The sequence below is a fragment of the Leucopleurus acutus genome (genome assembly GCF_964270905.1).
Source record: "Leucopleurus acutus genome assembly, chromosome: 13".
Lineage (NCBI taxonomy): Eukaryota > Metazoa > Chordata > Mammalia > Artiodactyla > Delphinidae > Leucopleurus > Leucopleurus acutus.
In genome coordinates, this window is record NC_139155.1 from 64,945,404 (window position 1) to 65,218,331 (window position 272,928).

Genomic DNA, 272,928 nt, shown 5'->3' on the forward strand with positions numbered 1-272,928 from the left:
AGGTGACACTTAAGGCTTTGGGGTCACAGAAAGGGCCTGCCCCCTTTCTGCATCTGGCCCCGTGGGTACTTAGCCAGTCCTTTAGCTGCTTAGCTGGAAAATGAGGCAAAGCTCCCCTTGTGGGTTGCTGGTGAGGGACAGGAGGGGCCTAGGGAGGCATCAGCTTGAGGGCCCCTCGGGCAGCAGCCACCACAGAATGGGCTCAGCATGACCAGCTAGCCCAGTCCTGGCCCCGCCACCAAGATCTGACACCCCTCACTGAAGGCTGATTGAGGCACAGTCAGGGTGGGGATGAGAGCTCAAAGTTCTGCTGGGCAATTGTGGGTAGGTTCTGGACCCTCTCTGGGCCTCCCATCCTACCACCTGCTCTTGGTCTGAGAGAGCAGGTCAGGCTTGGTGGCCCTTGGTCAAGGCCAGCAGCACCTACCCTGCATGGAAAGGTGTGGCCGGCCGAGGCAGGAGGGCCAGTGCTGTGTGTGAAGAGGATGCAGGTCATTGTTTATTCGGGTGGGCCCTGGGCATGGCCCAGCCTCCAGGACAGGTAGCTGTGCTACAAGCCAGGGTTGTGGGGGGAATGCAGTCCTGCCAGAGGCCAGGAAGATGGGCCCCTGGGACTGGCCCTGGCCTTGGGTGGGGTCACTGCTGCAGGGGTCCTGGCTGCTCCTCAGGGAGGGGCAGGTAATTGGGGTCCTCCTCTGGGCCATCCAGTAACAGCTTCCTGTGGGGAGGGGCCCACACTGAGCTTCAGCCAACAGGGGTTCCCCCATGGGGTAGGGAACCATCTGGGGGGGAGTAGGGAGGGCTGTCATCTTAGCACTCACAGGAAGCCAGGGGTCAGCAGCAGCCTCTTGCCGCCAGGCTGGTTGGGGAAGACATCCTCCAGGAAATAGTAGATGTGGCCCACAACGATCCCTGTGGAAGAGCCACCAACTGCTGAAGCCACCCTCCACAGCCCAGAGCCCACGGCCAATGCAGCCCTGAAGGCCCCAGAGCACGGGTGACCAATGTCCTACACAGACTGCCAGCCCAGGGTGGGGCCAGGATTGGCCCAGAAGAGGGCAGGTCCTGGGAGGGGGTCAGGCCTGAGAACATGGGAGGAATGGGAGCCATGAAGCAGGAACCCTGACCCACCCATCCCCACCTGGGTCAGAACCTACACAAGCATCAGCAAGCAGGTGAGGCCTGAAGAAGTAAAACCGATAGGCTGGCTTGTTTGAGGGGCTGGAAGAACAGGGTAGCCGTGAGGGCAGGAAGAGGCAGTGGGGACAGATGAGAGGTCCAGTGCAGGTGGACGGGGGGCTCTGGCCAAGCAGACCCTCAGGTCCCTGACAGCCTGCTTGGGGAAGGCTGGATGGACAGCAGGCTCACCCAGGAGGTCCACGAGGATTGAGTTGCCCAGCAGCATTGAGAAGCCCATGAGAGCCCAGGGCAGGAATGGCGCCTGGAAGGTGAGGAGGCCGAAGAAGTTGACCCTCACCCGGGGGCTGCGGCGGCTCCATACGTATACCAGCATGGCTGTGAGGGCCTGGCCCAGGAAGAAGAGGCTGCCCAGGAGCCCCAGCAGCTGGGCCAGAGTCAAGGCCTCATGCCCTGCCCAGGGCCCCTCTGACTTCCTAAACCCCTGGAACCCTCCTGCTGGCTGGTTTCCCTTCCCAATCTAAGGCCACATTGTGGCCTCCAGGGGCCACCTGATCTGCACTGCCTCTCCACCTCACCCCAGGCTCCACCACTGGTCATCCTGGCCCCAGTTCCTCCTGGATACTGGCATTCAGGGCTCAGAGCCCCGGGTACCCCACCGTGTGGCATTTTGGGTACAGCACTGGACCTAGCCCTGGCACCTGGAGCTGAGCACGCGATGCACGCTCAATACAGCCTAAACTGGAGGAAGCGACTCTGTCCCTCTCCAGCCGGCGCTCAAGCCGGGCCCCAGGGCCAGCACAGGCTGGGCCCAGAGGTTCCAGAGCCCGGAAGGATACGATCATAAGGACACCCCCGAAGAGAAACATGAAGACGAAGTCGGCCGTGCGGCCGCGGAAGGAACCCTCCTCCAGCAGACGGCAGTAGCGAAACCTGCGGCGTCCGTATAGGAAGTGCCTCCCAGCGGAGCTCAGTTTCCCCGCTCCCGCTGCCCCACCCCCACCCCCGCCTCCCAGGCCCGGGGAGGATACACGAAGAGCATGTTGAAGAAGAAGCTGAATCCCAGGGGCCCGAAGAAGAGGAAGTTGGTGACGAGCCTCCAGACCTGCAAGGGGGCGGGCGGTCAGGCGCGGGGCGGGCGGGGCTGGGCTAGCAGGTGCAAGGGGCGGGGCGGCCTCACCTGGAACTTCCGGAACACGAGGTGCGGATTAAAGTAGAGCTGGAAAGGGCTGAGGAGTTCCAGCTGCTGCGGAACCAGGGGGCGTCAGGAACTGCCCCCCGGCGGGTGGGGGTGGGGGTGGGGGGGTGGTCCAACCGTAACCATGGCAACCCCAGGGCTGTAACCATGGCGATACCCACCCGCCCGCCCGGCTCACCACGGCGGCGGTGGTGAGGACGCAGGCTGCGGTGTAGGTCCGCGTCACCGCCGGCACCTGCAGGAACTCGGTCGCCATCCCCTGCCACGCCATTGAACCTTCTCAGGAACGCGTGGCCCCACCGCCGAGCGCTCTTAACCTGCCTCCAAACCCCGCCTTCCTGTCTTCGACCAATCCTCATCTGAGGTGCAGCGCGCCCGGGCTAGAGGGAGGGGTGTTGGGACAGGTAACCAATAGGAGGAGGAAGCAGGAAGCCTGGGGCAGGATGGGGGCGTGGGCGGGTCGGGACTCGTGGCCAATGAGCAAGCCCCACGGTTGAGCACGTGGCGCTTGTTGTGGTGACTGCGGCTGCGGCGCGGGAGAATATGTGGCCAATGAGGAACTGGGCACTTCGCGGCAAACTAGGGGAGGTCCAATAGCGAGGACCCACGAGCCACCCTGGGGGCGAGGCTAGGAGTGCTTGCTCGAGGAGGCCCCGGGAGACTAAAGGGGCGGGGCCACGCGGGGCGTGGGCGGGGCGGAACCCGGAGCTCGGCCGCCCTGATATGTCGATCCACCTGGCTTGGCCGGCGACCCGGGCCGTCCTTCTTCCCTCGGGAACAAGAGCAGCGAAGGAGGCGCTCAGCCGCGAGTCCAAATCCCCCCGCACGTCCAGGCCCTGCTGAAACTGCCGGCTCCTTGGGAAGCCCCACGAAGGCCGCCGGAGGAGGGGCCAGGCTGGGGACTTGCAGCCCCGGTGACGAGGCAGGCTGGAGCAAGTGGACGGGCTGGAGAGGACCTTGTTATTTTGATGGAAAAGGGAAACTCCATTTATTCATTCTAATGAACAAAGTCAATCATTTATTGAGCACCGACCATGTGCCAGGCACTGTTCTGGATGCTGAAGACACAAAGGCCAACAAAAGATGCCATTCCCTCCTGCCCTCCTGGTGTAGCCAAGGAGACAGGCCGTCATAGTCTTGTGCTAAGATGAGAGATAGTGTTTGCAGGACAGCGCGCTAACGGAAATATCAGCCAAGTGGAGACTGGAGGGTTGGGTAGTGCGCCCCATGCCAGGTGGGGTGATCTGGGAATCCTCTGTGAAGAGGTGATGTTTGATTGTCACTGCTGTGAGCACAGTAGACTGCCAGAGGAATCGGTGAGCAAGGGATGATGCAAGGGACGCTGGTGGCTTGGGCAGGGTGGAGCCTGGAAGGCCAGGAGGGGCGGGATGTGGTTTGCCAGCAGACTAGACAGAGCTGTGAGAGAGGAGTCAAGGGTGACTTTGAGGCCTGAGCTGCAGGGTGGATGGAAGGCGGTGGCCTTTACTGAGCTGGAGAATGCTTGGGAGAAAGGCAGGCAGATGGAGAGTCCTGTTCTGGCCTCACTGAGTTTGGGGCATCTGTATGACATCCGTGTGGAAAAACCCAAGTGTGGTGTTGGAGGAGATGTCAGGCAGGCTGTCCAAGTGTGGGTAGCAGCCTTCATTAGCCCAATGACATTTGTAGCCTTGGGCCTGCGTGAGATGCCCAAGGGGCGAGGCCAGGCATGGGCAGCTCGACCTTCATTAGTTAGAGAGAGAAGGCAGACAGCCAGGGAAGCAGGGAGACCAGGGAGGCTGCAGCAGAACCAGGAAAAGGCTGCAGGGACAAGGTAGTGAGAAGCCCTGGGAGTCGTGGCCTGGGAAGCCACGCTAAGGTCCCTGGATAATGGTGGCCATGAGGGAGAGGAAGGTGCCCGGACCTTTACCGGGAGCTCAACTTTGGACTCGAGTGTGGCAGGTGAGGGAAGCCCTGCGCTGGACCCTGAGTCCCCCAGGGAGACTGGAGTGGGGAGAACCAGCCGAGATACCTTGTTATTTTGGTGGAAAAGAGAAACTCCATTTCAGGTGGATCCTAGGAGGGCTAAGAGGGGTCCCCTGGGGAGTGGCCCCTAGAGGCCCACTTGGGAGGGGCGGGGAGGGAGAGGCTGGGAGCACGAAGGAGGTGTGCATTGGGTTCAGGAGTGAGGAGAGGTCAGTCTGATACAGCAGGAGTTGGACCAAGGGCTGAGAGGCTGGTGGGAGCAAGCTGATAAGGCCCCCTCAGACAGCCTCCATTTTCCAGCAAAGCAGATCTAGGTCACGTTCGAGGTGACACCGTTGGAGCAGATCCCACCCAGGTGGGATCCCACCCAGGTGGAGGCGCGGCTGCAGGGCTGGGATCCAGGGCCTCAGACATCAGGGCGGGCGCCTGCCAGGCTTGAAGGAGCCAGCGAGGGTGTCGGGTTTCCTGTCTGCACGGGGAAGGGGAGGCATTCCTGCCTCCGGGCCCTCAGCAAGCAGGCACTGGCTGGCCCTCCGCTCAGGGTCAGGCTGGGACTAACGGAGGGGCCGTCATGTGATAGGGGTGTCTGTCTCTCCCCTTCGATGGGGCTGATAAGGCAGGAGCCGGGTTTGGGGCTGGAGAAGCACATTCCTGGGAGACGGAGCCCAGGGTGGGGGCGGGACATGCTGGGAGCAGCCGTGGGGTTCTACTGCACATCTTCCCTTCTCAGGCCCAGGGTACCCTCAGGTGGGGATTGAGGCCCCTAGGAGGCAGAGCAGGGCCTGGGGCAGACTGTCACCACCAGTCCAGGCTTTCACATCCAGTGTCAGGCCCAGGACAGGCCACTCGAGAGGCACCGGACCCGCTGCTCCGACCCCTGGCACCTCCAGACAGTTAATTACAGAGAGAAGGCCTGGGTGAGCCAGGCAGGCGGGGTGCTGGATGCTACTGGCTGTGTGGCCATCTGTCTGTCCTGAGCAGCAGGGCAGCAGGCCTGCCCGAGGGGCCGCCTCCTCTTTCCTGGGCAGAGGACTATGGCAGGAGGCGGGCCTGTGGCGAGGTGAAGATGGGCTCCAAGCCACCTCGCTGGCCTCAGGACCCTGCCTGCTACCGAGCAAGGAGCCCAGGTCTGGGGACACCCGAAGACCCCTGATTTCTCTGTCCATTGTCCAGTGCCTACAGGCAGGACAGCACCTGCTGCGTGCCCATCAAGCTGGCCTTCTTCCTCACAGGGCTCGTACACCAGGAGAGACCCTCATGAGACCCCAATGACAACCCCAAAACCTGGAGCCAACCCTGACTCCCACTCCCCGGCCCCACAGGGAACCCTCCAGTCCTTTCCCCACCTCTTATTCAGCATCCCTCTCCTGGGACAGCCCAGATCTGACTTATTCAGTCACTCATTTCCCTCCCTACCAGCCTAGATGTTCTGTTAAAAGGAGAGGGAGAGAGGGTGATAGAAATGCCCCCTACTCCAGGAAGCCCTCCCTGAAGGGACCAGAGCTCACCTACCTTCTGTTAGGGCCCCACACACTCAAATTTTAGATGTATTTTATTCCGAAGGCAGCACGTGCCCGTGGTAACAGCTGGCAAGAAGTAGAAACAAGGTGAGTGCTGGAGGCACTGTGTCTTCCTGTGGATAACATGTGGCACCCCTCGCAGGGCCTTTCCTCAGGGGCTGCGAGCTCAGTGCCCACCCCCTCCCAGCATATGGACTACGCCCCCAACTGCTGTGGGTGGGTCTCACCGCAGCTCCAGCCAGTGCCCCCAGGAGCAGCTGTGTCCCCGGTGGCCCTTCCTGTCTGGGTCATGGGATATTTTTAGCACTGAGTCCGGAACTCACTCGGCAGCAGCTGCTCGTGACCGGAGCATAAGAACAACAAACCGTCCAGGTGGGCTGTGTCAGGCCTGCCCGGCAGAGGGGGCGACCTGGGCCTGGCCTTCTGAGCCTGGTAGCAGAATCGACTTTCCAGGAATTTGAGGGTCTCTGGGTGGGCTGGGGAGGGAGGAGGCAGTCAGCATAGAGGAAGAGTAAGCATTAGCCAGGCCCGACAGGAGAGCAGCTTGTGCAAAGGTCTTGAGATGGCATGGAGGGACAGAGGCAGGGAAGGAGCTGCATATGATGAGAGACTGGCTGACAGGCCCTGTAGGTGATGGTCTCTGTCCCAAGGGCAGTGAAGAGCCCCAGGTGAGGTTAGGATCAGATGGCAGCTCTTTGGAGAAAGCAGGGGTCAGAGGGGAAGATGGCTGCGGCCTGCAGTGGTGGGCACGTGACAGCGAGGGTGACAGGGTCAAGGAGGCGGAAGGCATAGACCTTAGTGAGTGCTTGGCAAGGGGGCTGAGACGTAGGGGAGGGCCAGGTTTGGGAGGGAGAGCCCCTGTTGGTTTGGGACAGGCCGAGTTAGGGGTCCCGGGGGGACAGGACTGCTCAGGGAAGCCCTCCCTGGCCTCCCCAGCCCTGCCCTCCCAGCTCCTTTCCTTCACCCTTCTCCAGCTGTGGTTCAGAGACAAAAACCTCTCTGCCACCTCTGGGCTCCTGCCATGTCTCTGACAGGCGACTCTGCTCCTTGGATGCTCCCCTGCTGAGTAGCTGGGGTGTGGGACTCCCCGCCTGGACCCCGGTTTCTCTATCTCTGACCCTCAGTGGCTGGATGAGATGGTCCCTCCCCAGCCCCAGCTGCCAGGCCAGCCTGACCTTCAATGCCCGGCTGTCATGACCCTCCTCAGTTGCCCCTCATTCCACTCGCTGCTGTGGCCACTACCTGACCATCAAAGCCGCCTCCAGCCAGAGCTCCAGAGCAGCTGGCGGTGCCCCCCCACCCCGCCCCCTCCACCTCAGCTATTTTCGAGCTCAGTGTGGCTGTGGGGTTGTGTTTTGGAAGAAAATTATCTGCTTGGCTGAATCAGCCAAATGGCAGGGCCGGGGATGCGAGTTCATGGAGATACAGTGAAAAGACTGTGTGGTCCCACACAGGTCTGCTGCCCACCTGCACACCCGGGGATGCACGTGGGATCCGGTCCATGTGGAACCTGAGGCCACACTGTCCCACGGTCTTCCTACCCATAGCCTGCCTGCCAGATCATCAGGCAGTTCCCATCTGTGGTCTGGCAAGGACCTGGAAGGACAGGGGCCACCACTCTGGGAGCCCTGCCCAGAAAGTGACTGAGTGCTCAGAGCAGGTGGATGGAGAAGCTCAGAAGGGCCCTGGGCTCCCCCATCTCCCACCTGGCTTATACCCCCGACACCCCTGCCAAGCAGCCCAGGCCCTGCTCACATACCGGGGAGGGTGAGCCCCAGGCCAGGTGCTCGCTCTGACCCTGGGACAGGAACCCTGCGTCCTTGTACCCCTCCACCCCACCCCCCGCCCCAGATACCACCACAAGCCCCGCCTCCACATTTCACTCAAGATGTTCTCCCAGCCTCGCATGCCCTTCACTTGTGTGAGGTATTAGGGCCTCTTTAAGAAAACAAATGCAAAATTACAAGTCCAAGATTAGGTACAAAAGTACCTCATTTGTTTAGAATGAGGACACGAACAAAACAAGCGACAAGTTCACAAAAGGTAACAAGTAGCACTCAATATCAAACCCAGGAAAAATCCCCTCCCCGGTCAGAAGCTGTGCCTGTGTCAGGCGGGGGCTGGTGAAAGAAGCAGCGGGCGTTAACCAGGCCCCTGGGGAAACTGAGGCTGGGGTGTGGGGAGGGCATGGGGAAGGGGTGAGGGTGGGCCCAGGAAGGGGTGGGCTGCCTGTTCAGCTCCATCCCAAACCTGCACCAGGTGGCCCAGCCACAGGGGACTGGCCACCACTTTGGTGTCCTCCCCTCTTCCCCCACCATGGGCCCTGCTGGGAGGGGGCCTCCCCCACCAGGGAATGCAGGCGTCAGCACTTCAGACTCTGTCTAACCGCCATCCCCACCCCCCGCCTCCCACCCTTCCCCTCCAGATGTGGGCACAGCTGTATTTTTAGAACAGCCAACCCCGAGGACATTCTTTGCTTCTAATTAAGATGGCTTTAAACCTCCTATCCGCAATCAGCTCCACCGTTCAGTCCTCAGATATCAAAGGGTGGCCAGGAGGGGCTGCTCGGCTGGTTGTTGCTTGGGGTTTCTTCTTTCTTTCTTAGTTTTGAATCGTTAAGTTGGAAATGTGACCCAGAACTGGAGTGGATGCCAGCTCTGAGGAGGAGGGAGAAGCTGGATTTGGGGTAGAGCCTGCAGGGGCTGCCCCTAGGCCTTGCCCTCCACACTCAGTCAGGCTGCAGCCCCTCATGTTCACCTACCCACAGGCAGGGTCTGTCTGGAGATCAAGAGAGGGCACGGTACCTGCCCTTAGGATGCTCAGTGCGGGCAGTCAACAGACACACCTGGGGCCTGAGGGTGCAGCGCCTGTGCAGGGGGCAGGTCAGTCGTCATGATGTCCCCATTTTACAGGTGAGCAAATGGAGCCTGGAGAGAGGAAGTACATGTTGGGACTGCAGGTACCCCATTGGTATCAGCTGCAGCCAGGCCTGTGGCCGGCCTGCCGTGCTTGGTGATGGCTCACTGCCCACCCTGACAGCCTGGTGCCCAAGGTCAGCTGGCCTCTGAACTCCAGCCAGTGCCTCCTTGGGAGGCTCCTGGTGTAGAGTAGAGTTGCCAGTCCAAGTGGGAGGAACAGGGAAGGCCTTGAACCACTCCCCAGCCCTTCCTGGAAAGCACAGCTGACAGATGAGGACGCTGAGGTCAGAGGGGAGGCAGTCGGGTCAAAGCAGGTCAGTCCACCCACCACCCACCCGGTGATGGATGCCCAGCTGATGGGCTGAAGGAGAGACCAGGGACCATCGGGGCCAGCCTGAGCCCAGGCTCCAGGGGTTAGGCCACCATCCAGACTCCTGTCCCACCCTTCATGGAGCAGAGAGGGGAGGCACACAGCGAGGTAGAGGCAGGGTGGGCTGGGTGTCAGACCGCCGAACTCCCGACCAAGGCCCTACCCCCCCCACTCGGCCCCCGGCGGGGCGCGGTCTGGGTGCGCAGGACTAAGGAAACGAAATCACCTGGGGCTCGTGGAACAGGGGACGCCCGGGATCGGCCAGGACTCGGCGCCCAGGGACCGTGGGGGCAGCTCCCCCCGGAGTTCCCCGCACCTGGCGGGGCCCTGGCTCAGGCCTCTTCGTTTCCCTGCCACCGCGGAGCCCCGAGAGGTCTGACGACCCGCCGCGCCAACTCCCGAAGCGCGGGCTTTGTCGCCCCCTCGCGGCCGGAGCCGGTCTCGGCAGCGGGGACGGATCCCGGCAACTGGCGGGGGCGGCTTGGGAGGGCTAAATGGGGTCTGGAGGCGTAATCCGGGAGGCCTAATCCGGGGGTCGGCGGAGTCCCCGGGCCCGGGTAACAGTGGAGGCACCTTCTGGAGCGGGCTTGGGTCGACGAGGCGGCCTCGCCGCTTCTGCGGGGGTAGGAGCAGCCGGGGGCTCGGTGGAGCGCAGACCCGGTGGAGCCCTCCAGCCAGCTTTGCGGTATCGATTACCTTCGGTGCGAGCCGCTGTGTTCCCTGCCTCCCGCTGAGTGCCGGGGTGGATCCCCCTACTCCCCCCTAGCCGCCAGCTCTGGGCCTCAGTTTCCCCATCTGCAGAGTGACAGGCTCCGGAGTGTAGGAGGGAGCGTGGGTCGTGGCTCCCATGGCGGGGGAGGGGCGTCACCACTCACGTTGGCCTCCCTCCCGGAGCTCCTGAGCACTGGTGACTGAAAGCAGGCCACCCCTCCTCCCTTGACCCTGTTGCAGGAAAAATAGACATGAGAATTTTCTGATAAACAAGGAAAATAAGGAAACAATGAACAGGCAGGGGAAACAATATAAACAGGCCTGAAAGAGTTAAGTAATCCTGGTTATTCTTTAGCTATTACTACTAACAAACACTTGTAGCTAGACTTGTCCTTCACAAAGCTGATTACTCTCTGACTCCGTACAAATTACCCTTTGCACCTGGCCTTTCTTCTCCCCCTACACTCCCTTGTAGCACTCTTCATTTCAGAAAGAAGGTCACCAGCCGATAACTTCAGGGACACCAGACCTGGTTGCTGAGCCGCCTGATGCCAGCTTTGGCCATGAATTTGCAGAAGAAAAGAAATGCAAGACCTTCACTACTTTTGATCCTTATCATATACCCGGGACTGCGAGCCCCACATATAAAATCTTCTCCGATTCCCCAAGGAGGGGGACACAGTTCTTGAGGCACTAGCCTACTGTCTTCCCCTCTTGCCTGGCAAAAGGAATAAAGCTACTCTGTTCTATTTCCTCCAAACTCTGTCTCCTTATTTCTATTCGGCATCAGTGGACAGGGAGCCAAGATTTGGTAACACCCCCACCTCTGCCTTCTCACCAGGGAAACCAAGACTGGGTGGGAATCCGAGACTGGGTGGGAATCCACGCGGGAAGCTCCCCGGAGGAGGAGTCGGCACGCGTGGGGGTTGTCTTTCCATGCTCCCCTGACTCAGGCGTGGTTTGACAGCCCCATCCCGTAGGGTCTGCGCTGGACTTGGAGATCTGAAAGCCCAGCCCCGACTTCCAGCAGGGCTGCAGTGGTGCTGCGGACACAGACTCCTTGTGGAGCCTCAGGGACGTTGAGAGGATTAGCCATCAGCACTGGGCAGCCACAAACACTCACAACCTTGACTGTCACACACTCAAGGTTAAACTCCTGATTAATGTTTGCCAAAGAGAAACCTCAAGCTCCCTTGCTTAAGGATAATAATTAGTGGCTGGGGAGCCCACGCATTGGGGGGCTGACTCCAGCGAGGTGTCCATGGAGGGGGGGCGGCGGGGAGGGAGCGAAGAGGGTATTATCACAGCAGTGGATCATCTCAATTGATGCAGAGATGCAGAAAGGCATGCACTTAGCAACTGCTAATATTTTATTTATTGTATTGATATTTTTCCTTAAAAAATGCATGATGTTTTTTAGAAACTTTTACAAGTTCAGGGCAGCAAAAATAAAACAGTATCCCTTCTGGTGTATGTCCTATCACAGTCTTTGCTCAGATGGCTTCCTAGGGTCACTTTCAGGTCTATGTTTCTATGACCAAAAATAGCATCTTTGGCAACTGGTTTCGATTTGGCCTTAATCCAACTCCTGGATTCATGAAGGACCTGAGAAGCCCTGAGAAATAAAAGATTAATCCTGCCCAGTGGACCCGGTGGTTCCTCATCTCACAAGGTCCACTGGGCCGGACTAATCTTGTCGCATAGGCCGGGCTGGCCTCTCACGGAATGGATCCCTGGGCTGCAGCCCGAGACTGGGTCTCCCACCCGCCTTCCAAGTCACTGGCTCTGCCAGGACGGACGGATGAGAGCTCTCCAGATTTGTGGGTCTGCCTTTTGGCCCTCCTAATCCTGTCCCTCCCCTGGGGGGAAAGGGCGGGGACACCTGTACTGGAGGAGAGTGGGGATGCCTGTGCGGAATCAAGGGCTCGGCCCTCATAGTGCCTGGGGACAGGGGCCTCCCGCAGGCGGGCAGGGGCGCCTGATTGGGGTGAGAGGAGGCCGGGCAGAGGGGTCGGAAGGGACGGCGGCGGAGGTCCAAAGGGGAGCGCAGCAGTGACGGGCTGAGAGTCACTCAGGAGGCGGCAGCGGGGGAGGAGACGAGGGGACTAGGGGCCAGGGCCGGGATTTCGTGCGAGTTTGGAGCGCGCTGATCAGAGCCACCGGCCACGACAGGCGAAGGCGGATGCAGGGGCTGGCCGTGGTGACTTCGGACCTGAGCCCCCTTCCGGTCTGCGGAGATGGGCCACAGGCTCGGCCGAGTAAGGAGTCAGTGGCTTTTCACCTTCAGAGCTGCAGAAAGGGAGGGATGGAGGATGAACACGAGCCGCCGTTACAGCCTCGGACTCAGGTGACCCGCTCGCGGGACCCCAGCCCCCCACACCCTTAACGCCCTGTGCGCCTGCGCACGTGTCTTGGCCGCGCGCTCTGGCTAAGGTAAGCTTTGAGCGAGTCTTCGCAAGTGCCCACTACGCATGCGCCTCCCTCTTCCACTCCGATCCGCTTTTCGCAAACGTCTGAATTCCGAGACCTGCCGGCCCAGGCTTATCGGATGAGGGATTGCGGACTGGCGTGCACTTGGGAAGGCTCAACGAACGCGTCCAGTGTACAGAAGTATCTGAGTGTGCACAGTGGAGCTAGGTGCTCGGCCCAGACGAACAAGAGCAGGTGTTCACGCGCAGTGTTGGGCTGGGGCGCAGTGTGCGCACTGCGCACGGGACCTGCGCACCGGCCGCGTCCCAGGCTAGCATCCCTCTGGTCCTCGTATGGGCCGGACACGCCCCCAGCAGCAGCAGCCCCTGGGCACTGCAGTCCTGGCCGCCTCATCCCGTCCTGGGCCTGTTTCCCACCTTCACTTCTCTCCCCAACCTTCATCTCCTCCACGCTGGTTCTAAACTCCGTCCTCCCGTCCTGCTGCACCGAGGGGGCGGGGCAGCGGGAAGAGCAAGCCTATAACGCTCACCACCCCGCCTCAGGGTTTACCCCGCCAACCGGCGCTGACCTGCATGGCGCTTCCCCTCACCTCCTTCAAGTCTTTGTGCGGAGGCCCCCTTCTCATGGCGTATTCCCTGACCACCTTTCCCAGACACGCCCCTCTCCCCTTCGCCTGCTTTCTGTCTACGTCGCACAGCTGACTTACTATGTATTTTCCTTGTTTATTTGTTACTGCCTGTCTTCCCCCGCTGGAATAGTCACGGATTTCGTCTCTTTTGTTCACTACTATATCCCCAGCACCTAGAACAGTAGATTTATTGCCCACAGTAGGGAGGCAAGAAATCTTTATTCACTGACTTAATAATCACCACCATAGCTAATGTCTGAATGCTTTCCATGACCAGTCAGAGGACTAGGCAATCTCCATGCACGATCTCATGGAATGAAGTCTTGGAGACCTGCCGGCACCCCTGCCACATGGGCTCAGTTCTCATCAGGCGGTGCGTGACTTGCTGCTTCCTGCAGATCTGCTCTCTTAGTGGAACTCTCACCTCCGGGCAGCCCAGCAGGGTGCTTCCAGTGACTCCAGTGAGACTGAGACGGGACTCCTGGGTTCTCACCTGGCTTCCCCCTATGGCTTCAGGCTTGGGAGGAAGTTACTTAGACCTTGTAGGAACTTGCAGGCAGCCAGGGTGCCTGTCATAGACCTGCCTGCAGACCTGTGGCAAGATCTCTGGCAGGAACCTGCCCTCAGAGCCTCTTCCTCTACCTCCCCACCCCCAGGCCATGTTCTCACAATACGGTGAAAGCAGGTCTGTCGTACCCCACCCCACACCCCCGCCGCACTGTATGTGCCTCCCAGCTCAGTTCCTGGCTGGGACAGGCACTTGGTATTTGACCGATGAATAAGTAGTCTTCAGGTTCCGGAGATTCTTCAGGAAGCCCTTAGCCAAACATCCTTCTGACTTGAAACTTGTATTTAAGTATTAAAAAAGTAATAAATATGACACAGTGCTTTATATTTGAGGGACAATTTGCCCGAGCAAGAAAGGTAGTATAGAGTTACTAGGAAAAGATCAACAATTTGATTTTTGTATAGTTAACCACTTTGTGAATGTCTCAGAAAATATCTGAGGGAAGCAGTTCACTGCTCTTTGGGAGAGTGGAGAACTGTTAGCGTACACTGGATTTTCAAAAAATTTAACGAGCAGGTTATTTTGTAATTAAAAATTATAAGAGGAAAATTATAAACAAGACTGAATCCCCCGAAGAAGATACCAATCTAATGATGGGGCATCAGGGCGCTGAGCTGGGTGCCTTGGGGAGTTCTCCCTCCATCTCTAAGGGTGCTGCATGAGGATGAAAAGCTGCCCTTTGTTGTACCAGGTGTGTGTAGTGCACATGCGCATTGGCTGTCCCCCAGCCTGAAGGTAGCCATTATCGTCACCAGGGCCAGCGAGGAAGCCCCTTAGAGAAGATGAGGGAGGAAGGGCAGAGCTGGCACTGCGACCCGGGCTGCTCTCTGCTGCTCCATGTGCCCCCCCCAGGCCCCCACACATGTAGGTCCGTGTGGCCCCTCCTCTTAGCCTCCTGGCAGAACAGGCTGGGAGGGAAGAGAGGGAGGCCCAGCCACTCTATTGAGAGAGTTTCACTGGGGTGAGTCGCTGTAGCTCGGGGACTCCTGTCCTGCCAGAGGCAGAGCTTCACGCCTGTGGGGCCCCAGCTCAAGGCATTGTCCCCTGAGCCACAGCAGGCATGCCCAGGGGCAGCCCGGCAAGGAGGGCCGGGAATGGCTGTCCATCTCAGGAAAATGCTGTCAGGGGTGAAGGGGCAGTGAGATCCTGGACTCAGAGCAGAAGGCTAGGGGTGCCTCTGCTACCTGCCAGCCATATTAACTAGGCAACTCGTCTCTGCCTCAGCGTCTTCATCTGCAAAGTGGAGCCATCATTGCCTGGTTCAGATAGATTGCAGTGCTGGGATTGGTGGAGGCTGTAGTCAGGCACTCTGTGTCCTCTCCTCTCTCCTCAGTTCCAGGGCAGGGTCCTGCTGCTGACCATCTGTGCGGCTGGCATTGGTGGGACTTTTCAATTTGGCTACAACCTCTCCATCATCAATGCCCCGACTTCGGTATGTACCCTCCATGCGCTCCGTCACCATCCCAGTGGGTGCTGGGCCAGGGCCAGCCGCTGCCTGCAGTGGATCTTCAGGCCAGCAGCCACTTGGTGGCGCTTTCTCCCACACGTCCACCTCCACTGCGATGCTCCACAGGCCCTGCGATTTCAAACCCAGCTCTGCATCCTCCCCTGAAACTGGCAAGTTCTCCTGAGTCCCTGATATCAGTAGATGACTCCACCATCCACCCAGTGACTGGGGTCCGCCCTGACTCTTCCCTCCCTCTTGGACACCAAGTCCTTCCTAACTGCCTCTGGCTTCCAGCCATTTCTTCTCGGGTCTCTTCCACAATCCCAGTTCAGACCCCGTCTCTCCTGCCTGTATCACTGGCCTCCCTGCCTTTGACCTCCCCCTTCTAGATCCTCTCAAGTTTGATCAAACCACTCCCCTGCCCAGAAACATTCTGTGGCTCCCCAGTGCCTACAGGAATAAGGACAGACTCATCCATCTGAAGTCCAAGGCCTCCTGGGATTAGAACCTGTCCACCTGTCTTCCACCTTCGTTCCCCCAACTCTGCTATCAAAGCAGGTTAAACGCAGTTCCCCAAATGCACCCAGCCCTTCCTTGAAGACTCCTTCTGATGGGAAGCCCTCTCTGCCCCACCTGCAAGAAGCCCTTCAAGAGCCACCCAAATGCCATCACCTCCCTGAAGCCGTCCTTTAGCAGCCCCCACAGCTGGAGTCACCCTCCCTCCCCAGCCCTTGGTCTCAGCCTCCTGCTGGTCTCCTCTCAGTGTCCAAGTCATCTTTGAGTCCCCAGCACCTGACTCTGTCCTGGTCTGTGCCGACGTTCAGTAAATGCCTGTGGAAAGGATGAATCTCTCGGCCCCATTGATAGAAGCCACCTCTATCCCACCTAAGTGAGAAGGGCAAGTGTCCTGTCACATAGCTGTGAAGGAGGTGGGGCTGCAGGAAACAGGTCCCAGGATGGAACTGGGGCTCTCCTATCCCTGCAGGGCATCATCCTCCACCCAGTGCAAGAGAGCAGCTGTCACCAGACTCACTTCCTGTCCTGGACTGGGAACCCCCAAACAGAAGTCCTCCCTGTTAGTTCCAGCAGAAAGGCTGGGGAAGAGTTTGATTGGCTGGTTTGGATCACGTGCCCTCTGATTGGCTGGTTTGGATCATATGCCCACTAGACCAATCATGTGGTCAGGAGGGTGGAGCACTTTGATTGGCCAGGCCTGGGTCAGGTGACCAACTGTGTAGGGGGGTGTAATTGTCAAGGGGAAAGAATTTCCCTCAAAGCGTGTTGGTGCTTAGAAGTTGGGGACGGGAGTACATTCTGGGCAGAAACAACTATAGCTGCCCAGTCCCTTAAAAGAGGATGAAATGAAGGGTTTAGAAAGGGGGGTCTGAGCTCCATTCGCTTTTTTATTTGTTTATTCAAAAAGCATGCGAGTGTCCACTTCAGTGCAAACCTGCACGCTGGAGAGGGATCTGCCCACAGCAGGACACTCTCAGGCCTTGCTTCCCATGGGCCATCACTGGGTCCTGCAAATGAGACTTCCTTGGCTTCTGAGGCTTCCCCTACCCCCTTGAATGGTCACCCTTGAGGATTTCAAGCCAAGGTGAGGGGAGGCTGGCCCTGGTCCCAGCTCCCCCAGACAGGTCCTTCCCCCAGAGGGACCTGGCAGGCACCAGGCTAACAGCCATTACCCTGAGCTGGCCTGCTCACCTACACCCCCTGGTCATCCTCACGTCCTCCCTCACGTCCTGTTGGGAGGACTAAGACCAGCCAGACGCTGACATTCATCTCTGACCAAGAGGAGGGTATCTGGGTCTTTTGGTCAGGCGTTGCAGCGATCCTGAGGTGCCCCCAGTGACGGAGCCCTGGGGACAAACACCCCTCCTGCCTCCTCTGTTGCTCTGCTGATGCTCACTGATGGCCAAGTCCATCAGAAAGCTGGTCATCAAGGGAGCCTGCTGATGTGGCCCATGCAGGTGGCTTCACAGGCCAAAAGTGGGGGAGGGGTGCTGATAGTGGACTCAGAGGGGCACATAGAGACTGGCCAGCTCTGAGCTCCAGGAGACACTGTGTTTGAAAGAGACGGCACAGTGCCCTGCAGTTGGGTGAGTTCGGTCCTGCCCTGAAGGGACTAGGATTGCTGGGGAGACTTGCCTGCTCTGCAGAGGCAGGGCCTGTGGGGAGAAGGCCTGTTGTGGGGAGGGAGCCCCCGCCCCCAGGGGGGCTGACTGGCATCTCTGTCCACAGTACATTCAAGAATTCACCAATGAGACGTGGCGGATGCGAACTGACCGGCCGCTGCCCGACCATCTGGTCCTGCTTGTGTGGTCCCTCATCGTGTCTCTGTACCCCGTGGGGGGCCTTCTGGGAGCGCTGCTTGCTGGCCCCTTGGCCATCACACTGGGGAGGTAAGTGCTTCCCGTGGACCCCCAAATGCCCTTCAATGAGGGGCACCCCGGGTGTGGGCAGGATGCCCGGCAGGCCCAGGCCTGAGTCAACTCCTCACCAGCCTCCCGCTCTGCCTGCAGTTTCACCGGGTGACTCACGTTTCCCAGCAGATGTGGCAGAGGGAAGAGTCCCATGCCGGGAGGGAGGGAGGACCCATGGCTGCCAATACAACACATGTTGTCTGACTGTGAACAGGTGTTTTCTCCCCAGTGCCCCCCTTTGTATCCAACTGATGCAGATCTTGGGTCGCAAACAAGAGAGACAGACTCTGACAGACTGAATGGAAAACTGTGATAACGCAAAGGATACTGGGGCAGCTCATAGGACAAAAGGAAGTGGTCAAAAGCCAGGCCTGGGGAGGGCAGGATGCAAGACCACCCTAGCCTGGGCTTTCCTCCTGGGAGATGCCTTCAGCGCATCAGCTCCAGCCTTGTTCCACCTCCAGCATCTTCACTCACTCTCAGAATCAAGGGAGACGGGTTGTTCCTGGCCCACCTTGGGTCACACGCCTACACCCGTGAGACAGCAGGAGAGAAGCAAGGCCGGGCGGGAAAACAAGCGGCTCTCATGGTCCCCCCCTTGGCTGGCCACCCAGCACGTGTCGGCACCTTTCACCCATATATTCAGCTCCCCATGTGCCCCTCCTCACGTTAGTTGGTTCAGTCCTTCCTGAGACCACCCAGGGCACTGCCTCGTCACAGCCACCAGGGACGACACAACGGAGGTGTCCTCCCTGAGTGCAGAGTTTCCACGTGACGACCAATCTGCCAGCCCTGCCGTTAACGTGTTGATATTCTGCACACTACACACTTAATGGTAAACTTAACTGTCCTCAAGACACCTCATGGGAAGAAGAAAGAAGAAAGTGTAGGGGAAACTAGTCAAAGAACAGGAAACTAGTGGATGAATTTAGTTTAAAGCGTATGATCCAGAACCTGGAAACATAGGTAGAGGGTCTGCTCCTGGGTTTTGGAGCTGGTCACTCCAAAACCTGCCTCGGGAACGTCCATCCTCAGGTTTTCTGCTCCTGTCTTGGGTCAGCACTTCCACTGGCCTGAGGCTGTTTGCCCATCGGCGTGACCCCAATCTTCATGCTTGAGTGAGCAGGGCAGTCCTGATGGTGTGGGTCCTTCGGCAGGTTCTTACCCTCTGAGGTCATCTACTTCTGAATGACGGGGTTCCTAACGCGATACTGAGTTCCATGGGCACCCATCCTTCCGCTTCCACTGATGTAACCTCCTTTGTTGGAAGCAAAATTGCACAGATAACATGTTTGTGTATTTAGCAGAAGTATCAACGGCAAGTAACAGAAAACCAGGACTCAGCTGGCTAAAACAATAGCCAAACACCCCATTCTGGTGTTTATTCTCCACTAGGGCCTAGTGACCAGCCAGGAGTTATTTTTGATTAAGGGGGTAGTAATTCACTGAAGTAGTGGCTTTGCTCCAAAATCCTAGGTCTTGCACTGTGATTCTCCTTGGGGGCACTTTGAGCACCACAATCTCCCAGGTCTAGAGGGTCGAGGGGCAGAGCCTCTGGCAGCTGGTTTGGACCCACTAGGGCATACTCCACTCATAGCTTCCAGATTTGCAAATATCCAGTGTAGGTGTCAGATCACGACACTCACTGTGGGACAGGCTGCCGCCAAAGTAGAAAGAAGCCATCTGAGATTTGTCCATCCTTCTTAGAGGAAGGGCAGCAAGCCATCCTGCACTTTGGAGGAAATGTGTCCTCGGATGTCAGGAACTCCACTGGTGTGGCGGCTCCCACTCTGTCATGCTTGTACGTTACCAAGACGTCGGGTGCACTTGCCGCTTCCTCTTCCCCAGGTCCTTTCAGCATAAAGTCATCAAAGCAGCGGGCCAGCAAGATGCCTGAGGCGGGCAGCTCCCCATGGAGCAGGTGTGGCCCAGAGCTGGAGAGCTGCCATGTCCCTAAGGAGGTCGGTAAAGGTGCAGTACTCTCCCTGCCGGGTGGAAGTAAAGTGTTTCTGCTGTCGTCTGTGTATTGAAATGCAGCAAAACGCATTCGCCAGATAAATAGCTACAATGGATGTACTGTGTTTTTTTGTTTTTGGCTGCACTGTGCGGCATTGGCATGCAGAACTTCCCCAACCGGGGATTGAACCCGTGCCCCCTGCATTGGAAGCGTGGAGTCTTAACCACTGGACCACCAGGAAAGTCTTGGAAGTACTGTATTAATTTATATCAGTGAGGAAGCCGTATGTGGCTTATAAGTCACAACTGGAGTTACCACAGGATCAAGTTATAATCCACGGTCATTCTCCATTCTCTAGGCCAGGGGATCTGAGCTTTGACCCATCTTTCACCCCTGTGCTGTTGGTTTGGAGCAGCACAAACCTGTGGCTCATTTCCTTGTCAGTACATGCGCCATATGACCTCCTGTGGCCTCTCTTGGGTGACCTGCATGACGGCGCCTCTGAGCGCGGTGTCAGGAGCCCAGAGCTGACGCCTCATCGTGTGGCGCTGCTGACATGCCCAGTGCCCCTTCCTGTTTTGCCGTCTGTCCCGTTGAACCAGCCTGGCAGAGACCACCCAGCCGTCCTGAAGGCTCTGAACAATGACTCTGCAATGCACTTGGCTCCCCAGCTGTCCCCTCCCTCACTCCGGAAGCCCCTGTTCTTCCTCCCCAGGGTTTCCTCGAGTCTGAGAAATCAGATGTTAGGCCCTTCGCTTTACAGAGGAGTTTGAGGAGAGCAATGCTCAATCTGTAGGGATAAAGCCATACGAGTTCTGTCACTTCAAGCCGTGGCGGAGGCAGAAAGGAGAGTAATTTGGGGCATATTGGAGGACGGGGGTGGGAGTAGGCCCCTGGGGGCATCCCACAAGTGACCCCAGCTACAGCGGCCAGCGTCATTTCTGTTCGTGTAGCTTACACTCCTGACTCAGTCCCCTCATGCACACACAGGTCTGATCAGGGCTGGCTGCAGCTTCAGAGAAGGGTCCCCAGGGGTGGTCCTCAGGACTGAACCCACCTCTCTCGCCTGTGTTTGGCTTCCCCAAGGAAGAAGTCCCTGCTGGTGAATAACATCTTCGTGGTGGCTGCAGCGACCCTGTTTGGCTTCAGCCGCAGAGCAGGCTCCTTTGAGATGATCATGCTGGGACGGCTGCTCGTGGGCGTCAGCGCAGGTACAGTGTGTGTGTGTGTGTGTGTGTGGATCCCCTCCTGCCTCTGTTCCTACACTTTCCTGTATCCTCTTTATTCCCTTCATTCATTGCTTTGTTTTCCTTTCATGCCCACCATTATTTTTTTTTTTTTTTTTGCAGAATGATTAGATATGATTTATCTTAAAAGGGTCATATAACCAGGTACTTAAAGTGGATCTAGAAAAATGGAAAAGTTGTAAGGGATGGGAGGGCAAACATCCCCAAACTTAAACCAACAGAAGTCCTCTAAGCTGGGAGCTTCCTGGCAGTCAAGATGAAAAGGCATCTGATCTTCCCTACAGAAGCAGAGCAGCCTTTTAGGGACCCCTCAGGCTCTGGGGCTTGTCACGGGAGGGAGCAGAATTTTGAGCATGTCCACCTGGGCTTTTAGGGGTGCCCATCAACAATCCCCCTTGACTCCTACTGTTTATACAGCCAGGCGCTGATGTCTTTATTAGTTAGTTATCTATTCCTGTGAAACAAAGTACTCCACAATTTAGTGGCTTAACACCAGCAACATTTATTAACTCATGGTTTCTCTGGGTTAGGAACCAGGAGTGTCTTAGCTGGGTGGTCCTGGCTTGGGGCCTCTCAGGAGGCTGTGATCAAGCTGTCAGGCAGGGCTGCAGTCACCTGAGGTTTGGCTGGGGCTGGAGGACCTGCTTCTGAGGTGGCGCCCTCGTGTGCTGTTTGCAGGAGGCCCGGGCTCCTCAGCTTATGGGTCTCCCTGTAGGGCTGCTTGAGTGTTCTCACAGCATGGCGGCTGGTTTCCTCCAGAGGAAGTGATGGGAGAGAGGAAGCCCACATGTGTGCGCAAGGACACAGTCCCAGTGCATTTTATGGCCTAATCTCAGAAGTCATACACCATCAGTTTTGCCACAGTCTACTTAGAAGTGAGTCACTCAGAACAGCCCGCATTTCAGGGAAGAGGGACCAGGTCAAACTTTGTGCCCTGAGTACCTGGCACAGAAGGAATCCCTCCCTAATTGTCTGTAGGAAGAGTGGGTGTACCTCCATGGGAGAGCTTCTGGCAATCAGTGTACCCCCCTTCCTCCCAGCTCCCCCCACCCAGTGCTCAGAGAGGGGGCAGGACCTTGTTGAGGGCTGTTTCCTGATCCCACGTCAGGGAGGGGGTGGAGCAGCATTCCCTGACGTGTTCCCAGGTGGATGGTGCCCCAGTACTGCGGCCTCCTAGCTTCTGCCGGCTGTCACCCTCTGGGGTGGGCAGTGGGGGCGCCATCCAGTTCCATTTTCCCACTGGCTGCCTGGGTGCGAGGTGCGTCCCCAGGGAAGGCAAGATGGGGGAGAACATGCGGTGGTAGTTGACGTGAGAGGTGAGAGCCGGGGCCGCTGGTGGGCATCTGCTCCCTCTGAGCCCCTCACACTCCTCCCGGTGATAGGGCTTCTCTCTCAGAAGTCCTGGGAGTTGACCGGAGTCCTGCTGGCCCTATATCAGGTGGGGAGGAACCCCTCAGAGCGCTTGGGCTGAGGGAGCGGCACTCAGTGCCTGTAGATGATGGGCTGGTGGCGCCAAGGCCGCGGCGGGGGCGGGCGGGGGTGGCGGGGAGAGGCGGGCCCAAGCGTTGCGGGAGTCCAGCCTGTGGCTGACGGCTGCTGTGCTCATGTCCAGGTGTGAGCATGAACGTCCAGCCCATGTACCTGGGGGAGAGCGCACCCAAGGAGCTCCGAGGGGCTGTGGCCATGACCTCAGCCATCTTCGCCGCCCTGGGGGTCGTGATGGGTCAGGTGGTTGGACTCAGGTAAGTGCCGCCCCCCCACCCCACGTGCACTGAGAGGTTGGAGGGATGCCAGGGAAAGCCCTTCTTCACCTAAATTTCTCCCCTACCCCCCCAAGTGGATTAAGGCGTTGCTTCCTTGTATGAAGGCGTTGAAACCCTGTCCATGTGCATCTGGCCAGTGTGGTGTCAGTCAGACACACTTGGTGTGAGTCACCCTCTTCTCGCCTCTCCGGATCAGGGAGCAAAGAGGAGAGGGTGCAGGCTTGGGCTTTTAAAGGGAGCGTGTCCTGTTTATCCCAGAAAAGGGAGGTGAGGGCAGAGCCCTGTGCCCTGGGAAGAGCCCTGGGGAGAGGAGTCGCCAGGGATGAGGTGGGGCTATGACCCTGTCCTATCGTGGGTCCCTACCTGGGTGTCCAGACCCAGAGCTGGTTGGGAAGAGGCACAGGGTAATGCAGACCCTCTGCCCTCAGGGGGGCCGGTAGGGGACAGAGCTCTGACAAGGAGGCACCTGGCCCAGCCTCTCCTCTGTCTCCCCAGGGAGCTCCTGGGTGGCCCGCAGGCCTGGCCCCTGCTGCTGGCCAGCTGCCTGGTGCCTGGGGTGCTCCAGCTGGCCTCCCTGCCCCTGCTCCCCGAGAGCCCACGCTACCTCTTCATTGACTGTGGAGACTCCGAGGCCTGTCTGGCAGGTGAGTCCCTGACCTTGGGCCCCCAGACCACCTTTGACCATGGGGCACATCTGGCCAGAGCATGTGGGTCCTTATTTCCTGGGTCGCATTTATTCAGGAAAAGCTATCCCTCTCTTTGTGCCTCAATTTCATGATCCATCCATCCCTTCAGAGCTCTTTATCAAGGGGCTGTCCTAAGCGCCAAGGCAGTGGGATGGAACAGACCCAGCACCTGCCATCTGGGAACCCCCAGGGTGGTGCAGAGAAGGAGCGCCACCTGCCCCCTGCCTGACATGCAAGATGAAGAAACACTGAGTAAGACCTCAAGGGCCCAATGCCAGCTGGGCTGATGGTCTTCCCTGTTAGCTATGGCCACGATAATGATGCCGAAGGAACAATCCCCAAATCTCTGGCTTAAAGCACACGATCCTTTACGTTGGGCTGGCTCATGGTGTCGGGGTCAGCTGGGGCTGGCCAGTTGAGGCTGGTCTGGGCTGGAGCAGTTCAGCTCTGCTGCACACACTGCTCCTCGCACTCTTGGTACTGACAGACTAGCCCGGAAGGCAGATCCAACTGCACAAGCACTTTCCAAACCTTTGGTCCCTTCCTGCCCACTAACCTCTCATTAGCCAAGGAGAGTCACGTCACTGAACCCAAAGTCCAGAGATGGGAAAATCCATGGCATCTCCACTCATGTGGCAAGGGGCGAAGACCAGGGCCCACTAATGTATTCTTCCCAGCTTGCCATGGTGGCCACAGTTATTATTCATGTCCCTGCCCTGAGCAGGAACATGCTCAGTGCTATCCGGAAACACCCCCCACCCCCACCAAGTCTCACCCAATCATGGCATCAGGCTTGAAGTCCAGGGTCTTCAGATCATGTCAAGTCTATATATGCCTTTTCTTGAGCCAAAGACCCAGGAGGTAAACAGAAGTCTTCCGCGTCGCACGCACTCAGCAGACACTGGTGAAAAAATGTTTTTCAAAAAAGAGGCGGCAAGGAGGCAGAAAGCAGTTGCCGATCCACAGCAATGCTGAGTGCCCCTGGGGAAACGCTGCCAGCCTCCCCTGCTCTGGGATGGAGAGTGCTCCTGCATGAAGCCCTGGCTCTGCCCCCAGGGAGGGGCTCCCCAGGCCACTGAGAATCTGGGTGTCACGGTGGCACTTTGGAGTCATTTAACTGTAATATGACCCCACAAGACAATTCAGTGTTAAACAGTGATTATGTTATTCAGTGGAGTCCAGGCTGTGACATAGAGAATCGTAGACTGTCAGGACTAGAAGGGCCTTAGGGATCATTTTCTTCAGCACCCTCGTGGTACAGATTAGAAATGCCTAAAGGAAGACAGGGACTTAGTCAAGACTCTTCAGCTGTTCGGGGTAGATTTAAGATCAGACTTTGAGCCTCCTGACATTATCGCCTTCCTTTTCTATCACCTTCCTTGACACCTGAAGAGGGCCCTGGAAAATGTACCTATAGAAAACTGGGGCACAGAAGTCTTTACATTTCAAACCATCTTGGTGTCTTTTCATCCAGGCCGGCAGAGCTTCTGTCAATACAACTTTCCCCAAAAATGATGTGAACTTTCTGTGCATTTGATTTATGTGCCAGAAAGCCACACCCACAATTCTTGTCGAGACATGCTTCTCTCTTGCAACCTAATTACTGGAATCTAGGGCATGTCGAGCTGCGGAGGACCAATACCCTTAAGCCTCTGTAATGCCCGTTTTTCCAGCCCGGAGGGTCCATGAGGCACTGCAGGAAGCCATACCCTTGATTTGATCTTTACCCTCAGCCCAGAGCTCGCTGGCCTTGCTCTGGATCTAGTCTTTGCTCTCAGGTTGTGATTTAACTTAGGACTCTGCTAGATGGAGAAGCTAGAGATGAAAAACAGATTTCTTTTTCTTTTTTATTTAACTAACCTAGCAAGCTCTGAAATAAGTTAAATTGGATTAAATTGTGTTCCCTCTGAAGGTCTTTTTGAGCTCATTTTCCTTACAATCAGCTCAGAATACTCAGGTAAAGGCAGCTAGCTCATGCTTTCGACGCTTGGAGATCTCTTTGCCCAAGTCCAGAAGTTCATTAGACCTGTTTTGTTTCTTGCACGTTACACGGGCTTTCATTCTTCCAGCCTCCTCACCGTCCTCTGCCTGGTTAGGAACCAACACTGCATGTCATAGGTCCTAGTTATGGCGTCACCTACTCCCATACCAGGGGTTTTTTTAGTCCGTTTTTTTCTTGCTGCCTAACAGTCGCACCTCCGCGGGAGACCAAGGAAACGATTACTTAGCCCAAGCTTCTGAGTTCTCGGGTTGGCTGATGAAGGTTAGGTCTGGCTGGAGGCTCTGTCACTGGTGTAGGTCAGCTGGGCATTGGCTGAACTAGGACGGTCCCAGCTGGGCCATCTCTGCTTTTTCCTGGGACCAGTGGGCCAGCCCCACCGCAAGTTTTTATGATGATGACAGAAGACCAAATAGAAACCAGCAGGTCTCTTGAGGCTGTATTGGAACACGCGGCACGCCCTCCTACAGCCTAATTCTACGGGCCCGGAGCGAGTCGCAGGGCCGAGGCCAGCACCAAGGGGCGGGTGTATACATGCCTCTTTAGTGGAAGCAGCTACCAAATCCCATGGCCCAGGGCGGGGTGAACTGAGACTGCAGTGGAGATCGGCCCCAGTTGTGTCCTGTGTGATGCCCCCGCACAACCCCGAGTTTCTAAAGCCCTTTCTGCCCCGTGGTGCTGTGAACTGATCATCCCCATCAGACCAAGGGGACGCTGGGAAGGCGAAAGGAGGTGGGCGTGGGCAGCTCACTGTGGGGGTCACAGAGTGCCTGGGGGAGGGGAGCTCAGCGTCCTCTGCCCTGCCCCCTCCCCCAGCGCTGCAGCGGCTGCGGGGCCCCGCGGACCTGGCCGAGGAGCTGGCCGAGTTGGAGCGGGAGCGCGCCGCCTGCCAGGGCCGGCGCGCGCGGCGCCCGTGGGAGCTGTTCCGGGACCGCGCGCTGCGGAGGCAGGTGACGAGCCTGGTGGTGCTGGGCGGGGCCATGGAGCTGTGCGGGAACGACACGGTGAGCAGTCCGGGCCAGGCCGGGGTTGGGGGGAGAGGGGAGGGGGAAGGGCCGGCGGGGAGGGCCGGTGCGCCTCGGCCTCTCGCCCCTCCCCCCCTCCCCCGCGGCAGGTGTACGCGTACGCGTCGGCAGTGTTCAGCCAGGCGCGGATTCCCCCGGAGAAGGTCCAGTACGCCGCCATCGGGACCGGGGGCTGCGAGCTGCTGGCGACGCTGCTCAGCGTGAGTCTGCCTCCGGGATGACACCTCATCCCCCAGCCCTGCGGCGGACCCTTGGGGGTGCTGGCCCTCCGGGGACCGCAGGCCTCAGCGCTAAGCCACTTCCACTTCAGGTCGCTATGTTAAAATACGGCGAGTTAGCAAGCACTTATCGAGCATCTAGTTTGCCGGGCTTCCTCATGAGGCCCCTCCCCACTGCTGGCCCGCAAACCGAGGGGACCGCGACCGTGGCCCACACCAGTGAATCAGTGAGGGCTCCTTTCCTTTGCAGTGTGTGGTGATCGAGAGGGTGGGCCGACGGATGCTGCTGATGGTGGGGTACGGCCTGATGACCTGCTGGGGGAGCGTCTTCACAGCGGCCCTGTGCCTGCAGGTAGCTGGGCGTAGATGAGGGCGGGGCGTCGGCCCTGTGCCTGCAGGTAGCAGGGCGTGGATGAGGGCCGGGCGGCTGGGCCCCGCCTGACCTCCCCTCACCACCACCTCACCCCCGCCCCTCTGCCGCAGAGCTCCCTCCCCTGGATGCCCTACCTGGCCATGTCCTGCGTCTTTGCCTTCATCCTCAGCTTTGGCATTGGCCCTGGTGAGTGGGAAGAGCTCCTGTCTTTGGGCCTGGCTGAAGGAGCACGGATGTCTGGGTGAAGGATGCTTGGGTGTGCCCTCCCCCCACTGTACAGGCTTCTGGGAGGGAATGGCTGGAGGAGCGCTGGAAGGGCCCCACTTTCTTGTCTGGGGCAAGGTGGGGGGAAGGCCGGCCAGGGAGCCCTGGCTGGCAGCCTCCTGTCCCCACTCCTCCTTCCAGCCGGAGTGACCGGGATCCTGGCCACAGAGCTGTTTGACCAGATGGCCCGGCCTGCTGCCTACATGGTCTGCGGGATGCTCATGTGGACCATGCTCTTCCTAGTCGGGCTGGGGTTCCCCTTCATCGTGGTAGGCCTGCCCGCCCCTCCCTCCCGGGGGCCCTGCCGTAGGTTTTGTCCTTGTCAGCATGAGAACCCCAGGGGAGGCTCCATCCAGGAGGTGTGAGACTGAAGGGGATGGGGCTTATCTGAGCCAAGAGGGTCGAGTCCCTCATCAGGACCTGTGGTGGGGCCTTCCATGTGGGGGCTGAATGGGCCACACCAGAGCTTGGGTCTCTTAACCCACAGGAGGGCTTGTCCCACTTCCTCTATGTTCCTTTCCTCTGTGTCTGTGTCTGTGGGGCCGTCTACACTGGCTTCTTCCTCCCTGAGACCAGAGGGAAGAGCTTCATGGACATCTCAGAGGAATTGCACAGACTCAACTTCCCCGGGGTGGAGCCAGGGCCCCGCGTGGACAGGCCGGAGGTCATCCGGTCCACAGAACTCTAGCTCAGCAGGTTTGGCTGGGGCCCAGCCGGCTGCTGCTCTTCCCTCGGGCCCTCTCCATTCACCAGCCCTGCATCCCCTTGTTTAATGGGTGTTTGTTGAGCACCTACTGTGTGCAGGCCTGGTGTTTAGCCATCAGTGGTGAGCCGGACAGATGGGGTCTGGGACCTCTCGGTGCTCCCTGTCTGGAGGCAGTTAACAGGAAACCAATAAAAACACAATTACAAACTTGGGCGGACTTTCCTGGCAGTCCAGTGGTTAAGACTTCGCCTTCCAATTCAGGGGGTGCATGTTTGATCCCTGCATGGGGAGCTAAGATCCGACATGCCTCGCAGCCAAAAAATCAAAACATGAAACAGAATAAATATTGTAACAAATTTTTAAATTTTTATTTATTTTTGGCTTTATTTATTTATTTATTTTTGGGTCTTCATTGTGGCGAGCAGGCTAGCGGTTCTAGCTGCGGTGAGCGGGGGCTACTCTTCATTGTGGTGCGTGGGCTTCTCATTGCGGTGGCTTCTCCTTGCGGAGCACAGGCTGTAGGCGTGCGGGCTTCAGTAGTTGTGGCACGTGGGCTCAGCAGTTGTGGCTCACAGGCTCTAGAGCGCAGGCTCAGTTGTGGCGCATGGGCTCAGCTGCTCCGCGGCATGTGGGATCCTCCTGGACCAGGGCTCAAACCCGTGTCCCCTGCATTGGCAGGCAGATTCTTAACCACTGCACCACCAGGAAAGCCCTATTGTAACAAATTCAATAAAGACTTTAAAAAAGGTCTACATCAAAAAAATCTTAAAACAAAACAAAACAAACTTGGGGAAATGAAGTGGAAGAAAATACAATATACCAAGGGGTGTTTGAGAGGGGAGTGGTCAGGGAAGGATTTTCTGAGGAACTGATTGCTAAAAATCAATTTTATTGAGGTATAATTTACATACAATAAAATGTATCCATATTAAGTTTACGTTTGATAAGTTTTGACAGGTGTACATATCCATGAACCACCACCACCATCAAGGTAGACCGGTCACATCATCTCCAAAGTTCCATTGTGCCCCTTTGCAATCAATACCCTGCCCGACCCCAGGCTCTAGGCAACCGCGGACCTGCCTTCTGTCACTACAGGTCAGATTTCTTTTTCAGAATTTGATATAATTTCATACCATATGTATGCATTCGTGTCTGGCTTTGCTCCAGATAAAGTTTTTGAGGTTCATGCGTGTTGTTGCATGTATTAGCATATATCCCTTTGTATGGCTGAATAGTATTCCACTGTATGGATATACCATCATCTGTTAACCCATTTCCCTGCAGGTGGACATTTGGCTGTTTCTAATTGGTTGTTGTTTTTTTAAAAAATACATTTATTTATTTTATTTATTTATTTTTGGCTGCATTGGGCCTTCACTGCTGCGCACAGGCTTTCTCTAGTTTCAGCAAGTGGGGGCTACTTTTTGCCATGGTGCGCCGACTTCTCATTGCGGCAGCTTCTCCTGTTGCGGAGCACGGGCTCTAGGCACGCGGGCAGTAGTTGTGGTATGCGGGCTCTAAAGCGCAGGCTCAGTAGTTGTAGCACGCGGGCTTAGCTGTTCCGCGGCATGTGGGATCTTTCCAGTCCAGGGCTCGAACCCATGTCCTCTGTATTGGCAGGCGGATTCTTAACCACTGAGCCACCAGGGAAGCCCTGTTTCTAATTGTTAGCCATGATGAATAAAACTGTTATGAACATCCCTGCACAAGTTGTGTAGATGTATGCTTTCATTTCTTTGGGGTAAATGAATTGCTGAGTTTAATAATGAACGTATCACTTTGTTATAAAGCAGAAACTAACACACCATTGTAAAGCAATTATACTCCAATAAAGATGTTAAAAAAAATAATGAATGTATGTTTAACCGTAGCGGAAACTGTTTTCCAAAGTGCATATACTGTTTTACATTCCTGCTAGCAATTGATGAGACTTCTGGATGTTCCAAATCCTCGTCAGCATTTGGCAATGTCACTCTTCTTAATCTAGCCATTCCACTGAGTGTGTAGTGGCGTCTTGTGGTTTTGTTGAGGTATTTCCCTGATGGCTAATAATGCTGAGCATCTCTTCGCGTGCTAATGTGACCATTCACGTATCTTCTTTTGTGAAGACTCTGTTCAAGTCTTTTGCCCACTATTTTTAAAAGATATTTTTAGAGTAGTTTTAATTTCACAGCAAAATTGAGAGAAAAGTACAGAGATTTGCCATATGCCCCCTCTCCCACACACACACAGCCTCCTATTATCAACGTCCCCCACCAGAGTGGGACGTTTGTTACAATCCACGACCCTACATTGACACGTCATTATCACACCCAAAGTCCACGGTTTACATTAGGGTGCACTCCTGTAGTTTTACATGCTGTGGGTTTGGACAAATGTATGATGACATTATCCACCATGATAGTATCATGCAGAGTATTTTCCCTGCCCTAAAAATCCTCTCTGTTCTACATGGTCATCCCTTTCCTGCCCCTGCCCAGCGCCTGGTGACCACTTATCTTTCTATGGTCTCTACAATTTTGTTTTCTCCGGAATGTCATATAGTTGGAATCATAGAGTATGTAGCCTTTTCAGATTGGCTTCTTTCACTTAGTAATATGCATTTAAGTTTCTTCCATGTCTTTTCATTGCTTAATAGTTCTTTTTGCACTGAGTAAAATTCCATTGTCTGAATGTCCCAAAGTTTATTCACCTACTGAAGGACATTTTGGTTGCTTTTGCCAATTGTGAATAAAGCTGCTATATATATCCATGTGCAGGTTTTTGTGTGGACATACATTTTCACCTCCTTTGGGTAAATACAAGAAGCATGATTGCTGGATCGTAGGGTAAGAGTATGTTTAGTTTTGTAAGAACCTGCCAAACTCTCTTCCAAAGTGGCTATACCATTTTAATTCCCATCAGCACTGAATGAGAGTTCCTGTTGCTCCACATCCTCACCAACATTTGGTGTTGTCAGTGATTTTGGCCATTCTGAAAAGTGTGTGGTGGTATTTTGTTGTAATTTGCACTTCCCAGATGACAAACATGGAACATCTTTTTGTATGCTAATTTGCCATCTGTATATATCTTCTTTGGTGAGTGTCTGTTAAAAGTGTTTTGGGACTTCCCTGGTGGTGCAGTGGTTAAGAATCCACCTGCCAATGCAGGGGACACGGGTTCGAGCCCTGGTCCGGGAAGATCCCACATGCCGTGGAGCAACTAAGCCCGTGTGCCACAACTACTGAGCCTGAGCTCTAGAATCTGCAAGCCACTGAGCCCGCGTGCCACAACTACTGCAGCCTGTGTGCCTAGAGCCTGTGCTCGGCAGCAAAGAGCAGCCACCTCAATGAGAAGCCCGCACACTGCAACAAAGAGTAGCCCTCGCTTGCCGCAAATAGAGAAAGCCCGTGCACAGCAACGAAGACCCAACGCAGCCAATAAATAAATTAATTAATTAAAAAAAAACTGTTTGGCTGTTTTTAAAAATCAAGTTGTTGGTTTTCTTATTGTTGAGTTTTAAGGGTTCTTTATATATTTTGGATAACAGTCTTTGATCAGATGCATCTTTTGCAGATATTTTCTCCCAGTCTGTGGTTTGCCTTTTCATTTTCTTGACAGTGCCTTCCACAGAGCACACGTTTTTATTATTTATTTATAAAATGTATATATATATTTTAATAAATTTATTTATTTAATTTATTTTTGGTTGCATGGGGTCTTCGTTGCTGCATGCAGGCTTCCTCTAGTTGTGGCGAGCGGGGGCTACTCTTTGTTGCGGTGCACAGGCTTCTCATTGCTGTGGCTTCTTTTGTTGCGGAGCACGGGCTCTAGGCACGCGGGCTTCAGTAGTTGTGGCTCGCGGGCTCTAGAGCGCAGGCTCAGTAGTTGTGGCACGCGGGCTGAGTTGCCCCATGGCATCTGGGATCCTCCTGGACCAGGGCTCGAACCCGTGTCCCCTGCATTGGCAGGTGGATTCTTAACCACTGCGCCACCAGGGAAGTCCCTGTATATATATTTTAAAGTCTTTCCTTTTTAAATTAATTTGTTTTATTTTATTTATTTTTGGCTGCATGGGGTCTTCGTTGCTGTGTGCGGGTTTTCTCTAGTTGCTGTGCGTGGGGGCTACTCTTCGTTGCGGTGCACTGGCCTCTCATTGCCGTGGCTTCTCTTGCTGCGGAGCGCAGGCTCAGTAGTTGTGGTGCACGGACTTAGTTGCCCCGTGGCATGTGGGATCCTCCTGGACCAGGGCTCAAACCCATGTCCCCTGCATTGGCAGGCAGATTCTTAACCACTGCACCACCAGAGAAGCCCATTTTTAAAGTCTTTATTGAATTTGTTACAATATTGCTTCTGTTTTATGTTTTGGTTTCTTGGCCTGGAGGCATGTGCGATCTTAGTTCCTGGACCAGAGATGGAACCCGCACCCCCTGCATTGTAAGGCGAAGTCTCAACCACTGGACCACCAGGGAAGTCCCCAGATGTTTTTAATTTTAAAGAAGTTCAGCTTATGAATTCTTTCATGGAATGTGTTGTATCTAAAAACTGATCACCACATCCACAGTCATCTAGTGTCCACCATTTTTTTTTTAAGCTGCACTGCGTGGCTTGCAGGATCTCAGTTTCCTGACCAGGGATTGAACCCGGGCCCAGTGAAAGCGCCGAGTCCCAATCACTGGACCAGCAGGGAATTCCCTTATTCATTTACTTTTAATGGATGTCCAGTGGTGCTGGCACTGTTTGTTGAAAAGACCATCTTTTCCCCATTGGACTACCTTGGCACTTAGGTCAAAAAAACAATTGATCATTGTTGTATCATAAAGAATTTGTCTGGCTTTCATTAGGAAGCAGTAACCGCCAAATCAGCAGAAGCGGCAAGCAGTAGGTTCTCTGGGGAGCGAGAACTCTCTGAGTCGGGGTCAGGAGAGGTCTCATGGAGAAGTCACCTGGAGCTGACTTCCTGAGGACAGGCCCAGCTGGGGTTCCTTTGGAGGCAGGAGTGTTGAAGGATGGGACTGAAGGCCTGTGGGTCCGGTAAATGCGGAGCTTTCTGGAAGTCAGCACTCTGGGAGCCCTCTGTGTGTTCTCCCAGCTTCTCTCTGGCACCTGCCCCATCTCCACCTCTGCTGACCTGCCTCCCCAGCTGCCCCCCCACCCTCGGCACCAGTGGCCACCCTGGCCGCTACTGGCCCCTGGTGAAGATTAGTGAGAAGGGATCCATCCCTCGAAATCCCGTGGTGCACAGGCTGTGAGCAGGGCAGGTGTCAGGCTGTGTCCCAGGTCTGGGACTGCACTGGTCACACTTAGGTGCCCTGGTCCCCAGCACGGACCATAAAGATGCCCCCAGCTGGGCCTAGCCCTTGGGCCATGTCCCACTTGCTATCCACCCAGCCAAATTGGCTCTGAGAGTGTGGGGTGGGCGTTGGAAGTCCTTGTTGCCCAGGGAACCCCTCAGCAGGGCAAGGAAACAGGGACAGGGCCCCGCAGACAGGAGAGGCTGTGCCGGGAGAGGTGGGGGAGACGCAGCTTGGCCTCAGGTTTGAGGGGATGGGGGAGGGGCGGGGGTGGGGAAGGACCTGGCCACCGGGGAGGGAAAGCACAGTCGCCCACACTGCCCAGTGCCACCATTAGGGTCAGGCCTGTTAGTCCGTTTTCTGCTCCAGGACACTTGATGACAAAGCAACAAGATCGGGTAGCTTTTACTGAGCACATACTGAATGCAGGCACTTTGCGCTTGTCCTTAATCTCGTTAAATCTTCACGCAAATCTGTGGAAAAAGAATTCCCCCATTTTGAAATTTTGCAGCTGAGGCTCAGAGAGTTTAAGAGGCTCAGCCCAGGTCGCGCTCTCTGAACCCTGTCTCGTCCTGTGGCGGAGCTGGCCGTGGCCGCGAGCGCCCCGCAAGCCTGGGCCCTGCTTTTGCAGTGTGCTGCGCTCCTGGCAGACACCCCTCTTAAAATCCTGCGCCTTCAGCTACAGCTGGGGGGGGTCTCCAGCAGGGTGGTGACCCCCCAGGTCTTCTTCCGCTGTGACTGGAGGGAGAGGGCGTTTCCTTTGCTTGTCTTTGCTGCAACTTTTACCACATTCAGCGAACAAGGGCACAGGGACTGGTGCGTGGGGGACAGTCAGGGGCTCAAGGCTGGCTGGGCTCTTGCTGTGAGTGATGAACCGCGAGTGCCCGGGGGAGGGATGGCAAGGGGAATGAAGCTGGCGAAGGGGCTGTGGGAGCCGGTGGTCAGGTGGACCGTCCGCGGACGTGGACCGATGGCCAGGTCCGTGTCAGGGAGAGGCAGCAAGAGGACAGCAGTAGCCCTCCATCATGGAGTCAGCAGGCCCTCCCCCTCCCCATGCACCCCTTCCAGCGTGGGTGACTTGCGTCCTGCCCACAGAGATGTTCAACCAGGGTGGGGGGCACGGCTGCCAGCTTTAGGGGCCTGCCGGGTGCTCGTATGGGCCGTATTCCTCCTCATCCAGCTGGCATTTCCCTACATCCTGAGGTTTCCTTCCCACCCCCTCTCTGCCCAGCAGCCCTCAACTGTGGGGTGTGGCCCTCAAGAAGTCCTCTGTACCAGCCAGGAGCTGCCCTGGGGCTGCAAACGTCAGAAACCCTGACCAGTGGTGCTTCAAGCAGAGAGGGGCTTACTTTTCTCCTGTAATGTAAAGGCAGCTGAAGGGGCTGGGCAGAGCCGCCAGAGCCCCAGGCTCCTCGGGGTTGCCACTCTCCCTCCTTTGCCTGTGTTTTTCCAGCTCAGGGTTGCCTGGCAGCTGCTGCACGTCTGGCAGTCCTGTTCAGGTTCCAGGCGGGAGTGCAGTCCTGTCCAGGTTCCAGGAGGGGTTAGGAGGAAGGGCGTAGGGTAGAGTTTCCATCTGCAGGCAGCTGCTTCCCTGTGGACCCTGCACGTCACATGGGCCGCAGCTACCTCCAGTGGCCATGCCTAGTTGCCAGTGGCTCTGGGGCAGTGAAGGTTCCAAGGAAACAGAACTGGGATGCTGTCAGTGAGGAGGGAGGGGGAGAGGATTTTGGGGGCCAAGGGCTCCTGGTGCGTGTGCGCTGTTGTTCAGCAGGTGATTATAGAGCCCCTGGGGATGCCGGGGTGTTACTGTTCTATTGCTCCTAGAACAAATTACCACAAATTGAGCAGCTTAAAACAACACATGTTTATTATCTCAGTTTCTGTGGGTCACAATCTAGTACAAAGTGACTGGTCGTCTTCTTCAGGTCTCACGGCCGAAGTCAAGGCGTCTCCAGGTCAAATAGGGAGGAACCCACTTCTGAGCTCATTCAAGCTGCTGGCAGAATTCAGTTCCTTGCAGCTGAACAACTGAGGCCCCTTCATCTTCAAAGCCAGTAACGGCACATCTGAGTCCTTCTGCTTCGAGGCTCTCTGACCGCCCCTCCTGCTGCATCTCTTACTTGAGCTGGAGAAAATTCTCTGCTTTTAAAGGGCTCAAGTGATTACGTTGGCCCCACCCAGATAATCCATGACAACCTCCCTACTGTGAAGTCTGTAGCCCTAATTACATCTACAAAGCGCCTTTTGCCAAGTAAGGTAACATATTCACAGGTTCCAGGGAATCGGGTGTGGTCGTCTTTGGAGGCCCTCCGCCTGCTACCTAGTAATGGGTCAGAAGGTAGGCCACAGCAATGTCCCCCACCTCATGCAGCCCAGAAAGGAAGCAGTAACTCGCAAACAGATATGGTGACGGCCTTGAAGTAGAGGACCTGACGGAGCCAGGAGCTCTGGGGCTTTCCTGACGAACTGAGCGACAGCGTTCCAGGACCAACGCCCAAGCCAGGAGCCAGAAGCCAGGAACACGGGCCCCAAACAGTGGCTCACCTACACGGTGTCGCAGGTTATTTGCTGGCAGGGCTTCAATGTGTCACCCACTTCCACTATCAGAGAACCGCCAACCAGGTGCTGGCTCCTGAATCTTCTGGCTGGAGTCACTTGGGTCAGTTCTGTTCACATTTCACTGGGCAAGGCAAGTCACATGGCCAGATCTGCTGCCAGTGGGTGGGGAGACAGACCCCTCCCCCAGGCAGGCCAGGCCAGGCCAAAAGTGGTGCCAGCTAACTTAGGCTAAGGCGGGGTGGGGGCCGGAGAAGTGAGGGTAAAGGGACAGTGGATGGAGGTACATTTCACTGGCAGGCGATCAGGGGTGGGAGAATAGTCATGCACCTGGATTTGGACACAGGTAGCAGGACATGCGGAGTTGGCTGCTGGGGCTCGGAGGAGCACCCCGGGCTGGAGACAATGCATGGGGTGCATCAGTGGTAACAGAGCCCTGGGCACAGGAAGTCTGCTGGGGTGTGGGAGTGGGGAGGGATATGACCTGGGGCCCACCTGGAGGGATCCACATTTAACAGAGTATTTGCACAGCTGGGCCATGTGACCTCCTGCCTGAGGCTGCCTGCTCCCACAGGCATGGTGGCCTTGCTCTATCACATGCCCAGTGTCCAGGCCAGTGTGTGCTGTGCCACCTTAACCAGACCACACCTGCCAGAGACCAAGGACAGGACCTCCCTCGAGAGCTCTGAGACTTGGCCAAACCAGCATGAGCCAAACCCCCTCGAGTGCCTGCAGAGCTCTGCTCCCCAGCACAGCCCTCCCACCAGGGTCTCCTCAGAGCAGGAGTCGGGTGGCCTTCCTGCCCAGGAATGGCAGGGCCTGCAGGCTCATCCCTGGCCCTGTCCTCGTCCTGTCGTGTCATGGCTAACTTCATTCATTCATTCAGCCAGTATTTAGTCCATGTCTCTTGTATGTTTGGCACCTGCTAGGTGCCCCCTGAGCTGACCAACAGTGGAAGAGAGAGACTGCACCCAGGGCTCTGTGAGAGGGCATCCGCACAGGACCTGGCTAGGGTGGGGCTTCCCTGAGGAGCTCAAGTTTCCAGACCTGCAGAGGGGTTGTCCAGGGGACCGGATGGGGCTTTGGCGTGGGCTCTGAGACGGAGTTGCTGACTGCCTTTGGAACCCCTCCTACTCCCTGCCCCTCCCCTGGGCACCTCCCAGCATCCTTACCCACCGTGAAGAGCAGGGGTGCAGGGAAGGCCTCTGGATGGTGACTCGCTTGTGGCAGCCCCCTCCCACCTGCATCAATGACCACCCCTCCCCATCACACACACACGCGCGCGCGCGCGCACGCGGAGACTGCGGACACACAAGGGCTCAGTGGAATGAGCTGCGACTCCATCTTCTTGTCCGGCTGTGATCTGCTGGAGGGCCAGGGGCCATCTGTCCCGCTAAAAGCCGCATCCCCCCTGCTCCCGGCACACAGACGTCGCTGTGACTAGATGAAAGGACAAACGAGGGACAGGCAGATTTCTGGCCGCCGCGTGGAGAACTTTGAGGAAGTGCTCAGGGCCAATGGCCGACTCTGCAGTGGCTCCGAGTTCCGCCGGGCGGGCTGGGCCTCCGCAGGCGGTGACGTCACCAGGCGCGAGCGCGCCGCGGCCTCGGGGGCGGGGCCTCCGCCGGCTGGGGCGTCACGGGAGGCTGGGCCGCAGCCGCACTGGGCGGGGCGCCGGGCGGCGGTCACGTAGCTCCGAGGTTTCCCGGCGGTGTTTGCGCGCGAGTCGGTTGGTTCCTGCATCCCTGTCTTCGCCGTCCTTCGCCATCATGCCGATGTTCCTGGTGAACACCAACGTGCCCCGCGCCTCTGTGCCGGACGGGCTCCTCTCCGAGCTCACCCAGCAGCTGGCGCAGGCCACTGGCAAGCCGGCGCAGGTCTGCGGGGAGGGCCCGGCCAAGCGGTCCCGGGCTGGGGCGGGGGAGGTGGCCCCGGGATGGGGCTTGGGCGGGGAAGGCGGCTCCGGGATGGGGCTCCGGGAGGGGAAGGGATGGGGGCGTCCGGGCCGGCGAGGCCAGGAGGCCCGCTGACCGCTGCCCCTCCCCCGCAGTACATCGCGGTGCACGTGGTGCCGGACCAACTCATGGCCTTCGGGGGCTCCAGCGAGCCGTGCGCACTCTGCAGCCTGCACAGCATCGGCAAGATCGGCGGCGCGCAGAACCGCTCCTACAGCAAGCTGCTGTGCGGCCTACTGGCCGAACGCCTGCGCATCAGCCCGGACAGGTGTGTGGGCGTCGGGGGACAGGGGGCGCGCGGCCACGGCGGCCACCTCGCAGCCGGCTTAGACCCGCTTCCTCCCCCGCAGGATCTACATCAACTACTACGACATGAACGCGGCTAACGTGGGCTGGAACGGCTCCACCTTCGCCTGAGTGTCGCGCCCCGGGCTCCCCTGCCCGCGTCCCGCAACCTGCGCGTGGTTTTCTGCCCGCCCCGCCCCAGCGATCCCACCTACCGGGACGGAGAAATAAACGGTGTGGAGACTGCGGCTGCCTCGGGCTTCCTTGCCTTGCGGAGGAATCGGTGCAGGGCTGGGTCAGTGACTGGGGAACCGAGGTCGGGAGGGGTGCCCCCAGAATCTGCAGCCTAGCCTCTCCACGCCCCCAGCCCCCAGCAGAGGACCCAGCTGTGGTTAGCATCCTGCCCAAGGCCGCAGACCCCGGAATCCTACGGGAATTCGTCGTCGATCGTCCCCCACCCCCCACCTCCCGCAGAGGCCCGACTATCTTTTGGGCTAGGGCTGGGGGGAAGGGGGAGGGGTCAGAATCTGAGTGGGGGCGGGGGGGTGGGGGAAGAAGGCCTTCCCCACTCCATCCAGGGTCACTTTTCGATAGGCTGCTGCCTCAGTGTCTTGAGTTGGGAAATCCCGTTGTTCTGGAACTTTGCAACAGCTTTTGGGTCTGGTAGGAGGGAAGGTGCCCAGGAGGTGATTCCTGGTTATGTTGCCCTGTTCACCCCAGTTCTGGGCCTGGGCTCTGCTCCCCTCAGGCACAGCAGTTCCCTGAGATAACACCCCCTGTAATTTGGGTACCATTCAGGTCTTATGGTGCAGCAGCTCTGAAAGCCTCCAGGTGGCTAGTTAACCCCACTAGGACTCTGGAGGTCCTGGCGCTGAGGGTACCCTGTGAAAACAAAGTCAGTGTCAAGGTCCAGTGTAACTGGGGTCTCCTGGCCTAGGATCCCTTCTCCAAGTGCAGGGGCTCACTCCCTCGTGGGGGCAGCGATAGGGCAGCCGGCAGTCCTGGTGCTGCCACGAGGTGCTGCTTGCTCAGGTCCAGTCGCCTTTGGGCTGAACACTTTACTGCCCTGCAGCGTAAGCACCTCCATGGGCCCTGGCAGCGACTCCTTCCAAATGAGGCCCAGCCATGAGCACTGGGAATTTGTGTGAAGGGCCAGCTCCACCCTTCCTGCACTGCCTGCCCTGGGGGAGAAGTCCAGTTCATTGCAGCTGCTGGCACAGAGAAGGGGCTCCTCTGGCCACATGAACCCCATTCCTGGGGGCCTCACCTCTGGATTCCTGCTGGCCCCGAGCCATTGAAACCCTTTGTTCTTTCTCAGCCCCTAAGATAGTCAGGAACATCCTAGATGGAGGTGATTTTTTAAAATTCCACAGAATTTAAGTGAATTTGTTTTTGGAAGCTGAGGGGCTCTGGGGAAAAGGGTTATTACTACTTGGACCAAGCTTCTGGAGCTCTTCCCTTCTGATGCTGGGAGTGAGGAGCAGGCCCACCTTTGAGTGATACACAGTGACAAGGGCCACCTTGTATGTGTGCTGGGGCCTGGGGTGGCCACGGGCTCCTTCCTTGGGACGGCTGCCAGTGGCCCAGCCCATGTGGCACCCACTGTGGCTTCAGCGTGAACTCTCAGCAGGCAGGGGCAGGAAGCTTTGGGTGCCCATCCCAGGCTTGTAGCAGGCCACACTTGCCCTCTGATTATGGCAACTTCAGAACAGCCCAGGCCCCGGGGCTGCCTAGCCCAGTCCCTTGGCACTTTCCAGTTGGATCCACCCCCTACCCCACAACTCTGGGGCAGACTGCCAGTGCCAGCTTGCGCATTCAGATGCCTGAGGGCTGCTCTCCTTCGGTCCAGGTCCAGGGGGCACTCTCCACCCTCAGCCCCCAGTCGGCTCCCTGGGTATTGAGGATTTACTTCCAGGACAGTGGGGACAGTCGTGGCCTTTGAAAGGAGGAGAATCGGTTCAAGGGAGTCTGGAGGGCGTGGCCCATCTTTCGGAGGGGATGCTCCTCTTCCACAGAGATCTTCCAGTTCACCTCAGTCTCGTTCTGTCCTCAGCAAGGGGACTGGAGTCAGTCTCCGTGCTGGGGGAGGGGGTGGGGGGGTGGCATGGCTCCAGCTGCAGCCAAACATCACTCAGCCTGGCTCGTGGCCTGGGGCCTCCCTCTTGGGTATGAGCACCTGCCCTGGTGACAGGCTCCTGCCTCGGCCTGGCCTTTGTCACATCCCCTGAGCTCCCCAGCTCTGTGCCCCCCAGCCCCCAAGTTCCCAGCGCACAGCCTCTTCCCCCTGCTCTTGGCCTTCACCTTGATTCACCACACCACACGAGGTCGTGAGAGCAGGGGCCTAGGTGTCTGTGAGCATCTTATCCGACTCCTTCATTTCACAGGTGAGGACACCATCCTGGTTCCTGGGGTGTGTCGACACCAGGCCACCACCTCCCAGCGTCAGACTTCACATTCCCTCCCATTGCCCCCAGCTAGGACTTTCACCTTGTGGCCTCACATGAGCCATGGGGGTCTCCCCAGCTGCAGAGGTCTCTGAGGGCCAAGGAGGCTGGGCACCTGCTGTGTTGGGGAGGATGGAGGGGCTCTGGAGGGCAGAGCATGGCACGCTGCCCCCATGAATCAGGGAGCGCCAGAGGCTCTGGTCAGCTGGGGTGTCGCACAGCAGTGGCTCCTTGGACGGGAAAAAGGGGGCAACTGTGGATCAGGGTCCCACATTCTTTTTTTTTTTTTTGGGTCCCACATTCTTAACCCTGCCCGCCATGCTCCCAAGCTCTTTGGAGCTAATAACCGTCCCTGCATGCCGAGGAGAGCAGCTGCTGCACCTCCCTCTCAAGACATCTGTCCCCAGTCCCAGTCCTCCCCCACCCCCCGCCCCACACCCGGCCAGCTCCATTTCCTCCGAAGCATGGGCTCCGCTGCCCACCAAGCATCCATCCCTTCCCCTGATGCCACCAGCTGCCCCAAGGCCCACAGGGGTGCCGTCAACCTTCAAAACAGCAGCAAAAACTCATTTCCAAATAACAGCTCGAACTGAGATGTGGGACAGATGGGGGTGGAGGCACAGACTGCCACCCGCTCTCCACCATTGCCCCAGTGGTACCGCATCACCTGCCAGCAAAGACCCCTGGCCTCTGGGGCAACCAGCACCTTCAGCCCCGGTTTGCAGCCTGGCACCTCCCTTGCCGGTGCTGTTCCTTCTGCATCGAATGCCTTTCCCCCACCTGCTCACTGGGAGCCCCACACTGCACCCTTCTAGGATGCCTTCCCTGAGGCCACCCAGTGCTGCACGATGCCAAGTACCCTGTGCTTCGGCCCAGGCCCTGTGAGCTGCTTCTGGGTCCTGTGTCCCCCAGCACTCGCTGGGTGGCTGCATCTGGCTCTGTGATCTTTGCGCCGGTGGCCCGGAGGCCACTCGGGGCTTGTCCATTCTGAAGAGCTGGGCAGCGTAGGCTCCCCCTCAGGCCTCCCACCTTGTCCTCTGCAGGCTTGCCCCACTGCCCTGTCCCCTGGTCTGAGACGCCTGCCTCAGGGCTTGCTTCCCCTGGGAGCCTGATCCGAGGGACCCTGGGGTCAAGAGACTGCTTGGCTCCCCTCTGGGCATCAGTTTTCCCCATCTGTGAAATGAAGAGATTCACCACATGTCTTTCCTACATATTCCTTAAACCTCAGAGCTGACGGGACAGCTCAGCCTCTGATACGAGTAATGTGGATCACCAGGGGAGCTGAAGCAGGGAGCAGCGGGCCAGGGGAGCTGAAGCAGGGAGCAGCGGGCCGTGACTGCACACAGGTCTTGGTATTATCTGGGGAGGTCAGCCAGTCCCAGAGCTTAGAAAGTTTCCAGTGTTTCTAGCCCACTGATGTCCTCCTTGACTCTTTGCCCCCCTTTGCACTAAGTGCTGGCCCCCAAAACTGTGTTTTTGTAAAGCTCTCTCCTGCCACCCAGCCCTTCTTCCCAGCCGTGCAAAGCCAGGTTCCAGCCCTCCAGGCCTCCCAGGGAGAATTCCAGAATGGGCTTGGAAGATGGGGGCGGGGGGGGGGGCAGCCATACTGCAAACCCACCAGCCATTTGCCCAGATTTCCCCTCCTAGTGAAGTGAGCACACCTCACTTCTGTGTTTGAAGCTGACCTAAAAGAGACAAAAATGGTCAGCTTTCAGAAATTGACTCTGTGCCCTCACTACTGGAGCCTCAGCCCCCATCTGGGGACAGTGGGGTCTGGACTCGATATTCTCATAGGTCTACCCCCCAAACATCCAGACAGGGCTCCAAATCCCAAAGCTACAAATGGGAAGTCTCTGCCACCATGCCCCCTGCCACCTGGTTTCTTTTCCTAATTCTGCTCTCATTTTAATAGGTAATATATTTACCTGGCTCAAATTCAAAGCATTCCAAGGATCCCCAAAGAGAAAGCTCCCTCCTGCCTCCTCCCTCCACCGGGCAGCCCTCTCTCAAATCCCTCTAGAGCTATTTTATGCACATATAACACCCCCTCCCCTCCCCCCAACTTTTTTTTTTTTCCCCACAAATGGTAACATATTCTACACTAGGTTGCACTTTTTTTTTTTTTTTTACTTAAAAGTCTATCTCAGTACCTGAAGAGTCTCCAGTATTCCCTTGTTGGGACCGGCCATGGTTACTCAGCCAGCCCCTATTGAGAGCGTTCGAGCCCTTTCCATCCCTCCACTCTTAGCTCTGCGCTGTTGGCATCCACGCGTGTGTAGGTATATTTGGAGGATAGGTTCCTAGAAGTAGGATTAGTCAGTAAAAATCGTTGCTGTTTTAATAAGGCCAGATGTCCCTCCTAGAAGGGGGTGTAGGGCACCAACCCACTGGGCACAGGGGCATCCCCACCTGTTTTGATTTTGGGCTTCCTGGTGGGGAAAGGCTTTTCCCCAGAAGGTGTTAATTTGCATTTTTCTTCTTCCGAGATGGAGTGTCTTTTCCTCTAGTGAATAGCCATTACCTTTTCCTTTTCTGGAAACTAAGTCAAATCCTCAAGTCCATTTTTCCCACTGGGTTGTTTTTTGTTTTAGAGCTTTTTATATATCAGAGAATTTAACCCTCTGCCATGAGTTGCAAATGTTTTCCCAGTTTGGGCCCCAGGGCCTCAGATGTCCCGAGTACTGCTTGGATGAAGCGCTCACGGGCCACATCGATGATGCTAGCAGTAAAAAGGAGCTGCCCCAAATTCCAAAACTGTCAACTTAGCTTATGAATTAGGACCTCTTGTAGGTGCCAGTGCCCTGCTCCCTAAGGAGCTTCTTCCCTCCCACCACTAGCTCTGCAGGGGATGGGGGGCGATGCCCATCTGAACTGTTAACTTTAACACATAAGCCTAGACCTTCCTGAGGATAAAACTGGCCAGTCAAAAAAGCAATGTGGGGACTTCCTTGGTGGTCCAGTGGTTAAGACTCTGCACTCCCACTGCAGGGGGCACGGGTTCGATCCCTGGTCGGGGAACTAAGATCCCACATGCCGCACAGTGCAGCCAAAAAAAAAAAAAAAGGCAACGTGGTGGGGAAATCAGGTGGACTCTGTCAGAACCTTCCAGTATTTCCCTAGGGAGAACCCAACTCTTCAGGGAGCAAGTCTCCTCTTTTGCTCTCTGATAATTCAGAGGATAATATTGATTCTAAAATAAGCCCATTTCCTTCTTGTTCAGAAAGAAGTGAAAAGACCCTTTGGATTTCATGCCTTTCGACTATTCTTTAAATTCTGGTGAATGCCCAAACTTCCACTCCAGCACTGGGAGTGGCGGGGGCCGAACTAGGCCCCTTCCGGTGAGCTGAGTGCACGGCTTCAGAGAAGAAGGTGAGTGACCCTGCCCACCAGCACATGGGGCTGTGACGCCCAGGTGACACTGCCCCCAGGGAAGCAGCCAGGTAAGAGGTGACAGAAGCCTCCCATCAGCTTGATCAGCTGTTCAGACTGAGTGACTGATATGATACCAGGGACACCTCACAGCAAAGAGCCCAGGGCCTCCACACCACCAACAGCAAAGCACGAGGAGAGCTGTGCTCTGAGAAGGGTTCAGGAAGGGAGCCCCATTTCCAGGAATGAATCCTTCGGTGAAGGGCTGATTCCTTGGTGAGTTGCCGCCAGTCAGAACAAAACACAGTGACAAAGCCGAGAAGCAAGTTCAGGCTTTTTAGCCCCCCTACCGGCATTTCAAGTGTAGACAAGGATAAGGACCCTGGTGATCATGGGCGGACAAAAAAGGCCAAAGAAAGACTCGAAGGGTGTAAATTCATACAAGTTTGACATTTAAAGCCCCTGTTGAGTCACTTCAATACCATATTTACCAGACAAGCAAGACAAAGAATAGTTAGAATACAGTGAAGACTGGTGCAGAAACAGACATTTTCCAGAATAGAATATGACTTTACAGATACCATACAGAACATGACTTCATATGTGCGGAGAAGAGAAGCTGGCCAGGGAGTAAGGGAAACGAACAGTTCGAGAGTATATTGCTCTGTATCAGGGAATGAAGCCAAGAGGTGCCAATCTCTACAGAGCAAACTAACACCCGGGGGCGGGGTGGTCAATGAAGGACCACATAAGTGGGGAGACCACACACGTCCATGATTGGAGGCAGTGTGGTCTTCCCTTCTCTCCATTCTGCCCTCTGATACAACACTGTCCCAATAGAAATTCCAACAGATTTTGGGTGGAATTTGACAACCAAATTCTAACATTTATTAGACTCCAAAGGGCCAAGAGGAGCCAAAACATTTTCAAGGTGGGAGGACTTCCTTGCCAATGTCAAGATTCTTAGCAAGCTACATAAATAAGGTGAAGTGAAATCAGCATGGGGCAGACATCTACACACACATATGGACCCGATATAGGATCAGGGCAGCCTGGAAATCTGTGTGACAGGAAGCACAATTCAATTAGCTGTGCAGGGCCACTGGCCACCACGTGGGAAGAAAGCGCAAACTGGACTTATATTTCATACCCACACAAAAATCAGTTCTCTGTGAATTAAAGACATAAAGATCATAGAAGAGAATATCATCTTAATGGCTTCTTAAATGAGGTACACAAAGCACAAATGACTAAGGAAAAGATGGACACATTTGACCTTATATTAGTAAGACACCGTGAAGAGTCAAAAGACATGCTACACCTAAAGGGTTCATATCCAGATCGTATTAAAAACTGCTACAAATTGGTAATAGACAACCCAATAAAAATTAGCAAAGGATTTTATAAGCCTCTTCACAGAACAGAATATCCAAATGGAAAAGGTGTTCAACCTCAGAAGAGATCAGGGAAATGCAATTAAAGGCCCCACAAGATGCTACTGCTACCCATCATGTTGGCTGTAATTAATCCGCCCACAATCCCACTTCCAGGTATAGACCCTGAAGAAACCTACATCTGGAAACAACCCAAATGTCCATCAAGAACAGAATGGATAAATAAATTGTGGCCTCTTCACGGCATGGAATACAACACAGCAGTGCCATGAACAAGCTACAGGGACACTTACCACTATGGATGAATCGATTTCATATATTTACAGTTCAAAACCAGGGAGCCCCAAAGCACAATGTTCAGAGGTCCAGGCCTAGGTGGTAAAACTGTGATGAAAGTCAGGCAACAATTCCCCTCCCATCAAGACAGTGGGCCGGCTAGCGGGGAGGGTGGGAGCTGACTGGGGCAGGGCACACAGGAGTGGATGGGGGCTGCAGTGATATTTTCCCCTCACTCTTCTTACAAGTGTCTGTATTATACTTGTTAAGCTGTTATGCATTTTTCTGTCTGTATGTTATACTTCACGGTACGAGTGACCACACACACACACACACACACACACATGAAAGGAAAGGGAAAGGAAGACCATCCCCACATACCATGCAGAGGTGTTACCCAGACCCCCACCCCTCTGAGACCTTGCCCGACTCTGGCCCCTGACAAGGGCCGCCCCACTGGCTGCCTGCTCTCCAGCCCACCCCCAGGCTCCCTGAGCCTCCAGCCACTGTGGGCCTGCTGAGGTGGGGGGCCCTTCCCCCTCATGGCCTCACATTTCCCTGTGAGGTGTTTCCATCCCTAAAGTAGCCCTCCCACCCCCGCCCCCCATGCCCTGCTGGCTAGGCCCTCCTGGGCTCTGCCGTGTGCTGCTTGCCTTCTGGCACACGCTGTGACTCCCACGCTATGGCCGAGGCCCCGAAATCAGAATTGGAAGAAAGCAGTGGTATACGCAGGCCCCACAAACCCACCATGTTGCACACTGGCGTCAAGCTTTGAGTCCACACCAGTGACCCCACACAGTAGCCCACGTGAAGTCTGAGGTTGCCTGGGGGCCTTGGCAGTGCCCCACGGGGTTTTGGTGCTGTGAGCTGATGCCTAGGCTGTGTGGTCCTGATGAGAATCTCCACCTGCTATGTAAGCAGGGTCCTTGTGGGCAGGTTTGTGAGCCGCAGGAGGTCTCGCCTGGGCTCCAGAGAGCTTCCACCTTCTGGGCGGTGGTGGGGGTGGGTGTTCTCCTGGGTCAGTCACAGGGAGGTGGTGGCCCATGAGTTGCTGCCAGAACTGGGGCTGTGCAAGGTCCTCCTGCACCTCCAAGTACATCCGAGGTTCATCCCTGGAGCTGGGAGACAGAGCCTGCCTGGCCTGCAGGAGGTGCAGGGTTGTTAACTGACACAGCATCCCCAGCAGTCGGGGCCCTTCAGAGAAGAGGGCTTGAGATAGAAAAACAACTCAAGGAGATCACTGCATACCCCAAAGCTAGCAAGGCAGAGCAAAAGGCGTGAGTGGGAGCCGTCTGCCCAGGCCTCAGGTTCACTGAGGAGAGCCAGAAGGGCCTGGAGTGGTTTGAAAAACACACCCTAGTCTGACTCCCAGAACAGGAGCAGCGGAAATAAGAGGAATGCCCTCAAAAGAACATGGGGTGTCAGGGGACAGCCTGGACAGACATGAAGGGGCTGATGGGACCCTGGAGTGGCCAGGCCAACAGAGCAACTCAGGCAGGGGCCAGCAACTCTCCCTGGGGGGTGGGGGGGGGCAAGGCTGGGGACAAGGCAAGGCCACCCAGGGAGCCAGGTGACTCAGAACACTCCTGAGGGGCTGCCGCTCCACACAGAGTTGGGAGAACTCTGCTCAGGGCCAGGATGGATTCTGTGAGACCCAGAAGCCATCCACGAGCCAGCAGTTCTCAGAGGCTGTGGAGGATCCGGGCAAATGCAAGGATGGAACATCAGCACCAAACACTGAGAAGATCTGGGGACGCCATTTGGGACGGGAAGACTGGGAGGTAGGGTCCGGGATCACACGGCCCTAAGGGAACATGTTTTTAAATGTAGGGATTTGGTCCCAGGAAGGCTCAGCTGAGCCCCACCAGAGGCGAGCAGAGCCGGGCACAGGAGGGGCCAGCAGCGGGGAGAGTGGCCGATGGATCGTCACTCTTCCGTCTCTGGGGTGGAGCCCTGGGGCCATTGCAACAGTGGATGCTGTGAGCAAGCCGGAGTTGACTGGTTTTTCTTTCTCTTGCCCTGGGAGACCCCAAGAGACAAAATCTAGAGGAATATGTCAGAAAAAGTAAAATGTGTGGGCGGGAAAGTATTAAAAGGAGGGAAGGCACTGGAATCCAACAAAAACGGCCAGCCCTCTGTGAGGTCAGGAAAAGGGATGAAACCACCACCAGGAGCCGACACAGCACAAGTGCACGGGCTCAGCCTGGAGCCGCAGGCAGCAGCACAGCCAGGATGCTCCCAGGGCACAGAGCCTCGCACCGGAAATGAGGTTGCAGAAACAGCTGCCACGTCAGGCCGGAGCATCCCAGATGGAGGACACACAGTGTCCTGAGAATCAACCGGGCAGAGCGGCTGCTCCCTGGCCCTTGGTTCAGGAACCTGCTCCAGGCAGGACACACGGACACTGGGCAGAGCTCAGCCCTGGGTGCCCAGAGGGAAACCGAAAATTACGAGGTTTTGAACATTCTGGAAGAAAGAAGGTATCGTAAATGAGACCCTACAGCTGGGCTGTCCACAGCCATTTGTGAGAAGGCAGGAGTGGCACAGATGCGTTCAGAGAGGAGAAGGAACGCAAAGTTGCTCCCTGCCCCGCCCAAAGCATCCACTGGGCTAAGCTAACCCTCCACCAGGTCCAACCCTCAGGGGGTGGGGTCGGGGGCTGACATCCTCTTTCCTGTCCACTCTCCTTCCATTCCTGCCTGGGTCTTGAGCCAGCAGAAAGAGGGGTCCACATGGGGCTGAGTACTGCCTGGATTCTGAGGACACCCAGCAGCCTGCAGGCTGCCCTAGGGGTTGATTTCCCTGTGGCGGGCAGGGCCTAGTAACTCTGAATCTTTTAAAAGTGGGGCACATTACAGGCTAGCGGAAATCCTGAGGTGTGGAGAAGGACCTCATTCCAGGAGCCATGTGGGTGGCTGGGCTGGCACAGATGCTTGGAGAGGGAGTTAACGGCTGGGCTCTCAGGGAAGGCTTTGGGCTTCAATCCTCGGACCTTAAGACTTTTAGTTTTTATTTCCTTCAACTTTAACCTAAAAGGGCAAAGGGATTTAATTTTTTGATTTGAATTTCACCCTAGGAAATTCACAAGAGAGGGCATTTCTGTGTTGACTTGGAGTATCTTTGTCATTTTATCTCTTTGCAGAACGTCTGAGCCAAATTTGGACTTTGAGGCTGGCCCTGATTTAGGATGGAAAGGTTAGGGAGAGAATTCTTGGTTTGGGATCTAGTGTGCCCGTGGAGTTCAATGACGCCTGGTTCTGGCCCATCCCGAGGTGGCTGAGGTGGGGGAATCTTTTTTTTAAATTTTTTTTTAATAAATTTATTTATTTTTGGCTGCATTGGGTCTTCATTGCTGTGCGCAGGCTTTCTCTAGTTGCGGCGAGCGGGGGCCACTCTTCTGTGGTGCGCAGGCTTCTCATTGCCGTGGCTTCTCCCGTTGCAGAGCACGGGCTCTAGGGCACTTCGGCTTCAGTCGCTGTGGCTCACAGGCTCCAGAGCGCAGGCTCAGCAGTTGTGGCTCACGGGCCCAGTTGCTCTGCGGCACGTGGAATCCTCCCGGACCAGGGCCCGAACCCGTGTACCCTGCATTGGCAGGCGGACTCTCAACCACTGCGGAGGTGGGGGAATCTTAACTGCCCACGGGCCCCAAAGGGGAATGGATGGAATGGGGCCCGCACCTCTCCCCCTGGGAAACGGTTGAGGCGGCCTTGAGGGCCCTTTCCCTCCCACCCCTTCCCACCCACCACTCCGCTCTGCAAGCAGCAGCAATATCGCTGACCTATGAATTTGGGAAAAGAAAGTGGGCAGGTTTGATTCGGGTCCTTTGGGGCCTCTCTCGGGATCTGGCCCAGCCTGCCCTGTGGGTGCCCAGCGGCACCCTCGCTCTCTTTGGGGGTGAAGGGGAGCAAGCTGCCCAGCGTGGGACAGTCTCTCTCCATCGCCTCAGGCCCCCAGCAGGCTGCTGACCTATCCTCCCAGCCCCACGCCCCGTCCCCACCTCCTCCCTGGCCTCCTCCTCCTCCTCCTCGTCCATGTGGCCTCGCTGCCCTGACCACTGCCAGCCCGTCCCCAGAACCCAACACCCATGTTCTTCGATGGAAATGAACTCCAAACTATCACTTCAGGTCAGCTTCTTTTGTTTCTTAAAGGGCTCACTCTGCACACATTGGCAGAGGCAGACTGTGTTCAGATCATGGAGGCACCAGGTACCAGGTGGAGGAAACAACCAGGGGGCAAGCGATCAGGCCCCTGTACCCCATTCCCGCCAGTGCCTGCCAGCGCCGAGCTGCAGCCCCCTGCTGAGTTGGACCCCTTGCTCCTCACTGCCTGGCCCGGGCCCCACGGCTGCCCTATCACTGCCTGTGCTGGCTGTCAACCCCAGTCCCTGGCCTCTGCTGCTCGTCTTCCCTGCAGTCCCTGGAGAGGCAGCCGGGGCTGCACCAGAACAGCACCTCCTCAGTTTTCTAGGCTTTTCCAGCGGCCTGGGGCACTCACTTACTGAGCTTGGAGTTTCTGACCTCAGGCCACTGCTCTCAGGGGCACCTCCTGCTGCTCAGCCTAAGGCAGGGTCGGCTTTGAGTAAAGGCCAGGGCGGCTTCCCCTAACAGGCAAGGCCCAGGCCTGTGTCCAGGGCCTCCAGGTCTCCTGTCCCCCTTCAGCCAAAAGGATAATAAGGGGCTCCCATGTGAGTGGCCTTTCCTAATTTCCCAAGCAATTTCCCCAGACATTACCTCGTGGTATCCTAACAACACTGTGAGGTAGGTGTTAGTGGCCTTACTTTAAAGGGGAAACTGAGGCCCAGAGAGGTAAAGTAGGAGATTTCCCCCATGGTCACACAGCAAGTTAGCCGCAGGACCGGTGCCCGTCCTCACCCCACTGCCCTCGCTCCCAAGCCGAGGCCTTCTCACTTTTCTTCCAATTCTTCTTCTTCTACACTTTTCCTCTCCCGTCTCCCCTCCCCTGTCCTATCAGAGGACAGGCAGGTTAAGAGGAGCTGGCCTGGGGCTCTGCCAGACCTGTCTGGGACCTGAACGGGAATCAGCTTTGCCAGCCCCCACCACCCCTCGGCCGCTCAGGAAGTGGCCTGTGGCTCAAGGATCAGCTTGACCAGCTGTGTGTGTGCAGGAGAGGGCGGGGTGGGCCCAGCAGGGAGAACTCTGCTCAGGGCCAAGGACCCTCTTCCGTCCAGAGGAGGGCTTTGGCGGGGGTTGGTGGGGGCACAAATGCCGGGAACCTCCCTGCTGTGTGCACTGTAGGAGGAGAGCAGGGTGGGTAGGTGTGGGAGCCTGTGTGTCAACACAAAATGAGGCAAAATTAGAGTGAACCAGTGCCTGGCAACGGTCAAAGGTGTACACTATCTTCCCTTGAACTCTCCGGTGGCACTAAACTTGAGCCTGGCACAGCTGTGATTTCTCAGAGCACAGGGGGATTTACAGCCAAAGTAAACAGAGCTGAAGCTTCAGGGCATGTGCTTATCCCTTCAGGGGCCCTAGCCATGCTTTCAGTTGTCAGGTGCTTTTGGAAAATTTGCAGAAAATACTTTTACAAGTTGGTTGAGGCCCATTGTGTTTTTCCACTGCAAATTTCCTCCGTCACACCTCTCCTGTGAGCATTTGGGCATTTGGGATGTGGCTAAGGGGAAGGTAAAATTGGGGGATCACTAATGTGTGGGTTGAGTGGGATATGCCCACGGGCTTTGAAGTCACTCCTGTGTCTGCTATCTTGGTGCATAAACGGCTTCCTGGGACACACTTACTGCTAAAGGAGAGGTGGGGGAATCACCTCTTCTGTGTAGGAAACATAAAATAATTGTCACAATGAAAGGTAATCAAAGAGTGTGCAGTCCAAAAATACAGGGGCGGGGTTGGGGGAGGGAGTATTTGAAAGGTGAAGGTGTGTCCAGCAGTTAAGAAGAATGTCAGGATATTCTTGAGCTTGTGGTACTTTTTTATTTTTTATTTAGTTATTTTTTGCGGTACGCGAGCCTCTCACCATTGTGGCCTCTCCCGTTGCAGAGCACAGGCTCCAGACGCACAGGCTCAGCGGCCATGGCTCACGGGCCCAGCCGCTCCGCGGCATGTGGGATCTTCCTGGACCGGGGCACGAACCCGTGTCCCCTGCATCGGCAGGCGGACTCTCAACCACTGCATCACCAGGGAAGCCCGGTCCTTGTTTTTAAAATTCATAATTTCTCAATCTAAATAACCGCTTTATATATAAAAAAAGGTTGCTTATCATCTTGAGTGTGTTGACAATGACCCGGCTTTTCTGTTCAGCCTGCTTTTCCAACAGACTCTTTAGTCAAGACTCAACGCCCACCCCCCCACCCCGCCCTGGTGCTTATGGGTCAGACTCTTATTGGCTGTTAACAGGGCCCCTGATGTTCTCCACAGCTCTGTTCTTACACCAGGCCATCCCTTTTGCTGCTCTTCAGGACTGAATACCCCACCTAATGCATGTGAACTGTAATGTGACCTGAGAGCTTCCTTATTCCAAGCTGATTCCTGCAGGAATCATCACCCCCAAGTCACACAGGAGGAAACTAAGGCCAAGGCCAATGCTAAGGCTGAAGGAGGTGACAGTGTTGAAAATGACAGGATAACGTGAGGGATGAGGCCAACGCAATTGGTGAGGACAAGACAGCTGCAGTGCTTTGTCCCATGCCATTCCAGCTGGTGACAAAATAACTGTCTCTAACAGATTCCTGGCAAGGGCTCCTCCCAGACAGCAGCGGCCTTCCTCTGGAGCCAGAAATGCCTCCATTTATATGGTTTCATTCACAGGCCACCTTAGCTCTACTTAAGCAGGAAAGCTGAAATGACTTGCCCAAGATCACTCAGCTAGTAAGTGACAAATCTAGGATTCAAATCCAGGTCTCTGGACCCAGAGCGCGGACAGGGAGAACGAGGGCAAACAGACTGGCAGCCCATCAAGCCAACCTGGCCCTGCTGGCAAGTGGTGGCAGCAGGCCCTGGTTGGGTAAGGTTGGCTCCAGTCCCTTCCTTCCCCAGTGGCTCCCCAAGCCACGTGGACTGGGCTTTCTGGGAACACGTCGTTGCATTACAGGGCCCCACACCCTTTAAAAGCACTTTCAGCGTCTCACTAGGTCTCTGTAACCACCTCCAGAGAGGGTAGAGCTGCAATTACTTTACAGATGACAAGGCAGCCTCAGAAAACTTTGGGGAGCTCAATAACCTCCCAACTGTGATGTTCCCCGGCGTTATCAGCGGTAACTTGTCCTACGGTGCAGGGGCCATTCACCTACGGCCATAGCAGTTTCTATCGGAGTAAGACCACCAAGGTCCTCACCTGGGACCCCAAGGTGCCCTGGCAAAGGATGAACAAAGCATGAACAATATGGGGGGAGGTCCCGTGTGAAGTCTCCTATTGACAAGGGTTACTGTGAGGCTTCTTGCCCTGACCCCCTAGTCTTAGACTTGGTCCACCTCACCCAGAAGCCCTGAAATGGGTGGCACTGGGGTGTCATGACAGGGACTTCTCTTAAAACCAGTCTCTAGTTCTCACCAGGGTGGCCTCCATGGTGCTCTCTCCTCCTCCCATTGGCATCCCGTCCTTGCGCTGCTACTGTCCATCTGTCCCTTCCTCTTTCCCCTCCTTAACCCAAAGGTAAGTCTCCCACAGGTAGAGGGAAGACTCAGAGTGGTTGAGAGCTCTAAGCGCCAGAAAGAGCTGTGGTCAGACTTCCACCTACACGTGAAAGCAACCTCTGAGGACCCTTCCTGCTTCAGAACTGGGCTCTTGACTCAGGTCTCCTCCCTGCCTGCTCCCCTTTCCCTGACCGTTCTTCCCCTCCCCTATCCTGTGCGTAAAAAATATTGACCTTCCAAAAATGAGTAGGGGTAGGGGTCTATTATGCTTTGCTCAGCGATGGTGCGTCTAGTGCTAGTGAATGACGCCATGGACTCAGCTTCGCTGGGAGGTCTGCCCAGCTCTGTTTCTTCCACCTCCCCTTTTCGCTCCACTTTTTGAGTCCACCCTCTTCTATTCGCATCTTCCTGTCTCCCCCTCTGGGACCCGGCACAGTTCCTTCCACTCGACATGGCCGGAGACTGCACTCTCTCCCCTCGCCCGGTGGGGGGTCTCAGCTCCGAGGCCCCAAACCCTTCCCTTCCGCTCCACAGGCCCCGGCGCTTTCTAGGCCCCCCTCCCGGGTGGTTTTCCCGCCCCTTCCCTTCAGCCTAGGCCGCCGCCCGGCAATAACTCAACCACCCACCGCTCTCAGGGGCCCTGGGCAAGACGGGCGCGCGCGTCACCAGACCGTAACGGTCCAGCACGCTCCGACCGTTGCCATGGCAACGACCCCCTCCCGGCAAGCTCCGCGCGCGGGGCCTGGCAGGGCAGGGGCGAGGGCGGCGAGGTGGTGGGTCCGCCCACAGTACGCTCCGCGCTCCGGGCGGTGCTCTGAGAGACTGTGCTCTGAGGGGCGGGGCGGGGCTGGCAGCTCCCAGCGTGCTCCGCGCGGCGGGGCGGGGCCTAGAGGGGGTGGCCTGGAGCCGGGCGGCTCGAACGTCTGTGTGCTGGTGGTGTCTGCCGGAGGGGCAAAGTGAGGGCTGATAAAATGCTGTGCCAAGGGCCGGCATGAGGCACGCGTCCAAGAGAAGGGCCGTCTGGCGTTAATTTTTGTTTTTGTAATGACCTTTTTATTAGTATGGAGGTTTTAATTTATTATTATAGAGAATAATATACCAGTACTCGTGTATCCCCCACGTGGGTCGGGCTTAAGTGAAGCCCTCGGGTGCTTCCACCTCAACCTCCACGCTTGGGAATTTGGTGTTTGCCGTTAGGTATGTGTTTATAATTGAAGGAAGTCAGAACAGTCACCCCCAAATATGCTACTCTGGCATATTGACTATTTTGAGTCAGACGCTGGAAAAACAGCAAATGCAAGAAAAACACTGATTTTCTTTCTTTTTTTTAAAGAAAAAAAGTTCTTATCTTTTGCCCAGTTTTCTACTGCGTTGCGCTTTTTTCCTTACCGATAGATTCTCAGACTAGTTTCACTGGGGATTTACATTTTTAGGCGTAAACCTGGGGAATTTTCTTGCATTTCCTCTCCGGTGGCCTTTTCTTGTCATTTGTGAAGAACGCTTCTTATTCCGTGGCTGCATCCTAGCAGGGTCTCCGTGGCTGCATCCTAGCAGGGTCTCGAGAGGACGTGACGCATGGTCTTTAATCATCACAAAGCCTTCGCTCTGTGTTATAGTCAAGGGCTCTTTACAACCAACCGCGAGCCCAAACACAAACGTTTAGGGAATGGCCCATAAGCGTCCGATACAGCACAGATGAAAGCACACCATGCTTTCAAGTTTCTCGGGGTTCCCTCACCCACATTTCTACTTTCTTTTTTTTGGCTGCGCCCTGGGCATGCGAGATCTTAGTTTGAGGACCAGGGATCGAACGTGTGCCCCCTGCAGTGGAAGCGGGGAGTCTTAACCATTAACCGTTAGAGAAGTCCCCACGTTTCTATTTTCAACAGAATTATTTGCTTATAGGTGGGGTGGGACAGGGAAGGGAGGGCAGTCGCCCAGGGCTCCTTACATGAGAAAGAAGGAAAGAGTTGAAGGAGGAGAGAAAGAGAAAAAAAGGAGGAAGGGAGGGAGGAAGGAAGGAAGGAAAAAGTGAGGAAATCAAGAAAGAAAGAAAGAAAGAAAGAGGAAATCCAGAAAGAAAGAAAGAGAAAGGAAGAGGGAGGAAGGAGAAACAGAAGGAAGGAAAGAAGAAAGAAAGGTAGAAGAAATCCGGAAAGAAAGAAAAGAAAGGAAGGAAGAAAGAAAGGAAATCAAGAAAGAAAGAAAGGAGGAAGGGAGGAAGGAAGGAAGGAAAGAAGAAATAAAAAGGAAATCCAGAAAGAAAGAAAAGAAAAGAAGGGAGGAAGGGAGGGAGGGGCTTCCCTGGTGGCGCAGTAGTTAAGAATCCTCCTGCCAATGTAGGGGACATGGGTTCGATCCCTGGTCCGGGAAAATCCCACATGTGGCAGAACAACTAAGCCCGTGCGCCACAACTACTGAAGCCCGTGTGCCTAGAGCCCACGCTCTGCAACAAGAGAAGCCACCACAATGAGAAGCTCGCGCACAGCAAAGAAGAGTAGCTCCCACTCGCCACAACTAGAGAAAGCCTACCCGCGGCAACGAAGAACCAACGCAGCCAAAAATTTAAGAAAGTAAATAAATTTATAAAAAGACAGAAAGAAAGAAAGGAAACCTCTGGTCCTGTGCTGTGTGCACCAGGATGAGGGACTCGATGGAGGCAGGGCTGAGTCTGGAGGCTGGTGAGGCTGCCAGGCCATCGGGGTCTTGGTTGTGGGGTAAGAGGTGCAGGAGGTGGAGGGACAGCACTTGGTGATGGAGGGTCTGGCCTGAGCCCAAGGGGCGGGGATTTGGGGGGCACGCGAGGAGGGCAGAGGGTGGTCCCAGTAGGAAGTTGGGATAGTTACTCAGGGGTGGGGTGGGCATGGGAGTGTCTGTGTGTGTGCTTCTGTGTGTGTGTGTGTGTGTGTGTGTGTGTGTGTGTGTGAGAGAGACTGTGTGTGCATGACTCTGTGAGTGTGTGGGGTTGTGTGTGGGGGGTGTGCGTGGCACAGGCATGGTGGAAGGGAAGACAGAAATCCTTAAGAACCTGACATATGCGTCGCAGCGGACTTGAAGGACAGTGAAAGCTGTCTAGACTGAAGGGAAGCGGGGGTGGGGGTGGGGGTGGGGGTGGGGAGGTGGCCCCGCCAGCTGAAGAGAGCAGGGGTGGGAGTGTCCATCGGCTTGCACCGCCCCATGAAGGTGGAGGAGGACCAGGCTGGGGACCCTGCTTTTGAAAAACCAGTGACCGGCCCCTCACAGGGGACAGAGGCCACAAGGTGTGATGGCTTGGCTGGGTGCCCAGCCAGTTGTGGAGGGAGTAGGCTTCAGGGAGGGGCATGGATCAGACCATGGACCCCATTTTGGAGGCCTGAGTAGAGGGCCGATGGGAAGCACGGGGATGGTGCTTGAGCTCTTTCTGGACCTGTACTCACCCCCCTGCCCTGCCATCTACACTTTCACCAGGAAGAACAGCATCCCCTTTGAGATGCACCCTGTGGAGCTGGCACAGGGTGAGCAGAGCTAGGTGGGCTCCACGGAGGGGCGCCCAGGGGCCAGACCCTGCGCTGAGCCTCCTCTGCTCTCTGCCCCCCAGGGGAGCACCTGAAACCTGAATTCCTGAAGGTGAACCCCCTGGAGAAGGTGCCTGCCCTCAGGGATGGGGACTTTCTGGTGGCCGAGAGGTAAGGTGCCCTGGGTCTGGGGCTCATTGCTGGGCGGAGGCAGAAGGAGGCAGACAGAAAGCTGGTAGCCCCTGGCTTGAAGATCTTTCCAGACTGCTGGGCTCCTTCCTCCTTTCAGCGAATCCAGCTCAGAGGGCTGGGAGCTGGACCAGGGGGCTGCTTTGGGGCTAAAGCTGGGAGCTTCAGAGTGGAAGGGGGTGTAGGCCACCCCCTAGGCCTGGACAACCTGGATGCAACCGGGGAAGACCCAGGCTTGTGGGGAGCCCCTCCCCAGATGTCTGAACATGTCCTTTCAGAGTCACAGGAGCTGGGCAGCCCTGGGGCTGCACTGGGCTCTGAATGCCTGTCCCCTGTTCTCACTTTTTGCCCATCACTAATCTATCACAGCTGTCTTTCTCCTGAGCCTGAATGAAACCTCAGAATCCTTCTGAACGCAGAGCCCCAGAGGGCATCGCTGATAAATGGCTGCTGAGGGAGGGGTGAAGAGGAGGTTGAGGAGGCTTGGAGGGCCCCAAGATAAGCTGTCGCCTCTCTTCCCAGCCCAGTCTCTCCTGCCCCACTTCTCCGGGCAGCCTGTGGATGCTGTGCAGCTGCAGCAGCTGTTGGGGAAGCTGACGCCCGCTTTGCAGCACCTGGATCAGGAGGTCCTGGCGGCCAGACCCTTCCTGGCCACTGAGCAGGTCTCCCTGACAGATCTGATGGCATTCACAGAGCTGATGCAGGTGAGGTTCTCCTGCCCACTTGTCCTCTGGGGCTGCTCTGGGCGCAGGCTGAGCCCAGGCCCCAGCTGCCCTGTCTCCCCAGCCCACTGCCGTCGGCTGCGACCTCTTCCAAGACTGGCCCTGGCTTGCTGTGTGGCGAGCCTGTGTGGAGGCCACCCTGGGCCTTGAGCTCGTCCAGGAGGCCCACAGGTGAGTGCTTCAGCCTCGGGACCCCCAAGAGGCCAAGTGGGACCCCCAGCTGGCCCAGAATCTTGTGCAGAGGGTGAAGGAGCGGCTCCGCTGAGGGTCTGCCGCGCCCCTGCGCTCTGCCATCTGCAGTAAACACTCTGTGTGCCCCAACTCGTGTCCAGCCTCTTTCTGTCCCGGGAAGTGGGCTCTCCCCATTTCCAAATGGTCAGGGGATCTCCTGAAGTCGCGCAGCTCAGAGTGAGCAGCGCTCAGGCCCCCACAGTGACCTTCCTCTGCCGCCAGGTGCTGAGTCCAGGTGCTCGGCCTGGCCACAGCCGGTCCCAACCCAGGCTGGAGGTTTCTGGGCTCCTCTGCGTGGCCCCTTGAGTCCCCTGTGGCGTCACCCCAATGCCCTGACAGCCCCCTGGGCTCCTGTTTCTTTCTCCCCACCCGTTTCTAGCCACAGTTCAGGCTAGATTGACCTGTGGATATCCCCGCTCCCTGCTTCTGGAACCCTCCTGGGTTAGTTCTCATCCCATCCTCACTCTGGACCCTGCAACGCCCCTTCGATTACGTTCTGCCATGAAGGCCTGGCCATGGGAGTGCCCACGTGGAAGCCCTTCTCAGACCCGGGCCAGGAGTACAAACGGACACCCCCACGGAGGGAAAGGGCAAGGTCACAGCCACCCCTGACCCCTTGGCCCCAAGCTACAGGCCTCTCCCCAGCCTGTTCCTGGGTTTCCTCAGAATCTTTGCTGCTGTGAGAATTCCAGGCTTCTCGGCCTCATGAAAACACCAAGTGAACAAGAGGTTCCAGAACGCGGGGGCCTGGGCCTGGGCTGGTGGGCACAGGGCCAGGGCACAGGCTGCATTCTGGTTGAGGCTGGGTGTCTGCCGGCCGCAGCGGGGGCCCAGCATGGGCCTGGAGCTCTACCTGGACCTGCTGTCTGCATCGTGCCGCGCTGTCTACATCTTCGCCAGGAAGAACAGCATCCCTTTCGACTTCCAGTTTGTGGATCTGCTGAAAGGTCGGCATCCGCAGCTGCCCGGGTAGGAAGGCAGGACACAAGGTTGGGGTATTTCTGAGAAGCGGAGACAGAGACAGAGGAGACCCCCACAAAGTCCACAGGGGAAGAAAAGCTTCCCAAGGGAAATGTTGGTGGTGCTCCTGCCCCGCCTGCCTTTGCGGGTCCCCACGGACTCTGCCCCACTGTGAACAGGCTCTTCTGGGGGGAAATGAGAGGAAGAGGGGCGGAGGGACCCCCACCTAGCGCCCCACCTTCTCCTCAAGGGTGCCCAGCACCTCGTCAACTGCAGCACCTGCCAATTAGTTTGGCAGAGGTCGCAGAGGCGCACGGTTATTCCTCATTTACTTCAATCCACACCCGTTCCCCCGCTCCAAGTGTTCAGACCTGCTCAGGGTGACCCCCAAGCCTGGGTGAGGTCCGTGGCCACACTCTCCATCACCACTCCAAGCTGCTCTAAAACCTCAGCTTGCAGAGGCTGGAGCCTCCAGAACACAGAGGAGGAGACCCGGGAGCCCTGGACATTATCGGGGTGGAAGTAGAGCCCCCTGAAGTGTTTTCAATGTAGGCAGCTGACCAAGGAGGAGTTAAAACTCCCCCCCGACCCCCCCCCCCCCAAACGCACACACACATAGGGTTCTCTGTTCGGATCACTTGGATTGAGTGCCTATGGGAGGCTCCCTTTTGGATTCCATCTGTGTGCTGGGGCTGGGGCTCCTGTGCTGGCACCTGCCCTGCTCCCCTTAGAGGGGCAGGGGGTCTAGGGGTGGGATCCAGGCCCCTAGGGCTTCTGTTGATTCACAGGCTGTGGCTTTAGGCCCAGAGTTGGGGGTGAGGGCTGGAGGCCTCCAGCTTCTGTGAGCCATAAAGGTTGTCCTGGTCACGGAGCCTGGGATGGGGGCAGGCGTCCTGACCTGGTCCCTGTTGGGCCGCTGATTTGCCCCCTTACCTGGGGTGAGCCATGGTTTTCCTCTGGGACTCAGTTTCCCTTCTTGCGAAAATGGAGAGAAAGGCATTTCTGCCTCTGGGAGGCCTGGGTCTCTCTTCCCTGGGGTCCCAGCAGCCTCAGACCTTCCTGCACCTCTCAGGTCACCACCACAGCAAGGAGTACATCGAGATCAACCCCCTGAGGAAGCTGCCCAGTCTCAAAGATGGGAAATTTGTCTTATCTGAAAGGTAGCGGTCTTCCCTGGCTCTCCCACCATGTGTCTGCTTTTCCTGGGAGAGTCAGTGGCAGCCCTTCTGCTGGTGCCTATTGATTTTTTTTTTTTTACTCTGGAAAAGTTCACACATACACTTAAGTAGAGTAAATAGTAAATAAGAAGGAGTATAATGGACCCACGTACCCACCCCATAGTTCCAACAGTGGTCCACCCAGGGGCCCATTTTGCATCATCTATACTCCGCTCTGTTCCCCTGCCTCCTGGCCACTCCATTCCTTCACCTGTAAATGTTAAGGAATGACCTTCTAAGAGATAAAGTCTCTTTAAAAAAAAAAAAAAGCATCACCACAATACCATGATGACACCTAAGAAAATTAACAATAATTCCTGTATTTCTTCATATATCCTGTTCATATTCGACAGTCTCTGAATATCTCAGACATATTTTCTTTGCAGTTCGTGCCTTGGAATCAGGGTCCAAATAAGCTGCAAAGAGTGCAACTGATTGATCCACCTCTTCAGTCTCTTTTCATCTCCAGCCCCCTCCACGCCCCACCTTGGACCTTGGACCTTTGCATTTTTGCCATGGTTGAAGAAACCAGCTCTTTTGTCCTGTGGAATTTCCGATGGTCTAAATTTTGCTGACTGAATCCTCATGGTGCCGTGTAACGTGGCTTTCTGTCCCTTCATTTCCTGTAAATTGGTAGTTGGATCTCAAGGTTTGGTAAGATTCAGGGTTCATTGTTTCTCAGCCTGCTTCACAGGTGGTCTCATAACTTAAAGTATATCTCCCAAGTGGACCATGGAAGTCTGGGTGGCCCAGGGCTAGGTACATTTCTAGGACTGCTGTAAGAGGGTAGACTGGCTGGCTTAGAACAACAGAAATGTATTGTCTCATGGCTCTGGGGTAGAAGTCCGAAATCAAGGTGTTGGTAGGGCCATGCTCGCCATGAAGGGGCCAGGAAGGATTTGTCCCAGGTCTCTCCTAGGTTCTGGTAGCCTAGGGTGTTCCTTGTCTGGAAGATGGCCATCTTCTCCCTGTGTCTATTCACATCGCTTTCCCTCTGTGCATGTCTCTGTGTCCAAATATCCCCTTTTTATAAGGACACCAGTCTTTTTTAAAAATTTTTTAGCTGCATGGATCTTTGTTGCTGCATGTGGGCTTTCTCTAGTTGCGGTGAGCGGGGGCTACTCGTTGTTGCGGTGCACGGGCTTCTCATTGCGGTGGCTTCTCTTGTTGCGGAGCATGGGCTCTAGGTGCACAGGCTTCAGTAGTTGCAGCACATGGGCTCAGTAGTTGTGGCTCGCAGGTTCTAGAGCACAGACTTAGTAGTTGTAGCGCACGGGTTCAGTTGCTCCGAGGCATGTGGGATCTTCCCGCACCAGGGATCGAACCCATGTCCCCGGCATTGGCAGGCGGATTCTTAACCACTGCGCCACCAGGGGAGTCCCGACACCAGTCATTTTGGATTAGCATCTACTCCAATGACCTCATTTTAACTTGATGACCTCTGTAAAGACCTTCTTTCCAAATAAGGTCACATTTTAAGGTACTGGGTATTAAGACCTCAACATGTCTTTTTTGCGAGACACAATTCAACTCATAACCGTCTGCTTCCTGGCCCCCCCCCAAATTCATGTCCTGCTCATGTGTGAAATACATTCACCTCATCCCAGCATCTCCAAAAGTCATAATCATCCCAGCATCACCTTTAAGTCCAAAATGCCATCCTCTAAATCATCCAAGTCAGGTATGGGTGCGATTAGGGTTTGATTCATGCTGGGTCAAAATTCCCTTCCATCTATGAACCTGTGAAACCAGACAACAAGTTATCCTGTTTCCAAAATACAGTGGGGGGACAGGCATAGGCTAGACATTACCATTCCAAAACAGAGGATAGGAAGGAATAAAAGGCTCGTGCATCCCCGGCAAGTCTGAAACCTGGCAGCACAAATTGCATTCGGTTTTAGGGCTTGAGCATTGTTAAAAATAAAAATTCAACTGCGTAAAATTAAAGATTCAACAATTCATGAACAGAGCAGCATCCCACCTGGAAAGGAGCTCTGATGAGCTGTACAAAATGAAAGGCTTGTTATAGACAGAAGGAGGCAGGGAAAGGAAGTTTCTAGCAAAGAGCGGATTGTTTTAGTCAAGATCACCTTTCTTTGGGGGAAGCCAGGGGTCTATCAGGCAGATGACCTCACTAGTGCTGGCCAGGTAATTCCAGATTAACTGGTTCAAGGTCACATTCCTGGGAGAGGCTGAAACTGCAGTTAGGTTAAGGTACTGAGTCTCGGTTGGCTGATGTGGGGCTTAGCACAAGTGACCCCATTTTGGGTCTTTCGTTTCTCTTAACAAAATGATCCTCTTTAGCTCCATACTCTGTCCTCTGAGCCTATCAGGGTGTTGGCCCCACCTTTTAGAACCAGTACCCCAGGCCTGTGGTGGCAGGACAGCCCTACTGGCCCCTGAGCCTCCCTCTGGGTTATTCTTTCCTCTTCTTGAAGGTTGAATAGTCCCATCTGCCCATTTCACAGAGGTGTCTGACAGCCTTCGTTCATTTCATCCCATCTGTCTCCTTCAGTACAAGCTGTCAGTGTTTCTGCTGAAATGGTCCCTTAGATTCACAAGTCACCTGCCTAATATCTTTACCAAGTGATTATCCAGCCACACCCTTGGTTTTCTCTCCAGAGCAGGGCCCCCACCTCTGCCCTTGGCCTTCTTATTATGCCACCTTCTCACCCTGCTGGTCCTTCCCTCCCACCTCCCAGTCCTGGGCCTTAGAACGGCTGTGAATCCACTACCATCCCCCTTAGACCTTCTCCAAAGACCCACCCTTCCCCCATCCCTCCAGCCTCCTGGCCCCTCTGCCCACAGGTGTCTATTAGGGCACTGAGTGAGGGGCTAAGGACACCAGCCACGCAAGGCAGAAACTCCGCTCAACTAGTTTGAGTTTACTGGGGGATGTGACAAGCCAGGGGAATCTGGGCCTGGCTATGGTGGTGCTGATGCTTTCCCCCACCAGCCCACCTGCCAGCTTCTCTCAGCATTTTCTCCTATTCCCACCACCAGCAACAGCTCTGTAGCCTCATCTTTGAAGCACCTGGTCCTCGCAAAACGAGCAACCCCTCCTTCGTGGGTGATCTGAAGTTCTCAGGAAGGACAGGGATGGGCCCAGTCGAGTCACCTGCTTACTTGTGGGCCTCTCACTGGCCAGGGCACTGGGACCCATGACTGCCAGTCACCCGGGCCAGGATCACTGTTGGTGGAGCGGGTCCCTACGGGAGAAGTGGGGGAAAGGGTGCTGGCCAGACAAAAGGCCAGATGCCTGTTCCAGGGTCATCCCAGGGACTGTGATGTGGGCTGGGCCCTGTCTGCCAGGAGGTGAGGCTCCTCCGGTCACTGTAAGCTCTGATTCACCCTGGGGGCAGGGGCTGTCAGAGAACGTGCTGGTGTGTGTGGTCCCCGCTTGGTATCCGAGCTCCCAGTGTGGGAGCCGGGAGGGCTGAAGGCAGGGAATAAGCGTTGAGGACCATAACCTCCAGGTGCAGGATCAAGAGACACGGAAGTTGTGGCGGTGGGGGCGGTGGGCAGTGGGCATGGACAGAGCAGTGCAGGCCATCTCTGGCTGTCCCTGACCTCTCCCCAGCCAGCCCGCACCCTCTCCCCGTCACTCATGGGTTCTGCTTTCTCCAGATTTCCCGCGCCCCCTCTTACCCCGTGTTTCCCTACGTGTTGTGCCGTCTGGACTGCCCTTCCTGATGCCATCCACCAACTCCCACCTGCCCCGCAGGGCCTCTCCCTGCCCTCGCTGATGGGGGTGGACTGACTGCCTTTCCCGGGGCCCTTGGGGCTCATCCTCCTCCAGGTGGGATGTCAGTGCCTAGAGCCCACCTGTGGCTGGAGGGCCCACATTGGGCCCAGCCCCGCTGGATGGTTCGTGTAGAGGGTTGGGGAGGCCAGAGGAGCGCCCTGACTGTCCTCTCTGCAGTGTGGCCATCCTTTTCTACCTGTGCCGCAAGTACAGTGCGCCCTCGCACTGGTACCCGCCAGACCTGCACACGCGCGCCCGCGTGGACGAGTTCATGGCCTGGCAGCACACAGCCCTTCAGCTACCCATGAACAAGATACTCTGGATCAAGGTGAGCAGGGCCACAGCGGGGGCTCAAGCAAGTGTCCCTCCCTCCCTGAGCCTCATTTCCACAGCCCCCTTTCCTGCCTGCCTTACGGAGCTGTGGGGAGTGTGAACCACTGAGTTGGAAAGAGCCTTATGAAGACAAGGTGAGGGGTGCCCAGGAGGGGCTGGTATCACTGAAGCCAGGATAAGAGTCAAGACGTTTCATTCCAACTAGAAAATATCACAGTTGGGAATTCCCTGGTGGTCCAGAGGTTAGGACTTGGAACTGTCACTGCTGTGGCCCAGGTTAAATCCCTGGTCAGGGAACTAAGATCCCACAAGCCATGCAGCAAAACACTCCCCCCCCCCCGAAAAAAAACACCCCAGAGTCAAAGGGCCCATAAAGGCTACCAGATTTGAAGATGACAAATAACCAGTACATGTGTCCCTACTTCTTATCCTATGCCTGTGACAGATATCAGTAATCAATCATAGGATTCTTTCCTGCTGGGACCTCAAATCCTTCTGAACAAGGGCCCCAGGCAACTTCTACCAACCAGAACTGCTAAAAGAGGCGACACCACTTTACATCCTTGGTACTGTCCACCACCTCTCTAGCAGAAAAGGGTACTGAGACCTGGAGGGTCAGATGTGGCCTCCTCTCCCTCCCCTCCCCTCCCCTGGCCAGCTGCTGATCCCGATGATCACGGGTGAGGAAGTTCCAGCTGAGAAGACAGAGCAGGTGCTGGCAGAGGTGACTAACAACCTGAAGCTCTTCGAGGAAAAGTTTCTGCAGGAGAAGATGTTCATCACCGGGGACAACATCTCCCTGGCCGACTTGGTAGCCCTGGTGGAGATGATGCAGGTGTGCGGTGGGGTGACGGGGGGATGGAGCCTGGACAGAGGAGGGACTCCTCTGTGACCATAACTTTCAGAAAGGCTGGTGAACGGGGAGATATGGGGACTGTGGGAGCCACGCCTGGGTGTCTGGCCTTGACCCGGGGGCCACAGGAAACACAGGTTTTGAATCGGGGAGGATCGTGGTCATTCATGCTTCACCAAGAGTCCTCTGTGGGGGCAGGAGCTGGAGGGCCAGCGTGGGACAAGGAGAAGAACACAGTGTTTCTTGGTCAGTCGGCCAGGATCCTGGATGCCTCCTCCTCCCGCTGGACTCTCCGGAAATTGTCCAGAGGTTTCCAAAGTGTCCTTCCAGCCAAAGTGCCTCTTTTCCAGAGCTCCAGACAGATAGTTGTACAGAGCAGCTCCCTGGCTCTGGGTCTGAGGGGCATCCGCTGTGCATGGGGGGACACACGTGGGTGTGGGGCGGCATTTATGTGGTTTCTGTGTGCAGGGGAGGGTGACCAGTTCTGACCTAGCTGGTGTGCAGGATGCTGTTGAGACCCTGGCCAGTATGCAAAGTGGCCCTGGTCAGTGTGCAGTGTGGACCAGCACCGGGAAAAAAACATTCCAATCTTTCTGTCCCAGGTGGTGCAGTCCCCTCAGTTTCACCCCCCACCCCTTAAATTTCATTCACAACCCCCCAAACATCTTGTGTGCATGTTTCTTAGGCTGCCTGATGGCTTTCTCGTCCCCGCCCCTGTGCTTGATCACAGAGGGAGGTTCAACAGGGGGGAAAAATAACTGAATTCCTCCCACCCTCATCTGGGGACAAGGGGTTTCCCTGGAAGAGGGCAGGACCCCTGGGAGGTTTCACGCTGGAGAAGTGGGAAGCCCTGGGCCAGGGGTCCCTTAGAGAGGGATTCAGGAGCCTTGGAGCAAGACCAGCGACTGAGAGCCCCCAGGGATCTTCCATCCCCACCCACATGTGTTACATGGCCTGCAACCCCTGACCAGGCCTCAGGGGTTAGCCAGCTCACTGTCCACAGGGACAGATGGGGAGAGCCCTGCAGCTGTAGGAGGGACGCAGGTGGGGCTGGTCCACAGGCTGACCATGCCTACCTCTCTGTCTCTCCACAGCCCATGGCGGGCAACCATAACGTCTTCCTCAACAGCTCCAAGCTGGCCGAGTGGCGCATGAGGGTGGAGCTGGCCATCGGCTCCGACCTCTTCTGGGAGGCCCACGACCGGCTGGTGAAGTTGGCGGAATGGGACTGCTCCACTCTGGATCCGATGGTCAAGGAGAGGATCTGCGATTTGCTGCAGAAGTTCACGTAGTAGCAGCCCAGCCTGCGGGCCTGGCCAGCTCAGCCCCCGGCGCCTCCTACCTTAGGGGAGACGCTGAAAATCACTGTTTTTCAGTGAACTGGAACAACCGCCACGGTTGCTGAGCCTGGGACACACATCTGATGTGGTGGGGCTGGGGGGCGGTCACGAGTCCCCCCAGCTTCCAAAAAGAATTTGAAAATTAAAGGTTAAACATGATTAAACTGTCAATAATAAGAGTTGAGACTTCAGTGCTCTACTTTCACTAATGGATAAAATAGTGAGACCGAAGATCCCCAAGGAAATGGACGATTGAGCAACACCCTAACCCATCGGCCTGCCAACTACGCATAGCACCGCGCCCGCAACACAGAGCACACGTTCTTCTCAAGGGCACACGCAGTATTCTCCAGGCTAGACCCTTTTTGAAGCCATAAAATAAATCCCAAGAAATTTGAACAGATTGAAGTCACAGTGTGTGTTTCTGAACACAGTGGAATGAAATGAGAAATCAACAACAGAAGGAAAACTAGAAGATGAAATATCTGGAAATTAAACAATCCATTTTTAAACAACCAGTGGATCAAAGAAGAAGTCACAAGGGAAATTAGAAAGTACTTCGAACAAATGAAAACAAAAACACAACACACCCAAACTTACGGGATGCAGCAGAAGCAGGGCTGTGAAGCAAATTTATAGCTGTAAAGGCATACAGATCTCAAATCACAACCATCAGAAGAAAAGAAATAATAAAGATTCCAGTGGAGATAAATGAAATAGAGAAGTGAAAAACAGTAGAGAAGATCAATGAAACAAAAACTGGACTTTTGAAAAGGCTGTCTCTTGTGCTGTAGTTTTCAGCAAGACCCTGGATCAAACTTCACTCACAACACTCAGGTTGTGCTTTTTTTTTTTCCTTTCAGCAGACAGTTACCATTTTTTGTTGCTGCTGAGAATAATTAAGAACTACTCAGCAAATTTCAGGTATACCATGCAGTGCTGTTAACTATAGTCACCATGCTGTGCATTAGATCTCCATAACTTATTTATCTGGGGTATTCAAAACTTTATACCCTTTGACCAATATGTTGCCATTTCCCCCCTCCCCCTCCAGCCCCTGGTAACCACCATCTACTCTCTGCTTGTTAGAGTTCCACTTTTTTTAGATTCCACACAGCATAAGTGAGATCAGGCAGTATTTGTCTGTCTAGGCCTGTCTTATTTCACTTAGCATAATGACCTCCAGGTTCATCCATGTTGTTGCAAATGACAAGATTTCCTTCTTTTTAAAGGCTAGATGAAAGATTCCTCTGTATGTGTCAGTGTATATTCTCCAATTTTTCTTTGTCCATTCACCCCTTAACAGATGCTTAGGTTGTTTCCATATCTTGGCTATTGTGAATAATGCTGCAATGAACATGGGATTACAGATATCTCTTCCAGATCCTGTTTTCATTTTCTTTGGATATATGCCCAGAAGTGGGATTGCTGGATCTTTCAGTGGGATTGCTCCATCATTTTAAAGGTGGGGAAACAGAGGCCCAGAGGAGGGAAGAAACAAACCCAGGGAACGACATTGAGGCACTGGGCTGGCAGGAGCAGGAAGACCTGCTGTCAGAGTCCAGGGCGCGCACCGGGGCGAAATGAGTTAGCCCACCACGCTGACCGTAAGCCCTGAGGCTTTGCCTCTTGCTGGCGCCAGGATCTCTGCAGCTTGTGGCCAAGATCGTAGATGCTGGAGTCAGACTTTCTGGACCTGTAATCAACTGTGGACCTCAATTTTCTCATCCGTAAAACAGGAAGTTCTGACACACGCTACAACTAGGATGAGCCTTGAAGACGTTATGCTCAGTGAGATGAGCTTGGGCTTGGGGGCCCTCTGAGCCCCCCAACCCGCCTCCCCCAGGGGGACCATCCGGAGCCCCCGCCCAGCCCGCAGACTCGCCGGGCTTCCGCGATTGCACCCAAGTGCGCGGCCGGAGCGCCAATGGGGAGCTACCAGGGGGGCGGGCCGCGCTGCCGCTCGTCAGACCCAGCGCTGGGCTTGCTGTGTTCCGTATCCCGTGCTTTGCGAGGCTGGTCCGCCCCCGCCATGGGCCTGGAGCTCTACCTGGACCTGCTGTCCCAACCCTGCCGCGCCGTCTACATCTTCGCCGAGAAGAACGGCATCCCCTTCGAGCTGCGCTCCGTGGACCTGCGCAAAGGTGGGCCAGGCCCGGGTCTGGGGGACCGAGAAGTCAGTGAGGGACGAGGAGGCCGAACACCAATTAGGGGGACCCCTCTCCGAGTCACCCCCGTCCTGGGGCCAGCACCGAACAGGTGAGCCACCAGGGAGATACGAGATTCGGGGATCCCCAAACTCTGCTTGGTCCCATGGAATGGACCACGGGGCTCAGCTGAAGCGGAGTAAAAAGTGGGGGAGGCATGAGGAAAGGAGGAGGGACGCTGCGAACAGAGGGGGTGCACCTGGGCATAGGGTTGGGGCCCCAGGGAAAGGGGCAGGAGGAGGGGGCTTTAGGGGGGCTGCATGGGGTGTGTGGCAGAGTGAGCCCCTCTTTTGTGGCCCCAGCTGCTGATGCTCTGGCCTGGGCTGCACTGGGTCCCCCTCTGTCCCTTCCTCCTCCTCCTGCTTTGCCTTCACTTACCTTGTCCTCTGCCTCTTATTCCTACTGGAAAGGGGGGCAGCCGACGGGGAGTTATGGGAGCAGGAGGGGGACTGCAGGGGCTTGGCGAGCCCTGCACTCTGAGCAAGAGGGTTTGTTTCTCTGACAGGTCCCCAAGGTCCCAAGGGCACAGCTGGCATGGCAGCTGGGGTAGGCGACAGCAGAACTCCCTTTTTGCTGGCGGGGCAAGTAGGGCAACTCTGCCTGGCTGAGCCTTACACCCAGGGCCCCCAGCTCCGTGGGCCTCGCCTGCCATTCTGCCTTTGTGCCAGCCTGTCCTTCTGCCTGAATCGCCATCTCTTCCCAGCCTCCTCTGGGGACTGCCCACTTGTCCTGCCCAGGGGTTACCTCTGCAGAGTGTGGGGTAGGGGAGAGGGCATGGGGACAAAGGGATGTCCAAACTGGGCTGTCAGATAGAGGGTGCAGTAGGAGGTGTGTTTCACCAGGAGAGGAGGGGAGGGTCCCCGGTGAAGGAACAGTCGGAAGGGAGGGAAAGGGAGGAGAGAGAGTGGGGCTGAGGCTGGAGGGGGAAGGCGGTAGTGGATAGTTTATGGCTTTGAGCAGCTTCCCCCTGCTCCCGTGGTAATGGGGAACCACTGAAGGCTGTTGAGCATGGCAGCAGTGATGCTTAAGTGTCCTTCAGAAGCTTCTCTCTGGCTGCATCTGAAGGAGCAGAAAACACTCGTATGAGCTTGAGCAGAGGTCAGGGTCCTGGGGGACAGTGGGCTGCACCTTTCCGGGGAGCTGTGGTGGGACAAGAATGCAGAGCCTAACGACAGGGCCAGCTCTGTCCCCGGTGCCCAGGGCAGGGTGAGCAAGGGGACACTCAGGGGCCTGTGGAAGTTGGTTGCAAGTAAGTGGACACCAGGAAGAGGCCACTTGTCTGTGTTTGGTGACCCTACCTTAGAGTCCACAGGGAAAGGGGCACCGTAGGGAATCACAGTCCACTCAGGGCACCAGCCTCCCGGCCCCTGCAGCTGGGGACACCCTGCATGGGCGCTTGTGATGCTGGCAATGGTGGAAAGGCAGTGGGTTGGGTGTCTGTGAGGGCCCAGGCAAGGAGAGGCCCCACCCTGGCTGGAGCTTCTTGAGCTCTGTTTTGGGGCCGTGCTGTTGGGGGAAGGTTATGCCTACCAGGACCTGGCAAGGGGTATCAAGGTCTTTTGCACCAGCTGGCAGAACAGCCTCCCACTCCTCCCACAGCAGCCTTTCCCACACCGGAGAGCAACCCGGGGCTGGAGAAGAGCCATGAAATTGGGGCCTGGGCCTTGAGAGGGGGGTGGCGTGGGGGGTGGGCACAGCCAGGCAGGGCTTGGCGTTTTCCTCCCACCACCCACCACGATGGGCTCTCTGCAGGCCAGCACCTCAGTGATGTCTTTGCCCAGGTGAACCCCCGGCAGAAGGTGCCTGCCTTGAAGGGCGGGGACTTCATTTTGACCGAGAGGTAACTGGGGAGCCGGGGCTGCTACCAGACCTCGCTAGAACCATCTCGTCCTAGCTCTCTATTTCATAGACAGGAAACTGAAGTCCTCCGAGGTGAAGGGCCCTTTGCCCAACATCCTGCAGAGAGTCAGGGCTTGACCCCCGGCTCCTGCCTGTCCACGGTTTCAGTTCACAGGGATGGTTGGAAAAGAACGCATCTGTTTTACATCTGTACCAATCCTGTGGTTGTTGGTGATGGGTCCCCGGGCAGGGGTGCGGGGCAGGGCGGCTTCATCCCCTCCAAGGTTGCCCGCTGGCCAAACTTGTGTTTTGATGCCCCAGTGGTTCCATCTCTGGGCTGCCCCTTCCCTGGGTGGGCCATGCCCGTGGGAAGACCACCAGACACGTGCATGTTTTGCATCACAACAGTCCCAAGAAGTAGAAATCTCTTTAGGGAGGGTGAAATTTTTTTCCAGTTCCACCCCCTTCATCACCTAAGTCACGCCTCCCACAACAAGGGGAACCTGGAACTTTTGAACTCATCTCTGGAATCTTGAGGTGGATGCACCCCCAAAGAATTCCTCCCACCTTCTGCCAGCGCCATCTTCCTTCCTGCTGCCCTTACTGTCCTGAGTCCTGTGCTGCCCACTGTTGACCTCCCAAGCGTACCTGCCAGGGGCAGCATGCAATCTCTGCATTTTTCTGTCTCTTCTCCCCTATTTTGGGAGGTGCATGGCTCCCAGGGACCTGCAGCCCTCCTCGGAGCTTCCTTGAACAATTAGTTGGGAGCAAAAAGAGCAAAAAGACAAGTGGGCTGTTCAGCTGCATGTGGGTGCAGGGTTCCCAGTAGGGAACCTAGGCCAGTGGTAGATACAGAGGTTTTCTGCCCCTTTGGCTGGGGTGCCCAGCCTCTGGGGTATCCCGAGTTCCTGAAGGCCTTCCTATGGCCCCAAATTCCCACATTCAGTGCCCTTCTGGGTCCACCCCCGCCCCAACACCAAGGCAGTCCTCCTAACCCAGGGCAGGGAGGGAGCTGCGGGAGCGTTGTCTGTCCTGCTGGTTCATGATCCTGCAGCACTGCCCGCCCCCCCGCCCCGCCCCGTGTTTCCAGCTGGTGCTTTAGGGACAACAGGAAAGCCTTTTTGAACCACCAGGCCATCTGGGAGGGGCTGAATGTTGGATGACAAGAGTAGAGGCAGACTGGAAAGAACTGAGCTTCTTTAAGGCTCAGCTTTGATGCCATCTCCTCCAGGAAGCTTTCTCTGGTTTTCCCATCAGAAGCTGTCTCAGAACACTTGGCAGGACTTGCTGTGGGATTTCACCCGGTGATAGGATGAGCTTGGGTATTAGCCATAGACAGACTTTCAGTTCTGCCACCAAAGGCTGTGTGCCCTGGGCAACTCCCATTTCTGTTCTGAGCCCGGCTTCCTTGTCTGGAAACCGAGCAAATACCTTGGCACATGGTCAGGAAGGTTAAGGAAGGGACTCTGTATAAAGCCCCTAGCTCCATACTTTCCCCCACCCATCATGTCCTCCCCTCCCCCACAGTATGGCCATTCTGCTCTACCTGACCCGCAAGTATAAGGTCCCTGACCACTGGTACCCCCAGGACCACACAGGCCTGCGCCCGTGTGGATGAGTACCTGGCCTGGCAGCACACAACCCTGCGGAGAAACTGCCTCCGGGTCCTGTGGCATAAGGTGAGGTGCCCCTCCCCAGGCGGGGGCAGTGAGGACATCGCCCAAAAGGGCTTGGGCAACATCGCATTTATTCTTCCTTTCAGTTTGAATAGCTTGTATTGACCTGACTTTGACTTCCTAATCCTTCCTTCTGTTTGCTGGTAAGCCCATCTAATACATTCTTTATTCGAGATATGTAATTTTCAGTTCTAGAAATTCCATTTGGTTCTTTTTAGAGTTTCCATGTCTCTGCTGAAATTCACCATCCACTCACCATCTTTTCTTCTAAATTCTTTAACATACTTATAATAGTTACTTAAAAGTCTTTGTCAGCTAATTTCAGCCCCTGGGTTCTCTGCGAGTCTGTCTCTACTGGTTGTTTTTTTATCCTTCTTGATTATGGGCCACATTTTCCTCTTTCTCTGTATGTCTTATAATTTATCATTATGTGCTGCACATTATGTATAAAAGGAGAGTAGAGACTGAATACATAATAAAAATAAATACCCGAGAAAGGGCTTGCACTTTTCTCTATCAGGCAGTCTTGGTGGGAGGTTCCTCCCTTCCAGCTAGTCAGGAATGGGGCTGGGATGTGGCATTAGTTAGTTTCAGTTCATCTCTGGTTTCAGGTATCCGGAGGGTGGAATCAGGTTGCTCGCTTTCCTCCAGCAGGGATTTGGAATCTAAGCACCAACTACCACCTTAAGATGGCTCTACTTTTCAGCCCCGCCCTAAGTTCCCCACCTGGCTGCTTCATCAGAAAACTCCTATGCTGATGGCAGGCTTACACCTCTGCTTGCCTGGACCCCAGGGATGAATGTGGCTTACCTAGGGAGGGCTCGTGCCCTCTGGAATTTAGTTCATTTAGTCCAGTGCTGCACCAAAGTACAAAGTGAGATATATGCAGTCTTAAATCTTCTAGTAGCCACAATTAAAAAGTAAGAAGAAACAGTTGAAATGACTATATTTTACTTAAGCCAGTATACTCAAAATAGTAAAATTTTGGCTAATAAACACATGAAAATATGTTCAGTATCACTAATCATTAGGAAAGTGCAAATTAAAACTATAATGAGATACCACTTCACCCCCACTGGAATGGCTATTACATATATATATACATATATATATGTGTATATATATATGTATATATATATATGTGAACAAAATAACAAGTGTTTGTGAGAATAAGAAGAAATTAGAACTCTTGTGCACTGTTGATGGGAATGGTAAGTAGTGCAGCTGCTGTGGAAAACAGTATGATGATTCCTCAAAATAATTAAAAATACAATTACCACATGACCCAGCACTTCCACTTCTGGGTATATACCCAAAATAATTGAAAGCAGGGTCTCGAAGAGATGTTCATAGCAGCAATATTCACAATAGCCATTATTCACAATAGCTGTGGAAGCAACCCCAGTGTCCATCAACAATGACACTTAAGTGCCCCTCAGTGGTTCTGCCTATGTTTCCCTCTAGGAGTTTTACTGTTCCTGGTCTTACGTTTAGGTCTTTAATCCTTTTTTTTTTTTTTTTTTTTTTTTTTTTGCGGTACGCGGGCCTCTCACTGTTGTGGCCTCTCCCGTTGCAGAGCACAGGCTCCAGACGCGCAGGCTCAGTGGCCATGGCTCACGGGCCCAGCCGCTCCGCGGCATGTGGGATCTTCCCGGACCGGGGCACGAACCCGTGTCCCCTACATCGGCAGGCGGACTCTCAACCACTGCGCCACCAGGGAAGCCCTTTAATCCACTTTGAGTTTATCTTTTTGTATGGTGCTAGAGAATGTTCTAATTTCATTCTTTTACATGTAGCTGTCCAGTTTTCCCTGCATCACTTACTGAAGAGACTGTCTTTTCTCTGTTGTATATTCTTGCCTCCTTTGTTGTAATTGACCATAAGTGCGTGGGTTTATTTCTGGGCTCTCTATCCTGTTCCATTGATCTGTGTCTGTTTTCTGGTGTGTATTTTACATGCACAGCACATTTCACCTAAGACGAGACATATTTTAAGAGCTCAGTAACCTCTCGTTGCCAGTGGTTTCCATATTGGACAGAACAGGTTTAGGCTTTTTTCTTTCTTTTTTTGTTCTTTCTTTTATTTTCCTTTTTTTAAAGTTCTATATTCTTTGAAGACTTTAAAGAAAAATAAGGTTATTTTCTTTTCAGTGTTATGGTGGGAGCAGTGGTTTTTTTGTGACTGTCATATCCTCATCAGAAACACTCCTCATTTTTGAAAGTGTATGGCTAATTCTGGGTCATGAGTTTTATTGTATCTTCTATCATTTTTTTATACGAAAAAGGAAACATTAGAGAACAAAAGTCAAAAGACCTCTTTGTTGCCCTTGTACCTTCCTGAGGTGCCCCCTGCTCCCCAGGATCTGGTTCAAGTCCTTTCAGTTCACGATTTTCTACATTATTACATTTATGTGTAGCTATAAAAATAAAGTTTTGCTTTGAGTGCTTACAATTTTATATAAATGCTCTCATATCATTCTGGAACTTGCATTTTTCCATAGTGCTATGGGTGGGTCTAATTTATTTTTTTCTAACTACTCTATAGCATTTCCTGATAAGAATAAATCAGAATTTATTTATTACCCTCTTATGGTCTTTTATATTTAAAGAGGAATAAAAACACTTTTTAAAACCCTAAGAACTTTGGAACCACCCCATGGGAACAGAAGGGAAATGTAGACAGTCTGCTGCTGGGGTGAGGCAGAGAATACACGGGAGGTGGACTTATGTGGGGTTTGGCCAACTAAGAGCCGTTGTTCCCCCCACCCTCCCGCTTCCCCCACCAAGGAGCAGCTTCTCCCCAGCAGCAGCCTTAGATGCTGTGCTGGTGGCCAGGTAGGAATGCTGGCCCTGTGTGGCCAGCACCTTTATGTTAAAAAGAAGCTGGAAAGTTCAGGATTTTTATATGAGATGTCTCCACTTTTAAATGTCAGCAAGTGATCCATAGTTTTAAAAAGTCTGCAGCCAGGGGCTGCCCTGGTGGCACAGTGGTTGAGAATCTGCCTGCTAATGCAGGGGACACGGGTTCGAACCCTGGTCTGGGAGGATCCCACATGCCGCGGAGCAACTAGGCCCATGAGCCACAACTACTGAGCCTGCGCGTCTGGAGCCTGTGCTCCGCAACAAGAGAGGCCACGATAGTGAGAGGCCCGCACACCGCGATGAAGAGTGGCCCCCGCTCGCTGCAACTAGAGAAAGCCCTCGCACAGAAACGAAGACCCAACACAGCAAAAATAATAAATTAATTAATTAATAAACTCCTACCCCCAACATCTTCTAAAAAAAAAGAAGTCTGCAGCCAAAGGAATGTCATTAGCCCAGCACTGGCCTCCAGGCCACTGGTGGGTGATCACTGACCCTGTCTACCTTGTTGTTTGGGGGAGGAAACAGAAGCCACCAGGGCTTGTGCACAATCTTAGTCCTGTTTACCTTTCCAGAGTCCCAGGCTCCCCAAGCAACTTTACCCAACAAAACACCAGACTGAACATGAAGCTCCCTCCCCTGCTCCACATCCACTGTGTCTCCCTGACAGCTCTGGCAAGCCTGAGGCTGTTGATGGCTTCACCCCAAATGCCCTCCTCCCAGAATCCTGAACGCTACCCTTTCCTGGCTCTTCTCTCTAGTCCCTGGCAGCTCCCTGGGTCAGAAGACGTCAGTTCCACGCTTGGCTTAGTCTCTTCTTGGCTGTGTGGTCTCAGGCAACTGTCTGTCTCTCTCTGGGCCTCACTTTTCCATTTACAAGATGAGCCCTGTACTATTATTCCCATATCACAGATGTGGAAATCGAGGCTCAGAGAGTTTGAGTGTTTTGCTCTAGTTCACATAGTTTATAAGCAACAAAGTTGAGACCTTAAAAGCCCATCCTCCTAATTATACTGTATGAGGTACTGATTTTATAATCTGGGGGAAAGAGGTTATAAAATAATTGTTCCTAAGCCAGGCCCTCCCCCCAAAGTATGAAACTCATTGTTCAGGTCCCCTCTGAGTCATTCTCAAAGGGGTTTGAGTCCTTCTGTCAGATGCCCCAGGCTCAGATTGTAGGAGCAGGAATAGTTCCGGGAAAAGGAGTCCTTTAGGAATTTCCCTGTAGGAAAAAAAATGCATGGAACCAGGAGGCAGCTCTAAGGGCAGGGAGACTTGCCTTCCTGCCCCTGAGGCTGGACTGGGTCCCAACCCCCCACTTTGCCTGCCCACCCACCAGGTGATGCTCCCTGTGTACCTGGGTGAGCCGGTCTCTCCCGAGATGCTGACAGCCACGCTGGCAGAGTTGGACGTGACCCTGCAGGTGCTTGAGGACAAGTTCCTCCAGAACAAGGCCTTTCTCGCTGGGTCCCACATCTCTCTGGCTGACCTGATAGCCATCACGGAGCTCATGAATGTGAGTGCTGTGGGCAGTTGTTGGGGGGACTAGGCAGGGGAGGTCCTGGGTGGCTGCTGAAGTCCTGCTCACACTGCCTCACCTGGCCATGGGACTGTGCTTATGTGTAGAAACCTTCTGGGGTTCTGTGGCCTCCAAACCAAGTAGATGCTGCCATACTTGGCCTCACCCATCCATCCCCATCCTGTCCCCTGTCTCCCTACAGCCTGTGGGTGCCGGCTGCCGAGTCTTTGAAGGCCGACCCAAGCTGGCTGCGTGGCACCAGCGCGTGGAGGCGGCAGTGGGGGAGGTCCTCTTCCAGGAGGCCCATGAGGTCATCCTGAAGGCCAAGGACTCCCAGGCTGCAGACCCCACCATTAAGCGGAAGTTGATGCCTAGGGTGCTGTCCATGATCCAGTGAGCCGGGAAGCCTCTGCTCTGCCCTTGGCAGTTCACAAAGCACCTTCCTTTCCATGTCCCATGGGAGGCAGACCCAGAGAGCAGGTGTGACTTGCCTGAGTCCCACTGCCCCTCTGCTCCCTGGGCCAGGTCCCCACTCATCTTCCACAGCTGCCTAAAAGCCACGATGAGAATGGCATACCCAGACCTTGTCTCCTTTAATCACTGCATCTTCTTTTCAGTTTGGGAAATAAACCTGGGCTCAGCCTGAGCCTCTGCTTCTAACTCTGACGAGTGGTTTATTTGAACTTCCTTCTGTCCTGACCTTGGTCTTGGCCTCTATTCGAAAGACAACCCCCTTTCCTAGGCCCCATGGATCAGCTTCCCCCTGATGGTTGTCAAGAGTGAAATTAACAAATGCCCCCTCGCCTTCTAGTTCTTAGAGAAAGACAGCAGGGGTATCGGGCGTCCACTGGTGTTGGCTGTAGGCATGCCAGCTATCACTTTGCTGGGCCAGTCACCCAGGACGTGGCCCTTTGGCACCAAGTATTGTAAATCACAAGTCCTGCATCTGTCCTGAGGAATTGGTCGGGAGGGGAAATCCAAACAGCAGCTCTCCTGGTCAGGACTCAGTCATGAGGGGCCTTAAATGCCACACTTAGGAGCTGCAAACCATGAACAGGAACGGAATGCTCAGCTTGCATTTTAGAATAATATTCTGCCTGCTGTTGGGGGTTGGACTGGACGGTGGCCAGGGAGGAAGCAGGGAGATTTGGATATTGCAGTAATCCGGCCAAGGGTGACTTGTGGAGGAGGGCAGTCCACTGGAGGGGGTGGAGAACATGGCTCCGCCCTGGGGGGATAGGTCTTCTTTAAACTGGGAGCCTGGGGCCCAGGAAGGCCAAGCTATTCTCAAGTTTTGCAGTAACCGATCCTCTTGCCAAGGGGCTTTTTCTGAGTCTTGGGTTTGGGGACAGGGTTTTTTATCCAGGACGCTTGCTTAGAGAATGAGGGCATCATAGCCACAGACTTCAGGAGCTCCAGGGTTGTAGTTGGAGGGGTTTGGCCCTGCAAAGGAAGTGGGGAGGTTCCAGGCCCCCCTGCAAACCTCTAGATGGGCCCCACAGGGCTTCTGCTTTGCTGGAGGGATTAGCCGGGAGTGTAAGGAAGGTTGGGGAGGGGCGGCTTCCTGAGGTGTGGACCTAGTCTTTGCTGGGTGCAGAGGTCCACACGCCCTCCCCAGTCTCCACCCTGTGCAGTGGGCCCAGGGGAGGCCGTGGCACCTCCTTTCTCCTCCTCTATTTGTGTTCCTGGGGACTCTTAAGTCCCTCCTCTTTCAGCCCCCTCCGCGAGTGGGAGAAGGTGGCTTGGGCCAACACTTTCGACTCAATTCACTGAGTGTCTGCGCTGGAAGCGCCCTCAACGTCGTCCCCCCAGTATCATCCCCCCGCCCCATTTGACTCAGGTAGACATTGAGGTCCGGGTTAGGGGACTGACCTGGCGGCGAGAAACTGTCAAGAGTCCGTCTCCCTGTACCCTCCCCACCAGGGAAGGGACCCCAGCCCAGAACCCCTGAGAGGGAAGGCGGGAGAGCGAGGCCGCCGCTGATTGGTCCAAAGTTCTCCGGCACCATCCAACGGGCGGGGAAGGCGCGGCCCGGCTCGATTAATCAGGCTGCGCGCGGCCGCCGGCTGGGTAGCCGGTGGTCCCTGCCCGCCCCTGCCGCCGTTTCTGCCCCAGTCCTGCACTAATCCTAACCCCCGCCCTCGCCATGGGCCTGCAGCTCTACCTGGACTTGCTGTCCCAGCCTTGCCGCGCCGTCTACATCTTCGCCAAGAAGAACGGCATCCCCTTCGAGCTGCGCACCGTGGACCTGCTCAAAGGTGGGCCCGGCAGGCAGGCCCGGGGTCTGGGCCCCTGTGTGCACACGAACTCCCGGGGCCCCACGGTCAGGCGGCCTGCGCAGACAGACGGCAAGAGACGGACTCCAGTCGGAAACCGTGGCTTCGCCTATAAGTTGTGTATTTTCAGAGTCTTTACCTTTGCTTAGTGAATACTAACCATTCTTCAAAATACAGGTTAGGAAGGAGCAGAGCAGGTAGAGAGCAGTGGGGGTGTGGGGGTGTGGGGCCGCGGGAAGTGGAGTGACAACTCCAACACCTCCACACCTGGGCTTGGAGAAAAGAGTGAACTGCCTCCTCATTCCCGGTGGAAGCAGCCCCCATCTCTTGAGTTTCTGGGTCTGCTGGCAGGAGGAGGTTGGACACCTGCATCTGGTCTCCTCTTTACTCCTACCTAGGCCTGCCTAGGTCCCCTCCACTTACACAGAATCCGGGGAGGGGGCAGGGCTGTAACTGGACAGTAGGATAAGCTCTGGATTCAGAGCCCCTCTGGCAGGCCCGGAGGGAGACCCCTGCTTGGCCGAGCCTGCCCACCTTCTGCTTCTGGTGCCCCAGCATGAACCACCAGCTGCTTTGATGCCAGCTTGCTCTGACTTTTCAATGCTCCTTGGGGTGGGGGCTGGGCACAGAGGCAATTTCTAGAGGGAGGATGGGTAGGGGTGATTCCGTCCATGCAGTAGAAGGGCAAAGAGGCCCACAGGCGGTTGTACGGCCAGGCTGGATCCCAGCTCCACTGAAGCCTTCCAACTCCACATACATAACTTGGTGTACCATCTGCACTGGCCCGGGACAGGGAGGTATGCAGATGTGATTCAGACCTGGGAACCCCTGTGGGGGAGGAGCCTTGAAGGTTTGGCACAAGAAAGAAAGAGGAGCTGACCTGCAGGAGGTTGAGTGGCTGAGTCGGGCAGGTATTGCTGGTGAGAGCGAGGTTTGCTGAGGGCCGGGAGCAGGTGTGGCTGGAGCTCTGGGGTGTAGACAGGTCACCCAGTTTGCACAGAGAGGGGGACTGCAGTGGACAAGCCTAGAGCCCAGGGAGGAGGCTAGAGTGTGTGATGCGTGGATGGAGTTGGCTGGGGCTGGGGTGGATTACAGCTGCAGTGAATCACCCTCCTCCCAAGTCCAAGGTGAGATGCTACTTGACCCAGGTTCCAAGGTGGGGCGAGTGGACACAGGAAGGGGGGACCTCTGGCAGGCTCAGCGTGTATGATCTGCTGACCAGCAGAGTGGCCTCGTCTTCTCTGATGCCCCACCTGGATGGAGGCCTCAGAAAGTTGGTGCCTGGACATTGGGGTAGGGGGTGGGCAGAGACCTCAGAGGGCTCAGAGTTCTCCCCACCTGCCTCACTGGTCTCTCCCACAGGCCAGCACTACAGCGATGACTTTGCCCAGGTGAACCCCCTGAGGAAGGTGCCCGCCTTGAAGGACGGGGACTTCACCTTGGCCGAGAGGTAATGGGTCCCTTGGCTGCACCAGTCAGCCATCTGTGTGTCCACCGTTGATGGCTCGGATCGTGGCTTCTGTGCCCTGAGCCCCTTACCAGCCCGAGGGTGGAGAGTGGATTGAAGTCAGCAGAGCTGCCCAGGGCTGGGAGGGGCGCCTGGTCTTCCTCCTGTTGCTGTCCCTGCCCTGGAGATGTTGGAGAATGGTATTGGAGTCGCTCTCATCCTTCGGGACACATGTTGGGCACTGCTTCCTCATGGGAGATTTCTCTGAGCATACAACCACTTTCTGAAATCACATGACATTTTGTTTTTCACTTGGTGCCCTTAGTTCTGATGATAGGATGGCCCAACATAGAGCTGTGTGATCCTGGCTGTCACTTAACCTCTCTGAGCCTCACACTCCTACTCTGTACCAGAAACAGTGAAATGTTCCACCCCCAGGAGCTGGGGAAAGATGTGTGAGGAGCAGGGACCGGCCTCACCCAGGGCCTGGCCCCTGTGGAATGGTTAAAGAGTGACTGGGGCATGTCCCCTGCACCCACCGTGTTCCCCAGTGTGGCCATCCTGCTGTATCTGACCCGCAAGTATGAGACCCCCGACCACTGGTACCCGCAGGACCTGCAGGCCCGAGCCCGTGTGGATGAGTACCTGGCGTGGCAGCACACGGCCCTGCGAACAAGCTGCACCCGGACCATGTGGCAGAAGGTGAGCTTCAGAGCAGGGAGCCCTTCCTTGGTGACCAGGGGATGGTGCTTTCTGTCTAAAGCATTCCATTCAGACCTGAGACCTGAGAACACTAAATTCTAGAATGCCAGAGATGCTCCAGGCCAACCAACTTGTTTCCCAGAGGGGAAACCAAGGCACAGAGCCTGGGAATGACTCCCCCAATATGTCTTGATTCCTGAGCTGCTGGAAATTAATCTTGTGCCCTTTTGCACACTCCAGGCTGCCTGGGAATATTGTCTTTTGGGAGAGAAAAGAATCAAACCTTCACTTTGCTACACATGTACTTTCCAGATGGAGAGGTGTTAAGCGAAAAACCTCAAAGTAGGAAGAAATAAGATATTTCACTAAATGTTGATCTGATTTCTGGGTATGCAAGGATTTATAAGCCTAGTAACAGTGGGAGACTTAAAGAAAAGGCTAATTGATTTTACACAAAATCTGTGTAAGAAAAAAAAAAGAATGAAAACAAGCAAAAAAAACTGGGAAAGATCTTGGCAAAGAAATGTTAGAAAGAACATTAAAAATTTTTTTTTTAATTTTTAATTTTTATTTTTGGCTGCATTGGGTCTTCGTTGCTGCGTGCGGGCTTTCTCTAGTTGTGGTGAGCGGGGGCTACTCTTCGTTGCGGTGAGCGGGCTTCTCATTGCAGTGGCTTCTCTTGTTGCAGAGCACCGGTTCTAGGCGCACGGGATTCAGTAGTTGTGGCATGCAGGCTTCAGTAGTTGCAGAGTGCGGGCTCAGTAGTTGTGGTGCATGGGTTTAGCTGCTCTGCGGCATGTGGGATCTTCCCAGACCAGGGCTCGAACCCGTGTCCCCTGCACTGGTGGGTGGATTCTTAACCACTATGCCACTGGAGAAGTCCAGAACCCACATGCCGCAACTACTGAAGCCTGCGCGCCTACAGCCCATGCTCTGCAACAAGCGAAGCCACCAAAATGAGAAACCTGCGCACCACAAGGAAGAGTAGCCCCCACTCGCCACAACTAGAGAAAGCCTGGGCGCAGCAACGAAGACCCAACGCAGCAATAAATAAATTAAATAAATAAATATGCTTAAAAAAAATAAGACGCTCTTAGAAGCCCATCAAAACACAGGAGAAAAATGCGCAGAAGAAACCAGCAGAGATGTAACTGAAGGACAGAGAGAAAGGGTCAATAAATGGATGAAAACATGTAACTTCAGTAAAAATCAAGCAAATGCACATTAAAAGAGCATGCAGATACCATTTTTACTTATCAAACGTGCAGAGGTTTTTGAAATGTGAACTCTGAGTTATTATTGGTAAAGCACTTAGTGTCTGGCACAGAGCAGGCTCCCTGCGTGTGTGAGGGAGTGTGAGCTGGCCCCTGCTGCATGTATGGAACCGCTGTTCTGGGGGCCCATTTGTTGTTGTTGTTTTTGGCCGTGCAGCTTGTGGGATCTTAGTTCCCTGACCAGAGGTGAAACCCAGGCCCTCGGCAGTGAGCGCGGAAGTCTAACCACTGGACTGCCAGGGAATTCCCTCTGGGGGTCCCTTTGGCACAAAGAAGGTTTCCATAGCTTTACAAGCTGTGGTGGGGGAGGAAGCCCGGTGCATTTGAGGGTAGAATGGAGAGAAGTCCAGGAGAGTGAGTGTAGATGTTTGCTACTCAGAGTGTGGGCCATGGGCCAGGAGCATGAGCATCACCTGGGAGCTTGGAAATGCAGAGTCTCAGGCCCCACCCAGGTGTACTGATTAGGACCGTACACTTGAACCACATCCCAGAGGGATCTGCACGCACATTCCCATTTGAGAAGCCTGGTGTGGAGTGGGAGGTGGGGTGGGAGAGGATGGCTGCTGCCCTGTGTTGAGGCCTTTGCAGCGAGGGCACTAGGGAGCCATGGAAGGCTTTATGCAGGGAGAAGATATGGGCAGACTGGGATTGCCAAAGTATCCCCCGGCTGCCCGATGTGATGACCCAGGAAGAGGTGGAGGCTATCTGTGCCTGAGTAAGGGATAAGGCCTGGGCTGGTAGTGGCTGTGGGTGGGAAATGGTAGATGGGAGTGAGGAGAAATGTGAAGGATGGCTGATAGGTGGAATGAGAGCAGGAACCATGCTGGGCCTTGGGCAGACCCTGAGCCCTCCCCTGCCTGCCCACCTACCAGATGTTGTTGCCTGTGTTCCTGGGCCAACGGGTGCCCCCTGAGACACTGGCATCTACTCTGGCTGAGCTGGACAGATGCCTGCAGCTGCTTGAGGACAAGTTCCTGAAGGACCAGGACTTCCTGTCTGGGCCTCACATCTCAGTGGCAGACTTGGTGGCCATCACAGAGCTGATGCATGTGAGTGTCGTGGGGTGGGGGACCAGCTGGGCATTGGGGTACCCTGGGAGAGAGCCAGTGTACCAGCTCACGTTGTCCTTTCTGGCTGGGGGGCCCTGGGCGGGTCACTTCCCCCTCTGAGCCTCAGCGTCCTCATCTGTAAAAAGGGGCTTAAAAACCCCACCCTGCAGGCTTATTGAGCAGCTTCTCGGTATTTCCTGGAGGAGAACCCCCAGCCTATCACCCGTGTGGCAGAGGAGGGAAAATCCACCCGAGGGATCCCTAAGTTGGGACATGCTGCCTTGTGCTTCTCTGGGTCCCACCCCTCCACCCGGCTTCCTCTCCCATAGCCTGTCAGTGCCGGCTGTGACATCTTCAAAAACCGGCCTAAGCTGGCTGCGTGGCGCAAGCGGGTGGAAGCTGCAGTGGGGGAGGACCTCTTCCAGGAGGCCCACGCGGTCATCATGAAGGCTAAGGACCTGCCTCCAGCCGACACTGCCATGAAGGAGAGGCTGAAGCCCCTGGCGCAGCTTTTGTTGCAGTGAGTACCGGGTGGGCCTGCAGAGCCACCATCGACGGAGCTCTGTCCTCAGAATAAAGAAATGGCACTGCCTCCCCTCGGCTGTGAGCGAGACACCTTCGCAGCATCCGGTCCACGGTGCCTTCCACACGCCAGTCCTTTGTTCCTTCTTCTGTCTGCCTGCCAACTTCACCCTTACCCCTTGCACGCTGACTTCCATGTAACCTCTGGAAATAGCTTTAGTAAACACAGATGTGACCCTGACCCCCCGGCCGTCTCCTGTTTGAAACTTACCCTGGTGCATCACTGCCCTGAGGCTAAAGGACAAAGGACGAGTCACTGAACTTTACATTTGAGGCCTTGCCCCCGTCCCTCCAGGGCACCCCCTCTGGTTTCCCCCAGTAGCCCACCATTTTCCTGGCTCTACCCCCCCACCCCAGCACCAACTCCCAGCTTCCTCCTTGGCCTCCTGGCCTTGGCTCAGCCTATTTCTGCTGCTTACCGGGCTCCCCCTCACCTTTCCTGCCTGGTGCTCTTCCTGGTCTTTTGGCATTTGTTACCATGTCCTTCTCCAGGGAGAATTCCTCCAACTTCTCACCCTAGGCCAAGTCAGGTGACCCCTCTGGGCTCCTCAGCCTCAAAGCTTCCCTCCCTCAGTCCTGGCAGGGAGCTGGTTCCATGCCCCCTGGACTGGCACATGTCACAGTTGACTTGGTAAAGACAGTCACAATCAGGAATCATCTCAGTCTCCTGGGTCTGTCTCCTCCCTCTGGGGTGACGCTGTCTCCCACAGGTGGGGCACAGGGCTGGTTCATGAACCTCCTTGCAGGGAGGGAAGTATCAGGTTAGTTCCTGGCCCTCCTGGTGCTGCTGAGGGGCTTTGCTCTCCCATGCCTACTCGTAACCCCGGCCACTGTCTTCTCCACGCTACACCCTGGGTCCCAGACTTGCCACCTGTCCCTCAGGATGGTCACAATCTACCTGTCTTGTGTCCTAGACCCTCTGATATCTGAATCATCTAATAAAGGAAGGAGACAGGGTCATGGACAGACAGAGCCTCAGCCTGCCTGCTTCCCATAGAGGCTCCTTTAATATGTGCACTTAAATAGAATTTTAGATGTGTAATTGAAATTGTTCATATACATCCATACAATTTCAATTATCTTTGTTATTTACAATTCAAACAGCTTTACAACGTAGATGAGAGTACCATGTTTGGCTACCTCAACAGACTTACACGGTTTTTTCGTTTTAATTAATTAATTAATTTGGCCGCATTGGGCCTTTCTTGCTGTGCGCAGGCTTTCTCTAGTTGTGGTGAGTGGGGGCTACTCTTCGTTGTGGTGCACGGGCTTCTCATCGTGGTGGCTTCTCTTGTTGCGGAGCATGGGCTGTAGGCACATGGGCTTCAGTAGTTGTGGCTCATGGGCTCTAGAGCGCAGGCTCAGTAGTTGAGTGCACGGGCTTAGTTGCTCCGTGGCATGTGGGGTCTTCCCGGACTAGGGCTCGAACCTGTGTCCCCTGCATTGGCAGGTGGATTCTAAACCACTGCACCACCAGGGAAGTCCGACTTCCACATTTTAAATAACAACTTTTGTTTCACCTATAGAAACATAGGGTCCTGTAAACATTGCTGGTAATTCTACTGGGACTTGGTGGCTCTCACCCCCCGGTGGGCTGTCCTTCACCGTGAGGTAAGGTTGGCACAGGCACAAGAGGCCACAAAGGTAGATGTCTTTGGGGGCCAGGTAGGGATGCAGGGAGCCCGAGGGTCTCTGCCCAGCCCCACTCGAGCCCACATGTATCACCAGGTGACCTGATCAAGATAAGTGCAGATTCACACATGGAACGTGAAGTTGCTTGACTTGGAGGCAACCCATTTAAAAATAATTTTAAGCCTCCGTGACGATGTAACGTTTTTAGGGTGGAGCCTGGGGAAGGCTCCTACAGGTGTGTGTGTTTGGGGGGGGGTGTTCAGACCTCCATCTAAATATTGGCTAAGAAGCAGAAGACCGCAGCAGCGCCCGAAAGCTGCAGGAGACCGGAAACCTCGGCCAGTGTGGCTGGGGCGGGGGCGGGGCCTGTCGTGTGGGCGGGGCCTGGAGCGGCCAATGTCTCCTTGGGGGTGGGGTTACTCGGAGCCGGCCGGGCTACAGCACTTCCGGAAATCAGCGCCGTAGCACGCGGAGACTGTCGGCCGAAGCCGGGGGGTGTAGTCTAGGCAGCCAATCGGGGGGCGCTGTGTACCTGCCCAGCCAATGAAGAGCGGGTTTCCGCGGCGCCCCGCCTCCCCCGCTCCCTACAGCCCTGCCCTGGAGATCACCCACCTGGATTCCGTGCTTTCTTTCTCCCTGGCGGCCTTTCGCGCGCCTTCCCGCTAGAAATGCCGTTCGTTGAGCTGGACACGAACTTGCCCGCCGGCCGTGTGCCCGCGGGACTAGAGAAGCGGCTCTGCGCGGCCACTGCCGCCATCCTGGGCAAGCCTGAGGACGTGAGTATGCCCAGGGGAGCACGGAGAGGGAGGAGGTTGGTGGATGGGGTCGGGCTCTGTCCGCGCTTCGGCTTCCCCACCGCGACCCTGACTCTTCCGCGCCCGCCTCCCGCCAAGTCTGACCTCCCGCTCTCCAAGACCCCGCGGCCCCACCCGCCACGTCTGCTCCCTGTCGCCTTGCCCAGCCATGACCCCGACGTGACCTGCAAGGACCCCGGCCCGTGCCCCCGGCCCTGATCCCGCGGGGCCTGCGCTCCCCCACTCCGCGCTACCCGGTCCTCAGCACCACCCCGGCCTACACTGGCCTCAGGCGAAACTTTCGTGTCACCGCAGCGCGTGAACGTGACGGTGCGGCCCGGCCTGGCCATGGCGATGAACGGCTCGGCGGAGCCCGGCGCGCAGCTGCTCGTCTCCTCCATCGGTGTGGTGGGCACGGCCGAGGAGAACCGGGGCCACAGTGCCCGCCTCTTCGAGTTTCTCACCAAGGAGCTGGACCTGGCCCAGGACCGGTGCGTAGGGGCAGGGAGAGGACCCTCTTGGGACTGCTGCGAGACGGGGCAGGGATCCGACTTGAGGCCCTTCCTAAGGTTGGAGAAAAAATTAATTCCCCACCCTTCGCTAGAAGGATGTGGTGCCGCAGGGCCCCTTGCGCCCCCCGGTGGTGGGCCCACCTTGAGAGTGGTAGTGGAATTGAGTGAATTCCTGGCTCTGTAGTGGTCCCTGTGACACCTGGGCAAGGTGTGGCCTCCAGGACCTCAGTGTTTCCATCTGTGAAGTGGGAAGGCTCTCCTTTAACCACTCCCTGGGGGTACTGCATGGGATGGCATTATACTGCACCTGCCTTGACACCTGGTAGGGCAGGATGTTGTTACCCTGACAAAACCAAGGCCATTTATCATCTGCCTTCAGGCTTCCCCACATCTTAGGGAAACAGGTGTAATTTTCTAGAGCGTCTCCAAGCTGGTCGAGGAATTCTGGTTATGTCCTGAGGCTGTGACCTTTGGGCCTATGGCCCAATTAGGTCCCAGGTAAGGTTCCTGGGAGGGCCACAGAGTAGTGGAAAGAGCATTGGCCTGAATGTCTGGAGACCTGGGTTCTGGGTCCCATGCAGCTGGAGGATCCAGACAAACCTGGAAGTGAACCATCTCTGGTTTGTAGCCTTCTCTTCTGTGAATAGAGAGGCATGGATTAAACGATTCCCAAGAACACCTACAGCTCCCAAACCTGGGACTCTGTGGCAAGGTTAAAGTTTCTTCCTGGGTGAAAAATATTCCTGAGCCAAGTCCATGCCTACAAGGAACTAAGTATATGAGAAGCTTGAAAGAACCTTCCAGAATGGAGCCTTCATTGGCCCAGAAAGGCTGGTGAAGAATGGTTACTTGTGGGGGGTGCTCAGACCTGGTCCTCAAGCTGGGGAGTGATAATAATTCTAACAACATAAGTAATGTGTAATTTACCATGTGCCAGATACTCCATAGGTAACTCACATGCCTGATCCCATTTGATCCTTAGAAGTTTTGTCCCCCTCTCCATACCCCTCGTGTGGACATGCCATCCCCATGAGGTAGATACCTCCATTATGCCTATTTACAAATGGGAAAACAGGTTGTCACATATACCTCCTTGGTCCCAGGCTATCCCAGGTATCCTGTTTCTTCACAAGGAACTTCCTATCACTTCTGTGAGAGGGGCACACTCACTCACTCCACAGACATTACAGGGGTGGTGGGGGAGTCACCTCGTGCCTGGCCTTCTTGAGCCAGGCTTTGCAAAAACAGGCAGCTTGGGCACTGCGCATGCCCCCATGGGGCCTGCAGTTTGGAAGACAGGGCTCCCCTGTGAACCCACAGACAGAGCATATAGTGACCACAGAGGCCGCCATGTTGAGAGTCTGTTCTTGGTGGGTGATGATGATGTGCAGTCACTATCCCAACCTTGACATGCCCACTGCCCTGTCGGGGGTTGGGCAGAGAGCATTAATGGGTTGAGACAGGCTTGCAAAATGCCTGGTGGGCTAAGGCAGGCTGGCCTGAGAGCCCATGGTGGGAGTACCTGGCTAGGGGTCTTGGAATGTGAGGCATTAGCCAAGGAGCTGATGACATCTTTTTCTCTGTCTCCTGAAGGATAATTATCCGCTTTCTCCCCTTGGAGCCCTGGCAGATCGGCAAGAAGGGGACAGTCATGACCTTTTTATGATTGGCGTGGAGGGCATCCAGGGCATCTGTGAGCTGGCAGCCCCTTCCAGAGAGGCCTCCTGGCAGAGTGAGGGCCTGGTGGATACCAGCTTCTGGCACGCCCACATGCAGACAGGCCTGTGACCTCACGGTCCTCTTCCCCATCCTTACGACAAATAAATGAAGAGCGTTGTCTCTCAAACATGACTTCTCTACTTCCCTTTACCCTCCTCCGGCATTCTGGGCCACCCTGGGCAGCAGGGGTTGGTTTATGAGGTGGGGACTTTAGGGAACCTGGGAGGTGGGATGTTCCTGTCTTCAGGGCCTCTGATTCATGTTTTGTATCTCGGCTGCCCAAATCAGGGTGGAGGGCTCAGCCTGGAGGCCCTGCTCCCGATGCCCATGTTCAGGCTGGTGGGGAGGAGCTGGCAGCTGGTCCAGCCTGGGCCTTCCTGCAGACTCTGCGGACCAGATGTTCCTGTCCTCAGCCTGGGCTTTAGGGACCTTCCGTGGACATTGCCAAACTTCACCTTCTCCAGTGAATCTTGATGAGAATTCAGTGTAGCTGTGCGCCTTGTAAAAATCCATGTCCCAGGGCTTCCCTGGTGGCGCAGTGGTTGAGAGTCCGCCTGCCGATGCAGGGGACACGGGTTCATGCCCCGGTCCGGGAAGATCCCACATGCCGCGGAGCAGCTAGGCCCGTGAGCCATGGCTGCTGAGCCTGCGTGTCCGGAGCCTGTGCTCTGCAACGGGAGAGGCCACAACAGTGAGAGGCCCGCGTACTGCAAACAAAACAAAACAAAACAAAAAAAACCATGTCCCAGAATGGCAAACCCAGAAATGCAACATCTGCTTCTAGAAATGGAATGAATGGGATCCCGCACCCCCATCTAAAGAACATACCATGCTTTTGCATTTCAGAGGATATACAGGTTGGGTGGGGGTAGCCCAAAGGAAGTCACCTTTTCAGTTTCCTTCCGGATGCAGAGTTTACATCTCTGGGTGCTATGTTTCTCTGCACAATTAAAGCTTTGATCATCCTGTGCACCAATGAAATGCCAAATTGAGATCTGCAGTCTATGCAGTCCACCTGGTTAATAAGTTAGTTTCCAAAAGAATGTGCCTGTGCCTGCTGTGTTTACCTGACCACCGCTGAGGACTTGTTAAAAGCTATAGCTTGGAGTTCCTTTCCCTGGCTCGCTGTCCCAGCTGTTTCTGCTCTCATTCCTTCTGCCAACATGGATGTCTTGCTTCCCAAAGGAGCTCAGGGAATGTTTGTGGGTTGAATGCAAATGAATGGTTGAAGTGCCTAAGGAGGGATTCATGCCTAACCCTTGCCAGGACCATAAGGTAAGATCTGGTCTCCCCAGCTTCAATCTTATCCCCACTATTGTGAGTGATGTCATCTGTTTGCTGTGAGGACTGGCCCCTCCCCCCACACGGGCATTACCTCTCCCCGTTGTGGCCCTGAGTTTTACCCCCTGAAAACACCATGCTGCATGAGGCTCCTGCATGACCAGCAGTGTTTCTCAACTCAAAACCTTGCCACACAGCTAGCTCCCTGCTGCTTGCACCACCCTTCCCATCTTTGTTCAACTTTCACTCCAGAGCATCTTTCAAGATACAACTCAGTTGTGGGAACTGCATACAAGGTTGCAAGTCATCCAGGAAAGTTTGAAACCATCTGTTTATGCTCTGTTTAACCCAACCCTGCCCCTTATACTCCTCTCAAAAATCAAGGTTGGCGACTCAATTATTTTTTCATCTACTAGCATATCGTTAAAGCTTTACTGTACTGAACCGTCTATGAGTTCTTCACCATGGTTTTACTGTCTATAAATAAAGTCAAAGAAAAAGCCATAACATTCGTTCTTTAAGTCATTCTTGCTGGACTCAAGCCGCTATGAATGTCAACCAGTGTGAAGCCCTTCCCTAAAACGCTTAGCTCCCAAGAGCGTTACCCCTGTGTCCCAGGCCCTTGTCAGAAACCCGTCAATGCTGGGCCCTCCTTCCGGCTCTGTTCTGTCACTTCCTCCCCGGTACGTTCATCCCCCGCTCCCCCTCCCCCTTTTTCTTTTGCTTCAGTAGTTGCTTGTATCTGTGACTTTTAGGTTTCAAATCCTTTTCGGAACGAGGTGAGGTCCAGGTAATGTGAGAATGCTCTTCCGGCCCCGGTTCCCTCCAAGTGTCCCAGGTTTCCACGGCCTTCAGAACACCTGTCGCAGGTTGTAACAGTAGTGCGGCCGTCACCTGGCAGCTGCTGCGGGCCAGGCCCCGAGCTCGGTGCTTCCCGGGTACGACAAGCGGTGGGGAGGGAGCGGGCGCTGAGCCCCCAGCCGCGCTCCGGCCGAAGGGCAGGGCTGCGCCGGGCACCTGCAGGGTCCTCGCGCGCCAGCTCCGCGGGGCGGCGCGTGAGCGCTTGCCGACTGGCTGGTGGAGCCGGCTCCGGAGCCAATGGGAGCGCGCCTTGTTGTGAGGCGCACAGCCGGCAGGCGCGGGGGTCTGGCGGACAGGCGGTTGCCGTGGAGACGCCTGGTGAGTTCGCTGGCAGCGGGTTTGGGGCGGCCCCGGGTGGGGGCGCGGCTCTGCCCTGCCGGGGGCGAGGGTTTGACGGGCGGCGGTGGCAGGGTCCGGCCGGGCGGACGCTGGGGCTCCTCGTGGGGAAACCGAAGCCGGGACCCGGAGCGGCCCGGCTGGGCCCCGCTGGGCCCCGCTGCCGCGCGGGCCTCTCGTCGGCTCCTGCTCGTCCCGGGGGGCTGAGAGGGGCTCCGCGTGGGGGCAGGGATCACAGTGGCCGCAGCGGGAGCCGCCGTCCGGTCTATGGCTTCGGTGCCGGGCCCCGCGCTGACCACCGCCTCGCGTCCTTCTTCTTCACCTTCACGGCGGCGTTGCGCGGTGAGCGCCCCTCACTTGTGGAAACTGAGGCCGAGGGGACGTGCAGCCGCTTGTCCCGAGTCCCCGGCTCCCCCGCGGGCCGTTGGCTCCAAACTGCAAGCTTTGACTGCCCCACCGCCCCGAGGAGGCGGACCTGGGCCGGATAGAGCTTCCTGATGCTGGCAGGTGTCTGCACAAGGGGCTCTGGGGGCCCTCCACCCTTAGGGGCCTGGGTTACTACAGGTCGTGCTGTGTATGCGGATTCCATGCGGCGGCTGGGCTTCCTTCTGGGTGACTCATAATCGTTCTTAGAACTGGAGTATCCGAGTAATAGTATTATGTCTTGTGGCTGTAGTAAGTATGAGTATACTTATAATAGTATAAGTATTCGGGTGCTATACTGTACTGAGTACTGTGGTCGCAGCCAAAGACAGTATGTAAGAGAGTGGTGGTGTTTCAATAAAATTTTATTTAGGGACACTGAAATTTGAATTTTATGTAAGTTTTATGTAATTTTCACGTGTCACGAAGTTTTTCAACCATTTAAAAATGTAAAAATCATTCTTTGCTCTTGGGCTGTATGGAAACAGTAGGCTAGTGAGCTTGCAGACGCCTGATTTAGTCCAAAGACTCATGCAGTAGAGGAAACTGAGACCCAGAGGGGTTATCTTATGCCATGTCAGTCACACAGCCGGGTAGTGCCCCAACTGAGCTTAAGACCTACTCTTCCCGACTCCTTCCCGACTCCTGGGCCAGAGCCTGCTAGGAAACATCACCACTTACCACTGGATCAGGGTACGAGGTGCTCAAAGTGTGCTGTTGTTATGTGTTCTGAAGGACATGAAAACTATAAAGAGTTTGAAAACTTGTGAGGTTTAACTCCTGAATGTGCTGTTCTGAGAAAATGCAACTGTTCTGCTGGGAGACTGAGAAATGAGTACCAGATACTTCCCTTCTCATCTTTATACAGTAGCTTTTTTTTTTTTTTTAACTCCTTTTTGTGGTTTCTAGGGTTTGTGGTGAATAATATGGCTATGGTTCTCATTCTCACATTGCTTACAGATGATAAATATATAATCTCAAATGGTTATTTCTTTGTAAAGTTTTTATTTTAAACTACTTTGTGTGTGTGTGTTTTTATTGAAGTATAGTTGATTTACAATGTTGTGTTTCAGGTGTACAGCAAAGTGATTTGGTTAGACATACATATATATCTTTTTTTTTCAGATTAATTTCCCTTATAGGTTATTACAAAATATTGAGTACAGTTCCCTGTGCTATACAGTAGGTCCCTGTTGGTCATCTATTTTATATATAGTAGTGTGTATCTGTTAATCCCAAACTCTCAATTTATCCCCCCCACTTTGGTAACCATAAGTTTGTTTTCTATGTCTGTGGGTCTATTTCTTTGTGGTATATAAGTTCATTTGTATCTTTTTAAAAATTTTTTTAGATTACACATATAAGCAATATCATATGATATTTGTCTTTCTCTGTCTTACTTCACTTAGTATAATGATCTCTAGGTCCATCCGTGTTGCTGCAAATGGCATTATTTCATTCGGTTTTTTTTGTGATATTTATTTAATATATTTAGTTTCCTTATTTTTTTGTCTGCGTCTGGTCTTAGTTGCGGTACGTGGGATCTTTTGTTACAGGGCGCGGACTCTTTGTTGCGGCGTGTGGGCTTCTCTCTAGTTGTGGTGCGCGGGCTCCAGAGTGCATGGGCTCTGTAGTTTGCGGCACGCAGCCTCCCTTGTTGAGGCGCGCGAGCTCAATAGTTGTTGCCCGCGGGCTTAGTTGCCCCGCGGCATATGGGTTCTTGGTTCCCCCACCAGGGATTGAACCTGCGTCCCTTGCATTGGAAGGCAGATTCTCTACCACTGGACCACCAAGGAAGTCCCTCATTCTTTCTTTTATGGCTGAGTAATATTCCATTGTATAAATATACCACATTTTATTTATCCATTCATCTGTCGATGGACATTTAGGTTGCTTCTGTGTCTTGGCTATTGTAAATAGTACTTCAGTGAACACTGGGGTACATGTATCTTTTCAAATTATGGTTTTCTCCGGGTATATGCCTGGGAGTGGGATTGCAGGCTCGTTTGGTAGCTCTATTTTTAGTTTTTTAAGGAACCTCCGTACTGTTCTCCATAGTGGCTGCACCAGTTTACATTCCCACCAACAATATAGGAGGGTTCCCTTTCCTCTACACCCTCTTCAGCATTTGTTATTTGTAGATTTTTTTAACACTTTATTTATTTTTATACATTTATTTATTTATTTATTTTTGTCTGTGTTGGGACTTTGTTGCTGCACGTGGGCTTTCCTTTTAGTTGCAGCGATCGGCGGGCTACTCTTTGTTGTGGTGGGTAGGCCTCTCGTTAAGGTGGCTTCTGTTGTCGCGGAGCACGGGCTTGAGGTGCGTGGGCTTCAGTAGTTGTGGCACGTGGACTCAGTAGCTGTGGCTCACAGGCTCTAGAGCGCAGGCTCAGTAGTTGTGGTGCACGGGCTTAGTTGCTCCGCGGCATGTGGGATCTCGCCGGACCACAGCTTGAACCCATGTCCCCTGCATTGGCAGGCGGATTCTTAACGACTGCACCACTAGGGAAGCCCTGTAGGGAGTAGGGGCGGAGGGAGGGCCTTCCTTCCTTAGTCCAGAATCTGGCAGCTGAATCGGTTGCTGTGAAGCCTGATCTGTCCACAATCAAAAGCACGTGTGGAAATCCACTCCCAGAGAAGAGTGAGTCCTTGGGGAAGCTGGTTTGGCCTCTGAAAGGTCGACTGAAAGACACCACCCAGAGTTGATGGGGACTTCATTCTCTCCCTTCGCTCTTCACAGGGGCACTGCCCCTTGGGATGTGTGTGTGTTTTCCCTAGGTACAGGGTTTTAGTGCTATAGTTTCTACTTTTATCGTCTTTTTTTTTCCAGATTGTATGGTGGTCACAGTGCCCATTGTAGCATAGTTTATAGTCAAGCAGCAGTTTCCAGAGTTAATCAGCAGAATTCTTTTTTCTAAATGTGGAACCCAGGAGATAAAATAGCTATCAGCCTCGTGGGGTTTCAGTCTTCCTCGTCTGTGAAGACTGTACTTTCTTTCTTCCTTGTAGGAACCCTTGGAGAACTCAGAGCCCATTGTGAAGGTCTTAGCTGTGAGCTCCGTTGGCAGTAGCAGTGGTCATTTTATTTTATACATGTGGAGCACGTGTTCAGTCTCTGCCAAGGCTCATTTCCACTGCCTGCTGGGCCCTTCGGGGCCTTCTGCCAGCCTCTCAGGTGGGACTGTTCCTGGCTCCCTCCTCTGCCCTGACGGGCTTGTTTGGTGGTGCTGCCTCTTCCTCTCCGCCCCAGAGGCCAGAACCCCCGCTGTTACCCGGCACCCCTGCTGCTCCCTCCAGCCTCCCAGGGCCCCCCGTTCTGTGAGTTTGCCTCCTGGAACGTGTCCCCCCCCTCTGTCCCCAGTGCCACTGCCCCAGCCAGGCTCCTGGCATCTCTTTGTTTAATAGCAGCACATAGTTCACAGACCAAACAGCTCGCCTGTGTAGGGTATACAATTCATTGAGTGTAAGTGTATCCATAGAGTTGTGCAACCATCACCACCGTCAATTTCAGAACATTTTCATCACCCCAGAAAGAAGTCCTGTACCTGGTAGTAGTCACTCCCCATGTGTCCCTCTCCCCTAGACTACTTTCTGGTTCTGTAGATTTGCCTGTTCTAGACATTTTGTATAAATGGAATCAGACAGTATGTGGCCTTCGTGACTGGCTTCCTTCATTTAGCGTGTTTTCAAGGTTCATCCATGTTGTAGCAAGTACCAGTGCTTTAATTTTATTTATCACTGAATAATAATCCATTGTATGGACATACCACATTTTCTTTATCCATTTGTCAGTTGACAGACATTTGGGTTGTTTCCACCTTCAATCTGTCATGAGTAATGCTGCTGTGAACATTCATGAACAAGTTTTGGTGTGGACATGTTTTCATTTCTCTTGGGGGTGGAATTTCTGTGTTTGACATTCTGAGCAATTGCCAGACGGGTTTCACCATTTTTCGTTCGCATCTGCAGTGGATGAGGTTCTGATTTCTCCACATCCTCACCAATCCTGTCATTTTTTTAGCAGATTTCACACTGGTCTGCCTACCTCTAATTTTTTTCCTTTTATATTTCCGTCCCATCCTCCAGGCCCCCTGCCTCTGCCTTCCCGCCCTCTACCCCACTGCTGTCCCTTCCTGGGGTTTAACACAGGGCTTCCTCCTTCACCTTCCTCCATCCCTTCGAATGACTTGTTCTCCACCTGTTGCCTGTGTTTGTCTTTATTTCATTCAACTTTTGAAAAAATAATTGTTTATTGATCTGTAACCTCTGCTGAGCAGTGAGTCCTGGGGGCAGATGTCGGTCTAACTCCCCTCTGTCCCTGGCCCCTGGTCTGGCAAAGGTGGGCATTCCGTCCCAAGGACCAGGGGCTCCCCGGGTAACAGACTGAAGAGCCATCCCGAGGCCCACTAGCCTGTGTGCCCAGAGCCGGGAGGCCCGTGGGTTTGGACATGGGTTCCTGGTGGCCTGGTGCTTCCCGGGCCCTCCCTCAACCTGTTCTCCTTCCTCCATAGGAGCCGCGTGGGCTGGCACTGCCCTTCCGGTGCTGGTCAGTGCTGGGCGGTGCTGGGCGGTGTGCCGAAGCCTCTGACTATGGTATGTGCTAATGCTCACCTGCTCTGCGGTCCTCCGGGGCGAGGGCCATGTTCTTGGATGGGCCCTGACGGCTGTCTGAATGGGGCAGCGTTCCTCCCCAGAGGGCTCTTGGCACCCTCGAGGGTGTGGGTGCCCGCTCTCCTGTTGGGTGGTTTACAGGGCCGCATCACCATGGCTAGAGAGGCACACAGTTATCCCGTGTCATTGGAATCTGTTTTTCCGATGCCTGGGTCTTCTGCTGTGTCGGGCCATTGCTGGGGTGTCCCCAGCCTGTTCCTGTTGTAGTGGACACGCTCCCTGAACAGGTTGGTGTGGTTCCCTCAGAATGTCCCAGTCCTCCTTTTCCTCCGCATCTGGGGAGGCCGTAGCTGTTTGAGGCCGAGTGTGTTACAGAGTGTTGTGCGTGTTGTGGGTTACTGAAGAGATGAGACACGTCTCATCTAAAAGCAACTCTTCCGTCAAATCTCTGCTTCTAGATTCGAATCGCAGCCTTAAATGCCAGCTCCACGGTTGAGGATGATCATGAAGGAAGCTTTAAAAGTCACAAGACCCAGACAAAGGAGGCGCAGGTGTGTGGTCAATGGGCTTCTCTGCAGCTGGACCTTGATTCTCATTTCTGCGGGTGGCACCATGTTTCAGATGCATCCCGATGTCTCCTGAATGGGATTTTAGAGGAAAACCCTGTTTACAGAGATGGCTGGCTCTCCATCTCCTGTTTGACCTGCTTCACTTAGAGAGGGTCACGCTGAGGATGGTCACACTGTTTATTCTGAGTGTGCGTGGGCCCTTCTGCAGCCGGAGCTGGCTCTTCACTCAGCTGGTTGTGTGGGCCTCAGAAGCTGGCACACCCAGGGGATGGCAGCACGTCACTTTCCAGGGGGAGGCCCCGGAGGGTGCTGCCTAGCCCAGGTCTCACTGGTGGTCTGTGGGGAGCACGGATTCTTGGTCTTTCCTCTCTGCCACGAGGCCCGGCACCACTTCCATTCCAGCCTGCCTGCCTTACTCTCCGCCGGCTCTCCCCATACCTCCTACGCGAATATAACAAGGGTTTGCTCCGGTCTTTGTTTTCCCTGGAATAAGCCTACACCTCCCCCTTCTCGGGAGAAGCCAGGACAGTGTGTGGAGCCCTCACGGACGCTGCTAGTCAGTGGTCCCCGGCCCTGAGGGGTGTCAGTGGGGCTCGGCCTGCCCAGTGCCCCCTCTGCCCCTCCCGGCAGCGAGCAGGCTGAGGCAGAGCAGCACATAGAAAGCAGTGGAAGCCTTCCCTGCTCTCTCGGAGTCCCTGGGTTATTACGGCTGCTGGGGCCACTCTCCCAGAAAGCGTCAGCGAGGCTCACAGAACCTTGGCATTGCTCTGCTCTGTGCCCTCAGCCTGCCTTCTGCTGTTGCTTAGACTCAGGTGAGCCCGTGCTGCTCGTGTCTCCTTGGGGGGCTGCTGAGGGGCTCTTCTCCCAGTGATGAGCTCCTGCGAGCTTGGAGCGTTAGGACTGTTTCCAGCACAGAGCGTGCAGCTGACGAGTAACATGGCCTTGACAGCAGCTCCCTCTCACACATTGTTGGCTTAAAAAGACAAACCTTTGTGCTGTGTGAAAATGTCTCCTGTCTTGGTTTGCAGGAAGCAGAGGCTTTTGCCTTGTACCACAAGGCCCTGGATCTGCAGAAGCACGACCGGTTTGAGGAGTCCGCCAAGGCCTACCACGAGCTCCTGGAGGCGCGCCTGCTGCGAGAGGTGAGGCCCCAGAGGCCCTCTGCCCCCAGCTTCCCTGCCTGCGGAGCGTCCACCTCTCTGGCTTGCTCTGAGGGTTGGGTGAGTCCAGAGAAGCATGCAGAACGGTTCTAGGTGCAGAGTAAGAGCTCCGTAAATGCCAGCTGCTCTTCCTACTTGGTCTTCACAGCCACTCTGCCAAGTGCGGGTGCGTTGTCCCCAGTTCACAGTGTGGAGATGGAGGCTTAGCGAGGTGGTGTTGGCTCAAAGCCATGCAGCTAGTGAAGCATCAGAGCTGGGAGTGGCATGCGGGAGCCTCTGGCTGGCTTACCGATGCTGTAAATGTCACCATCTAGGCTTGGGCCCTCAGGCGTGGCGGTAGTGCCAGGAGGGTTCCCTCTGTGTCTTTTGGTGCCCAGACGGCCCGCAAACCGCCTCTTGGTGGTCTGGCCTTTCTCCTCTGTGTGCTCGGAACTGGGGGGTCCTTAAAGGACATCTGGGGCCACGCTTTCATTTTCCAGTGGAGGGTGGCACTGGACTGGCCCAAGGGCCTGTGGCAGAAGCCAGCCCTGAAGCCAGGTGTCCTGCTGGCTGCCAGCTGAGGCTTCAGAGCCCGGGTGTCACTTTACTCCTGTTTGCTTTGTTCTCAGGCAGTTTCGTCTGGTGATGAGAAGGAGGGGTTGAAACACCCTGGGCTGATGTTGAAGTACTCCACGTTTAAGAACCTGGCCCAGCTGGCCGCCCAGAGGGAGGACCTGGAGACAGCCATGGAGTTCTACCTGGAGGTGCTCCCCTCAGCCGGGTCTTTGGGAGTTCTTGGGGGAGGGGTGGGGTTGTGGTCTGGTTGGTTGAAGAGTGTGTGGTGCCGTGTCAGCTGTAGTGCCCGAGGCCCCAGGCAGTAGGTGACAGTAGCAAGTTCAGAGAGGGCTGCATGTGTGTTCTTCCTCTGCCACGCAGGGCACACATGACCATGGGTGATTGCTTCACTTCTCTGGGCCTCCAGGTCTACATCGTAGAGTTGGAGTGATATAAAGAGGGTGCTGAACACAGAGCCTGACCCCTGGCACCCAGTACCTACTCAGAATTGTACTGCCATTATTTCTGTCAGGCCGGCTTACCTGTGTGGGCACCTCTGAGGCGCCAGCACCATGCACGTGCTCACCCTCATGCCGTCTGGCAAGGAGGGCGTCTTTATCCTCATTTTAGGGATGAGGATACTGAGGCTGGCGGTCACGCTGCTGGGCAGTGTGGGAGTATGGATGTGAACCCACGTCTGTCTCCCACCCATGCTGTTTCTAGAATCCCAGAAGGTTTCTGTATTTTCTTTTAATTCTACTTCTTGCACTTCTTTTACATATCAAATATGTAAGGAGTACAGGTGTTCAGAGTGACAGAATGTATTAAGAACATGTTCTGAGTTAGATAAATTGGTCCACGTGACTTCCCTGTCATTCCTTGGGCAGTCTGGGTGGCTGGGCTGGTGCTGTGCCCTCCTGCCACCACGGATGCCCGCTCTGGGGAGCTGACTGAGTGTGCCTCTGCTGTGCTGCTACCAGGCGGTCATGCTGGACTCCACGGACGTCAACCTCTGGTATAAAATTGGACACGTGGCCCTGAGGCTCATCCGGGTCCCCCTGGCTCGCCACGCTTTTGAGGAAGGGCTGCGGTGCAATCCTGACCACTGGCCCTGCTTGGACAACCTCATCACTGTCCTGTACACCCTCAGCGATTACACCAGTGAGTGGGGTGTCGCTGCTTTCTGCCACGTGCTCGTGCACTGGGACCGAGGAGGGCGGGAGGCCTGGATGAGCTCGGAGCCAGAGTTAACACTGAAGGGCTTTCTGCCCTACCTTCAGGGGAAATGGAGATGACTTTACTTCCCTGCTTTACTCTGCTTGTCTTTCTTTCTCGGTTGAGACTTACCCCATGCGTTGTAGTAGGAAGCATGTCTGCTGAGCGGTTTTCCCTTCAGTCTCTCATTTCGTCTCTGCAGTGTCCCACCCTGTGCCTGTTCTTATAAGTTGCTGACAGACGGCCTAGCGGCTGCAGCCTGACTCCCGGTGCCGGGAGCTCACTCCCTCCTTTTAGCAGCTGGTCCTTCCACAGAGGAGCAGGGCTGCTGGAAAGATCTGTGCTAGACGGAGCCCTGTCTGCCTTCCAGTTGCTTCACTCTCTGACCCCGCCTGGCCCTCTGCTCGGCCCCTCATGGACTGTCCCGAGGCGGGCGCTGTTGGGGTTCTGGGCCTCTTAGGCCAGCTCCTCCAGGCAGCTCTGTGGGAGGGCCCCGGGCAGGGCTCGGGTGCAGGGCAGTTGGCCTCGGGCATAGGTGGTCCTGGCGTGGTCTGCTCATTCTTTTCAGGACAGACCTGCTGCCAGCACTTGCCCTCACGTTGAAGGTTACAGCTGGAAGGCTGACTCTTGGAGGCTTTTCCTTCTGTTTCTAAGAGCGCGTCGAGCAGGTGGAGCAGGATGGGGTAGCGGAGGCTGGGAAGCTGGGCCCTGCCCGCCACCCATGGGACTGCGACCGTAGCTCTGTATAGTCAGGTGAACCGTGTGCAGCACAGGGCTAGCGGCGGGGTCGGCATGCCCCAGGGGCAGGCTGCTGTGGCCCCTTCCCAGTTGCCCCTGCCCGAGGTGACCCTGACTTCTCCCTGTGTCCCCAGAGCCAGCTCAGCCCTCTGTCGCCTCCTCCAGGTGGGCCCCGGGCGGGGGCGGGTGCCTTCTCCCAGCCCCTTTGCTGTGGGTCCTCTGCTGTCTGCCCTCCTCTGCACCCTCTGACCATCGCGTGCTTGCACGTGGGGTCATTTCTGGACTTGGGCCCTTGTGTCCCTCCACGCAAACGTTCTCGGGCGTGTCCTTCTGTGGATGTCCGCACCCGTGCTGTGAATCGCCCGTTTTGACTCCAGTACTTTCATCTTCAGTGACTATGGGTCTCTCCCCGGGCTCTTCCTGGAGCTTGGGCGCCCCCTGGAGGCCCCAGCCTCAGCGTCCCACCTTCTCTCTGGCACCAGGCTCAGTTCTCTCTCCTGGAGAAGCTGCACTTGATAAGCTGAAGTATTAGTGGGAAGATGGGTTTGGCGGACAGAGCGGTGCATGTGTCTGTGAGAGCCGCAGAACCACATCGAAGCCCCAGAGTATGAGCAGCCGCTACATGGGCGCTCGAGAGGAGTAGGCAGGCCTCCCTCTGCTGCGGGCACGGTCAGCTCTGGTGCTGCTGACCAGTCCATCCAGAGGCTTGGTGCCCCCCTCGTTTTCTCTCTGCTCCCACCACCTTCCCAGAGGAAACCATGTCCTCCTCCTCCTTCCGGTTAGGGGGGAACCTCTGGGCCCCCTGTCCCTAGTTCAGTGGGCGGCTGGCGGGGCAGCCCAGACCCCCTCCTGCTTGTGGCATGGGCACCGCTCTCCCACTGCCCTTCTCCCTGACTTCCGCGTGGCATCTCTGCTTCTGCTCCAGCTTTCCTTCCTCCTCCCTGACTCCATCCTTCTCTGGTTATTCCTGATGGGAGTGCCTTGCACCCATACTCAGACTCTGGAGCTGGGTGGGGCACAGGGCTGGCCGGGGCCCAGGCAGAGAGGAGCTGGCGGCCGTACTCCAGTTGGCCGACAGCTGGTTCCCGAAGGGTTTCCTCAAGGTGGGCTTGCTGGGCTGAGGGTCTGTGTTTGATGCCCATGTTTCCGCAGAAAGATTGTTCAGCCGTCCTCCCTGGCAGTGTGGGCCTTTGCCCCTCGACCTTGGTATTATTATTTTCAAAAATCGTTCCCGATTGGATGGATTAAAGTGGTGTCTTGTCGTCATTTACCTGGTGTTTCTTGGACTCCAGAGCAGGGACTACTTCCCTGGCGTCACTGGCAAGGCCAGAGAGTCAGAGCGCAGCTTGGAGGTCACGCCTGTTTCTTTCCTGGCCAGCTTGTCTGTACTTCATTTGCAAAGCTCTGGAGAAGGACTGCCGCTACAGCAAGGGGCTGGTTCTCAAGGAGAAGATCTTCGAGGAGCAACCGTGTCTCCGCCAGGACTCCCTCCGGATGTTCCTGAAATGGTGAGTCTGCAGCCCACCACCTCCTCCCCAGCGGCTGGGGGCTGTTGAGGCCCCTCACTTGGCAAACGGCTCTGATCTGCTTGGTTTATTGTTTCCCTACGCGCCTCATATGGGCGGTGCCTCCGCCTGTCCTCTGCCCTCCTTCCCCGCTGCCCTGCGGCTCTCCTCTGGGTGCTCACAGCAGCCTTGTTCACCTCACTCCTCGCTGCCCACCCTACCCCTTTCCGAGGCTGTGCTTCCTGTGTTGCCCGGCCCGCCTCTAATCGGGCCACCGTGCCTGCCTCCGGGATGAGGCTCATGCTCAGCAGCATCGCCCAGGAGGCCCTTTGCAGTCTGACCCCCCAGTTCTCCTCCTGCTTCTCCCTCCGCCAAGGGGAGAGCTGTTCCAGGGCCCTGCTATGTCCGGTCCGGTCCCGCACCCTGGCTCCCACAGCACCCTGGCTCCCACAGCGCCCTCACCTGGAATCCTCTCCCTATGGTGTCTTCGTGCCCCTTCGTATTCCAAGCCCCACATCCCCTCTTGGCAGCTTTCTAAGTCCGGGCTGCCTCCCCGCCCATCCTCCAGTGGAACCAACTCCTGTGCCCTCTGGTATTTCCTTGGCCCTGGGAGCTCACCGGTTGGGAGTTAGTGGTTATTTTGGTGTTTATCCCTCGTAAGACTGTGCCTCTTATTCACATCTGTCCTGACGGAGCTGACCTTCTTTGGAGAGGTGGTTGATGAGCATGTAGGACAGATGATGAGTCCATAAGCGCGTGGCTCCACGGGGGAGCCTTGTGGGGAGGAGGGCACAGGGCAGTGGGGGCAGGTCTTGCCGGGCCACCACAGGCAGAGGTGTGCCTGTGGGAGGCATCCGGGGCCTCAAACTCCCACCTTTCTGTTGATCTCCATAGGCTTTGGTGAGCTTGGCTGGTCTGATAACCTTTTTTGGGATGGGTAGGATGGGAGAGTTAAATTCTTAAAAGGTTTTCAGCAAATAATTGAGAGCAGCATTTAATTTTTCTTTTGCTTTTCTGCCACTACTATGATCCTGTTAATACAGATGAAGGTGATGAATTGTAAGCAGATCAAAGGGCATTAATCATTTTCAGTGTAACGTGGGTATTAAGAATGCTAATTACTGCCCTTTTCAGCCCAGACTCAAGTAGTTATTTTATTTGTAGGAAGAATTAATACAGATTAAAGGATATTAACTGCATCCCTCTGTGTAAGATTTCCATCTTGGCTCTAGTGTGACACGGTCACTCCTCTCTGTCTCACGCACTCTCAGTGACATGTCCATCCACGAGGTGTCGGTGAGCGCGGCCGAGTCACAGGCCATCATGGATGAGGCCCTGGGGCTTCGGAGGAGGCGGCAGGCGCTGACCACGCACGAGAAGGAGCCGGACCTGAAGCTGGTGCAGCCCATCCCCTTCTTCACGTAGGTCGTCTGGGTCTGGGTTGCTGGTGGCCACTGGGCCCTGCTTGGGAGGGGGCTGAGCCCGCCCAGGCTGCTGCCGTGGCAGGAGCTGGGCGCACATGGGCGGGTGACTGCAGGAAGCAGGCCGGGCCTTCCCCGGTCGAAGTCCCTCTCTGTTGCTGTCCTTGACCCACCACCTGCCATGTTCCTGTACGCCCCTCTCATCTGCCCACCCTAAGGGGAGAAGGAAACCAGCATTAGCCAAGCCCTGGACGGGGGACACCAGGACTCAGAGAGGCTACTGGTGAGGGGGGAGCTGATCCCACGTCCTGGCTTCCCGATCTCTAGTCCATGCTCCCCTGCTAGGGCTGCTTGGCATCCTGGAAGGTGGGCCTCAGCATAGCCCCGGGAAGGGTGGTCCCTGGAGTTGGGGTCATTTAGCCCTTCGGTGAGGTCTGTTCCTAACATCCTGGCATTGACCCTCGTGCCTGTAAGTTGAGAGTGTCTCATATGTGGAGGCACGTCACGTGGTGGCCCGCAGCTCCCCACCAGGTGGGACAGACTGGGGTCCAGCCCTGGTGCCCTCGCCGGGTCATTATGTGCCACTTCCTGGAAAAGAGGGAGCAGTATCCCTCTCTTGTAGGGTCATCATGATAATTGAATTGAGTGCTTGGGGGTCGTGCAGAGCCAGCACGCAGGAGGGGCTGGTTCCGACCCACGTTACTGCTCCTACTTGTTCATTCCCGCACGTTTGAGTTTCCCAGGAAACTGGAGGCAGTCCCAGGGGTACTCAGTCACCAGAAGGAGGGGCACACGTGCAAAGCTGACAGGCCCCTCGAGGAGAGAAGCACAGCACCGAGAGCTCATAATGGGGTCTGCACTGCTCCGGGGGTTGGGGAAGGCTTAGGGCCAGAGCTGGAGTCTGGCGGAGGAGTGGGCATGGATCAGGCAGAGGAGCTGGGGGGTGTGAGTGGGGTGTTGTTTCCGGGCAGAGGGAAGCCTGTGCAAAGGCCCTGTGGTATGTGGGGGGTGGTTTTGTTTGCAGAACTGAAAGCAAGCTAGCGAGGCGAGAGTGCAGGGGGCAGGCGTGGGGGGGGGGGGCGGGGTTGCGGCGGTGCGATGAGGCTGGGCGCCACTGAGGGGACAGGCAGAGGCTTTGGTTTTTAGTCTGAGGGCCTGGGAAGCTGTTCAAGGTTGGAAGGGTGAGTACGTCAGGCTACACTGTGTCATACCATAACACAGCATGACATACAACACAACACATGACTACAAGTAAAACACAAAACAGCATACAACATAACACATGCTACACCTCACCACAACAGGGCACACAACACAACTTACACACCACAAAACACACGACAGTCTCGGTTTGCATCCAGCAAGCCCCGGCCCAAGAGCTGTTCAGCCCCTTTAGACCATATCCCTGCCAGTATTCCTCCCCCAGAAAACCAGACTAGTGACAACAGGTCAACGACACCGTCGTTTTAAAGATTCAACCTTGTAGGGAAGGGGTTTTTGAGTGAGTCTGTGGTTTCTCTGTGTGCCTGGTAGGTCTGAAGGGGCCTGGGGCTGAGATGCCTCAGGGCTTCTCCTGCGGGCAGTGGAGCGGGTGCGGGCTCTGCTCCAGCCCCGGCTGCTCCACCTCAGCTATCAGTAAACTGAGACCACCCCGCCCTCATGGAGATGGCAGCCCTGAGTTCCGGGCACCCCGTGTTGTGTGCTGACCCGGGCGGTGACCCTCTTCCTGCAGCTGGAAGTGCCTCGGGGAGAGCCTGCTGGCCATGTACCACCACCTCACCACCTGCGAGCCCCCGCGGCCCAGCCTCGGCAAGAGGATCGACCTGTCCGACTACCAGGACCCTGGCCAGCCCCTGGTGCCCTCTGCCGTGGTGGCACCTGTCAGCGTGATCCAGCCGAGCCCCGTTAACGCCAACCCCGAGGTGACCGTGGCAGAGCCTGTGCTCTCTTACGCCCCCGTGGCCACGGCCAGCTTCCTGCTGCACAGCCCCAGCCTGTTGGAGACGGGCATCCCCGCAGGTGAGCAGGCCTCGGGGTTGGCTTCAGGAGAGACGCCGTCTGCTGAGCAGGAATGAGAGTCGGGGTGCCCTGGTCTATCCAGAGGGACGGGTCCTGCTGCCGCTACTGGCCCCACAGGGGAGCCTCTGGGCCTGCTCGCAGGGCCTCCCTCGTCAGCGGTGGCTTCTGCATTGGGGCCCCTGCAGGGAAGGGGTTGGCCTCAGGGATACAGCTCCTCAGACCACTCGATGCCCAGTTGCTCAGTCCTGGGGTAGAGTTTACTCCTGCTTGTGACCTGTGAGCTGGCGGGTCCCTCTGCTGGTTCTGCTCAGTTGCTGGCTCACGCCCTGCACCCAGTGCTGCTGTACACTGATGTTCTGAGTTCTTTAGCTTTAAGAAGCAGTCAGCATAGTTACCGCCGCATGCGGTAGTATATGTTGGAATGGTTTTATTGGTGTCTATTATCACTGGAGTTGTAAAAGAATTTCAGACTAAAGTTCCTGAGCCTTTCCTTGATTTTTGTGTCACCGATGAAGAATATCTGGCAGTTAAGGAAGTTTCTGAATGAACCTGTATATGATTGTTTTTAACTTTTTAACTTAATCATACATGACACCCCTCTTCTCTCTGTATGATTTATGTGACTCTCTCGCCCACATCGTGTCACTGGGCCATGACGATGGACTGAGTCAGTGTCATTGCGACTTGCTCTGTTCCATCCCAGGCCAGCCAGTGGGAGGGGCAGGGGGATGGGGCATTTGACCCTGAGACCCTGGCGTTCTGTAGTGTGGAAAGTAGCCTTGAGATCTGGCTTTTGGGCTCTGTGAGTTGGAGAAAGGGGTGAGACTTAAGCGGTTTGGAATGGACTTTTCCCAGGCTCCTTGTTAGAGCAGACAGGAGATTTCCTGAATGTCAAAGAAGCCACAGGTTAAACCTGCAGGCAGGGTTATTATAAAAGAAGGGACCGAGTGCCTCGTGGTGCATTTCCCTAGCCTGACTCTTGTGAGATTTCAACGTGCTCTCTTTGTGAAGGTGATGTTTCTGGAGGAGATAAATCCAAGAAAGGGGTGAAGCGGAAGAAGATTTCTGAGGAGAGCGGGGAGACGGCGAAGCGGCGGTCTGCCCGCGTCCGAAACACCAAGTGCAAAAAAGAAGAGAAGGTGGACTTCCAGGAGCTGCTGGTGAAGTTCCTGCCGTCCAGGTGCGGTGCACTTTTTCTGTTTTAGAAAAGGGAGCACACAAACCTCCTGCCTCCCTTCACGTCCCTGGTTCCGTGGTCGCCCTCCCCTCCAGGCATGTCCTTCGTCTTCCTGTAACATCTGTACAAACGGCCAACGCTCGGGTCTTCCTGGACTGGGGGCTTGGGTTTTCTTGCCTCTCCTGCCTCTGAATGTCCTGAAGGCAGGAACCGTGAGTTTTGTGTCTTTTGGAGCTGGAGGTGACCCGCTCACGCCCCTGGGCCTTCCCTTGTTGCCAGGAGGCCTGGGGCTGCTGCTCCTCAGGTGCAGACGTGGGGACGGCCCGTGGAAGGGACCCCCTGCGCTCAGGGAGGGCGCCTGCTTGGCTTCTCCAGGCTCAGCAGGGTTCCCTCGAACTCTGAGAAGGTGGACGGTGGGCTCAGGAGTCATCCCTTGCTTTCACTGGTTCGCGGTGTTCCTCAGAGGAGCCTCCCGGGAGGAGATGGGCCAGGCTGCGTGGAGCTGGGGGGCTGCGCCCCAGTGCTCCTGCCCTAGGTCTTCGCCAGCCCCCATGCTTTTGGTCCTTGCCCTGTCACCTCCCTCAGACGCTCTGGGACCTTGATGCCTGAGCCTTCCTGGGGTTTATGGTGCCAGTGCCAGACTTCTTAATGCCCTCACTGAGGGCAGAGAGCAGTCAGTCTCTGCTGGTTGGGCATCTCTCTGCCTTCTAACGTTTGGTGGGCATGTCTTGTCAGCTGGGGCTTCCTCTCTTACCCCCTGTGTCTTTGTGAGTTGACTCCATTTTATTCCTTCCCGGTTACTGGAGTGGAGTTTGGGAGGTAACCACGTGTGTTACGTGAGCTTGTGTCCCAGGAGTCCCCAGCTGGCATTTTGGTTCGTGACAGTAGGTTTCAATGGTGATGCATCCATGCGGAGGAGGAGGAGCCAGGACCTTTAGGTGGATTGTAAATCTGTTTTGCCACAAGGTTCCTGATTTTCCTAATTTGCTGCCTTTCCGTTTCTGTGTGGTGAGAAGGAAATGCTCAGAAGTGGAGCTGTTCTCAGTGAGTGGAGGAGGCGGGCTCTCTGATCAGTTCCTCCCTAGCCGCCCCTCCAAAAGCAGGTCTCCCTTCCGAGGGCTGCGAAGAGGAGGTGCCAAGGGGCCCGAGGACCATTTCCCCATCTCCCCTCCGCTCGTTGCCCCGCCCAGGGCCTTGCTCCCCAGCCCCCTTCGTGTGGAATAGTGTCTACCTTCTTTTTTATTCTTTATTTCAACTGCTGGTTTCCTGTGTGGTTTTCACATCAGCTTCCTCGAATCATCAGGCAGGGGCACACGGTGGCTTGCTGGGCGTGGTCCCTGGGGCAGAGGCGTGCAGTTGTACACCAGGACGTCAGGAGGCGCCTACCTGTCCATCCTCGGCGAGGTGGCAGGCTCAGCTAAAGTGGAGTCCCTGGGGGGGTCTGAGGTGTGGTGCCTGCTGGGAGAGGCCTCCCTGGGCTCAGAGAGCTATGAGGAGCTCTGGAGGGGCCGCCCACCCACCCACTTTCTCCTCGTCCCCCAGGCCCCCCTCGGGCCTTGGCACCTGGAGGCCTGGCCAACTGTGCTGCCCAAGTGGAGCTTTTCGGCCTCTGTCTCTAGCTCTCCGTGGGGCTGGGGCCAGCCTCGGGTCCGGCTCAGCTCTCCTCTCTCTCAGGGGAAGGTGTTGGAACATGCGCTGTGGCCTTTGCGAGTTCGGTGTGTTCCGTGCAGGTTAAGAAAGCTGGACCCCGAGGAGGAAGACGATCCCTTTAGTAACTACGAAGTCCCGTCAGAAGCCAAACTGGAGAACTTCCCAAGCGTCGGGCCCCACAGGCTGTCCTTCGACTCAGCCACGTTCATGGAATCTGGTAGGACCCAGGCACCACGGGCAGTGCTGTGAGGACTCCTTCCTCCTATTCTCCTGGAACCCGCTCAGGCCGCGTGCTGGGGGGATGGGTCTGGGTGGTTTTTCAAGGGTGGTCCAGGGGCTGCCTGGCTTTGTCCTGCCTGAGGTCTGTGGTCAGCTGGAGGCGGGGTGTGCTGGAGTGTCCTGGCTCACACTCCACCGTGCTCCCCTAGGGGTGCGGGCTTTGCCGGTCGAATGGGTACATCGCAGCTCTTGGGTACGGCCGGGAGCTGTGCTGCTGTGCAAGGCCACACCCAGGGGTCAGCCCTCTTGTACCCGCCTGGGCCTTGGAGGTTCAGATAGGTGTGCCCACAGCCGTGAGGCCCGCCCTCAGCGCCCCCCTGGGGCACATGGGCTCCTCCCGCTGGCGCCTGCTCTCATCTCCCGAACAAAATGGGGCCCCTGGCACGGAGGGTCCTCTGTTGAAGTCTGTTCACTTCCCCCGCTCCGGGCAGAGAAGCAAGACGTGCACGCCTTCCTGCTGGGAAACCTGAGCAACGGGGGCATCCTGGAGCTTATGATGCGCTACCTGAAGAGCATGGGCCACAGGTTCCTGCTGCGTTGGCCGCCGGGCCTGGCAGAGGTTGTGCTCAGCATCTACCACAGCTGGCGGAGGCACAGCGCCAGCCTGCCCAACCCGCTGCTCAGGGACTGTGGCGACAGGCACATCCAGGTTGGCTGGCCGGGTGGCGGGCAGGTGGGGGCCAAGCATAGACGGGGGACCTGGGCTGCAACTGCAGGTGGAGGTGTGGGGTTGAGACGGGGGGGCGGGGGGCGGATCACGGGGGAGGGAGGTTCACGAGCAGGAGGAGAGCAGCAGAGAGGCTGGAAGGTGGAGGCTTGCTGTGTTCTAGGCGCCAGGGACCGTCGCTACCCGTTTTTTCAACAAGTGAGGAGACACAAGTGCAGAGGTGGAGGAAGGCTGCAGAAGGGGTGCTGGGGACTGCCAGCTGTGGGGGCCGAGCCTACGCACTGCCCTCTGCAGCCCAGGCTCTTGCACTCAGTGCCTCCCAGGGCCAAGGGAGCCAGGGTGCTTTGGCCCCTTCTCCCGTGAGAAGAGGAAGGCCGCTTCTGAGGAGGCAGCACTGGGAGATTTCAGGGCCCTTGGGTGGTATTTCTTGCTGGGGGCACAGAGGTGGAGGAGCTCCAGGTTCACAGGTCCTCAGGGCCGTGTAGGTCAGGGGCCCCTGGCGGTGCAGCCTCCACTGGGACACCCCAGGAACTGCTTCCTGGCAGCATCTGCCCAGGCCTGCTCCCCCAGGCCCATCTGCCCAGACTCCCCTGGGTCATCCCGAGTCTGTTCCAGTGTAGATCCACGTGCCTCTCCTTATGTCCCAGCAGGGTGGAGCAGTGGGAGGGGCCGAGGCTTTGGTCCCTAGACAGACCAGCTTGGTTATTTCCCAGCTGTGCCCATTGGCCAGGCTGGCGCCTCCTTACTGCTGAGTTTCAGCTTTCTGGTCCACCCAGGGAATGACGCGCCCACCCTGGGGGCTGTCAGGGTTGAGTGCCTGGCGCTCGGCAGGTGGCAGGGCTGCCTCTTCCATAGGACAGTCCCCGAGGACTGAAGGCGGGTCTCCCGGGTCCTCCCGAGTCTGTTCCAGTGTAGATCCACGTGCCTCTCCTTATGGCCCAGCAGGAAGCTAGTGATTACCACCTATGAAATGGAAAGTAGGTAGAGGAAAACTTGATGTTCTCATCAGAGTAAATTTTAGTTTAGGTTCGTTCCATCCCCTGCCCTTGACCTATGTGACCCTGTTCCTGACCGTCCGCACCCGTCCTGCAGGACATGATGCTGATGTCCCTCTCCTGCATGGAGCTGCAGCTGGACCAGTGGCTGCTGACCAAGGGCCGGAGCTCTGCAGGTAGGCGACCTTCCGTGTTCTGTGTGGGGCAACTTTTCTGGACCCTCAGCAGCTGGGAGGGGCAGGAGTGGGGGGCTGAGTCACACCTACAGGGGGCGCATTTCCTGGGTCAGCTTGTCAGGCCAGGAAAGACCCGGGGCCTTTGAGAAGCAGCTGAGCCCCAAGGGAGCCACCTGCCTGCTCCTGTTACTCAGGATGAGGGACGTGACATTTCCATTTTCTCAGGTTATCACCTGATACTTTACGTGTCCCCAGTCATTGTCCCAGGTGATATGGATCGTTCTGACTTAAACCACCACCTGGTGAGCAAAGATATGCTCCAGATCAGTCTGCCGGATGAGGGCCTCTAGCCCCAGGGTCTCCGTATCCCCATCCAGCCCATCTGGCTCTCTGCTGCTCGGGGGCTGTGAGGCTCCAAGGGCTCAGGGCTGGGGGCAACCTCAGGGAGCAGAAGGGTGTCTGGGCCCCGCACAGGAGGTTGACTCCTTTCGGCCGATGGTTTTCAGTGTCTCCTCGGAACTGCCCTGCGGGTGTGGTGAGCGGCAGGTTCGGGCCCGACTTCCCGGGAGCCCACTTCCTGGGGGACCTCCTGCAGCTGTCATTCGCCTCGTCCCAGCGGGACCTGTTTGAGGATGGCTGGCTGGAGTTTGTGGTCCGCGTGTACTGGTTGAAGGCGCGATTCCTGGCGCTGCAGGTTGGTCTGTGGTCGGCTGCTTGGGGAGGATGCGCTGGTACCCAGCGGGAGGGGAGAGAGCTGGCCGCGTGGTGGAGGGTGTGTGTGCGCACGTGTGGCACTGGGCACTGGGCTCTGCATGAGGAGGTGGGATGTGGTGGGGAACGTGCAGCATCTCAGAAATCCCGACGCCCACCATCAGCACAGCTGTAGCGCCACGAGGGGCCTCATGGGACCCCTATAGACCCAGCGAGGTTGCTTTGGAGCCTTGACCCTTTCCTTTTGTTTCCCGAGAGAGCCTGAGCATGTGTGCAAATGGGTGCAGTTTTTTGGGAGGGAATCACTGCCCATCTGTGTGAATGGAGCTTGTCTGGAGGGCCCGGGAGGGCTGGCTATTCCCCAGCCCCTTGCACACTGTGGCACCCAGTGCCCCACAGTCGGTTCTGGAGCTGGAACAGGCCTGGGTCTAGTCGCGGCTCTGCCAGCTTTGCTCAAGATCTGGAATAGATACTCAGCCTTGCTCTGGTGTCCCGGTGTCCTCACCGCTACCACGAGGGTCACGATGCTCCCCTTGGAGCTGTAGTGTGAATCATTCGTTCATGCGTTCATTCAGCAGGTACTTATTAAGCCCCACCCCCTCTGTAGAGGGGATATGGTAGTAGTTGGCTAAAACCGCCCTCGTGGTGCCCCCAGTCTGGTGGGCTCAGGGGGCAGGCACCTGGTGCAGCACAGCGAGTGCCCCTCCTCTGCCCAGGGAGACATGGAGCAGGCCCTGGAGAACTATGACATCTGCACAGAGATGCTGCAGAGCTCCGCTGCCGCCCGGGCTGTGGCGGGAGCCGAGCAAAGAGACGTCGTGATCCGCCTGCCCAACCTCCACAATGACTCGGTCGTCTCCCTGGAGGAGGTGAGTGGGAGCTTTTTAATGGTGTTTTCTTGGTCAAAGGCCTGACCTGTCCGTGCGGACTAGGAGAGTGGCCCACGTGCTGAGTAGGGCAGGGTGGGTGGGACCCAGGAGAGGCAGCTCTGAGGCACAGGGTGCCACAGACTTGCAGGCACACCCCCTGATGGAGCGCTCCTCTGGGGGCCAGTGGCTGGGAGCCGGGGTGGAGGTGTCTGCCCACAGGGTGGAGAATGGCTCTTGCTCAGCTCTCTGGCCTGCATGTGGCAGCAGCCCCAGAGGAACGAGAGGAAAAGCCCTGCAGAAGCAGACCAGTGCTTCTCTGGCCCTGGGGTGGGTCAGCGGTGTGTGGTTCTAATCCTGTCCTCACTGTGCAGCCTCTGACCGCATGCCCACAGTTCCACATCTGTGACACATTCACAGATGTGGACTTCAGACTCTTGCAGAGTGCTTTCAGGGCCAGGCCTAGTGCAGTGCCCCTGCTGCCCATATCCTGCAGGCCTCCTGTGAGGAGACGGTTCGGGGATTGGTGGTGTGTGCCAGCCTCTGGCCTGGCTCCCTAGGTCTCTGAAGCCCCATGCTCCACGGTTCTAGGAGTCTGGTTCACTGAACTGTGGCCATGAGGCTGTCTAACTATTTTCACAGACGCTTTCTGGAGCCCTTCTGCTTCTGTGGTAGTTTTGTTTTTTGGTATATTTGTTCTTCAAAGACTTGAATGCCTTGCCCTTAATAGAAATACTATTTATAAAGTATTTTATAAGGTATTTACTTGCTGTAAATACTTCTCGGCTGGGTCTGTTAAATGCAAAACTCTGGGGGGCTTCCCTGGGGCCGCAGTGGTTAAGAATCCGCCTGCCAATGCAGAGGACACAGGTTCGATCCCTGGTCCGGGAAGATCCCACATGCCGTGGAGCAGCTAAGCCCGTGCGCCACAACTACTGAGCCTGCACTCTAGAGCCCGTGAGCCACAACTACTGAGCCCGTGTGCTGCAACTACTGAAGCCCGTGCACCTAGAGCCCGTGCTCCACAACAAGAGAAGCCTCCGCAATGAGAAGACTGCGCACTGCAACGAAGAGTAGGCCCCGCTTGCCACAACCAGAGAAAAGCCCGCACGCAGCAGCGAAGACCCAACGCGGCCAAAAATAAAAAATAAATAAAATAAAATAATTTTTTAAAAAAATGCAAAACTCTGGCTGCATTAAGGGAGCCCATGAGGGCTTGGTCGTCAGGCAGTGATTCTGGGCCTTTTCCAGATCGACAAGAACCTGAGGTCGCTAGAACGGTGCCAGTCACTGGAGGAGACTCAGCGGCTGTACGAGGCTGGCGACCACCGGGCCGTCGTGCGCCTGCTCCGCCCCACCTTGTGCCCCAGTGGGTTTGACCGGGCCAAACACCTGGAGTTCATGACATCTGTGCCTGAGAGGCCGGCCCAACTGCTGCTGCTGCAGGTGTGTGCTGCCCCGGCCCTTCTCCTGTTTGTGCCTTCTGCTTGGCCGGAGTTTCTTCTCCGGGGGCTTGGAGGCAGCCCTGGAGAACGTAGAGAGAAGTGGAGTAAAATCCGCCCCCTCGGGCACCGGGAAGATGTGGTGAGAATATATGGGGGGGGGGGAATTGGAGCCTAGGGGTCTGCTGGGCTCAAGGTGAGCCTGCGCCAGGCTCTGAACTTCCACGTGGCAGAGGGGGAAGGGAGACTAGTCAGGGCTTAGCCATCCATCCACCTGATGGTTCATCTGCATGTTGTTCATTGCTTTTTAAATTAACTATTGAGTACATATAAAATTGATAAAATATCTATACAATGTAAAGAATTAAGAGAAGGTAAATCGTCCCGTAGGATCAAGTAGTTGAAGGAAAGGAACACGAGTGTGGTGTGTGAGGCCCATGTGCCCTGTTGGCTCCCTCCACGCCCCCGTCCTCAGCACATGAACCCCTGCTGAGAGCTGGCTGGGCACCAAGCCTCTGCTGGGCTGCGTGGTCACTCAGCCTCCCTGCGCCTCAGCGTCTTGTCTCTGGAGCGGAGATGGTTATTGTCTGTACCTCAGAGGCCTGCTGTGGATTTTCATGAGCTGGCGTGTGTGGGCATCACGCCTGGCATGTGGCAAGCCCCAGACAGGTGCTGGCAGTGACCGCTGCCGCCATCCTCGGGACACGTGGAGATGGATGTGGAAGACGATACACGGGATGTGCTCAGTGGTGTGGGGTGGGCTTTGATTTATTATCTCACTGGGTCCTTCCTCTTCAGTCTAGGGAGAGAGCCCAGTCTTCTCCCGGGCTTTTAAAAAATTTTTACTTTTTTTAACCTTTTAAAATTTTTTGGCCACACCGTACAGCATGTGGGATCTTAGTTCCCTGACCAGGGATCGAACCCGCTTCCCCTGCAGTGGAAGTGCAAAGTCTTAACCACTGGACCGCCAGGGAAGTCCCCATCCGGGCTTTTTGAACTGACTTTCTTGAACTGGGAAATGGTTAAGAGGTGTGACTGGGAACAAGCGGAGGTGAAAGGGGAGGAATGGGGAGAGGAGGGCAGGGGACGAGCTGTGATGACCTCAGCGCCAGTGGCTGTGAGGTGGACAGCTGAGTGTGCCAGGGACAGGCCAGCTCAGTGGCTCAGGTGGTCTTGCTCTGTGGTCTGGAGCTCCTGGGCAAAGTGGGCGGGGGGGGCCCCAGGGGAGGGGGCTGCTGCTGGGGAGGCACCGCATGGTGCCGAGGCCCGAGATGAGGCCTGGGCCGAGTGCTGGGGAATCTGCTGGTTTTTGCTCCTTTCCTCTTGAGGGGGTGTGTTTTCTTATTGATTTGGAATGCTTTTTATATATTAGAGATATTAATCTTTTTCTCATTGAATGTTTTTTCCCAGTTTGTTGTCTGCTTTTAAATTGCAGCTTGTGCTTTCTTTGACGTACATAAGTTTTGAATTTTTAGGTCATTAAATCTCTTGATGTTTTCAAACAGTGGTAAATTCGTTCATTATGCTTAGGAAGCCTTTTCGAGGCTAGAACAACATTCATCCAGTTGTTGCACACACAGGATGGAGCTCCCACAGTGTGCCTCACACCGGGCAGCGGGGAGGCCCCCTGACGGAACCTACCCTCCACAAGGGAGGCCGCAGGGGCGTGTCAACAGACAGAGGCCTGTGTGCCTTGCTTCTTCCTGCAGCGTTAGGTGTTGGGTTCATGCTTGTGTGTAACCCGCTTCACCTAGCTTTTGTAGGGTGGGGGTCTGACTTGGAATCCTCTCTGGGATATGCAGGAGGCTCGGTCTCCCTGTGTAGATGAGCTGCCTGCCACATTCTTCAATGTAAGTGTACAGTCTCCTCATGGTTGTGTTGATTCTTAGTCCTGATACTTTGGGTTGCTGTTTGAGCAGGACGTTTTTGCTGGTCCATATGTCTTGTAACTACGTTTATGGTTCATAGGAACCTTGTTGATTTTTGCGTGTTTATTTTAAATCTGGCCACTTCACTGCATTCCCTTTATTTCTGATGGTTTCTCTTTTGGGTGGATGGTCTGCTGCCACAGTCAGTGCTGATCTGCTCTCCTATTTGTTGGCAGTTGTTCTTCTGCTTTTTAGCTCTTTCTGGCCTCAAGCACTGGGGATCATGTCACATTAGAGTGATGGGTCCTTGTCTTGTCTCTGACTTTCTGTCAACGAGCCCCTTGCGTGTTCTGATCAGGTGGGGTTGGCTCCAGCCTGCGGCCTCCACCTCTGCCCCTGTGGGCTTCACACCTCAGCAGCTCCTGCTCGGTGCTGGCTTTCCCTAAAGAAACACAGGCCCCGTTTTCCTGGCAATTAAGGCTCTTATATTGGGGGTGGTTTTGATCTGCGTTCAGGCGCGTTTCTGCCTGTCTGTCACCTCGGAGGGCGGTCGAGGTGGGCGGGCCTGCTCTGCATGCCCTGGGCCCCTGTGGGGCCAGGCGTGGCGAGTGTGGCCGTAGCTCTCACAGCGCCTTCTTGCCCCCTCCTCCCTCATGCAGGACTCCTTGCTCCGGCTGGAGGACCACCGGCAGTGCTTCGAGTGCTCTGACGTGGCTCTGAATGAGGCAGTCCAGCAGATGGTTAATGCCACTGAGGCTGCCGCCAAGGAGGAGTGGGTGGCCACGGTAACCCAGCTGCTGCTGGGCATCGAGCAGGCGCTCTCAGCAGACAACAGTGGCAGCATCCTGAGGGACTCATCCTCTGCCGCTGGCCTCACCCGTCTCACCAACAACCTCATCCAGGTAGCCTGGCTCCTTCCTGCCCACCCGCAGCCCGGTTGGCCCTAAGGACGCACCCCGGGGGGAGCTGACCCTGCAGTGACGCCCGATCGCCCCAGGTCATCGACTGCAGCATGGCCGTGCAGGAGGAGCCCAAGGAGCCCCACGTGTCCTCGGTGCTGCCCTGGATCATCTTGCACCGCATCATCTGGCAGGAAGAGGACAGCTTCCGCTCCCTGTGCCACCAGCAGCAGCTCCAGAGCCCCGCAGACGAAGGTGTGGGGACACGGTCCAGTGGGGATGGCCCTCAGCCCGGTGTCCCTGCCTCTCGTCTCTGCCTCAGGGCCCTGTGGCCCTGTCCAGGCACCGTGAGTGGGCTTGGGCTTGGGCAGTTGATGTTTCGTGGCACTTGGATGGAGGCAGAGGCTCCCCACCATGCGGTGGGGGCGTGGCCGTGGCCTGTGCAGTGTTTCACATCGGGTGCAGGTGGTGAGCACCGTGAGGAGTGGGCCTGCTCTGGGAGCCTCGTGCTGCCAGCTCTTCCAGTCCCTGCGCAGCCCGTGGGCCCTCGTGGGTGTGGGCCCGGGCAACTGGAGGGCAGCACGGGGCAAGCAGGCACAGGTTCCACTTCTTGGCCATGTGACCATGGGCTAGTCAGGCGACCCCCAGCCTCTGTTCCGCCGTCCACTCTGGGGATAGTGGCACCATCTCAGGGTTGTTGGAGGACCTACGGGGCAGTAAAGCCATCGTTGCCACGGCAGGTCAGTGCTGGCACGAGGGGTGCAGAGGCCGCAGGGGCGAGCCAGGGCCCTGTGTGGAGGTGGCACTTGAGCCGGGTCAGCACCATGGTGGGAAATGTGGTCGGTGGAAGAAATTACATCAAAACAACAGCTAAATGACATTTAAGCAAAGAGTGTAGTTCTACCAAATGGACTTTATTCCTTTGGTTTTCTCACATTTTCAATCTAAACTTGGCTGATATACGTATACTTTTTATATAGCTATGATTACAATACACGTATTTATGTGTATATTCAACCAGCTTAAAATTGAATTTGTGGGGGTGGTTTCCTCCGTCATTTGACGGATCAGCAAAGCGCACAGGAAGGAAAGTCAGCTGTGTGGCCACAACCATGGAGCCCACACCAGCTTGCCTTCCTTCCACTTGCTCTCTTGCTCCAAGTGCTTCACTCCGCAGGTGTCTGTCAGCTGCTCTCTGCTTGTCAGGCCTCCGGGGGTGAGAACCTCTGGCCTGGAAAGGTTCACAGTGGAGGCGACAGACGGGACCACTAGCAGCACCCACAGTGCCACACCTGCGGCCTGACGGGGGACCGGGAAGCGATGGGGGCAGCTGGGCAGGGACCCGGAAGGGCTGGGCATGTGGCTGGACTTGGCAAGGAGCCAGACCGAGGAAGGCTTTCACCCCCCCGTGTATAAGCTGTGTGGCTGTGTTCTGTTGTCTTCGTGATGCTAGGAGAGGTGCCCTGCTTTGCCCAACTCTCAGGGCAGCGGTGTTTCTCTCTTACTGGTCATTCTTTAGTCAATACCTCATGCACGCCTTTTTGCTTCTGCTTAATTGATTTTTTTGGATAAATTTTTAGAACGGTTATCTTTAAAGAGCTTGACAAATAGTGCCTCTGTGTTTTACAAAACAGTTTCAGTGGTGAAAAAAATTAAGGTTTACACCTGTAAATGTAGGTGTAAAAAGACTTCTGGATTAAGAGTCTCCTCTTAATTAATTATGCAAGCACAATATGGGTTTTTTTGGTTTGCTTTTTTGTTTTTTTAGTAACAGGATTTCTTTTGTTTTATTTTAAATATTTATTTATTTGGTTGCACCTGGTCTCAGTTATGGCAGGCGGGCTCCTTAGTTGTGGCATGCGAACTCTTAGTTGCGACATGATGTGGGATCTAGTTCCCTGACTAGGGATTGAACCCAGGCCCCCTGCATTGGGAGCGTGGAGTCTTATCCACTGTGCCACCAGGGAAGTCCCCACAATATAGTTTTTAAAAAAACTGCCAGTAAGCAAATAAGGGGAGGAGGACAGTCCAAGGCCATAAACTTCAAAAGGGTGGGATAGGGAAACAAAGATCCTGGTGGACTGGCCGCCGGTGTGGCCCATCTCCTCCTCCACCCCCTGGAGGAGGACTGAGGGGATAGGGTGAGTGGACAGAGTCCTCTGTTCTGTAGAGAGTGGGCTGGCGGGGCTGCCCCCTGTATTGCCCTGGGCCTTGGCAGAGGCAGGAAGGGCTGCTGGGTCCTGCCCCTCCTGGTGGCAGACTACATGGAGGGCCCTCTGGCCGGCAGTAAGGGGCCGGCATGGGGCAATGTTGCATGCTGAGTTCCCTGGAGCAGATGTTGGGATGGTATAATAGGAATCTCTGCTCGTGAAAGGAAGCGGGAAGCAGCGGGGAGAACAGGGTGCATCCTGACGTCGTCTCGGACCCCGGCGGGGGCTCTGTAGCATGTCGGGCAGAGGAAGCCAGGCCTTTGCCCTCCCATCTCACTTCAGTCACTGGATATGGCTCCCGTGGCTGTAGCCAAGCCGAAGGAACTGCTGGCTGGGGCCATGTGCTGGCCGCACTGCTCTCCCCGGGCAGCCATCCTACCTTTAGGAGATCTCGGAAGAGAGGACAAAACCCTGGCCCCCCAGTGCGGACTGATGCAGCCCTGGTCGAGCGAGCTCCCTTCTTTTCCCTCAGCAGACATAGGTGGCGGAAAGCGATTGAGAGCAACACCTGCTGCAAGCTCACAGCTTCAAGGAAGGGCAGGCTGGTCCTCTTTGTTGGAGATGCCCCAGGAAATTCCTTCATGGTGATTGCAGCACTGCCGTGGTCCGAGGAGCCGCCCTGGCTGACCATGAGCAGGATAGAGAGAGGTGACATGGCGGGCATGCTGACAGGTCATGGCCCACCCCTACCTCACACCCCGCATCAAGTACAGGAAGGGAAGAAGGAACACACCATTCGAGAGACAGGTGAACTAGGCCTGGAAGAAAGCGTACGGCAAGGAGCAGAGGCAGAGGCTTGTGGGTGATTGGCCCAAGAAAATCATTTGTTAAAATTTCTAAGACGATAAGCAGAATGAAATGAAAAGGACAACTGCAGAACTAAGGGAAAACGCTGCAAACCACATCTCAGCATTATAAACTAATAAACTAAAACAGCGAGGAGCAGAGTGAACATGACTGAAACTGCGGGAGACGGATTAAGAGCTAACAGCACTGGAGAGAAGGTGGTAGATGTGGAAGACAGAGATGGTCCAGTGTGAGGGTGAATGGGGCCCCTGATGGCAGCAAGGAATCTGATGTCAAATACAGGAAGAGTTCTCTGAATTGTAATAAACACTGAATCTGCAGGTTCAAAGTATATACCGAGAAAAGTTGATATTGCAACAGTCTACATCAAGATGCATCCTGGTGAAGGATCTATTTTAGGGGTAAAGACTTGTCAGGTTTCTAAACTGAAAAAGCAATTTATCTTAATGGGACAAAGAACAGGGCTCATTTCAGATTTCTCCCTGGCAGTGTTCAGTGCAGTTGGGGTCATGTCCACATGTCTGCAGGGTTCTCAGGGCAGGAAAGTGTGGGCCCAGGCATGTAGCCAGTCGTTTGTAATTACAGTGGATTCCAGCTCCTTGAGTGCTTCTTAAAAGCATGGCTGGAGGATGAAGTCAGTAAACGAACATGAGTCAGGATGGAGAAGCCACAGGAAAGAACTTGCGATGAGCACCAGATCCACTTAGAATTGGAGTCGAAAGAGAGCAGTCGGGCTGATTATGGCTGCAGAACAGAATGTACGTGTTATAACCCTACTGCACTAGAAGCAGTGTGTACGACCAGATTGGGAGCTGGGGGAGATGAGGAAAAAGCTACCACAGAGCCATCACTGACCTGATGTAACAGTCATTTGATGCTGTTGAAAATGGAAATGAAAGGACTTCCCTGGTGGCGCAGTGGTTAAGAATCTGCCTGCCAATGCAGGGGACACGGGTTCGATCCCAGGTCTGGGAAGATCCCACATGCCGTGGAGCTCCTAAGCCTGTGCGCCACAACTACTGAGCCCAGAGCCCGTGCTCTGCAACAAGAGAAGCCACCGCAATGAGAATCCCGCACACCACAATGAAGAGTAGCGCCCTCTCACCGCAACTAGAGAAAGCACGCACGCAGCAACAAAGACCCAACACAGCCAAAATTAAATAATTTTTTTAAAAAGTACAAAACAAATTTCATGAAAGAATCTTGATTCTGTTTTCTCTAGTACTTTCTATCCTAATGTGTCCTGTCCTAATCCTCTTTAAAAACGTTAGTTATAAGACCATGATGGGTTATGGCTCAGAGTTTCAAACACACCAAGGGATGTTTAAGGAACTAGCCATAGTTCTAGTGATGAACAAACATTTAACTGAGATTTGGTAGTTCTTTTTCCTTCTGTAGTAGTTAAACAGACCTAAATATAAGAATTTTTAAGTTAAGCAATGGTATGTGTAGTATGGGTTCCATTGTCATAAATGACTTGTCTCTCTCTTTCAAAATGTCTCATACATGCATAGAAAGATGCTTCCAGTGATGTTCACCAAATGTCAGCCCTGGTTATTGGGGGCGGGGGTGTGGGGTGGGGTGGGGTGAGGTGGGCAGTGCTGCTCTTTGGTGATGGACCATTCCTTCTGTATACGGTCCTGTGTGATCTGAATTGTTTTTTGATAAGCATGTACTGCTTTAGTAAACCCAGTCACATCATTACTGATTTTAAAAGACAAAAAGATGAAAAAGGAAAGAGGGAGAACTCTGCGGCCCCTTGGTATAGAGAGAGGAGCGGGGCCCACTGCTCCCAGCCGTGCTGGCACTGACCCTGTGTGTCGCCTGGTCTTTCCCCAGTGTCAGCCGATATGCCCATGCTCCCTTCCTCCCTCATGCTGCTCAACACGGCCCATGAGTACCTGGGCCGGAGGGCCTGGTGTTGCAACTCCGAAGGGGCCCTGCTGCGATTCTACGTAAGTGCTGCTGGGGCGCGTCCGCCCTTCTCTGGCCGTTGTCACCCCGGGTCTAGAGTGTGTGCCCGTGCTTTCTTGCTTTCTTTCTCTCTGTCCCCCTCTCTCTCCCCGCTTCTCTCTTGGAGTAAAATTTAAACTATTGACTCTTTTTTTTTAGTGATTTTAGTAGGTTCATTTAGATTTTTTCTTCCATGGTCAATTCTGTTTTTGGAATAGTGTCCATGTAAGCATAAAGTTGTTCACGGTATTTGCTGATGATTTTAAAAGTCTCTGTAGTACCTCTAGTTATGCCCCCTTTTTCATTGCTAAAATCATTTATTTATGCTTCCTTTTCCTTTTTTGAAAAACCAGTCTTTTATGAGGTTTATCGAAATTAGTTTTTTCAAACTACCGGTTATTGGTTTATTGACCTATTTTTTCTTTGCTTTCTAGTTCACTAATTGACACTTTTTTACTTTCTTTGGATTTGCTTCGTGTTTTTTCTAACTTATTGAAGTAAATGCTTATTTTAGTGATCACCTTCTAATACATGTGTTGGAGATTATAAGTTTTCCCCAAGTACATTTTTAGCTGCATGCCATAAGTTTTGATATTTACGATCTTTATTTTTATTTATTTATGATAAGGTTTTTTATTTGAATTTTATTTATTTTTTTATACAGCAGGTTTTTATTAGTCATCAATTTTATACACATCAGTGTATACATGTCAGTCCCAATCGCCCAATTCATCACACCCCCACCCCCATCCCCCTGCTGCTTTCCCCCCTTGGTGTCCATACGTTTGTTCTCTACATCTGTGTGTCAGTTTCTGCCCTGCAAAGCGGTTCATCTGTACCATTTTTCTAGGTTCCACATATATGCGTTAATATACGATATTTGTTTTTCTCTTTCTGACTTCACCCTGTATGACAGTCTCTAGATCCATCCACGTCTCAACAAATGACCCAATTTTGTTCCTTTTTATGGCTGAGATATTTGCTATCTTTGTGTAACTGATTTCTAATTTTATCGAATTATGTTTGGAGGATGTGGTTTGTATTATACCTAGTCCTTGGTATTTGTCGAGACTTGCTTTTTGTCTAGTTTTGGTAAAAATACCGCGGATGCTTGAAAAGAATGTATGTTTGCTAATAGTTGGGCATCATAATGGTAGCCGTTGCTCTGACCTCTGTAGATTCACCAGCTGACTATCATTCACCTCCTCTGAGACCCTCACTAATGTCTGTCTGCCAGAGAGAGGTTCCCTCGGCCCTAACGGGAGTTATCGTCTGACATTATAACTCTTTAATTCACACCCCTCCACGGGAGTCTGAGCTTCCCAAAGGCAGGGACAGTGTCTCGATGTGCCCAGCATAAGACGGTGCTCAGTAGATATTTGGGGAGCAGATGAATGTCTAAATGAACAAGCATAGCTAGAAACCGCAAGAAACTGCCTGCGGTGCTGGAAGGAGGGAAGCTGGGCAAATCCTCAGCACGCCCTGCAGAGCGGGGCCCAGATGGCTCCCAAGGGGGTGGTAGGCCCGTTCCAGGACACAGGCCCGGACAGGCTCCTCAGGTTAGCAGAGCTGATGGGCCCACTGTGCAGGCGGCTGCCGGCCCTCCCCCAGATGCCTCTTCCCGCCCGCCCACCACCTAGGTGCGCGTCCTCCAGAAGGAGCTTGCTGAATCCACGTCTGAGGACACTCACCCATACAAGGAGGAGCTGGAGACAGCCTTGGAGCAGTGCTTCTACTGCCTGTACAGCTACCCCAGCAAGAAGAGCAAGGCCAGGTACCTGGAGGAGCACTCGGCCCAGCAGGTGAGGGCCCCCTGGGGGCAGGGCCTGGGCTCCCCTGGTGCGGGTGCTGTGGTGGGGGGGGGGGGGTCGGGTTGGGGGGTGGGATTTGCTGCATCAGGTGGACTAGTCCCACCAAAGAAAGTTCTTGGTTTCCTCGCAAGAACTAGTTTCATAAATGTTGACTAATTATTAAAAAATGCAGCATGGCAATTTTTCAGTAGATCTTTTCGATTAATGCAGATAATTCCTTAGAGGGTTTCCGTTTTTTTGGTGTTTGGTTTTCAGACCGCTAGTGGGTGTGTTACCTCAGTGGTCCTGAACACGGTCAATTATTCTTTGAGGGAGTCCATCCCCTAAGTGCGCGCGACTCTGGGCAGGGTCTCCGCCGTGACCCCCGTGACATGCAGAGCGCCCTGGCCCAGAGCAAGTGCTTGGTCAGTATTTGGCAACTAGGTGACCTCCCCTCTGTCATGGCCATGTGGACTCAGAGCGAGCCCTCGGTTCCAGTGTTTGTCTCTATAAAGACCAGGTTTGTGCTAGTTCACTTTTCTGCTCGTCACACACTTGGGTTTGGGGATTGCAGTCGGCGAGCAGATGTTTTAAGTATGTGGGAGTCATTTGAGGCTCTCCTCGTCTACATTGGACACTGAGCGTTTCTGTAGAAGGACTCTCCCCCATGCACTCTACCTGGACCGCACTATGGCCTGCCTCTGCCTTCTTTCAGGTGGATCTGATATGGGAGGATGCCCTGTTCATGTTCGAGTACTTTAAGCCCAAGACCCTTCCTGAGTTTGACAGCTATAAGACCAGCACCGTGTCCGCTGACTTGGCCAACCTCCTGAAGCGAATTGCCACCATCGTACCCCGCACAGAGCGGCCAGCCCTGAGCCTGGACAAGGTCTCCGCCTACATCGAGGGCACCTCTGCAGAGGTAGGAGCTGGTGTGCCGGCCGTGTCCTGTCTCCTCCAGCACCTCTGCCTGCGTGCCTTGGCCTCTCCCCTGCTCTGTGCCAGCTGGCAGGGCCCTGGGAAGTGAAGGGTCCTGGTCGCACCCTGGTGACACCCGAGCCCCTGGCTCCATGTCCCCTCACCCTTGCCCTCTCACCTGCCAGGTGCCCTGCCTCCCGGAAGGGGCCGACCCCTCCCCTCCGGTGGTGAATGAGCTCTACTACCTCCTGGCTGATTACCATTTCAAAAACAAGGAGCAGTCCAAGGCCATCAAGTTCTACATGCACGACATCTGCGTCTGCCCCAATAGGTCAGCCACCGGGTGCTGGGCAGGCCGGCTGCGGGAGGGCTGGGGACTCATCTCGGAGAGCTCTTCCCGGGTCGGTTTGGGGTTCCCCTGCCCACAGCAAGGAGGCCAGGAAGAAGGAAGGAGAGGGCAGGTGGGCACTCCGCAGAGGCAAGGAAGGGCAGAGCCTTCTTCCCCAGTCCCTGGGGTGGGGGCGGGGGTCAAAGCAGGCAACTGTGTCCTTCTGGTCCCGGCCCGCAGCCCTGGGGAGTCGGCTGGATGGACTCTTGCTTCTTCCACTGCAGTGTCTTTCGTTGTGGTTGTTTTCTTCTTTGGGGGCAGGGGAGTGGGGGGCTCCTTCCTTCCTGGGATGCAGTGTGTTGATGGCAGGAGAGCCCATCGTACGTAAGGCTCATGCTTCCTTCCCAGTGGTCCCTGGTGGCCTCTTCTTAAATCGTACTGATTGGCCTGATCCTCGTGAAGGGCCTGCTAAGCTCATAAAGTCTGACTTGCTTGATTGAGAGGGAATCTTTTCTGATGGCTGCTGCGCCTAGGAGGGCCTGGGTCAGAAGGGGACCACTCTCTGCTGGTGACCTGTGTCTGAAGGGTCCAGAGTGGCCTCCATAGGCAGCCCTCCTGGGAGTTGTCGGGAACAGAGGGCTCTGCCTTATCAGGCAGGACCCACCTGGCTGGGGCAGGAGGGCTGGGGTCTGGGTGGAGAAGCCAGTGCATGACTCCCACAGCTGTGGGAAAGGCTCTCCCGCAGCCCCTCTTGCTCAGCCTGTGGTTTCCTCCAGGCAGGGGCCTGTGTGGTGGTGGCCCTGGCTGTCCTCCCTGTGGTTGCTGCCGACTGGGGTCGTGGGGCCCAGGGTCGCCGTGGCTTAGGGTCGCGTGGCCCGGGGTGGTGGATCAGAGCTGCACTCAGGCTGGCTGAGTGGTCACTCCCTGCTGCTGCCACGTCTGAAAAGTGACAGTGCCAACACCCACCTGTTCGAGGGAAAGGGGAGCCTGGCTCCTGGCGGCACCCAGAGGAGCGCTCCAAGTGTCTGTGACCGTGTGTCTGTTCTGCTTGCTTGTATTTGCAGCAGGAGATGGTGGTTTCTGTTTTGGTCTCATGCAGGCACGTAGGCATCTGCTGTGGTGTGGAAAGAGCTGCCCAGGTGGAAGGTCCCTGACCATTCCCACCATGCTGTCTCCCAGGCCCCACCGCTGGAGAAATGGGTGCTCAGGACCCCTCTCGAGGGGGGTCCTGCACTGTCCTCTCAGGTCTCTCTTGCTCCCTCATCTCTGGTCACTTGGAGAGCAGTAGAAGTGCCTGGAAGCTTTGTGAGCTGCCCAGTTTCCCCTGACCTTGCACAGCCCAGGGATGCCAGGGGCCGGCTTTGAAGTTTGTGCCTTGGTAGTGGAAGACTTGTCAGTCTGCGGAGGGTAGCATGCCCATGTGATTGCTGCCTTTTCTGTTCTCTGTGCTGGAGAATTCCAGACTCTTTCAAGGGCCCAGAAATGGTCTTGGTGCCTCAGAGAGGCTCCTGCATTCTCACCAGCAGTTTCTCTGGGGTGGCCTCAGAATGATGGGGTCTCATCCATCACATGGTCCCCTTGCTGTCCATCTTGCTGCTGGTGCCTGAGCTGGAGAGGGCAGGGTCCCAGTGGGGAGTGAGGAGCCGGCAGAAGCTAGGTGGCAGGGGTCTCGGGAGTCTGGGCTGCTCCGTGCTGTTGGTCAGGGAGGTTATAGGTCATGAGATTACACCTGCGGAGCAGGCCCTTTCCTCCCACTCAGAGCCATCCTGGGTGGACGTCCTCCAGGCAGGGGAGCAGAGGGCAGCAGGGTGCCAGCGTCTGACTGTGCCAGGGGCGACCCTCTCAGGGCGGTGCCTGAGTGCCGTGAGGGGCTGGGTGACTTGTGCCCTGTGCTCTTCTCTGGAGGTGGGCCTGCGGGCCCATGTTTCCTGGCTCAGGGATGCCCGTGGTGGTGGAGTTAGGAAGTCTGGGGTGGGGCCCATGTGCCCGTGGGCACCGTGTCTGCAGGGCAGTGAGGGCAGCAGTATGTTGAGCCGGGCTGTGTCATGACCACAGGTTTGACTCCTGGGCGGGCATGGCCCTGGCCCGGGCCAGCCGCATTCAGGACAAACTGAACTCCAACGAGCTGAAGAGCGACGGGCCCATCTGGAAGCACGCCACACCTGTGCTGAACTGCTTCCGGCGGGCACTGGAGATCGACAGCTCCAACCTGTCCCTGTGGATCGAGTTCGGCACCATGTCCTATGCCCTGCACTCCTTCGCCTCACGCCAGTTGAAGCAGTGGAGGCCCGAGCTGCCCCCTGAGCTTGTGCAGCAGGTGAGGGGCAGGGGCGGCCGCTGTCCTGGGGTCCATGCCAGCTTGGTCCCTGGTCTCTGGACACCGGGTCCGGGGTGGGTGAGTCCAGGGCCAGTCTCCTGTGAGCGCTGGTCAGCCACCAGTTTCAGGGCCGTGGAGAAGCTGTTGTCTCTTCCCTGCTCCCTCAGAGGAGCTTGTTGAGTCCTTGTAAAATTCTTGACACTGTGCTCAGAAGTTTGAAGCCCCTCCTGGTGGGGGAATGTTCCCCTAGTGTGGGTGCCGGGTGTCTGGCCTGAGGTCTGTGTGCTGCAGGGGCTCCCTTGGCTCCTTGAAAAGGGACGTGAAGGAGCCACATGGCGTGTCAGTGTGGCAGGTGTGGCAGTAGGATACCACGTGGTCTCATTCCAGATGGAGGAGCGGCGAGACAGCATGCTGGAGACCGCCAGGCACTGCTTCACGTCAGCGGCGCACTGCGAGGGTGACGGGGATGAGGAGGAGTGGCTCATCCACTACATGCTGGGCAAGGTGGCTGAGAAGCAGCAGCAGCCGCCCACCGTGTACCTGCGGCACTACCGGCAAGCCGGCCACTACCTGCACGAGGAGGCGGCCCGCTACCCCAAGAAGATCCACTACCACAACCCCCCCGAGCTGGCCATGGAGGCCCTGGAGGTGACACCGCGCTGGCCCCAGGCGGGGACATGGGGAGGGGACGGGCCAGTCTCACTGTCTCCCTGGGGCTGGGGCACACGGTCCCAGTGACTTCCCTGCAACCCACTGGAAACTTCTTTGTATGCAGTTCAATTAAAACAGCCTTTCCTCTCTCTCTCTAAGGGGTGCTCACCATCCTTTCTGGGGGAGGGAGCATTAGCACGCGGCATCCCTGGCTCCGGGGCACTCGCGCCTGCAGCCTGGTCCCCGGGTGCATGGGAGAGCTCCCAGCCTGCAGTGGGTGCCCCGAGTACCTATCCTGGTGGGACTCAGCCGGGCAGCCGCTGGCCCTCTGGACCCCCAGTTCAGGGTCTCGCGCTGCTCCTCCTGAGCAGAGCGCGTGTGCGCTGCCTGGATTTGCACCTGTGGTTCCAGGTGTGTGGCTCAGTGCTCTCGTTGGTGCCCATGGTGGTACCTTGAGGGGGCCACTGAGGACGCAGCACAGGCGTGGGTGCACCAGGCTTCCCAAGGCCCTGGGCTTGTCAGCGTCACCCTTTCTCAGGCTGCGTGTCCACCCCCACCGATCCCCCGCCCAGAAAGGTGCTTGAAATTTGGGGCAAAATCTGCTTGCGTATGCCTTTTTTGCATTTAGGTTATTTTTTCCGTTTGTTAAATTAATAGATGTTAATGGTTAAGAAAAATGTAATAATCAAATAATTCAGAAGTGTTTAAACTGAAAAGTTAAAGTCCCCACTGATCCTAGCTCCTCATCTGCAACAATCCATGTTGACATTTTGGCCCTGTCCTTGTTTTTCTAGGCATGTTTCCTATTAACATGTAGACACGCAGTAACATTTTCTTACCATCTTTTAATTTGTTTTTCTCATTGGACTAGATGTAGTGGAAGGAGCTGGGGCTTCTTTCATGGTCTCCTGCCCCCTCGCCCGGCTGAGCACCCAGCCCCTTCTTCATGGGTGTGGCTTCTCCTCCACTCCCTCTGTGAAGGGTGCAGGCTGGGCATGGCTTCGTGTGTGTATCAGAAAGCACTTTTTTTTTTTTGGCCTTGCTGTGGGGCTTGCAATCTCAGTTCCCCAACCAGGGATTGAACCCAGGCCACAGTGGTGAAAGCACTGAGTCCTAACCATTAGGCCACCAGGGGTGTCCCAGGGAGCACTCCTCTGAGCCCTTCCCAAGGTCACGTAACATTAGATCAACGACGGCCTGTGCCTGGAGCCTTGTGGTGATCTGTGAGCCTTGTGAGCAAACAAAAAAGTCACGTTTTAAAGAGTTCGCTTTTTTAAAGTGCTCCATGCTGAGTGGTGTATAGCAGTGTCGGGCCACCTCCGGGGGTTCCTTGTGGAGTGTGGAAGGAAACTTCCTGTCTAGTGCTTCCCCGGCAGCATCCTGGTAGCTGTCCACACAGCCCAGGCCCCATGTCCTTCCCCATCGCATTTCTTTCATGCTTTGCACTTGGGTCAGGAGCCCCTCCTTGGAGGGACTTCCGCTTGGGGCATGTGAAGGCTGCCGCCCAGAGGAGTGGCTGGCGTGTCCTGAGGCTGCTGAGGGAGGGCAGTCAGCACACTCAGCCTGGACTCTCTCACTCTCAGGAGAATGACTGCTCTCTTTTTTCCTGCATGTATCTTCCTTGGACTTTTGGCCTCTGCTGCTGTCTGATAGAACCAGTGAGCAGGCAGGATGTTGGCCCTTCAGGGCCCAGGGCCTTCCGGATGAGGGGCTGAGGCCACCCTCCCAGCACACCACCCGGGCTCTCAGGGGGCAGGTGCTCAGCTGGACCATGTGTCTATCTTGCTTTAAAAATGGAATTCCGGGCTTCCCTGGTGGCGCAGTGGTTGAGAGTCCGCCTGCCTATGCAGGGGACACTGGTTCGTGCCCCAGTCTGGGAGGATCCCACATGCCACGGAGCGGCTGGGCCTGTGAGCCGTGGCCGCTGAGCCTGCGCGTCCGGAGCCTGTGCTCCGCAACGGGAGAGGCCACAACAGTGAGAGGCCCGCATACCACAGAAAAAAAAAAAAAAAAAAATGGCATTCCTCTTTAAGAATTTAACCTTACCCTGGTGAAAATTCCCCTCTGTTGTTGAGCCTTCATTCAAAATACTTCACCTGCTGCTTGGATGACCTTTGCCAGTGAAACACTTGGCTTTCCCCTGAGTTTGGCCACCTGGGCACATATGAGTGCCCCGCATCTAAAAATGGACTGTCTGGGCCGGTTTCTCTGGGGCCCACGGGTTGGCTGGAGGTGGAGAGGCTCTGGGTGTGGGCTCCTCTGTCCGGGGTGCCCACTTGAGAGTGTGGCCTGGGCTGGACCACCAGGCACCTCACCTGGGTGGGTCCTGGCTGTTGTCTGTCTAGAACTGCCTCTGGGTGAGGAGAAGCTGGTTAATCGGGACCTGTGGCCACAGCAGCCTTCGTGTCGCCCACTGTGCTGTCCGTGGGAGCCAAGTGGCACCCACACCTGGGTGGGAAGGTCAGGCCTGGTCACCTGTGGTGTGTGACACTTCCTGGGGGCAGTAAAGTGCCCTGGGCTCTCCTGGCTGGGGGCCTGGGCCGCTGGCCTCACGCTTGTGAAGGGACGAGTGTGGTGAGGACAGAGGAAAGGAGGGAAGGCCCAGGCCTCACTGCTGCAGCACTGCCTGCCCGCCTCTGTCCGCAGGGCGGCTCTGGGGTGGGGACACAGACAGAAGTCCCGCGACTTGTGGCCTCGGGGAGCCCATGGTGCCGGGGAGATGTGTGTGCAGGAGCTGTCCACTCTCCGCGGTACCAGGAGGGGGTGTGGGTGCTGGGTGGGAGGCTGTGCTGGATTAACAGCTGGGGGGGTGGCGGGGGGTGGGCAGCGAACCTCGGCAGCTGGGAGGGCTGCTCACACCCGCGTCCTTGTCCCAGGTGTACTTCCGGCTCCACGCATCCATCCTGAAGCTCCTGGGGAGGCCCGACTCTGGGGTCAGTGCAGAGGTACTGGTCAGCTTCATGAAGGAGGCTGCAGAAGGGCCCTTTGCCAGGGGCGAGGAGAAGAACGCGCCCAAAGCCTCAGAAAAGTGAGTAGCACGTGCTCCCGGCGGTTGGGTGGCGGCTGGGCAGTGGGCATTGGGGTGGGGAGGGATCTGCTGAGTCTCCCAGAGCCTACAGAGTCAGGTCTGGCCCGAGGCTCCCAGTGGCTGGGCCGAGACCCTTCTGTTGAACCTGAGACAGAGAGGCTGCTTGTGCGTGCCCATCACCTCCTCATCCTTGGACGGTCCCTGGAGGAGCTGACTCCCCCTCCCGGCACAGCTCTGCCCGTGTGGATGCTGCACGCGGCAGCCTCCTACCCTGGCACCCTCTGCCAGGGCCTCTCCCTGGGGTGGGGCCCTCTGAGAGCTGCTGCCCCTTCTCCCAAGAGGCCGGGAGGGTGTGAGAGGCAGGGGCTCCTCTCGCAGCACCAGAGAGCTCGTGGCGCTGGAGCTCTGATGGGGTTCCCTTGGCAGGCCTGGGCCAGACCCCCGGGCCTCCCCTTGTGGTGACCTTGTGGGTCACCCCGGCATCCGCGTCCTGGAGCTCTGGCTCAGCTTGCCTCATCCCTGGGCCCTTGCCTGGCTGGGCACCGTGCAGGCTCTGCCCAGTGCTAGAGAGACCTGCACCCGGGGCCTGTCAGCTATGGGACAGGTGGGCACATGTGCGGCGGGTCACCAGGTGGACACGGTGTGCCCAGAGCCTGTAGTCATACAGGGCCCCCAAGGCACAGTGATATGGCCTTTCTGTGATTGTAACTTTTTTTAAACTTAAAACTTATACACATAATACACAAATACATACTAGTTATAGAAAATTCTGGTAATGTATAAATGTATGGACTAAAACGTGACAAATCCTTTCTCACCCCCAGGGTTAGCATCTGTTCACGGTTGAGTTTCCCAAATCATGTTCTGTGCATTTGCACACACTTCCACGTAAACGTCCAGTTATAGGGGTTATTTTATTTTATAAAATCAAGCTCTTGGAGGTGTTGCAGAGTTTGCTTTTTCCCAGCAGCGAGTCTGGGACCCACTCTGTAGATGGTGCCCACTTGTCTGGGTGTGTGTTATTGCAGAGCACAGGTGCGTCCGGCTCTCTATAGCCATTTCCTTGCACGTTTCAGGTGTTTTTAACTTTTCTCAACATTGTTGTAGCATATACCCTTGTACACGTGTGAGTGCACAGTAAATCCAGATGTTTGGCCACACACTGATTGGGATGAATTGTGTCAGGCCGTGGGTGTCACATGAAGGGCGCTGACGCGGCCTGGAGGGGCGCTGGGCGGGTGCTTCTGAGGAGGGGTCTCCTGGGCGTGAGACGTGAGCTGCCGGCAAGCGCAGCTGTGAGGGGTGGGCAGCTCCTGGCTGGGCCCGTGGGGCCACCCCTTCAGCCCCTGGATGCCAGAGGGGGTGGGTGTCACCAGAGGCGCTGGGAACAGGGGCCCCTGCCCTGGGAAGGGCACCATCCAGGCTGGCACATGCCCCATTTCAGTGGGCCGCGGGGTTCTGACCTGCACCCTGACCCTCTGGTCCACAGGGAGAAGGCCTGCCTGGTGGACGAGGACTCCCACTCTTCAGCTGGGACACTGCCGGGCCCCGGAGCCTCCCTCCCTTCCTCCTCTGGCCCAGGTCTGACATCCCCACCTTACACAGCCACTCCGATTGACCACGATTACGTCAAATGTAAAAAACCCCACCAGCAGGCGACGCCGGACGGTACAGTCCCTGTTCTCCCTCCTGCCAGCCCAGGGCGGCACGCCAATCACGGGGGCGGGTGCTTCGGGTGATGAGCCGCTTTGTTTTGGTGAGGGGGGTGCCGGGTCTGGGGTGACACGGGCAATGTTGCGGCTGTTCATTAACCTCATGGACTCACGGTGATCCTGTGCTCCCCGGACATGCTCAGGGTCACCACCTGCCCCCGCCCACCTGGGGGCCTTTGCGAGCCTGCATTTCCTACCTGTGAGCTGGGGACGTGAAAGGGCGGTTGGAAGGCCGCTGGCGTCTGCAGGCAGCCCCGAGTGGCCCCCACGTTATTATGGCACGTCCTTCTGATGATTGGGGAGGGCCGTGACTCTGAGTCTGTCACCCTGGGAATCCAGACGGGTTGGTGGTGGGGTCAGCTGGCTCCCCACGTGGGACGGGCAGGTGGTGGTCGGTCACCCACATCCTTACTAACACCGGAGGCTTGCATGCCGGCCTCGCAGCTCAGTTTCTTCATGTTCCCCTCACCTGCACGGCACCGGGCCAACTAGTGGGCCTTGGGGGCCACTAAGTGGAACCCTGGGGGCAGTGACAGTGCTGAAGGCCACGCAGGCCCTCTCTCCCACATTGCTCAGCTCAGCAGGACCCAGTGCACAGCCCCTGGAGAGTAGGGCTTGGGAGCAGGGCCAGGGCAGAGCTGGTGGAGGGGGGCAAGGTGGCAAACTAGACTCCTCGGGGTGTGGTTTGTGACCCAAGAGGAGAGGATGCTGGCGGTGTCCCCTCCAGGGTTCAGGGTGGCCTGTGGTGTGTGTGGAGGGGCTGTGGTCTGAGCGCGTGCAGGTCTGAGCGTGTGCTGTGTGTCTATCACCTCCCTGCCCACCCCAGAGCAGGGAGCATGGACCCGGGAGCTGGCTGGCCTGATCTTCCCGCTGTGATACCGCAGACATTCCTGAAACAGGGACCTTCCAGGTCTCACCTCAAGTTAAACCCTGTTCTCTCCTTTTACTCTTGAGAATATTGAGAAAACACTGGAAATAAGTCCTTGCTTGGGAATTCCATTCTGCCAGGTACGTCCTGGAGGAATTAGCACCAGGCCAGTCTCAGGAGGGAGGAATGCCTCTCAGGGTGTCCCACGCTGGCACACCTGTGTGTGTGTGGAGCCGTGGGGAGCAGAGCACTGGGGACAGGTGCCGGTGTAACATGTCCTGGGCACCTGGTTCTGCAAGCTTGTAGGGGGAGCCACACAAATACGCTCAGATATTATTTCAGTGCTTGTACGTTCTTGAATGGTTGTAAAAACTTTTTATGCAAAGTGATTCTTGTCAATGACATGGAGCCTCTGAGCTCCCATGGCTCGCTGTGGCCAGCCCCAGCTGGTTGTGCCGGGAAGCCCTGCGCTGGCCAGGCCTATCTACAGTGCTGTTAGAACTCTCAGCCCTCACCTCAGAGAGAAAGCGGCGTCCACAGCACGAGAATGTTTGGGGCCCTGAGCTAGCCGTGGTCTTGGAACGTTGGAGTGGCCCTAGGGCAGCCTTGCTGGCTGCCGGGCAAGGCCCTGGCTAGGGCAGAAGCAGCAGGCTGCTGATGCCGGGGGACGTGCTGGAGCCTCCAGGGTCTGTCTGCACCAGCCACCTCAGCTCCTACCTCCCATGACCAGCCTGGGGTCTCCTGATACGGGAGATCGGGGGCCAGCGTGGAGCCCCTGCCTGGCGAGGAGGACGGCGCATGCCCCCAGCCCTGGTGCAGATGAGTGTGCAGAGGCTGGGGCCCTGCTCGAGGTCAGACGGGGCGGCCAGGGCAGAGCCACCTTGCCCCCTCCACCAGCTCTGCCCTTGGCAAGGATTTCACTTCTCTGAGCCACAGCTTCCGCACCCGTGGGACGGGGGTGACGTTCTCCTCATGGGTGTTAAGCGAGGGTACCTGCGGGTCACAGCCGCCTCCTAGACGCAGGCACCCCTGTCGTGGGAGCTGGCAGGGGCCCCGGGCGCCACTGCTCAGCCGGCGGAGCTCAGGTGTGGGGTCAGTCACCCTGACTTTGTGCCCTGACCCTCCAGCTGTGGCACGGCCTCAGAAGAGGGGCAGGTGGCGTCCTCTGAAGTCGGCCCCCGAGGGGCCCTGGTTCCCTGCACCACAGGGTCCGTCAGGCTAACTTGCCTGATGGCCCGCTGGACGGGCAGCCAAGTGCCAGGCCCTCCCTGGGGTGTGGTGAGGAGACCCAGCCTCAGGGCCGCACTGCCGCACTGCACTTGAGGACGCCTCTGCTTCACCACCAGGAGCCAGCCGGGCTCAGTTCTGACCTGGAGAGAGATTGAGAAGAGATTTAGGAAGATGGCTGCGGCCTATGTAGGGAGCTTGACAGTTATTCATTGTCTTAGTAATTACTTAGCATAGGAGGCCCCGGGGTGCTCTCTGAACCGGCCCCACTTGCACGCGTGAGGCCCCCACACCAGGGTGGGGAGCTTCCTGCAGCCCGTCTGCGGCCCTGGGGAGAAGTCCTTGGACCTGGCCCTCGGGCTGCTGGAGGCGCCCACGGCTGACCTGAGGGGCCCTGGTTGGGCTGAGAGGGATGGAGACAGAGACAGAGCAGGACCTCCGCTCCCGGCAGCTCTGCCTGCCTCACCTCTTCCTTCCATCCGTCTTGGGATTCGCCCGCAGCGCTGAAATCTTCCACGTTGGAGCATGTTGGGACCTTCAGGGGGGCTTTCAGAGATCACCGCTCACACAGGCTCGACGACAGTGTGATGAGGTTCCCAAACAAGCTCTGTGCTCCTCCCCACATGCGATGTGCAGTGTGCGCGTGTGTGCGTATATGTGTGTGTGTGTGCATGGGCACCCCACCACGAAGCCGTGTGTACTCGATCCGCGTGGGGCTCCAGGCTGGGTCCTGGGAGTGGTAGCGGGTACCCATCCTCACTGTCGCCCGGCGGGCTTGGCTGTGTGTCCTGTCCCCCATGAGGGAGTGAGCTGAGGGCAGGAGGCTGTGGGGCTAGTTGGGGTGGAGCCAAGGGCACCTGCGGTCTCAGTGTCCTCCCCAACCCGCCCTGGGCCAGTGGGGAGGCCACACTGGGGAGGTCCCCACAGCCTGGAAGGCACTGGATCTGTGCGTCTCCCTGTTGGAAGTTCCCTGGTGGCAGGGCCCAGGGAGCGGGACCCTTATAGAACAGCCTGGGCCCTGGCTTGGACTGGCCAGGACCCTCACTGTCTGGCTGTTGTGCTCCACATCACTTTGGAATGTCGGAGCCAGAGCCGGAGGGGGCCTCAGGGTGGGGCTCTCCAGCCTGCCCAAGGCCCCGTCCGTCCTGCGGCCCTGTGCCAGGTACATGGCACAGCCCTGGGCTCTGCCCTGCTGCGGGTGCTTGGTACAGGAGCAGGTGTGAATCCGTGAACGGCGGAGGGTCCCATAGAGACCTGTCCTGGTCTCCTGGTGGGCGGGAAGCCTTCCTGAGGGGGAAGCTTAGCCAAGATCTGAGGGGTGTGTTGGAGGTCACTGTCGGGGAGGGGAGGGCAAGCCGGGGTCAGGCAAACGGGAGCCACAGGGGCTGGGGTGGGTGCAGGGTGCCTGTGTGGCCCCCTTTACAGCGTGAACCATGGCTGCCCTGAGCCCCAGGGGCAGGTGTGGGCCGTGGGGGTCTTTGGGGCAGCCCAGCGTGCCTGTGTCAAGCTCCCTCACGACCATCCATCCTCACCTGCCATGCCGTCACCGTCACCGTCTGTGTCATGTCCCATCTGTGCTCGTCCTCGCCCACTCGCCCACGCTGCCTCCACCAATATTGCCCGTGCTGCCCCTAACCCTGACCACTGTTCTCCAGGCTGTCCTCTGCTTGTGCTGTCACAGCTCGCTTCAGGGACCGAGCTGACCGCATGCTGACCCTCAGTCCGGCTCCCTGCTTCCCGGTGGCCGGGAGCACCTCTGTATTGCTGTCCTGTGGTTTGGAGAGTGTGTGTTTGATGTGCTTGGCTTCTGCCCCGGCCCATCATCCCGGTTCTGGCCAGATGCACATGCAGCAGTGGCCTCCCCGCACTGCCCGCCCGCCCGCCTGTCCTGCAGGCAGCTCAGTCTGTGTTTCCATTGCTTTATTCTTTCTTGCTTAAAAGGGTAGCAAAGCAACAGATTATAAGATACAAGGTGTTCTTTACAAGGACAAGGGTGTAAAAATGCTCACCGTGCGCTCTGCAGCCGTGGTGTCCTCGGCCTGGCCGAGGGGACAAGCCTACACTGGGCTTGGCCTGCACATAGACCTTCTCCTCATGGAGCCCAGGTGGTCCTGCGAGTCCCCACAAGGTGGGACTGGTGTCGGGCTAAGGAGGGAGGCTGGCAGAGGGCAGAGCCCATCACCTTCTCTGTCCTCTTCTCCCTCATTCTCACCTTTTAAAAACGTCTTTGGGCCGTAGCTGGTCATGGCATCTGTTAGCGTCTGCTGTGTGCTGGGCCTAGGAGAGGGCGCCGTGGGGAGAGCCGAGATGAGATCTCAGTTGGGTCTGTGTCCCTGGGGCAGTGCTTGGTGTCCTGAGGGAGTGCCATGAGCTGGCTCTGGGGTTTGGTGGATCAGGGGGACTTCCTGGAGGAGGTGGGCCTCCAGAGAGAGCTGCAGGGCCATTTCGGGTGAGGGGCCATGGGAGCAAAGACACGGAGGTTGGAGAGTCCTGTGGCATTTGGACACTGAGGTGACCGGGTGGGTGGAAGAGAGACCTTGAGGGAGCGAGCTTGGGAAGCAGCAGGGCCCGAAGGCCACAGGGGAGTGGCATGGTTGTGGTGTCTCCCTCTCTCTCTCTCTGGCTCTGAGAAAGGCAGGTTCCCAGTCATCCTCTGTTGGAAGAGCCTTCCTGGGAACCCCTCCAGGTAGCTGTGGGGTGCTGCTCTCACCTGACCTGCTCTGCCTCCCCTGGTATCAGGGTCGAGAGGCAGTTGCCCACCTGCCTGCCGTTAGGAAAACAGGGCTGCCCGAGGCCTCCCTGGTCAGTGCCTTGCCGGCTCGGGGAACAGGGTGGTGCATGGTGAGGGCTCAGGGCAAGGGGCACACCGTGAGGCCAGGTCTTCTCCCCATTCTTTTTATTTATTTGTTTGTTTGTTTATTTATTTGGCTGCATTGGGTCTTCATTGCTGTGCGCGGGCTTTCTCTAGTTGTGGCAAGCGGGGTCTACTGTTCGTTGCAGTGCGTGGGCTTCTCATTGCGGTGGCTTCTCGTTGCGGAGCACAGGCTCTAGGCGCACAGGCTTCAGTTGTTGTGGCTCGTGGGCTCTAGGTGCACGGGCTTCAGTAGTTGTGGCTCGTGGGCTCTAGAGCGCAGGCTCAGTAGTTGTGGCACAGGAGCTTAGTTGCTCCGTGGCATGTGGGATCTTCCCGGAGCAGGGCTTGAACCCGTGTCCCTTGCATTGGCAGGCGGATTCTTAACCACTGCACCACCAGGGAAGTCCCCTCCCCATTCTTTAAAATTTTTTTTTAAATTTTCTTTTTAATTTAATTTTGGCCGTGTTGGGTCTTTGTTGCTACGTGTGGGCTTTCTCTAGTTGTGGCGAGCGGGGGCTACTCCTCGTTGCAGTGCGTGGGCTTCTCATTGCAGTGGCTTCTCTTGTTGCGGAGCACGGGCTCTAGGCTCGCAGGCCTCAATAGTTGCGGCACATGGGTTCCGTAGTTGCAGCACGCGGGCCCTAGGGCGCACGGGCTTCAGTAGTTGTGGCTCGCGGGCTTAGTTGCTCCGTCGCGTGTGGGAGCTTTCCGGAGCAGGGATTGAGCCCATGTCCCCTGCATTGGCAGGCGGATTCTTAACCACTGCGCCACCAGGGAAGTCCCTTCTCCCCACTCTGAGCATTGGGGGCCTGGCTCCACTGCTACCTCTGTGGGGGTGGGTGGGGCGGGTTTCTGGTGTCTCTTCTCTTGGAGGTCTGTCCAGTCTCCTTGGCCTGCAGGAGGGCACCCATCCCACACCCCAGCCCTACTCCCGGTGGACAAGTCCCTTCCTGGCGGTCATCAGGGCCCGACTGGGGCAGGTTTTGCCCGGTTGAAAGATTTCTCAAAATATTGATTCCACCCAAGTTTGCACTTCTTAGAAACCAGTTGTTTTCTGGTCGGCAGAAAATTGGTGATGTTTTCAGGGCTCAGCAGCCAGAGTTGCTGCAGTTTTGATCACACCAGCATGCATCTTTTTCCTTGAGCTTTCATATAGCCGAGCTAATGGACTAGCTGGCTGTGGCCGTTTCTAGCCTTCCTGCCAGAGCAAATGGAGAAAACACAGCAGGGAACGTGTGTCTTGTAACCAAAGAGCTCTTTCAGGCTGGCCTGCAAATCCTGAGAATGTTCAAGGGATGTGAACTGAGTCAAACCCACATAAAGAAAGCCCCGGTGGGACAGGGGCCTGTGTCACCAGGCCAGGCCCCTTTCCCTCTGCGCCCCCAGCTCTGTTCACTTGCCCTGGCTGTGGGTCCCCCGGAGGTGGTGGTGGGGGTGCCCGGGCTGAGAAAGCAGGTCGACAGATGCACGTCTCTCTTAGGTTCAGAGGAAGGGCTGCGGCGGCCCAGGGGAGTGGAAGTGAACCTCTCGGGTGATTAACAGTAAGAGTGACATATTTATAACCCTGCCTCACGTATGTATTAGTGTGAGCAGGTTCTGTGTGGACAGGTTCTAAAAAAGTGCCCTGGAAGGAGTGTAGGGCTGCCTGTGTAGCTGGCCCTCCACCCCGGTGCCAGCTCTCTTTCCTGCCGGCCTCTAGGCAGCCCACTAAGGAAGTCGGGAGCTTGGGCGGTGGGTGGTCCCCAGGGTCCACCCACCTGTGTGCCTTTCCTGGGAAGGCCCTCCCGCCCAGCCCTGCGGGTCGCCGGCTCTTCAGCTGAGTCTGGCTCTGCTTTAGGACCAGGGGCCCGGAAAGCCCCAGTGCAGCCCCCCCACAGGCCCCCACGTGGGGCCTCACTTGCTTCTTAGTATTTAAAATCAGGATCATTTTCAGCAGTCTCGTGCCGACCCTCTCTGACACACAAGACCCGAGAGGATGGGAGATACTTAGCCCCGGGCCTCCTGAGTCCCCGTTGGTGTCTGTCTTTGCAGCGACACACTTATCCTCTGTTTCCCAGGCATGAGCGTTCCCCACCCTCTTGCTTCACAGACCCTTGCCTCCCCTGAGCTGCAGGGGGTGCTGCGTGATGTGGTGGCCCCTGGGGACTTCCCGGCCCTTTACATGTTCCTGCTGAACTCTGGCCTTCCTCAGGGCTCCGTGAGTGCCCGTGATCACCCTGGGAGGGACCACACGCGTCGTGCCAGCTGATGCTGCTCTCTGCCCTGTCAGGGTCAGCGTCCTAGGTTTTCACCCCCGTGTCTGAGGGATCAGGGAAGCGTGGTCGCAGCCCCATCCCCGCTGGCTCCCTGGCTGACACGTGTCCTGCTCTGTGGTGGCTGCGGGTGCAGTCTTAATGGAGGCTCAGCTGAGGCTCCTCTACCTGTCATTCCCCGGGGAGCGGGTACCGCCGTCCTGCCCACACCACCCTCCCTCACCCTCACCGGGCAGCGCTGCCAGGACATTAGCGCATTGGTAGGAAATATCCGAACGTTTGTTTAAGCTGATCCTTGGTTTTCATGATGATCACAGCGGGTTCCACCAAATGAGCAGTTCCTTCAGGCCCAAAGCCCAACAACTTGTGAGCTTGTGGCCCATCAGCCTCATGCCGGCTCTCAGTCAGTCCTCCCGCTGTGCTGCCTCCTGGATGCCTGCCTGCTGCAGGCCGTGCTGCCCAGCCCTGCGGCGCCTGTGGCTGCTTGGGTGCTGGCAGGGGAGCGCCCATCGGCTGATTGCCAGGACCACTTAACCACGAGCCTGAGTCCTTTGTCAGGGCCGGAGGTGGGGCTGAGGGCCGGGTGGGTTGGTGGGCGTCACTCCAGTGTGCCAGGAACCAAGCAGGCCCCTGTGGGAATCCTGTGTGTGTGTTGGGGGCAGTGGTGGTGGTGGTGGAGGGGTGGGCAGTGACAAACGTGTTAAAGACCATGACACGGAGTCCTCGAGCAGCCCAAGTGGCAGCTCTGGGATTGGAGTGCAGGTCTGGGGCTCCCGGAGCCCAGAGGGTCGGCTGCCAGCCCTGGAGAAGCGATGCCTTCACACTGCCCATCACCCCCATTTGGGGCTGATGGAGCTTGGGGTCTGCCTTGCAGTCAGGGGAGAGCCCCTCGCCGAGCAGGTCCCTGTCCCCCCGAAGTGAGATGCTGATGCCCTGCACTTACTGGGCAGTGGACATGCAGAGGCAGCTATGGAGCTGCCTGAAAGGTCACTGTCCCCAAAGCCTGGTCATCAGCCAGACGTGGGTAGAGAGGTGGAGCCCCAGAGCTGCCGTTGGAAGCACAGGCCTGATTCTTGGTGTCCTGTGTGCTGCCCGGCCCACCTGGGACAGTGCTGCCCAGTCAGTGTAAGGAGTGGTCAGCACCCTGTCGACAGGCCCTGTGTCCAGTGTGGCCTTTAGGACTAAACCCTTGTGTGTCACATCTGAGACATTAGAGATGAGATGGTCCGGGTTCTCTGAGGTCATACTGGTGATAGTTGAGCTGACATTTCGTGAACATTCACAGTGTATCAGGCACTTTAATCCTCATAACAGCCCCAAGTGGGCACATGTATCATGACAGTTCTACACGTCGGGAAACAAGTGTAAAGAAATTATGGCAACCGCCTAGGCTGCCCGACCCAGTAAGTGACAGAGCAGGGCCTGGACTCAGGAGGCCAGGCTCTCGACTTTGCCAGGACAGTTTCCCATTCTGTTGTGCGTTTGCCTGCTGAGCAGCTCCTGCTGTCCTGCCGGTGGCCCCAGGCACGGCCTCCTGGGCATCTCGGCTCTCCAGCAGCTGAGCAAGGGTTGAGGGCCAGACCCCAGAAGCCCCCATGGCACCAGCTCCCCTGAGATGATACGTGGCTGCAACTCAGAGGTGGGGAAAGGGCCTTACTTATTCAAGGTCACGTGACTAGTGAGCTTCACCTTCAAGTACACAAAGTTCAAGACAAAAACTAAGTGCTATTTTTTAATGGGTTGCCTTTTATCTCTACTGTTGGTTTATTTATAACTCTTTAAAAAATAATGTAGTGCCTGCATCAGGGTTAAGAAAATACATCTTCAGGTGATCACAGTCTGCGCTTGGAGGACGTGATCCTGCTTCACGTGCAGCAGCGTGAACCTCCCTTCTCTCAGGCTGCTGCTCTTGTTCATTTCATTCTCACATGTGCTGCCAGTCCACGATGCATGGCTGCTGGTCTCGCTTTCATCAGGAGTTAGTAATAGTTTAGAGAAGGTAAATACAAAAAAGAGAGGGGAGGGTCACCTCTGAGCCCAGTTCTGTTGATCTTTTTGTCTCTTGACAATGTTCTTTTCTGCTTTTGCGTGTGTGTGTGTCTTATACTTTTTATATTGAACTCGAGATAGCGTGTGTAGGACAGAAGAGGTTGAAATAACTGATATTCATGCCTGGAATGGGCTTCACTCTTAAGCTCCCAGGCGTCAGGTGGGGAAGTGAGGCTGACGAGGTGGAAGCTGAGCAGGGTTGGGTCTTGCTGTTGCTGTGGTTCCCTTGGTGCACCCCACCCCCAGCCTCCAGTTCCCCCAGTGCTGCCTTGTGCTCAGGATGGAGTGGTTTGCTGGAAGGTTTTCTCAGCGTCTGTTTCCACCTTCTGCTTGCTTCAGGCCCTCTGTGTGCCCCTCAGGTGGGTCTCTCTATGTCCTCGCCCCTCTTCCTGTGGCAGAGTGCTTGGCTGTGAGTCCGTGCCTGCCAGCCCGGGCTTGGGGCTCGGCTGGTCCTCTGTTGTCTGGGTGCAGCCTCAGACCTGGCCAGCCGGGTCCCTGTGTCTTGGTGGGAGTGTTCAGGCCCTGGGCGATTCCCTGCAGGTGTTTCCTGTGGGTCTTCACCTGTGCCCTGGAGGCGACAGGGCTATCACCGGGCTTGCTGCCCCTTCCCTGTTGGCTTTGGCTTGCTCTGTCGGGGAGAAAGGTCCAGCCAGGGCTTCACACCCTTCCCACAGCAGCCTGCACCCCGGAAAGATGTCCCCCAATCTCTCCTGCCCCGCCCCCATCTTTCTCAGGAGCAGCTGGGAGGCCGTGGAGAGGAGCCCAGGGGGCGCCCTCAACCTGGGGTGTGCAAGTCCCAGTGATCTGTACTGTCACTGCAGACCCACCACACGTGGCCTTCAGAGACTGGGTAAAAGTGTTGGCTGAGTTCTTCCCCATCGCGGTTACGTGTGCCTGTTGCGGTAGGAATACTGTGCAGTGGTGTGTAATCACTACTGTGCATCTCTTCCCAACCCTGCATTCAGATACATCACGTTGGTACCTCAAAATTGGCCATGGTGGGAGTATTTACACCACAGAAATCAGTAAATGCTACAAACGAAGGCTTTCCCCTCCTGAGAGTCAATTGTCAAACACTTACCAGAGCACCACTCTTGGGGGAAACCCCGGGAAATTGGTGCCTCTGGTGAGTGACTCGGTGGCCTCCAGGACAGGCGGGCCAGGCAGTGTCAGAGTGGCTGTGCACGGGGCAGTGGCCAGGCCTCTGGCCGAGAGGCTCCGTGGGAGGCCCCTCTGTTCCCCAGGTGCCAGGGTTCACGCTGCCGCCTCTGTCCTTCTCTCCCCAGAGCGCAGCCAGGAGAGCACGGCCGTGGCGCTCTCGGACTCCAGCTCGACGCAGGACCTCTTCAATGAGCCTGCCAGCTCCCTGGAGGGTTCCCAGAAGCCCTACACAGAGAAGAGGCCGCCCGCTCCCAGTTCCCAAGTAGGACCGCCCGGGAAAGACCTTCAGGGGGCCGCAGAGGAGAGAGGTACGGAGACCTGACTCAGCGTGTGGGCAGTACTGCTGGGGTGTCCTGGGAGCCTGGGCAGCGCTGGACAACGTGGGTCCTGGCCTCTGCCCTCACGCCTCTGCTGCTGCCCGGGGACCTCGGTTGGCTGAGCCACTCACTTCCCTGGGCCCCGCTGTTTCCCATGTAGGATGGGAGTGATCCCAGGCCCACTCCTGGGTTGTGGGCTCAAACGTGGTGTCTCAGGCAGGTGCGCGCAAGCGCCTGGTATGCGGTGGGCACTGGTGACACTGTTCTTGTTGTTAGGACCCCACTGTGGCTCCGTGTGGGAGAGCCAAAAAGCCTTTGGGTACTAAATGTCACAAATGTGCTTTCTTTTTAGCCTGAACCCTTCCTTTCTTGGGGTGGGCCCTGATCTGGCCCTGGAGTCTGCCTAGCTTCGGTGGGGCCCCCAGGCCCCACTGTGGAAGTCAGTGGGCAGAGCCCACTCCCGGGCTTGCTGGGAGGTTGCAGGCAGGCCGGCGGCCCTGGCACTGCGCTGAGGCCATGGCTGGTCAGCCGGCCGTGGATTCTGAAAGCTTTCCCACTCTGGCCGGGCCGGGGCACACAGCCACTTGGTGGACAGTAGCAACAACAGCAGCCAGGCCTCCCATCCTCCCCAGGGAAAAGCACTGGCTGTTCCCTTTTACTGGAGAAGAACCTGAGGTCCAGAGAGGGTCAGTCTGCACCCTTATCCACTACCCCACGCTGCCTCTCCGGTGGGCTGGAGGGGCGGGTGGGCTGGGGGCGCTGAGCGTGGAGCGGGTGCTGCCCTCGGTGGTGGTGGTGGCCACGCCTGCCCTCTTTGGGCTGCTTCCCCATTCACGTGCACGGCCTTGAGGCGGGCAGCCCCGTGCCACCACCCACAGGGGCACCCTGAGCCCAGCTCGGAGCCCCCTTCTCAGCTGCGTGCCAGCTGAGATATCCTGTTTCATCAGGGAGCAGACTGGAGGCCACGGAGGCCTCAGCTGGGGGCTCGGGGGGCAGAGGCAGCGAGGGCCCACGCCTCCTGCCCCTGAGTCGCCTGGGTCCAGCTCCCATCCAGCAAGAGTGTGGACCCAGCTGTGCTGATCGCTCACCAAGGTGCCCTGTCGCTGGTGGTGGACTGCCACGGGGAGAGGGCCTGAAGCCGAGGTGACTTTCTTTTCTTTGTTCTCAATTCAGGAAAAGCCGAGGAGTCCTCGGAGAGCACGGAAGGCTTCCGGGCCACAGAGCAAGGCAGCCAGAAGCCTGCTGCCGACCCCCCGGCCTCCGCTGGCACCCCTGCCAAGCCCCCAACTTCTGTGTCTGCCCCGTGGGATGGGAGGAAGAGAGGGGACCCGCTGGGGGAGCCAGCTGCCTTCCCCCCGGGGCTGCCGGCCGGCGCAGAGGAGCAGCGCCAGTTCCTCACGGAGCAGTGCATCGCCTCGCTCCGCCTGTGCCTCAGCCGCTTCCCCCAGCACTACAAGAGCCTCTACCGCCTGGCCTTCCTCTACACCTACAGCAAGACCCACCGGGTGAGCACGAGGCTGAGGGAGAGGGGTTGATGCATCGGAGCTGGGAGAGGTTTCTGGCGGCAGTGGCAGGAAGGATGGGCGGAGGGCCAAGAGGCGGGCGGGCTGGAGGTGTCCAGCCTTCCAGGTGACAGGTGACAGGGTCAGGCATGGGGCTGCTCCCCCAGCAGGACCACATGCTCAGATTCTGGCTTTGGGGTGAGGGACGGGGGACGACAGGCTGTCAGCTCCTCCCTGTGAGGGCCTCACTGGCGGCTCCCTCCCCCGTGGCCTTAGAGCCCGCACCCCCCCACCCGCCCCGGTCCCCCAGGCTGCCTCTTGCGCGGACCTCCTGGCCATCACCCTGCCCTGGGCTCACCTCTCCACGCAGCTGCCGGCCTTTGTCACTGGCTCCGCGCGTGGGCTTTGGCACTGGCAGCCTCCTCCAGCTTGGAGGGCAGATGATGTAGGGGCTCCCGGGGCTTCCCAGCCAGGCCTCTCCTGCTGGCGCTTAGCATTTGTGCGGGGAGTGGGGCCTGTCTGCTTTCTTTCACTCACACTTGCCCCTGAGGCACTGGGAGACAGCTCCCACAGAGCTACGTTGGGGCGGGGGGGCGGGGAGATCAAAAATATGCAAATGAGCAGATAAAGCAAGTCGCATCATGACAAACCCTACAGGGAAGACAGTGGGGTGCACACGGGCTGGGGTGCTGCTGCACTCTGGGAAGGTACCCTTATGCTGAGACCCCTAGGGTGGCCACGGGTCCAGTGGGGATGTGGCGGCTGGAGGGGAGGGGAGGGGAGGGCAGTGCCCAGACAGGTGAGCGGTTGGTGGGGCGGCCTCGGGGGTCAGGCTGTGGTCTCTGCTGACCTGAGCTCAGCAGCCAGAAGCTGCTGGCCCCCGGATGGCTTCTCTGTGGGACGTTTGAAGAACTAGGGAGGGCAGTTGACCTGAGATGGACCCTGGTTGTGACGGGAAGGTCCTGGATGGGGTTCTGTGGGGACCGGCTGGTGTGCTCACGTGACTTGGTTGGTGTTCATGGAGCAGAGCAGGTAGAGCAGTTGGCAGGCCTGGTGGGGGGACCTCAGCAGGGGCTCCGTCTCAGCTGCAGGGCGTGAGGCTTTCCCAGCCGCCCATCGCTGCCTGGCCTGCACTCAGCAGTGCACCTGAACTCCAGTGCCCAGGCCTTCTAGACCCAGGCAGACCTGGATTTTAATAAAACTCCCACTCGGAACAGTCTGTGGGGGCCCTGTGGCTGATGCTCCCCTTCTCCAGAAGCAGTTGCTGAGGCGGGGCGTAGGGTACAAGACGCCTCTTAGGGAAGGGTGGCAGAAGTCACAGGGTTGGGTGAGGGAGAGCTGGGCTGCAATGTGGGCCCCATGGAGGCCTGCGGCGCGCCCACTCCCGCCTCCCCTTTGAATGGCTTTAATCTGAGTACGGGAGCTGTGCCCATAAAGGGCTCCACAACCTGTTCCCTTGCTGAGTGGGCTTTTTAAAAGTGAAAAACAGTATTTATGTCAAAATTAAAGAAAAATTGGAGGGGGGCTATTCATAGTTTTGCCAGTATAACAGAGTACGCTGCGTGTGTCTCTTCTCTCAGCTCTTGAGCACTCACACCGTTGACCATCGGGGGTCGTGTCCTCTGCTTGAAGTCACGGAGCCCGGCTCTGGGAGCCCAGGCCCTGTCACTCCACTGCCCCCCAATGTCGTGAGTGTGTCCATGCTCACAGTTGGCCATTTGCTCTTTCCTCGAATTCCCCCAGGTCGTCTGGGTCCCCTGTGATGGTCTGTGGCGGCCATGGGGGGGGGGGTGGGGTGGCTGGACCGGGTGGCGGAGACGAAGCTGCCCAAGGTTGTCTGCTCCTCGGGCATCACACCCCATTTCTGCATCTCCTCGGTCACTGTGTGCCCAGATTCGCCACGTGGTTCTTCCAGAGGGTGCACTGTCTCGACGCGTGAGCCCCCCTTTCTCCTGCATTGGCCATGGAGGGCCCCCAATATGCACCCGGGCCTGGCCACGCCCTGGGGGTAGCGTGGGCTGCCATTTGCTTCATCCAGAGGCTTTGCTGAGCAGTTTGTGAATACCTCACTGCCTTGAGGGCTGAGCGCGGGAACCTGTCGAGGCAGCCCGCAGTCCTGGGGGCGTGGCCAGAGCTCTCAGATGAATCAGTCACTGAGCAGCAGCGACCACTTCCCACGCAGCTGTTGGGTAACAAACGCTTCCTGCCGTGTGGGCTCAACAGCAGCCTGTTTCTTCATCAAATCCGCCTGTGGGCTTGGCAGTGGCATCTCCCTGTTGCCATCTCATGGGTCCGGTGGCTGCCTGGAGCAGAGAGGCCCCGGTGGGTCCTTTGTGCTTCAGAGGACACTATCAAAGTGAAAAGATGATCCACAGAATGGGAGAAATATTTGCAAGTCACATATCTGATAAGGAACTCGTATCTAGAATATACAAAGAACTCTTACAACTTGTTAATTAAAAGGCAACCCAATTTAAAAGTGGGTGGGACTTCCCTGGGGGCGCAGTGGTTAAGAATCCACCAGCCAATGCAGGGGACACGGGTTCATCCCTGGTCTGGGAAGATCCCACATGCCACAGAGCAACTAAGCCCGTGCGCCACAACTATTGAGCTTGTGTTCCAGAGCCTGTGAGCCACAACTACTGAGTCCACGTGCCACAACCACTGAAGTTTGCGCACCTAGAGCCCGTGCTCTGCAACGAAGAGTAGCACCCGCTCGCCACAACTAGAGAAGCCCGCGTGCAGCAATGAAGACCTAATGCAGCCAAAAATAAATAAATAAATAAATAAATATAAATAAATAAAAATGGGCGAAGGGTCTGAATAGACATTTCTCCAAAGAAGACATACAAACAGCCAATAAGCACAAGAAAAGATGCTCCACACTGTTACCCATCAGGGAAATGCAGATCCAAGTGCCCTGAGATGCCCCTTCACCCTGCTGCAGTGGGCTAGGGCCCAGGCCTGTGTCTGTTTAGGACTTGTTTGGTTGGGGCTGCCCCCTCCAGGAGGGTTGGCAGAGCTGTGCCCACCACGAGATCTCTGGGAAAGCCCTGACCGATTCATTGTCAGCTTGTGCTCTGCTCTGGGCGGTCCTCTATCCTCTGGGCCACCAGCTCATGTGTGGGACCCCTCAGAGCCTCTGAGAAGTGGGCAGGTGTGAAGGGACTGACCCTCCTGCACAGGCTGTGCGCCCTTCTGTAGGCGCGTGTGAGTGATCGGGGCCAGGACCCGGCATCACAAGGCCAGGTGGCCACAGCGCAGAGCTGCCCACCTGCTTGCAGCCCTGCTCCCCTCTGGGCACATAAAATGCCCCCCACCCCCCAGCCTCTCCACGCAGACCCCAGCCAGGTTCTTGTCAGGCTTTACTTGTGTGGTTTATAAAGTGAGAACTCGATGTTTTTCTCAGCTTAGGAACCTTGGTTATGCACTTCAAAGTCTGTGCCATGTGGTGTGAAGAGTGCTGTGCCTTTGGGGCCAGAGTCAGCGGGACAGATGGGCCTCTCTCCATGGTGTGGAGCCCATCGATTTGAGTAGGTCAAGCCCTCTGCCAGCCGTGTGCGTCACAGGTACTGTTGTTCACGTTTGGAAAGAGGGGTGAACCCATCACCACGTCGTCCCACGGCCACCACATGGCAGGAGTGCCTATGCTTGGCGTGCCCTCCAGGGCGCTCACGCATTCCGCAGCAGGCTCCCTGGGGAGGAGAGTGGGGCGAGAGGAAGTGGGTAGGAATGGGCGCAGGAGTGTGGCCGTTTGGACAGGGCGCCCGGGAGGCCTCTCTAAGCAAAGACCCGACAGTCGAGGGCCCAGCGAGGAGCTATCAGGGAGAGGCCTCCAGGTGGACACACAGCCAACATGCATGCTCCGGATGGGGCTCAGCCCGCAGCCTGTGTGACTAGCCGGACAGGAGGGGAGGGCCAGGAGGCGGCAGAGCTCAGGAGGGCCGGTTAGGTGGGAAGGAGTCGTGGGGTGTCATTCTGAGTGAGGTTGAAGTGTGGCAAGGCTCAGGGGAGGGGGGGACGTGTGTGGCCGTGTGTGAGACTCGGGCGGCTGTGGGGAGAGCCAGTGGGGTGGCCGTGGGAGCCCAGCAGGTCGCAATGGCACCATCCAACCGCTGATCTGAAGAGCCGTTAACGAAGGAGACGGGCCTGGGCCGGGTGGGCAGTGCAGGCCTGGGTCAGCCGCAGTGCCCCTGGAGTGTTTGCCCTTTGGCGGCCAACCCTTGGCAACCCCTCAGGGAGGGAACTTGGGAGAGAAGCTCTCTGGCCTCACCCCCACCCCAGCCTCCTACCTCCCAGTGCTGCCTCCCACCTCCCAGTGCTGCCTCCCTTTAGCGCTCAGCAGTGGGAGGGCGGAACAGGGGCGGTGGCAGGGCCAGCTCCTGGGAGAAGGTGTGGGAAGGGCAGGGAGCTCTCCCCAAGGCGCCGTGTGTGTACACAGTTGCTTTCCTGTCTGCATTCCTGGGGTTCTCCAGCTGATGCTAGGTGTGGCCTGATGGCCACCGCCATCCTCCAAGTGGGCAGTGGAGGCCCAGAGAGGCGGTCCAGCTCCCCGAGGCTGCCAAACACTTCCACAAAGATCCATGTGCACCACCCCGCACCTGCGTGTAGCTCTGCGAGCAGACCCGGACCTCTGAATGCCTGTCCGGGAGACCAGCGGGGGGTGTTTTCCACAGAACAACCTCATGCTCCGGCCTCCCCGGCTCCTGAGTGCTCAAGCAGTCCTTTCCTGGGCTCCCTGGTGTGCTGAGCCATGGGTGGGTGGCTGCTCTGCCCCCTCCAGTGCCCTGGGCTCCCCCCTCCCCAGTGTGTTTCAGTCTCTTTCTTGCCTCTGGGCCTTAGTCTGTCCCCTCGGCTTGATGGGCTGCATTTCCTTCAAGCTCAAACTCTGTCCATCTTCCTTTGATGGTTCTTTTTTTTTTTTTTTTTTTTTGGCTGCAGCCGGTCTTAGTTGCTGCACGCAGGCTTTCTCTAGTTGCAGTTAGTGGGGTCTACTCTTCATTGCGGTGCACGGGCTTCTCAATGCAATGGCTTCCCTTGTTGTGGAGCACGGGCTCTAGGTGTGTGGGCTTCAGTAGTTGTGGCACGCAGGCTCTAGAGTGCAGGCTCAGTAGTTGTGGCGCACAGGCTTAGTTGCTCCATGGCATGTGGGACCTTCCTGGACCAAGGATCAAACCCGTGTCCCCTGCATTGGCAGGTGGATTCTCAACCACTGCGCCACGAAGGAAGTCTCCTTCCTTTGATTCTTTTCTCAAATATCTGTCCCACCTTTCTATGGACCCCCTACTGATCTAGACCCTGAGGAGCCATCAGTGAAGAGGTCAGTCTGTCCCTGCCCTCGGGGCTGACAGACAGCGGGGCGGTGGACGAGGCTGTTTGAGGGCTCTGGGGGTGAGTGGGGCGGCACGTGGGTTTGGAGGTCAGAAGACGGGATGGGCTGGGCCTGCTCTGAGGGAGGGACGCCTTCAAGCAGAGGAGAGCCCCTCACCAGGACCCCTGCCCTTGAGCCGGTGAGGGGCTCCAGCCCGGCAAGTGGGGCCAGGTCACATGAGGCCTGAGAGGGGTCGCCTGCGTCCCTGGGGTAGCGCGGTGCCGAGCACAAGGCAGAGGCAGAGGCAGGTCTGCGACATGACCCCCATCCCACCTAACCCCCGCGGGGCCTAGGGAAGATCCCGGCCTTGGGGTTCCGGCCTGGGCCAAATGCAGGCTCTGCTCTGCCCTTACTGGCTCTGGACCTCAGGCAGCGCTGGAGGCCGCTCTCCTTGGCAGTTCCACGTGGTGAGGGTAACAGTCACGTGCTCTGCCTGGGAGGCACACGTCGCTGCAGGTATGCGGGCAGGTCAGGTGCCCCCGCTGGCCTGTTGCCTGTCCGTTCCCCATGGGTCTCCTTGTCCCCATCAGCTCCATCTGGGGCCTCGGATGTGAACCTTGATAAGGTCTCCTGAGCCGTTGGTCAGTTCCGTCTGGCCCACCTGGGGGCTGCCCAGAGCCTGCTGTCTGCCGAGTCTGTGGGAGGCTGACAGGCCCGCAGTTGGGCCCACGCTGTCTGTGCTCTGCTGGGAAGGCGTGCTCTCCAGTCCATGAGAAGTCCCCAGAGAAGGCCTGGCTTCTCACCGTGCCCTGGGTTCCACCAAGAGGCACCACTGCCCAGAGAGCAGCGGCCTGAGCACTGCACAGAGCACCCCACCCCCGTCCCAACAAGCACGCATCCCCGGCGTCCTGCAGAGCCCCAGGTCTCCCAGGCTCACGGTGGCAGCCGACACCCTGACAAGTCAGGCTTGACCGTTTGGGCCAGTGGGGGCATCCCCTGGCAGAAGGTGGGGTGCTGGGTCCGTGCAGCAGCTTGTGAAGTTGTCAGGGTGTGGCGTCCCTGTCTGTGCCCTCCTCAGGCAGTCTGAGGCCACGGTCTCCTAGGTCAGCTGTATTAGGCAGGAAACCAGTTCCTGAAACGCACCCCACAGCCAGATGATCAAAGCCGGCGGCCGGGGCCGCTGGGCGCTGCGGGATGGATGTCTGCAGGAGCTGCTGCTTTGCCCACGCAGCCTGGAAGGAGGGGACTGCCTCCCTTCTCCGTGGGCGCCCAGAGTTGCCCACACACTCACTTCCAACCTACTTCTTGCTTCCCCAGAACCTCCAGTGGGCCCGCGATGTGTTGCTAGGTAGCGGTATCCCGTGGCAACAGCTGCAGCACATGCCGGCACAGGGGCTCTTCTGCGAGAGGAACAAGACCAATTTCTTCAACGTGAGTAGTCTGCCTTGTTGATTTCCGCGGCTGCTGGCTGCCAGCGCTTTTCATGGAAGGAAGGTGTGGGAATGGACCCCAGCGTGGGCGTTCCCAGGACACGGGATGGCAGCGGCCTCAGAGGGCAGGCTGGGTGGCACAGTTGAGAGTGCGCCAGACTCGGGAGTGAGGCCCTGCTTGCCGAGCGACTTCTGGCAGGTCGCTGCCCCCTCTGGGCACCGGTTTGCCAGCTATGGGGAGAGGCCTGGACGAGCTCGGTGGTTCTCTGGGGCCGCGGTGGGCAGTGGTGAGAGGGGCTCTAGGCCCGTGCCCTGCTTCCCCTTGGGGTCCTGGGCACCTGGAGATTCTGATTGGAGGCTGGTCTGCTGCTGAAAAAAAATGAGTGTGGCCAGTGCTGGGTCTTCAGTGCGCTTCCAGCTCTGATGTTCCATGCGAGGTAGAGACCCACCCTCAGGCAAGACATAGCCCATCCCTGAGGCCCCGTAGAGCCCACATCTGCCCCTCCTGGCCAACCCGCCTGGCCTGGGCCTCCCGCATTTGCTCTGCCCTGCACAGAGACCACTGGCCCCTCACTCTGCTCCACCTATGGGTCCTCACCCATCCTCCTCACCTGTCCTCAGCTGGGTGGCTTTGGCATGTCACATGGATCCTCAGAGCTTTGGTTTCTTCTGTATTTTCCTTGCTTCCCTGTCACATCTAGAGAAGCCGAAGGGCAGGATTGGCCTGGACAGGAGCCGAGGGGGTTTTGGGGGGTCTGGAGGGATGTGGCAGAGGCTGGTTCTTGAGCCATATGGGCAGAGTGAGGTCCCTGCTGAGAGCCGGCCGGGTGGTAGGTGTCTGGATTCATGGCTTTTCTCCTCTCCCAGGCTTGAGCAGGGGCTGGGCAGGGGCTCCGAGCCTGGGAGCCCTGCTCCTGCCAGCCCTCTCCCTATGGGTATTTTATAGACAAGTGGTAGATCAGTCTGCATGGTACCAAGGGGTTTGCTGTGAAAGAGATGCTCCCTCCCACCCAGATGCCCAGGCCACAGCCACTGTCCCTCATCCTGCCCGCTTTGGAGCCCACGCCCGGAGACGCACACAAGGGCAAAGTGCACGTGCTCCTGCCCCTGGTTTTTCTTCACTTAAGCGTGTGTCTTGGAGGGTGTTTTTTGTTTGTTTGTTTGTTTGCGGTATGCGGGCCTCTCACTGTTGTGGCCTCTCCCGTTGAGGAGCACAGGCTCCGGACGCGCAGGCTCAGCGGCCATGGCTCACGGGCCCAGCCGCTCCGCGGCATGTGGGATCCTCCCGTACCGGGGCACGAACCCGTGTCCCCTGCATCGGCAGGCGGACTCTCAACCACTGCGCCACCAGGGAAGCCCTTGGAGGGTGTTTTTGAACTTGCTGTTCTTTTTAATAGCTGCCTGGTCCTCCCATGTGGATGTCCAAGGTTTACTAACCACCCCTATTGATGGACGTTTAGGTTGTTTCCAGTCTTCCACTGTTGCAGACAATGCTGGTATATATGTCTTTGCACACGCGTCGGGGGTCCACTCCTAGAATACACTCTGAGAGACAATTCCCGGGGCAAGGGGTTTGTGGGGCCTTGAAGTTTTAGCAGATGCTACCTTCCGATCCAGCTCCTCCCCAGTCCTGGACTTACTGACTTTCTCTATTATTAAATGGTTTTATGTTTGCTTTTCAGTGGGTGAAAAACACTTGCGTTCTTTGTGAGTGGGACTGTGATGTCATGTAAGCAGTTTTAATTTTTTCTGTGTAGTTTCTACTCAGGTTCATTTTCCTATTGGATTATTGGCCCTTTTGTTATTGATTTATAAGAACTCTTTCTATATTAATGAAAGGGGCCCTTCTTCAGTGTTCTGCAAAACTTTCTTCTGCAGTTGCTGAACCAGAGTGAGAGTCAGGCAGGTGGCTTGGTTCCCCTGAACTCCTGCTTGCTCTCCTTACACGTGGGCCTGAAGAGTGACTGAGGACCCAGTTAGATAAGGGGAAGTGCCTCACTTGGGAGCTGGTGCATGGTTGGTGCTCCGGGAAAGTTTCCCTCTGCCCCCCGCCCCCCCCCACACACACACCCCCCGCCCCGTGGTGCTTTGCCCTTAAAGCCTGTGCAGTAATGTTGCAAGGAGGGACCCAACCCCCCTTTCTTCCTTCCGGGTCAGGCACCAGCCTTCCTAACAGCGGAGTTTAGGAGGCCAGCCCCTCAGATGCCTGCTCCCCGCAGCTCCTCCCATGGTTTCCAGAGCCTTCCAGAAATGAGTCCCACAGGCTGAACGGGACGTTTTGCACGGTTTTGCCTTTTCTGGGTCAGCTTTTGTTTCTTTGTGCATCGCAGTGAAAGGTTAACCTCTGGGCAGAGGGCAGACAGGTGATGGCACCCCCTTTTATGCAGCACCCGAGGGACAGGCACTCAGGCTGGCTGGTGACAGCACGGCCCCTGCTGAACCACCCACTCTGGCCTTGCCATTGCTGCGGCTGGACCTTCGGGGTGGACGTGTCTTCCAGCCACAGCTCGCTCCCAGCGCCTCAGGGAGTGCTGGCCCTGCACGCATTTGTGGGACAGATCTTAGCAGGAGGGATGCCTCCTGCCTTGTTTACGAGGAGTGTTCAGGGCAGCCCTCGGCTGACTGCTGCCCTGGCCAGTGTGCTGGGCTGACAGCTGGGCTGGGGGTCAGGACGAGCAGGCTGGCTCTTCTCCCTTCCAGTGCTGGGGTTACTGCCCGGGCCTGGGGTGGGGGCGGGGCAGGGACTGGCCCTGTGAGCAGGTGTGGGGAGGTGAGGGCAGGGCCATCCAAACCCCCACCACCCTGGGCGGTGCCGTCATCCTCAGGGCCTGGGCTAGGAGACCTGCCTCTTAACTTTTACTGGCGATTTCTGAAAATCATGTGAGCCACATTGTCATTGGGCCACATCGTCATTGCAAACCGTTCAGACGCACAGCAAAGCCCACACCCTTGGTCTCCCACCCCAGGCCTCCTGCCCTCCTTAGACGTACCTCTGTGAGCGGCCGGCTACTCCCTTTTCTCAAGTGTACGTGTACCAAATCAGACAAGTTTGTCATTCTGCTTTAAAAAATATGCCTGCGTGTATATGTGTATGGGGGGGGGTGCTTTTTGGTAACTTGGGCTTTTTCGCCGACACTAAGTCTTGGGGACATTCCCTGTAAGAGATGCAGGCCGCCTGTGGCTGTGTGTCCTCTGGGTCCCGAGGAGGTGCTCGCTGCGGGTCTGTGGACCGTCTCCCTGACAGCCCGTCTCCAAGCACGTCCTCCTGGTGCGGCCAGCACCGGCTGCCGTGGGCCCTGCCGCAGGACGCTCGCGGGCTCGCCCCTTTGTGCTTGCCCGGTCGTGCAGGCCTCTGTAGCGTGCTGTGGGGCACAGGGAGAGAGCGGGACCCTCAAGGAGTCCGGTTGACTGGAGGCAGGGCTCCCACGGGTAGTGGGTGCTGCTTGGCCAGGGAGGGGGCCAGAGGGAGGCTGGGGCTGAGGCTGCGCCGGCCGGGGCTTCTCGGGGAGCATGAGGGGCCGGGCAGAGGGCTGGGTGCACAGGGGACCGGTGGCCTGGGCCCTGCGGCAGAGGCCTGGTGCACAGCGGCCCAGCCATGCGGTGGGACGAGCATCTGAGGGAGAGCAACGAACTTGGCGCATCTCCATCACCCCCCCGCCCCAAAGACTTGACTAAGGTACTGGCTCCCACCCACCCCTTCTCTGCCGTGGAAAATCCCGTCTGTGAGCCATGTGCCGGGCAGGCTGGATCCTGGCCCTGGGCTTGAGTCCGGAGTGGCCGCAGCCCCACCCAAGGGCCCCACACCCCGCCCTCTCCCGACAGGCAGAACGGTCTGGCCTTTGCCAGAACAGGGCCGGGAGTTGTTGGACATTGCTGGTTGAAGTCCTGCAGCCCTCCCCGCCCTGGCACGGCTTGGCCTGGGCCCTGGGGAGGGACGGGCAGAAGGCGTGTGGCCACATGACTCAGCGGTGCCTCCTCAGGACGACTGTGCAGGGAGCTGGGACCCCATGGAGGACACAGAGGCCTAGGTGGGAGGCAGCGAAGCGGGGCTGGACCTGGGGGTGGGAGCCCTCTGAGCCAGTGCCAGCCCTGAGGGGGCTGCAGAGAGGGGCTGTCCGTCCCTGGGCAGAGGAGACCAGGAAAGCAGAGGCCACGGGCTTGTTTCTGAGTGCCTGGAAGTTTCCACGGCTTCCTGGGCAGGTGTGTGTGCCCCTGGGTGGGGGGCCCGTGGGGGCTGGAGCTCTGTCCAGGGCAAACTTCTCTCCCACTGGTAGTTGATTCGGAAACGTTCCCATAGTAACCAAACCAGAGATGGCTCTCCCTCCTTCCCCAAAATGTTTGCTGATTTTAGCAAGCAGGTTTTTTTTTCTTGTTTCAACCCAGTTTCCAGCCACCGTGAAAGAAGCAAAGGGAGCGAGGGCCTGGCTGGCACTGTTCCTGCTTCCCAGGCTGTGCAGGCGTCCGCGGCTGTGGCCTGAGTTTGAGGGAGTGGAGGGGGAGTGCTGGCCTGCGGGGCCTCCACCACGGCTGCTCCCGCCCCATGAAGAGGCCCGCCTCTTCATGGAAAGCAGCCCACGGCTGGCGGTGGCTGGCGGCCCCCAGGGCAGGTCCCAGGGCCGCATCGTCACCGAGAAAAGCACAGACTTTAGGCCCCAGTGGGTTTGGCTCCCAGCCACTCACCCCTTACTCAGCCCACACAGGGCATGGGGTTGCTCATTGGCAGGATGGGCATGATAGGTGGACAGGAGCCCTCAGCACACTCTTGGCCAATCACACAACTCACCCTTAGGACAGGAAGTCAGCCTGCTCTGGGCCCTGGGGCTTGTCTGCGGATCCGGTGGTGCTTCAAGAGGGCAGTGCTGGGGACCAGAAGGGACCTGGCTGGAGGGTGGAAGGGCCTGCCCTGGCTTGAGTGGGGCAGCCTGAGATGTGGATGTCGCCATCCCCACCCACCACCTGGGCCCCCTTCTGTGTGTCCTGGCTCTACCGTCAGTGCCTGTGGATGCAGCTGTGTTCCTTCTTGTCACTGCTGCAGATGCCACTGTCTGGCTGTCCCGGGGCGCCTCTACCTGCCCTCTCCCCCGTGGATTGGCGGCTTCAGTTCTTCACTGGTACAGGAGGGCTGCTTCTCCCCGGTGCCAGGGGCTCCACGACGAGCACTCCTTACCCAGTGCTCCCACGCATGCCTAACGGCTCTGCCGAGCTGGGCCAGGTGCCTTCCCGCCGGCCACTGCCCTGCCCCTCCGGGCACTCAGAACCGAAGGAGACTCTCATTTTGGCCCACCTGTGGGGTGACCAGGGAGACTGGAGCACCTTCCCACGCCCAGGCCTGTGCCTTTGCCTGGGCTCTGGTGTACTCTCCTCTGCAGCCACCACACACCCTGTGGTTCTGTTTGTCCTGACTCCAAGTTGCTTAAACTGATGGGAGATACAGTCATCAGGAGTCATCTTTGTTTCATTAAGTGTTTGTGCCCTGGAGCCTGGTGGCTCACTGAGGGCCCTGATGTGGGAGGAAGGGCCCCCTGGTTGGGCAGCCAGCTGCCAGACAGCTACCTGCCAGAGCTGGGGGAAGGAGAGAAGGTCTCTAAAGCCCCTGGCACCCTGTGCTTCTTGGCAGGAATCCGTCCCACTGATCCTACTCTGACTTGCTACCGGTTGGCTGTGTGACCTGGGGGGTCCCCCAACCCCACCCAGTTGCAGATGCCGGTGTTAGGGAGGGGCAGGTGCAACGGGCCCACCGCCCAGGCCAGGGGCCTCTGAGCCCCAGCTATGGCCTAGCCCCAGGTATGGCCCACTGTGTAGGCCAGGCCTCAGCCAGCACCCTTCCCCCAGGGAGAGAGCCCATGGTGCTGGGCAGGGCCTGGCCTCTAGAGCTCAGTGCGCCTGGGCATCCCTAGGTGGGGGCCTCATCTAGAACAGCATTGCCATTGCCCCCGATGCACCCCCAGCACAGTGCCCGGCAGGCGGGTGTGCCTGGTAAATGTGAATTCCTCCCGCCCTCTAGAGGTCCCTGGGACGAGGTCAGCTAGGAAGCAGCAGCCCCTAGCGAGGGGGCGCCCAGCCCTGGCCAGGCCCTGGGGTCTGTGCCGGGCACAGCCACCTCCTGTTGCGGGCCCTGACTCGGCCCCTCTTCCCCCGCCCTTCCAGCTCAGCGCCGGGTGGGCCCGTGGGCAGCCCCTGCCTCACTTGCATACACCCATTGACTGAGCCAGTGGTACCGCCCCCGGACGCCAGCCTCAAGTTTAGGGCCTTTGGAGGCTCAACCCAGGGAAGAGGTGTTGGTCTCCACCCAGTTAATTATACGCACCCGCCCCTGGCAGCGGGGCTTTGTGCTGCCTCCTGGCAGTAAACAAGCCACGCGGCGTGTCCCTGTGGGGTGTTCCGGCCTGCGGGTGCCCCGGCATGGCTTCTCCAGTGTGGAGTCTGCCCGCCCGCTTGGGCCGGGGCCAAGACAGCCAGGAGAGGAAGCACCCTCCTGACAGCAGACCGACAGCTTTTCCGAAGTTGGTCCCGCCCACGTCACCTTCCCTCCACTCGGGCCTGGCTGTGGACCCGATCACCTTCCACCTCGGCTCGTCCCTCTGCCCACACCTCGAGGCGAGTGTCGCCTGGGTGTTAGACCGGCTCGTGCCAGGCCCTCGGCCGGTTGACGGCAAGATCCAGGGGCCACAGGCCAACCCACGCAGTGGCTGGATTATTAGTCCCGTTTCACAGAGGCGCCAGTAGGTGAGGTGCCTTGGCCGAGGTCCCACAGCCAGTCTAGGCCGGAGGAGGGATGTGGACCTTGTGCTCTCTGGTGCTGAAGCCGCGGGTGGCAGCCGGCAGTGCCTGTGAGGAGGAAGGGCGGAAGGCCAGCACTGGCTCCACACTGGGATTGGCCCATTTGGCGATAAGCAGGATGGTGGCCTGGGCAGGGGGCACGGGCATCTAGCCCTGTCCTGGGAGGTGAGGCCGCGTGCCAGGTTGATGGGGGGCCGGGGTCAGTAGTGGCCACGGTGTAGACCAGGGCCTCCCCTGGGCAGCGGGGCCATGTGGACATGGCCTCGAGCGACTGGCTGGCTGGGCCCGGCCACCTCTCTGTGTAGATCCCCAGGCCCACCCTGCTGGGGCTCCCGAGACACAGCACAGCGACAGAGAGAGGCCAGAGCATCTGTGCCTGGTCTGGCCCGGTCTTGGACGGGGGGCAGTGGCAGGACTGGCGCCATTTACAGGCGCTCACTCTGGTCCCCACAGCACGTCTGTGGTGCTCAGGCACTGTTATTGTCCCCGTGTACAGAAGGGGAGGTTGATACCAGTGGGCATTTTAGGCTGTTAAAACCAAAAGCCCTTTTCTAGTCTCTGTCCACCAGGCTGGACAGCAGAGCTTGTGGCCCTGTTTCTGGGCCCTGTTCACAGCCCCTCCCTGGCTGCCTTGGCTGCTGTGGGTCCTGGGAGAGAATGTCAAGTGGGCCTCTGCACAGTAGCTGCCAGCAGCCGTGACAGCGGCCAGGGCCCTGGGAAGGCTGGTTCTGTTATACCCCCTTTGAATGAGGTGCAGGGCCCAGGGAGTAGCCCAAGGTCACACAGCTAACAAGTGGCCAGGCTGGGATTTAAATCCAGGTGGGTCCCACTCCAAGGCCTGCTCCCTTAGCAGCTGTGCCATTCGGAGTTCAGCAGCCACATCTGGGCTCTAGAGAGTGTGGGTGTCGGGGAGGTGAGTGTGGTGGAGGTGAGTGTGGCAGCTTGTATCCTGCGCCTCTGCCCCCTCCTGGGATGGGGGGGATGACCCTCGCCCCTCCCTTTCTCTGAGACCTCCTGGTGGCGAAGCACTCTGTGCACGGCCCTTGATTACCTTCCATCATGCCATGAGTGAGGCCCACTCTTGAGGGGCACCAGGTCTCTGGGGGAGGCGACTAGGTGAACAACGGCTGTGGGAGCCCAGAGCTCGCAGTGGGTTTGCCATCACTTTTGCACACATGCTTTTTGAGACCCTCAGGCCTGAATAAAGCCCCACCACTCTTGGAGGTCAGAGCCCATAACCTGAGGGTGAGCAGGAGGTCGAGAGAGGCAGAGGAGGTGGCGTGGGCGTGCCTGCACCACAGAGCAGTGGGAGCCGTGGGGTGACCCCGTGCCCGCAGGGACGGGCCAGGTCCTCGCAGGGCAGAGGGGCTGGCAGGGGGCAGACGTGACACCAGCTGACGCAGGCGTGCTGGAGCGGCCGGGCTGGGACAGGGCCAGGTGCGCTGCTGGCCTCCACTCCTCTGGGCGGCCACCACTCACAGCAACGCATCACCGCTCACAGCAGCGCATTGCATCCTTAGAACCCACAAGGTGTTGGTCGTGCCATCATCCCTGCCTTACAAAGGAGGAAACTGAGGCCCAGCCACACTGCAAGTGGGCGCCTGAGCTGGGATCCAGACATTCTGAAACAAGTCAGGGCCATGGGAACACAGCCAGTGGACGGACCCCAGAGACAGGCAAGGACGGGCCCAGCGCACCTTCCTGGACCGACAGGGTGACAGGCAGGGCCATAGGGACAGAGAGTGTGAGGGCGCAGGTGGAGGTGGGCCCAGGGGTGGGCCCTGGGTCTGCGTGGGCGAGTGGGACACAGGGCGCCCCTGCAGGCAGGCCCACAGTTCATCGTCCTACCATTTACCTGAGGATGGTTCAGTTCCACGTGCTGGTGTCGACTGATTCCCAGAAGAAACTGGGATTCCTTGTCACCAGTGGACACCCCTCCCGGGCCTCTGTTCCTGTCCCCACTCTCGATGGAGGGGGACCGTGGCAGGTCACCGCCGGCCCCATCCTCGCTGAGATCACTGAGGCCGTGCACAACACCGTCCTGACGTCAGGGTAAAGGACACCCAGTCACGTCAGTGGGAATTAGAGAACAGAAAAGAAGGGAAAAGTTTAAATTGAGGAAATCGAACACTGGGCTGTAGTAGGAATTGCTGCTGTGGCGCTATTTTTAGCTTTATTGAGTTGATTGATGGGCCGGTTGCGAAAGCAAAGTAAACAAAAGAATCACTTCAAGTTCTCCAAGGGAAAAGGCCCAGTTTTTAAGAGTCTTTAAACGGTTAGCAAGCTTGTGACTTCTTAGCATCACCCTGAGCTCTCCTTCCTTCCCGTGTCCTCGGCTCTGCAAGCTTCATGGGACTTCACAGCCTCCAGTCCACTGGGCCCGGTTCAGCCTGGAGCAGGTGCCCAAGGCCTTCCCTTCTGTAGGATGCCCCGGCCCCGCCCTGACAGGACCATAGCGGTCATAAATCCCTGCCCGAGCCAAGCCACCCCCATTCACAGCTAGACTTTAAAACCAATCAGACGTAATCAGCCTCTGGACGGGCTGCCCCCACGTGCATTTTTGCCCGGCCCTTGGGGACAGTTTCTGTGTCCAGGTGTGGGCTCACCGCGGTGGCCATGCCAGGATGCCCTGGCAGAAGGCGGCAGTGTGCTTCAGCCCTTAGCATTCTCGACCCCACCATGATGGTCCCCCAGTGGGGCACGGGACTTGCCCCGGGTCCCACATCCTGCGGGCAGCCTCCACCCCAGAGTTTCTGGCCAGCCCCGGGACAGCAGTGTTTGTATCCGCATCCAGAATGGTCAGGAGCTTGCTGTGCAACATTCCTGAGAGAAGAACATTTTCCAGTGTGCACTGCTTTTCCCACTGCAAGTTATTTCTCAGAGGCTTGCTCCTGGAATCAGTGTCTCCGCTGAGTCTTTCTGAGGCAGGCACGTATCAGGCTCAGCTTCATCCCCCTGGGACACTGCCCCAGGCAGGCGCCGTCTGGAGGGCAGCAGGGGGGCAGCTTCCGGAGGAGGCCCAGGGCCCTCTTGAGGGTTTGGAAAGTGGAGCAGGGCAGGCAGCGGCTCAGACCACGGATGGCAGGGAGCCGCAGGGAGCCGTGGGAGAGGGCCGAGGGAGGGCTGTGTTTCCTGAGGCCGCAGGAGCAGGACCCAGTGGGGCAGGGCCAGGAGGAAGGGGGCTCCCCGAGGCCTCGGCTGTGGCAGAGTCACTGCAGGAACCTGTCCTTTGGGAAGGAGGATGCTTGGCTATGCCAGTCTCTGCTTAGTCCTCTTGGCCCATGGAGTGCTGGGGCTCACTCCAGATGCAGGCCCTCCCTGTGGCTCCCGGCCTGTGGGAGGGCAGTGGCTGTGGCCTGGCCCCTGGGCTGAGGTGGGAAACAATGTCAGGGAGCAGGCCTCTGCCATGGAAGGGAGGCCACAGGGCTTGCTTCCATGGGGCACAGAGGAGCTCGGGGACAGCAGACATTTCCTCCTCCCTGCGGCCCCATGATTCCCATCTCACGGTGAGCAAACTGAGGCCCAGCATCGCGCAGCCCGCAGGGAGCAGAGCTCGGATGCTTCTCACCTCCTGCCCACCGCCCTCCCCACCCAGCCTGCGCCCAGCCCGGCAGGAGTGGAGGTTCAAGCCCACCTCCGCCCTGGGCATCATCCTGCTTGCCTGGCCTTGATTAGCTGGCCCCACCCCAGCCCAGCAGGAGGGACTCTGAAGACCACAAGCCCTGAGCCACAGAGCCAGGGAGTGTGGGGGCTGCGGCTGAGCCAAGGCTCGCTGCTTTTGCCGGGGGGCCGCCCCCGTGGGCCGGCGCACCTCTGACCGAGTCAGGTGCCCTGTGACTGCACAGACCCAACCTCCTCATTTGTGAGATGGGGGATGTGAATGTCCAGCGCTTGGCACTCGAGAGCCCTGTGGTCCCAACAGTGTCAAGATGGCCACAAGCCACACACTGGGCCCCAGGGAGCAGCCTGGTGCAATCAGGACGTGGCCATTCCGGGCCCACCCCTGCCAGAGCGCGTGACTGCCTTGCCATCACGTCTCTAAACACCTGTCTTGACAGTGAAAGCAGTGGGCAGGAGCACACCCCCCCACAGAGGGTTCTGGGGGTGGGAGGGGCAGGGTGGAGCGCAGCTGAGGGTCCCTAAGGGGTCTGGCAATGGCTGGGGGCATAGGGGAGGGCAGAGTGTATCTGGTGGCCTTTGCCTGTCCCCCATCCCCTCAGGGCACCGTGCCTGTGGCTGCTGCTCATTCACCTCCCCTTCCTTGCGGGCTTCCCAGGTGTGCCCTGGGTAGCTCAGAGTCATCCTGAGCTGGAGTGGAAGCCCCAAGGGAGGACGGCCTTCCTGTGGCGATGGGCGCTGGCCCAGGAGCCCGAGCACAGGGCTGGGCGGCACCCCCATGGCGTGGAGCCGGGGCTGCTGCAGGGGGCTGGAGTGTGGATGCCCCAGCGCCCCGTCCACATGGGGCCCGACCCACAGATCTTCCGGTGCGCCTGCTCTGGGCGTAGCCATGCTGCCCTACCTTCGGGGTTTAGCCCTGCTTTTGACTTCCTGGTCCCGACCCTGACCTCAGTTTCCCCATCTCCAAAGGCAGGCCAGCTGGATGAGGTCAGTGGTTTTCCAACCCTTTTTCCAAAAGAGCCCTTTCTCACACACCCCACTGGGAAACACAAAAGGGCAGCTGCTCCCGCAGAGACAGGAAGGGCCGGGCCCACCTGCTTCGGCTGCACCACCACCGCCTGCTCCCCAGAGGAGGGGCATGAGCCCTGGGGAGGCTACGGGGTCTCTGCCCTGCCACCACACTGCCCACCCAGACAGGGCTTCCCCAGCTCAGGGCCCAGGCCGTCTTTCTGGGGTGGCTTCAGGCTGGGAATTTCTCTCTCTCTCTTTTTCCTTCCACTTTTCCTATTTGGAAAGTTTGACCAAGTTGCTTCTGAGAAAGCGGCATTGGGTTTGAAATCCAAACCAGAGCTGAGGGCTCCAGGGGCCCCGGCCTGGTTTCCATGGTGATGGGCTGTGGCCACCACGTGCCTCTGGGGGCAGAGCATGTACTCCCTCACAGGCCGGGGTGAGGCCACTCAAAGGCCGCCCACGCCCTCACCCTCAATTCTGCTCCTGGCCAGCCTCAGGCCCTGCACCATGCCTGGCCCCACCCATAGCTGGTGGCTTTGGGCGAGCTGCTCAGTATTGGTAAGACTTAGTTTCTTCATCTGTAAACTGGGGCTGACCAGACCCACCTCACGGGGTTATCGAGGATCACGGGAGACCATTACCACATGTGCCCCGGGGCCACTGTGTCCAGGAGAGGGTCCAGGAAGGCCCCGGAAGGAGGAGGAGGCAGCTGGGGGAAGGGACTTCGTGGAAAAGAGCACACAGGCTCACTGGGGTCCGTGTGGGAAGGAGGCGAGGTGGCTCAGGGCCAGTTGGAAGGATGTGCAGGAATTTGGTTGATTAAAAACAAATTTTGAAACGTTGATTTCTAATTAGGTATAAGAAGTCTAAAATTAGGGTATGCCAAAGCAGGTGGAGCTTCCCCAGGAAGCCCAGCCCCTCGCCAGGGTGGCACTGACTCTCAGATAACGTCCTGTCACACCCACCCCGCAGCTCCCCATGTGGGGACACTGGCAAATTTGCTTAGGACAGACGAGCAAGGGCCCGCTCCAGGCTGCAGGGGAGGCCGCCCCAGCCCCAGCGGCTCAGTGCTGGGCTTTATTTCCAGAGAGGGACCCGCCTGGCCCTACTCAGAGGAGGGGTGGGGAACCCTGGGCTCCAGGCCCCTCTTGGGTGGGGAATGAAGCCGGCCCTGCAGCAGGGGCACCACGGGAAACCCAAGAGGAGGAGATGGTGGTGCTCGGGCGCAGCGAGCTCTCGGAGGCAGGGCTCGACCTGCGGGAGCCCCTGCCTCAGCCCCCTTTCCTCGGGGCCGGATGTGAGCAGTGCACCCGGCACCCTGCGTGTGCCGAGGGTGCAGGAGAGGGGGTCGGCCAGCTACAGCAAGGGGAAGGGGGCAAGGTGGCCGGACAGACCAGGGAGAAGGTGGTCCAGGAGAGGGAACAGAGAGAGGCCAAATGGCACATGAGGGTCGGCACTGGGTGGGGCAGGTGGTGCTGGAGAGGGCAGGGCTGGCTGTCCCCAGGGCTGCCCACGTCCATGGTCATCCAGAGGTACGTCCGGGGGAGGGTGCACTCTAGCCAGAGAGTGATTGGATATGTGCTGCGACGCTGCTTGGCTTGGGTCGTGAACTCAGGCCTCTGCAAGTTCCGCCACCTGCCAGCAGGAGCGTCCGGCAGGTGTGGGGGTCCTGCTCCCAGGGGCCGGTCCTCGTCCTTGTTCCTCACAGCTCAGTGGGAGGCCCCCAGGCCACAGCAGAGGCTGCACGGCGCTCTAGAGAGGGGAGGAATGCTGCGCTTGTAACATCTCACATTTGTTCTTCTGGTTCGGGGCACCCCTGCAGGTTGGGGACAGAGCCCTGCTCTGCAGGACAAGCCTGGACGAGTTTGTTCCCCTTCTGATGTTCTACACGAGTGTGAAGGGTTTGGGGGAGGTGGCGGGTTGTAAGCCTGCTTGGGACCTGAACGCCAGTGGAGGCACCAGCTCTGCCTGGGATGTCGGCTTTGTCTGTGGTCAGTGCCTGACCCCCGCCACCCCTTCAGCTCAGCCCCTCCCTGCATGAGGATCCTGTGCTGGTCATCCAGGGAAGACACCTGGCACAGGCCACGGCCACTGCCACCACTTGTGGCCTGAACCTGGCTCCACTTACTCAGCACAGATGCCCCCGGGTCCATAAAGGCCACTCATTAGGAGCCAGGGGTCAGATGGTGGATGGGTTGTCCTAGTTCTCTCCATGTGCACATCAGACATGGCTTTTCTAGGATGCGGGCTCCCCTCCTGAGATGAAACGGAAGCAGCTTAGCAGCCCTCCAAAGACTGGGCTATTCTAGAAGCCTGGACGGTAGCTCTCATTTCCAACCCTGACGTGGGGCGGGCTCAAAGGAGCCAAGTGTTAGCACCCTCTTGCTCTGAGGAGGCTCTCTTGGGCCCCATCAAACACATGCCAAGTCCCAGATCACCCCGAGAGGCATCAAAGCCTGCTGGTGTCTCTTCTCCTCGCTGCCCATTCCCCAGACCCCTGGCAGTCCCTCTCTCCATGAGCCCACGTGCAGCCCCACTGCACACACTAGGCACCCCTTGCCCTCCACGTGGTCCCATTGGCTGTCCCTGATCGTCCCAGCCACCCCCACCCCTGCCGCCATGTGGGGAGATCCCTGTCCAACAGCATCCAGCCCACAGGCCTGCCTCTTCTTCCTGAAGCTGCTCTGTCCCCCACCCCAACCTTGTTTCTCTCCCTGTGAGGCCGGCTCCGCTCCTGAGCCCCCAGCTGGGCTGGAATTGCCAGGTCAGCCAAGCTGACATGGGCCACGGCTGTGTCAGTGCCTGCGCACAACAGCCCTGGCATCCATGACCGAGACCCTGGCTCCGCCCCATGGTGACTGGGGCCTTGGGCAGGCCCTGCAGGTCAGGCACTGGTGGAGGTGCATGCATACTCGTGTGCTCATCCCCGCAGAGCTGAGCGTGGCATGGGCACAGCTGTCTGCTGAGGTGGATGCTGCCCCGGACCGAGGGACAGGGGTCCTTGCGCCCGGCCCTCTTTGTTTCCCTGGGCAGGTCCTTGTTCCCCACCTGTGTCCTCACTCATGGGTCAAACAGGCAAAACAGCTGGACTCAGTGACATCAGCGATACTTTGCAGCTGCAGAGCATAGTCTGAGCCGCTTTTGAGCGCCAGAGGCTCTAGTGAGAATGAGATGGGGCTGCAGCTGGGGTCTGTGTGCCCGGGGTGGAAGGCGAGCTTCTTTCTCAGCCGTCAGGGAAAGGAGAGGAAGCTGGCTGCCGTGGGCCTGTGAGGCTGGCACGCTACCGGCAGAGAGATTGCTCAGGCACACGACACACAGAGCCAGCGTCCCATAGCGGGGAGGCCTGCACCTCCAGACCAGCTGGCAGCTCAAAGCTCCAGCGCTGAGAATTTGGACTGTTAACTCTAAGAAGCAGTCTTGCTACCTAAAAGGCAGCGTTGGACTTAGCCTGGGGAAGACTGGGGTTAGGTCAAGGTGGGGGCTGGGGTAACGGCTGGTGGAAAGGAACCAGGAGCAGCCTGCAGGTCTGCGTTGGGTCAGGTCTTGAGAAGGGTGGCCGTGAGAGGCCACTGGGCCACGTGGTCCCGTGGGCAGCGCAGCCGGTGGCACTTCGGCCAGCAGCTAGCTCTAGGTCTGGGTCTTGGCTTTGCAGGGCCAGGAGCCACCTCTGCTGGGGGTGCAGGCCTGGGGCGTGTGGCGCAAAGCACAGGTGCGTGTTTCCAAGGAGGGTGTGGCCACTCGAGGGGGCTATGCTGCCCGCTGAGAGGAAGGTGGCCAGAGAGGTGTGAGCAGGCCCGCCACACGCTCTGCACGCCGCCCCGGGTGCAGGCCTGGGCTCTTGCACACGTTGGTCCGTTAGTCTGGCTTCCACTCCCCGGTCCACCACACGCCTCTTGGCCTTGGAGTCTTCCTTTCCACTTGCATAGGGATGACAGCCTCTACCCCAAGGCTACTGTTTGTCCTCTGCTGCTCCTCACTCAACACAGACGCCTGGAGACAGTGTGGACCACCTTCAGGCCAGGGGCTACTCACACAGACAAGGCTGGAGTCGTCCAGTCTCACCTTCTCTGGCTCCTTCTGGCTTTGGCGGCCATCCCTGGGCTCCCGGGCTCACAGCTCCCCCTCTGCAGCCCCGACGGGTGTGCAAGTGCTTCACCTAAGAGATGGTGGCAGAGCAGAGAATGAACGGGGATAGTCAGGTGGGGGCCGCAAGAGGAAAGCTGGCCGCCCGACTTCCCAGCGTGGACACGGGTGCAGCCCCGGCCTGCCTACCTCCCCGCTGGCCGCCCAGGGGTGCTGGGTGGATGGTGGCTGGGGATGTGAAGGTCAGGACTTCCCAGGGCTGGCCCTTGACCGGGGCTGGACCAGAACCTCTCCCTTAGGGCTGAAGAGAAGAAAGACAGGGTCCTGTAGGCAGTGAGGCTGCCCGGGGTGAGGGCCATGTGGGGAAGGCCTGGGCTCTGAGCCGAGGGCAGGAAGGGGCCTGTGTGTTGGGCCGTTTCCTTCCCCAGCTCAGCCCTGGCCACCTCTTCCTCCTGCTGGCCCCCAGTCCCCCATCTGGAAGAGGTCAACGAGTAAGGTCCAAGGCAGGGGGAGGTGGCTCTCAGGGCCAATTACCTCTTGCTCTTGCCACCATCTTCCTTGTCTTCTTGGTCACCCACAGGTCCTGGGGCTAGAGTGGAGAGAGGGGTCTGTCAGGCAAAGCCCCCGTGGGGATCAGGTGATGTCCTCAGATGTTTGTTTTCTTCTTACGATCGATTGTTGAAGTTTGCTCTGGGGGATTAAGGTTAGGTGTCCCTTGGAGAGGCAGTGGGGCACCCTGATAGTGTGGGGCTCATCCTGCCCTGAGGTCAAGGGGCTTCTCAGGTGCTTGGGCCTGTCTTCAGCCCAGGGCCGTGCACCCCCCTCTGCATCAGTCCTCCTCCCAGGAGCCTGCCAGTCTCAGGCAGTCCTGGGGCGCTCGCTGTGACTAGGCCAGTGACAAGGGTGACTCCAGGGGCAGGCTGGAGCACACCCTTCAGCACCCAGGCAAGGTGGCCAGGGACACCTGCCCCCCACCCCAGGATTAACCCCGAACAGCCAGCTCACAGGTTAGACCAGCCCCTCCCTGCTCACGGGGGCTCCTGCTGGCCGTGGGGGAGCAAGGTCAGGGTGGCCCCGAGGGTGGCATAGTGGTGCAGGAGCTCCCACCGTCTTAGGCCCTCAGGGTGGCCCTGAGGTGGGGAACAGCTGTTTCTACAGGGCAGTAGTCAGAGGGCTGTGTCCTGCACGTCCAAGTGCTTTGTGGGCGATTAGGACCTGCATAGGGTGCTGACAAGTGCCAGGTGGGGCACAAGGTTTTCTCAGGCCCCAGAAGTTCTCAGGCCCACCAGTCCCACAGCTATCACAGTGCTGTTGCATGAAGCCCCGGGGGGGATCCCCATGTGCACAGAAGTGTTTCCCCCTGGGGGGTCAGGGAGGGTGGTCCCCACTTCCTTGTTCTGCGGCCTGGCAGCTAGAGACGGTGATGCCCATCTCTTGGGGCTCTGGAGAGGGCTGGGGTGCAGGGTGCCGTGTGGTGCTGGAGCAGGCCAAGGAGGTGGAGCCCTCAGGTGCCAGCATTCGCCCGGGGCATCTCCCCAGAGCCCCTGAGCTCCCCTCGCCCACCATGGCCTCCCTCCTGCTGTGACAGCAAGACCCTGAGCCCCGGGCTGCCCCCACCCGCTGCTTCCAAGCTGTGTGGGAGGCCTCCTGCACACAGGGGCCTGTTTCCAGAGAACTACCCGTTCCACACACACCGTTTCTTTCTGGCCCAGATGTGATGCCCACACACATCTTCAGCCTCCCTGGGTCTGACTCGACCTGTGCAGGGCATGAGCGTCCCATGTCTGCTCTAGCCCTGGGGACAGCTGGGGGGAGTGTCCCCACCTCTTCTGGAGCCAGCCAGGCCTGGGGATGGCTCTCAGCCATACTAGACTTCCTGCTGTGTGACTCTGAACCTGTCCCCACGTGTGGGTGTCATGACGACATGAGTGTGGACAGTGAACAGCTGTTGTGACTTGAGGACATGCGGCGGGAGCACTCCTCGCCTGAGACCCAGCCCAGTGGGCATAGCCTCAAGGTGGCCTGTCTCCCTGCAGCTGTGTGGCCTCTGGGAGCCCAGGGCCAGACAGAGAGTCCTGATCCTCCAGGGAGTGTGAGCCACTGCCTCTGCGCCCCCCGGAGGGAGGGCAGGCAGGGAGTGCACAGCCCCCTGGCCGAAGGTTGGCCTTGGGCCGATTGGACTGGGGGCACGTGGCAAGCCTGGGAAAGCTGGTGGGCAGGAGCCAGCCGGGGCAGGACAGGTGGAAACTATCTGGCTTGGGGAGATGTCACCAGGACAAGTGTCACCAGGATAGGGACCTGGTGGATCTGAGGCATCTGGGTGTTTGGGGAGGGAGGAAAGAGCCAGGCCCTCGTGGTGCTGAGGTGGGGGAGGGATGGTGGGGAGGCTGGTGCCTGGCCGGGGGGCTGCGCCTTTGCTCAGCCTGTCCTCAGCTGGGGCAGGAGAAGCAACCAGGAGCTGGTGGGTAACTCCAGGGCGGCCGGCTCCACAGGAAGCCAGAGAGGAAGGTGCTGTGTGCTCGCTGGGGCTGTGGGTGCCAGGGGCGTCCCTCTGAGCCCACTCCTTTCAGAAGGTGCACAGTTCCGCTCCTGGCACCCACAGGCCTCTGCAGGGCTGCCACATGCCGAGGCTGAGGGGCTCCTGAGCCTGCCTGGCTTCTGCCCAGCCCCACCCCTCCCCGCAGTGTCTTCTGCTCTTGGGGCCTCACAGCCAACTGGAAAATGAGCCCCCTCCCAGCTGGAAAGCCCCCTAGGGGATGCCGTGATGCCCCTGTCCTGCCCTCCCCGCTGAGGATGGGCCTGGGAGAGGCTTCACTCCAGCTCCCACTGGGTCAGCAAGGACATCCCCCACTCACCCACTCCTCTGCCCTGCACCGCGCCCTCGGGGCACAACTCCAGCGGCCCCGCGCACAGAGCTGCCCCGTACAGGGCGAGGACAGCCCCAGCCCGGCGCGTTGCTGGCCCCTGTCGCCCTGCCTTCCGCACTCCTGGCCGCCCCTACCCGGCTCGGCCTGGGATGCCAGGTCCCACAGCCTCCCGCGGTGAGGGCTGTGCCCCCCGTACCCTCAGCGGCCCGGCCCGGAACCCGCGAGTGTTTGCCGGCAAAGTCAGCCGTGCCGCTGGGCCCGCTTCCAGGCCGAACAGCGAGCGAGCGCCCGCGCCCCGTCCGGCCCCGCCGCCCCGCCCCGGCCCTCCGAGCCAGCGAGCGAGCGAGCCTCCGCGCCATGGCCCGGCGCCCGCCCTAGCTCCCTGCACAGATGCCACGGCGGAGCCGGCGGGTAGGAACTTGCCCGGGGCCGGGGCGGGGGCCGGGGGCCGGGCCGCGACAGTGTCTCCCCTCTGCCCGCAGGCTCTGCGCTCTCCCGAGCTTTGGCTCAGTCCTCCGGGCCGGCTCACGCGGCCGCCCCCCGCCTGGCCCCCGGCCCGCCCGGCGCAGCAGGAAGCCCGCGGGCCGCGGTTTCCCGGGCGCCGCGGCAGAGGAAGTCGGCAGGCGGCGGGGTCGCGGCGCCCCCTGCCCCTGTCCGGGTCCCCGCACAGCGCCAGGTGGGCGGCGGGCGGACCGGGGCGGGGGGACCCGGGGGAGAAGCCCGCCCGCGAGCCTGGGGCGAGCCCAGCCGACCCGCCGGGGACGCAAGTGGGCGCGCGGGGGTGTGCGCTGCGCCGGCCCCGCGAAAGCGAAAGCCGCTAGCTCGCCGACCCAGCAACTTCGCGGCGGGCGGCGCGGACCGGGAGCTGCGCGGGCCACTACCGGGGATGGTGAGCCGGCCGGCGGGTGGGCAGCGGCACCCCGCGCGGTGCTTCCCCGGCTATAAATAGCTGCCGTGCGGGGGTGGGAAGATGGTGCCGGGGCTTGGCGAGCGCCTGGCCTACTCCAAGCCCCGGGCTGGGCCGGGACCCTGCCCCGCCGCAGAGTGGGCGGGAGGGGGCGGAGGGGCTCGGCGCGGAGGCGAGGGGGGCCCGGCGGAGTTGCCGGTGGGCTGCCTCCGCGCTCTTGGTTGTTTGTCATTTCTGCTTCTCCCCGGAGGGGGAGGGGACGGACGGCCTGGCAGTTCTGGGGATCCCGTGTGCGACATCTCATTTGGCAGAAGAGGCTGGAAACGGGCGGGCACCGGCCGCAGGCAAATTGTAGGCTTCCCCAGCCCTTGCCTGCGCTGGGGACTCGTTACCTGTGGATGGCGCGGGGAATCCCTTTCCCTTCGCAGCCCAGCTTGGACGGCTCCTGGGGGCAGGGCCAAGGCGCCCCTGGCGGCCTCTGTGCAACCCTGCGGCCAGAGAGGTGGCTCTGATGGTTTTGCAGAGGAGGCTGCAGGGCTTCCTGCCCCCAGGCGTGTTCAACCTCGCCCGCCCCTGGCGCGCCCTTAACCGAAGGCCTGGAGCGGGATGGTGGCTCCGATTGCTGTGGGAGGTGCAGGGCCCTTAGCTCTGCAGGGCATCAGGAAGATGGGGAGCTGGCAACCTGGAAACGCAGTCCTGGCCCCAAAGGCCTCAGGACTCCACCAGGGCAGTTCCTGGAGGTGATGGAGCCATCTGGGCCGGCGGTGGGAGAGGTGATGCCGTGCTGGCCTGCCTGTCTGTGATGTTCACCCTACTTGGGGGCAGGCAGGGCGGAGCGGGAAGAGCTGGGTAGGCTGAGTTCTGCTGCCAGCTCATCTCCCTGTTGGCTGTGTGCCCTGGAACTAGTCTCTCCGGGGGAGGTGTAAGTGGGGTCATGTGTGGGAGAAGCTGGGAAGGTGCCCTGTGAGTACTGTCGGCCCCAGGGACTCATGGGCACCAGATGCAGCCCTGCCCTCTCCACCCTTCTCTGAGTGGTCTCGCTGCTTGGGAGGTTTGCGTGGGCTTACAGGTAACAGGTGTCTCCCCAGGACTGTGGAGGGCGCCGGTATTCTCCCCAGGGCTGCTCTTGACCTCAAGGCCTCACAGTCAAGATACCGACGCTTTCTTTGCTCGGCTCAGGGTTGGGCTGCGGCACCGAAGCTGTCCTGGAAACAAAGTTTTTATGCTTCTCTGGGAAAAAAGGCTCCTAAGCTCCTACCCTGACACCCCTTCTTGCTGAGGGGCTCCCTCTCACCCTCTTGCTCCTACAGCCCCCAGCCCACTGCTCCTCGGAGTGGGATGCCAGCAGGCTCTCCTGGCCTCGCCTGCTCGGAGCGCTGAGTCACTGCTGCACCCATGCCAAGGGGGTGGGCTGCAGGAATCCCTCTGTCCGGGAGGCGGGCTCTCCCTGGGGTGCTCACAGCATCGTGTTCTCTGTGAACAGGGATGTTGGGCTGAGCGGCCGTGGGGAGGCCTTGCTCACCTGTCATGCTGTGGGCGTGGGACAGGTGGGGGCTGGGAGGGCCTGGGCAGGTGGGACGCTCTCCGCATCTTAGATCAGGAGCTCAGGCACGGCCTCCAGGACAGCACCCGCTGCTGCATGCCCACCATTGTCCCCTCTGTGGGGAGGGGTCCAGCCTGAGCAGAGGGAGAAAAGCTCTGTGGGGAAGGCTGTTCAGCCGACATTCTTCCTAATGATCCTGAAGACTCCACCCCAAATGTCACCCAGGAGGGGACCGAGCGAGTTAGGGTACACCTGCCGGGCGACGCACTGGGGTCCTTTTAAGTGATGGGGAGTTTTTGATGGTGCAGGAAAATACGCGTGCTCCATTACTGAGTTAAAAATTAAGGTGAAAGAACTCACGCTCCTCTGTACCTTCTGCTCAGGACACTTGGGTCACAAGGTCGACTCTAGGGGGCTGCCCATCTCCCCTCACTTGGCAGGGGCTCCCCTCCCTCTTCCTCCGGTTCCTGCTCCTTTCTGGCTTCCTCCCTGGCTTTTCCTGTACAACCCCCTCCCCAAAGTTCTTGCTCTCTTAGCTCCTTTTTTCTTATTCCAATCTCTCGTCTGTCCCCTCGCCCTGGATGGCAGCCATCTGTGTCTGCCTATCCCACCAGCATGGACCCCTTTGGGGGTATGCCTGACCCATCCGTGTGATCCCCCAGTCCCTGGGATGCACTTGGCTTTCTGTGCAGTTGCCAGGCTGAGCCGCCCTGGGGGACCCAGGGGCCTCCCTAGCGCCTGCAGGGGCTCCATCTGGGGCGCAGACTCCCCCAGGCTTGACCAGGCCTTGGCTCAGATGCAGCGCTGGCAACTCCCTCAGAGCCGCCCGAGAGCTGCACCAAGGTTGTGGGGACTTGGGACCAGCGTTTGTGGTCTTGACCGGGAACATTCCTTTCGTGGAGGGTGTGCAGGCCTGCCTGGTGGCCCCCCAGAAGGCCAGCTCTATTCAGGGCATGGAGGGGCCAGGAAGCAAGAGAGGCTCAGCCCCTCCTGCCTGCCCACCGGCGGCAGCTCAGAGGCTGGGGGGGCCGCGCGACAGGATTCAGGCCCTCAGGACTGGCTGCTGCCCACGAGAGCTAGGTCGGCCCTTGACACCACCCTGTGGCAGCCCTTGCTCAGGCTGGGCTGGGCCTGGGAAGGCACCGAGCAGACACAGGCCCTTCTGGGTTGCCTGCCCAGCCGCCTGCTTCTACCTCTTCCGCCCTCTGGCCTGCTGTGGGTCCCCTATCGCCTTTCCCTCCTCTCTTCCTACCTGAGGCCCCTAGGCGCAGCTTCTTCTCGGCCTTTCTGGGCGCGCCTGGCTGTCGTTACTTTCTCCTCTGTCCTTCTGTTTGAGCCACACCTGGTGCCCCGGCTGGGCACGACCCCGGTGGCAGCACAGTGGGGAAGGGGCCACATCTGAGTCCCGTGGGTGGGGCAGCAAGGGACGGCGGGAGGAGCCCAGGATTCCGGGAAGACTCCCACGACAGGGCCCCAGGGACTTGCTCACAAGGCTCTGAGGCCCTCAGGGTGCTGGGGAGGGCGCTGGCTCCCCCGTCCCTCTGAGGGCAGGGCTTCCAAGGCCCCGGCTGAAGACTGAAGTGACTCGGTGTCACTGTCTAATTCTCTGCACCCCCATTTCTACGTCTGTAAGTCACAGGTCATATTGCTGACTTCTTGTTTCTTTGTGAGCCTTCAGGGAGGGCGCAGAGAGTGGGGGACAAAGGGGTCTGGCCCCTGTGTCCTGGTCCCACCCCAGCGTCACTGGGCAGCCTTGGGCGGGTTTGATTACACACACGGACTGTCCTTGCTGGTGTGGGCATAGGACGAATCCGAGTCTCCGCCCAGCCCCCATGGCCTGAGCCTCATCCCCTCCCAGACAAGCCTGGCAGCGGGGCTGAGTGTGGCTCGGATGGAGTGGAGCCCGACTGGGCCGTGCCTCTCTCGGCCTTCTTTCCTGCCCTGGCATTTCCCGACCCCTTGTTTTCCTGGGGAGCCTTCGCCTGGGCCCTTGGAGTGGAGGAGCCTTGACTGAAAGGTGGGGTCCGTGAAGGTGACACATGGGGCCGGGAGCCCTGGAACGACCCTGAAGTATGCCGTGGAGAATGGCCCAAGTGGTGGCCCAGCAGAGGGTGGTTGGGTTTGCCATGCGAACCAGAACTGTGTCTGGATCTCTGCTCTCCATCTGCCAGGCTCAGAGTTGGCCCCGGGTTGGATGAAGAGGCTGTGCCGGCAGCCCTCTGGGGTGCAGGGAGCCGGCGCTCCTTCTGGCCCACACTGAGGCAGTTAGGAGGTGTGGACTGGCCGGCCAATCATGAATCTGGGGGGAAAGGAGCCCCTGCCCCTCCAGGAAGAAGCTGTCCTAAGACCACAATGTGCTGGAGACAGCGTGAGCCATGGGCCTGAGCACGCCCTTGGCCTGGCAGCCAGGAGCAGTGCTCCATGCCAGTGGGGCCATCTGCTCTCCGTCCCTTCCCTGGGGCACCACCTGCCGAGGCTGCGGTGACCAGAGGCCAAAACCTCATGGCCCTTCTGCCCAGGCTCTGGCCTCGCCTTGCTTCACAGTCCCCCTTGTAAGTGGATGGCATGTTCGATGGTACCCCACCATGCCACTGACCCAGCGTCAGCTCCCTCGGGGACGTCTTTAAGAGTCCCCAAGTAGGGCAACCCACCCCAGCTCCCAGGACCCCTGGCCTGCCCTGCTGTGGGGCTCAGCTGCTGCAGCTCGGTTTCCTCAAGAGCAGCAGGAGGATGCCCGGCTCTTGGGGCTGCATGGAGGGTTTGGTAACTGGTATTAAGCACTCAGTCCAGAGTCTGGGGCTCCATGCATTATTCAGGTGGTTGCAGTCTGTCTCGGTGACCTCATCTGTCAGCCAGGAGCCCAGAGCCGTTCTGATGGGCTGCAGGGTCGGCTGGGACACTCCAGATGAGCCTCTTGGCACACGGGTGAGCTCTGAGCACAGTCCTGGCATTTCTGAGTGCTCTGAGGCTGCCGCTGCGCCCCCTGCACCACCCGCGGCTCTCCAAGCAGGCGGCATCCCTGCCAGGATGGAGTGCCTGCCGCCTGGGAGAGGGGAGTCTGGGGGAGGGCACAGTGAGGAGGAAGCCTGAGTCGTGGCCCCCCAGCCCCGCCTGGCACCAGAGCTGCCTCCCTCCCTCGAGGCACCCTGTCCCGGACTCTCCCTGTGGGCTGCCTGCTGCGTGGCTCCTGCTGGCTGGAATCCTGCTTTGGCCTGTCCTTCAGGCCCCCCAGCGCAGCCAGTCTTCCTCTCACGCACTGCTGCCCCCATTCTTCCCGGTCCCAGTGTGCTCCCTGCCCTCCCTGGGGCCTGCACACGTGCCCTCTGGGTGGGTGCACGGGGGCCTCTGCTGCTGAACTCTTGTGTGAAGGGATGCAAACTGGACCTGTCCTGGTGGCTGTGTCCCGTCTGCCCGAGGAGGGGCTGCTCAGCAGACTGAGTCAGTGGCTGAGGCGGGAGGGGCCCCATGCCTCCGGGCTGGCTGCTGTCCAGCAGTGTGGCTGGGGGCGGGCTGCCCCTTGCTGGCCCAGGCTTCCCACCTACACAGCAATCAGGTTCAGCCAGCTGTCTGCCTGGAAACGTCCGTGATCGTGATGCACCAGACCGTCAGTGCCAGGCGGGGAGAGCAGTCCCAGAGGGTGAGCCGGGCAGCGGGTACGGCCTCCGTGTGACAGGGCAGGTGGCAGGCAGACCCCTCTCAGTGTCGCCCGGAAATTGTCTTCATTGAGGCATTGCCTGGCGATTCCCAGTGGGCTGGCAGTGGCAGGAGGCTAGCCCACTGTGGCAGGGGAAGGGAGGGACACGGTGCCCTCCAGGGAGTTTCTCAGCGTGTGCCTCGGCTCGTTTTGGCACCCTCACCCCAAGGGGAAAAAAAAAAACAGGTAGATGCCTTGTGTCACCGCCCCTTGCAGGCTGTAGTGGGGACCACGGTGATGTCTGAAGTGCCTTGGTGGGGCGGGCCCTTCCTTGGTCTTATACTGCTGGGCCTGGCACCCTCCTGGCCACTGCCATCACACCTGGGGGCGGGGTGCCTGGGCCACTCTGGCTGTCCCTCGTCCTCTCCAGTGGCAGCTTTCCCCAAACTGCTGCAGAAGCCACGCCCGCCCAGTAGGAGATGCAGCATTGGTGTTAGTGCCACAGGAGAGGGTGGCCTCGGGCCCCCGGTTTTGTCTGGACGGGGGCCCAGCCTGCCCGGGCGGGCCCTCCGTGTCCACTGTGAGCCCGGGGAGCAGGCGTGCAGGCTGCGGGGACTCAGCCCTGAGGGTTTCAAGCTTCTCTCTTTTTTTTCTTTTTTTTATACATTTATTTATTTATTGGCCGCGATGGGTCTTTGTTGCTGTGCACGGGCTTTCTCTAGTTGCGGCGAGCTGGGGCTACTATTCGTTGTAGCGCATGGGCTTCTCATTGCAGTGGCTTCTCTTGTTGCGGAGCATGGGCTCTAGAGCGCGCAGGCTCAGTAGTTGTGGCGCATGGGCTTAGTTGCTCTGCAGCCTGTGGGATCTTCCTGGACCAGGGCTCGAACCCGTGTCCCCTGCATTGGCAGCAGATTCTTAACCACTGCACCACCAGGGAAGCCCTCAAGCTCCTCTCTTGCCCAAATGGCTCAGGCCTGGAGGGGCTCTGGCTTCCTTCCCAGGGCTGCTGGAGCAGGGAGGGTGCCGTGGACCGTCCTCCAGCTCCCACGGGAATAGGGCCTTGAGAGGGGCTCTGCCTGGACTCCCTGCCGTGGGCCGCACATTGGAGAGGCGGCGGCGCTCACGGCTCTGTCCTTCCTGGGCAGGAGTTTCTCCAGGGGTCAGTTGCAGGGACCCATCTGGGAACCTGCCCCGGAGATATGGCTCAGTGGTGTGAGCTTCTGTTCACTTGTCATTCTCTCCCTCAGCCATCCTGGGCTTCACCTCACCTTGACTGGGTCTGAGCGGGTGTCAGACCCCATGCTGGTGGGGGGGCACCTCAGGGAACCAGACCTTGGGGCTGGTGATAGGCAGGGTGCCGGGTGCAGCGGTGGGCTAAGCATGGCCGGGGGGGAGATGGCAGTGGGGCTCCCCAGAGCCAGTCCTGCCCCCGCTCAGCCGTCAGACAGTGGAGTTAGCCAGGGGGGAAGTGGGGAGGGGATCCCAGCCAGAGCAAAGTGCTGGCAAAGGTGTGTTGAGGGAACCCGGCATCCTGGGAGCTGCTGGTCATTTTCGGCAGGCCTGCGAGTCTCTGGCCGCTGCTGGAGGGAGAGCCGTGGGTGGGGCCCAGGCCTGGGCCTGTCTGGCCAGCACAGCTGCCGTGGTACGGCGGCACCTTTTGACCCTCGGCCTCACGAGTTCCTAGAGTTTCCCTCTAGGAACAGGTCCCACGCTAAGTCAGCATCTGTGCAGGAGACACGTAGGCCCCGGCTTCTCCCAGTCCTGCCATTTGACCAGGCGCAACCCGTTTGCTTCCCGTGGGAGCCGATCAAGTAAACGGAGGCCGTGCAGCCTTTCAGAAGAGGAGGGTGCAGAACTATGCACGCGTCCTTGCCCCCCATCTGTGGGAGGAAGCAGGTGGGGGGCCGTACTCCCGTCCCCTTGGGCCCCAGGGCAGGCTCTGGTCGCAGCGGCCCTCCTCTCATGCCCGCCGCGTCCATCCCGCAGGGCATCTGGCGGATCCCCGTGGACGAGATCGACCGGCCGGGCAGCTTTGCCTGGCACATGAACCGCTCCATTGTGCTGCTGCTCAAGGTGCTGGCCCAGCTCCGGGACCACAGCACCCTGCTGAAGGTCTCCTCCATGCTGCAGCGGACCCCGGACCAGGGCAAGTGAGTGCAGCCGCCCGGCCGGCCGGCCCAGTCCAGCGTGCGGTCAGCCCTGCGGCGGCGGCTGACACTGCCGTGGCTCAGAGCACAAGCACGTACTGCCTGGAGCCGCTCGGCCCCGTCTGCCTGGGGCGTCTACACGAGCAGGGAGCCCAGCCCAGTCCTTCTCCTCAAGGCCCTCTCTGTCCCGCTGTCTGGAAACCAAACACCAGCGCCCCTGCCCCAGACTCCCCGGGGCAAGCACGGGCTCTCCCCACTGGGTTTGGTTTCCCCACTGAGACTCTGGACAAGCTAGCCCTTCTGCTTCCCCCAGCTCGGGGCGCCTGGGGATGCTGTCAGCTCGTGGGGACAACAGGTGTCCAAATGACAGCCAGGGTTCCCAGGTGAAGGCCAGTAATAGTGGGCCGAGCCACAGGGGGCCTGGGCTTCAGAGGTAACCAGAGACCTCTTGGGACAGATAGGACTGAGGGATAGCCCCCACTTGCAGTGGTTGGGGGGAGGGGGGTCCCAGGAGAGACACAGTTCAGACGTGGAGTGGCCCGGCTGCAAGGCCTCCTGCTGCCAGCACCATGCCTCACCTCTCCGCTGTCTCACTCACCTGTGCCGTGCCAGGGGCTAGGGTGGGGGCTTCAGCAGGGGCCTGAAGCTCCCTGGAGATGGGCTTGTGGGAGAGAAGCCGGGGGCCCCCAAGCTCACTGAGCCTGGCCTGCCCCGCCCCGCCCCGGGGCTCACAGCCCAGCTCAGGGGGGCCCAGGACACAGTGCTGGGCGAGGAGGAGGAGGCTCGGGGAACACTTCTGGGGAGCAGACCCCAGGCGGGTGGGACTCGGAGGGGCACGGGCCGCCATCCAGCTCTGATGCTCTGGCCACCCCCGCATGCCTGCAGGAAGTATCTGCGAGATGCCGACCGCCAGGTCCTGGCTCAGCGGGCCTTCGTCCTCACTGTGAAGGTGCTGGAGGACACACTGAGTGAGCTCTCGGAGGTACACCCCGCCCACCCTGGGCAGGTCCCCACACCCCCACCTGTGGGCAGTACTCACCTGCCTCCCCAGGTGGGAAGGTCAGTTCACAGACGACCTCGCAATCACCTCGTGTGAGGCACTGACGCGCTTGGCTAAAGTGAGCTCGTGGTTGGTGAGGAAGGTGGTGAGGCTCCTGAGGCAGCCCCGCCCGGCAGGACCAGCTCAGGAGACAACAGCTCTCACAGTGGAGCAGATGGCAAAGCCAGTGGCCCCGCACCCTCACCCGCCAGCCCCCAGGAGCTGGTGCACACACGGTCCCTCGTCACAGCTGGGTACCCTGAGGGCCCGGAGGCTGGTCACCAGCCTAGCAGGCGGGGCCGCTGGGAGCCAGGGCCATCTGGCTACAATGCCCCGCTGCCCAGCAGAACTGGCTGGGCCCTGGTGCAGGGGCTCAGGGTGGACTCGGCTCTGCAGTGAGCACGCTTGGTGGCCCTGGCAGGTCACTTCCCCGCGAGGCGCCCGCACATAGAGAAGCCATTTGGCGAGGGCCAGCTGGTCCTCAAGAGCAGAGCCATCTCCAAGGCCTCATCAGCCCCCGTCAAGGCCGGAGCTTCAGAGTCGGGAGGGCCTTCCCAGGCAGTTCTCCAGACCCAGCCCTGGCCAGCGGGCAGATGGGCAGAGCCTGAGTGGCCGTGGTGGGTGGGCAAACCTGGCACCCAAGGGTGCTTTCTTGTGGCAGAAACACCAGACACACTGAGTCTTACCATTGGTTTCCTCACAGGGGTCAGAACGCCCAGGGCCCAAGGCCTGTGGCTTCCCTGGAGCCAGGATGACCACCGACGTCTCCCACAAGGCCAGTCCTGAGGGTGGCCAGGAAGGCCTCCCGCACCCCAAGAAGCCTCCTCTGGCTGATGGCTCAGGGCCAGGGGCCGAGCCAGGGGGCAAAGCAGGCCCCCACAACCACCGGCCTGTGGCTGTGGACGCAGGAGATGGTGCAGACCAGGGCGGGGAGCGGAAGGACAATGAGAGCCCCCGGGCAGGCCCCACAGAGCCCATGGACACGGGGGAGGCCGCCACCCGTGGCTCAGACTCGGAGCGGGCGCCACCCCTGCAGCCAGGCCGCCCCCCAAGAGACTGGGGCCCCGAGAGCCGGCCAGCCGAGCTGTCCCTGGAGGAGCTGAGCATCAGCGCCCGGCAGCAGCCCAGCCCGCCCACACCGGCCCCACCAGCCGCCGCCGCCGCCCCGGCCGCCACCCCTGGACCCAGGACAGGCAGCCACCCCGAGGAGGCACCTCCACGGCCTAGCCGCAAGAGGAAGCTCCTGGAGGACACAGAGTCCGGCAAGACCCTCCTGCTGGACGCCTACCGAGTGTGGCAGCAGGGCCAGAAGGGCGTGGCCTATGACCTGGGCCGCATCGAGAGGATCATGTCCGAGAGCTACATGCTCATCAGGCAGGTGGGTGGCCTTGGGGCGGGCCTGGCGGCTCTGTTCCCAAGCGTGATCACGGCCAGGCCGCCCGGGGTGGGCTTTCAGAGTCATTCCTGGTCACCTCTGAGGTTGTCTACTGTGAGCACGAGATAGGTTCAGATATGTTACAATTTTATTTGTCAACTAAACGTTAGTAAAGCTGGGGAAACGTATACCAAAAAGCAAAAGGAAAACAACATGCTTTTAAATGTTTACATTCACCCATAAAGGAAAGGAAGCCGCTTTGCAGAAATCTTGTCAAGTCTGGCACAGGGAGTCGGGGCCCCCGAGGAGGGGCTGCAGTGGAGGAGCCCTTCTCATTCTGTTTCTTTTAAAAAAAACTCCATTAGGCACACGTTTTTTTCTCTATCTAGAGAAAAATAGGTTCTTTCCACAGGAAGAACCCTGCACTGTGACTGGTTCATACAGGGTGACCATCTTGATACACTGTTTTCCTTTTAACTTGTGTTAATTTGCACTGCAGCTTGTGAGTGTGACTGTCTTATCACCACCTCACAAGCACCCAGCAGTAACTTTTTTTGTTGCTGATAAACTAGAAAAAAAGCCCTGCATTCCCTGCTGGTGAGGGCGGGCCCTTTCGCCACTCCAGCCTGGCTGTCTCCCTCATGCCCTGTCTGCTGCTCATCCCGGGCGACCCCCAGGTCTCTCCGGCCTCATCGCCCCCATGAGGGGCAGGTTCTGGCTCAGAGTCTGCCAGCCTCAGCCCCCGAGGATGAAATAGCACAGCCACAGACATGAACGTGGCTTGGCCATCTGGGCCCAGAGCGGTGCCCCTGGCAGATGGGCCTGGGAGACAGGGCTGGGGTCCTGGGGGGAGCAGCAGTGGGAGGGCTCACCCTGGGAGCTGTCCTCAAACACCAGGGGCCGGGGGAAGGCTGGCCACCGAGGCCCCTGCCCTCTGACCTTGGGCATCTCCTTGCTCAGGTGGACGAGGAGGCTGCCCTGGAGCAGGCCGTGAAGTTCTGTCAGGTCCACCTTGGTGCCGCCGCCCAGAGACAGGTAAGCGTGACCCTGCCTGTGCCAGCCTCGTCGTGCAGAGCCCGCCCCGGGCTGCAGGCTGGTCAGGTGGGCCCAGGGGAGATGGGCAGCTGAGCCTCAGGCCCTGAAGGAGCCCCTGACAACCCGCCTGGGGGTGCACCAGACCCCAGCTCTGACTGGGCGTGTGACACAAAGGTCCCCTCACCCCCGCACCTTTTCTCTAAACAGGGAGGATGTTCCCTACTTAGTCGACTTCAACTGGAAAGGTTGCTCCTCCGCACAGAGGTGGAGCTGGGATACGGGGCTGATAGGAGCAGGGTGGGCGGGGGTCCTGGTGTTTGTCCAGCATCGTGTTTTGGGAAGACTCCCTGCTGTTGGGTGGAGAGGGTGGGCTGGGGCAGGGGCCAGGTCAGGTGAGCCACAGGTGGGGATGATCCCGGGCCAGGTCACTAGGTCAAAGAGCAGGTACGTGCCATTTGGGTAGGTGCGGCCTCTTTGTCCCCAGGGGTGGCCTGACTGCCCTGCCCCAGCAGCAGGCCCGGCCTTCCCAGTCATCACTCTTCCTTGGGCCCCCTGGGGAAGGGTGTCATGAGGGAGTCCAGAGGCAGGAGCTCAGGGCAGTGGGCTTCCAGCTGCAGCTGGGGAGTCGTGTCCTAGTCCCTCAGCGGCTGGCTGTCCCTCGGTGTCCAGATGGGCTTTTTCTCAGTGGAGTGGGGCATCGGGCCACTGCCCCACCGGGGTTCTGGGTCTGAGGAAGCCCAGGGGTTCAACCTTCACCAAGTGGGCTGTGGGCCACATAGGAGGGCCAGACCCCCAGCTGAGGGCAGGAATCCCTGGAGGCAGGTGTCCCCCTGCCGGCAGTCCCCACCGCCCTGCTATTGCCAAGGCAGCAGAGTTCACAGTGCAGCCACCTTGTCACAACCTCTGCTCTGTGGGACAGAAATGACTGCCCAGTGCCCCAGAGCAGGGTCGGGCCCAGGGGTCCCCCTCCTGCCTCCTCCACCCACCCAGACTGGGGCAGGTGGGCAGTGATCACTCCAGAGAAAGGAGGGCTGTTTCTGATGCAGACTTTTAAGGTGCTTGAAATGATAGAACCACACAGGAAACCCCCAGACAGCTTCCCCCTTAACTGGTCTCTGGTCTGAGGTGAAAGGGGGTGCGCAGTTGGCAGGAGCCAAGGGCAAGGAGGGGACATGGGGAGATGGAGGCCCACGGAGGACCAGCACCCAGCTGGGACCTGGCCTGTCAGAGGAGCCTAGGAAGCGACCTCAGGGATGACAACCATGTCGGTCACAGCTGTCCTGGACCCGCCTCTGGCCAGTGCTGCGGGGGAGGCGGCCGTGGCCCTGGGAGCCACTGCTCCCACCCATTTTGTGTCCATTTTGCTGGAGGCATTTCCGAGTTGCCACGCAGCCCGGCACATGCCAGGAGGGTGCTCGGGACATAACTAGAGGCTGAGTGCCATCACCCGTGGCTCCCGCAAGATAGGGACACAGCACCCACCTTCCCCATGTGTCTGCCCACAACAGACAGGTTCTGTCCTGCCCACCCTCCCACTGGAGGTCTGGGCTCATCCCAGACACTCACTGCACAGCAGAGTCGCCGGGCTGACCGCACCTCGTGAAGCTGGGGATGGGGCGTGCTCCCAGCAGGCGTGAGGCTCCCGCACTCGCAGCCCCGGGCAGGGGTCCCCACGGCCCTGGTGTGGGCTGGCTCCAAGTATGGTGAGGCTGGGGTGTGGCTCAGGCACTGGGGTGCAGCCCTCAGCTCTGCTGCCAGAGGCCGCGCGGAGCCCCTGCCCCACCTCGCAGCTGCTCTCAGGGAGCCGTGGCCCTCGCACCGCCTGGGGAGTGGGCTTCAGGTGCAAAGTGGAAAAGGCCTAGCGGCAGAGGGAACCGTGTGCACAAGGATGGGGAGGTCCTGAAGGGCCCGGCTCCCTGAGAACCGACGGCCTGTGGTGGGGGAACCACGGGGCAGCCGAGGCCAGGCTGCCGGCAGGGGCCACGCTTGGGGCCGCCTCGGGTGCTGTGGCTTTGGGGCTGCACAAAGCCCAGGAGCTGACTCTGGCGGTGTCATCCCGGCTGTCTCAGGACCCCTCCACCAGTGGCCTTGGGAAGTCGCCCTCCAAGACTGACCTCCCATACTGCAGTCAGTCTTGGAGGGGGCCACCAGCCTGTGCCCCGGGTCATGACTGGCATGTTCCTCCCAGGCTGGCACCCAGGAGTGGGAGGGTGAAGATCCCGGCCAGCCTGATGCCCCTCCACGGAGCCCCTGCCAGCGTGGCCTGGAAGTTCTCCTAGGGACGGACTCTGGGCCCCCAGCGGTGTCCCGAGTTGGCAGAGTGGGCCTCCCTGCTAGCATTGGGGCCCAGAGCGGGGCACCATGACAGGCGTCCTGGGGGATAGCGTGGACTCAGGCCTGCCCAGCTGGCCTCCCTCACCTCCCCTTTGTCCTCCCAGGCTGCAGGGGACACACCCACCACCCCAAAGCACCCTAAGGACAGCCGAGAGAACTTCTTCCCTACAGCTGTGGCCCCTGCAGCCCCCGACCCCACGCCGACGGACACCCCGCAGCGGCCCAGCGATAGCCACACCAAGCCTCGTCCTGCGCAGGCTGCCGCCCCGGCTGTTGTCACCTGTCCTCCCTCGGCGTCAGGCTCTACCCCAGACCCGTCCAAGGATCCCGGGCCCCCACGGCCACACAGGCCCGAGGCCACCCCCAGCATGTCCTCTTCGGGCCCAGGTGAGTCCCATCCCCTTCACCTGGTGGTGAGGCCCGGCTGGGCCAGAGCAGGGCCCAGACCCCTTTGCCAGCCAGCGGCAAGTCCTGCTCGTTGCATGGAGAGTGTGGGCGCCTCCAGCCTGGTGATCCCTGAGAAGCTGTCTCCACCCCACCCCACCCTCATGGCACCCACCTCACCATGTTTCTCCTCCCACGAGGATTCAGGAGTGGGGAGGAGGTCCTGACCCCAGTGCACACGAGACCTCTCAGGCCTGTGAGCAGTCCTGGGTGCCTGCTGGGCTGTGGGGCAGACCTGCCCAGCCCCTGCGCCCCCGGGGCGAGGCAGACGGAAGCCGGCCAGGCTGAGGCGGGGGCTGCGGAAGGATGGGGCTGGGGGCTCTGTCGGCAGGAGGGAGCCCCAGTTCCTTCCAAATCTAGATGCCACTGGGAATGGGAACGGCAGCCCACGGGCGGGGGCAGCCAGCAGACCAGGGAGGGCAGACGCTTCAGGACAAACACACACACGCGCACACACCCTGCACCTCTCCCTCCCTGCTCCGCGGACCCGGGGCCGGGCTCCCACCTGCCCGCACATCCCTGCTCGTCCCCGAAGGCCAGGCTCACCTGTCCACCAGGAGCCATCGACGTGGAGGGCCACAGCTGGGGTGCTACTGTCCGCCATGCAGGCTCGGCCATGTCATTTCCTGACCCATCTGAACAAGGGGACAGTCAGCCCTAGCAGGAGTGCCTGGCTGGAGCCAGACCTGGAAGCCCGGTTAGCCGTGACCAGGAGCGCTGCTCCCACAGGCTGCTCTGCTCAGATGGAGGCTGAGGGCCCAGGCCCCCAACCTCATGGGTCCCTAGTTTGCTCTGAAGGTGGGGAAGTGCAGGGACCCTCTACCCAGCCAGTCAGAGCGGTGCTGACCGCGGCCTGAGATGGTCACCTCCCCTGAGGTAGCCCCTGCAGCCGAGGGTTTAGGGAGGAGCCTCTGAGGCCGAAGGGCCACAGGTGCAGCTCCACCCAGTGGCCTGGGCGTCCCCTCCTCTCTGCTGTCCCATGTGTCTCGCTGTCCACACCCAGCAGAGCAACGGTGGCAGACGGTGAGCACGGCCCTACAGGCGGGTTCTGCTGGGGGTGACTTCACAGGGTGGCGGCAATGACCGTCCACGGCCTGGGGAAGCCACTCACTCCACGAAGACCTGGCTGCCGTCCCTTGGCCTGTCGCCGCCCCCGCCTGACTCCTGCCCCAGAGGATCAGAACTTCGGGGGCGTCAGGTCATCAGCTGGTCCCCTGGGCGCTCTCAGGTTGTTGGTGGCCTCAGGTTCTCGCCAGCTAGAGGCCTCAGTTCCTCCACTGTGCGTCCCCCAAGAGGGGCCCTGACACTGCCCATCGCTGCCCCCGTCTGCTCACCTCCCTGTCTCCTTGGGTGTCTGCCCACCACAGGCCAGGACCGGATTTCCTGCTGATGGTGCCTGGCCCATGAGTGATTGAGGGTCCCTCTTGCTGAGGTGGTCAGGGCTCCAGGGGTGGGGAGTGGGGGCTCCAGGCCGTGGGACCAGCTGGGTCAGGACTCAGGGCAGGGAGCACCTGTCTGTGCAGGGTGCCGCCCGCTGGACGGGGTTGAGGGGGCCACAGTGCCGGCCTCGTGCCAGTCGAGAAGCCAGGGAGAGTCTGAACCTGGGTCAGGGGCGCCTCCAGGACACTGGGCCTTGGGGACTCAGCGGCCAGGCTGTGAGTCTGCCTAGGGAGCAGGGAGAGTTGCCCCGATGGCTCAGGATTCCAGCCCGTCCCCCTGCTTCCACAGAGCCTGAGGCCTGGGGGCTCGGGGAGCCCCAGATAGCTCTTCCCTGAAGGCTGAGGCACCAGGCAGGTCCCCTCCCCGTTGGTACCCCCACCACCCCGCCGTGGTCCTCCTCACAGGGCCGCCTGGCCTAGGAAGCACCTCTCCACGTGCTTGAGTCTCTGCTGGACTTCCCTGCCTCGAGTGTCCCTCCTCCTCTGGCCACCCATCAAGAAGGGAGGCCGGACCGTGCCCTGGGGGCAGGAGGGACTGATACCTGCCCCCTGAGGGCAGACTTCGCTTCCTGCCAGCCTGGCCTGTAGACTGCTCACAGCAAGGTAGCCCCCTGCCCGCTCCCCTAACCCAAGCAGCCGCTCCAGGTCGCTCGGCCAGGCCCTCAGTGTTGGGCCCAGCCAGGCAGGGCTTTGCCACCTATGGAAGGCCCTGGACCAGACAGCCACCGGGCCTGCATCACATCGTGGGTGCGTGCCCGGTGCAGTGACCCATTCCTGCCACGGGGCCACAGGATTCCTGCTGCTCCACCTGCTCCGCGGGGCCCAGGAGGGCAGCTCTGGAGCCTCCGAGGGGCTCATCCCTGCCTGTGGCAGCGTGTGGTGCTGGACCCTGGGAACGAAGAGACTGTGACCCTGACTGCCGGGCAGTCAGAACCGAGAAGGGAGGGCGTGGCTTGCGGCCAGGCAGCAGGGCAGGTGCTGTCCTCCAGGACTGGAGCCAACAGGCAGGAAGCCCATCTGTCCCCGTGCCCAGCCAGGGAGGGGCCAGTGTCACCGCAAGTGGGGAGCGGCTGGGTGTTGGGGTCATGGCCGGCGTGGCAGGAGAGTCCGGGCCTCAAGGGGAAGGAGGAGGAATGGGAGTGCAAAGGGGCCGGACGTCCCGGGGTCCCTGGGGGCAGGCGCCCCTGTGCCGACTGACCACCTGGCACCACGGAGGCTGATTCACAGCCCCCTCCTCACGCCTGGAAGGTGTGGCCTGGCAGGAGGGCGCCAGGCCCGCCACCGCTCCATCTACTTTGTCCTTAGCTGGATTGTTCGGTTCCAGTGGCCACTCCTGTGAGCTGGGGTGGGGCCCCCGCTGTGTCAGGTTCATAGCATGTCCACAGGGGTGAGCGGTTTCCTGCTGGTAGCAGCCTGGCCCCACCTGGGCGATTGTTCCAGCGGAGCCCCTGCGCGGCCATGGTGGAGGTGGAGGCCCCTATCCCAAGGGTGGGGGGCATGTCACCCATAGCCGTGCTGTGTCTCCACAGAGGAAGAAGAGCTGGCAGGAGGGGCAGAGGGCACGGGCTTCCTGCCCCAGGAGCCGCGGTGCAGCGAGCAGGTGAAGACGGCCCCCGAGGGCCCTCCAGCAGAGCCGCACTGCTGGCCAGCAGAGGCGGTCCCCCGGACAGGCGCTGAGCCCACCTGCAGCCAGGGTAAGGCCAGTCGGGAGCAGCCCATCACGGCCCCCAGGGCCAGCAGTCAGCGGGTGCTTCTCGACAGAGGGGCCTGGAGTGGGCCTGGGGGTGAGGTAGACAAGAAAGGCAGGCCAGGCAGGGAAGGCCTGGCTGGAGAGCTTCCTCGGGGGAGGGAAGGGCCCGAGACCCCCCCACCCCCACCCGCACTCCCGCCTCACAGAGGGGAATAGCTCGGGAGGTGCTGAGCCCAGGCCAAGGTGGCCTAGCCGAGAGGGAGGGGTGCCTGTGCCCAGATGGGTCCATGGGAGGGGCAGGCGTGGGGCGGGGAGGAGGCAGGGGTGGGCAGAGGGCCGGCCGGGTTGGGCGGAGCCAGATGGGCATCCATGTCATGTCTGTGTCCGTGTCTGTGTCTGAGTCACAGCCCGTTCCCACCAGCCAGGCCCCTCGGGGACTCCTCAGGGCTGGGGCCTCTCGCAGACCCCACTCAGGACAGCAGGGCTTGGTGCCAGCCCGAGGGAGTCGGGCATGGGGGCTGAGTGAGCCCCGCTCCTTTTAAAGCCATGGAGCAGCGGAAGAATGTGGACACCAGCCAGGCTGCGGCTCCCGGAGGCTGCCAGCCCACACTGCTGCCTCCCAGCTCCGGCTCATCCTGAGGCGCGAGGGGAAAGTGGATGCTGGCTGAGTGGCCGGCCCTGAGCCCCAGCATCCTCCCTGTGGCGGGAATGACCAATAGAATGTGTGTCCTAGTGATCTCAGGTGGCCTCGGCCTGCAGCCGCTCGAAGCAGGGTTTTGGTTGCCGGCCAGTGAGAGCGCTGAACCCTAGCCACTAGGCCAGTGGTTAGTGACAAGGCCCCGGCCCTATCGGCTTTGCAGAAAAGAATTCCCATAAAGACGGAAAGTAGTGAAACAAGTGAAGTGTTTATTAGGAGGAAAAAGTGTACAGTACATGTGGATAGACACACAGGTGGGCTCAGAGAGAGAGTGGCGCCCTCCTGCTAGTTTGAATCACATGGGGCATTTCTTCCGGGTTTCCTTTGGCCAATCATCTTGATTTGCCTGGTTCCAAGTCCGTATTTGGTGTATCTCGGGATCCTCCCCTGTGTGCGTGCCTCTCAGCCAAGATGGATTCTAGGGAAGAGACCTAGATGGGTAGTGGGCATCACTCCCCTTTTGACCTCCAAGGAGCTTTCTAGTCAGGAAGGTCTCTTTGACTTGAGAATGAGGAATATGTGGCCTGTATTCCTCATCTGGGCAGGGCCCAGCCTCCTTTCTCAATTGTCCTGCTATTTTCATCTCGGAGTATCTGTCCACGGGGAGCGAACTCCAGCTGTTCGCCCTGGGGGCTCGTCTATCTCCTGCCTCACTAGGATGGTCTGAGAGCTCACATGCATGCCTGGGAGGTGCAGGGCTTGCCCGTGTCCCAGCCTTGGGCACCCAGTGAACACTGTGCTTTTGGGGGTGCCCCACAGCCCAGAGCCAGAGCCAGGCCCTCGGGGAGGCAGAGAGACAGGAGGAGGCCTGGGAGCCTGGCAACCAGCACAGGCCTAAAGAGAGAGGGTAGGGCGGTCTGACGCTGCCAGAGGAGGCGTCTTGGTGGCTCTGTGGTGCAGAGTTTGCGGGGGATGAGCCCCAAGCAAGGGAGGGGCAGGCAGGCCCGGGAGGCCGAGAGCCCGGCTCAGTCCACTGGGTCCACCCCACAGTTGCCAGCTCCAAGGTGCCCAGTGGTGGGAGTGCCCAGCCACCCGAGGGCCACCCGGGCAAGGCTGAGCCCAGCCGGGCCAAATCACGCCTCCTGCCCAACATGCCAAAGCTGGTCATCCCCTCGGCCACCACCAAGTTCCCCCCTGAGATCACCGTCACGCCGCCCACCCCGACCCTGCTCTCGCCCAAAGGCAGCATCTCAGAGGAGACCAAACAGAAGCTGAAGGTGACTGCAGGTCCTGGGTGGGACACAGGGCTGGGGGTGGGGGGTGGGGTGGTGGTGCCAGGCTGCCACTGACCACTGCCTCACCCGGTCTGTGCAGTCAGCCATCCTGTCTGCCCAGTCGGCTGCCAACGTGAGGAAGGAGAGCCTGTGCCAGCCGGCCCTGGAGGTCCTGGAGACATCGAGCCAGGAGTCCTCGCTGGAGAGCGAGACAGATGAGGACGATGACTACATGGACATCTGAGGGCCACTCCCCACGCACCACCACCCCCCCACGCCCCGCCCGGTGGGGCGTCCCGACCACAGGGCCACAGGCCACAGGAGCCCAGCAGGGCCCGCCTCCTTTTTTATGAAGTGATTTTCTTTGTAAACGTGACCGCCCCCAGCCAGGCGGCCTCGTCCACCCTCCACGGGCTCTGTCTGGGTCACGGCAGCGGAGGGTCCTTTTTTGGTTGCTTTTCTAATAAAGATGGAACAGTCGTCTTGGCCTCTTTGTCCCCTGGGTTGGCGATCCCTGTCCAGGCTTTCTGGGCCTTCCTCCCCCAGGCCAGGTCAGGGCCTGACCCACAGGCACCCGGGGAGCAGGCGGGAGCCACACAGGGCAGACGCTCCCGGGAGAGACAGCAGCCGGGCCTGGAAGGAGCACAGGGGTGAGGGCACGTCCCTCCAGAGTCAGGGTCAGGAGGGTCCCAGCCGTGCTGAGGAGGTGGCTTGCACCCCAATGTGATGGGCACCCTGGGGAGGGGCCTGAGGCAGGGGGTGGCGCTGACCTCCCACCATACTTGCCTTCTGACAGGACCAGCCACATGAGTCGGGGGGCTCGGTGCGAGATACAAACGTGGGGCCCCAGCAGAGTGATGTTGGCCCCACCATCCCGGCTCCAAGCCCGTCTGATCTGTGGGAGCACCTGCCCTTCACAGTGTCAAGCCCCTCTGTGCCGTGGGGGCCCAGCCGCCAGCCCCACAGCTGGGGGCCGGTCCTGCTCTGGGGGCCTTCTCTGAAAGGCGTTCTGTCCGGGGAGGGGACAGAGACCCTTCTTGCTGCGCTGTGCCCCTCGTGGGCTGGACGCTGTGCCCCCACCCCCCACTGCCTGGGAAGAAAGGCCCAAGAGGCTGGACACTGCAGGGTCCCCAGCCCAGGCCCGGCAGAGCCACGTGGGAACCCAGGGCGCTGAACTGGCACTGACTCAGGTCCTTCTCGAGGCCGCAGGGCCTGAGGGGACCGGCAGTTACTCAGCTGAGCCCCCTGGGCCCCCACGCTGCACTCCTGGCTTCTGGCTCAGGCTGGGGAGAGGAGGTGGCCACCTTCCTTCCCCCGGTCCACAGACCCCCTTCCTGGGAGCAGCCTAGCCATCTCCCAGGGCCCTTCCTGGCTGGGGCGCAGGACACCTCGGTCCCTCCCCAGGAGCTTCCTTCCCCAAGCTGTGCTCTGGGCCCGGGCGAGTCCCAGCACCGGCCCCCAGGCTGGCTGGGGACCTCAGTGCCCACACCCAGGGCACCTGCCCACAGAAGTGCTCTGAACAACCAGTAATCCACTTGGGACTTCTGGTTCCAACTCCCGCGGCTGGCTCCCGACACCTGTGGCAGCCCAGCTCTCTGGAGCAGCTGCGAGGCGGCGGTGACCAAGGAACAAGGCTGGCCGACCTCCGCGGCCAAGGCCGGTCATGTGGCCAAAGCCTGTGCCCTGGTACCTTCAGTTCCCTGAGGGGTCCAGGACCCTGTCTCCTTCAGACGTCTTGAGAAACTGCCACTGTCTGCCTGTCCAGACCCCGGGCCCAGGTGGCAGAGCCCAAGTGAGTCCTAGGCCTGGGTTCCCCCCATACCCTGACCTTGGAGGCTCCCAGAAGATGCCTCTCCCGGTGACCTAACCGCCCCCTCCCTGTCTGGGCCTCAGTCTCCTCACCGGCACCAATAGGAGGAAGATATACAAAGAAGAGATTATGTAAATATCGAGAGTGAAAGGGTAGGGGCGGGTGGGGCCGGGCGGCTCCTTTCCTGGTCCCCAGCCCAAGGCGGAAGCACGTCTGGAGCCCTCAGACTGACCCAGGGGCCCAGAGAGCCAGGCCAAGGGGAGACCGGGGTCCTGGCCTCAGCTCCCACCCACCCCCCCAGGGTTAATTTGCCTGAGGCTAGGCCCCCTCCCTCCTCCTTCCCCTCTCCCTCTCTCCCTTTCCCTCCCCCTCTCCCCCTTCACCTCCTGCCTCCTCCTCCTCCCCAACTCTCCCTTCCCCTCCTCCTTCCCCCTTCCCCTCCTCCCTCCAAAAGGGATTCCCACGGAGCTGTGTCTGACAGCTCCCACCCTTCCTGAGAGGGAGCCCTCCCCCAGCGCCCACACAGCCGGCCTGCAGCAGGCACCGGCAGGAAGTCACTTGCTCCCTTACCCCACCCGGCTGTGGGGAGGAACTGGGACCCCCTGCTCCCTGCAGGGAAGCTGAGGTGCCAGGCTTGTGGCCTGGGACCCGAGGGGCTGGAATCCTGGGATTGCAAGGACAACCCTGCCTCATCCCCACTGCAGCATCCCATCCCCTTCAGGAGCCTGGCCTGGCTCCCCAGAGCAGGCTCCGGGGTGGGATCCAGGGTCTGAGCTGCAGCTTCCGGACATCCGGCTTCAGGACGTGGGCCCCCTCCCCGAGTCGCAGGCCAAGGGCCAGGAATGTGCTAACTGGGCAAGTAGGGCCCTGCTAGCGCATAGGACACCTGTGGACTTTGAGAGGGGACCCGGGTGGGGCGGGGCGGCAGCGTGGGGCGGGGCCGGGCCGTGGGGAGTGAGCCGCCGCCACCTCCCAGCCACTGCTGCGCTGGCTGCAGACACAGGCAGGCACCATGAAGCTGTCTCTCCTGCCCTGGGCCCTGCTGCTGCTGATGACAGCCCCCGACCCAGGCCCCTGGCCTGCAGCAGGTACGCCCCCACGCTGCCCTTTTGTCCCCCATCTGTCTGTCCATCTGCCCGCTGTAGTCAGACCCGGGGCAGAACTTCCCTGGGCTCAGCCTCTGTCCATCCGTCGGGCCATCTGTGACCATACTAGGGGTGCTAAGAAGAAATTCTGGGGAGCCCAGGGTCAAGGGGCTGCTGGTAGGGATGGGGGTGTCTGGGCCATGCCTACCCTAAGCTTGCTGGGAGCCAGAAGGCGGTGGCGGGCTGGGAGGGAGGTGGCCAGGGTGTGGTGAGCTCTGGAGAGCCCTTGGCCTGCACCTCAAGCGCCGATGGAGGGTGTGTTTGTACATGGAGGAGCCCCCAGCCCCACTGGGCCCCCTGCCTGGCCAGAGGCAGGATTCTGGGTCCTTCTCAGGGTGGGCTGAACCCGAGAAAGTCTAGGGGAAGGCCACACACTCCAGAGCCGGGACCCTGGCCCCCGGGCTGGGCTGGGCTGGGCTGAGCTGGTATTTGCCAGCCCCCCGGCCTATCTCCCATCTCAGGGAAGCACCAACACCCTCCGTCCACTTATCTCACTTACAGTCATCACTGGGCCTCCTTCCCCACCCCCTCAAGCTATCACAGTCTTGGTCAATACATATTTATTGAGTGCCAGGCCCTGTGCTGGGTGAAGTAGGGCCCGTAGTGGTGGCTCAGGCCCAAGCCTGGCCCTTGACCAGCCCCTTTGGGGAATGGCAGGGAAGGGCCAAATGGGACGTGGGCCTGCACCCCACCCCAGTCTCCACCCTCCAATCTGCACAGCCAGGCCAGCTCCAGGGCGATGGGTGCCCACAGCCCCCCACCAAACCACCCTGTCCCCTCTCCTGGCCTGGCTGGGTCCTCTGCTGGAACTGTCCCTCCTCTCCCCTAAACGAAGGGGAGAACCCCTGGCCTTCTCCCCCGAGGGTGGGGCCGTAACCGGTGAGCCTGCACTGCCCAGCGGAGTGAGATGCGGCAAACTCAGCCTGGGCGCCAGCCCCTAGTGGGCCTCCACTGGGACTCTTAGTAGCCATATCCCAGACCCCAGATCGGCCAAGCCAGCGTGGTTCTTCTCCAGGCTGCCGGTCCATTGATGCTTTAGGAGTGGAGACAGGTCCCCGGCCCATGTCAAGGGCTCAGGCACGTGTAGCCATCTGAGGACGCCGTCAGGTACTGGACTTAGTAGCTGAGGGTCAGTCTGCCCAGGGGCTCCTCCCAAAAAGTTTTATGTCTGGACACATTTCCCCAAATCTCCCCTCATTCTAGCCAGTCATTCAGGCCAACTGGACTAAGAGTTACCCCACCCCACGGGCCCTATGGGTTTCCACTGGGTCCACGTGGTGGTCAGTGCAATTCCTGGCCAACTTTCTCCTGGGGATGCTTCTAACAGGCTCGAGGGGGAAAGAGATGTGGGCCCTGTACATGGGGTGGCCAGGCTGGGCACTCAGGGCCCTCTCCTCCAGGTGCCCAGGGGAGCTGCTCCCACCGTTGTGGAGTCCAGGATGGGCCGTGCTCCTGCCACCCGACCTGCTTCGGCCTGGCCAGCTGCTGCTCGGACATTCGGGACTTCTGCCTGGAGATCTTGCCCTACTCGGGCTCCATCATGGGTGGCAAGGATTTTGTGATACAGCATCTCAACTGGTCCAACCCCACTGACAGCGTGATCTGCAGGTGGGAGGCCCGAGGGCTCTGTGCACGCTGGGGCTCAGACCCACTGGCTGGTTGGGTGGGGCCCCCGGGACAGAGGACTGGGACGGCTGGCCAGATGGTTTCCCCAGGGAGGAGGCTGGGAGCCTCAGAGAGGTCAGCCCACGCTGGCCCAGCCTCTCCTGCCTCCTCCACACTCACAGCTTTAAGGAGAGCATCCAGACCCGCGGCTTCGTGGACTCCTCGGGACGAGTGCACTGTGTGTCACCCTTGCTCTATGAGACCGGCCGCATCCCCTTCACGCTCTCCATGGACAATGGCCGCTCCTTCCCACGCTCAGGCACCTGGCTGGCTGGTGAGACCCAACATGCTGGTCCAGACTGGAGGCACCAGGCCGCACCCTCCCGGGCCCAGGCCCCTCACAGGGACTTTCCGTGGCGCTAATCTATGCACACCTGGCCCACCTGCTCTGGGTGAACCAGTCCCTCTGGAGGCCCGCCCGACTCCCTGGGTGCAGGCTCCCCAAGCTCCTTTCCCCACCGCTGGCACCCATGCAGGAGTTCCAGCCCAGAGCAAGTGTGGCTCGGCCAGCCAGGGGAGGGGAGCAGCCAGGTGGAGGACAGAGGCCTGGGCATGGGTGGGGGCAGGGCCCTGCCTCTCCCAGTTCCTGCCCTTTCCTGCCGCCAGGGGGAGAGCATCGCTCCCGAGGGACTGCTGTGCTTTGTCCTTGGGGGGTCCCCACAGCTCTAAGAGCCCCGGGCCTCCTCCCCTGGACCCCCTGGGCCCTGGGCCTTCACTCACCCCTCACCCCCGCCCCCTGCCCCCTGCCCAGTGCACCCCAGCAAAGTGTCAGAGTCCGAAAAGAGCCAGCTGGTGAACGAGACCCGCTGGCAGTACTACGGCACCGCCAGCACCCAGGGTAACCTCACCCTGACCTGGAACACCTTGGCTCTGCCCACAAACTCCATCACCGTAGAGCTATGGGGCTACGAGGAGACAGGTGAGGCCAGCAGAGTAACCCTAGGCTGCCTCTGTGGGGCTTGGTGGGGTCAGGAGTTCGGGGCTTGCAGAGATGGGAGAAAGGGGATTCCAGGTGGGGGGAATCCAGGTGGAGATTTCTAGTGGGAAGAGTGCAGGCAAGAAGGGAACTGGCTGGAGCAGCACAGGGAAGCTGGGGAGCCCTGGCTGCTTGGGTACCAGCTCTAGGAGGAGGTGTGGCCATTTTCCGCTCCTGGATACAAGGCTTATCCTGGAAACAGAAAAGGCTTGCTCTGCCCCAACCTCTCTGAGCCCCTGGATGGCTGGCCGGCCCTGGGCCTGGCTCCCTCCCCAAACAGGGCAGGGCCTCCTATGGTGGTCATCTGTCTACCCTTCTGTCCATCTACCAGGCTGCTCTGAGCACCAAAGACCGGCACCCCACCCCCCCACCCCACGCCCCGGGGTTCCTCGGACTCGGACAGGCCCGGGGGCTGACAAGGCCTTCTCTCCCCCAGGGAAGCCGTACTCCCGGGAGTGGACAGCAGCGTGGTCATACCTGTACTCCTTGGCCACAAGCATCACCAACTCCGGCTCCTTCACCTTCACACCAAAACCTGCACCTCAAGACTACCAGAGGTGGAAAGTGGGTGCCCTTCGCATTGTCAACAGCAAACACCACGCAGGGGAGAAGTAAGGGCTGCCCTGCAGCAGATGGGCTGGGGCCTGTCTGCCTGCTGCCCCCACGCTAGATGGGGAGCCAGGGCCGAGGGCAGGAAGGGTGGTCCCTAGTGTGCATGTGTCCCCATAGGGACGTGCACGCACTCTGGAGCAACGAGCACGCGCTAGCCTGGCACCTGGGCGATGACTTCCGGGCAGACCCTGTGGCCTGGGCCCGAGCTCAGTGCCTGGCCTGGGAGGAGCTGGAGGACCAGCTGCCCAACTTCCTGGAGGAGGTTCCCGACTGCCCCTGCACCCTGGCCCAGGCCCAGGCTGACTCTGGCCGCTTCCAAGTGAGCCCCCACCCCAGTCAGGGCCCAGTAGGGAGCGAGGGGACAGGCGGGGCCAGCTGCCCCAACTAGGCACACGGCTGTGCCGTCCAAGGCAGTGCAGGGGGAGGCAGGTAGAGACCTGGGAGGTAAGGCTGGGGTCTGAGGGCCCAGGGCCCCAGAGGGGTTGGCTCCCAGGGAGGGGATGACAGAGCGCAAAGCCAGTGCAGGGGACAGCAACCAGCCGCTCTGCAGGCAGACTACGGCTGTGACATCGAGCACGGCAGCGTGTGCACCTATCACCCAGGGGCTGTGCACTGCGTTCGCTCCGTGCAAGCCAGGTGAGCACGGAGACGGTGGGCAGGGTGCGGGGTGGGGGCTGGGGGCAGGATGCCAAGGCGGCCCTGACCTGTCTGTGCCCCCAGCCCCCTATATGGCTCAGGCCAGCAGTGCTGCTACACGGCGGCGGGCACACAGCTCCTGACAGCCGACTCCACCAGTGGCAGCACCCCAGACCGTGGCCACGACTGGGGCGCACCCCCATACCGCGTGCCGCCCCGCGTGCCGGGCCTCTCGCACTGGATCTACGACGTCATCAGCTTCTACTATTGCTGCCTCTGGGCGCCCGAGTGCTCCCGCTACATGCAGAGGCGGCCCTCCAGCGACTGCCGCAGCTACCAGCCCCCGCGCCTGGGTGGGTGCTGCCTGGGCAGGTGCTGGCCAGGGCGAGGCGCCAGGCAGGGCGGGGCCAGGGCAACCTGCCTGACCCTCCGCCCTCCACAGCCTCCGCTTTCGGGGACCCGCACTTTGTCACCTTCGATGGCACCAACTTCACATTCAACGGACGCGGCGAGTATGTGCTGCTGGAGGCCTCTGGGACTGACCTGAGGTTGCAGGCGCGGGCCCAGACCAGGATGACGCCCGAGGGTGAGGCTGGGCCCTGGGGCTCTGGGTGGCTCAGGGTCATCCCTGGGGAGGGGGAGGCTGAGCCGAGTGGACCCCATTTTGCACCCATCATCCCAGGCTCTCAGGACCGAGGCACAGGGCTGACTGCTGTGGCTGTCCAGGAGGGCAACTCAGATGTGGTAGAGGTCCGGCTGAGGGATGGGGCGGGGGCCCTGCAGGTGCTGCTGAACCAGGAGGTGCTCAGCTTCAAGGAGCAAAGCTGGATAGACCTGAAGGGTGAGTGGGATGGTGGGGGCCCCACTCCCCTGCCCTCCCCGCCGGGGCCTCCACACCTCTCTCTGGCCCTGGCAGAAAGCAGGCGGTGTCCAGGGCACAGATGGGGAGGTGGAGTCAGGGCGTGAGGGCCGACAGGCAACCCCCACGCACGGCCCTGGTATGGGGGCCCCCTTTAGGGCCTGGGCACCTCAGATCCACCGCCCGGGGTGGTGGAGTGTCATAGCAGGCTGGGCCCTGGGGACACCCTCCCTTGCCCCTGAGCCCATGGGTGCCGGCCCATGCATCCCGGGGCTCTGGGGTCACGGCAAGGTGCCCACAGGGGCGGCCCTGACCCCAGCTCCCCCTGTGTCCAGGCATGTTCCTGTCAGTAGCTGCTGGGGACAGAGTATCAGTCATGCTGTCATCAGGGGCCGGCCTGGAGGTCAGCGTCCAGGGTCCGTTCCTGAGTGTGGCGGTCCTGCTGCCCGATAAGTTCCTGACCCACACACGAGGCCTCCTTGGGACACTCAATGACAACCCCTCAGACGACTTCACCCTGCGCAGCGGCCAGGTCCTGCCCCCCAGTGCCAGTTCCCGAGAACTGTTCCAGTTTGGGGCTGACTGTGAGTGACCACAGGCTGGAGGGGAGGGGGCACCATGCTGGGGGGTGCTCAGTGGAGGTGTGTGGGGGGGAGCCCCCAGGCCTTCCCACCAGCCAGGCCTGCTGCTGTCTCCCTAGGGGCTGTGGAGAACGCCTCCTCCCTGCTCACCTACGACTCCAAGTTCCTCGTGGAAAATTTCCTGCTCCGGCCCAAGCATGACCCCAGTTTCCTGCCCCTCTTCCCCGAGGAGACCACCTCCAGCCCCAGCCAGGAGAGTGAGGCGGCCAAACTGTGTGGGGACAACAATTTCTGCAACTTCGACGTGGCGGCCACCGGGAGCCTGAGCGTGGGCAACGCCACGCTGTTGGTCCACAGGCAGCACCTGCTTCGCGCGCAGAGCCTGCAGCCCGGTGAGGGCGGTGGTGGGTGAGGGCGGCGGGCACTGGGTGCTGGGACACGGCCCCCCAGGCTGGTGGCTGTGGTCAGCAGCTCAGGCCTGTCGTCTGTGCCCCACCCCTGCCCCAGTGGTGTCCTGTGGCTGGCTGCCTCCGCCCTCCAACGGGCACAAGGAGGGCATGAGGTACCTGGTGGGCTCCACTGTCCACTTCCACTGCGACAGCGGCTACAGCCTGGCCGGGGCCGAGGCCAGCACCTGCCAGACTGATGGCACCTGGTCCCAGCCCACCCCGACTTGCCAGCGAGGTGAGGATGCCCCGCCCACCTACCGGCCCCTCCCACCAGCTCTCGGCCTGCCCCCAGCATTGCCCCGCCCACGCGCCCGCCCCGCTTACGTGCCCTGCACGTGTGCGCCCACCCACGCCTTACGCCCTGCCGCCTCTCTAGGACGGAGCTACGCGGTGCTGCTGGGCGTCATCTTTGGAGGCCTGGCGGTGGTGGCCCTCGTCGCGCTCGTCTACGTGCTCCTATGCCGCAGGAAGAGCAACACGTGAGACCCCCGCCCTCCCAGACCCCCGTCTGCCCCTCCTAGGCTCTGTGCCCCTCCTAGGCTCTCCTGGCGTCCCGGGGCGCGGGTGGGACCACCGGGCCTGCTCTAGACCCAGCCTCTGTTGCAGGGCCGTCTGCGGTTCGCAACCCTGAGGGAAGCACGCTTGTCCGGCGGCCAAGGGCACACAGGACCTCGCCGGGGCCAAAGACCAGCCTCCCAAACTCCCAAGAACGTGCACCCCAGTACTTGGATCCACAAATCCCTACCACCATACACCTGGGACACGGACACCTGAACCTGAGCTTTTAAAGCCCGGTGCCCTGCTCTGTCACCAAAGACCCGGACCTTGAGCGGTCACTGTGGAGTTCCCGAGGCTCTGTTCCCCACATACCCCTCTTAATTCCCCAGGCCCGAGACTCCGTACCCTTGAATTCTGAGGGCTGTCTCCCGAGCCCTAATACTCCAGCACCTGATATTCAAAGGCCAGTACCAGTACCTCAGATCCCTTGCCCATGACGCTGATTCCCAATATACTGAGTCGTGGTGCCCCAACAGGGGGCCCCAGGGCCGAGCTGCCTTGATTCCCAGACCCTGGGCCTGGCCTGAGACTGTAGGTGGGTCCAGACTTGGGTGTGGAGAGTCACCCTCTAAGCTCCAGGCTTGTAATTCTAAGTCTCTGGAACATCTCCTGAAACACCCCTCCCTGCCTGTTGGGGGAGAAAACAAGCCTTTGGTGCTCCTTCCCTGGTGTCCTCATGCTCGTGCTGCGCCTCGGTTCCAGGGAGTCCCACGGTTGCCCTGTGCGGTCCACAGCACCCAGAGCGACCTGGGTCTGAGGCCTTCATCCACTGGCAGGTCACCTGGGACCGGTCTCTCCCCAGCCTCTGTCTCTCCATCTGTAAAGTGGGATCTAGAACAATGACCACGTTGTGGCGGGGAGGGGAAGGGTTCTCCATGGGGTGTTGCGCTGGGCACTCAAGAGAAGGGACAGGGCTGGGCGGCCCACCCTCCCCCAATGTAGGGAGCAAGCTGGCAGCCTGGCCCTGGGCCCCCCACCCTGCCCTGTCACAGCCCCAGAGGCAGCCTGGCAATGCGATGCCCAACTGGTCCCGGTCCCTGAGCCCTTTGCCCAGGAGTGTCCAGAAGCTAGTACAGGGCCCAGGCCTCATGCCATCACTGCCCCGTTTGTAGCAAGGGTGCTGAATGGGGGCTGTGGGCAGGCCTGGGCAGGGTAGGATGGGGACAGATTTGCATCATAGGTGTTAGATGGAGAAAGCACCAGGGAGTGTGGGGTTGGAGGTTGGCGCCCCCTGGCCAGGGCGGGCAGCTCTGCCCGAGAGGAGTGAGGGGCAGGGGGTTGCCCACAAGATCTGGAGCCCTGGGTGGGAGGCTGAGTGAAGCCCCTTCACCGCAGCACCAAGAGTGGCCACGTGGGGGCAGCAGAGGGTAAGAACAGTGGAGGCAGAGGCTACACAGGGACCCAGGCCATCAGGGAGAGCAGTGCAGTTGGGCCAGCAGGCTTGTGGTCACAACCCCGGCCAAGGTTCATGCAGACCCACCTCTTCGTCTCCCTCATCTGGGGGGGTGACCTCGAGTCGTCCCCCAGTCTCAGAGATTGCATGGGTTACTCAAGGTCGTCCAGCTGGCACTGACCACTTGGATCGGAGGCCAGGCCTCCCTACCTCCTCAGCCTCACCTTTGGCAGAAGGGTGGGCAGGGGCAGCGGCAGATCCCGTCTGCAGGGATTCCTGGAGTGTGCACAGTGGGGCACATCTGAACAGAGCTAAGACGAGATTGGGGGGTTGGGAGTCCTGGGGGTGGTGCTGAGGAGACTCTGGTGGAGGCGGATGGGGTCAGTGCTTCTTGTCCTTCCAGACCCCACCCACCTCCCCCCAACCTCTGGGCTTCCAGCTCAGGACAGGGGGGCTGAGGGCCCACCCTTTGGCCCCTGGGCGGGTACTTTCCTCTCTGCAGATGAGGTAAGGCAGGGCTGGCCTCCCACCAACCTGAGCCCCAGTGCCTCCTTGCCGAGCCAGGCCGGGCCAGGCCCTTGACGGTGGGTGAGGGTCAGGTTCCTGGTCAGAGCAGGAGGGCAGGGGCAGCATCACTGCTCCCAGACTGGCCTCAGAGGTGTGATTGGTCAGAGAGCCTTCCAGGTAGAGGAACAGCCTGGGCAAAGGCTCAGAGGATGGGCAGTGCGCTCAGGTCTGAGGAGTAACGTGGAGGGCAGCAGTAGAGGTGCCTCCCCTGCCAGGCTTCATCCTGAAAGTAAAACATGGCCTCCCTCAGGCCCCCTACCCTACTCTTGTCCCTCTAAGGTAGGCCCTGGAGCTGCCCTGGCAGGAGAAGGGCTACATCGTGGCCCTGGCCCCAGACGTCAGGGCTTCCCAGTGCCAGGGGCCGGCCAGGCTGGGAAGCCCCAACACCTGGCAGGGGTTTTCCCAGGGACCCATCGGGAGTCTGGGGTGCTGCAGGGCCTGTGTGAGGGCACAAGATCCCAGAGCTGGGCAGAGACTCCCTAGAAACATCAACGGTAGGCACCCTGGCCTCGGAGAGGTGGTCTCCCCAAACCACAGCCCCAGGGAGTGACGGCACCAGAACCCAGCGGCCAGTCCCCTGTCCCTTGTACTAGTTGGGATTTTGAGGACAGTAATCCAGGGACTTGGAAATGCAGGTAATGAGAGAGCTGGGAAGTGAAATAGGAGCCAGCGAGGGACAAAGGGTGGGGGAGGCCAAGGAGCCAGGCCAGGTCCCCAAGAAAGAGAACATGCGGTTGTGTGGGTCCCTCACCACAGAGGCAGTTGCCCCACCAACAGAGGCCTCTAGCCTCCCGAGGAGGGGAAGCACCACTTCCCCTCCAGCCTCCCACTTGGGCCTCCTGTTGGCTGAACAGTGGGAAGGGGCTGATGTGGGGGGAAGGGACCAATGTGGGGAGTAGGGACCCCTCTGCCAGGCTGCTTCCTCCCACAAAGCCCCCGGTGACCGAGTCCCTGCCCCGGGCCAGGCCTCTGCTGGGAGACCCCTGTCCCCATGGTCCATGCTGCTCTGGAGGAGGGTGTGATCGGTGTAGTGCATTGTGGGAGCAGGAGGCCAGGTGGGTGCTTCTTGGAGGAGTCTGGCTCCAGCTGAACTTCAGAGGACAGAAGCCATTAGAGAAGTGAGGTCCAGTAGGTACTCTGCAGCCACACAGGCCGGGTGCCCTTCCGAAAGCACTGGACTACATTCCCCAGCACCCTTTGCAGTCGGTGCAGTCATGTGCCTGGTTTCTAGCAGGAGGGGGTGGGGCAGTTCCAGGGCTGGTCCTTAACACCTCCACAGGCAACCCCCTGCAGGCCCTTCCCCCTGCTCCCGATGTTGCACAGGTGACTGGAAGCCATGCCAACCTAGGTCCCTAGCATGTGGAAGGATCTCCCCATCCCCACCTGTTCACCCATCCAGTACTGCTTTGGGAACAAAAAATAAACTTCCCTTGTGAGTAAGCCATAGTACATTTTGGGGTCTATGTGTTGCAGCAATTGGTCCCCTGAACTATACACAACAGGCAGAGATGTGAAAAGATGGCCTCATGTTTTTCATCAGTGTTGAAGATAAATACTATGTGCAAAAGGTTTTAAAAAATTCAGTGGATCTTCCAGTGTTCATAGCAGCGTTATTCACGATAGCCAAAAGGTGGAGGCAACTTAAGTGTCCATCAACAGGTGAATGGATAATCAAATGTGGTCTGTCTGTACAATGGAATATTATCGGGTCATAAAAAGGAAGGATATTCTGACCACGGCTACAACATGGATGAACCTTGAGGACATTATGCTAAGTGAAATAAGCCAGACACAAAAGGACAAATACAGCATGATTCCATTTACATGAGGTCCCTAGAGCAAATTCATAGAGACAGAGGGTAGAATAGAGGTTGCCAGGGGCTGTGGAGGGGAAATGGGGAGCTGTTGTTTTTGGCAAGTTCCCTGAGCAGGGATTGAACCCGGGCCGTGGCAGTGAAAGCACCAAATTCTAACTACCAGACCACCAGGGAACTCCTGGGAGCTGTCAATTAATGGGGACAGTTTCAGTTTGGGAACATGAAAAGGTCGAGATGGGTGGTGGTGATGGTTGTGCAACCATGTGAATGTACTTAATGCCACTGTGCTGGACCCTTAGAAATGGTTAAGACGGTAAAGTTTTTGTTATTTGTTTTATTTTTTTAATTTATTTATATGTTTTTGCCTGCGTTGGGTGTTCATTGCTGCGCACGGGCTTTCTGTAGTTGCGGCGAGCGGGAGCTACTCTTCATTGTGGTGCGCGGGCCTCTCATTGCGGTGGCTTCTCTTGTTATGGAGCACGGGCTCTAGGCACGTGGGCTTCAGTAGTTGTGGCACATGGGCTTAGTAGTTGTGGCACGCAGGCTGTAGAGCACAGGCTCAGTAGTCGTGGCGCATGGGCTTAGTTGCTCCACAGCGTGTGGGATCTTCCCAAACCAGGGCTCGAACCCGTGTCCCTTTCATTGGCAGGCAGATTCTTAACCACTGAGCCACCAGGGGAGTCCTGTGTTATTTGTATTTTACTACAATTGGAAAATTTTAAAACTCAAACAGAGGAATTTACTTAGTCATTCCCCAGGTGGTGGACAGTCTTTTGCTTCTTCAAACACTGTTGTGCTTGGTAAGTAAGTTCAGGTTCACCTGTAGGGGATATTCACACAAGATGATGGGCTGGGGTTTTTGTTTTTGTTTTTTTAATTTATTTATATTATTTATTTTTGGCTGTGTTGAGTCTTTGTTGCTGCACCCTGGCTTTCTCTAGTTGTGGCAAGCCAGGGCTTCTCATTGCGGTGGCTTCTCTGGTTGTGGAGCATGGGCTCTAGACACGCGGGCTCAGTAGTTGTGGCTCACGGACTCTAGAGCGCAGGCTCAGTAGTTGTGGCGCACGGGCCTAGTTGCTCCACGGCATGTGGGATCTTCCCAGACCAGGGCTTGGACCCGTGTCCCCTGCATTGGCTGGCGGATTCCTAACCACTGCGCCACCGGGGAAGTCTGATGGGCTGGTTAAACGACACATTTGTTTTCCTCCTAGAGTTGTACCCGCTGACACTCACCACCAACCTAGGCGATTGCCAGGCCCCCTACACCCTCATCAGCGTAAGGAGCCTTCAGATTTTTTGCTCTTTGTCAGTTAGTGAAACACACTGTGGGGCCTCCGTCAGGCTGACCGGCATTCCCAGAATTCCCTTCCCAATGTGTTTTGGGTTAGGACCACAAGAGAGATTCCTGTGCAGGATTGGGAGGGCGGAAGGGAATTGGCAACCTCTTTTGTAAGTCACACTCCTTGTGGCGCGCCTGCTGACCCAGCTCATCAAGCACCAGCGGAATCCAGGCAACTACTCCACCTCCTCCCAGTCCACCCTCAGTCCATTCTCCTGGGTCAGGTGTGTGACAAAGCAGTCCAGCTGCTGCAAGAAACCTTCGTCGTCCTTGACAACAAGAAAGGATGTGGGCTTCAGCCCATCCTCGTGGGCTCCAGTCAGCTCTGGATCCTCCCTCCACTTTCCATGCATCTTCCCTCCTGACTCTGCTTCATGGACCTCAGGCTGCAGCATCCCATGGGAGACAGTAGCCTTACAGGGACCCCTTGCCCAGTTCCCATGGTGTGGGCCCTGCTTCTTTGATGGAGCTCTGCTAAATAAAGTATAAGTTGTAAGCAAGAGAGTGCACTGCTCAGGGTACAGCTTGTGAGCATGCCCAGTGAACCACCACTCTGGTCACCCCTAACATTTTCTCTATCAGACACTGTCCTCTCCCTCCTCCTCAGGTCAACCACCAATTTCTCACCTCATAGGCGAGTTCTGCCTGGTTTGTCCTTCACACAGGTGGAATCCTAGAGTTTTTCTGAGTATTATTTCAGCTAATGAATTTGTTTATCCATTTCCCTGTTAAGGCGCTTTGGGGTGGTTTTCAGTTTGGAGCTATAATGGCTAGTGCTGTAAACATTCTTGTATGTGTCTTTTTTTTTTTTGCGGTACACAGGCCTCTCACTGCTGTGGCCTCTCCCGTTGCGGAGCACAGGCTCCAGACGCGCAGGCTTACCGGCCATGGCTCACGGGCCCAGCCGCTCCGTGGCATGTGGGATCTTCCCGGACCAGGGCACGAACCCGTGTCCCCTGCATCGTCAGGCGGACTCTCAACCACTGCGCCACCAGGGAAGCCCGTACGTGTCTTTTGATGCACAGATGTGTTACTGAACCAAACGTGGGTCTGCTCGCCTTCATGCAGTAAAGCCAATCTACTGACACCAAGTTGTGCTGAAGGAAAGTGCAGCGTTTATTGCAAGACCAAGCAAGGAGTCTAGGTAGCTAATGCTCAGAAGGCCCAAACTCCCTGACGGCTTTCAGGGAAAGGTTTTATTTTATTATTATTTCATCTATTTATTTGGTTGCACCAGGTTTTAGTTGCAGTTTGCCAGCTCCTTAGTTGCAGCACGTGGACTCCTTAATTGTGGCATGCAGACTCTTAGTTGCAGCATGCATGTGGGATCTAGTTCCCTGACCAGGGATTGAACCTGGGTCCCCTGCATTGGGAGTGTGGAGTCTTATCCACTGCGCCACCAGGGAAGTCCCTCAGGGAAAGGTTTTAAAGACAGGGTGAGGGAGGGAGGTTTCAGGGTGCGTGGTCAGGTCGTGGACATTTTTCTGATGGGTTGGTGGTGAGGTAATTGGGAGTCAACATCGTCATCCTTCTGGTTCCAACTGGTCTGGGGTCTATGTGCTAGTGGGCAGCATGCAGTTAACTTCTTCCACCCGGTGGGGGTTTTAGTATCTGCGAAATGGCTCAAAGGACATAGCTCAGAATATTATTTGTAGCCCTTGAGGAGTAACTGAAGGTCCTTGACTTTGTTTAATGGCTAAACTATTATTATTTTGTCTTGCTTGGCTATTCTCCTTTCTTTCTGTATTTGTCACTTCTCTGATTAAATGTATTCTCAGAAACTCAGGGAAGGCCTTGGAGACTAAAGTTTTTCTATAGACAGAGAGGCAGGCGGAGGACATTGGAAGGGGCAGGGTCTATTCCAGGAAGGCCCCATAGGGTCCTGGTCAGTTACAGACATATGCATTTATATTGGGTAAGTTCCTAGGAGTAGCATTGCTGGGCATGAGGTAGGAGTGTGGTAGTTTTAGTAGGTAATATTGGTTTTCCAAAGTAGTTTTACCAGTTGATGTTCCCACCTGCAGCGAATGGCAATTCCATTTTGCCATATATTTTTATTTTTTAAAAAAACAACCGCTGTATTTGTACTTTGTTTATAGAAGTGGAATGTTAGTGTGGGATCTTAGTTCCCCAACCAGGGGTCAAATCCATATCCCCTGCAGTGGAAGTGTGGAGTCTTAACCACTGGACTGCAAGGGAAGTCCCCATTTTGCCATATTTTTGCCAGCACTTGGCATTGTTGGTCTGTTGAATTTTGGCTGTTCTGATGGGTATATGGTGGTAGCATATTGTGGATTTATTTTGCTTTTTTTTTTTTGACAACTAGTGAAGCTGTGCATTTCTTTGTATGTTCATTGGCCATCCAGAGCTCCTCTTTTATGAGATGTGTTCACGTCTTTTGCCATTTTCCGTCAGGTTATCTATCTAGAGCTCTCTAATTGATTTTTAGGAGTTCTTTATTCTGGGTAAGAGCTTATTGTCAGATATAAGCACTGCAGGTACTCTCGTATTCCATGGGTTGCCTTTTCACTATTTTAATGTCTTCTGTTGAACAGAAGTTCTTAATTTTTCTATAGGTCAGTTTATCCATTTTTTTCTTTTACAGTTAGTACTTTTTGTGTCCTGTTTAAGAAATACGTGCCTTCTCCCAAGTCACAAAGCTGTTCTGTATTTTCCTATAAAAGTATTATTGTGTGATATTTCATAATTAGATCTGCCAACCATCTGGAATGATTTTTGTGCATGGTGTGAGGTAGGAGTCAGGATACACATTTTTCATCTGGCTATCTGATGGACTTAGCACTGTTTATTGAAACAGCATTCTTTTCCCATTGCACTGCCGTGTCTCCTTTGTCAAAGGTCAGGTGACTTTCTGTTCTGTCCCATTGCCCAGTTTATTTTTTAAATTTTATTTATTTATTTTTGGCTGCATTGGGTTTTCGTTGCTGCGTGGGCTTTCTCTAGTTACGGTGAGCAGGGGCTACTCTTCTTTGCAGTAAGCGGGCATCTCATTGTGGTTGCTTCTCTTGTTGCGGAACATGGGCTCTAGGCACACGGGCTTAAGTAGTTGTGGCGCATGGGCTCAGTAGTTGTGGCGCATGGGCTCAATAGTTGTGGCTCGCGGGCTCTAGAGCACAGGCTCAGTAGTTGTGACGCACGGGCTTAGTTGCTCCATGGCATGTGGGATCCTCCTGGACCAGGGATCGAACCTGTGTCCCCTGCATTGGCAGGTGGATTCTTAAACACTGCACCACCAGGGAAGCCCTGCCCAGTTTATTTTTGCACCAATACCAAATTGCTTTAATTACCATAGCTTGTTCATGACATCTGGTAATGTGAGTCCTCCTTTATGTTCTTTTTTTTTTTTTAATTGGCCATATCTTTCCTTTTTTTAAAATATTTTATTTTTATTTATTTATTTGGCTGCACTGGATCTTAGTTGCAGCATGCGGGATCTTTGTTGTGGCATGCAGGATCTTTTTCTTTAGCTGCAGCACATGGGATCTTTAGTTGTGGCATGCAGGATCTAGTTCCCTGACCAGGGATCAAACCCAGGCCTCTTGCATTGGAAGCTTGGAGTCTTAACCACTGGACCACCAGGGAGGTCCCTCTCCTTCATGTTCTTCCTCAAGATTGCCTGGGCTAGTCCTGGTCCTTGGTGTTTCCATATGAATTTTAGAATCAGCTTGCCAATTTCCACATACACACACATACACACACACAAACCTGTGAGGATTTTTATTAGGATTGCATTGGATTTATAGGTGAATGTGGGGAGAATTGGCATCTTCACAGCACTAAGCCTTCTAGTCCATGAATGTAGTATAATCCTCCATTTATTCGTTTTCTTTAAATTCTTCGGTTATATTTTGCAGTGTTCAGTGTAGAGGTCTTGCATACTTGTTAGTTTTACTTCTAGGCATGGATTTTTTTTAATGCTATTGTAACTGATCTCAGTTCAAAAAAGTGTTTTCTATTTGTGAATGATGTAGAAATATCATTGATTTTTGTATATTTTCCTCGATTCCAGTGATCTTGTTCAATTGACTTAATTCTAACAGTTTACCTGTTAAGTATCTACAAATATTGACAGTTTTATGTCCTCCTTTCCAATTATACCTTTTGTTCTTTTTTCTCACCTTATTGCCCTGGCAAGGACTTCTCTTTCAGTACGGAAAGGAAATGATGAAAGCTAGCAATGCATGTTTCCATCTCAAAAGGAATTGGTCTCAATCTCAAAAGGAAGGCTTGTATGTTTTACCATGAAGTATGATGTTTACTGTAGGGTTTTGTAGCCGCAACTTATAAAACGAAGGAAGTTTTCTTCTATTTCTAGTTACTGAGAATTTTTATTGTGAAAGTTGGCAAATTTTATCCAACGCTTTTCTGCATTTCTTGAGGTGGTGGATGATTTTTCTTCTTTATTCTGTTAGCATGCTAATACAGTGAATTGCATTGCTTGATTTTGTAATGTTCAACCAATCACGCATTCCCAGAATAAACCCAAATTGGTAGATGAATTTCTATATATGAATTTGGCTTGCTCAGATTTCATTTAGGAATCTTGCATCTGTGCATGAATGAAATCACCCTGTACTTTTCTTTCATGAAGTTTCTTTGTCAGGTTTTGTTCTCAGGATTATGCTGGCCTTATTAAAAGTTGGGCAGTGTTTTCTCTGTTCTGTTCTCAGGAAGAGTTAGTGTAAGACTGGTGTTTTTTGTTGCATCAGTGTTTGGAAGCGTTCACAGAGGAAGCCTTTGGGCTGGAGCCGTTTGCTTTGTCCCTGTGGATCTCATTGTTTTTTTCCTTGGCGCATTTATCAGTGAGGTTGAGCAATTCTTTATATGTTGAAATGGCGATTTGTAGTTCTCTTTCTGTGGTCTAATGAGTCATATCCCCGTGCATCTTTCTAATGGATACTTGGTGTTTGATGTTAAATATTAAAGTAACCAGCCCCAGATCACATACTGAAACTGTCTTTCCACACGGTTTTCATTGGTCTTTTGAAATATTTTTCACATCAAAATATAAAATTTTTATGTGTTCAAATTTCTTTTCTTTTTTTTTTTTTAAATTTTTTGGCCACGCTGCATGGCATGTGGGATCTTAGTTCTCCGACCAAGGATCAAACCTGCCCCCTGCATTGGAAGGGCAGAGTCTTAACCACTGAACTGCCAGGGAAGTCCCAATTTATCCTTTCCTTAGTATGGCTTCTTTTTTTTTTTTTTTTTAGTTAATTAGGCTGCGCCAGGTCTTAGTTGTGGCACGTGGGATCTTTAGTTGGCTCACGCGAACTATTAGTTGCAGCAAGCAGGATCTAGTTCCCTGACCAGGGATCGAACCCAGGCCCCCTGCATTGGGAGTGTGGAGTCTTACCCACTGGACCACCAGGAAAGTCCCTTTAATGTGGCTTCTTGATTTTATGTCATGCCTAAAAAAGGACTTCCCTACTCTAAGAACATAAATAAAATTTTTTTCTCCCATTTTTTTTACAATATTTGTACGGTTTTATTTTTAACTCTTAAATCTTTGGTCCAACTGGCATTTAATTTGGTATAAATAAAAGGCCGGGGTCCCACTTTACTGTTTTCCAGGTGGCTACCCACTTGTTCTAATACTGATTGTCAGCAATTCATCTTTTTCCTACTGCTTTGACATGCTCTTTTAGCAGACAAAATCCCCATATATTTGCATTTCTTTGTGAACTTTGTGTTGTGGTTGATTGATTTCTGAGGTTTATTCATATGCTGTTTTAACCTACTGTATGTTTACAGTGTGTTTTTAAATCTGATGGCTTGGTTTACTTGAGTTTTTTTGTTTGTTTCACAAAAGCACTGATGCGATTCAATGAGGAAAATGAATGTCTTTGTAATAAATGATTCTGGACTGGCTGCCCAAGCATTTATTTTAGTTTTCCCATTTAGGCCTAAGATTCATCTCGAATTAATTTCTGTATATGGTATGAGGTAGGGGTCAAGACTCATTTTCTCCATCTGTCTCCCCAGTTTCCACCTCTGGCACTTACTCCACAGGGCCCTGGGAGCTTCAGTACATCAGTCCTCTCATTGTAAGATGGGCCTCATCATAGCTCCCTTTCATTAGGGAGAATTACGTGAATTAATACATGTAAAGCAATAGAGTAGCACCTAGCCGTGGTCAGTGTCCAACAGATGTTACTGTTGTTTTGAGATATTTATTCATGTTAAGGGAATATCCATTTATTTCCATTTTATTCAGTGTTCTGTTGTTTTGTCTGTGGGTTTTTTGTTTTGTTTTGTTTTTTTAAATCAAGAATGAGTGTTGAGGGCTTCCCTGGTGGCGCAGTGGTTGAGAGTCCGCCTGCCGATGCAGGGGACACGGGTTCGTGCCCCGGTCCGGGAAGATCCCACATGCCGCGGAGCGGCTGGGCCTGTGAGCCATGGCCGCAGAGCCTGCGCGTCCGGAGCCTGTGCTCCGCAACGGGAGAGGCCACAACAGTGAGAGGCCCGTGTACAGCAAAAAAAAAAAAAAAAGAATGAGTGCTGAATTTTGTCAAATGCCTCTCCATGGAGAGGACTCCGTGATTTTTCTCCTCTGGTGAAAGGAGTACAAGTCCCTCTCATGGACATTCCCATCAGTAGTGGTGTTGGCCCCACCCGGACACCCTGTCCTTTTGAATGCGTTGCTTGGCGTCTCCTTGCTTGTATTTGTTTGAGGAGTTTTGTGTTGTTTCCCAAACACAGCTGGCCTTTGGTGTGCTTTGCCAAGTTTGGGGCTAGTCCTATGCTGACTTCATAAAGTGAATGTGGAAATGTTCCTCCGGGCTCTACACTGTGGCGGCTTAACTGGCAAGACAGGCCTCTGATCCTAACGGCAGGACACACTTCGCCTGGGAAACTTTCCAGAAGGGCATTTGAGATAGACCAGTGTTCCTGCCACGTTCTCAGTTTTTTTTTGTGATCGCTGACATGTCTAGACCTTTGCTCTTTCTTGGACCCGTTTGTCATTTATACTTAAGCTTGCCAGATTTGGCAAGTAAAAATAAAGCCTGCCCAATTAAATCTGAATTTCAGATAAGTGCCAATGTTTTTAGTATGTGTTAAGTATCGCAATTCTACTTACATCATCCTAGAAAGAAAGTTATTTTGTCAAGTTTCCAAATTTATTTTTATTAAAATGAGTAATCTTTTCTAGTACTTCTAACTTCCTCTATAGCTTAGGTTATTTCCCCGTTCTCATTTCTTTTTTGTGTGTATTTACACGTCCTTCATTTTTACTAATTGGCTAGCTAATAGCTTATATATCTTTTTCAAAGATCTGTTCTTCTGACTTCAAGTTTATCAATTTCTGCTTCAGTTGTTACTAAATTCTTCCTCTTGCCTTCCTTACTGTCCTGGTGGTTCTTTTACTAACTTGGTATGTTAGATATTTTGTTTTGATTATTATTAATGTAACTATTTAAGGCAATATATTTTCCTCTGAGCCCTGCTTTAGCTATATTCTTTGGGGGCTGATCTGTATTGATGTGAATGTTATTTTGAAGATACCGCTTTGATTTCCTCTGTGTAACAAGATGTTTGAAGAGGCTGTAAGAGTCGCTAACTGGGCTGGGAATGCATCTTGGTTGGCATTACTTGTGGTCCAAGAGGGATGTGGGCAGGGGCCAGGCAAGTAACCTAGGGTGGGATGAGCAGGGAGCAAGAGGAATGGGCTTCCTCCAGGGGCCCCCGGAAGCCAAGGAGGGCTCTGTGTGGCCTCATGGCAGGATCAGGTATGCATTTTCCAAGGCTCATCACTGTCACGAGTAGGGAGTGGATCGAGGCTGTGGCAGCGGCAAGGAGGCAGAAAGGGACGAAGGGATGGAACCAAGGCCAAGCCACGCATACGGAGGGAGAGGACTGGGTGACTATCATGGAGGGGGGAGAGGGGGGCACCAGAGAACTTGCGGCTGCCTCAGAGCTGGCTTCTGGTTGGGTGTATTGAGTCCGAGGTGCCTGTGGATCCCAGGTGCTCTGGAGGTGGGAGGTGGGCGGGTGAGTGGGTATGTGAGTCTGATGGTCCAGAAACCTGGGCTAGAGCCTGGGCGGGGACCCATCAGTTCACAAGTGGTAACTGAGGCTCCAGGGGACGGTGAGGGTCCCAGGGATGGCAGAGGGTGAGTCAGGAGTGCAGGGACACCGTTCTCATGCTCTGGGGATGCAGCTGGGAGGCACTGCGGCGAGGGTGTCTGTTGTCTGAAGGCCCTCGGTGTGCAGTGCTCTGTCCCAGCAGGCACAGGAGCAACACCCAACCCGTCCTGTGCGGCTGAACTCCAGGCAGAATGGGAGGTGATGGATCTGTAGTGGCGCCCTTCCAGGCGGAGGTACACCCCTGTGGGATGTTTGGGGTGAAACAGGAACTCCCAGTGCTCCCAGGACTCGGCATGGGGCAGGACCCCCCAGGGAGGGTGGCGCACTCAGGAGCTGGCAGAGCCATCCACGGTGGCTGGGGGCTCGCGGGTCTCAATCGGGGGTGGTTTGGTGACTGGCTGTGGGGGTGGGGTGACCCTGCACCTAGCAAGGGGAGGCCAGGGCTGCTGCTCCACCGCCTACAGTGCGTGGACAGCACCCCCGCGAAGAATGACTCACCCAAAACATCAACAGTGCTGAGGGTGAGAACATGTTGGAGTTGGGGGCTGGGGAGGGCTTAGGTCTCGCCTCATCCAGCCTTTTCCTGGCACGGAGGACAAGCTCCAGGACGGGCCTGGGCCAAGGGCCCCCAGGAGCCAGGGACAGGTGCCCCCAGGCCACACCCCTGCCTTCCTCCCAACGGCGTGTGCGGAGCCCCAGCAAGTGTCCAGGGGTGGCCTGGAGAAGGCCCAGCCCGTGTCTGGTTTCCCTGGCTCCGTGGTGGTGTGTGGAGGGCTGCAGCTCACTGCACGTGCTTTCTGAAGGTCCCCTCCCCACCTCGACCCTGAATCAGGCGTGGTGCAGCCTTTTCTTTAATCTTGGACTGGAAGATACACAGGTGGGGAATGGGGTTTCGGGGAGCGGGGGCCCAGTCCTGGGTGAGAGGCCTGGGGAGGTTGGAGGGGTCAGGGCAGGGCCACAGGGGCTCTGGGAGGGCAGGGCTCGGCCCCCACAGCCGTCCATCTGCTGGGCTGTCCCCACCTCTTGAAGCCCCAGGCTGACCGTCCAGCCAAGGGGTCCAGATTCTGCCGTCCAGGCTAGCCTGGACGTGTGCTGGGTGGGATCCCAGCTCTGGGGAGGGAGCAGCCTCTTTAGTAGCCTGAGGGCTCCCCACCCTTCCTGGGGTCCGCTGCGGCGTACACGCAGGCCCCGTCCTGGGACACGGCCTGGACCACGTTCAGGAAAACGGGCCTCTCGGTCTGGCTCTGGCCCCGGTACTGGAGCCCCTTCTTCACCTCCTGGAGAGGAGAGAAGGCTGGTCATGGAGGGGCTGGGACCCGGGCAGGGAGCTGAGGACCCTGGCCGAGGAGGCAGGACTGGCAGGGGCGGTCTGGGAGAGGACAGAGGGGCGCTGGACGCAGCCTTGTCTGCAGGCATGGAGTCTACGGCCTCCCACTCCAAAGGCCCCAGAGGAGAAGCCTGGGCTCCAGGGGATATGACAGGAGGACATCGCCTGGACTAGAAGGAAGCTGAGATGCAGGTTCACTTCTGTCCTGGATCAAGGACACCAGGGGCCTCAACGTGACAACCAAGGAGTCCAAGGGCTTCTGTGGAGAAGATAGCTTTCAACGTTTTGAGGACCGTGAAAGCAAAGTCTTCTAGAAGGCAGAGCTTGGGCCCTTTGGAGTCCCAGGTCACCCCTACATAAGAAAGGCCCAACTCAACATCTGGCTCCTGCCCTGGACAGGAGGGATGGCCCTGGTGCCGGCATTTAGGACCTGCCGTCTCAGCACCAGCATGAGAAGACGGGGGTCCCAGACTCTCCAGGGCCCCGCCCCGCTGGTGGAGGAGTCAGCTAGAGGCTTCTGAACGCCCATGAGTCCAAGGACATGGACCCCAGGCCACAGGCACCAGCGGTCCCCAGGGTGAGGCACTACGAGCACGGGCTGTAAAGGCTCAGGTCTGAGACGGTGAGTGCGTGGAATTGGAGGGCGTCAGGGCCCAGGTGTTGGTGTCTGAGTGCCCGAGTACCTTGCCTTGGGGCCTGGTCCCCACACTGGCCAGTCTGTGGCTCTTCACACAGATCCTGGCACGTGGAGACCTGTGTTACTCGGGCCCCGCATTCCCACTTAAGGCCAAGGACCCCCGCCCACCAGGGCCCTCAGTTCCAGGTGCCCTGCAGTCCCCAGGACCAGGGCCTCCAGGACCTGAGCCATGGGTACGGCGAGGTCTCCAGGCGCTATGGCCTTGGGTGTATCTCTGCCTGACGTGCTAAGTACCTAGTGTCCTTAGGTTGGAAGGCCCAGCTCCTCACAGCCACAGCAGGACCTGTGGTCCTCGGAGACCATTCTTTAGCATCGTAGTGGCCAAACTCCAAGGCCCTGAGGAATGAGGACCCTCCTGGCCTCAGGCCTGGGCCTTGGCTCTGAGGGCCCTTGGAGACTCCAGGTCTCCACCCAGTGCCTCAGGTGTTCTCCATGGGAGGTCCTGACCTGTGTGGCCAACACGCTAACCTTCCAGGGAGCTGAGGGCCGTGGGCTCGGGGTTCTCTGGATTCCAGGCTGTCAGGTCCAAATTCTCAGAGTTGAGGTCCTTGGAGAATGGTGTTCACAGAGTAAAGACCTTCAGTCAAGGTCAAGGAGAAGGGCCTAAGAGAGCATCAAGTCCTCCTGCCACGGGGAGGACCCTGCACAGGGAGGGAGGGAGGCTGGGAGGGAGGGCCTCGGACTCTGAGAGTTTGGGCCTGACGGGCTGAGGTCCTTAGTCTCCAGGCCCAAAGACCAAGGTTCTCAGGACTACACACCCCCTTGGACTCAAGGCCCCTCACTCTGTGGTCCTCAAAATTCCAAGGGCCCTGGGAGGTGGCCTTGAGACCAGAGGAGCTCATAACAGGAAAGGCAGCTTTGATGACCTTGAACCCCAGCTGCTTGAATGGACCCTGGGCATGAAGTTTGGAGTCTTGAAAAGCTGCTAGTCCTTTAAAGTGGGTCCTAGTGAGGGCATCTGCCAGCCCAGAGACCTTCCAAGGAGGCCAGCCATCTGCCCAGGAGGAGGGGAGGGGCTGGGGGTCCCACAAGAGAATTCAGCTCCTGGGCCTGCTTGTGTGGGGAACCAAGAACCCAATGCCATGGAGGGAAATCCCTCTGCAGACTCCCAGGAATAATAGACTCCTTGAGAAATAAACCCGCGGATAAAAGCTGCAGATCGCACAAGGAAGCAGATCACCATGAGGGAGGGTCCGAGAGGCCTCAGCCAGGGAAAGCAGCTTCCGGATAGAATGGCCCAGAAAGAGCGGGGCCCAGGGTGCAGGGGAGCTCGTGCTGCGAGTCGTGCGAACAACACCCTGTCCCCTGCCGGGGAGACCAGCTGCCTGCTGCCTCCCCCATGGAGCTTCTCAACTCCTGGTGGCCCCCAAAGCCAAAGTGCACCGGGCACACTCAAAAGCTGAGGCCCCACCAGGGGCTCTGAAGGCAAGCGCTGAGGCGTCTGTCTGGCGGTCTCTCGGCCCACGGCCTCACCTGGCTGAAGCTGGGCTCGTACTCTACCCGGCCCTTGCTGTCCACGTGCAGGATGGGGGCTGCAATGGCAGCTTGCAGGTCAAGGCCCAGCCACAGCTTGTTCATGATGGCCTGTTTGGGGAGAGAAGGATGCAGGCAGGGAGGGAGGGAGGGGCACCAGCCACCCTCCCCAACCCCTCCTAGGACATGAGGACAACAGGGCCGCCCAGCAAGGGCACGTTCCATCCAGGAGCCCCCAGACTCACCTGGGCCACAGCAGAGATGATGAGCTCCCCGCCAGCCCCGCCGATCACCAGCTTCGACCCCTGGGCTGCGTTGACCAAGATGGAGGGGACCATGGATGAAGGGGGCCGCTCACCTGGAACTGGAGGCCGGACAGGTATCAGTGCAGCCTCGCTTCTGAGCCAGCGCCCCCCGGGGCCACCCCCTCCATCCCTGTCTCTGTGCTGGGCCTGCCCGGCCTTCCGGCCTTCCTGCCTTCCCTCCTCTCGCCCGGGGGCATTGTGCTCACCGGGAGGCGGGGTGACTCCGGAGCCCCGCCGGTGCCTCCAGCACAGGTCCAGGAGCTCGTTGTTGAGGAGGATGCCCGTGCGCGGTGAGTACACCATGGCTCCAAAGCTGTGGACAGAGGCAGAGCTGGGCGCAGGCCGTGGGCTCCCGACACACATGGGCTGCACCCCGGCGCTCCAGAAGCTCCCCGTTTTAGCAGCTGTCCTCCAGCATCCTGGAGCTGCTCTTCCCTCCCTGGCCCTGCCCCCAAAGATCCACCTTGTCCCCCACCACGGCATCCTCCTGCTTGTAAGGCCCGTCCTCATCCCGGCTCAGGGCCACCCCATCAGCAGCCTTTTCGGCCAGAGGTGTCAGGGTGTAGGACCCTTTTGACACAGGAGACGGGAAAACAAGGTACCACTCGATGGACACAGCCAGGGAGGTGCTGGGAGGCCAGGCTGGGGGTGGAGGGCTGAGGTCTAGGGGGTGGAGTGGGGCCTGCCCGCCTGCCCCCGGCCCCACGTACGGCGTATTGATGGTGCTGGTGGCAGACACAGCGCTGCCATCCTCCCCCAGCACGGACACGTGGGCCGTGCCCATCCTGTGGCTCCAGGTCTCGGCCAGGCTGTAGTGGCTGAGCTGGTGGTCACCCCGGGTGTCGATCTGCTGGTGGATGTGCTGGGCCAGAGCCTCCCCCAGCAGGTCCTGGGAGGCGTTCTGGGGTGGGCAGACAGGTGACAGGGTCAGTGAGAGGCCAGGTGGTCCCCTAAGGGTGTCAGAGATGCAGCGCCACCACTGCGTTCCCGTACCTGCCCCTCCGGGGCTCCCTTCAGTCCCCAGACTGCTGTACCCTCCCTGCTCTGGCCCACTGCCAGGCCATCCGGTTCTAGAACCAACCATGTACACACCCCTCCAGCCTCACCCGCCAGGCTCTCAGGGTCTGTGGATGGAGCACCCGTCGGCCTGACCCTCCCTTCATGCTGAGCCCTGGGGCAGGGAAGGGGGCTCTCCACCAGCTCAGGGCACCTCACCTGGACCTCCGGGTGGCTTCGAGGGTCCCACAGCCGCCACCTCTGCCCCCTAGCAAACTTGAGCGTCTCCACGAGGTGATGGTACAAGTTCACCCTCCCCTCGGGCCTGGCCACTGACTCCGCGGAAAAGTTGAACCCTGGGGAGGGGGTGGGCGCAGGTGGGGGGTCATCCTGTGTAGTGGGTTGAGAAAGATTTGTCCATGTCCTAATTCTCAGAACCTGTGAATACCTTATATGGAAAAAGAGTGAATATTACCTTGTATGGCAAATGTGTGATTAAATTAAGGATCTTGAGAGGAGCGGATTATCCGGGTGGGCGCTAAATGTAATCACATATATCCTTATAAAACAGACACAGAGAAGAGGGAGGCTGAAACTGCAGGGATGCAGCCACAAGGCTAGGAATGCTGGCAGACGCCGGAAGCTGGAAGAGGCAAAGAACAGATTCTCCCCCAGGCCCCCCGGAAGGAATGTGGCCCTGCGGGCACCCTGATTTTGAACTTCTGGGCTCCAGAACTATGAGAGAATAAATTTCTGTTGTCTGAGCCACCAGGTTTTGGTAATTTGTGATACTTTGTTACGGCAGCCACAGGCTGCATCAGGCAGCCCCATCTCTGGACGCTGCCAGGATGCCTCCCGCACCCCACAACCCCCTTGCAGGCTGCAATAGGCTGGGCCTCAGCCCTAGCTGCACACACTGGACCGGCAGCTCACCACCTGCAGAGGCACTGCACCTGTGCCCTGCACCGGGGTCACCTGGGGGCACTTAGTGGGTAGATGACGGCAGACTCTTCAGCAGAGCCCAGGCGTGGGCCACACTGGAGGCCAGCTCTAGAACACACCGTCCTGGCCCACTCCTCAGCCCAGTCTTCAGCATCTGAGGAGGGGGCTGAGCTGGAGGAGGCAGTGGCTACCCAGAGCCTGGCTGGGCCTGGAACTCAGTTCACGGGCGCCAGACCCCCTGGCTCCTGGGGGCCTCACCTTTGAGCACATTGAGGACAAAGCTGAGAATCGCGCCCCCTGCAGGCGGTGGCGGTGAGTACAGGGTGTAGTCCCCCAGGGGCACCTCCAGGGCGTCCACCACCTCAGGCCGGAATGATGCCAGGTCCTGCGGGGTCAGCAGGCTCCCTGGGGTGAGACAGAGGACTCCATGTACAGACGGGGAAACGAGGTGCAGAGTGTCAGCCAGGGACCTTGGTTTACACAGTGGGGGCCCCCCTTGTTCCCTAGCCTTCTAGGCTCAGAGGGGTGGTGCTGGGCCTGTGGGCAGTGGCCTCAGGGCTGGGGGATGGGTGGACAGAGGCCAGGGACGGGCAGGTTGGAGGGGAGAGTGGGAGAAGGTGGGGGAGGCAAGCTGGCCTCTGAGAGACTGAGGGTGGCCAACTCCAGGCCCAGGAGCACCCCTGCAGCCACCGATAGCTCCCGTCTCGTGGCCCTAACCCTCAGGGTCCTGCTCCTCGGGGGCTTTGACTGCAAGGTCCCTGAGACCAGCAGTGGGCATGACTTGGGCAACAACCTCTCCAAGCCCTGGGAGCAGCTGGCCCCCTCTCAGGGCGAGGGGAGGGGAGGGCCGGACCCACCCTCAGCCCTGGCGCCCAGACCCCTCTTTCTCTGGCGGAACGGGGCTGTGGGGCCTCACGTGCTGACCTTCCTTGGCAACGTCCTCCAGCAACATCTGGCCCAGCCTCCCTGTGTAGAGGGCCTCTGCGCCTTCTGCAGCCACGGTCTCCAGGGTGGCGGCCAGCGCGGGCCACGGGAGTGGGTCATGAGGACTCAGGGGTTCTGTCCCATTGAAGAAGAGCTGCCTGGGGGGTGGGGGGCAGCCTCAGGGTGAGGCCAGGTCCTGGAGGGCAGCCACACTTCTGCAGGGACCCTACAGGGAGGGAGTCCTGGTCCGGAGTCCTGAGGGGCTGTGGTGGACATGGGGGCAGATTCTCCAGGATTGGGTGGGGCTGACACCCCTCATGTCTCTCGTCACCCAGGCCCAGGGAGGACACGCCTCCCCCCACCACCACGCCAGCGTCCACCCAGGGCCTGACACCCGGCATTCCTCCTGGTCAGTGGGCTGCCTGGGTGGGCGAGTGGGATGGCCAAAGCCCTCCTGCCAGCCCAGAGAGAGTGGGTGGGTGGGTGGGGGGGGAGGGCAGGGCCCAAATCTGCACCCTGGGAGCCCCATCACTTTGACATAAACTGTCCCTGGCCTGAGCCCTCTGATGAGGTTCTGCCACGTGGAACCGGAGGTCTCTGAGCTGCGACATAGCTCAGTGACATATTGGCCAGCCAGGGCCCCGGCCCCCAGAAGGTTGATCCGCTGGCTGGAGGAGGAGCTGAGGAGGGGCTGGGCTGAGGAGGGGCCTTGGGCCCCCATCGGAGCTCACCTCAGGGACGATGCGTGCAGGGAAGGGCGCAGGTAGCTGCTATGCAGGAAGCGGCTGAGGATGCGGGGCACGCGGAGGCCCCCCCGGAGCAGCGCGATGGTGGGCCTGAAGAGCTGCGCCCAGGGCAGGTGGCCGTGGCGGTGGTGGGCCTCAGCGTAGCCACGGAGCTCCCCAGGCACCCCGATCCACTGGGCACCTGCACGGCACGGGGGTCATGCCCCTGCCCCTGGGCCGCCCCCCTTGGCCCCCGGGGGCTGTCACTCCACTCTTGGCTGCCTGGCCCCCCAGCCGTGGCAGCCAGAGCGAGCCTTCTGGAGCCCACCTGGGACCACGGCCCTCCCCCCTCACACTCCTGTGCCTCCCCATTTCCCTCTGCACAAAGTCCATGGCCAGGCCTGTGGGGCCCAGAAAAACTGGCCCCATCTCCACCCCCCACCCCCAGCCCCCCAACCTGTCCCCACTGAACCCTCCGGGCCTTCGGCTGAGGTGGTCCCCCTGCTTGGATCGTCCCTCCCAACTCAGAGAGCCCTCCCCCGGGAAAACCCGGGGAGTCAGGACCTCCGCAGGGGCTCCCCATCCCCAGCTGCCACCCCTCAGTGCCAGGGTGGTTCAGCTGTCCATCAGGGGCGCTGCCCCTTCAGGGTGGGGGGTTCTGGTCAGCCCCAGTGGTCTGGTGGGGTGGGAGCGGGTGGCCCCTCTAGGGCCTCACCTGTGCCCAGAGGCTGGGCCTGCTTGCACTGGTCCAGCAGACCTGGGACGTGGCTGGCGGGTACCGTCTCCCTGGCGTTGATGACCTCCACCTTCCCTGGAGTTGGGCAGGGCGTGTGGGGTGTCAGGGGCACCCCGGTGGCCGCCAGGCCTCACTGCACACCAACAGTCCCCCTCAGACAGCCCTGGCCCTGCTCTCGACCTCAGTTTCTCTCTCTACCATGAACTGGCCTCTGTGCTGGTTTAGGCTTTGCAGAGGTTGGGGGGCACCAAGAGACTCAGGGAGGGGCGTGGATAGACAGGGCAGGTCGGCCACACTCTCAGGTGGTCTAAAAGGACCTCACTGTTAGCACCTGTGGACGAGCCCATCCTCCCCACGGGGGTCCCATATGGACTCACCTGTGGACGCATTGTAGATAGTGAAGATGACCCCTCCACCCAGGCCCATGCTCTGGGGGTTGACAACCCCGGTGCAGACCAGAGCCGCGATGGTGGCATCCACGGGTGAGCCGTGCTGCTGGAGGATGGCTCTAGGGCACATGGCACAGAGTAAGTGGCCTGGCTGCCCTGCCCTAGCCTCCTGACCTGGGCTGCTCTGCCAACATTCACTGGGGAGTGGGGACAGCTGGGTGGCCTGCTTGCTGCCACCAAACCGCAGGTTAGTTTTGAGACCACACTGGGCTGCCCCCTCAAGCCCAGCCACTCACAGGTGTACAGCGCTCTACAGATTGCAAATTGTGATGCCGTTTACACTGCCCCTGGCTGTATATAAGGTTCTTCTCAGTTTACAAAGTGCTCCAGCTGCCATTATTCCCTAGGTCCTCCCAGCAGCAGTAGCTCATTTACAACAGGCAGAACCAGGCCCGGGCCAGCCCCTCCATTCCTCCCGGCAGCGCTGGGAGCCTAGCCTGGCAGATGCCACTCCTCATCTCACTGGGGACACACTGGCCCAACCCCTTCAAGACTGGATTTTTTCAAGTCACCCTGGGATCCTGCCCTGCCATCAGGGCTTAGGGCTTGGGCTGATGGGTTCCACAGCCCCTCCCAGGGCCCCACGGTCTGTGGGAATGTTCTCAGGCCTCAGTCTCCCCACCTGTCCATGGGCAGCGAGGGGTGAACCCTTCAGCTCCTAGGTGCTGGTCAGACTGGCCTGTGCCGAGGAAATGCCCGTCTCCCTGGGGCACAGCCTTGCACAGCTCACTGGGGGCTGCCTCTTCCCTCACAGCCAGGAATCCTCCCCAGCACCTCAAGGTCACAGATGCGAAACCAAGGCCCGAAGAGGGGCTGGGCCTGGGTCCCCTTCCCCCACCACTGACCCCAGCACCTTCTCAGCTCAGGCACACTGACCCGACGACTCCATGCTGGGCTCACCCCTCCCCGGAGCCACGTATCCCTGCTCTGGGCCCACACGTGGGCACACATGGGGGCCACATGGACACAGGTAATCTTGGAATGGGAAAGAGGGCACAAAGACAGAAGTATGAAAGAACTAAGATTCTACATCCAGGCACAGAGAAACACACATTTTAATTAGAATAAAACACCATAAACAAAGAAAAAAGACAAACTGGAAAAAACTAATTTAAATTCCCATCACAAAGGCCGCATCTCACTTGACCTCGTAAGTGCTCTCCGCACTAGGCTTTCAGGACCCCCACCTACCACACTCCGGTTTTCCTCCCACCACCCCAACCTCAAGATGTTAGAAGCCCCAGGCTCAGTCCTCGGTCCTGGTACATCTGTGTCCTCCCCCAGATGAGCTGATCCAGGCTCAGGGCTTAAAATGCAACCTCTGTGCTGATGACCCCCAAATTTGATCTCCCCTAAACTCTAGGCACTTATCCCCAGCCATCCACAGGCTACCTCCCCTAGGCATCTAAGAGGTATTTCACTCTTGACATGACCTAAACTGCACTTTTTCCTTCCCTCCCACCTCTGCCCCCCCAAACTGCTCCTTTGTTAGTCATCATGATCCTAGAAAAGGACACAACCATTCACCCTCAGGCTATAAACCTCAGAGTCATCCTTGATTGGTCACTTTCTTTCATCCCCATATCCAATGGCCAATCCTGCCTGTTAGTTATACCTCCAAAATACACCTAGATTCCAATCCTTTCTCATCACCTCCTCCACCACACCACCACCCTGGTCTAAGCCACCAGCATCTCTCACCTGGGTTACTGTAACAGTCTCCTATCTGGTCCCCTGCATCTGCCTTGCTCCCATAGGTTTTTTAAAAAATAATCTGTTAACATGTAAAGCAGACATCCTAGTAATGAAAGACTAAACAATTCAGACCAAACTTCCACAGACAACTAGAAAAGCCAGACAAATAGAAAACATCTGCTCAAAGGTGTCAGAAGCAGGAGAGAAATACAGGCCTCCGAGTGAGAGGAGCCTGGCTTTTGGAGCCGCTTTTCCCCTCCAGACGACTGCCAGTCCTGGAAGAGGAGGCTGAACGGCCAAGCAGGGCTTCTGACATCCTCAGAAGAGGATCTTGCTGTGGTTTATGTCAAAGAGTGTTTTTCCTCTAAGTTTTTTTTTTTTTTTTTTTTTGTGGTACGCGGGCCTCTCACTGTTGTGGCCCCCACCCCGCCCCCTGTTGCGGAGCACAGGCTCCGGACGCGCAGGCTCAGCAGCCATGGCTCACGGGCGCAGCCGCTCCGTGGGATCTTCCCAGACCGGAGCACGAACCCGTGTCCCCTGCATTGGCAGGCGGACTCTCAACCACTGTGCCACCAGGGAAGCCTGTTCCTCTAAGAGTTTTATAGTGTCTGGTCTTACATTTAAGTCTTTAATCCATTTGGAGTTTATTTTTGTGTGTGATGTTAGGTAGTGTTCTAATTTCATTCTTTTACATGTAGTTGTCCAGTTTTCCCAGCACCACTTATTGAAGTGGCTGTCTTTTCTCCATTGTATGTTCTTGCCTCCTTTGTCATAAATTAGGTGCCCATATGTGTGTGGGTTTATCTCTGGGCATTCTATACTGTACCACTGATGTATATTTCTGTTTTTGTGCCAGTACCATACTGTCTTGATTACTGTAGCTTTGTGGTATGGTTTGAAGTCGGGACGCCTGATTCCTCCAAATCCGTTTTTCTTTCTCAAGATTGCTTTGGCTATTCGGGGTCTTTTGTGTTTCCATACGAATTGTAAGATTTTTTGTTCTAATTCTGTGAAGAATGCCATTGGTAGTTGTTAGGGATTGCATTGAATCTGTAGATTGCTTTGGGTAGTATAGTCATTTTCACAATATTGATTCTTCCAATCCAAGAACATGGTATATTTCTCCATCTGTTTATGTCATCTTTGATTTCTTTCATCAGTGTTTTATAGTTTTGTGAGTACAAGTCTTTCGCCTTAGGCAGGTTTATTCCTGGGTATTATATGTTTTTGCAATGGTAAATGGGAGTGTTTCCTTAATTTCTCTTCCTAATTTTTCATTGTTGGTGTATAGGAACACCAGAGATTTCTGTGCATATAGGCCTCAAATTATTTCTAAACAGTTTTAACAATCTTTATACACGCTCGTTAGTGCTCAATTAAAAAGGACTAAGCTGGGGCTTCCCTGGTGGCGCAGTGGTTGAGAGTCCGCTTGCCAATGCAGGGGACGCGGGTTTGTGCCCTGGTCCAGGAGGATCCCACATGCCATGGAGCGGCTAGGCCTGTGAGCCATGGCTGCTGAGCCTGCGCGTCCGGAAGCCTGTGCTCCGCAATGGGAGAGGCCACAACAGTGAGAGGCCCGCACGTACCGCAAAAAAAAAAAAAAAAAAAAAAAGATTAATATAATTATAACCATTATAACAAACATATAAACCTTTCTCAGTATCAAAAAGTATATCAGAAAGAGAAAATAAGAGATATATTTTGCAAAAAACAAATAATTTTAAAAGAAATAAAGAGAAAAAAGAAAAGAAAAAAATATATATATACACACATACACATATGCATTTGAAAAAAGAGAAAAGAAACACAGGAAAAATAAATCCAAAACAAATGAAAATGATCTCCTCTAAAAGAGAGAATAGGAACAGAATAAAGGTGATATGGATGAGAGTGAGACTTTTGAGAATACCTTTTTATACAGTTCTGACTTGTATTCAGAAGGAAAATTAAACAGAAAGAATGAAAAAGAAAACCCTAAAATTGAATTTTAATTGAAAAAAACTAAGCTAATAGTATATTGAACTGTTAACATAATCACACAGGAAAAAGAACTTAATTAACTGCACATCTTTCATGGGATATATCTTAAGGACCAAAAAACCTCTGCAAAGACATCTTGAATTTTCTCTAGTAGATTCATTGTTCATAGTGTATTGTTGAAGTAATTCTGAAATTTTTTTGTGAGTACCTGGGGATACAGCAAGTAAGTAAATATATGGACATTGCTGGGAACTTCTCATAGTTGCAGAGACAAGATGGGATGGAGAAAGATGCAGAAGACCCCATCATAGTGGATTTGAACTGGAGGTGTCAGAGATTTTACATTTTTTCTTGTTCTATGCACTGATACTACCTAGAAGCAATGGCATCCCAATAATAATGAACCCTCTTAGCATCCAGATTTTCATTTCTAAAATACCATTCTCTACCAATTCCTGATTTCAGGTCTGAGGGAATATACAAATAGATCCTGGAACATTTTGTGTACAAGTCAAGAAAATTCTCTAAGACTGATGGATTCTTGTAAAAGAACATAGATGCTGGCTTAAAGGGGCTCTCACTGGTCAAATTTGTGACAATTTGAGCATCAGAAAGAGTAAGTGATGGATTATAACATAGTGAACTAAAATAATCCATGAGTCAATAGTAATACTCAAGAATATCTGGGTTGGGGAAGGGGGATCTTTTTTACAGAAGAATGCCAGCCAATGAGTGGTGAAGAAATGACTAGTTTAGAAATCGCCTTTTTGCAAACACAAATGTATCTGTTGAGACGATGATAAAAATCGATGCTAAAACATGGGATAAATGTTGTTTGAGAAAAGGATATTCGCCTGGTCTCAAAGTATCAAACCCTATGTTACTAATTTAATAGGGAAATGGTACCCCGTACAATGGAGAGATCTGGAAGACACCACCTTTATGAAATGATCCAACTTGGCATCACAATGATGAGAGGGTCTGACACTGTGTTCCCTCTTGTGTGATACAACGGGAAGGCAAAATACCTATCTTATATTGTGTTTAACCTGAATCTGATCGTAAATAAATTATAAAAACAAACAAAGATTGTAAAGAAAGACTGATACAACTGAACCGACTTCTTTAATGTCACAGAATATCAACTTTTTTTTTTTTTAAAGCAGGGGATTATTCTAGATTAAAGAAGACTAGAGAAACATGACAATCACTGGATATTGGATCTAAAAAGAAAGATGGGTTGGGGGTGGGGGTGGGATGAATTGGGAGATTGGGATTGACATATAAACACTAATATGTATGAAATAGATAACTAATAAGAACCTGCTGTATAAAAAAATGAAATAAAATTCAAATTAAAAGATGAAAGAAAAAGAAAAGAAAGAAAGAAAGAAAAAGAAAGAAAAAAAAGGAAGAAAGAAAGAAAAAGAAAGAAAGAAAGAAAGAAAGAAAGAAAGAGAAAGAAAGAAAGAAAGGAAGAGAAAGAAAGAAAGAAAGAAAAAGAAAGAAAGAAAGATTGGGTCAATTGGAAAATTTTTGAATTGGACTAGGTATTAGGTACTATAATTTTACCAAGGTTAAATTTTTTGAGTGTGATAATGGTATTAAGGTTATATAGGAGAATAGTCTTACCCTTAATAGATACATGTTTGAAATATTTAGGGATAAAGTGTCATGATAAATGCAACTTATTTTCCAAATATGTGGAAAGATAGATATATGGAGAGAGAGTGAGAGAGCACGAGAAAGAGACAGAGAGACAATGTGGCAAAGTATGAACAACCGGTGAATCTAAGTGAAGTGTATATGGGTATTCTTTCCATTTTTCTGTGGGTATAAAACTTTTTCAAAATAAAAATATGAACATTTAGGGGAAGAACAACAAAAAACTCGTGGAATGCAGCTAAGCCAAACTTTGAGGGAAAATTATAGCTTTAAGTGCATGTACTAGAAAAGACTTTAAAGATCAATCATCTATGTATCCACCTTATAATTTGTTTTTCCCAAAATGTATCTCAAGATGAATATTTTTTAAAAAGCAACTTAAACTCAATGGAAGGAGGAGAAAAGAGCCAAGATAAAAGTAGAAACTAATGAAACAGGAAATAAATGAATCATAAAGAAAATCAACAAAGCCAAAAGTTGATTCTTCCAAAATACAATAAAATTGATAAAACCCTTATCAAGACTGATCAAGAATGATAAGAGAAAACGCTAGTTACCAATATCAAGAATGAAAAATGGGGGCTTCCCTGGTGGCGCAGTGGTTGAGAATCTGCCTGCTAATGCAGGGGACACGGGTTTGAGCCCTGGTCTGGGAGGATCCCACATGCTGCGTAGCAACTAGTCCCGTGAGCCACAACTACTGAGCCTGCGCGTCTGGAGCCTGTGCTCCGCCACAGAGAGGCCGCGATAGTGAGAGGCCCGCGCACCGCGATGAAGAGTGGCCCCTGCTTGCCACAACTAGAGAAAGCCCTCGCACAGAAACTAAGACCCAACACAGCAAAAATAAATTAATTAATTAATAAACTACCCCCAACATCTTCTAAAAAAAGAAAAAAGAAAAAGGGGCCTCATTACAGACTCTGGACATTAAGAGGATAATAATGAGAGGACGTTATAAACAATTATATGCCAACACATGACAACTTGCACAAACTGGACAAATTCCTTGGAAAGAACTTACCAAAACTGACTCAAGAAAAAATAAAAACTTGAAAGTCTTATACTTGTTAAAGAAACAGAATCTGTTATTTAAAACCTTCACATGCACACAAAGAACTCAGGCTCAGAAGATTAACCAGTAAATTCTTCCAAACGTTTAAGGAGGAAATAACACCAATCTTAGGAACAAGAAACAACAACAACACAAAACCTATTCTTGCAGACTATGGAAAAGGAGAGGACATTTCCTAGCTCTTTTTATGAGACCAGTGTAACCTTGACACCAACACCTGACAAGGACATGAGAAGAAAGGAAAATTACAGACCAGTACCTCTCATGAATATGAAGAAAAAAATCCTAAACAAAATATTAGCAAATCAAACTTAGGGATAAATAAAAATGATATTAAATCATGAACAAGCTGGGCTCCTTCCAGGAATGCAAGGGCAGTTTAACATTTATTGCATTTTTTTCTTTTTTGGCCGTGACACCCGCGGCATGTGAGATTTTAGTTCCCCATCCAGGGATCGAACCCACGCCCTCTGCATTGCAAGTGTGGAGCCTTAACCACTGGACTGCCAGGGAAGTCCCACTGCACTTTTTTAAAGGGAGAAAAATCATTTGATTGTCTTGATAATGCAGAAAATGCATTTGATATACATTTGACAGAAAGATGGGCAAAAGATTTTAACAGAAATTTCACAGACGAGGATACCCACAATGACCAATAATCACTTCCAATCCCTCAGCATTAGGTGTGGAGTTATTGTCTATCTCCCCCCACTACGAAGGCAAGAGCCTCGACCATCTGGTTACCACTATGACTCCAGGACAATGGCTGGCAGGTGGCAGGTGCTGCAGGTAGCCAAGCATCACACACCTTCACGCATCCACGATGCCCACCAACATGTACCACGAACACGGTCATGTCAACAGGCAGGATGGTATGCGCTCGGGGCCACCTGGGTTGGGGTTCCTACTCACCAGGCACGTGCCTCACCCTCCCTGAGCCTGGGTCTCCTCTGCTGTGAAGGGGCCAGTTGTGGCCAGCAGAGAGCTGCGGTGCAGAGCAGTCACACTTCTCTCACCTGCCTGTCCCCAAGGAGCTGGAAGGCTGCTGTCACATACACACTCGGACACGCACGCTCACACGTGTGTATGCATGATGCCCAGGTATACAGGCTGTTTCCTCCTGAACCCCAGAGGGTTGGAAGTGCAGTAATTTCCCGGTGAGCCAACCGGGAGTCCAGAGAGCCACTAGGGTCACAAGGGCTGGGAGGGGAGGAAGGGTGACATCACACCATAATCCCGTGAGCCTTCCCCACAGCAGGGTCCCCTGTTGAGATGCCGACCACATCCAGACCAAGCCACTGTTACAACAGGCCAGGGACACCTCCTCTGGGCTGCGTGCGCTCCGTGACAGAGGTGCCAACACGAGCCCCACTTCACAGGTGGGGAAACCGAGGCTTGTCCAGAGTCCCCATTCTCCTCTGCACCCAGGGCATGACCCACAGGCCGACTCCTGAATGGGTCTGAAGCAGCTGACGAGACCCAACCTGCAGGGCCCAGCCCCTCCCCACCCCTGACTCCAGGGCCCCACAGGACAAGCACCCTGGGCCCCCCGCCGGCTCCCTCTACAACTACCCACATGGCCACTGAAGCTCTGGCCTTTACGATCCGAGCCCAGGGGCTGGGCAGGCTGGAATCCTGGGCGGAGGGTGGGGACCCTGGGAAGACTCCACCCTCCAACAACCCCGGAGAGATTCCCCCTCTGCAGGGGCAGCAGAGCAGGACAGTCCCAGCTGGGCCCGCTCATGCTGTGACACCCAGCTGGTCCCTTCTGTGCAGGCCTAGTTTCCTCTAAGTCAAGTGGAACTATGAACCCTCCGCTCAGGATCCTGTGTGGCGTTTCCGAGTGATCACAGCAGACAGACATCACAGAGCCTAAAAATCACCACTAACCCTGGTCTCCCTAGAAGGCAAGCACTCACGTGGAGCCTTGGAACTCCCAGTTTGAACGTGAGCCTAACACACTGGCATCACGCAGGATGGGACGGGCCTCGTTGTCACCGTGCTTCTATCGTGTGTACACTAGGCTCGGAGCCGGATCCTCCCCCAGGGGCTCTGGCTGCTGCAGGAGTCCCAGCCCCACTGAGAGAACCCAGAGCTCACAGGGTGGAAGGAGGTGGGGTCTAGGAGGCCCTTGCAGGATCTCCCCAGCCCTGCCAGATGGTGTGAGCCTCTGTCTCACAGCAGCTGTGGCAGCTCCAGGCTCTCTCCCACCCCTGGTTTCTTAGAACAAGAACAGGAAGTGGAACGCCGAGGACATGAAACACTTGGGGGGAACCACATCTGCTCACCTCACCAGCGAGGGTTGCAGAGCAGAGACCCCAACCCCCGGCCCTCCAAAACCCCCAACAAAGACTTGGGGAGACACAACAGGCCCGGAACCCCCTCGCAGATCCGTGGCAGCAGCCCCCCACCCCTGGGGGCCGCGTCCCCATCAGTGGTCTCTGGGTCTGAAGCCCCAACTTGTTTGCATCCTTGCAAATATGGGCTCAGGGGGCGCAGCGCCTCTGCAGTTCTCAGAGCATTGAGAGGGGTCATTCCCCTCCCGGCCCCTGGGAGCCCTCTGGGAAGACCAAGCAGTCTGCCCCCAACTTGTCCCTGTCATCCTAGAGGGAGCCCTGAGGGAGGGACAAGTCCTCTTTGGTTCACAAAGCACTCCTGATTCTGACAACGGCCCTTGAGGCAGATATTCCAGGAAGCAGACTGAGCCGGCAGGGAGGGGGCTGCCTGCCCAGGCTCCCACAAGCCCAGAGTGGGGCAGGGGCCAAGAGAGGTGTCCTGCGCATCCTGTCATGGCAGGCAGCGGAAGCCTCCCGTGGGCTGGGCTTCCTGGAAGAGCGTTGGGAAACATCAATTGGGGCCCCTCTCCACAGCCCCCCTGCCCCGGCCCACCGAACATCAGTCACTCTGCCTGCCACTGGCCTGGCCCCAAGCCTTGACACGCAGAGGGGAGGCCGCAGGGGACATGATGCCATCAGAGGCCAGTTTTCCAGGGCCAGGAGGGGAGCCTGGTCCCGGCAGGCAGTCCTCACATATGGAGCCCCTGAACCCCCTCACCCATGTCCCTGGGGAAAGACCCCAGCCTTGGAAAACTGCCAGGGCTTCTCTGAAGGGGCCGGGACCAGACAAGCAACACTGTAGCATGCCCTCGCTGGGCCTCCCAAGCCACGGAGCTAGGACCAGCCTCACACACCACCTCTGCTCTGCCCACACTGTTGTTACCCTGTGCACACCTGCTACCTGGCCTGTGCAAGGGCCCTGAGGCTGCTTCCTTACTGGAGCGCAAACCCACACGACCCCCACATGCCAACATGCACACACGTGTGCCTTCTCCACACTCTCGCCACTGGTCACAAAGTCTCCGGGAGGGGTCAGCACCAAGGGCCACCCAGTTCCCACCCACTTCCTACTCACCGTCCAATGTCCGAGCAGATCTTAGAGTCCGCAGCAACCGCAGCATGGGCAAAGGCCTGGGGGCCACAGTGGACACGGTGCCAAGAGACAACCACGATAGGCACGATGATGGCTAGCGCCAGCCCCAGCCCCAGCAGGACCATGCTGACCGTGGCTCCGTGTCCCTGGGCCATGGCTCTGTGGCCCAGGGGGAGAGAGGAGGTAAGTGGGCACACACACCAGTGGGCGGAGAGATACAGAGAGACAGGTGGATGAATGGACAAGATGAGCCGATGGGCTCACAGATGATGGGACAGATGGACAAATAGACTGGAGCTAGAGACAAACAAAATGGATTGACAGCCAGATGGCTGGACAGAGAAGGAAGGTCAGATGGACAAGTGGACAGAGTCAGGATTACAGATAGATAGACAGACAGGTTTCCAGGAGAACAGCGGGCAGCCAGGCGGACAGGTGGGAATGCGGACGGGCGGCTGGCAGCAGGGCTGCTGCCTTCCTCCAGCGCCCACCTCAGAGGCGGAGCTGGCCACCCGCCTGGACTTCCAGTTTTCAGCCCGTCTTGGCCCTGGCAAGACGCCAGGCAGCAGGGCGTCTGTGGGGAGTTTTTCCTGCCAGAGAGGAGTCAGTGGCTGCCGTTAACTCCCTCACTGCTGTTCCCACTGCTTGTCCCCTGAAAGCCTCGGTACAATCACCCCTCCCACCGGTTGCCAACGCCCAGGGCTACCCTGTCCTGTCCTGTGTGCGTGAGGACTTTGTGCCTGCTTGGCTTCCCGGGGGAAGCTGGGGTGCAGGGCTCCCAGGACCCTCCCCTGGATCAGGCTCAGTGGGGCAGGGGGCCAGGGCAGAACCCCAACTCACCTTCTCTTCATGGGGCCCCGCCCAGCCGCAGCTCACCGCAGCATCCTCAGAGCCAGAGGACACTGGGGCTAAAGGGGACCAGAGGCAGACACAGGGGGACCCAAGGCAATGTCAATCAGGACCCGAGTTCAAGTCCCAGCTCAGCTGAAGCCAGGGCAGGGGGGTGGCCAGGGGTGACCAAGAGGGGACTTGGCTTCCCTGCCTGCTCAGGGGAGGCGACTGGAACACCAAATACCCAGGACAAGACTTCTGTGTGGGGAATGAAGACAGGGCCTGCGTCCAGCCCTTGGCACACAGTGCCCACCGGACTGTCCACCCCCGGGGCCTGCTGTCCCAGAAATGCCACTGGGCCTCAGGGAGCGGGCTTCCCTTCCACCTGCATCTCTGCCCATCCCTGGTGGAATGTCTGCTTCCCTCTTCCTGAGCTGATAGCAGCTCCTCTCCTGGGGGCACCGGCCTGCACCCTACCCTGCCCAAGCCTCAGGGTGCCCAGCTGGGAGGTGACTGGGAGAGTGGGGGCTCCCCGAGGTGCCCCCTTTGACGAGACTCAGCAAGGCCCAGGGTGCAGGGGCTGGACTCCCACCCCCAGAGCCCCCACATTCTCCCAGCTTCCTTTCCAGCTGAGCTTTGCCCTCCCCAGGTCTCTTTACCCCTTCTGGCACAGCAGAGAAACTGAGGCACGTGCCCGCACTGCCACAGAGCCTGCCAGGCCCCCCTGTCCGAAGCCCCTGCCAGCCTGATCTGGAGGGGCTACTGGGGCACCCTTGGGGGGTGGGGAGGGCTGCGGTCACCTCCCACCACCCCCACCGGACCCCCAAACCATAGTGACATTGCTCAACCAGGAACCAGAGTGCATTCCTGGGCCAGGGCCAGCCCGGGAGGCAGAGGAAGCAGGGACAGAGAGGTCAGTGGGGTCAGGGTGGAACAATGCCCCCTCTCCCCAACCTTCCTGGTCAGGCAGAGGCCAGGATGCAGGGACTGCTAGAGCGAAGGCCCAGGGAAGGAACAGGCATTGTGCTGGGCTGGCCAGAAGTGCGATCAGGGAGGCACAGCCAGAAAGGGCCCTGGACATCTGTGTCCAGGAGATGAGGGGCGGGAAAGAGAGGGGAAGCCAAGTCTCCAGGCCCCAGGGGGGAGCTGAACCCCATAACGGCTGGGGAACTGGGGTGCACCCCGTCCACGTGCTGGGGCCCAGGGAGTTCCAGGCCAGCCCCCACCTCCGCTGGAGCAAGGCCCGCCCCTCAGGCCTCAGTCTTCTCCCCTTTCCTCTGGGGCTAAAATGAGGGCTGAGGAGAGACCTGCCCACCCCACCAGCTCAGCCTCCATCTTGTCCCCCCATCCCCCAGGGACCCCAAAGATGCCACCCTCCAGGGCTCAAGGCTCAGACGTGGGGGCACTCTGCAGACCAACACCCTGCTTCCCTGTGGGCACTTTGGAAGCATCAGGATTTTCTGCCTCATGAAGGAGAGCCCAAACCTGGGCTCTCCTAGCCCCGTGCCCCTGCCCTCAGGGGCCCCCACTGGTGCTCACTAGGCAGCGGGACGTCTTGCTGTCGTGCTGGGACCCCCTCACCCCTGCCCGCCTCCCCAGGTCTTTCCCAGCACCTCACCTTGGGCGTTACAACTGTGTATAAAGGATGAGTTGGGAGGCCCTGAGGGAGGGAGGGGCTGGCCCCGGTGGGGGAGGCTGGGTGCTGCGTCTTGTGGTTCTCCCCCACCCAGAGCCACCCTCCCTGGGGTGCTGGCCCAAGCCCTGACCCCTGGGGATTTGGCGACCTCTTCCAGTTCATGGATCCCTGAGAACCGGGCCTCCTTCTGGAATGGATCACAGCTTGGGTTTCACTCTGGGTTTCTGCTTGGAAAGCCCCCTGGGCCTGGCCCTGACCAACATGTTTTGCTCCAGCCTCTTGCCCAATCCCACCCCCACCCAGACCTCAGCTTCACCTCAGTGTGTGCTGGTTATGGTGAGGCTGGACACCCGCCGGGCTGAAGAGGTACCAGGGCTCCCAGGAGGAAACGCCGGGGCCATGCGCCCCCTGGTGGCTCACACTGGGAAGTGCTGCTGCCCAGCCCAGGGAAGAAGTGGCCTGGCTCTCGTCGTGGGGCTCAGGGTGAGGAAGAACAGTGCTTGGCATGGCCCACCCTGGGCCCCCACCCCAGCCCTGCACCCCCAACTCCCGCCCCGTTCCAGTGAAAATGCTGAGGCTGGCTCCAGTGCCTGAGCTGTCCAGACCTCTGAATCCCTTCTCTCCATCCTTCCCTGCCAGGTGGTCCCACTTCACACAGGATGCTGAGGCCCAGGGAATTGGGAGCTGGCCGGCAAGACCGCCCAGAGCCTGGCACTGCAGCCCCCATTTATTGCACTGCTTTGCCACTCACAGGGGAAGCATGTCCCCCAAAGTCCCACTCCCAGCCCCCCACCCCCAGCGGACATCTCATCCCTGGGCTGCTGGTCCACCTTGCCTGTCTGAGTACTCAGTAGCCCGCAGGCTCCCCGCCTTTCCTGGAGTCTGAGGCAGCCGCCCAGCCACCAGCTGTGCGGACAATGGCCTGTACCACAGCAATGAAGGTAGAAGTGACCTCGGTGTGGTGGTGCCGGGTCTTCAGGGCTGCAGCCACTGCCTGGGGGTGGGAGGGAGAGGGAGGCCTCAACGGGGGCCCAAGACACCATCTGAACCACGCCTGTGTGGGCATGGCTTCCAAAGACACCGGTGGCGCCATTTCTGTCTGAGTGGCCACGAAGAGCAAGTTGGGGGCAGCTGGGCCGACTGGGTCTCATCGGAGCAGGTGGCCTGGCCCTCAGAGCATGGGGTGCAAAGTGGCCCAGGCAGCGGGCATGAGGGTCATCTGCCCCAGGCAGAGGACAGCAGCCATCGTCCACTCCACAATGACACAGGAGATCCAGGCCCTGTTCCAGGATTCCCAGGGGCCCCCACTGTGACTCAGCACCACCCCCCCAACCTGGTCAATGTCTTTCTCCAGCGTCGTGGTGTTGGGCAAAAGCTGGTTGTGCAGCCGGGGCTCCTCCACTGCCTGCTTCACATCGTAGCCGAACCACAGGCTGTGGATGATGGCCTGCGGACGAGGGGATGGGGTCAGTGTAGCCCAGCGGGCAAGGGGCTGGGGGCACAGGCAGGTGGCACATACCAGTGCAGTGGACGTGGTGATCTGCGTGCCCCCAGAGGCACCCACCACCATGCGGACCTGGCCGTCCTGACCCACGATGATCGCCGGGCACATGGACGAGAGCGGCTGTTTCCCTGCAGCCGGCCGGTGGGAGGGAGGGGACAGAGGAGCTGGTCAGCTGCCTGCTGGGACACCAGCCCCCTCCCCACCCAAGCCCTGTGCCCACACCTGGCGTGATGAAGTTGGCCGGTGAGGGGGGCACCCCGAACTTGTTGATGATGTTGGGGGAGCTGAAGTCATCCATCTCATCGTTGAACAGGATCCCATTGGCCCGTGACAGTACCTTGGAACCGAAGCTGCAGACCAGCTGGGTCAGAGAGCTGTGCCCACCCCTGCCCCGTCCCACCAGCCCCACGTGCCCACCAAAGTGCCAACACGCTCCCTGGGGAGCTGGGGGCAAGCACTCTACCAATGTGGAGCCCCCCTTCTAGGACACGCAGGCAGCCCCGGCCCACCCGGCCACCCAGCAGCCCTACTAGAGGTTGATGGTGCTGGTGGCCGACACAGCACTGCCATCCTCTGAGACCACGGACAGGTGGGCGGTGCCCCCGTCATCCGGCGTGTAGAACTCGGGCTCATAGTAAGAGGCCGGGTGAGTGGTGTCATCGGAGATCCGGGCCCGGAGCTGGGCAGCGAAGAACTCGGAGCTCATGTTGCGGACCACCTGCCGAGACCCCAGAGCTGGCCTGAGGAGGTGAGGGAGGTGGGGAGGGGGATGGGCTTGTGCGAGCAGCTCTCAGGAAGCCCCCAGCCATGGCTCTGACCATAACCCTCTTGCACCCAAAGTCTCACGTGGCCCGTCTGACCCCCTCTCCCCAGCCTCTGTCTCTGTTGCTGTCCAGCAACTCTGAATGTCTGTCCGTCCTCGGAGTCTCCACTTTCATTGCATCCAATCATTCATTCATTCAGGGAGCTTGTAACTTCATGCCCAGCACTGGGGGATCAGCAGGGAACAGACACGCAGGTCCCCACCCTCACAGCAGGGAAGACAAAGGCAGGCAGGGATGTGCTGGAAAGAACAAGCCAGGTGAGGGGGGTGGAGTGTGATGGGGTGGGAGCAGAGTGTTCAGGGAGGGCTTCTCAGAGAAGGTAATATCTGAAAAAGCCACCTGAATGGTAATGCAAAGGCCCTGAGGCAGGCCTGTGAGTGACAGGCAGACAGTGAATGGGGTTAGGGAGAGAAGAGGCTGAAGATGCCAACAGGGGCTGATCCCACAGGTCCTTACAAGCCCTAAAAGGACTTCAAAGCCACCTGTGCTTAGGGCAGAGGCGTGATGGGTGTTATCCCTCTGGCAGCTGTGTGGGGGTGAAGCCCAACCGGGAGGCTATGATATCCACCAGGTGAGAGTTGCTGGGGGCTCACCAGGTGGAAAAGAGGAACGGAGAAAGGCCCCAAGTCTTCAGTCTATAGTGGCCGTTAACTGGGGCAGGTTGGGAGCCTGATTTGGGAAAGGAGCTCGTCGGACCCTGAAGAATCTGTCTCAGGTGGGTGATGGGCCACACCTGATGTGTTGAGTTCATGGGCAAGGCAGGGCGCAGGAGGCTGAGCAGAGGAAATGCCTCCAGAAGGTTCCAGCAACACCCATGAATTAAGTGACTAATCCAAGGGGAGAACGTTCAGCCTGAATCTACTTCCAAGGAAACAGGGTTGAATGCAGGAATTGGGACATCCTAAAAGACAACTGCCCTGGGCCTTAAAATCAACAAAACAGCCCAGGGGGTCCGTTGAGGCTAAGAGATGGCAGACGTGACAGCAACAGCAGGTGTGAGCTTGACAGGCCAGGGGCCTCAAGACACGGATGGGACCCTTGGGAAAAAGCCGACCAGACATCTAAAAAGGAAAAAACAGGGAGAGCAAGGGGGAAACGGATGGAGATGGGGAGAGAGGAAGGAAATGTGCCGAAATGTCCATAACCTTGCAAATTAAAAAGTCAAGGGAGGGAGGTGCTGGTGAACGTGGTGAGATGCTGCAGAGAGTGGACCGAAGGGGAAACGGAGGCTGGTCTCAGGACCTGGCAGCGCAGGTATGGAGGGAGGGAGGAAGGGCGGGCACCAGGGGAGAGGGCTCCAGAGAGGAGGTGGTGGCCAAGTTTGCCCCAATGGGGAGCAGAGGGACGGGGAAGCAGCTGGAGGGTTCTGGACCCACAACCATACACTTCTTTCGGAAATGACCCATCAGAAAGGGCAGACTGGGAACCCAGGAGGGAGAGCAGCAGTGTAGGAAGGGCGTGCAGGGTCAGAGAGTGGATGAGCAGAAGGCCAGTCTCAGCCAGGAGGGAGGGCAAAGAGGGGCACGATGCACTGGCTTCCACCACCTCAGGGATGCCAGGTGCTGATGTGGGGAGCAGTGAGAGCAAAATCATCCCCAGGTAAGAGAAGAGGGGCTGCTGAGCAGCTGCGGGAGGCCACAGGTCAGTGTGAGGGGGTCTGCGGGTCCACCTTGTGGGGAGGGGGGGACCCAAGTAGGTAATGAGGGATGTGATCGGGGTGGAGGTGGAAGTCCAGCCTGGAGCCGGGGCACCTGGCGAGTGGGTGGGTCGGGCAGTGCAGGGCCTGGGTGGGGATCTGGGAAGTTAGCTCCTGGGTGTGACCAGGGAGCATGTGGCTGGGGCCTCTGCCCACCTGGAACACTGGTCCCCTCCCTGAATCCACCCTCCTCCACCCTGAGGGCTGTGATGCCCCTGTGCATTCCTCACCTCGGCACTGACCACTCCAGAGCCTTCCAGGCCAAGGACACAGCACATGCAAAGTCCCCGAGGTTGGAACGTGGCAGAGGAGGGCACTACCACTCACTGACAAGTCTGTCTCTCCCACCCTGTGAGCTCCGTGGGGCAGAGGCTAGGACTCAGGGTCAACAGTCCATCCTAGCACATCCTTGCCCTTGCCCGAGGGCAAGTCAGTGGCAGAAATAGATGAATAAAGGCTGAGTGAGGCTGGGGTGGCCCGGGGAGCCCTCCTGGCATCTCCATGGTAGGCCCCCCACCCATCGAAGGCCAGCCCCTGCCCTTTACCTCAGTCACATTGACAAACTTGGGGTCCCCAAGCAGGGTCCTCTTGGCGTAGGCAAACCGGAAGGCCTCCACTATGCGGTGGTAGGTCAGGCCCTTCTGCTCAGGTGTCTCCACGCTCTCCCGGGAGAAGTTGTACCCTGGTTAGGCAGAGCCAGGCAGGTTGGTGGTCCCGGTGGCCCCGGGACATCCCAGCTCGGCCAGGACAGCTGAGTGCCCTGGAAAGGGGTGGTCCACGCCTCCCTGACCCACCTGCTTCACCTTGAGAAGGGGGACGTTTAATAACCAACAGCAGTGGCTGCTTGGGAGGCGGGGGAGGATGGAAGGAAGCAAGGGTCCCCGAGGTCTGGGCCTCACATGTCAGCCACAGGGCTACCCAGTCCACGGGGTCACAGATGACCACTCAGATTTACCAGATGTGCCCTCTGGACCAGGCCGCCCAGCATGAACTCTGGCACTGAGAGCCACCCCGTGATCCCGAGACCTCACACGGCTGTGCCCACCCCCAGGACGCTGCTCTGCAGGGCCGCGGAGGGCAGCTGACCCTTGAGGATGTTGAGGATGAGGGCCAGCACTGGCCCGCTGAGCGGGGCGCTGGGTACATAGAGCTGGGCGTCCCCGAGGCCGATGCGGAGTGGGTGCTCAATCAGCTCTGCGCGGTAGTTGTTCAGGTCCTTGGCCGTCATGATGCCCCCTGCATGGGGTGACACGGAGATGGGGCACACTCTGGGGGGCCATCAAGCGGGGAGCCCTGTCTATCCCCGGACCTCCCTGACGGTGCCACCTTCCCCTGGCCAGGTCCAGGCCAGCGCCCTCCACCTGCTGCCCCACTGGCCTCTGGGTCTGTCGTCTGTCCTCTTGGCGGCCAGAGGATCTTCTCTAAGTGGGAGATATCTGCTCCCATCCCCCTGTCCCCTACCTCCGCCCCCGCCCCCGTCCCCTCCTCCTATGACTAATGGGTGGGTGGAGGGAAGCTCTTAATTCTCTAGGGAAATGGCTGCAGACATACCAAGTATTTACAGGCTAATTTCCGATGTCAGTGGTAAAGGTCAACATGCTAATCACCCTCCTCCCTGACACACTGGAAAAACTAACATGAAGAGGCCATGGCTCGGTGAGGGAGAGGCAGCATGGGGCTCCTGAACCTATAAGAACCTGCCCACAAGTTCCCAACCGCAGGCCCTGCATGCAGCTCCTCCCATGCCTCGCTCACCAAGCCCACCCTCATCCCCTGTGATCCTCCTGGAGAAATAAAAGCCTTCTCTCCAGGCCTCAAACTGTTCTCTCTGCTTACAAAGTCCAACCTCACCTGTGGCTCAGGCACCACCTCCTCCAGGAAGTCCTCCAGGGTCTGTACTTTAGCACTTCCCCAACCCTGGCTCCTGCCTACACCTGCATTCCCCCCACCAGGGTTTTCTCTCCTGGACTGCGGGGTTTCTCTCAGCTTTGACTTAACCAGGAGCTGTGGATCCATGTGGCCTGTCATTAACTGCAGACACATCTGTGACCCTCCCCTGCCAGACACTCCCTGAGGGCCCAGTGTCCAGGCCAGGTAGGACCCAAGGACCCCAGGCTCAGTGTTCCCGCTGTGGAGTTCCTGGCCCCAGGCCCCTGAGGTCGCCCGCTCACCGGCCTCCTGGATGTCCTTGACAATCTGGGCCGTGAGGCTCCCGTTGTAGAAAGCCTGAGCGCCCTCCAAGGCCAGCGTCTCGTAGGTGTCGGCCAGCCGAGGCATGGTCACTCGGTCCCCCTCCCGCAGCACCTTCCCATCCCGGCAGAACACCTCGCTGGGGCAGAGGGGGCTCCCGTGAGGCAGGCAGGTGGGGCAGACTCAGCCACCCCACTCACACACACACACACAAGAGAACAAAGGATGGGGTGCCCCTGTCCACAGAATCCAGCCCAGGTGGGGCCGGGACCCCACCCCCAGGCTCAGAACAGGCAGGGCTTTGGTCCCTCGTTCAGCGCAGGTTCCTTAAAGTGCCACCCGCTCTCGCCCACCAGTAGGGACCACAGACGTGCCACAGCTCAGGGTGCCGCTGGATAGCAGCCTGGCTTCTCTGCAGGGCTCCCGCCAAGCTCTTCCCCACAGGGAAGCCCTGGCGGGCCAGCTGGATGCTGGGCTGGAAGAGGCGAGCCCAGGGCAGCCGCCCGTGCCGCTGGTGTGCCAGCTCATAGCCGCGGATCTCGCCTGGAACCGCCACCGACAGCCCACCTGCGAAGGAGAGGGACACAGCTAGTGGCTCCACACGGGGGATGTTCCAGGCACATCCCCAGGTGGGACCAGTGAGGCTCAGGAAGGACATAGAGTTTTGAGGTCACATCTGGACTCAGCAGGCATGAGTGTGGCTCAGCTCAGCTGTCTGATGAGGGCACAGGAGGGAGGGGCGGTAGCACGTGTGCTGGGTTCCGCTGTCCCAGGCCTGGATGCCTGTCTCCGCAGGTGCCACCGTGTCTGAAATCCTGTGCCAGGCCCGCGGTTGCACAGCGAGAGTATAAGGAAGCCAGACCTCACCATCTCTCAGTTTGAGCCTCCTGGGCCACGAGGCCCCTCATCCCATAAGACTCAAGTGTTCCTCCAAAACCCGCCAAAGCCCCCAGTGCAAGCCCAGGCCACTCTCAGGCTGGGCTGGTCCCAAAGCAAGGGCCTCTCTTCCTCTCTTCCATTGTCCCAACTGGGACCTGAGCCCAAACCCCTGCCCTGTCCCCTCTCTGGGTCTCGGTTTCCCCATCTGACCATAAAGAGTTTTGTTTCCCAGCACTGTCCTTGGAGGAGCCATGATTCCCCTGGAAACAGAGCCCTGGACCCTGGTTCCCCACTAGGCCTCACTGCCCCTGCCACACCCTAAAGCCAGCACTGACCCAGAAAGTTTCAGCCACAGCCTCGGCTCCTAGGCACCCTCCTGCTCTCAACCCTGAGATGCAGGGTAGGGGGGCACTCCCAGGCTTGGCGGCTGCAGCTCTCGAGCTGCCTCTCCTACCCTGAAGTGGGGCACGAGGTTCCAAGAGCCGGGTTGTTACGACATTGGCACATCCCGGAAGGTTTGACACCCAGCACACAATTCCTCCCCCTTATATAAGTGCTGCCCTGACCTTGGTCAATCAGGCTCTCATGCCACACTCTCACCAAGGTCACCAGTGACCCCCACGCTGCCATCGCAGGGCCTCTTTCTCATCTTACCTGGCCCATCACTCTCTCTTCCTGCGTCACTTCTGCATCTCCCTGCCCTCTCCTCTGTCTGCACCAACTCTGGGTGCCCTCCTCCATGTCAGGCTGCAGGGTCCATTACATGCTGACAACTCCCAAACTGACTCTTCGGCCTGTTCCCCTGATGGCCAGATCTGAGGATGCACCTGCCCACTTGAAAAAGGCTTCTCAAACTTAACACCTTGCTGGTCTCTGTAAGGGCCACCCTGTCCTTCCAGGTGCAGACCTGAGACCCCAACTCACCCGAGACTCCTGGGTGAGCATCACACCCAACCCATCAGCAAATCTGCAGCTCCGCCCTCCAAGTGTGCTCGGCCCAGCCACCAGCCGCCAACTTCATCTCTCCCTGGTTATCACCGTGACATCCTGATGGGCCACCTGACGGGCAGGTAACTTGCTCCTCCTCTTTCACAGCAGCCTGAGGGGGTCCCATCAGAAAGCGGCCAGATCCACCCAGGTCCCCCTTTCGACTCAGGGAACACCTTTACCTCACTCAGACATGATGACCCATGAGGTCCAACATGACCTGGGCGGTTCTACCTGACCCTGTGTCCTCCTCTTTCCCCCAGACACCCCCACGGCTGCCCCCAGCCCCAGCCTCTGGGTCTTTGCTCACATGCCCTGACCAGGGCACCTGATGAACCCACAAGCCCTCCAACCCTTCCCACCCTTGCTTCCCAAGCAGTGCTGTGGCACATGGCACACCCATGCGTGCTATCTCTCCCTGTTCCACCTGGAATGTGCATTTCACCTGTTACCTTTGTTTCTACTGGCTTAGGGAACAGCCCCTGATGCTGTAGGAGGTGCCCAACAAGCCCTAGTTAAATATGTGAATTCCAAGCATCCAAAGATGCTAAGTCTGTAAGATTCCCACAATCTCACACTCTGAATGATTTCATTTCTACACTGAGTTTCCCAATGGGTAAAAATTCAAAGACTGTGCTGGAGGGGATTCCAAAACGACTGCTCTCAGCACCCTACACAGGGCTCCACCTGCAGGAGGGGTCCTGCAAAGCCTGCAGGAGGGGTTCAGACCCACTATGGCCTTTAATCCCCACACCTCCTTCCCTCCAACCTCATCCTGCAATCCACTGGGGTCCTTGCAGGGGCGCCCCCTGGTGGCCATTGATTTCCCTTGGCTGCCTGGGGAGTTGCAGGGATTTCCTTCTTGGCTTAAGGACAGGTTAGAAAAAAAGAGACTCCTTCCCATACTCTAGAGAGCTATCCCCACCGATGAACAAATGAACGAACGAATGAATGACTTGGATGCCCTTTAAAAACCCAGGGTTTAGATAGCCTGGGTTCAATCCCAGCTTTACCACCATCCAGCTGTGTGACCTTAATCAGTTTACATGACCTCTCTGGGCCTCAGCATCCCCACCTGTAAAATGGAAATCAACACCACGCTACCCCTGCCAAGCGTACAGGGAGGATTCAAGGGGCTCATCGGTGAAAAGGGCTGAGCAGAGTGCTGGCCCCAGGACCCCGGCACATGCAAGCTGTTGTAATAGTAATCACTCTCTCCGTGTTCTAGCTCCGGGTGGCCCTGGAGGGACCTGAGCAGAAATAACAGAAGCTCTCTTTACCCTCTGTGATGATGGGCTTGACCAATCATTATGGAGGGTTTTGTGGGGCCAGGAAGGGATGGGAGGGGACTGCCAGAGCCACTCCCAGCCCCAGATGGGATGGGGGGAATATGGAGGGTGTGGGGGGGTGCTCATGCCTTCCAGCAGCTCGTCCTGCCCCTGCACCCACACCGAGCCTGCACTCACCTTCCTCTGACTGCTCTGAGCTGTTGAACATGCCGGCAGAGGCCAGCTGAGGGGCCATCTCTCGAGCATTGATGACCTCAGCCTTTCCTGGAAGAAGAAGCATGTGGGCAGTCCGGACCAACACCAGCCCCTCACTTGTGTGAACCTAGGAGTTGCCCAGCTCTGCCTGCCCAGCCCAACTGCAGCCTGAGGCAGGCAGCCCCGCCATTCACCTCCCACCCTGCCAGCCACTCACGTGTGGTGCTGTTGTAGATGGTGAGAAACAGGCCACCCCCGATGCCCATGCTGTGTGCGTTCATGAGCCCCACGCACAGCAGGGCCGCGATGGCAGCATCCACCGCTGAGCCGCCGTCCAGCAATGCATCCCTGCCAGTGGCACGTGCCGGGAGTGAGAGCCGGCGGGCTCTCTACCCTCCGAGATGCGCACCCCTCCACACACCTCCCCACCGCCTGGCCACACTGCCCAAAGGAGGATGGAGAGGAGCCCATAGTTTTTGATTTTTTAATGTAAAAGACTGTTGTATTCTAAAACCAACGGGCTTAAATGTTCCTCTTTTTCAAGCAAACAGATGTACGTGACTTATAATCGGAAAAAAAGGGGAAATTGTTACTTTTTATTAATAATATCTTTTTTCTGTTTAAGTTTTTAAGTGAGAACTGATCTTTGTACATGTGAGCTAGGGGTCTAAAAATAAAACAGCAGAGTTTATCTGAAGAGACAGACACCCTTGAACTGAGAAGAGGGCTCAGCTGGACACTGGGAGACCCACACCCTGCTCTCAGGGCCAGTGTCCCCTTCTCCCCTGACCAGAAGCTGCTGAGAAGGTCCAGGGACAGGATAGGCAGCTCCACGCACACCGAACACCCCTCATCCAGGCAGCCCGTTTACCAGTGGGGAAACTGAGTCCCAGAGAGGCGAGGGTCTTGCCCAGGTCCACTTACGGTGGCTGTCTTCCAGGGCCTGTGTCCCCACACCCTGCCCCACTCACCTCCCGATCTCTGAACAGCGCTTGGCATCCGCGGCCACGGCAGCTCTGGGGTACACGTGGCTGTGGGGCTTGAAGGTCTCAGGCAGCCAGATGCAGAGGCCAATGATAAGGAGCATTAGGACCACGGCCACCAGGGCCAGCAGCATGGACCGCTTCTTCATGGCTCTGCGGGCACGGGGGATGGGAGGGTAGAAGGCCAGGTGGCCACTGCTGACCTGGCCTTGGGCGCATCATCGTCCCACAGGGCACAGCACAAAGTCGAGCCTCAGACATATGTCCTCGTGTCTCCTTCCGGCCCCCAGAATGCATGGGCCACCCAGTCCCCAGACTTTTGCTCAGGCCACTCCCTCTGCCAGAAGCTCCTGGTCCTACCTCTGCCCCCCCAAATCCTCCTGCTTATCCTCGGGGCCCCCTCCCAGTAAGGACCCCATCTCCAGCAGGGAGCCCCCCGGATTTCACTTCCAGAGAGGAGCCCCTGATCCTGCAGTCACTCCAGGAGGCACAGGCCTGGCCTGATTCTTTCCCGGCACTGTTCTTGGGTCCCCAGAGTGACCTGCCACAGAGCGTGGGGTTCAGCTTTTGTTGTGTCCTCAAAGGGGGCACCCACAGTCTCCTGAAAATATCAGCTGAGCCACCGTGGGACCAGAGCTACCTTCCTCGGCGGGTGGGAGCCCTGAGCCTCCCAAGGAGGTGGCCACAAAAGACGGTTTGGGCTGAACAGGCCGGAGAAATAACTGAGGTCTCCTTCACGCTCTGCAGGAGCCTGTGGCCGCAGAATCTGCTCCAGGGAGACTCCCGCACCACGCAGTCTGCTTGTTCTCCTGAAAATGGAGCAGGTGTCTCTGAAGCGGGCTGGGCCTGGCCCTCCGGGGAGCAATGTGAGGTGTCTCTGCCTCTGATGAACTCCGTCAGCCACTCCCATGTTGGTGAATATTCCATCCCCACAGTGCATTTCTCTCCTGCACAGCAAGGGTGTTGCACAGAGCAGGGCAGGGAGCTGTCATGTGACCAAGGGGAGAGGGCCAGTGTGCCAGCCGAGGGGATGGAGCATGGGCTCTGGGGCCAGCCTGCCCCGTCTCACCTGTGTGGGACCTTGGGCAAGTCACTGACCATCTGACCATCTGTCCAGTGGAATGACAGAAGGGCCTGCTGGGAGTATTGTGAAGATGAAGTGGGTTGGAAAGCATGAAGTGTTAGGTAAGTGTTGGCTATGTTGGGAGGGCCTGGAGGTCTGTGTATGGCAGAGGGGAGCCGGTCAGCCTCCACTCACCGTTTATTTCCCTGTTGACTTCCTGCCAGGCTGTGAGGGAGGGATGGAAGTAATCCTTGGGGTCCCCGTGGCAATGGCAGCAGGCGAGGGGTGTGACCTCAACGGGGGAGGAGAGGTGTGGTGACAGAGGCAGGGTGCGTCCTCTCCCGGACTCAGTTCCCTCCAAAGGGCGATGTCCGCTGGAGAGCCCAGGGCTGGGACCCCTCTGGCTACCCTGTCCCTATTCACAGGGTCTCATAGAGCTGGTCTAGGAATGGAGTCCCACCCAACGTGGGGGCCCAGACCCCAGCACAGAAGGGATTTCTCCTCCCCAAGCTCAGGGGGCGGGCACACAGCTGACTACCACTCCACACCCCCAGCAGGGTCCAAGCCAGCCTCCTCTCTGTCTTGACCACCTTGACCGAATCTAGGCACCACCGTTTCTCGCTGGACACCCTCCCATCCCCCACCAGCACTGCCTGCTCTTCAGTCCTTGGAAGAGCGGTCAGAAGGCAAGGCTCTCTCCAAAGAGCCAGCCAGGTCCTGCCGCCACCACTGCCCTGAGGACAGGCCATGCCCTCTGCCAGGCCTGACAGCTCTCAGGGTGTACCCCGGGCCCTGGCAGGGGGCCAGGTCAGGGTTCCTGATAGAGGCAGCTGTGCTGGGAGGTCTGCGGGACCTCAGGAGCTGGGCCAGCAACCTGAGGCATCTGTTCCAGACCTAGAACTTTCCCATCATATGCGGTGGGGTGGGCGGGGCAAGACAGGAGCCGGTGTCCCCCTCACCAGCACAGGCACAGCCCCACCCGTCAAGGAGGCCCCCCAGTCCTGTCCACTGGGTCAGGCCACGCTGGGCAGCTTGAGGGCATGGCCTCATTTCTCCTGGGCTTGGGACCATCCGCTGAGACCCCACCCCCACAACTCTGGGTGCTCCTCTCCACCCTCAGGCCCCTAGACAAGCCAGCCAAGACCTCCTGAGGTCCACGCTCCAGCCCCCCACCAACCATATGCTTGCGCATCCTTCCACCCAAGGGCCCAAGTGGGCTCCCCAAAGGGCAGGGGGTACCCTGTGAGGCTCTGTCTGCCAGGGAGTGGGGGGAGGGGTGGGCCACACTGACCCATCCCCTTCTCCCTGGGCAGGGCAGTAGGGAGGTCTGACTCAGCCCCCCATAGGCAGCCATCCCAGCCCTGCGGAAGACACCCTGCCGGGTGACTGTGCTTCTGTTTCCCATCCCCCACACACGTTTTTCTCAGCCTCACTAAAACAACGTCCAAGCCCAGAGGACTGGCTCTCACCCAAATCAGTGTCAGGAAGAGAAACTGAGGCCGGAGAGCGGGTGCTTGACCTCCAATAGCGACCCTGCTCCTCCCGAGCCCGGTGGGCTTACCTGAGGCCTGGGGGGCAGCGGGGGGGCCCAGGACAGCCCCTGTTCCTCAGAAGACAGCTCTGGGCTGGGACACTGGCTGGGGAGGAAGAGGCAGATTTGTCTGCCTGGGAAGGTCTTGGCCACAGTGTAGGCCAGGCCCCCCCACTCCCAGGAGCTGCCCAGAGCCACGCCTGCAGCCCTGCCTGGGCAGAGCTCCTCTGGGGGCCTCAGAGCTGGGCTGGGATCTGGGGTGGGGGTGGGCTCCTCCCAGGAGGAGCAGAGGCAGGAAAGGAGCAGGAGGGGCCGGAGGAACTCACATGCTGGCGTAGTCCAGGGGGTGGGGGATGGGGGTGGGAGGGGTGCGGGGGGAGACAGGGAGAGGCCTGCGGGGGGCGCACCTAGAATCCCTGTGTGTGTCAGAATAGGTGGAGAGCGGGCGGTCCTCAAAGAGAGGTCTGGCCTGGCAGGGAGGATGGCCGGAGGGTGGCCGGAGGCTGCTGTCATGTCACGGCAACAAGGAGGCACAGGGACTCGGCCTATTGCCAAGTGACTAGAGTTCACGCAGCCCTGGGAGGGCCCTGGAGGTACGAGGTGCTGTCAGCAGTGACCCTTGGGGTCCCCTGGATGGTGGCAGCAGGCAAGGGGTGTGGCCCCAATGGGGAAGGCGAGGTGTGGTGACAGAGACAAGGCATCCCTCCTCCTGGACTCAGGCCCCTCCGAAGGGTGGGTGTCCCCCACAGGCTTGCCCTGTCCTTGTTCAGAGTATCTGAACTCCAGGGCCAGACATGGTGTCCCAGAGATGGTTCCTAAGGCCGTGGAGCAGGGGTGTCACCAGCACCAGAGCAGAACCCAGACCTGAGAGGCTCACCACACCCCACAGCTGGACGGCAAGGGTACCTCCCTGGGGCACGGCCCAGGGCTTCAAGTCCGGAAGGTTCCACCACCTATCCAGGAACATTAGTGCCCCAGGCCCAAGGAACCACCTAAACAGCCTGGAAAGGCAGGGCCCAGAGACGGCCAGAGCGGGTCCAAGGTCACACAGCCCACCAGTGCACACCTGGCTACCCCGTACCCGCCCCAAGTTGCTGCATGTCCCTGACCAGCCCACCAAGGAGGCCAGAGTCAGGAGCAGCTGCAGACCCGCCCCAGGGAACTTGGACACTGCCCCCTCCCCCTTTGGCTTTCGTCAGCCAAGGAGAAGGCTCAGCCACTTCCTGAGTCATGCCTCCCTCCCCCTCTCCCCAGCTCGCTGTGCGGAAGCTGCCCAGGAGCCCCCACAGCCCCCATCTGTGCCATCTAATCCGCAATAACCCCGCAAGGCTGCATCATTTGATAGGTAGAAGGAGACGTGGAGGCTGACCAGACATTGCTGCCTGCCCTGGGTCACACAGCCAGAACAGGCCTGGTCCTATCACTCAACTGCCCTTGGGCGGGCTTGGCATGGAACCGAACCAATGCACTACCATGAAATCTTCAAGCAGCATGACCCTGGGATGGGGGTGCCATGACAGCTCTTTCCCTAGACACCATCCCCTCCCCTGCAGACCGGGGTAACTAAGAAGATGGACAAGGCAGGATCCAGGGACCAAGGCCCAAGACCTGTCCCCAAGGACTGGACATCAGCCAGGAACATCAGGGCATTTGGTCCTGCCTGAATGGCTGCATTGCAGCTCAGTCGGCTGGGAGGGGTCTGCAGTGGAGAGCCACAGGGCTCTGTCTCAATGCCTGAGCCTGCTCAGTGGTTTTCTCCCTGCCTGGGATGGCATGAGACATGGCAGAAGTGGCAGGAAGGTAAGAAGAAGGTCTGAGTGGGCAGAGGATGACCCAGACCCCCCAGGTGACCTCAACAGGAAAACCCTGAGCTGAGGCAAGTTGGAGGAAGCCCAGCTGCAGCTGCAGGTTCTATGGAGGGGAGACAAAAGTGAAGGTGTCTCAAAGGCCATGTCAACTGAGGCACACATACGCACAGAGCAAAGAAAGCCCTTCCTCACACATCAAGTGTGTCACATTCTGTCCCAGCCAGCCCCCCACACCCACATGCAGAGAGGGGACCTGGGGGCAGTTGGTCTGGGCTGGAGGTCTCCTTCAGACCCCACGGCTCCTGTCCTAGGCACAAAAGGTGGTGAGTTCTCTGCCCCCAGGAATATGCAAGCCTCACCCAGCCAGAGATACTGACCCTGCCATCAGCACCACCCCCTCCCAGTACACACACACACACACACACACACACACACACACACACACACACACCCCCATGCTGAATCTAGGCTGAGCGAGCATGTTCTAGGACGCAGCAGAGAAGAGAGCATGAAGAAGAGTGAGACAGAACAGACAGCGTGGGGTTTCTCTGTTAATCCTCCAGCCCCAGAGTCACAGGGGCGAAACTGGGCACAGCCCCAAACCCATTCACAGGCCTGAAGCCGAGGCTTAAGTAGAAGCGACTTGGCCCTGGAGGCACATGGATGGACAGGTAGGCACCCCTTCACCTTCCTTACCACCAATGCCCACAGTGAGGAGTGATGTCCCCTAGGTATGAGAACACAGCTCTGGGCAGGAAGTTTACCATGACCCAGACTGGATTTGGGAGGCTCCTTCCCCAAGACCTGATCACCACTACCTGCCAGAAACCTGTCGAAATAGCTATACATGCCTGCAATGACCACAAGGGGGCGGGCGTCCCCGGAGTTGTGCAATCACCCCTTGTACTTGTACCGGCCATGCCCCACCCCCACCATGAGAGCAAACCAGAGCCCGAGAGGAGATGTGGCCCGAGGACACAGCACCTCAGCCCCCATCACCACTCACCTCCACTCCAGACCCGCCACCCCAGTGACCCCACCACCACCCCAGGCTGCCCCATCCTTCTGGGCCTCAGTTTCTCCACACTGCCCTCCTCCCTCTCAATCCAAGAAGCCCACTTCCCCACCCTCCTCCACCCACCCCACAACTGTAGCAGTCAGCCAGAAAGCCTTGTCAGGCAGCCTCAAACCCACTTACTGGAAAAGAAACAGAGGCTCCCAGCCCAGACCCAGTCAGACCAAGGGCCGAAGGCTCTGCCCATCCGTGTGACCCCTCTGCAGGATCCGTCCACACAATCCCCACCCCCATCACCCTGAAGGGCAGCTCACTCCCATGACGCAGGTGTATAAACTGAGGCTCAGAGAGGACGGGGGACTCCTCCAGAGCACAGCCAGGACATAACAGAGCTGGGGCTGGAACCCAGTCCTCCAGATGCCCCCGAGAGGCCCCAAGCCTGAGCTCCCCACTCCTACGATGTCCAGCAGCTCAGAGATGGTGAGCTGAGCTTCAGGGTCACATAGCACTGGGGTACAGCCAGACGCCCATCCTGCCCCAGCTCACCTGGCTGCAAGGCTGGTCCTCCTTCTGTACTCCAGCACAGAGCAGAGTCCCCAGTGCCCAGCTCCTCCCCTCCCTCCCCCTGCTGGCCTGAGTGGGGGGAGGCTTTAAAGGCACAGGAACCTTTCCAGGTGGGAAGAGGACTGGTTCCTGGTCCTGTCCCTGGGGCTGTGTGACCTGGGACAGCAGGTAGCCTCTTCAAGCCCAGTGGGGTCCCAAACCCTGCATAAGAGACCTGAGCTTTGAGGGCCTCAGTAGGGCTACATGAGGCTGGGTTTCAGGCAGAGGCCAGTTAGGCCAAGGGTCCTCTGGGAGGAGGAGAACTCCCGGCCACGTTCAATATCCAAAGAGAGGTCCCACAGTGCTGGGGCACAGCCAGATGCCTCCACCAACAGGGGTGGGTGTGTGAGCATCAGAGGCCCCGCCAGGCCTGAGAAGCCCGACGCTTTCTCTAGAGTTCCTGGTCAGGGGATGCCCTCGCCCCCACGCCCGGGGCTGCAGATGTCCACAGGCTGTCACTCCAAGGACCCTGGTCACCGTCACCAGGACAAAAAGGAGTCACATGAACCGGGGAGTCTTTCCTCATCCCTCAACTTCCTGGGGTTGAGGAGGCAGGCTGATGGAGGATGGGGCCATCTGCTCACGCCCCGCACCTGCTCCAGCCAACAGGATGGGGTGGGTACCCCCACAGGGCTGGCAGGCCCAAGCCTGCCCATTCTTCTGAGGTCCACACACAGCCTGCTGCTTACACGTATTCATCCATCATTCATTCATTCACTCACTCTCCCATCTGACCCTGGCCCATTCAGATTCTTCTCTCAAGCAGCCCCCAGCCAGACTGAAGATGGGATAGTATAGTCAACCAAGGAGGAAGAGGAGCCCAGGACCCCCAGGGAGGGGCAGAAACTATGCGGGGGGGGGGGGGGGATCCAGATAGCACTGGGATCGGACTGTGGAGGCCAGCCAGGCAGAGGGAACAATTTGAGCCTGGGGCATCTCCGCAGCAGTGAGGGTACAAGGGAGACTCTTGACCGCCCTGACCCTTCCTGAGCCCTGAGGCATCAAAGCTGGAAAAGGAAGTGGCTGAGCTCAGGCCCTGAAGGCCAGGCCAGTGCATCTGGACTTAGAGAGCCCGGGGAGGCTGGTGAATGTGCCACCGGGCTGGGTAACCCATTAACCCCAGCTCACTCATTAAGACCCTGGTGGGTGACCATTAGCTCCTCAGCCATTCTGGGAGTCGGGCAGAGGGCAGGGGCCATGGGAAGAAGGGAGTGTTGATGGGGCGCTGGCTGGGGGCTGGCTGAGCTTGGGTCTCTGTGTCCCTGCTCCTGGAGGAGCTCCCCTGGGTCAGGCCGGCCTCCAGCCAAGGAAGCTGCCAAGGCAGCCTGGGGGCCCCACCCCACCATCCCAAAACCTTTCATCTGCTAATCACCCCTGTGGTGCTGGCACCAGCGACCTAGAGAGTTTGGGGGCCTTGGCCAGACAGGAGGCTCAGGCCCTGGACCAGTGGTCAGGGAGGCAGGCACCTGGCCCATCCCCCACTCTGAGAAGTGGGTCCACAGAGGCCTTGGAGGCCACTTTCCTGCTCTAACAGGCTCAGGTCTGCCCCACTTCTATGCCTGGAAAAACAAAGCACTTGTGGGGCAAGCAGGGTGTTCCTGGCACAGGAAACCTCACCCTAAGTAGAAAAAGCACTTACCCAAAGCTACCCGGCAGGACAGCAACCCAGGAAATGGGGAAAGACCTGCAAACCACTTCCTACCAGTGGTGCCCCACCCTGCTGTCAGGTCCTGGGAGTGGCTGTGTCTGAGCCCCCAGAAGTGCCAGCTGAGCCTGTGCCCCAGGTGGGCCACATCCGGCTGGTAGAGACACAACATCCTGGGCGTTCCCTGGTGGCCTTGTGGTTAGGATTCTGGGCTTTCACTGCTGGGGCCTGGGTTCAAAACCTGGTGGGGAACTGGGATCCCACAAGCCACGTGACTCGGCCAGAAAAAAAGACACAACATCCCAAAATGCAGTTGGGAGCCTCACAGTGAGTGAGACAGGCAGGCAGGTCCAGACGCAAGCAGCATCTGACCCATCCTCCAGAGCTGCTGGACCAGGATCTCAGGGCCCACCGGGAGTCAGGAAACCTAATATCATCCAAGACACTTTGTGTCCCCTGGTATCTGCACCAAGGAGACATCTGGTCAGTTGGCTGAACAAAAGTTCATCTTCATCAATTTGAGGACCACAGAATCTCAAATGTTTGGCCTCTGAGCTCCCATCTCCATCACCCCAGAAGGGTCAGCTTGCACACCTGCCATGACAGGGAACTCACTACCTCTAAGGACAGTGAGACTGGTTGTTTGGCAGGTTCTTCCCAATGTCAAGCCCCAATTGCCCTTCTTGGAATGCCTTCTGCACCGGCTTCAGGGGGACCTGGCCTAACACCCTGCCCACTGTCAGAGGCCACAGAGCAGGGCTCCCCATACCCTATGGCTATTTGGCCACCACCTCTCAGAGCCACACAGACCACACTGACGGGACGGAAGGAGAACTCGGGTTTGGTGAAGGGGCTGGTGAGGCCCAGTGGTAGTGGGAAGTGAGCTCTGGTCAACTGCAGGCATAGGCAGAGAGCCCCCTGTGTCCCAGACACTCCCTGGTGCCCTTGTAGCGGTTCACCATCTCAGCACCCACCTTTGATGTGAGGACAGAGGCTGGAGCTCCGGCAAGTACATGGGCCTCCAGGGCTAGCAGCTTGTTAACACCTGGAAACTTCCGGCAGCAGAGCCAGTCTGGCACCTGGTGGACCAAGTCTAATTCCCAAACTCAGAGGCAGCGCAACCAAGGGCATGGGCTCTACAGTCCCTAGGTTCAAGTTCAGTCCCAGCCCTGATGGCCCAGGGTCTCCTCTTCCTGCCTTCAGTTTTCTATCTGGATAGCAGGGATCGTTAAAATAGTTGTTGGGCAGATGCACTGAGACGGCCATGCACAGGCTGCTGTGAGCACCATGACCTCCATGGTTCAGCACCCGGGCCTGCAGCTGCCTCTCCCTCCTGGATGAGCAGCTCAGAGCTCAGAGGTCATAAGTGCCCCACTCCTGGCCACCGCATCCTCCCTGCCTACGGCTCCCTGCATAGGTAGCATTTATCACATCACCTCATAATTATCTGCGGTGTCTGGGAGCTCCAGGGGGTGGGGGAGGAAGGCTGCGTCTTGCCCACACCCCAGCCCAGCACATGGCTTGGTCTCCCGGAGAGCCGACATACTCCTATCTCCAGGTGTGTGTGTGTGGGTGCAACGCCCAAGCCCACCTGTCCACGGCTGCCATCCCCCACCCCGTGACCCTGAACAGGGCTAAGTGGGTGCGCGGTTCCGCTAATGCCAAAACTGCCCCACACTCTCCATGTACACCCTGCTCAGCCTGCCTGGGCTTGTAGAAGCCCTGCCCCCACCCCCTTTTTCAGCATCTCTTTGGCCCCCCCTCACTGAAACATCCTGTTGGCTGATGTTTCAGATGCCTAACCAACAAGCCGGAACCTGAGCTAGGCAGCTACCCTCCCAGACCTCCACCGGCCATGTTAGCCAGGGCCTAGCCCTGGACAGCAGCCCACGCATCCTCCCCGGCCCTGTCCAGCAGCCCCTACCTCTACACCCCCTCCTGCTCGCCAAACCTGACCCCCCAGACCCCCGCACCGCCCCCTCTCACCTGGCAACTTTGCAGAGTCCCCAGCCGCTCTACTACTGCATCCGCAGTGCTCTGAGCACATCCCTCCCCCACTGAAAAACACTTCAAAGGTTCACGTGGCCCTCCAGATAAATTCCTGTCAGCTGGGGCCTGCCCCTTCCTCTGTGTGATTCACCCACTGCCCTACTGCTGGGGCTCTTCCATCAGGCCCCAACTTCAACGCCACCGCCTCCTCATTGAAGCCCTCCTCTGTCTCCTGGTCTGATTCTTCCTCGGCTCCCGCAGTGTCTGGGACCCCCATCACAGCTCCCCACCTCTGCTGTTCCTTTAACCTCCTGCGTCTTTGTCTCTGAAGTATCCACAGGGCCCAGTGATCATCACTAAATGTAAGTATAATGGCTGTCAGGTGGCTGGGTGGATTCGGCATGAAGCCACGGAAGATTGATTAGAGCCTACACATGCCACGTGCATGTGTGCTGGACGCTTTCCTTGCTGCGTCTAATCCTACACCTTTGCCAGATGGGCATTCTATTTTCCCCATTTTACAGAGGAGGAAACAGTTTTGCAGAAGCTACTGTAGTGGGCTGAATAGTTTCCCCCCAAATCCACATCTGCCTGGGAGCTCTGAATGGGACCCTATTTGGAAATAGAGTCTTTGTAGAAGTCATTAGTTAAGATGAGATCATCCTGGGTTAAGGTAGGCTCTAAATTCAATAAGGTAGGCTTCCTGTAAGAAGGGAGACACACAGACACAGTGAAGGACGCCTTGTGGCCATGGAGGCAGAGATTGCAGTGAAGCAGCTACGAGCCAAGGAAGGCCGAGAACTGCCGGCCATCACCAGAAGCTGGCAACGGGCAAAGAGAGACGATTCCCGAGCACCTTCAGAGAGCACAGCCCTGCCAACACCTTGATTTCAGACTTCTGGCCTCCAGAACTGGGAGAGAATACATTTCTGTCGTTTTAAGCCATTACCAAGTTTGTGGTAATTTGTTATGACAGCCACAGAAAACTAGTACCACTAACTACCTTGCCCGTGTTTATACACCCCAAAAGGGGGCAGGTCCAGGGGATTAGGAGCTGGGGACTGAGCCTACACCTGTGACCCCCGTGGTGACTCCTAGCCCTGCAGGAAGCTCACAACCTATTCCTTAGAGCCAGATCCAGGGGAAACTGTCTCCATAGACTGTCTGTCTGCTTCCTTCCTCCTAGTGAGTTCCGAATCCATCCTGCATCCTTCTTTGCAGTGGCTGCCAGGAGGCTCAGTGACACCTGGCTCCTTGCTGAGGTACCATCAGCCCTGGGCTTCCCTGCCTCCTCCTGGCTTGAAATATCCCACTGGGTATGTAGAGAAGACGCCCGAAGGTGGGACAGGTCCAGCTGCAGCGCCAGCAACAGCCCTCCACCCAACCTGCTGGGTCATCAGGACCCTGCTTCCCTGTCATTCCACCTGGGCCACCAGCTGTCGGTGCTACTTGTCTCCTGGAAGTTCCCACTTGGGGCCCAAGATGCCCCCAGCAGGGCCTGGGTTCCGTCCACTTGACTCTCTGGCTCCCAGGGGTGGTAAGGCTGCCCCGAGAACCCCTGAACCTCCACATCAGCCCTGGGGGCTGAGAGGGCAACACCACAGCCCTCCACCCACGGGGTCTCCCCAAACACAGCTCAGCGGCCCAGGACAACTCCAGGCAGAGGGGCCAGCAGGCTTTAGTTAAGCATACATGGAGGCCGGCCAGTGGGGGGACAATGCTACCATTCCCGAGGGCACAGCTCTGTCTCTGGGGTCCCCTGTCCCAGTCAGGTTAGGCCAGAAAGAGTCAACCTCGCCACCCCTCACAGGAGGCTGAGGGAGGCCCAGGCAGGGATTTCGGCCCAGATGCCACCCCTCCCTCCTTTCCTGGAAAATGTTCTCCAGGAATCTCTCAGCCAAGGACACAGAGGGTGGGGCGGGGTTGAGGGGTGGGGCTGGGGAGCAGTTCTCCACTTTCCATGGGATTCCAAGCTCTGGGCATACTCCCTCTGCCGCTGCCTGACGGCCCCCCTTCATGACATCCAGGCTCAGCCCTCCCTTGCCTTCCCCCCGCCCCCACCCCGCCCCCACCCCACCCCCTCCCCCAACCTCGGCCTTCTCGCTTTTGAGGGGACAATGTCCAGACCTGGCTCAGCCTCTGGAAGGATATGGTCACGATCTGGGAATCATCCCAGCTCTGGCTCCAGCCCTGAGATTGGGGTGGGGGAGGTCTTACCAGCCTGCCAGCTCTGGGTAGGGGTCTGCGAGGCCCCTGGGGCAATGGGGCTGCTGCTGAAGTCTCTGGCCCAGTTTAGTGAGAGCAGCACCTTGGCCCCGGAGGAAGGCAGGCCGGGCAGTCATGCAGGTTTGCCAGGGAGGAAACCTGTGGTGCCAAGGTGGCCCCAGGACAAAGCTGGCTACACAGCAGCGAAGGGAGGTGTCTGGGTCCAGTCGCAGATGGCAGGAAAGAAGGGGCTCCGGGATAGGAAGGCCCCAGGAACAGGCCCAATGGGGGCACCCAAGCAGGCAACAACAAGGGCTGGGGTTCAGTGGGTGGTCAGGCCCTCTGCCTTGTCTCAGGGGCTCAGCCCCAGGGCACCACAGAGCCCAGCACTCTGTCTTGGACAGTCTTGGGCGGGGGGCAATTCTTAACTCAGAAGAAGGAGCCTAACTCTGCCCTCACTTACTACAGGCCCTCGGACAGCCTCTCCTCCCCCTATCGCTGTCCATGCTCAACCCCCGGCACCCGTGCCCAGCTACCCTGTCCTCCCAGGCTGGACACACCCTCCTTGCTGTGGAGGTCAGGGTCTGGAGCCTAGTGCCCCAAATGCCCCCTACCCTGGGACTGTGAGGGGCCCAGAGCTGGGTGGGGGGTGCTATAAGGGGCAGCAAGCCTCCAATAAAGACCTCTCCAGCTAGGGGGCCCTTGGCTCAAACTTGGTCCCCGGAGTAGCCAGCCCCCACCCCACACACTTTCCCCACTTCTGTCACGGGGAAGACTGAAGCAGGGGCAGGTGCGGCTGGCCTGCTGCCAGCCTGCCCAGAGCCAGGCTGAGATGGTTAACCAGCATCCCCCATCCCATTTATCTCCCAGGTGTCTGGCAGAGGAGGCCAGCCTGCCCAAGTCTGCCCCCAGCCAAGCAGGGAGGGGTGATAAACATTTGTCAACTCAGAAGTGTCCACGCAAGGCGGACAGGTCAGATGCTACAATTGCTCGCTGCGGCTGGGGCGGGGGAGATTCTGAAAGCAGGCGCTGGCACTGTCTAAAGCTGGCAAACGGCAGCGGAACCCCCACCCATCCCGCCCTGACTGCAAGTCCAGTGCTCTTTGCCCCGCCAAAGCGACTGTTCCACAATCAGCACGGAGGCTCGGAGCCTTTAAAGGCGCCGAGCGCCACCTCGTCCCGGCAGCTCCAGTTCCTGGCAACAGGGCTCGAGCCAGGTCTAGCGCGGGCGAGGGCCTCCTCCAGCGACACCCCCAAACCGGGTGTGGGAGCTCCGGGGCCCCCAGCAAGAACCCTCTTCCCTTCCTCCGCCTCGGCCCTGCCGGGGCGCGCAGCCTTGGATCCCGCGCTCCCCGCCCAGAGCATCCCGGGCGGGGCCAGGGGCGGGGCGCAAGCGGCCCTGCCTCCCGCCGGCTCGGCGCCCGTCGCGCGGCGGCCATGGGGGCGCGGCTGGGCCGGCGACCCGGTCCCGAAGCGGGCTCGGAGGCTGGGGCGGCGGCGGGGTGCGGGCCGGCGCCCTATGAGCGCCGGGTGCGCTGGCTCCGCGAGATCCAGTCGACGCTCCGTGAGCGGCGGCCGGAGCGCGCCCGGCAGCTGCTGCGCCTCCTGCGCCAGGTGAGAGAAGCAGGCAAGCGGCCGGCCGGCCGGCCGGGGCTGGAGGCCGAGGAGGGGCCGGGAGGAGATGCGGAGCTGGCCTCGGGCGCGCGGGCCGGGCGGGTTCCGAGGGGAGGGGACGACTGGCCTCAGCGGTGGGGGTCTTGTCTGGGCCGGAGGGCGAGGGAGGGAAGGCAGTCAGCTAGAGTTGTGGGGTCGGGGGGACTGTGAGTGTGGAGGGGGTCCCATGACTGTACGCGTCTCTGGGGTTTGAGGTCAGTTGTGGGTGTTGAGGGTGCTCCCAAGCCTGGAGCTAAGAGTCCACATTCAGGCCCTTAGAAGAAAGGAGGGCGGCTGGGAAGAGGGCAGGTGGGGGTGAATCATCTTGTATTGAGGGGCAATGGGAAGAGGATGGTTCCCCCCTCCAGGGTGAAGGGAGGCGCTGCACTGGAACCCAAAGCAAGGACCTGGGGAAGGGACAGCCCTGCTGGTCAGTGGGTGCAACCTCTCCACGTCAGCTCAGACAAAGCCACAGCACACAATGCCCATCCTCCTAACGGGCAGCTCTCGCCCATTGAGTACACACACCTGGCATCTGTTCATCACAACATCACATCACGACGGGTGGGGGCTCTGGTTCCACACACACCAGGTACCTGAGTCCCATGTCCCTAGCCCTGGGTTGCCTTAAGAGACATGGGTTCTGATCCCAGCATCACCACTGAGCAAGCCACTCCTCTCTCTGCCCACATCCCTATACGCTGCAGCAGCTGCCACCACAATCGGCCCCATCCTGTAAGCCGAAATCAGCTGTGCCGGTGGTCTTTGACCTGCAGGTGGATGATTGGGAAACTGAGGCTTGGAGAAAAGCAGTGAGCCTAGGGCCAGAGAGCAAATTGGGGGCCAGCCAAGGCCAGAGCTCACCCTCCAGTCTCCCAGCTCTGCTCCTCCTGCTGCACTGGGTTTCCTTTCTCTGGGCTCAGCAGGCTGGAAAGGTGGGGCTGGCCCTTTAAGAGGAGCTGTCCACATCAGCAGAAGGCAGGCTTTGGTCTGGGACCCTGACTGGGTCAGCCCAGGCTCACCAGCCATCCTTCCCTTCTACTGGATCCTCCCTAGCTGTCATCTCCAACTTGAGCCGTGTTTAAAATGCAAACAACAGAGCAGCACAAATCAGCGAGAGACTATTCAGAGGCACGATCTCTGTCCGGCATGGCATCTGCAGCCCAAGGCACCAGCTGGAAATTTTAGCTGGGGAACGAGCTAGGTTGCCCACTGGTGTCCCGAAGGTTGGAATTTGAGGCCCGCCTGTCCTGCCCCATAACCTTCAGGGACTCTGCAGTTATGGACCTTGGTCATTCTGGCCTGGCCTGGCCTCCTGTGCCCTGGGCTTATACACAGAACATGTTACACTCTGGCTTGGGGAGGGTCCACATGGGGTCTCGAGGCCCCTCCTGGCTGTGCCTGTCTCGTCAGCTTGTCGGCATATCCTCTAAACGGACCCCGAAAAGGCACCACACCAGGCCTATGGGAATAACAGGAGGAAGAGGCCAAGGGGTGAAGGCAGGAAGGCCAGGGCAGGCCAGGGACCTGATGATGGGATCTGTGTGAGGGGTGGGAGAATTGGAGGCTGGACAGGAAGGCTGGTGGGCGAGAGAGGGTGTGAAGGCCAGGCCACAGGGAGTTCTGAGACTGCAGGCTGTGTGCGAGTCTCTGCCATCACACAACCTTGAGAGCATTTGGTTTCCACTGAAGGGGTTAGGGGTCAAGCGTGTGTTTCATAGAGCTGGCTCTGGCAGCATTAGGGTGGACTGGAAGGGTATCAGGAGGCTGGGAGCCCCGGGAGGAGGCTGTGAGGGGATGAGGCCTGAAGCTCCTTGAGCAGTGGGCTTGGGGTGGGGAGAGCTGGGCAGAGGAGGGATGAGGGAAGAGTGCGGGGTGATTCCTGGGCTCTGGCCCAAGTGCCTGGGAAGATGGGATGGCGGCACCCTTTACTGAGCTGGGGCACAGGAGGCGAGACACACCCAGTCTGAGTTGCCTTTGGGTCGTATGAGCTGAGAGAGAGAGAGTTCCACCCTGACAAGAAGGGTCTGGACCCGTCAGCAAAGAGGTGGCGGCCATAGCTCAGGAGAGCTCGGGGATAGGTGGATAGAGGCAGGGGCCCCAAAGGGAATGAGGAGGGCAGGGGCATTTGGGGATCATCAAGGAGCCCCCAGAGAATACCCCAGACAAGCCCAATCCCAGAGGAGCCAGGGGGTCTCAGCAGAACGTTTCACCTCCAGGGAACCAGTCTAAGGGTTCCTGGACCCACTTACCACCTCCCTGAGGCCCCTGATGCACCGACCCTCTGCTCATCCAAAGGGTCCACCTGCCCCGGACAGTTTGCTCATCGCCATTGTGGGGAGGGCTCCAGCAAGCCTCAGAGGGGAAATGGAGAGAGGGGAACAGATGTGAGAGCCTCTGGCTGACTGGGATGGGGGCTAGGGGAGGGAGGCCTCGACCCCTGGCTCACTCCACTCTCACTACCTGCAGGACCTAGGCCTCGAGGGGACCCTCCTCACAGACATCCTCTACAGGAATGTGGCCTTCCTCAATCTGGTGGACCCCATCTCCCACGACCTGCTTGTGAACCTGGCCCGGGACCTGCAGTGCCCCAAGTCGGTGAGGCACGGGCCCCAGGCTGGGTAGTGTGGTTGACAGGCCAGAAGAGCCCAGAGCTGGGAGCTAGGATCTGGGCCCTCACCTGGTCTGCTGCGTGGCCTTAGGCGGGTCACTGTCCCTCTCTGGGACCTGATGCCAGTTTCAGTGTATGAGGCTGGCCAGCAGCTGGAGCACATGGGAACTCTGCTTTCCCAGCCCTGGAAAGTCATATGTTGGGTAGACCCGTTTCCTCTTTTCTTTTTTTGGCCCTGCAGCACAGCATCCAGTATTTTAGTTCCCCAGCCAGGAATTAAACCTGTGCCCCCTGCAGTGGAAGCACGGAGCCCTAACCACTGGACCGCCAGGGAATTCCCTAGACCCGTTTCCTGAATTTCAGCACTGTGCGCCAGGCCCTGGGACCCAGGCAGGTAGTCGTATGAGGACCCTTCGGGATACAGGACATTCTGACAAATCCATTGATGGAACCAGGCTCCCAGCCCCTGAGTCCCAGAGCCAGAAGAGAGCTCCCTTGGCTGGAACCCCTGTCCACATGTTCCCACTGCGTCCCACAGCAACTCAGCCACAAGCACATCCCTCCTCGTGTTGAGCTGGCACCTGCCACCTGCAGCCTCAACTCCCCTCCTGCCACCGCGTCTGCCCAGAACACCTGTCCCCACCTGCTATGTCAGCACCTGCGGACATCCTGCCATAAGCATGGAAGGTGCCGCACTCCTGACACAGCCTGTGGCCAGCCCCCGGCCCCCGGCCCTTTGTCACAGTGAGCCCCCGAGTGAAACAGGAATGCCCACTCTGGGCTCTGCCAGCTCTGAACTGCCACGTCCAGGCGCGCTTGTCACTGAGGGGTCTGTGAGGCTAGCCTAGAGCCATCGCGGTGACCCCTGGGCCTTGCTGCCACTGTGTGTGCCCGCTGTTAACAGAGGGACTGGGTAAAAGAATGTGCTGGGTGGTGGAGCGTGCTTGGTGCCAGCCTGTGGAAAGCAGTCCACCCCACATCCTGCCTGAGCTGGGCCTCTGCAAGGGTGCACTTGGGAGCCAGAGAGAGCCAGGTGGTGGTGCTGGAAAATGGTAACCCTCCCTGCTGGCAGCCCAGACCCAGGCCCCACGGGTGCGGTCTCGCTTGGAGAGTGAGAGGAAGAAGAGCGTGCTGACCTGGCTTGTTCCTATTCCCTGGGGGTGGCGTCAGTGGAGCAGGGCTCCCTGGAGAGGCCTGGTCCTGCCTCCCACTGTGGTGAGTCCCAGGGGGGCACCGAGGGTAGACAGGGAGCCAGTGGCTGATAGCCCGAGACTCTGGCCCAGGGCCTGAGGACAGGGAACAAGGGCCCATTGTCTGGGCTTCCTCCCGCCGGGCACCACGGGCCTCGGACCAGCCTGTCCAGCTCCCAGTGGGCAGCCTCCCCTGGCTCTGTGCCAGGCCACGGGGCAGGGGGGCGGGGGTGGAGGGGAAAACCAGTGGGCGGCGCAGTGATCCGTGATGAATGCCTGTGCGCATGCACACACTTGGGTCCCCAAGGCCCGGGGGCTCACAGGGCTCCGCCTCCCCTGACAGCGCTGCCCCCGCAGGACTATGAGCTCTGGGAGTCCTCGGACAAGACCTGCCGGCAGCTCATCTACCACCTCACCCCTCACTCCAAGCGGCAGCAGGGGTCCAGCCTGCCCCGAAGGAAGACCCAGAGCTGGTAAGGGAGCCCAGACACAGCCCAGCCGCCTGGCCCCTGGGGGGGCCCTTCCCAGGCCTCTGTCAACAAGAGCTGGGGCCTGAAATCCCACCCTGCAGGCCCTCACCCTTGGCTGCACCACTGCCCGTCACTGGCCGGTGGCAATGCAGGCGGATGCTCCCCAAGGCCAGCTCCTCTCCGTGTGACTGCCTCCTGCCATCTGCCTGTCCCTCAACGCCCCGCCTATCACAGGGCCTGGCCCCCCTGGGGGCCTCAGCTGGAGTCAGCAGAGTCCCCAGGACAGGCTGGGAGGGAGGTGGAGTCTGGGTCATGATTCCCATTTTCCAGGGAAGGAAACTGAGGCCAGGGGAGGCAGACTGTCTCGCCCAAGGCCACACTGCCCTGCTTCCTGAAGCCCTTTGGGGACTCTTTGCCAGGCTGCCTGAAGCTGAGGCCTCCAAGGCCAGCCCAGCAGCTCACTCTGCAACGGGGTCCCCCTTAGTCACTCCATCACAACCTCGTGGCCACAGACTCAGCCTGGGAACAGGCCACTGGCACCTGGGCCCTGGTGCTCTCCCCTGCTTGCCCCCCAGCCTCCTGCCCCCTCCCTCAGGCCTGGTGGCCCATGCTGAGCTTGGAGCCCATGGGGTTGTTCCCTGCCTTGGCAGGTGAGGGCCCTGGAGGTGTTCTCACTGCTGTCAGTCCCCAGGCAGGCCCATGTTCAAATGACAGGAGAGAACTAGAGGGGGTTCTGGGGGCAGTGGGGGACCCTCCTCAGTCTCTAAACCTCCCTTCCAGCTTAGGACACAGGGAGCCCTCCCCTAGGGCAGATCCCACCCACATCCCCCAACATGGCCCTCTTGCTTACCCTGGGCCTGTTCCCACATCTGTCCTTATTCCAAAAGGGTCAACCTTAGAGGAGGCACGTGAAAAAAAAAGCATGGGCTCAGGGGTCAGAACACCCCGATTTGGAGACCTGGCTCTCCCTTAGTGGTGTGTGACCGTGGAAGGGTCACGTCACCCCTCCAAGCACCCATTTGCTCCTCTGCAGAATAGGATAATCATTCCCACCCCACTGAGTTGGCATAAAAATAAGAGACAACAGATGTAGCAGGTGTGGTGATGCAAGCACACAGAGGGTTTTTATAACAGCTCATGGAGCCTTAACGCAAGTGTATCTAATCCTCACAGCCAGGTCGCCTCTTAACCAAAGGGCACTAAGGCTCAGAGCGATTCAGAGCATTGCCCGTGGCCACTCATCTAGGAAGTGGCCATCTGCAGGGCCTGGGCCTTGCTGCCCTGACGGAGGGGTCACTGTCTGAGGCAGGTGGGGCCCTTGCTCAGTCCCTCCCCACCCTCGACCCTCCCGCAGCCTCAAGAGCAACCTCCAGAAGACTCTGCCGGCGGGGGAGACCGTGAACCTATCGGGGATACCACTGTCGGTGCGGGACGTGCAGCATATCATGCGCTACCTGGGCAGCCAGGGCGCCAGGCTGGCAGTGCTGGACCTGAGCTTCACGGGGCTGAGTGATGAGCTGCTGCACCGGCTGCTGCCCAGCCTCTGGACGCTGCCCCGCCTCACCCAGCTTCTGCTCAATGGCAACCGGCTGACGCGGGCTGCCGCCCGTGAGCTCACTGAGGCCATCAAGGACAGCACCAAGTTCCCGGTGCTGGCCTGGGTGGACCTGGGCAACAACGTGGATGTGGCCTCCCTGCCCCAGCCCCTGCTGGTTGGCCTGCGCCGGCGGCTAAGCCAGCGCACCTCGTTGCCCACCATCTACGAGAGCCTGGACCCAGAGCCTGAGGGTGGCATGGCCGGGGCCACGGCCCTTGCCTCCACCTGGGGCTCTGCAGCTGCCGGGCCAGGGCCCGAGCCCCAGGCCTGCTGCACCAGGTGACCCGCCACCCGCCCTGGCTCCTGCTTCCTGACTGGCAACGTACCCGAGCACGTGGGAGGGGGTGATGGAGGCGGAGTTACCCCACAGGACCCGGATCCAGTGTGCAGAGGAGGATGGGCTCATTGGAGACTGGATGGTCGGTCCAGGCCTGAGTCTCAGCCTTCCCTCAGCGGGAGGGGCCCGGCACCTACTGTGCAGACCCCACAATAAAGGCTGATGCCACCTCCACCTCAGCCTTTCTGCACTGTGGGTCTCAGGGCCACTGAGCACCAGCCCTGTGGCTGGGTTTGGGAGAAGGGGTGGCTGGGACTCAGGGGCCCTGCCTGCCCAAAAGGGAGGGACCAAGCTCACACTGGTCTCCCCTGGGTGCTCCCTGGGCAGGGTTCCCACGGAAACCAAAGAAGGGGGGAGGGTCCGTCTGTGGTTGGGGAGTTAGAGGAAGCCTCCAGAGACCTGGCACCCACGTCTGGGCGGTGCTTGGGCACTTTGAGGAAGGAGCTGGGGAGGAGCAGGTTGGGAGCCCAGAGAGGAGCGCAGGCTGCTGACCTCCCCACCAGGGCCCCCTGGGCTGGGCACGAGACTGTGCCGACAGGGGGCAAGGCTCATTTCCCACAGGGCACAGCACTGCCCACCAGCCCTGGTACCCACCCCCCAGGCCTCCTGTACTTGGCAAGTGGGCAACTCCATGGGGTTGGGGAGGAGAGACATCAGGCCAGAGACAAAGAGCTCTGTGTTCCCTCCAGGCCCTGGGGGCCCACATGCAGAGTCCTCCCCCCATGCGGGACCCCAAGGGTGCATGCAGGGGTGAGGTGGGCACGGCCCACAGCAGTGGGGGGCCCCGGGGGAGAGCAGTACTGGAGCTGCCCCAGCAGGGGGCCGTCTCCTGTCTTCCGCAAGCAGCATAAGGGCAGGCTCCAGACCAGACGCCACAGTCACCTCCCAGCCCAGTGTGGGGAGCTGGGCCGGGACAGGGAAGGAATTTAGAGGTGTCGGGTGGACTGAGGCTGCAGCAGGGAAGCCATGGCCCAAGGTTCCCCTGCAGCACTGGGAGGTCAGGACTAGGGTAGCTGGATCCTGCAGGATGAGGAGAGACCCAGCAGCAGAGGGAGCCCCACAGGCCAAGGAGAAGGTGGGGGTCCCCCGGGCCCACATCCCGGGGCCCACCAGCTGACCTTCCCCCATAGCTCTGGCCCACAAGGGACTATGAGTCAGCACTGATTACACATGTCCCCAGGCAGCCGGATGCACAACAGCCTCTTGGGACAGAAGGGAGATGGCCAAGAAGGGTGACGTCGGTCCCAGGACCGACAAGAGGCAGTGAGGAAAAGGAGCTCCTCTCCTGCGCTGCCTGCCAGCCCCGAGGTCAGGCCCCGCCGCTCTCACTGCTTTGGGCGGAACCCCTATCGGGAGAAAGCCAGAAAGGCATGAAAAGCACCCGGTTCAGCCCAGCTCTGCTCCCTCTCCGGCCCCCGGTCTCTCCTCTCCTCTGTCCAACATCCCTTCCAGCTCTCAATGCTCCATCCTGGGGTCCTGGCCCCTCCCTGGCCTCCTTGCTTTAAAGACATGAGCCTGCCCAGTGGCTTGGGAGCCACAGAAGTATCTCCCTGTGTCCCCCGCTCTGGGACAGGGGACTCAGGCTCCCCAGGAGAAGGCAAAGCGGGTGCGGGTAGAAGGGGCCACAGAGAGGAGAAGGATGAGGAAGCCGGCCCAGGGCCAGGCAAGCTGATAAGCCCGTGTCCTGCAGCTCCCGGCTGGAGAAACGCCAAGCTGTCTGTGTCCCTCCTGCCCCTCGCTCCCTGCCCATCCCTGGCCCTCATCTGCCCACAAACCTTGAATGTGACGAACATGACCACTCAAAGAGATTCTTACCAGGATGGTGTGAGGACCTTGGCCGGGTGTTGTCAGGCGAGTTCTGGGAGAATCCAGGCGGAGGCAGCTGTTCTCAATCTCCCCGCCTCTCAGATGCATGCACGCGATGCACTGGCTGGGCTGGAGCATGAAACAGCTGGAGAGAGGTGGGCTGCCCTTGTTCCCACGCAGGTGTCCAGGGCCCCTTCGAGGGGCCCTTACGACCACCAGTGAGGCTACTATGCAGGCAGGGATACCCCAGAAGTCACGCAGCCTGGTGGGCAGAGCGTGCCCTCCAGGCCGGCCCCAGCCTGAGTTCCAGACCAAGGAGGTGCTAGGTGGGCGTCGCTTGGGCCGGTCCTCTCCTAGGCCCAGTCTCAGAGGCAGACAGACCTGGCCTGGTCCCACCCTGTCACCTGCTGGTGGTGTGGTCCCCTCGGGGTCTGTTCCCTCATCTTGGAAACGAGGCTCACGAAGCCTCCCCTTATCCTGCTGGAGTGAGGCTGACAGAAGGATTGGAAAGTGCCTGCTGCGTGAGGGGCACAGGGCAGATGCTCTGCAGCATCAGTGGGGCCTCCACCCAGGGCTCTCTGGGTGGGAATGGCAGGAGCCCAAACCTCGGGACTAGACAGGGCTGAAGCCATTTATTTATTTAAGAGTGCTTCTGTAGCCTCTCTCGGGGCCAAGCACTGTTCCGATGGCTTTACACCCTTTTAATTCTCTTTGCACTTGCAGGAGGTGAGTGCTATTACCACCTCCATTTTGCAGGTGAGTGAGCTGAATCAGGGAGAGGTTGAGTAACCTGTCCAAGGTCAAAGGGCTAGAACTGGAGATGCCGAGAAGTGAGCCAGGTGGCCTGGCTTCAGTCTGGGATGCTAACCCCTGCCTGCCTCACCCAAATTCCTGCCAGGGGAATTCCACCAAGCCCTGCCAGAGGCCATTCGAGGCAGGAGACATCACAGTGGCCCCGCTGGCAGGTGCCCTGCAGCAGAGAGCGACCTCCAGCTGCACTGTCCTGGAACAAGACCAGGCAGGACCTCCCTGGCCTCCATTTCCTCATGTGCAAAATGGGTGGGGAGGGGAGCCCTCTTCTGGGATGGAAAGGGACTGGTGAGGAGTGGGTTTGGAAGTACTTGTCAGACTGAGCCCCACTCTGGGGTGTGGGATCCACGCCCACTTCCGGTGGCCTAGCTGGGACAGCTGCAGGTGAGGTGCCTTCACCTCCTCAGGTCTTGCCAGGATGTTGAGAGCATCAAAAGGAAAGATGTAGAAAAGATGACTGTTCTCTGCAGGACCTCGGTGACCAACACTTAGGAACTTCTGTTCTGTTCCTGAAGGGAGGACATTTGAGTCCAGATAAAGTTCTTTAAGATATGAGTCTACAGCAAAGGTCAGCCTCTGCAGACAGTCTTTTTGAGAATCCAGAATCTCAGATGACTGATCTTCCCAGTGGCTGATATTAACCCAGCACAGAGGTTTTTCTCTAGGTCCTGGAGAGAAACGAAAACATACTTCTTCCTCTTAGAGATAGTTGCCAACTAACAATGGAAAGCAGTATTTCCTTTCCCAGCTGTATACTTTAATTTTATTTTTTAAAAATAATACCGGGAGTTCCCTGGTGGTCTATGGTTAGGATTCAGCACTTCCACTGCCGGGGCCCAGGTTCAATCCCTCGTCCAGGAACCGAGATCCTGCAAGCCATGTGGCACGGCCAAATAATAACAACAATAATGATAACAATACCTTATTTAAAAAACAATTCTTGATTGTCGTACAACTAAAATACAATTAAGTACACTTCCCTGGTGGTCCAGTGGTTAAGACTCGGTGCTTCCACTGCAGGGACTCGGGTTTGATCCCTGGTCGGGGAAGTTCCACATGCCACGCAGTACAGCCAAAAAATAAATAAATAAATAACATTAAAAAAAAAAAAAACAATTAAGTGGACATCCCAAGTGTTACAAGTTGAAATTGTGCTACATGGCGCATTCTGACTTGTGTATAAATCCATGAAGTAAACGTATCTGTCACACCCAAAAGTCTCCTTGTGCCCCTTGGCAATGTCTCCCTCCCACTGTCCCTTTCCCCTCCTTCCCCAAGCAACAATTGACCTGCTTTCTGTCTCTATAGATTAGTGTGCATTTTCTAGTTTTAGATATATGGAATCATACAGAGTGTACTCCTTTTTATATGACTTCTCTCACTTAGCATAATTGAGACTCCCACAGTGATGCATGTATCGATAGTCCCTTTTAATTGCCGAGTGGCATTCTACTGGATGGATGTACCACAATTCACTCACCTGTTGGTGGACATTTGTGTTGTTTCCAGTGTTTAGCTATTACAAATAAAACTGCTATGAATATCATGTACAAGTTTTTGCATGAACAGATATTTCCTTTTCTCTTAGGTAGTGATATCTCAGTATGTTTTTCTCTTCTTGTAATATCTTTGCCCGGTTTTGGTGTCAGGGTAATGCTGGTCTCATAGAATGAGCTGAGGTGAGACGTATTCCCTTCTCTTAAATTTTTTGGGAACGGTTTGTGTAAAATTGATATTATTTCCTCCTTAAATATTTGATATAATTCCTCAGTGAAGGCACACAAGCCTAAGGTTTTCTTTGTGGGAAGGTTTTCAACTACAATTCCAATTTCTTTAATAAATGTAGGGCTTTTCAGGTTAGCTATTACTTCTTGAGAGAGTGTTTGTATTTTGGATTTTTCAAGGAATTTGTCCATTTCATCTAAGTTGTGGAATTTGTTGACATGAAGTTGTTCATAACATTCTCTCTCTCTTTTTTTTGGACGTGCCGCACAGCTTGCAGGATCTTAGTTCCTTGACCAGGTATTGAACCCAGGCCCTTGGCAGTGAAAGCACGGAGTCCTAACCACCGGACTGCCAGGGAATTCCCTGTAACATTCTCTTTTAATATCTGTGGAATCTGTAGCAGTCACCACTCTCATCCCTGAGATTGGTAATTTTGTCTTCCTCTTTTTTTGCCCTCATTGCCTGAGCACTCTGGCTAGAGATTTATCAATTTTATTGATCTTGTTAAAGAATCATCTTTTGGTTTCACTGATTATTCTCTATAGTTTTCTATTTCATTGATACCCACTTAGATCCTTACTTGTTTTCTTCCACTTACTTCAAATTTCTTTTTCTAGATTATTTGGGGAGGGGGCAGCTTGTGGGATCTTAGTTCTCCAACCATGGATCGAACCCGGGCCGCGGCACTGAAAGCACAGATTCCTAACCACTGGACCGCCAGGGAATTCCCTCTAGATTTTTTTTTTTTTTGGCTGCGTTGTGTCTTGCTGCGCGTGGGCTTTCTCTAATTGCGGTGAGCCGGGACTACTCTTCGTTGCGGTGCGCAGGCTTCTCATTGCAGTGGCTTCTCGAGTTGCAGTGCACGGGCTCTAGGCACGTGGGCTTCAGTAATTGCAGCATGCAAGCGCAGTAGTTGTGGCGCACGGGCTCTAGGGCTCACGGGCTTCGGTAGTTGTGGTGTACGGGCTTAGTTGCTCCGTGGCATGTGGGATCTTCCCGGACCAGGGACGGAACCCGCATCCACTGCACTGGCAGGCAGATTCTTTTTTGTAAATTTATTTATTTATTTATTTATTTATTTATTTTTGGCGGCATTGGGTCTTCGTTGCTGTGTGCGGGCTTTCTCTAGTTGTGGCGAGTGGGGGCTACTCTTTGTTGAGGTGCGTGGGCTTCTCATTGCGGTGGCTTCTCTTGTTGTGGAGCACAGGCTCTAGGTGCGCGGGCTTCAGTAGTTGTGGCTCGCAGGCTCTAGAGCACAGGCTCAGTAGTTGTGGCACATGGGCTTAGTTGCTCCGCGGCATGTGGGATCTTTCCAGACCAGGGATCGAACCCGTGTCTCCTGCATTGGCAGGCGGATTATTAACCACTGTGCTGCCAGGGAAGTCCTATGAAATCTTCTTGTCTGATATTAATATAGCTGAGATCATTGACCTGAGACCTTGCCTTTTTCCTAATATAGGTGTTTACTGCTACTTAAAAAAACAAAAACAAAACCGCACAATGTACAAGCTGTGAGTGGAGTTTATCCAGTGTCTTACTGAGGACTGTAGCCTGGGAGAGAGCCTCTCAGATAGCTCAAGAAACTGTTCAGAAGAGGTAAGGGGAGAGGTCAGTACATATGTGATTTTGGCAAAGCGGGTAGGTGCAACCAAGCACACATCTCAGTAGAAGGTTGCTGCTAGTCACAAGGAATGGAAATCTTAGTTAATGATTTAGTGCTTTTCTAAGGGAAGATGCAAGAATCCAGGTTCATAAAAAATTTCTCCTGAAAATATCTATCTTATGGTCTGTTCTGCCAGTTTTCCCAGAGCACAGAGTGCCTCATTCCTGATCTCTGTCCTGAACTCTTTTCAGGGTGTGTCGAAGGTCAATGGCTGCAGTGGCTTATTTCAATCCTTGTGGAGCCGAATGTCTAGTGACATTCTTTAGTGGGTAGTGCTATAAATTACTTCTCTAAGTTCTGCTTTAGTGACATCCCACAGATTCTGATATGTTGTGTTTCCATTTTCAAGTCAGTACAGACTATTTTCCAATTTCTCTTTTGGTTTCTTCTTTGATCTACGGGTTACTTAGAAGTGTGTTATTTTGTTTCCAAATATTTAGAGATTTCCCAAGGATCCTTGTGATAAATGATTTCTAATTTAATTATAGTGTGGTCAGACAACATAATATGGCTTGAAGCCTTTTGAATCTTGATCAATGTTCTGTGTGCACTTGAGAAGAATGTGTATTCTACTATTGTTGGGTGTCCTGTGTTAATCAAAGTCAAGTTGACTTACCACGTTGTTCGAGTCTACTATATCCTTGCTGATTTTCTGCTTACTTGGTCTATCAATTATTGAGAGGAGAACTGAACTCTGACTGTACTTGTATTTGTCTGTTTCTTATTTCTATCCATTTTTTGTTTCATGTATTTTGAAGCTTTATTATTAGGTGCATAAATGTTTAAGATTGTTATGGTTCCTTGATTAACTGACCCTATCATCATTATGAAATAACCTTCATTATCCCTGAAACCTACTTGTCTGATATTAATATAGCTACTCCAGCTTTCTTTTGGCTAGTGTTAGCAATGGTATTCTTTCCCATCCTTTTACTTTTAAACTATTTATGTCTTTAAAGTGTCTCTGGACTTCCCTGGTGGCACAGTGGTTGAGAATCTGCCTGCCAATGCAGGGAACACAGATTCGATCCCTGGTCTGGGAAAATCCCACATACTGTGGAGCAACTAAGCCCATGCACAACTACTTAGCCTGCGCTCTAGAGCCTGTGAGCCACAACTACTGAGCCCACATGCCGCAACTACTGAAGCCCGCGTGCTTAGAGCCTGTGCTCCGCAACAAGAGAAGCCACCACAATGAGAAGCCCAGGCACCGCAACGAAGAGTAGCCCCCACTCACTGCAACTAGAAAAAGCCCATGTGCAGCAAAGAAGACCCAACGCAGCCAAAAATAAACAAATAAATAATAAAGTGTTTCTTGTAGGTAGCATGTAGTTGGGTTTTGCTTTTTTAATCCAATCTGACAATCTCTGCTTTTTAATTAGAGTGTTTATACCATTTACATTTACTGTGATTATTGATATGGTTAGACTTAAGCCTACTATCTTGCTATTTATTTTTTATTTATCCCATCTGTTCTTTTAAATTATTTATTTTTGTCTGTGTTGGGTCCTTATTGCTGCACGCGGGCTTTCTCTAGTTGCAGCGAGAGGGGGCTACTCTTCGTTGCGTGGGCTTCTCTTGCTGCGGAGCACAGGCTCTAGGCGTGCCGGCTTAGGTAGTTGTGGCATGCGGGCTTCAGTAGTTGTGGCTCACAGGCTCCAGAGCACAGGCTCAGTAGTTGTGGCGCATGGGCTTAGTAGTTGTGGCACATGGGCTTAGTTGCTCCGTGTCATGTGGGATCCTCCCGGCCCAGGGCTCGAACCCGTGTCCCCTCCATCGGCAGGTGGATTCTTAACCACTGCGTCACCGGGGAAGCCCCCATCTGTTCTTTGTTCCTCTTTTTCTTTTTCTGCCTTATTTTGGTATAATTATTTATTTATAAATCCATCATAAGTCTCCTCTGTTGGCTTAACTTTTTATTGAAGTAAAATCCACATAATGTAAAATTCATGTTAACCTTTTTTTTTTTTTTTTTTTTTTTTTGCGGTACACGGGCCTCTCACTGTCGTGGCCTCTCCCGTTGCGGAGCGCAGGCTCAGCGGCCATGGCTCACGGGCCCAGCTGCTCCATGGCATGTGGGATCTTCCTGGACCAGGGCACGAACCTGTGTCCCCTCCATCGGCAGGCGGACTCTCAACCACTGCGCCAGCAGGGAAGCCCCATGTTAACCATTTTAAAGTGTGCAATTGAGTTGTTTTTAGTACATTCTCCATGTTGTGCAACCATCATCACTATTTAATGACAGAACATTTTCATTACCCCAAAAAGAAACCCCATATCCATTAAGCAGGCACTCCGTATTCTCCCCTCCCCCAATCTCTGGCAATCACTAATCTGCTTTGTGTCTATGAATTTGCCTATTATGGACATTTCATATACATGGAAACGTACATGTGGCCTTTGTGTCTTCTTTCACTTACCATGTTTTCAAAATTCATCCATGTTGTAGCGTGTGTCAGTAATTCATTCCTTTTAATGGCTAAATAATATTCTAATTGTATGGATATACCACTTTTGTTTACCCATTCATCAGCTGTTGGATATTTGAATGTTGGCATAATTCTTTGTTATTTTAGTGTTGCTTTGGGGTTTATATTATACATTTTTAAATTATCATAGACTTCAAGTAATATACCACTTCTAATATAAGAAATTTACGGTAGCATATGTTTTCCCCTCTTGGCCTTTATGCTAATATTGTCACGCATTTTACTTCTACATGTCATAAGCGCCATAACACAATCTTCATTCCTTTGTGTAGATCCAGATTTCCATCTGGTCTAGTTTTCCTTTTTCTAGAAGGATGTCCTTTAACATTTTTTGTATAGCAGGCCCCCTGGTGATGAATTTTTTTCAGCCTTTGTGTGTCTGAAAACATTTTATTTTGCCTTCATCTTAAAAAGATTTATCCCCCCCCAGGTATTGAATTCTAGATTGATAATTTTTTCTGTCAATACTTTGAAGTTGTTGCTTCACTGTCTTCACGTTTGCATGGTTCCCAATGAGAAATGTCATCCTTATCTTTGTTCCTCTAACATTTTTTTTTCTCCAGCTGCTTTTTGGAATTTTTCTCTTCACCACTGGCTTTATATGCCTTGGTGTCATCTTCTTGTGCTTGGAGTTCATTTAGCTTTTGGGATCTGTGGGTTTATAGTTTTCATCCAGTTAGGAAAGTTTTTGGCCATTATTACTTCAAGTACTTTTTCTGTCCCCTCATCACCTCTCCTTTGGGGACTCCAACTACCCATATATTAGGAAACTTGGAGTTGTCCCAAAGCTCTTTTCTTTTGCAAATTCTTTTTTTCTGTGTGTTTCACCTTGGATAGTTTCTATAGCTTATGTCTTAAAGTTCATTGAGTTTTTCTTCTGTAATGTCTAATCTGCTGTGAATCCCATCCAGCTATAGCAGTTCAATGAGAAGTTTCTATTTCTCTTTTCCTTCTCCTTTCTCCTCCTATTACACCCCCTCGTCCTTCTTTTTGTTTTCATTATTATTATTTTGGCTGTGCTGCATGGCTTGCGGGATCTCATTTCCCCAGCCAGGGATTGAACCCAGGCCACGGCAGTGAAAGTGCTGCGTCCTAACCACTAGACTACCAAAGAACTCCCTCGTCCTTCTTTTTAGATTGTACTTGTTTCTACTTAACTTTTTGAATATATGAAAGAGTTAAAACAAACGTCTTGGGCTTCCCTGGTGGCACAGTGGTTAAGAATCCACCTTCCAATGCAGGGGACACAGGTTCAAGCCCTGGTTCGGGAAGATCCCACATGCCATGGAGCAGCTAAGCCTGTGTGCCACAACTACTGAGCCCACCTGCCACAACTACTGAAGCCCACATGCCTAGAGCCCGTGCTCCACAACAACAGAAGCCACCGCAATGAGAAGCCCACACACCGCAATGAAGAGTAGCCCCCGCTCGCCGCAACTAGAGAAAGCCTGCACACAGCAACAAAGACCCAACACAGCCAAAAATAAATAAATAAATTTATAAAAACAAAACAAAACAAAAAAACAACCATCTTAATGTCCTTCTCTGCTACTTCTAACATCTGTGTCAGTTTTGAATGTTTTGATTATTCTTATTACGGGTTGTGCTTTCCTGCCTCTTTGCATGCCTGGTAATCTTTGACTGGATGCCAGACATTGTGAATTTTACTTTGTAGGGTGCTAGATGTTTTTATGTTCCTATAAATCTTTTTGGGCTTTGTTCTAGAATACAGCTAACTGACCTGGAAACAGCTTGATCCTTTCAAGTCCTGTTTTTATGATTTGTTAGCTGGGTCCAGAGCAATGCTCAATCTAGGGCTAATAGTTCACTTATCATGCAAGACTTTCCTGGATACTTGTCTTAAAATACATCATAGTTTTGTATTATTCGTGTTTAATGTTTTTTTATTGATTTTTTTTTTTTTTTTTTTTTTGCGGTACGCGGGCCCCCCACTGCCGCGGCCTCTCCCGCTGCGGAGCACAGGCTCCGGACGTGCAGGCTCAGCGGCTATGGCCCACGGACCCAGCCACTCCGCAGCACGCGGAATCCTCCCAGATCGGGGCACGAACCCACGTCCCCCGCATCGGCAGGCGGACTCTCAACCACTGCGCCACCAGGGAAGCCCCTACTGAATGTTTTAAAAATTTTAAAATGGTGCTTTGACATCTTGGGGCCTTGCTCATCCTGGAGAGACTGCCCCTCCTAGAGTTAGTTATTTCCTAGAGATAGTCAACAATTTGCCTGCACAGTATACCTTTCACACAAAAACTAACCAACTCAAAGTCTACCCGCAACGACGTTTAACTCTCACACGCCAAGCCATTATCTGCCCTGCTATAAATCACCACAGGGCCAGGTACCACATAACTGTAGACTACCCCTATGGCTCAGAGCCCTCTGATTTGTTTCAATTATCCAATTCTAGACTTACTCAAACTGGTCTACGCTGCCTCACCCATGCTTTCCCCGTGGAAACCATAAAAGAGCTTCTGGGCCATGCTCTCCTTTCACTCCTGCCTCTTGACCCACCTGATGTTTCCTCGTGTGACCCTGCATGGCATGCTCCCTGCTCTTGAGAATTGTAATAAACTCTTCTTTCAAGGAAGTCATTTCCATGTCTGTCACCTTACTATACCTGATTAAAATAAAATTCTTGGTATAATAGTCTATCCACTATCCTGTGAGTTGAGTTTTTCTCTGGCCGGTGGGAACGCACTGTTATAATCCTTTTTGATGGTTCCTTCCCCATCCTGTTTCCTCACACTTGTATGCTGATCGGTATTCTGAATATTCAAGAGGGATCTTCTGCAGACCTCCTGGGTCCTCTATGCAGCTTTTTTCTCCTGCTGTTCTGTACTATGAACCCGAGCTGTCTCCTCAAACCAGAGAGCCTGGTGGTTCCCCCTGTGTCATAGCCTGGAAACTCTCACAAGGCAG

General features: G+C 57.5%; 13 protein-coding genes and 1 long non-coding RNA gene across 30 annotated transcripts; 10 read left to right on the forward strand and 4 right to left on the reverse strand.

Moving 5' to 3' along the window:
* Window positions 1-590: 590 nt before the first annotated feature.
* DERL3 (derlin 3) lies at window positions 591-2,606 on the reverse strand (the record flags this gene model as incomplete). 2 transcript variants are annotated; one of them, XM_082853803.1, is made up of 7 exons in its annotated part: window positions 591-718; window positions 822-912; window positions 1,369-1,564; window positions 1,977-2,070; window positions 2,169-2,242; window positions 2,318-2,380; window positions 2,514-2,606. In XM_082853803.1, 7 exons carry the CDS (start codon window positions 2,604-2,606, stop codon window positions 637-639), a joined length of 693 nt encoding a protein of 230 aa, XP_082709929.1. In that variant the 3' UTR covers window positions 591-636. The 2 variants fall into 2 exon arrangements, with proteins under 2 accessions (XP_082709929.1, XP_082709928.1); XM_082853802.1 differs by having other exon boundaries at window positions 2,318-2,383.
* Window positions 2,607-12,121: 9,515 nt separating this feature from the next.
* Window positions 12,122-27,535, forward strand: SLC2A11 (solute carrier family 2 member 11; the record flags this gene model as incomplete). 2 transcript variants are annotated; one of them, XM_082852536.1, is made up of 12 exons in its annotated part: window positions 12,122-12,163; window positions 14,776-14,874; window positions 17,134-17,294; window positions 20,359-20,483; window positions 22,132-22,261; window positions 22,778-22,926; window positions 25,784-25,971; window positions 26,082-26,192; window positions 26,461-26,562; window positions 26,694-26,769; window positions 26,989-27,116; window positions 27,335-27,535. In XM_082852536.1, the coding sequence occupies 12 exons, from the start codon at window positions 12,122-12,124 to the stop codon at window positions 27,533-27,535; spliced, it is 1,512 nt and encodes a 503-aa protein (XP_082708662.1). The 2 variants fall into 2 exon arrangements, with proteins under 2 accessions (XP_082708662.1, XP_082708663.1); XM_082852537.1 differs by having other exon boundaries at window positions 14,782-14,874.
* A 9,528-nt stretch (window positions 27,536-37,063) lies between these two features.
* On the forward strand, window positions 37,064-37,871 carry MIF (macrophage migration inhibitory factor). Its single transcript, XM_082852804.1, has 3 exons — window positions 37,064-37,262; window positions 37,436-37,608; window positions 37,691-37,871. The coding sequence occupies exons 1-3, from the start codon at window positions 37,155-37,157 to the stop codon at window positions 37,755-37,757; spliced, it is 348 nt and encodes a 115-aa protein (XP_082708930.1). The 5' UTR covers window positions 37,064-37,154; the 3' UTR covers window positions 37,758-37,871.
* Window positions 37,872-56,097: 18,226 nt separating this feature from the next.
* LOC309970976 (glutathione S-transferase theta-2-like) lies at window positions 56,098-57,580 on the forward strand (the record flags this gene model as incomplete). Its single annotated transcript, XM_082853737.1, has 6 exons — window positions 56,098-56,209; window positions 56,293-56,380; window positions 56,499-56,577; window positions 56,953-57,102; window positions 57,185-57,291; window positions 57,574-57,580. The coding sequence occupies 6 exons, from the start codon at window positions 56,098-56,100 to the stop codon at window positions 57,578-57,580; spliced, it is 543 nt and encodes a 180-aa protein (XP_082709863.1).
* Window positions 57,581-58,186: 606 nt separating this feature from the next.
* Window positions 58,187-65,751, forward strand: LOC309970977 (glutathione S-transferase theta-4; the record flags this gene model as incomplete). Its single annotated transcript, XM_082853738.1, has 5 exons — window positions 58,187-58,298; window positions 59,384-59,471; window positions 63,451-63,601; window positions 64,265-64,441; window positions 65,554-65,751. 5 exons carry the CDS (start codon window positions 58,187-58,189, stop codon window positions 65,749-65,751), a joined length of 726 nt encoding a protein of 241 aa, XP_082709864.1.
* A 2,080-nt stretch (window positions 65,752-67,831) lies between these two features.
* Window positions 67,832-76,298, forward strand: LOC309970873 (glutathione S-transferase theta-1-like; the record flags this gene model as incomplete). The annotated part of the gene is given in 6 exon segments (XM_082853559.1): window positions 67,832-67,943; window positions 69,759-69,846; window positions 71,373-71,436; window positions 71,438-71,524; window positions 75,722-75,898; window positions 76,104-76,298. Coding segments are annotated over 6 exon segments (723 nt in total).
* A 1,673-nt stretch (window positions 76,299-77,971) lies between these two features.
* Window positions 77,972-83,429, forward strand: LOC309971031 (glutathione S-transferase theta-3-like). Of its 2 annotated transcripts, XM_082853804.1 has the most exons (5): window positions 77,972-78,159; window positions 79,540-79,627; window positions 80,176-80,326; window positions 82,473-82,649; window positions 82,979-83,429. In XM_082853804.1, the coding sequence occupies exons 1-5, from the start codon at window positions 78,048-78,050 to the stop codon at window positions 83,171-83,173; spliced, it is 723 nt and encodes a 240-aa protein (XP_082709930.1). In that variant the 5' UTR covers window positions 77,972-78,047; the 3' UTR covers window positions 83,174-83,429. The 2 variants fall into 2 exon arrangements, with proteins under 2 accessions (XP_082709930.1, XP_082709931.1); XM_082853805.1 differs by lacking the exon at window positions 77,972-78,159 and having other exon boundaries at window positions 79,550-79,627; window positions 80,237-80,326.
* A 2,037-nt stretch (window positions 83,430-85,466) lies between these two features.
* On the forward strand, window positions 85,467-88,003 carry DDT (D-dopachrome tautomerase). The gene is made up of 3 exons (XM_082852663.1): window positions 85,467-85,639; window positions 85,973-86,148; window positions 87,763-88,003. Exons 1-3 carry the CDS (start codon window positions 85,532-85,534, stop codon window positions 87,833-87,835), a joined length of 357 nt encoding a protein of 118 aa, XP_082708789.1. The 5' UTR covers window positions 85,467-85,531; the 3' UTR covers window positions 87,836-88,003.
* Window positions 88,004-90,308: 2,305 nt separating this feature from the next.
* CABIN1 (calcineurin binding protein 1) lies at window positions 90,309-188,262 on the forward strand. The gene is made up of 37 exons (XM_082852872.1): window positions 90,309-90,348; window positions 95,304-95,385; window positions 95,862-95,954; window positions 97,001-97,114; window positions 97,741-97,875; window positions 98,647-98,827; window positions 100,998-101,127; window positions 102,396-102,545; window positions 104,278-104,564; window positions 105,576-105,744; window positions 107,472-107,608; window positions 108,102-108,319; window positions 109,430-109,508; window positions 110,015-110,202; window positions 110,936-111,088; window positions 112,337-112,531; window positions 115,055-115,297; window positions 115,393-115,549; window positions 120,151-120,266; window positions 121,905-122,066; window positions 122,770-122,976; window positions 123,158-123,303; window positions 125,356-125,617; window positions 126,005-126,265; window positions 129,145-129,296; window positions 130,786-130,964; window positions 141,545-141,727; window positions 142,910-143,241; window positions 149,867-149,980; window positions 176,409-176,572; window positions 177,455-177,551; window positions 178,312-178,986; window positions 179,944-180,018; window positions 182,457-182,739; window positions 185,765-185,929; window positions 187,613-187,839; window positions 187,937-188,262. The coding sequence occupies exons 2-37, from the start codon at window positions 95,383-95,385 to the stop codon at window positions 188,078-188,080; spliced, it is 6,576 nt and encodes a 2,191-aa protein (XP_082708998.1). The 5' UTR covers window positions 90,309-90,348; window positions 95,304-95,382; the 3' UTR covers window positions 188,081-188,262.
* Window positions 165,674-169,715, reverse strand: LOC309970389. Its single transcript, XR_014326686.1, has 3 exons — window positions 169,638-169,715; window positions 166,006-166,060; window positions 165,674-165,772 (listed from the first exon to the last, which is right to left on the reverse strand). It is a non-coding gene; the product is annotated as an uncharacterized lncRNA (long non-coding RNA).
* A 2,396-nt stretch (window positions 188,263-190,658) lies between the features above and the next one.
* SUSD2 (sushi domain containing 2) lies at window positions 190,659-197,052 on the forward strand (the record flags this gene model as incomplete). The annotated part of the gene is made up of 14 exons (XM_082852900.1): window positions 190,659-190,734; window positions 192,192-192,399; window positions 192,579-192,730; window positions 193,208-193,375; window positions 193,869-194,043; window positions 194,162-194,363; window positions 194,595-194,680; window positions 194,765-195,033; window positions 195,123-195,266; window positions 195,363-195,521; window positions 195,875-196,123; window positions 196,240-196,512; window positions 196,628-196,804; window positions 196,946-197,052. The coding sequence occupies 14 exons, from the start codon at window positions 190,659-190,661 to the stop codon at window positions 197,050-197,052; spliced, it is 2,445 nt and encodes an 814-aa protein (XP_082709026.1).
* Window positions 197,053-211,196: 14,144 nt separating this feature from the next.
* Window positions 211,197-228,962, reverse strand: GGT5 (gamma-glutamyltransferase 5). Of its 2 annotated transcripts, XM_082852874.1 has the most exons (12): window positions 228,750-228,962; window positions 218,855-218,985; window positions 218,457-218,552; window positions 217,748-217,943; window positions 217,017-217,174; window positions 216,351-216,497; window positions 215,370-215,506; window positions 214,865-215,055; window positions 214,361-214,467; window positions 214,095-214,213; window positions 213,850-213,960; window positions 211,197-211,629 (listed from the first exon to the last, which is right to left on the reverse strand). In XM_082852874.1, the coding sequence occupies exons 1-12, from the start codon at window positions 228,920-228,922 to the stop codon at window positions 211,483-211,485; spliced, it is 1,713 nt and encodes a 570-aa protein (XP_082709000.1). In that variant the 5' UTR covers window positions 228,923-228,962; the 3' UTR covers window positions 211,197-211,482. The 2 variants fall into 2 exon arrangements, with proteins under 2 accessions (XP_082709000.1, XP_082708999.1); XM_082852873.1 differs by having other exon boundaries at window positions 214,095-214,467.
* A 2,886-nt stretch (window positions 228,963-231,848) lies between these two features.
* GGT1 (gamma-glutamyltransferase 1) lies at window positions 231,849-247,783 on the reverse strand. Of its 13 annotated transcripts, none has more exons than XM_082853695.1 (15): window positions 243,040-243,108; window positions 242,851-242,915; window positions 242,422-242,590; window positions 241,770-241,934; window positions 241,016-241,146; window positions 240,781-240,867; window positions 237,802-238,015; window positions 237,430-237,587; window positions 236,345-236,494; window positions 235,804-235,940; window positions 233,269-233,456; window positions 232,961-233,088; window positions 232,754-232,866; window positions 232,568-232,681; window positions 231,853-232,228 (listed from the first exon to the last, which is right to left on the reverse strand). In XM_082853695.1, the coding sequence occupies exons 2-15, from the start codon at window positions 242,888-242,890 to the stop codon at window positions 232,082-232,084; spliced, it is 1,941 nt and encodes a 646-aa protein (XP_082709821.1). In that variant the 5' UTR covers window positions 242,891-242,915; window positions 243,040-243,108; the 3' UTR covers window positions 231,853-232,081. The 13 variants fall into 13 exon arrangements, with proteins under 13 accessions (XP_082709816.1, XP_082709815.1, XP_082709817.1 ...); XM_082853697.1 differs by having other exon boundaries at window positions 237,823-238,015; window positions 243,040-243,107; XM_082853688.1 differs by having other exon boundaries at window positions 231,851-232,228; window positions 232,568-232,866; window positions 243,040-243,111.
* Window positions 247,784-255,062: 7,279 nt separating this feature from the next.
* LRRC75B (leucine rich repeat containing 75B) lies at window positions 255,063-261,661 on the forward strand. Its single transcript, XM_082852506.1, has 4 exons — window positions 255,063-255,254; window positions 257,763-257,891; window positions 259,452-259,567; window positions 260,919-261,661. The coding sequence occupies exons 1-4, from the start codon at window positions 255,078-255,080 to the stop codon at window positions 261,442-261,444; spliced, it is 948 nt and encodes a 315-aa protein (XP_082708632.1). The 5' UTR covers window positions 255,063-255,077; the 3' UTR covers window positions 261,445-261,661.
* Window positions 261,662-272,928: the final 11,267 nt, after the last annotated feature.

Coding starts and splice junctions, on each gene's coding strand:
- LRRC75B (XM_082852506.1), top strand. CDS start 255,078: ATGGGGGCGCGGCTGGGCCGGCGACCCGGTCCCGAAGCGGGCTCGGAG. Junction 255,255..257,762: donor TGCTGCGCCTCCTGCGCCAG/GTGAGAGAAGCA, acceptor CACTACCTGCAG/GACCTAGGCCTCGAGGGGAC. Junction 257,892..259,451: donor ACCTGCAGTGCCCCAAGTCG/GTGAGGCACGGG, acceptor CTGCCCCCGCAG/GACTATGAGCTCTGGGAGTC.
- MIF (XM_082852804.1), top strand. CDS start 37,155: ATGCCGATGTTCCTGGTGAACACCAACGTGCCCCGCGCCTCTGTGCCG. Junction 37,263..37,435: donor CCACTGGCAAGCCGGCGCAG/GTCTGCGGGGAG, acceptor CCTCCCCCGCAG/TACATCGCGGTGCACGTGGT. Junction 37,609..37,690: donor CTGCGCATCAGCCCGGACAG/GTGTGTGGGCGT, acceptor CCTCCCCCGCAG/GATCTACATCAACTACTACG.
- CABIN1 (XM_082852872.1), top strand. Junction 105,745..107,471: donor GTGAAGTTCCTGCCGTCCAG/GTGCGGTGCACT, acceptor TGTTCCGTGCAG/GTTAAGAAAGCTGGACCCCG. Junction 125,618..126,004: donor CCCCTGAGCTTGTGCAGCAG/GTGAGGGGCAGG, acceptor GTCTCATTCCAG/ATGGAGGAGCGGCGAGACAG.
- GGT1 (XM_082853688.1), bottom strand. CDS start 242,890: ATGGTCAGATGGTCAGTGACTTGCCCAAGGTCCCACACAG. Junction 240,868..241,015: donor CATCTACAACAGCACCACAC/GTGAGTGGCTGG, acceptor TTCTTCTTCCAG/GAAAGGCTGAGGTCATCAAT. Junction 232,229..232,567: donor TGGAGAAAGACATTGACCAG/GTTGGGGGGGTG, acceptor TCCCACCCCCAG/GCAGTGGCTGCAGCCCTGAA.
- DDT (XM_082852663.1), top strand. CDS start 85,532: ATGCCGTTCGTTGAGCTGGACACGAACTTGCCCGCCGGCCGTGTGCCC. Junction 85,640..85,972: donor TCCTGGGCAAGCCTGAGGAC/GTGAGTATGCCC, acceptor GTGTCACCGCAG/CGCGTGAACGTGACGGTGCG. Junction 86,149..87,762: donor CTGGACCTGGCCCAGGACCG/GTGCGTAGGGGC, acceptor TGTCTCCTGAAG/GATAATTATCCGCTTTCTCC.
- GGT5 (XM_082852873.1), bottom strand. CDS start 228,922: ATGGCCCAGGGACACGGAGCCACGGTCAGCATGGTCCTGCTGGGGCTG. Junction 215,507..216,350: donor TGTCCTCAATGTGCTCAAAG/GTGAGGCCCCCA, acceptor CCCCCTCCCCAG/GGTTCAACTTTTCCGCGGAG. Junction 211,630..213,849: donor ACGAGCCCAGCTTCAGCCAG/GTGAGGCCGTGG, acceptor TCTCCTCTCCAG/GAGGTGAAGAAGGGGCTCCA.
- LOC309971031 (XM_082853804.1), top strand. CDS start 78,048: ATGGGCCTGCAGCTCTACCTGGACTTGCTGTCCCAGCCTTGCCGCGCC. Junction 79,628..80,175: donor GACTTCACCTTGGCCGAGAG/GTAATGGGTCCC, acceptor CGTGTTCCCCAG/TGTGGCCATCCTGCTGTATC. Junction 82,650..82,978: donor CCATCACAGAGCTGATGCAT/GTGAGTGTCGTG, acceptor CCTCTCCCATAG/CCTGTCAGTGCCGGCTGTGA.